General features: G+C 46.1%; 3 protein-coding genes and 1 non-coding gene across 9 annotated transcripts in view; 2 read left to right on the forward strand and 2 right to left on the reverse strand.

Annotated features, from left to right (window-relative positions):
- The window catches only part of slc25a47b (solute carrier family 25 member 47b), a 100,530-nt gene extending 87,844 nt beyond the window's left edge, over positions 1 to 12,686 (forward strand). For all 5 annotated transcript variants that reach the window (XM_072490644.1, XM_072490621.1, XM_072490652.1 and 2 more), the window contains one exon: positions 12,395 to 12,686. In XM_072490644.1, the coding sequence (XP_072346745.1) occupies positions 12,395 to 12,515 (121 nt within the window). In that variant the 3' untranslated portion in view covers positions 12,516 to 12,686. The remainder of the gene's footprint in view (positions 1 to 12,394) is intronic.
- Positions 12,687 to 74,332: 61,646 nt separating this feature from the next.
- On the reverse strand, positions 74,333 to 117,443 carry LOC140403013 (tryptophan--tRNA ligase, cytoplasmic-like). Of its 2 annotated transcripts, none has more exons than XM_072490670.1 (11): positions 117,290 to 117,443; positions 116,989 to 117,116; positions 99,199 to 99,412; positions 97,597 to 97,705; positions 95,750 to 95,869; positions 94,756 to 94,938; positions 93,409 to 93,509; positions 91,795 to 91,907; positions 84,770 to 84,943; positions 84,318 to 84,458; positions 74,333 to 79,349 (listed from the first exon to the last, which is right to left on the reverse strand). In XM_072490670.1, exons 2-11 carry the CDS (start codon positions 117,079 to 117,081, stop codon positions 79,191 to 79,193), a joined length of 1,407 nt encoding a protein of 468 aa, XP_072346771.1. In that variant the 5' UTR covers positions 117,082 to 117,116; positions 117,290 to 117,443; the 3' UTR covers positions 74,333 to 79,190. The 2 variants fall into 2 exon arrangements, with proteins under 2 accessions (XP_072346771.1, XP_072346781.1); XM_072490680.1 differs by having other exon boundaries at positions 117,228 to 117,379.
- wdr25 (WD repeat domain 25) lies at positions 117,431 to 235,988 on the forward strand. The gene is made up of 8 exons (XM_072490660.1): positions 117,431 to 117,549; positions 120,255 to 121,048; positions 198,433 to 198,580; positions 210,644 to 210,774; positions 218,385 to 218,555; positions 222,057 to 222,197; positions 233,224 to 233,451; positions 235,315 to 235,988. The coding sequence occupies exons 2-7, from the start codon at positions 120,317 to 120,319 to the stop codon at positions 233,443 to 233,445; spliced, it is 1,545 nt and encodes a 514-aa protein (XP_072346761.1). The 5' UTR covers positions 117,431 to 117,549; positions 120,255 to 120,316; the 3' UTR covers positions 233,446 to 233,451; positions 235,315 to 235,988.
- On the reverse strand, positions 193,784 to 193,983 carry LOC140408065 (U2 spliceosomal RNA). Its single transcript, XR_011940003.1, has one exon. It is a non-coding gene; the product is annotated as a U2 spliceosomal RNA (small nuclear RNA).
- Positions 235,989 to 248,414: the final 12,426 nt, after the last annotated feature.

Raw genomic sequence — 248,414 nt, forward strand, 5'->3', positions numbered from 1 at the left:
GCTGACAAATCAAACACCGATTACTGATACTTTGGGCCAACCCCTGCATTTTAGGGTGCCACCAAGTGTCCAGCAACAAATCACTAGTCCCCCGAGCCCCACAATGAGTTGCAAAGTGTACACATTCGATGACCCATAAAGCCAGTACATCAGACATACAAGTCTGATGTGCAGGCGTGGTCCATAAAGAGGAAACAGAATCATATGTACAACCTAACCGTTTCCACATTTGTTTATCACTCTCAGGAGCGTCCTCCTGTAACCTTATGACGTCTTGGATGGTTGGCATTGGCTTGTCAGAAGCAGACACATTCATAGTAGATCGTTTAGTCTGACTTAACATTTTAGGCACCATCACTTGCTGAATTTGTGCGGCTGTGCGCGCTGCACAATCTGCTCGTTCATTACCAACGTCAACTGGGGTTGTACCATTCGTGTGGGCAGCACATTTAATAACGGAAATCTGCGCTGGCAGAAGGAGGGCCTGCAGTAGGTCATTAACTAAACCCCGGTGGGATATTTGACCACACATAATCATGTCAGGTTGTTCTGACGAAATGTCACTCAAATCGCCCCTTATTGTGGTAGTTTCCTGAATCAAGGCTAAACAGTCGTGGCCAGGTGCGTCTTCATGGACAGGGGGACCACTAAGAAAACAGGCTGGATTGATAGTGGTACAGTATTTAAATGTCAGACGTGGATTGTTCAAAAGGTATATCTCATACCTATTCTGACGAGCTGCGGTAAGATGCTGACCATTCGCCCCATATCCCTGGCATGGTACTGGTCATGGACCTGACGTGTAATATGAGGGCTTACCGAAGCTGACTGTGGCCATAAATGTGGTGATATTGTAACAAAATCGGCTGTACCTTCTTTTCCCGTGACTGTGGCTGTAACCTTGACTGGCCATTCGGTCTCAAGTAATGGCCAGTATTTGTCCTCCAACTCCCTGTTTCGTCCAGTTCTGTCATAGGCCAGGGTAACGTGATGCAGTGATAGTGGCTGTTCAATGTCTAACGTCCACCACTGGGGGGTGATAGAAATATAGCACTGTTGTCTCATCCTCCTCTTCGCTGATCCACCCACCCAAAGTCACTATATTGGAGCTCCTGCTGGTAAACTACCATTTCTGCCGCTTGTTGGGATCGCAGATCATCCTTTTTCATTACATACTCAGTCTTAACCTTTGTAACTGAGCCTCCTTCTTGGCCTACACCCTCCTTCCAGTAAAATCTGACTGCCCTTGCCATCTGGGAAGGGTCGTTCTCTGTCCAATTCATGTTATTACATTTCACAGCAGTAACCACAGAAGGTGGTAGGCAATGCATTAACATAGCACAGTATTGAGGGGAATTCTGACCATTTTGATACAGCAAATCGCCTGACTGCCCCCGGTAGATTTCATTAAAACGCCCCAGACATTCCTATGGCTCATCAATCTTCCTAGGTTTTAGGTCTAAGATAACAGAAAGATTTATGGGCCTTTGAAATGTGCTATTCAACGCATTCAAGATCTGTGTCCTTCTTTTCTCTATTTGCTCTCTTTTTTTTTAAAACTTAAAAATGTTTGAAAATTCAAATTGAATTACTGCAACTTGCAAGCTTAGCTCTGATCTCAACTCAGAACTAAATTTACAATTTGCTTAACACAAACTTGTATAACATTTACAACTTAATTATTTCTTTATCTTAACAATTTTTTCTTTTAACAAGTTTTTTTTTTCTGTTACATACACATAAGTATTAGCAAAATCAACTATCATAAGTATTAGCAAAATCAATTATCATCTTCAGATTGACACTTTTTAAAATGGTGTCCATGATCTTCTTTAAGTTTCTATTAATCTCCAGATAAAATGAGATAAACCTTATTTCAAGTAAGTAAAATTTAAGATTCTGGCAATTTCAATCAATTGCTTTCGAAAATAATAACTTTTATCAAAGAGGTGGAGAAACCCACTGGTTTCCTTTAATTAATTCAAAACGTAACTTTGCTGGTGTTCACTGACTCAAAGGAAAGGTATCCGATTACACTGCAGACTGTTATCTCAAGGCCTGAGTGAGAAGCACTGTCTGTTTTCAACTCCGCCTGCTGCTGTTAACCCTTTGAGAGACTTCTGCTTCAACCTCACAATCTCAACTAGACCTCGGAACTTTACAGTCCAAGGAGACAATTTTAGCTTAATCAACTATATATTTAAAACACTCACACATAGAGTTGAACCATCTTCAGATTTAAAAACAGTTATACTGGACTGAACCCCCATCTATTGAAGTCCCATCAGCCCCTGAACCCATATAATAGACTGAACCTTTATTATTTAAAGTCCCATCAGCCTCTGAACCCTAATAATAGACTGAACCTTTATTATTTAAAGTCACATCAGCCTCTGAACCCCGATAATAGACTGAACCTTTATTATTTAAAGTCACATCAGCCTCTGAACCCCGATAATAGACTGAACCTTTATTATTTAAAGTCCCATCAGCCCAAAACCCTAACCCAAGCCGAAACAACAATATGAAATCCCATCAATTAAAGTGCTAATCCCCAGACTGACCTGTGATTTCGTCGAGGCGGTCTTTCTGTGCCAACCGCGAGTGACCAGACTAATCAGACGATAAGAAGAGGGGAACAATCAATGCTGGTCGTTTTCCATTTCTACATTGAGGGCCCTTTGTTCCCGTCCTCCTGTTCATAATCAGTCTAATTCTGATTTCGCAGTTGGAACAGGATCGCCCAGAGAAATCCCGGTTTTCGGCACCAAATGTTGATCTCCAAATTTCTTTCTCTGTCAGTCTGGCCTCAATAAAAGTTGAGACGGATTCGCACGTAAACAGAAGTTATTTATTTAGCTTGCAAGCTTGAATCACCTTACAGAAATGTAACAGGACATCCTGCCTCTTACACTCCAGAAAACGACTGAACTAACAGACAAAGGGATCTCTGCAAAATCAGTTCAAATGGTATCAAGTTTCACATACTCGACGGACATAGGTCAGCCTATGTCCCTCCTGACCTGTTCGATCTATTCTGATTGGCTCACTTCCAATCCCTTTCTCTGGCCCCTATCAATGAAGCATCACCCTCATAGACACACCTCTTCCTGCTTTTTCCATGCGGTCTCAAATTCCTTTGTCCCTAACTGCAAAAATCAAAGTGGCTTATTTCTACATTACATTAACTAGTAACTCTAAAGTAACTATTTTATATCACATTCGTCAATTACATTGGCAATGAGGATTTTTTTCTCTCTGAGAAACCTTCACTGTTGCGAACAAGTGGCTTCTCCAGTCAGAAAGGAAAATGCCTCTCTTTGGTAAACTTGAACCCTATGAGTGAGTGGAGAAGACTGGGCTCAATACACAGAGCACATGTGTTACTTCTCCCGGGCGAATAATTTTGAGGGAGACAAAAAACTGAAAGTGATATATCTGACGGCATGTGGGGCCTCGAAATTCAGCATGGTAAAAAGTATGACCTACCCAGATGTCCTTAACTTGAAGACTTTTAACGAGTTAGTAGACTTGGCGAAAAAACGACAATGATCCAAAGCCCTCTGTTGTACTCTAACACGGCATGGGGCACTCCGGGGGAACCTGTCACCGGATTTTTGGCCAGATTACAAAAATTGGCAGAACTTTGTGAATTCAGACCATCCCTGAACAAAATGTTGCAAGATAGATTGGTAAGTAGAATAAACAACTTGACAACCCAAAAAGAAATATTGGCAGAGTCCAACCTGGATTTTAAAAAAAGATATCGAAATAGCTCTATCACTGGAAAATGCAGAAAAAGGGGCTAAGATGCTACAGAGGGTGTCAGTCAGCAATTCCTTCTGGTTAGGGGCGGGGCCTTGTGTAACTGTGCCCATTCCTCAACTGAGAGCACTTGTGCAAGTAAGCTAGCAGATCGTCCATTTACAGTATTGGAGCTCAACTCGCATCACCCGGCAGTCAAGGAAATGCAATGCCAGCTCCAAGAATGCTAGGAAACATGTTCTGGAAGGTTGCAGATGCCAGATGATGGACTATTGCAAACACTGCCAAAGGACACAGCTTAGAAAGACAAAGTTATAGGAATAGGCAAAAAGCATGCTATTCAGAGAAGACTAGTACTGGCCCATGTCACGGTATACCCAATACCAGAAACAGGGACAATGAAACTAAGCCACATCATTATGACCAAGGTCGCTCCAATAACGGTGGAACTGCTGGTAAACGGTCATCCATTGAAAATGAAGGGGCCAGGGAGCTGTGGTCTCCATTATCAGGGAACAGGCATATGATAATCTCCAAACTGATATTCAACTCTTGAGCTTAAGACACACGAATGCCAGACTAGCCATCTATACGGAGGAGCCATTACGAATGAAGGATAGCACAGTGATCCCAGTGACTTACAGGCAGCAATCAGCCTGATTCCCATTCATTGTTGTATAGGGGCAAGGACCAAGCCTATTGGGGAGAGATTAGCTCCAGTGGATCAGGCTGAACTGGCTGGTGATCCTCAGGCTGGGCGTGGGAGGACTCTGCAAAAACAGAAAGAATATTGGAACAGGCGATCAGGATTACGCGAGGCACTTCGGAGATGGCCCCAGCTGGATCCCTGGGATTATAATGGAGGAAACAGAATTGGCGTCATACAAAGTGAAGGTCCAGGATAATGTTGAAAAGAAACACTTCAGGAGCAGCGAGTCCGCCCCCAAGCAAGCCTCGCTACCGGCTGTGAGCTGCCGCTGTCAGTACCGGGCAACAGCTCGAATACATAACAGGTACACGAACTCTTGAGATGGAATCAGAGGAAGCTGGTGCCCTGTCTGAAGCGGACCCCGAAGAGGAATCCGTGTCAGTAATTCTTCATCGCTCCCTCCGGAAACAAAGACCCTCATTCAGTTCAGACCACCAGATCCAGTCCCAGCCTTGACATACCTCAAATCGATCGCCAAGCTGCGTTCTCGCAGTGTGTGTACAAGGGGAGAAATGGACTAAGGGGGAGGGGATGTTTTGGTGGCCACGAAGGACCTGGATTATCAAAGATCTTCCCATGGGCTTTGTGGAATATGAACTTCCCTATTTCGAGGTGGGAGCTCACTCAATGGAAAAATCAGCAGCAGGAGTTTAAAACCCGTTGCTTTAACCCGGGGCAGTATTTTGTAGGTCCCTGGGCTATGCGTTGATACCCGTAGCAGTGGCCTTTTACATTATGTAAATAAAGGGGTATGGTGGTGGAAGATTGGCCTTGGTGAGATTATTACACTCTCCTATCTACTATCATACCTTCTCTGATCCTGACCTGTCCACAAAACCTACGTCCTGTCCTCTTGACCCCATTCCAACAATACAACTCACCACCCACCTTTCTTCCTGGTCCCCATTCCAGATAGTATTATAAAGATTTGCTTTTCTTTCTTATGTACCATCTCTCTTTTTTCAAAGTAGCTGTCACCCAACCCTTTCCTTAAAAGAAAATCACCCGACCCCTCATCTATGCAAACTATATTTGTATTCTATTTCCAACCTCAATCCCTTTCCCAAATCTTTGAATGTTTCATCACCTCCCAAATTATACCCATCTTAATCCAACTCCATATCTGAATCTTTTCATTGGGTTTTCATATCACAATAGAAATGGCACCAATAGCCATGGAATTCTCAAGGAGTTATCCTTGGCTTTCTCCTCTTCTCTGGTACAGGCTTGGTGAAATCAGCCTCCACATGGGTACTGAAGATGCTGAGATCAATCTTTTCCATCATATCTCTGAACCGCTTCATTGCATCTCTTGTAAGACCTTTCATCAGGCATGCAGTCTTGAATGAAGCACAATTTCCTCCAATAAATTGGGAACACTGAAATTACAGTCTTTAGTCTGTCATGTGAGAGTACCCTTTAAGAAATGGGTGTTTAAGGAATGTACCTTTAAGAAATGGAGCTGCTCATGTTACTGGAGTGATGTCAGAGTGTGGGTGGAGCTGAGCTCCACTTCTGCTTTTTGAGTTTCAGTTTGAGAAAGCTTGGGTGTGTCTGTGTTCTTTCAGTGAGCTGCACTGATGTTGATCTCTGCCATGCAAAGACGATCTATGGATCATTTGGCAAACTCAGAATTGTAAAAAGGTCTCAGTGTGAATGTAAACCCTAATGTGCTCCTGTTTAGAGGTTAAGCTTTTGGATGTTAAAAGAACAGCATACAGATTACTTAGTGTTGTATTCTTTGGGGGGTGTTTTAGATTTACTGGTTGCTAAGATGTTCACTGTTTGTTTTAGAAAGGTTAACTTGAGTTCATAGAATAAACATTGTTTTGTTTTAAAAACCACTGATCCATTTTCTGCTGTACCATACCTGTAGAGTAAGCCGTGTGCTCCCCATACCACAATCTATTAAAAGTTGTGGGTCAGGTGAACTCCATGATACACTTTGGGATTCTCTAAACCCTGACCCATAACAATTGGGGGCTCGAGGGGGATAAAAGTCTATCTATTGGATTGGCTTAGTGAACTTAAAGACAGTGAGGGGTGAGCATATTGTGGTTGCTTTTCCGGTGTAGTATTTTAGTTTAAGTGGGGAGTGTGTTGTAGACAATGGCTCTTTCAGAGGCTCAGACGTTTTTGGGGGTGGAGACGGTCACACGCAGTACCTTACGGACAGAGACTAAAAGCAGACTGTTAGATTTGGCAAAAACATTGCAGTTAACATTACCTGACAAAATGTGAAAAGATGAGGTAATTATGGCGATAAGCATTTAAAGCTGCCTGAGATGCAGTTTGAGTCATTGGAAATGGCAAAAATTCAGTTACAAATTAAACAAATGGAACATGAGAAATAATGAAAGCAGCTTGAATACGAAAGAGAGAGAGCGGAAAAAGAAAGAGAGAGAGAGGAAAATGAAAAGGAGAGAGAAGAAAGGAGAAAAGAAAGAATGCCCTTGCAGAACAAAAAGAAAGAGAAAGGGAGATACAGATCAGGGCAAAAGATAAAGAGAGAGAGTTTGAACTTCAGAAAATGGCCATGAAACATGACAGTCAGTTACAATTGGCAGACGTAAAGGGAAACGTACAGTTGGATGATAGTGATGAGGATAGTAAGAAAGAGCGTCATAGTCGAAGGCTTGGTGGGAATCTATTTAAATATGTCCAAGCATTGCCAAGGTTTGACGAGAAGGAGGTAGAAGCCTTTTTCATTTCATTTGAGAAGGTAGCAAAACAAATGAAATGGCCACAGGACATGTGGGTATTACTGATTCAAACAAAGCTGGTAGGTAGAGCTAGTGAAGTGTTTGCATCGCTACCAGAGGAGGTATCTGGGATGTATGAGGAGGTGAAAAAATCCATCTTGGGTGCATATGAACTGGTGCCTGATGCTTACAGACAAAGGTTTAAAAATTTAAGGAAAGAATTTGGTCAAACATACATGGAGTTTGAAAGGCTCAAACAGAGTAATTTTGATAGGTGGATAATAGCTTTGAAAATAGACCAAACATATGAAGCTCTCAGAGAAATTATACTTTTCAATTCCTGATGCAGTGAGAACTCATGGAAGAACAGAGGGTTAAAACTGCGAGGTTAGCAGCAGAAATGGCAGATGATTATGAATTAGTTCATAAATTAAAGCTTGGTTTCCGACATCAGTTTCAGCCTGTGAGGGATAGAAACTGGGGACATGAGAAATACTCAAGTGGTAAAGGTAAAGGTGATCTGATGGGAGATAATAAGGAGAGTGTACCTCAGATTAAAAAGGAAATCCAGGAGGGTGGAAAAGAAATGAAAAGTTTCAAATGTTTTCACTGTAATAAACTAGGCCATGTAAAGTCACAGTTTTGGTCGTTGAAGAAAAGCACTGGGAAGGCTGATGTGGTAAAACAGGATAAGCCAGTGGGGTTTGTTAAAGTGGTAAAGGAAAGCCCAAGTGAAGAAAGGGAGGTGCGAAAGATTGTACAGCCTGATCAAGAGGTGATGGATACGAAGGTGCCAGATCTCTTTAAAGAATTTACTTGTGTGGGTAAAGTTTACTCATGTGTATCAGGAGGAGCAGGTAAAGAAGTCACAATTTTAAGAGATACGGGAGCTAGTCAATCTTTAATGGTAAGAGATGAGGGGTTATGTAGTTTGGGAAGAATGTTGTCAGAAAAGGTGATACCACGTGGAATTCAGGGTGGGAGGAATAGTGTTCAATTATATAAGGTAAGATTGGATAGTCCAGTGAAGAGTGGTGAAGTGGTAGTAGGAGTAATAGAGAAACTATCTTGTCCAGGAATACAGTTTATCTTGGGTAATGATATAGCTGGATCGCAGGTGGGAGTGATGCCTACTGTGGTTGATAAGCCAGTGGAAAATCAGACAACTGAAGTGTTGAAAGACGAATATCCTGGGATTTTTCCGGATTGTGTAGGAACAAGGTTGCAAAGTCACAGGTTAAGACGAGGAGAAATCAAAGAGTGAAGATGACGTTGAAGTGCAATTGTCAGAAACGATTTTTGATCAGATGGTTGAAAAAGAACAAGAACAGGTGGAGGATGAGGCGGATATTTTTACTTCCGGAAAATTGGCGGAATTGCAACAAAAAGATCTAGAAATAAAACGGATGTATCAGAAAGCATACACCGAAGAGGAATCTGAGTGTATACTAGAGTGTTATTACCGTAAAAGTGATGTCTTGATGAGAAAATGGAGACCTTTACATATGCAGGCGGATGAAAAGTGGGCAGAAGTTCATCAAGTAGTATTGCCAGTAGGGTACAGAAAGGAGGTGTTGCGAGTTGCACATGAGGTACCAGTGGGAGGTCATTTGGGGATAAGGAAAACTCAAGCTAAAATCCAGAAACATTTTTATTGGCCTGGACTACATAAAGATGTAGTAAAATTTTGTCAATCATGTCACACATGTCAAGTGATAGGGAAACCTTAAGCAGTGATAAAACCAGCGCCCTTAATACCCATTCCAGCATTTGAGGAACCTTTTACAAGGGTTCTAATTGATTACGTAGGACCGCTTCCTAAAACAAAAAGTGGGAATCAATATCTTTTAACTATAATGGATGTGTCTGCTAGGTTTCCAGAGGCCATTCCAGTTCATAATTACAGCTAAAAAGATTGTGGAGGAATTACTTAAATTCTTTACGTGATGTGGACTACCCACAGAAATACAATCGGATCAAGGATCAAATTTTATCTCGAGGTTATTCAAAGAAGTAATGGATAGCTTAGGAATAAAACAATTTAAATCAACTGCATACCATCCAGAATCGCAGGGAGCGTTAGAAAAGTGGCATCAGACATTAAAGACAATGGTGAGGGCTTATTGTCAAGATTATCCAGAGGATTGGGATAAAGGAATTCCATTCGTACTGTTTGCAATGAGGGATGCTCCTAATGAGTCAACCAAATTTAGTCCTTTTGAACTAATTTTTGGTCATGAGGTAAGAGGACCACTTAAATTGATTAAGGAGAAATTGGTGGGTGAGAAATCGGAAATTACATTATTGGATTACGTGTCAAATTTTAGGGAACGATTAAGTAGAGCAGGTGAATTGGCTAGACAACATTTAAAAGTTGCACAAAATGTGATGAAACGGGTCGCGATCAAGAAATCCAAAGTTCGTAGTTTTGCCAGTGGAGATAAAGTTTTAGTGTTGTTATCAGTGGGAGGTGAACCTTTTAAAAGCAAGGTTTTGTGGACCGTATCAAATTGAAAGGAAATTAAGTGAGGTGAATTATGTGGTAAAGACACCAGATAGAAGGAAGACTCACCTTCTTTGAAAGGGAAGGAGAGAAAAAGGAGGAGGTTTTAATGATTCTAACTCAAAGTGACGAAACAAATCCAGATGACTGTGAATTTGATATACCTCAAATTAAATTGGAAAATGAGGATGTTCTTAAAAATTGGGATAAATTGTTGAGTTATCATCCAGAGGAAAAACAAACTAACCTGAAAGAGTTATTGATATCACATGGGCAAGTTTGTGGAGATAAATTGGGAAGTACTAAAATGGCTATACATGATGTAGATGTGGGAAATGCTGTTCCAATCAAACAACATCCATACAGACTCAACCCTTTAAAATTGGCACAGGTTAACAAAGAGATTGAGAATATGCTTAAAAATGACATAATTGAAGTGGGTTGCAGCCAATGGAGCTCACCCATAGTGATGGTACCTAAACCAGACAGTACCCCTGGTTCTGTGTGGACTATAGAAAGATTAATGCAGTTACAAGAACGGACTCTTATCCTAGCCCACGTTTGGAGGATTGCATTGAGAAAGTGGAACAATCAGCTTTCATTTCCAAATTGGATTTACTTAAAGGTTACTGGCAGGTACCTTTATCCGAAAGGGCGAAGGAGATTTCAGCATTTGTGATTCCAGATGGTATATACCAATTCAAAGTTTGCCATTTGGCAGGAAAAACGCCTCAGCCACATTTCAACGGTTAACTAACACAGTCGTTTCAGGATTACCCAATTGTGCGGTATACATCGACGATCTGGTAATTTTCAGTCAGACATGGAAAGAACATTTAAAACATCTGATGGAGTTATTCGAACGACTTCAGGAGGAGGGTTTGGTGATAAACCTAGCCAAATGTGAATTTATTAAAGCCCGAATCACTTTCCTTGAGGAGTTTTCGATACCCTCAAGACAAAGGGAAATAATGCGATTTCTTGGCATGAGTGGATTTGATCGAACATTTGTGCAAAAGTTTTGTTGTGTGATTGCTCCACTGATGGACCTGCTGAAGAACCGTCACAAAGTTCAATGGACAGCGGACTTTCAACAGGCATTTGACTGCCTGAAAACTGTGATAACCAATGCTCCTGTGTTGGAGAATTGCAAGGAACTCTATGATCAGATTAAACTAAATTATCTGACTTCAAAGAGAAATGTCGAGGCATAGAGAAATGGATGGATCGTGCAGAGACCTTCTTGTTCAAAGCGACGGTCAATCGAGACGAATTTCAGTTGGAGGAAGAAGGAAAAAAATGGACTATATTATTGTACCTGTTTGCGTGTTTTGTTTTTTTGAAACGAAAAGTATATTTACTGTGTGCATTTCTTAAAGGATGGTGAAAAGGTGAAAAATGAAACCATCTTGAAGTTGATGGTTTATTTATTTTTTCTTGGGGGGGGGGTGTCATGTGAGAGTACTCTTTAAGAAATGGGTGTTTAAGAAATGTACCTTTAAGAAATGGAGCTGCTCAGGTTACTGGAGTGATGTCAGAATGTGGGTGGAGCTGAGCTCCACTTCTGCTTTTTGAGTTTCAGTTTGAGAAAGCTTGGGTGTGTCTGTGTTCTTTCAGTGAGCTGCACTGTTGTTGATCTCTGCCACGCAAAGACTATCTATGGATCATTTGGCGAACTCAGAATTGTAAAAAGGTCTCAGTGTTGAATGTAAACTCTAATGTGCTCCTGTTTAGAGGTTGTTAAGTTTTGGGATGTTAAAAGAGCAGCAAACAGATTACTTAGTGTTGTATTCTTTGGGGGTGTATTTGATTTACTGGTTGCTAAGACATTCACTGTTTGTTTTAGAAAGGTTCACTTGAGTTCATAGAATAAATATTGTTTTGTTTTAAAAACCACTGGTCCATTTGGGATTCTCTAAACCCTGACCCATAACAAGTCGTTACTATAAACGCTTTATCCCTACGCCTGAATTTGTATCCTTCCCTGATCATTGACTTAGAACTGATTTAACAACAAGCTGATCTTCCAACCCCATAAACTCTCCATCCTGAGGACTGCCTACTTACACCATCATAACATTGCCCATCTCAATCCATCTGCAACTGAAACACTCGTCCCTGTATTTCTCACCTCCAAGTTGGATTACCCAATGCCCTCCGGGCTGACCTCCCAATCTCAATGTTCTGTAAGCTTCAATCAAAAAATTCTCTTCCTTATACCTTGCATCACACCAAGCCATATTCACCATCACATTTGTCCTTGCTGATCTGCATTGGTTTCTAATATCTCCACTTTAAAACTTTGTATTGAATATCTCTTTGTGACTTCTGCGGTAACCACTTCCAGCCTTCCCATTCTCCAAAAAGGTTTTCCTTTTGTTCAACTCTAGTCTCTTATGTATTCCCTTTCCTGTTTGCCCACATTGGTGACCATGCCTTAAACATTCATCTACCTTTAAAACTCTCCTTGAAATCTATCATTTTTACTAACCCTCTGCATTTCTCCATTTTCATCTCTACATTTATTATTGTCTGATTGTATTTCTGTGAACTCCCTTGTAACGTTTTTCTATGTTAAATGCACTATACAAATGTAGCTTATGGTCTTTCAGAATGTTCGCAAGCTGATTTGCGTTAAATGGGGTAACAAAAATATGGAGAAATACTTTTACACGTTGAAGATATTTGAGTTAAAAACTTTTTCTTCCTCATCAGATTGGTCAGCCATGTTGTTAGCTGGTGGATGTGCTGGCATGACTTACTGGACATTGGCAACTCCAATGGATGTCATGAAATCCCGAATGCAGATGGATGGCATGGGACAGCAGAGATATAGCGGCGTACTGAACTGTATCAGTGAAAGTTTCAGACAGGAGGGAACAAGAGTTTTCTTCAAGGGGTTGAGCTTGAACTGTGTCCGTGCATTTCCTGTCAATGGACTGACATTTGTAATTTATGAAACTGTGCTGGCATTCCTCAAAAAAATAAACTTAAAGGATTGATGAGGTTCAAGAATCCCAGGAGGCAGTTTATATTTTTATCTAGATAACTTGCTGGTTTAAAAAATGATTTTAAAATGAATAAGAAATTAATTTTATTTCACAAAGTATATTTGGAACTATGGTATTTGGAGAAATGTTACTTTGAATGTAATTTTATCAGCAATGATTCTTATTGGATACATCCACGGGCACCTTGCTGTCTTGTGAAAATCAGGGCATCAGCTACAACTATTTACGTGGCCTTGTGGACTCTGCTAGAGGATTGGTTATTGTTGCCCTCCATGTCCCCCTCTAGATTGCACATTTACTTGCCAATAAAACCCTTCCCTCCATGAGCTTATTGTGGACTATCACACTGACATCATGCCCCTTTATGGAGATAATGATCATTTTCCTCTTACTGCAAATTCCCTGCCTGGCTACACTTTTCACCACTTCCCCTGCTCAAACTATGGCAGTTGTGGCATAACCCTCGCCTTTAGACCATCAGATTCTGACTTAAAACTGGCGTGTTTCTCTCCAGAAACACAGCCAGATTTTCTGTCCATATCTTCAGACACTATCCCCCAAAAAATCCAGGAGGGTGGGGGAGGAGGCTGCAGTTTGTACTGTCACTCTCGCAGGGCGGGGCCTGATTGATTCTGCAAAACCGGCTCCACAGAGATCAGGGTACCAGTTTTAAAGGGCTCTCCGATCTGCAAGAAAAGTTAATTCTCTCTCACAGTCATGGAGAACCCCCTCCAAGCTTCAGGGTGACCTTACCCCACCACAGAAGAATTGTGGGGAACTATTTCCCCCCCCCTTTTCCGCTCCCCAGCACGCACCTCTCTTTCCGCTCCCCCCCCCTCCCCCAACTGCACATAAGGGGATATACCCTCATCCCCTTTGGAGACATTTAACAGCCCTGGCATGCCCTCGTGGAGTACAAGTGTGTTATGCTCAGCCTCGGCCCTCAACCCCAGGGCCTCAAGGCACCTCAGTAGCCCCCGGCATGGTTATCACAGCTGGTTTTCGAAAACCAGTAGTGAATTGCACCGATGTGATGTCACGCCACCGAGGGTGTGGTGTGGGTGGGGGAACGTTCCACATGGTCGGCGTAAAGTAATTCAATGATATTGAAATCCATGGAAATTCATGGAAATCAAGTTCACGCCCTTTGTGGATGCGAACTTGATCACGTTACCGTCGTGGGGAGGGGTGGTGAAAATCTTACTGAGATCTCCTCAGCGTGAATCCGTAATGGCCCTCTCGCAACATTTAGCGGCCATAATGAGATTTGCATCTGCGGCGAGAGAATCCGACAAAGCTCAGCTATTGCCTTTAACCCCCACCACAAACCTTTCTTCCTGAATCCCCTTTCCATACCTGGAAACTTAAGCTGAGTAAGATCTATTGCAAGATGGGGCTGAGTTTGAGCCAAGATGGTTTTCCAAACAGAGATCCATACCATTACCAAGATGGCTTATGTCCATCATAACATTGTTCCATTCTGATGCTGCCGTAACTCACCTGAAACCATCATCCATACTCCTGTTAACTTTAGACTTGACTATTCCAATGCTCCCTAGATCTGTTCCTCCAAATCTCTGCCATTTGTATCTTAAATTGCCCCAAGGTTTGATCACTCATCACCCCTGTGCTTGCTGATCTTCACTGGCTCTAACACCTCAATTTTAAAATCATTATCCTTGTTTTCAAATACCTCCATAAACCTTGGGCTGGATTCTCCGCCGGCGGGATACCCCGTTTTGCCAGCAGCTCGGGGGTTTCCCGACAGCGTGGGGCTGCCCAAAATGGTAACCCCATTGACCAGCCGGCGTAACGGAGTATCCTACCGGCGGGGTGAAGCAGAAATGTGGCGCAACGGAGCAGAGAATCCAGCCTCTTGTCTTTCCCTATCACTTTAGCTTCCACAAGCCCTAGAAATCTTCAAAATGTCTATATTTTTCTAATTCTGTTCACTTGCGCATCCCTGATGTTATGGAAAGATTAGTGGTAGGACAGAAGATCGGTCAGATTTTGAGAACCAGCCAAGAATGACTAAATAAATTAACCAAAAGAGAGAAAGTAGAGTACACGAGAAAACAGAGGGAGAAAGTAGAGTACGAAATAAAGCAGAGGGAGAAAGCAGGGTATGAAACAAAGCAGAAGGAGAAAGAATATGAAATAAAGCAAGCTAGGATTATATAAACAGATAGTAAGAGTTTCTACAAGTAGTTAAATAGGAAAAATGTAACTAAAGTTAATGTTGGTTCTCTAGAGTGTGTCTGGGGAATTGATCATGGAAAAGGAGGAAAATGGTGGATGTATGTTGTGGCTGTCTTGATTGTAGAAAACTTAGATAAACAAAGATATTTGAAAATCAAGAGATGCAAGGGAGGGAGGAACTTAAAACAATCAGCATCACCATGCAACAAATGTTGGGAAAACTATTGGACCTAAAGACTGATAAGTTTCCAGGACCAAATGGCCTGCATCCTAAAGTCTTAAAAGAAGTAGCTGTAGAGTTAATAGAGGGATTTGTCATGAGCTTCCAAAATTCCTTAGATTCTGGGAGGATCCCAGTGGATTAGGAAATCGCAAAAGTGACACCTTTAGTCAAGAAAGGTGGAGATAGAAAGCAAGAAACTGCTGATCTGTTAGTTTAATTTCTGTCATAGAGAAATTGCTAAAATCCATCATTAAGGAAGCTACAGCAGGATACTTAGAAAATCCTAATGGGATCTGACAAAGTCAAAATGCTTTTGTAAAAGGGATATCCTGCTTAACTTATTTATTAGAGTTCTTTGAGTAACCCAGAGTGGATAAGGGGGAACCAGTAAATGCGGTGTACTTGATTTCCAAAGACATTTGATAAATAGCCATTTCAAATGTTACTACGTAGGATAAGAGCACATAGTGCAGGGAGTAAGCATAAGTGGGTCTTTTTCGGGTTAGTAAACTGAAACTCATGGCGTGGCACTGGGATCAGTACTGGGACTATTTACAATCAATATCAGTGACTTCGATGAAGGGACTGAATGTTATGGTAGCTAAATAAGCCGATGACATTAAGAAAGGCAGGAAGAGGAAGTAAATAGTCCACAAAGAGATATAAATAGATACGGCGCACGGTGCAGTGGTTAGCACTGCTGCCTCACGCGCTGAGCACCGGGTTCGTTCCCATCCCAGGTCTCCGTCCATGTGGAGTTTACACATTCTCCTAGTGTCTGCGTGGGTCTCACCCCCACAACCCAAAGATATGCAGGGTAGGTGGATTGGCCACACTAAATTGCCCCTTCATTGGAAAATTTTTTAAAAGATAGATAGGTGACTGGGCACAATTTGTCAGATTGAGTATAATGTAGGAAAATGTGAATGTGTCCCTTTTGATAGGAAGAACAGAAAAGCAGTATATATATTGGGCGGGATTCTCCGCGAACCGGCGCGGCGGGCCACTCCGGTGCCGAAGAGTGCCGTGAACCACTCCAGCGTTGGGTCACACCGAAAGTGCGGAATCCTCCGCAGCTTCAGGGGCTAGGCCGGCGACGGAGTGTTTGGCGCCGCACCAGCCGGCGTGAAAGGTCTTGGCGCCACGCCAACCGGCGCCAAAGGGCCTCCGCTGACCGGCACGAGTTGGTGCATGCGCGGGAGCGCCAGCGTGTGCTGGCATCATCCCAGCGCATGCGCAGGGGGGCTCTTCTCCGCACCGGCCATGGTGGAGGTTGACAGCAGCCGTTGCGGAAGGAAAGAGTGCCCCCACGGCACAGGCCCACCCGCGGATCGGTGGGCCCCGATCGCGGGCCAGGCCACCGTGGGGGCACCCCCCGCGCCCACCCGAGGACTCTGCAGGCCGCCCGTGGAGCCAGGTCCCGCCGGTAAAGACCTGTTGTGATTTACGCCAGCGGGACTGGCTGAAAACGTGAGGCCACTCGGCCCATCGCGGGCCGGAGAATTGCCGGGGGGAGGGTGGTGGGGGCGCTGCCAATGGCCCCCGACCGGCGCGGTGCGCATCCCACCCCCGCCAAAACCTGGGCGCCGGAGAATTCGGCAGCAGGTGAGGGCGGAGGGTCAGAGAATCCCACCCACTATTTAAGTGAAGACAGATTGCAGAACCAGTGGTCTAAGTGCAAGGACATAGAAAACATAGAAAAATACAGCACAGAACAGGCCCTTCAGCCCACGATGTTGTGCCGAACCTTTGTCCTAGATTAATCATAGATTATCATTGAATTTACAGTGCAGGAGGCCATTCGGCCCATTGAGTCTGCACCGGCTCTTGGAAAGAGCACCCTACCCAAAGGCAACACCTCCACCCAACACCAAGGGCAATTTTGGACACTAAAGGCAATTTAGCATGGCCAATCCACCTAACCTGCACGTCTTTGGACTGTGGGAGGAAACCGGAGCACCCGGAGGAAACCCACGCAGACACGGGGAGGACGTGCAGACTCCGCACAGACAGCGACTCAAGCCGGAATCGAACCCGGGACCCTGGAGCTGTGAAGCAATTGTGCTATCCACAATGCTACCGTGCTGCCCTTAAGAACAAATTAATCTATACTATATCATTCTACCGTAATCCATGTACCTATCCAATAGCTGCTTGAAGGTCCCTAATGTTTCCGACTCAACTACTTCCACAGGCAGTGCATTCCATGCCCCACTACTCTCTGGGTAAAGAACCTACCTCTGACATCCCCTCTATATCTTCCACCATTCACCTTAAATTTATGTCCCCTTGTAATGGTTTGTTCCACCCGGGGAAAAAGTCTCAGACTGTATCTATTCCCCTGATCATCTTATAAACCTCTATCAAGTCGCTCCTCATCCTTCTCCGTTCTAATGAGAAAAGGCCTAGCACCCTCAACCTTTCCTCGTAAGACCTACTCTCCATTCCAGGCAACATCCTGGTAAATCTCCTTTGCACCTTTTCCAAAGCTTCCACATCCTTCCTAAAATGAGACGACCAGAACTGTACACAGTACTCCAAATGTGGCCTTACCAAAGTTTTGTACAGCTGCATCATCACCTCACGGCTCTTAAATTCAATCCCTCTGTTAATGAACGCTAGCACACCATAGGCCTTCTTCACAGCTCTATCCACTTGAGTGGCAACTTTCAAAGATGTATGAACATAGACCCAAAGATCTCTGCTCCTCCACATTGCCAAGAACTCTACCGTTAACCCTGTATTCCGCATTCATATTTGTCCTTTCAAAATCGACAACCTCACACTTTTCAGGGTTAAACTCCATCTGCCACTTCTCAGCCCAGCTCTGCATCCTATCTATGTCTCTTTGCAGCCGACAACAGCCCTCCTCATTATCCACAACTCCACCAATCTTCGTATCGTCTGCAAATTTACTGACCCACCCTTCAACGCCCTCATCCAAGTCATTAATGACCCAAAACTCATCCCTGCGGTACGCCACTGGTAACTGGGATCCAGGCTGAATATTTGCCATCCACCACCACTCTCTGACTTCTATCGGTTAGCCAGTTCGTTATCCAACTGGCCAAATTTCCCACTATCCCATGCCTCCTTACTTTCTGCAGAAGCTTACCATGGGGAACCTTATCAAATGCCTTACTAAAATCCATGTACACTACATCCACTGCTTTACCTTCATCCACATGCTTGGTCACCTCCTCAAAGAATTCAATAAGACTTGTAAGGCAAGACCTACCCCTCACAAATCCGTGCTGACTATCCCTAATCAAGCAGTGTCTTTCCAGATGCTCAGAAATCCTATCCTTTAGTACCCTTTCCATGACTTTGCCTACCACCGAAGTAAGACTAACTGGCCTGTAATTCCCAGGGTTATCCCTAGTCCCTTTTTTGAACAGGGGCATGACATTCACCACTCTCCAATCCCCTGGTACCACCCCTGTTGACAGTGAGGACGAAAAAATCATTGCCAACGGCTCTGCAATTTCATCTCTTGCTTCCCATAGAATCCTTGGATATATCCCGTCAGGCCCAGGGGGCTTGTCTATCCTCAAGTTTTTCAAAATGCCCAACACATCTTCCTTCCTAACAAGTATTTCCTCGAGCTTACCAGTCTGTTTCACACTGTCCTCTCCAACAATATGGCCCCTCTCATTTGTAAATACAGAAGAAAAGTACTCGTTCAAGACCTCTCCTATCTCTTCAGACTCAATACACAATCTCCCGCTACTGTCCTTGATCGGACCTACCCTCGCTCTAGTTATTCTCATATTTCTCACATATGTGTAAAAGGCCTTGGGGTTTTCCTTGATCCTTCCCGCCAAAGATTGTTCATGCCCTCTCTTAGCTCTCCTAATCCCTTTCTTCAGTTCCCTCCTGGCTATCTTGTATCCCTCCAACGCCCTGTCTGAACCTTGTTTCCTCAGCCTTACATAAGTCTCCTTTTTCCTCTTAACAAGACATTCAACCTCTCTTGTCAACCATGGTTCCCTCACTCGACCATCTCTTCCCTGCCTGACAGCGACATACATATCAAGGACACGTAGTACCTGTTCCTTGAACAAGTTCCACATTTCACTTGTGTCCTTCCCTGACAGCCTATGTTCCCAACTTATGCACTTCAATTCTTGTCTGACAACATCGTATTTACCCTTCCCCCAATTGTAAACCTTGCCCTGTTGCACGCACCTATCCCTCTCCATTACTAAAGTGAAAGTCACAGAATTGTGGTCACTATCTCCAAAATGCTCCCCCACTAACAAATCTATCACTTGCCCTGGTTCATTACCAAGTACTAAATCCAATATTGCCCCTCCTCTGGTCGGACAATCTACATACTGTGTTAGAAAAGCTTCCTGGACACACTGCACAAACACCACCCCATCCAAACTATTTGATCTAAAGAGTTTCCACTCAATGTTTGGGAAGTTAAAGTCACCCATGACTACTACCCTGTGACTTCTGCACCTTTCCAAAATCTGTTTCCCAATCTGTTCCTCCACATCTCTGCTACTATTGGGGGGCCTATAGAAAACTCCTAACTAGGTGACTGCTCCTTTCCTATTTCTGACTTCAACCCATACTACCTCAGTAGGCTGATACTCCTCGAACTGCCTTTCTGCAGCTGTTATACTATCTCTAATTAACAATGCCACCCCCACCTCTTTTACCACCCTCCCTAATCTTATTGAAACATCTATAACCAGTGTGAGAAATGAACATTCTGTGTTGTTTTTGTGTTGTTTTTACATGTATATACTCTGGTTCACAATTAAGATGTCAACAATGAAGCATGATGGGAAAATTAACATGTCAAGTTCTGAGTAAGCTATAGTGAGCGAATTATTATAACGATGTACCAGAATGAGCTTCGGGGAAGAACGGAATGTACAACAGAACTTGCTAAGCAAGGGGGAGATAGCAGGTGCAAGCAAAGGGCCTCATTCTTATCTTTAACTGCCAAATCACTGTGTAAGGGAGAGAAGAAATAAGGGAACTGCCCTGTCTATAGTGTGTGGGATGTGTTTCTCAGGGATGGTTTCCCACGGATTGTATTTTCATGGATTGTATATAACAAAGTGATGCTGTGTGAATTCTTTGTGTCTGCTATTGCTTACTGGAGGCACCCGCTCTTGCAAGATCGATAATAAATACTTCTTCAGTATTTGACTAAGTGTAAATCTTTTATTAAGTGAGCGGTGTTTCTCACAATTGGGGGCTCGTGGCCGGGATAGTTTTTCATTGATCAGGGGGGGCAGCTCAAGAGGAACCGAGAAGACGCGTCCCGTTATTTAAACGGTCTCGTACTTCATCTTGAGTAGTCACCCACGGTCAACTGAACACGTTCCTAGGGTAGTCATTCTGAAGAAGCAAGTAACGGATTATAGTGGCAGGCACGCCGTGAGTGAAGTCACGCAACTCTGTACACGGAGCAAGGTAAGAAAAACGGCTTTTAAGTACTACCTTGTTGACTTGGGTTCGTATCTAAACATCCGCAGGGGCGGGTTGATGATATAAGGACTCTGGAGTTTATATCTAAACATCCGTATAAGTGTATGGGCGGATTGATGATATAAGTGCTTTCAGGATTGTGATTGTTGTGACAGGGTCATAACTAGACACTTTACTTAGAAATAAGTGAAAGTTGAGTACATTACAATGGGAAGTAAAAATTCGAAACAAGGAGACGGCGTTGATAAGAGAATCCCTAAGAATATCCCACCAAAACGTCTAGTGGGTCGGATGTTAGTGAATTGGGATTTTGAGAGCCATGTACAAAAAAATAAGGACAGGAAAACAATGATAAAATTTTGTTGCTTCACATGGATAAAAGAAGCAATCTGTAAACCCTCAGTCTTTTGGCCGAAATATGGTTCGGATGAAGATTGGGTGTGCCAAATTTTGAATATATATGTCAATGATAAAAAACCCTGCTCCGATAAAGAAGTAAGCTACGCGAGTTGTTGGCTTCCCAGCAGGAACGCCACCCGAATATATCCATTAATCCCACAGGGCGAAGACGTTCGCACAGCCCCTCTTAAACAATGGGTCGTCCTAGATAATTTGCCACCCCCTTATAAGAATAAGTCAAACGACAAGGACTCGCCAAATGACCAACAAATGAATAAAGGCAAATCAGAGAAAGTCCCCGAAGAATAAGGAGGGAGTAAAATGATATTAAGATCCACAAAAGGACAGATAAAGGAACCAGAAATAACGAAACCGTACCCCCTTCGGGAAGTCCCGATTGGAGATGGAGACATAGGATTTGTAAATTCTCCTTTAAATTCAGGCGAAGTCAGAGCATTCAAAAAAAAAAAGAACAGAAAACGAAAATGATGGTTGCAACTGTAAATGAGGTAGTGAGCAAACACAGACAGACAGAGAGAGAGATACAGAGACAGAGAGACAGACAGAGAGATACAGAAAGAGAGAGAGAGACAGAGAGTGAGAGAGATACAAAGACAGAGAGAGAGATACAGAGAGAGACAGAAAGAGAGACAGAGAGGTACAGAGACAGAGAGATACAGAGACAGAGAGAGAGACACAGAGACAGAGACAGAGAGAGAGATACAGACAGAGAGAGAGATACAGAGAGATACAGAAAGAGAGACAGAGACAGAGAGGTACAGAGACAGAGAGATACAGAGACAGAGAGATACAGATACAGAGAGAGAGACACAGAGAGAGACAGACAGACAGAGAGAGACAGATACCGAGAGAGAGAGATACAGAGAGAGAGAGACAGGCAGAGAGAGAGAGATACAGAGAGAGAGAGACAGGCAGAGAGAGAGAGATACAGAGACAGAGAGATACAGAGAGAGAAAGAGACAGAGAGCGAGGCAGGGAGAGAACAGAAAGAGAGACAGAGAGAGTGAGAGAGATACAAAGACAGAGAGAGAGATACAGAGAGAGAGAGACAGGCAGAGAGAGAGAGCGATACAGAGAGAGAGAGAGACAGAGAAGGCTGCAACATGCCTGGAGTCACTGTTTCAATACAGAGAGAGAGAGAGACAGAGAAGGCTGCAACATGCCTGGAGTCACTGTTTCAATACAGAGAGACAGTTTGTTACAGAGAAGGCTGCAAATACTGAACTATCACCCGTGGGAAGGCTGAAATAAGCTTACCCTATAACCACCGCCACCGCAGGCGGAGTCTCTAAAATCATTCTGGAGCAAATAGTTCCACGATACTGGTTGGTAGAAAATATAGACTCGGACAGGGGAAGTCACTTTACCTCTAAGGTCTTATCAACTGCAGTGTCAGTTCCCTGTCCGGCAAAGTTCCCAATATAGCATACAACCCTGTCAACCGCAGGGGCCCAACAACCAGGCATTTCAAAATAATTATTATAATTAATAAATTAATCAAATTTGATACTACTGATTCAGTATTAATAAATTATACAATAGAATACAGTCAAACAGTTGATTGATCAGTAACATTTCAATGATACAATTTCAGCTCAAATTCATCGATTGTAAGGGTTGGATTGCTGCCAAATTCCCGTTATCAGATGTCCTTGAACGACCTGTTCTTTTTTTAATCAAAGTTGTTTTGGGTTTTTTTTAAGACCAGCTTCCACATGGTTTGAAGTTTTGATTTCCAGGCTAATTCTAAACATTTATTTTAAAATATCAAGCACAATAACTTATTAAACATATAGGTTTTCTGTAGATGAATTCGTCGATTCTATTAAAGAAGTCACTACTAGAAGTTTGGAGATAAATTGGAACTTCCACACTCCTTGGGCCCTCCTCCCCCCCTCATCGGAACGGGTGGAAAGGATGAATCAAACTCTTAAAAATCGCTTGTCAGAAATAATACTGGAAACTAGGCTCCCCTGGACAAAATGCTTACCGATAGCCCTTCTAAGAAAAGATTTGGGGCTGTCCCCATACAAAATGTTGTTCGGATTGCCATACCTTGGAACAATGGGGGAATTTACCATTGCAGAATGTAAAGATATCTATGTAAAGAAATATATACTGGCACTGTTCCTCATTATCATTCCTCAGGAGACAAGGACTGCTAGCACAGACACCTCCCCTTGAATTCGCAGTCCACAAATTTAAACCAGGAGATTGGGTACTGGTGAAATCGTGGAAAGAAAACAAGCTTCAACCCACTTGGGACGGGCCGTTCCTGGTTTTGTTAACCACAGAGACTGCCATACAAACTGCTGAAAAAGGTTGGACTCATTATAGCAGAACGAAGTGTCCCGTTAAATCACCGCCGGAACAGGAACAATGGCATGTGGAGGCCAGTGAGGAACCATTTAAGATAAGATTGAAAAGACACTAAATCCTGAACTGTTCAATAATATGACGAAACTACAGCTAAAATGGACTATGCAATGTATAATAATATTAATGATGTGGGAGTTTGGAAACGGTCGTATGATTACATTGACAATCCCAGAAAGTCGGTACCCTCAGGTAATACGAACTGATCTGTGCACCCTCATAGACTGCGTGTCAGCGGGGCAGGGAAAGGAGTTTAGGGTAGACTCTCTTCATTATTACCGAGGGGGGATGATTACGGAGAGGGAGGGTTGGCTGAAACGGTTCTGCCAATTGCCCAGAGGGGCACCACCGGTCGTCTCCATTCACCAGATTAATGGTTATTCCCCCTCAACGTGCAATGCTGGTACTTGTCACCCCGTATACATCACCGTAAAACACACGGCCTGGATAGAGACAGGCAATAGGGTTTGTTCACTTAGAAATGAGATATTCGGGGTGATCATGAGAAATGGCAAGACTGAATGCTGCTTCTGTATTTTATTAGACCAGGGAGCAACTCCCACTAATGACACTAGGGGCGACACGGCGGAGAAAGAACAGGGAGTCAAAATAATTGAAGTAAAAGATTTAGAGCAAGCCTTTGAGATAGAGACCGGCTATGAGGGACAGAATGCGTGGATTGAGTAGGTGAGGTATTCGGCCCAGACGCTGAAGAAAGACAATTGTTATGCTTGCGCATCAGGTAGACCACAGGCCCATCTGGAGCCCTTTCCACTGGGGTGGACAGACAATAGAGGGAGCATGGAATGCATGATGGCCCTGTACCAAGATGTGACAGCCTGGGGCAACAAGACCTGCACTGCCCTATCTCTGATGTTTCCTCCTGTTAATAAGAAACTATCAGCAAACCCTCCCTCCTTCTTGGTTACCATGACGCATCACAAATCGTGTATAAGTCGTTCTGATACGGGACTAAGTAAAGATATGGGAGACCTCAAGACTTGTATTGAGACTAAGAATGTGACCACCCAGGGCAATTACTCATCACTAAAAATACCACGTGCAGATATATGGTGGTATTGCGGAGGAAAGATTCTAAGACTCACTCTACTCCCCCCCCCCCCCCCCGCAATGGAAAGGGACATGCTCATTAGTTCAGCTCATCATTCCGTTCAGTATAGCCTTTGAAAGACAAGAGGAGAGCGGGAGTGTAAAAGGGGGACGATCTAAACGGGGCATACCTACCTCATTTGATGACAGGATTTACCTGGACTCCGTTGGCATTCCCAGAGGAGTACCAGATGAGTTCAAAGCCCAAAATCAGATTGCAGCTGGGTTCGAGTCCCTCTTCTGGTGGGTTACGATCAATAAGAATGTGGATTGGATAAACTATATATTATAATCAACAGAGGTTCATCAATTATACCAGGGACGCCATGAAGGGCATAGCAGAACAACTGGATGCAACCAGTAGAATGGCCTGGGAGAATAGATTGGCTCTGGATATGATTTTGGCAGAGAAAGGTGGTGTATGCGTTATGCTCAAAGGACAGTGTTGCACGTTTATCCCCAACAACATGGCACCTGACGGATCGATTACCCGTGCGCTACAAGGGTTAACCACTCTGGCTGTGGAAATGGCAGACAACTCAGGGGCAGACACATCCATGACTGGGTGGCTTGAATCATCGTTTGGGAAATGGAAAGGGTTAATTGTATCCATCCTCACCTCCATCATCGTGGTGATAGGAGCATTGGCGGCAATAGGCTGCTGCATCTTCCCGTGCGTAAGAGGCTTGGTGCAGAGGCTCATCGAAACAGCCTTGACCAAGCAGATGCCCCTGGGTCAGGATACCATTTGCCTACTAGAAAGTGGGGAGAATGAAGGGGGGGACGGCCCCATAGAAAGGGAAGTTGAGAGGATGTTGGACAATTTTGGGGTAGGTTAGAGGAGGCTACGAAGTGTAAAAAGCAACAACAGTAAAAAGAAAAAAATGGGGATTTGTGAGAAATGAACATTCTGTGTTGTTTTTGTGTTGTTTTTACATGTATATACTCTGGTTCACAATTAAGATGTCAACAATGAAGCATGATGGGAAAATTAACATGTCAAGTTCTGAGTAAGCTATAGTGAGCGAATTATTATAGCGATGTACCAGAATGACCTTCGGGGAAGAACGGAATGTACAACAGAACTTGCTAAGCAAGGGGGAGATAGCAGGTGCAAGCAAAGGGCCTCATTCTTATCTTTAACTGCCAAATCACTGTGGAAGGGAGAGAAGAAATAAGGAACTGCCCTGTCTATAGTGTGTGGGATGTGTTTCTCAGGGATGGTTTCCCACGGATTGTATTTTCATGGATTGTATATAACAAAGTGATGCTGTGTGAATTCTTTGTGTCTGCTATTGCTTACTGGAGGCACCCGCTCTTGCAAGATCGATAATAAATACTTCTTCAGAATTTGACTAAGTGTAAATCTTTTATTAAGTGAGCGGTGTTTCTCACACCAGGGACCTCCAACAACCATTTCTGCCCCTCTTCTATCCAAGTTTCCGGAATGACCACCACATCGTAGTCCCAAGTACCGATCCATGCCTTAAGTTCATTCACCTTATCCTGATGCTTCTTGCGTTGAAGTATACACACTTCAACCCATCTCCGTGCCTGCAAGTACTCTCTTTTGTCAGTGTTCCCTTCCCCACTGCCTCATTACACGCTTTGGTGTCCTGAATATCGGCTACCTTAGTTGCTGGACTACAAATCCGGTTCCCATTCCCCTGCCAAATTAGTTTAAACTCTCCCGAAGGGTACTAGAAAACCTCCCTCCCAGGATATTGGTGCCCCCCTGGTTCAGATGCAACCCGTCCTGCTTGTACAGGTCCCACCTTCCCCAGAATGCGCTCCAATTATCCAAATACCTGAAGCCCTCCCTCCTACACCATTCCGGCAGCCACGTGTTCAGCTGCACTCTCTCCCTATTCCTAGCCTCGCTATCACGTGGCACCGGCAACAAACCAGAGATGACAACTCTGTCTGTCCTGGCTTTTAACTTCCAGCCTAACTCCCTTAACTCGTTTATTACCTCCACACCCCTTTTCCTACCTATGTCGTTGGTACCAATGTGCACCACGACTTCTGGCTGCTCAGCCTCTCCCTTAAGGATCCTGAAGACACGATCCGAGACATCCCTGGCCCTGGCACCCGGGAGGCAACATACCTTCCGGGAGTCTCGCTCGCGACCACAGAATTTCCTATCTATTCCCCTAACCATTGACTTTCCTACAACTATTGCTTTTCTATTCTCCCCCTTCCCTTCTGAGCCCCAGAGCCAGACTCAGTGCCAGAGACCTGGCCGCTAGGGCCTTCCCCCGGTAGGTCATCCCCCCCAACAGCATCCAAAACGGTATACTTGTTTTGAAGGGGAACGGCCACGAGGGATCCCTGCACTGTCTGCCTGATTGTTTTTTTCCCTGACTGTAACGCCGAGACACCCAAAATGGCGATTCTCCGGCACCCCTGCTATTCTGAGGGCGAGCGGCCAGGCTACAACGACGGGTTCCCCCCGGCGCTGTCCACACCTGGTCGCTGCCGGCGGGAACAGCGCAGGAACGCTGAGGGGGGGCGGCCTGCGGGGGTGGGGGGGGAATCCCGCACCGGGGGGGGCCTTGAATGGGGTCTGGCCCGCGATTGGTGCCCACCAATTGTCGGGCCGTCCTCTCTGAAGGAGGACCTCCTTTCTTCCGCAGCCCCGCAAGATCCGTCTGACATCTTCTTGCGGGGCGGACTCGGAGAGGACGGCAACCACGCATGCTCGGGTGACGGCAGTTATGCGGCACCCGCCGCGTCATGTATGCGGCGCCCGCCGCGTCATGTATGCGGCGCCGCCTTTACGTGGCGACAAAGCCTGGCGCATGTAAATGACGCGGCCCCGCTCCTAGCCCATTATCGGGCCCTGAATCGGTCGGGATCGGGGCCGTTTCGCGCCGTCGTGAACCTCGACGGCGTTCACGACAGCGTGGGCACTTTGGCGCGTGAGTGGAGAATTCCGCCCCCTGTCTCTCAGAATACCTTCCAACCACCTACCCACCGCTCACGTTATGCTCACCGGTCTGTAGTTCCCAGGCTTTTCCCTGCGGTCCTTCTTAAATAACAGCACAACATTTGCTACCTTCCAATCTTCAGGCACCTCACCTGTGACTGTCAACGATTCAAATATCTCTACTAAGGGACCCGCAATTTCCTCTCCAGCCTCCACATCATGTACTATTCCCCTATCATCATTGTGCTCCCGGACCTGCAGTGTCAAGTAAAGTCTAGACGTTAAATTGCTCATCCACGTTTTCAAATTCTTCCATGACCTCTCCCCTCCCTATCTCTGTGATCTCCTCCAACCCAAAATCCTCTAAAATATCTGCACTCTTCTAATTCTGGCCTCTTCAGCATCCTCAATTTGAATCGCTCTAGCATTAGAGGCCATGCCTTCAGCTGCCATGCCTAAGCTCTGGAATTCCCTCCCTCCCTTCGACCTTACTCTCCTCCTCCTCCTTTAAAACACTCCTTAAAACCTACGTCTTTAACCAAGCTTTGGTCATCTCCTGAAATGATTCCGTGTCATATTTTGTTTTGTAATGTTGCTGGGATGCATCTTGGGATGCTTTTTTAAATTAAAGATTCTATATAAATTGTTGTTCTTGAGTGGTCTAAAACTACAAAAGGAATTACAGAGACCATTATAAGCTTAATCTGTTTAAGTGAATTTGTACGATCAGGATAATGGGATCGGCAAATGTTAACGTATGTTGATTAATATTGAAACTTCAGTTTAATTTTATATTTAAGCTCTTGGTCAAGCAGTGCCTCCATTTTAAAATTCTCATCCTTGTTTCCTCAGCTTTGGAATGCTTTCCTTGTATCTCTCCATCACTCTTTCCTTCTATAAGATGGGCTCCCTGAAATCTACCTCTGACCAAGCTTTTGGTCAACTGACCTAATTTCTCCTTATGTGGCATAGTGTCAAATTCTGCTCTGTGTAAAGTACTTTGGGATGTTTTATTGTGTTAGGGGCTTTATAAATGCAAGTTATATAGTCAAATGAATTTCTTTCTAAGTACTTAAATATTATTGAGCGGCAGCACCCTTACCTTTGAATGAATGAAACGGTCGTGGGTTCAAACCCCACTCCAGGATTTGAGTTCATTCATTGGGCAGCATGGTAGCACAGTGGTTAGCACAGTTGCTTCACAACTCCGGGGTCCCAGGTTCGATTCTCGGCTTGGGTCACTTTCTGTGTTGAGTCTGCACGTTCTCCCCTGTGTCTGCGTGGGTTTCCTCCGGGTGCTCCAGTTTCCTCCCGCAGTCCAAAGATGTGCAGGTTAGGTGAATTGGCCGTGATAAATTGCCCTTCGTGTCCAAAAAACAAAGGTTTGGTGGGGTTACTGGGTTACGGGGATAAGATGGAGGCGTGGGCTTAAGTGGGGTGCCCCTTGCAAGGGCCTGTGCAGACACGATGGGCCAAATGGCCTCCTTCTGCACTGTAAATTCTATGATTCTATGATGCTCATTTGGAGAGCCGGTGCAGACATAATGGGCCAAAGGGCCTTGTGACTCTTGTGTCGTAACAATTCTGTGATTCTGTAATCTCAGTTGACAATTCAGTACTGCAGCGAGGGATTGCTGCATTTCTATAGATAGGGGGCGCGATTCTCCGAAATGGAGACAGAGTGTTCGCGCTGTCGTGCTTCACGACGGCGCGAAACGGGCGCGGGCACTACTGAATCTGGCCCCCACAGGGGGCCAGCACAGCGCTGGAGCGGTACACGCCACTCCAGCCTCCCTTCCCGGCACCAAATGGGTGCCGCGCCAACCCACGCATGCGCAGTTGGGCCGCGCCAACCCGCGCATGTGCGGGGACTTCTTCAGCGCGCCGGCCCCGACGAAACATGGCGTGGGGGTTCAGGGGCCGGCCGCACAACAAAGTAGGCCCGGGGAGGGGAGAGGCCGGCCCGCCGATCGGAGGGCCCCGATCGCGGGCCAGACCCCATCGGAGGCCCTCCCCCCCCGCCCCGGTGAAGGAGCGCTTTACCCCGCCCCACAGGCCACCCCCCGACCATTCGTGCAGCGTTCGACAGCGACCAGGTGTGAACGGCGCCAGCGGGACTCTGACATTTCCATGCGGCTGCTCGGCCCATTCGGGCCGGAGAATCGGCGGCCCGGCCGCGGACAGCGGCGCACCAAACGCGCCGGCGCAAATGGCGCCGATTTTCCGCACCTTGGAAAATCTCACGCCGGCGTCGGGGCGGCGTGACGCGGTTGTGGCGATTCTCCGGCCCGGCGCGGGGCTGGGAGAATCGCGCCCGCTATCTTTAAGTTAAACAGACACTGGCTTATAACATGAATGCAAAGTTCCCCCTACCACTATTTCAGGATGAGCATGAAATCCTCCCAATTTCCTCCAATATTTATTCCTTAACCAACATAACAAATATACTAGTTATTTATCTTAATTGCTGTTGAAGAATCTCGCTGTGTGCAAATCGGCTGCTATTTATGCTTGCAAAACAGTGTATAGACTTGTAAGTAATTAATTGCTGCGAAGTGCATTGGGGCATTCTGAAAATGTGAAACGTACTGTATCAATGATTGTTATTGACCAAAGACTATGTCCAGAAGCTAAAGAAAAAGATTGTAATGTAAATTTATAATATATATGTTGTGTTGCTTATTCACTATTGGTCATTTTGTAATTTGAAATTACATTTGTGAGCATTTAAAATATTGTTTGGCATCAGGATGAATTTCTAAACATTAATGAAAAATACCTGATCATGTGCAATATTTGCTCCATAGTGTTTTTCCTGTACAATACAATGTTTCACAAAACTACAATTTATTATGTTTCAAACGTTATCAGGAATCAGACAGGTAGTGCAAGAAGTGTTTGCATGTAAATTAAGACAAAAATGTGCTTCGTTATTTAGATAATAGTGTTTATGTAACAAACTGAAATGAAACCATTTTCACAACAGTTTCACTATATACTGGGCAGAATTCTCCCCCCCCCCACGCCGGGTGGCAGAATCGCCCGGGCGCCGCGCGAGTCCCGCCACGCCGTCCTGCCACCCGCACGTGATTCTCCCCCCCCCCCCCCCCCAACCGGCGCGGCGTGAATCACGGCTAGCCACTGGGAGAATCACCGCTTGCCGTTGGTAATGGGCGAGCGGCGATTCTTCGGCCCGGATGGGCCGAGCGGCCTGCCCAACACGACAGGTTCCCGCCTGCGCCATCCACACCTGGTCGCTGCCGGCGGGAACGATGGGGGGGCGGCCTGTGGGGGGACGAGGGGGGTTCCTGCACCGGGGGGTGGCTCAAAAGGGGTCTGGCCCCGCGATCAGTGTCCACCGATCGGCGGGCCGGCCTCTCTGAAGGAGGACCTCCTTTCCTCCGCTGCCCCGCAAGATCGATCCGCCATCTTCTTGTGGGGCGGCCGCGGGGAGGACGGCAACCGCGTAAATGACGCGGTGCCGCTCCTAGCACCCCCCCCCCGGTGGCGGGAGAATAGGGTGCTGGGAACGGCCTCCGACGCTGGAGTGAAACACTCCGGTTTTTACTCCGGCATCGGGACTTAGTCTCCCGATGGGAGAATTGCACCCACTGTATCTTCCACACAATGTGCTCTAAGTCTATTAACCTCTAAGAAGCAATTTCTCCCTGACCTATCAGAATCTATGAATGTCAGAACATAAGTTAACTTTATAACTTCAATAAGCTGTATTCAATAGTGACACAGGGACCAACATATTCCATGCAGTATTTGAATGTATTTTTTTTTTTAATAAACATTTTATTAAGGTATTTTTGGTGTAGTGACAACAACAAAACAAACAATATACATCAAACCATAAATATAGTGCAAAAGCCATATACCTCTCGTACAGGTCCCATCCTTATTGACCCCCTACTCTAATCTGAACTACTCCACCCCCCCCACCCCCGCCCCGTCTGCTGACGATTAATTTCTCGCAAAGTTGGCGAACGGTTGCCATCTCCGGGTGAACCCTAACAGTGACCCTCTCAAGGCAAACTTGATTTTCTCCAAACAGAGAAAGCTAGCCATGTCTGATAGACAGGTCTCCGACTTCGGGGGCTTTGAGTCCCTCCATGCTAATAGTATCCGTCTCCGGGCAACCAAAGAAGCAAAGGCCAGAACATCTGCCTTTTTCTCCTCCTGGATTCCCGGGTCTTCTGACACCCCGAAAATCGCCACCTCAGGACTTGTTTTTAACACCGTGGATATGACGTCCGCAAACCCCTGCTAGAATCCCCTAAGCTTTGGACATGTCCAAAACATGTGGACATGGTTCGCCGGTCCTCCCGCACATTTTGCGCACCTATCCTCCACCCCAAAGAATCTGCTCATCCGGGCCACTGTCATGTGAGCCCGGTGAACAACCTTAAATTGTATCAGGCTGAGCCTGGCACATGTTGCAGACGCGTTGACTCTACTCAACGCGTCTGCCCATAGACCATTCTCTATCTCACCTCCCAGCTCCTCCTCCCACTTGAGCTTCAGCTCCTCGGTCTGCGTCTCCACTGACCCCATAAGATCCTTATAAATGTCCGAGACGCTCCCTTCTCCTTCCCACCCTCTGGAAACTACCCTGTCCTGAATCCCCCTTAGCGGCAGGAGCGGGAAGGTTGACACCTGTTTACGAAGGAAGTCCCGCACCTGCAGATACCTGAATTTGTTTCCCCTCGCCAACCCAAACTTTTCCTCCAACACCCTCATACTCGGAAAGCTCCCCTCTATGAACATATCCCCCATCCTCTCAATCCTCAATCTCCGCCATAACTGGAATCCCCCGTCCGTACTCCCCGGGGCAAACCGGTGATTATCACAGATTGGGGCCCAGACCGATGCTCCCACTGCTCCCACTTGCCTCCTCCACTGGCCCCAAACTCTCAGGGCCCGCCACCACCACTGGACTGGTGGAGTACCGCGCCGGCGGGAACGGCAGAGGCGCAGTTACCAACGCCCCCAAACTGGTGCCCTTACATGAAGCCGCCTCCATACGCACCCATGCCGACCCCTCCCCCACCACCTGATCATGGCTATATTAGCCGCCCAGTAATAGTTGCTAAAATTTGGCAGCGCCAGCCCGCCCTCTCACCGACTCCGCTCAAGCATTACCTTCCTTATTGCGGGGTCTTGCCCGCCCAGACGAAGCCCGTGATCACTCTGCTGACCCGCTTAAAAAAGGACTGTGGAATAAAGATGGGGAGACACTGAAATACAAATAGGAATCTCGGGAGGACCGTCAACTTCACCGTTTGCACCCGCCCAGCCAGAGACAACGGAAGCACGTCCCATCTCTGAAATCAGGGCCAGATTCAATTTATGCAGCCGGTCCCATTCCCGCGCCACTTGGATGCCTAGGTAGTATTTTTTTATTCTTATACCTGAGATATTACGTTTTTCTCAAAACAGTCAATATCATTGCATTAATATTGGGAGTTTCTTAGCTCTGAAGACGTATATTTTTTCCATTAATTTTAGTTTAAAAAAAAGAGATGCATATAAAGTGGTCTCACCCACTCATTTATGTGCAGTTCAATAAAATTAGAAAAAGAGATAGAACGTAGAACATACAGTGCAGAAGGAGGTCATTCGGCCCATCGAGTCTGCACCGACCCACTTAAGCCCTCACTTCCACCCTATCCCCCTAACCCAATAACCCTTCCTAACCTTTTCTTTTGGTCACTAAGGGCAATTTTAGCATGACCAATCCACCTGCATGTCTTTGGACTATGGGAGGAAACCGGAGCACCCGGAGGAAACCCACGCAGACATGGGGAGAACGTGCAGACTCCGCACAGACAGTGACCCAGCGGGGAATCGAACCTGGGACCCTGGAGCTGTGAAGACACAGTGCTCGCCACTTGTGCTGCCCCACGGTAGTCCCATTATACTCCTAAATATCTTAAATATTATATTTTTTGTATTTAGTATTCAATGTTGAGGATATTTCATCCAAAATAATTTAAAGGAAAAGCAATTTAAGGGTGGTACGGTGATGCAGTGTTAAGCACTGCTGCCTACGGCGCTGAGGACCCGGGTTCGATCCCAGCCCGGGTCACTGTCTGTGTGGAGTTTGCACATTCGCCCCGTCTCTGCGTGGGTTTCACCCCCACAACCCAAAGATGTGCAGGTCAGGTGGATTGGCCACGCTAAATTGCTCCTTAATTGGAAAAAAATAATTGGGTACTCTAAATTTAAGGAAAAAAAATTCAAGCAAGAACATTTTATCCAGTTGTCAGACATGCTTATACATTTCTTAATCTCATGTTGCAAGAAGTTTAGAGTTAAAGACGCTTAGAAGTATACAACTACCTTTATTTTGTGAAGTTAAAATAGAGTTACAAACTAGTTGTACATATAGATATAAAATATCCTTATTCCTTAATGAATCTGCAATTGCCACTATTGCAATTTTTCTCCCTCTTTTTCAATTTTCAGTCTATCTGGTAGCATTGACTCCCAAAAGCAGGGATGAGAGTGCCAAAGGCAGAAAGGTCTGAACACATGTTGGTGATGAGAAATCATGTAATTGGAATGCTTTTGTGAATGCAAATACTTCTAGGCTACTTCAAATAGATGCATTTATACGACTTCGAGTGGATAGAAACATTTGTGTTTCCTTTACCTTCAGTTGCTGTGAAGTCTGTGGACCACTGCGTTTGCAACAAATCACCAAAGTAACCTCAGCATTTCCGCATCCAATGCAGTTGGTATGGACTTCATCCTGTATTACATGCACTAACAGAACATGACCTGACTGGATTGTGTTAAGAAAGGAGAAAATTAAGATGAAAAAAAATTAAAAAGGGAATTGGTTAGAGGCAGACATCTGGAGCAATGATGAGATGTAAATTCAACTATCAGTGGAAAACAAGTATTTTTAAATATGTGACTAGAGAAAATAGGGCTATACTTCAAAGTGGAGAGATAATGAAACTGACACATACCTGCAAAAAGCCAACTTCAAAGGGTTTATAACATGGGAAAGAAATCGTATAACTGTAGAACACTAACTAAGGAAACCTGAGGAAGGAGCAGCGCTCCGAAAGCTAGTGACATCGAAACAAACCTGTTGGACTTTAACCTGGTGTTGTAAAACTTCTTACTGTGCTCACCCCAGTCCAACGCCGGCATCTCCACATTAAGGAAAGAGAGAGAGAAAGAGACAGCGACACAAGAAATGCAGGTTGCAGATTTAATCTCCTGAAAGAAAGCAGCCATTTTCTGTTGTCACTGACCCTGAAGACTATTTCCCAGATGTAGCCTTAACCTGGTTGTGTTAATTAAATGCTGGATTTAGTTCAAAGTTACTTTAAAATTGAATGTTGTTTGTTAAAAGGGGTGGATCAGCTAAATGTAGGCAGCTGGGGACCCAGTTTTTGTTACAAACCAAACAAATGTTAAATGCGGCGTATCACAAAACCCAGAAGGATAACTTAGAACGCCCGGTTCGTAGTGGTGTATGTATTTTTTGATTTAATGCGAGGGATGGTGTACAACCCATCGTTGTGTGAACAATTCAGAAAGAATATTTATTGACTTAATCGGAGAATTCCACCAGTTATCTCTCCACTTTGAAGTTACAACCCACTTGTTTTCTCTAGTCACATGTGGATTGGATTTGTTTATTGTCACGTGTACCAAGGTACAGTGAAAAGTATTTTTCTGCGAGCAGCTCAACAGATCATTAAGTACATGGGAAGAAAAGGGAAGAAAAGAAAATACATACTAGGGCAACACAAGGTATACTATGTAACTACATAAGCACCGGCATCGGATGAAGCACACAGGGTGTAGTGTTAATGACGTCCGTCCATAAGAGGGTCATTTAGGAATCTGGTAACAGCAGGGAAGAAGCTGTTTTTGAGTCTGTTCATGCGTGTTCTCAGGCTTCTGTATCTCCTGCCCGATGGAAGAAGTTGGAAGAGTGAGTAAGCTGGTTGGGAGGGGCCTTTGATTATGCTGCCCGCTTTCCCCAGACAGCGGGAGGTGTAAATGGAGTCAATGAATGGGAGGCAGGTTTGTGTGATGGACTGGGCTGTGTTCACGACTCTCTGAAGTTTCTTGCGGTCCTGGGCCGAGCAGTTGCCATACCAGGCTGTGATGCAGCCAGATAGGATGCTTTCTATGGTGCATCTGTAAAAGTTGGTGAGCGTTAATATGAACATGCCGAATTTCCTTAGTTTCCTGAGGAAGTATCGGCGCTGTTGTACTTTCTTGATGGTAGCATCGACGTGGGTGGACCAGTACCGATTTTTGGAGATGTGCACCCCTAGGAATTTGAAACTGCTAACCATCTCCACCTCGGCCCCGTTGATGCTGACAGGGGTGTGTACAGTACTTCGTTTCCTGAAGTCAATGACAAGCTCTTTAGTTTTGCTGGCATTGAGGGAGAGATTGTTGTTGCTGCACCACTCCACTAGGTTCTCTATCTCCCTCCTGTATTCTGACTTGTCGTTATTCGAGATCCGGCCCACTATGGTCTTATTGTCAGCAAACTTGTAGAAGGAGTTGGAACCAAATTTTGCCACGCAGTCATGTGTGTATAGGGAGTAGAGTAGGGGGCTAAGTACGCAGCCTTGCAGGGCCCTGGTATTGAGGACTATTGTGGAGGCGGTGTTGTTGTTCATTCTTACTGATTGTGGTCTGTTGGTCAGAAAATCGAGGATCCAGTTGCAGAGTGGGGAGCCAAGTCCTAGGTTTTGGAGCTTTGATATGAGCTTGGCTGGGATTATGGTGTTGAAGTCGGAGCTGTAGTCAATAAATAGGAGTCTGATGTAGGAGTCCTTGTTGTCGAGATGCTCTACGGATGAGTGTAGGGCCAGAGAAATGGCGTCTGCTGTGGACCGGTTGTGACGGTATGCGAATTGCAGTGGATCAAGGTGTTCTGGGAGTATGGAGGTGATGCGCTTCATGATCAACCTCTCGAAGCACTTCATTACGACTGAAGTCAGGGCCCCCGGACGGTAGTCATTGAGGCACGTTGCCTGTTTCTTCTTTGGCACCGGTATGATGGTGGCCTTCTTGAGTGGAGTAGGGATAGGTTAAAGATTGTGGTAAACACCACTGGTCATACACTACGTGTATTATGGTACTGCCATTGTACTACAGTCATTACAGTAAATCCCGGCCTGCTAGCTCCACCCAGCAATCTCTGTATAAAAGTGTACGCTCCCCTGCACTGCCTCCATTCTGGTTCCAGCTGCAGGAGGCTTAACATCTAGCACAATAAAGCCTCAATAGTTCACCATTTTGTCTCGTAGTTATTGATGGTACATCAATTTATTGCACTAGAATTTTAAAGATGAACGTCTTAATCAAGCCAGATCGCCTGGAGCTGAGCCCTCACCCAGCCGATGCCACAGCCACCTTCGAGCACTGGCTAGCCTGCTTTGAAGGATATTTCGGAGCATCCACAGAAGCCCTCTCAGACCCGCAGAAGCTCCAAATACTCTACGCACGGGTGAGCCCACAAATGTTCTTCCTCATTCAGGATGCTCCCACTTACACGGAAGCGATGGCACTACTGAAAGGACAGTGCATCAAGACTGTTAATCAGGTGTTTGTCAGACACCTCCTGGCCACGAGACGGCAACTCCCGGGGGAGTCCCAAGACGATTTCCTGCGTGCGTTGCGGGTACTTGGTAGAAACTGTAATTGCCAGGCGGTGTCGGCAGTCCAACACATGGAACTGCTGATCAGAGACGCCTATGTCACAGGCATTAAGTCCAATTGCGTCCACCAGCGATTATTAGAAGGGGACACACTCGACCTTACAGAGACTATACAGCTCGCTAACTCCCTAGAAGTGGCGTCCCGCAATCACCTCCGACCCCGCCGCACCCCCGGGGGTGTGATGGGCCCCACCATCATCCAACCCGGGTACACCGCAAGCCTGCGCCGCGTGGCAGCCAGCTAACTCCGGAGGCCCCAAATGCTATTTTTGTGGCCAGAAGAAGCGCCCCAGACAACGCTGCCCAGCACGGAACGCGACCTGTAACGGGTGTGGCAAGAAGGGCCACTTCGTCTCCGTTTGCCAGGCCTGATCGGTCGCTGCTGTTTCCAGGCCCAGCATCGCTATACCCCCAACGTGCGATCCAGGGGCGCCGCCATCTTCGCCGCCGCCCGTCACGTGCGGCCCGTGGGTGCCACCATCTTGGATGTCGTCCGCCGTGGGCGCCGCCATCTTCGGCGCCATCTTGGACCGCACCCCAGGACCTCTGCTCACCTGGCTGTTCACAGGCCGCCGATACCTCCACCACCGCCGATCACCCCTCCCACCAACTTCCGCAGCTCGCCTCCATCACCCTCAATCAGTCTCGGCCCCGCAACCTCTCGACCGCTACAACGACCATACGGATCAACGGGCTCAAGTGACCTGCCTCTTCGACTCCGGGACCATGGAGAGTTTCATCCACCCAGCTACGGCAAGGCGCTGCTCCCTCCCGGTCCTCCCCATCACCCACAAAATCTCCCTGGCCTCCAGATCCCATTCCGTACAGATCCAGGGGTACTGCATCGTGACCCTCTCCGTACAGGGCATAGAGTACAGTAACTTCAGACTCTACGTCCTCTACCCCATCTCTGCATTGCCCTGTTACTGAGTCTCGATTTTCAGTGCCACCTCCAGAGCCTTACTCTGAATTTCGGCAGACCCCTGCCCTCCCTCACCATCTGTGGCCTCACGCCCTTTAAGGTCGATCCGCCCTCACTCTTCGCGAACCTCACCCCGGACTGTAAGCCCGTCACCACGAGGAGCAGACGGTACAGTGCACAGGGCAGGACCTTTATCAGGTCGGACATCCAGCGGCTTCTGCGGGAGGCGGTCATTAAGGCCAGTAACAGCCCTTGGAGAGCTCAAGTGGTGGTAGTTAAGACTGGGGAGAAAGACTTCCGGGTGCGGCGATGACCAGCTAAGTCGCACGTTTCGGCAGCTCCCGGTGGAACGGACTTTTGGGCTCTTAATGAGAGCCTCAACGGCAATTTTAATGGCTAAAAACACTGTGCGGTAAACCAGAAGGGAATCCCCCCTGGACACGGATGGAAAAAGGAGAGGAAGGTGGCCGGATTGCGGTGGATCCTTTAGAGCAGCGGCAAGGAAGGCAAGCAAAAACCAAGATGGCGTCGGAAGGTGGCAGTTTAATATGGGGCCCTGAACAACACGAGTTTTTGAAACGCTGCGTGGAAGAGCTTAAAAAGGAGATGAAGAAGGAGCTGTTGGCCCCGATATTACAGGCGATTGAAGGGCTAAAAGATGAGCAAAAGACCCAGGAGCGGGAGCTTCGGGTCGTGAAGGCAAAGGCTGCCGAGAACGAGGACGATATACAGGGCCTGGTGGTGAAGACGGAGATGCACGAGGCACACCATAAACGATGTGTGGAAAGGCTGGAGGTGCTGGAGAATAATGCGAGGAGGAAGAATTTAAGGATTCTTGGTCTTCCTGAAGGTGCAGAAGGGGCAGACGAGGGGGCATATGTGAGCACGATGCTGCACTCGTTGATGGGATCGGAGGCCCCGACGGGTCCGCTGGAGGTGGAGGGAGCCTATCGAGTTATGGCGCGAAGACCGAGGGCTGGAGAAATTCCTCGAGCCATAGTGGTGAGATTCCTCCGTTTTAAGGACAGAGAGATGGTCCTAAGATGGGCAAAGAAAACTCGGAGCAGCAGATGGGAGCACGCGGTGATCCGCGTATATCAAGACTGGAGTGCGGAGGTGGTGAGAAGGAGGGCGAGCTTTAATCGGGCCAAGGTGGTGCTTCATAAAAAGAAGATCAAATTTGGAATGCTGCAGCCGGCAAGACTGTGGGTCACATATCAAGGGAAGCACCACTACTTTGAAACGGCGGATGAGGCGTGGACATTTATTGTTGAAGAGAAATTGGAATGAGTGGGTTATTAAAAAAGAACGTTTGAGACAAAGTGGTGGGGCGAATATGGGGGGCGAAGAGGGGGGAAAAAATGGGGGAGAGATGATTTTTATGTTGTTAATCCTGCGACCCGGTAACTTTTCTCTCTTCCACAGGTTGTGGGGGAGGGAGGAAGGGAGGTGGAGGAGTTGGGGGCGTTGGCCATTGGGGGCGGGGCCAAAAGGGAAGCGCGGGCTTTGTTCCCGCGCTATGATAATTATGGGGGGAATAGGGAAGCAGGAAGGAGGGGACGTCGCACGGTGCGAGCCGAGGTCACGGGGGGAAGCCGAGGTCGGCCAGAGTTTGCTGACTTCTGGGAGCAACATGGGGGGTGTAACTACGCTAGTGGGGGATCTAGCGGGGGGGGGGGGGGGTGGGAGGGGGGGGATTTACTGGGTTGCTGCTGCTGGGGAGAAGGGGGAGCTGGTATGGGGTGGGGTGGGCGGGGCGGGGGGCACCGCCTGGGGGGGACACAGCTGCGTGGGAACCGGGTGAGGAGCTGGGTAAAAGGGGATGGCTAATCAACAAGGGGGGGGGGGGTAAAGAGCCCCCCAACCCGGCTGATCACGTGGAATGTGAGAGGGCTGAACGGGCCGATAAAGAGGGCACGGGTACTCACACATCTAAAGAAACTTAAGGCAGATGTGGTTATGTTACAGGAGACGCATTTGAAACTGATAGACCAGGTTAGACTACGCAAAGGATGGGTGGGGCAGGTGTTTCATTCGGGGCTAGATGCGAAAAACAGGGGGGTGGCTATATTAGTGGGGAAGCGGGTAATGTTTGAGGCAAAGACCATAGTGGCGGATAGTGGGGGCAGATACGTGATGGTGAGTGGCAAATTACAGGGGGAGGCGGTGGTCTTAGTGAACGTATATGCCCCGAACTGGGATGATGCCAACTTTATGAGGCGCATGTTAGGACGTATCCCGGACCTAGAGGTGGGGAAGTTGGTAATGGGTGGAGATTTTAACACGGTGCTGGAACCAGGACTGGACAGATCGAGGTCCAGGACTGGAAGGAGGCCGGCAGCAGCCAAGGTGCTTAAAGACTTTATGGAGCAGATGGGAGGAGTAGACCCATAGAGATTTAGTAGACCTAGGAGTAAGGAGTTTTCGTTTTTCTCCTATGTCCACAAAGTTTATTCGCGAATAGACTTTTTTGTTTTGGGAAGGGCGTTGATCCCGAAGGTGAGGGGGACGGAGTATATGGCGAAAGCTATCTCGGATCACGCTCCACATTGGGTGGACTTGGAGATAGGGGAGGAAAAAGAACGGCGTCCACCCTGGAGAATGGACATGGGACTAATGTTGGATGAGGGTGTGTGTCTAAGGGTGAGGGGGTGTATTGAAAAGTACTTGGAACTCAATGATAATGGGGAGGTCCAGGTGGGAGTGGTCTGGGAGGCACTGAAGGCAGTGGTTAGAGGGGAGCTGATATCAATCAGGGCACATAAAGGAAAGCAGGAGAGTAGGGAACGGGAGCGGTTGCTGCAAGAACCTCTGAGGGTGGACAGGCAATATGCGGAGGCACCGGAGGAGGGACTGTGCAGGGAAAGGCAAAGGCTACACGTAGAATTTGATTTGCTGACTACGGGTACTGCAGAGGCACAGTGGAGGAAGGCACAGGGTATACAATACGAATATGGGGAGAAGGCGAGCAGGTTGCTGGCCCACCAATTGAGGAAAAGGGGAGCAGCGAGGGAAATAGGGGGAGTGAGGGATGAGGAGGGAGAGATGGAGCGGGGAGCGGAGCGAGTGAATGGAGTGTTCAAGGCATTCTATGAAAGATTATATGAAGCTCAGCCCCCGGATGGGAAGGAGAGAATGATGTGTTTTCTGGACCAGCTGGAATTTCCTAAGGTGGAGGAGCAGGAGAGGGTGGGACTGGGAGCACAGATCGAAATGGAGGAAGTAGTGAAAGGAATTAGGAGCATGCAGGAGGGGAAGGCTCCGGGACCGGATGGATTCCCAGTTGAATTCTACAGGAAATATGTGGACTTGCTCGCCCCGCTACTGATGAGAACCTTTAATGAGGCGAGGGAAAGGGGACAGCTGCCCCCGACTATGTCAGAGGCAACGATATCGCTTCTCCTAAAGAAAGAAAAAGACCCGCTGCAATGCGGGTCCTATAGGCCTATTTCCCTCCTGAATGTAGACGCTAAGATTCTGGCCAAGGTAATGGCAATGAGGATAGAGGATTGTGTCCCGGGGGTGGTCCATGAGGACCAAACTGGGTTTGTGAAGGGGAGACAGCTGAATACGAATATACGGAGGCTGCTAGGGGTAATGATGATGCCCCCACCAGAGGGGGAAGCGGAGATAGTGGTGGCGATGGATGCCGAGAAAGCATTTGATAGAGTGGAGTGGGATTATTTGTGGGAGGTGCTGAGGAGATTTGGCTTTGGAGATGAGTATATTAGATGGGTACAGCTGCTGTATAGGGCCCCGATGGCGAGCGTGGTCACGAATGGACGGGGGTCTGCATATTTTCGGCTCCATAGAGGGACGAGGCAGGGATGTCCTCTGTCCCCATTATTGTTTGCACTGGCGATCGAGCCCCTGGCAATAGCATTGAGGGGTTCCAGGAAGTGGAGGGGAGTACTCAGGGGAGGAGAAGAACACCAGGTATCTCTGTATGCGGACGATTTGTTGTTGTATGTGGCGGACCCGGCGGAGGGGATGCCAGAGATAATGCAGATACTTGGGGAGTTTGGAGAATTTTCAGGCTATAAACTGAACATGGGGAAAAGTGAGCTGTTTGTGGTGCATCCAGGGGGGCAGAGCAGAGAAATAGAGGACTTACCGCTGAGGAAGGTAACAAGGGACTTTCGCTACTTGGGGATCCAGATAGCCAAGAATTGGGGTACATTGCATAGGTTAAATTTAACGCGGTTGGTGGAACAGATGGAGGAGGACTTCAAGAGATGGGACATGGTATCCCTGTCACTGGCAGGGAGGGTGCAGGCGGTTAAAATGGTGGTCCTCCCGAGATTCCTTTTTGTGTTTCAGTGCCTCCCGGTGGTGATCACAAAGGCTTTTTTCAAAAGGATTGAGAAGAATATCATGAGTTTTGTGTGGGCCGGGAAGACCCCGAGAGTGAGGAGGGGATTTTTGCAGCGTAGTAGGGATAGGGGGGACTGGCACTACCGAGCCTAAGTGAGTACTACTGGGCCGCCAATATCTCAATGGTATGCAAGTGGATGGGAGAAGAGGAGGGAGCGGCGTGGAAGAGATTGGAGAGGGCGTCCTGCAGGGGGACTAGCCTACAAGCTATGGTGACGGCGCCGTTGCCGTTCTCACCGAAGAAATACACCACAAGCCCGGTGGTGGTGGCTACTCTGAAAATCTGGGGGCAGTGGAGACGGCATAGGGGTAAGACGAGAGCCTCGGGGTGGTCCCCGATAAGAAATAACCATAGGTTTGCTCCGGGGAGAATGGATGGGGGATTTGGAACATGGCAAAGAGCAGGAGTAACACAATTGAGAGATCTGTTTGTAGATGGGACGTATGCAAGCCTGGGAGCGCTGACCGAAAAATATGGGTTGCCCCAAGGGAATGCATTCCGGTATATGCAACTCAGGGCTTTTGCGAGGCAACAGGTGAGGGAATTCCCGCAGCTCCCGACGCAGGAGGTGCAGGACAGAGTGATCTCAAAGACATGGGTGGGGGACGGTAAGGTATCAGATATATATAGGGAAATGAGGGACGAGGGGGAGATTATGGTAGATGAGCTGAAAGGGAAATGGGAAGAGGAGCTGGGGGAGGAGATTGAGGAGGGGCTGTGGGCTGATGCCCTAAGTAGGGTAAACTCATCGTCCTCGTGTGCCAGGCTAAGCCTGATACAATTTAAGGTGTTACACAGGGCGCATATGACTGGAGCACGGCTCAGTAAATTTTTTGGAGTAGAGGATAGGTGTGCGAGATGCTCGAGAAGCCCAGCGAATCACACCCACATGTTCTGGTCATGTCCGGCACTACAGGGGTTTTGGGTGGGGGTGACAAAGGTGCTTTCGAAGGTGGTGGGGGTCCAGGTCGAACCGAGCTGGGGGCTGGCTATATTCGGGGTTGCAGAGGAGCCGGGAGTGCAGGAGGCGAAAGAGGCTGATGTTTTGGCCTTTGCGTCCCTAGTAGCCCGGCGCAGGATACTGTTGATGTGGAAGGAAGCCAAGCCCCCGGGTGTGGAGACCTGGATAAATGACATGGCAGGGTTTATAAAGTTGGAACGGATTAAGTTCGTCCTAAGGGGATCGGCTCAAGGGTTCACCAGGCGGTGGCAACCGTTCGTCGAATACCTCACAGAAAGATAGAGGGAATGGAAAAGAAGAATACATCAGCAGCAACCCGGGAGGGGGGGGGCTGGTAGGGGAGGGGGGGAGGAACCAGAAGGACTCTCAGGGATGTTAGTGTACATGTATAATATGTATAGGTTGTTGTTATAGGTAATTGTATATTGGACTGTTGAATTGTATTTTTGGAGAGTATTTATTTGGGACAAGGCAGTTGCCATTTAGTTTTGTTTTTTAATTTTGATGTTGTTTATATATTATTTATTTCTTGCTTAAAACTGGCCATTGTTTATATTGTTATATTACTGTGTAAAGGATACACAATGTACTGTCATGGTTGGCCAAAAATTTTGAATAAAATATATTTAAAAAAAAAAAGACTGGGGAGAAACACCGGATGGTCATCGACTACAGTCAGACGATCAACCGGTATACGCAGCTTGACGCATACCCCCTTCCATGCATATCTGACATGGTCAACCAGATTGCGCAGTAACGAGTCTTCTCCACAATTGACTTGAAGTCCGCATACCACCAGCTCCCCATCCGCCCGGAGGACCGCCAATACACTGCATTTGAAGCAGATGGCCGCCTCTACCATTTCCTTAAGGTTCCCTTCGGCGTCACCAATGGGGTCTCGGTCTTCCAGCGAGGGATGGACCGAATGGTTGACCAGTACGGATTGCGGGCCATGTTCCCGTATCTGGATAACGTCACCATCTGCGGCCATGACCAGCAGGACCATGACGCGAATCTCCAGAAATTCCTCGACACCGCTAAAACTCCTTAACCTGACCTATAATAAGGAGAAATGCATTTTCCGCACTACCCGCTTAGCCATTCTTGGCTACGTTGTGGAAAATGGAGTCCTAGGGCCCGACCCCGACCACATGCGCCCCCTCCTGGAACTCCCCCTCCCCCACTACCCAAAGGCCTTGAAACGATGCCTGGGATTATTCTCATATTACGCCCAGTGGGTCTCTAATTATGCGGACAAGGCTCGCCCACTCATCAAGTCCATCGTTTTCCCCCTGACAGCTGAGGCCCGCCGGGCCTTCAACCACATCAAGGTGGACATCGCCAAAGCCACGATGCATGCGGTCGACGAGTCCCTCCCCTTTCAGGTGGAGAGCGATGCATCGGACGTGGCTCTGGCTGCCACCCTCAACCAGGCGGGCAGACCCGTGGCTTTCTTCTCCCGCACTCTTCATGCCTCCGAAATTCGGCACTCTTCTGTCGAAAAGGAGGCCCAAGCCATTGTGGAAGCTGTGCGACATTGGCGGTATTACCTGGCCGGCAGCAGATTCACTCTCCTCACTGACCAACGGTCGGTTGCCTTCATGTTTAGCAATACACAGCGGGGCAAGATTAAGAACGACAAGATCTTGAGGTGGAGGATCGAACCCTCTACCTGTAACTACGAGATCTTGTATCGCCCGGGGAAGCTCAATGAGCCCCCAGATGCCCTATCCCGCGGTACATGTGCCAGCGCACAAGTGGACTGACTCCGGGCTCTCCACAATGACCTCTGTCACCCGGTTCTTCCACTTTATCAAGGCCTGCAACTTGCCCTACTCCATCGAGGAGGTCAGGACTGTGACCCAGGGACTGCCAAGTCTGCGCGGAGTGCAAACCGCACTTCTATCGACCAGACAGAGCACATCTGGTAAAGGCCTCTCGCCACTTTGAGCGCCTCAGCATCGACTTCAAAGGGCCCCTCCCCTCCACTGACCGCAACGTGTACTTTCTCAATATCATTGATGAGTACTCCCGTTTCCCATTCGCCATCCCATGCCCTGACATGACTTCTGCCACGGTCATCAAGGCCCTACACAGTAGCTTCACCTTGTTTGGTTTCCCCACCTACATCCATAAGTGATCGGGGATCCTCCTTCATGAGCAACGAGTTGCGTCAGTTCCTGCTCAGCAAGGGCATCGCCTCGAGCAGGACGACCAGCTACAACCCCCGGGGAAACGGACAGGTGGAGAGGGAGAACGCGACGGTCTGGAAGGCCATCTTGCTGGCCCTTCAGTCTAGAAATCTCCCGGTCTCCCGCTGGCAGGATGTCCTCCCCGATGCGCTCCACTCCATCCGGTCGCTCCTGTGTACTGCTACCAATGAGACCCCTCACGAACGTGTTTTTGCCTTCCCCAGGAAGTCCTCCTCCGGTGTCTTGCTCCCAACCTGGCTGACAGTTCCTGGGCCTGTCCTCCTCCAGAAGCATGCGACGAGCCACAAATCAGATCCCCTCGTCGAAAAAGTCCTCTTCCTCCATGCAAACCCACAGTACGCCTACGTGGCACACCATGATGGGCGACAGGATATAGTCTCCCTCCGGGATCTGGCACCCGCTGGTTCCCCATCCACAATCACCACCACCCCCGACCTGATACCGTCCCCTCCCCATCCGGTTGTCACCCCTGCTCCTGCGCCGTTCACCCCCCCCCCCCCCCACCCCCAACCACCAACGACTATCACCGCAGCCCCCACCCCAGCAGCACCCGTCCCCCCTCCGGATCCACTACTGGGTGAAGAAGGAGAGGACAAAAGGCTCCCGAGGTCGCAGGTACCCACATCGGTGCCCACACCACAACCGGGACTGATCGCGGCGGAGGGTCAAAGCCCCTGACAGACTCGACCTGTAACGTTGCTTCACCCCCGCTGGACTCTTTTTTTAAACAGGGGATGAATGTAGTAAACACCACTGTCATACACTACGCGTATTACGGTACTGTCATTGTACTACAGTCATTACTGTAAATCCCGGCCTACTGGCTCCACCCAGCAAGCTCTGTATAAAAGTGTACGCTCTCCTGCGCTGCCTCCATTCTGGTTCCAGCTGCAGGAGGCTTAACATCTAGCACAATAAAGCCTCAATAGTTTCACCATTTTGTCTCGTAGTCATTGATGGTACATCCAAGATGTCCGCGAATACCTCTGCCAGCTGGTCCGCGCAGGCTCTGAGTGCATGACCAGGGATCCCGTCTGGGCCCGTCGCCTTCCGAGGGTTCACTTTCAGGAAGGCCGATCTGACTTCGGAAGCTGAGATGGTGGGTATGGGTGAGTTATGGGCTGCTGGGGCACACGACAGCAGATTGTTGGTTATATGTAAAATACTTGTTTTCACTGCTCCAGATGTCTGCTTCTAATCAACTCCCTGTTTTACTTTGTTTTTTCATCTTAATTCCCCCCCTTCTTAACAATTGGCACATGTGAAGCAAAGGAAAAGATTATGGCAGTGATTCATAAACTATTCTCTTATGTGACCCCATTTTAACCCTTCATCACTTTCCCAAGGGCAATTAGGGATAGGCAACAAATGCTGGCCTTGCCAGCGATGCCCATGTCTCACAAACAAATATATTCAATTAATATGACCGCAGATGCCAGCAATAACATCAATAAAGCAGCATAGTAACATCCAATGTAGTTATGTGTCTATTATAAATTATTAAAATGTGTTTATTATAAATCACATATGAAAGTTAGAGTATTTTGTAAAAATATTATTTTATATATTTGTAGATTTGAGCTATGTTCTGTTGACTGAAAATTCATTGAAGCTCTTCTCCCCTCCAGCATTCTGCCACACACACATTGTAATTAGCCCCTCTTCCCAACTCCCCTCCCTCCATCTGCGCAGCCCCTGTTCCCAACCTTCTCATCCTCTCACTGTCACTCAAATCCCCTCTTCCCAAATCCCCATCTCACTCGCTCAGCATCCTGGCCTTTCCAACAGCCGTACAGTAACAGAGCCACGGTGGAGCCCCATAAACATCTTTGTGACGAAGCCAACGTGACTGAAAACTGGCACATTTTGCTCTGATCAGACAACACTCGTGCCCCACAGTTCACTCCTGGGTAGTTTGTTGCACTGTGTCAAAGCATGTCGCTTAATGTGTCCATTTTATCTGATCTTGCAAGAACTAATGGAAGGACTATTACAATTAAGTTAACAGTAGGGGCAAGTTGTCAAATTAGTTTTCAAATGCGAATTAACCTAAAATTTGAGTCTATATTCTAAAACTACTGTTTGATTCTCAATATGCTGATTTTGCATCTTGCAAGCTCTTGTTGTTTTTGCAATGGAGAAGTATTTCAACAGCTTACATTTGAAAGCTAATTACAGTAGAAAATTGAGGGGCATAGATAGAATAGACAGGAAGAAACCTTTCCGCTTGGTGGAGGGTTCAATGACCAAGGGGCATAGATTTAAGGTAAGGGGCAGGAGGTTTAGAGGGAATGTGAGGAAAAGCTTTACCACTCAAGAGGGTGGTGGGGGTCTGGAACTCTCCCTGAAAGGGTGGTGGAGGCAGAGACCTTCATAACATTTAAGTATTTAGATGTGACTATGATGCCAAGGCATTCAAGACTATGGGCCAAGTGCTGGGAAATGGGATTAGAATAGTTAGCTGGTTGCTTTTGACCAGTGCAGACGAATTAGGCCGAATGGCCTTTTCTGTGCTGTAGACCTCTATAACTCTAACATCTCACTGAAGAAAGAAAAATTGCTTGTCTTGTGAACTTTAATACAGCAAATAATTCTGTAATTTATTTTGCAGAAGTTATCAACCTTCACGTTACCTTCCAGTGGGCAAGGTAAAACATCTTGCTCTCTTTCAACTAATAAATAGTCCAGTGCAGAATCTAACGGAATAACTTTAGACATTTTCCAAATGTGTCAATTACATCTTTTGCAGCCACTGTTTCCAGGTGGTCTGCAGAGAGAGAAAAATAACTTCTGCACCAGCCTCCGGCTCCCTCACCTGCCTCCAAGACCTGCAGACCCTCTGGATCCTCAGGATTTGCTGGGTCTCTGCTGAATCCCATGGGTACTCAGGCTCAGCCATTCCCCCACTGCACCAAGCACACACACCTCCATTCCCTGGGCCTACCAAACCCTGCAGCTCCACCAAGTGGCCAGCAGCAGAGTGCACCCCTTCTGATGGGATGAGTGATGGCAGCCAGGCCTGGACTGGCATGAAGCTGAGCGGCAGCTGTTAGGCTCCAGGTGCAAGCTGCAATGTGGCTTCCTATTCTGGAGCTCGTGTATTTCAGGGATCGGCTGAAAGAATGAGATCAAGGTCAAGCTCGCCAGAGAAGCAGTGGTTGGAAAAACATTTCCAAGGGTGGAATCTCACATTGAAAAACCAGCTGACATGCAAATTTCAGTAGTAGCTCCTGTATAGTTATCAAGAACAAGAACTCATGCTGCTTTTTTCTCTTGCCTCCAATCCAGGGCCCGCTGCCTCAACTAAAATCAGGCACGTTAATATAAGCTAAGGGTTAAAATTGGGCCATTCTTACTTTTTAATTTTTCCAATTAAGGGGCAATTTAACGCGGCCAATCCACCAACCCTGCACATTTTTGGATTGTGGAGGTGAGACTCATGCAGACATGGGGAGAATGTGCAAACTTCACACCTGGGGCTAGGATCGAACCCAGGTCCTTGGCACCGTGAGACAGCAGTGCTAACCACTGCACCACCTTGCTGCCCCCAAAACTGGGACATTCTTGATCTGATCTCTGTGTGGTTTAGCTACCCGTTAGATCACCGTAATATTCTGAGACCTGAGTTGGAATTCCACCATGGCAGATCTTTTTTTTTTTTAAACTGGAATTAAAAGTCTAATGATGAAGATTTAACCCATTTTGATTGGCATAAAACCCATCTGGTTCATTTAATGTTTTTTAGGGAAATAAATCTGCCATCATTACCTGGTCTGGCCTAGATCTGACTCCAGATCCACAGCAATGCAGTTGACTTTGAAATTGCCTAGCAAGCCACTCAGTCTGAGGACAATTGGGGAAGAGCAATAAATGCTGGCCCAGCCATAAATATCCACATTGCATGTATGAATTTAATAGAGCTTAAAGATAAAATCGGGGACATATGTAACTCCGCAAACCTGACTTGGGAGAAAGTGTCTTTGATATTCGCATTTTTGTTTGGGGTGGGGTGGGGGGGGGCGGCTGTTGGGGGGAACAGTTATGAGTGAGGGTTGGGCCCATTGCTCTCGGAAGTCACAGGGGTTGCCGGGTGCTGAGGCAGCATGGTTTAAAAGGATTGCCTTGGTATTCTGAGATCCCTTGTCTCAATGACAATAAAAACAAGGAAACAAAAAACTATCCTAAGCTCTCACCACTCCCCCACCCCCACACACACACACACTCCCCATGCCCCATCCACGCAAATTAATTCCTCTCTAACCACTCTCTCATACCCTCCATGCCAACCTATGCCCCTCCACTCACCTCCATGCCAACCTATGCCCCTCCACTCACCTCCCTGACACTTTACGGTCTTTATGCCAACGTAAGAACCTCATCCTACTTCCAGTAGGATTTAGCCAGCGGCAGAAGACCTCACCAAACCCCCATCAAGTTTCTCTGTGCAGGCTATTTGATGGGCTGGTTGGATGGCAGAGGTGTGGTGGAACAAAGTTTTGGATGCACTTGTACATAAAACATGAAAAGCTACTGCAGTTACATAAAGTACTCAAAAAGGCTAATGAAATTGGGCATCACGGTAGCACAAGTGATAGCACTGTGGCTTCACAGCGCCAGGGTCCCAGGTTTGATTCCCTGCTGGGTCACTGTCTGTGCGGAGTCTGCACGTTCTCCCCGTGTCTGTGTGGGTTTCCTCCGGGTGCTCCGGTTTCCTCCCACAGTCCAAAGACGTGCAGGTTAGGTGGATTGGCCATGATAAATTGCCCTTAGTGACCAAAAAGGTTAGGAGGGGTTTTGGGTTACGGGGATAGGGTGGAAGTGAGGGCTTAAGTAGGTCGGTGCAGACTCGATGGGCCGAATGGCCTCCTTCTGCATTGTATGTTCTATGTTCTATGAAATATTAGCCTTTATTTCAAATGTTTGGAATACCAGGAAGTAGAAGTTATGATTCAGTTATACAAAATCTTGGTCAGAACCCACCTGAGGTTCAGTTTTGGGTGCAAAACGGGAAGGATTTACTTGCCTTGAAGGGGTTGCAATGCAAATTTTCCAGCTGATACTGGAGCATAAAGGGTGAAATGATTAGTTCAGATTACATACATTTAACAAAGAGTTATCCAGACCTGAAATGTTAGCTCGTTTTCTCTCCACAAATGCTGTCAGACCTGCTGAAAATTCTCAGCATTTTCTGTTTTTGTTTCGAATTCCAGCATCTGCAGTAATTTGTTTTTATTTTACATCAATTTAAATTGTTTTCTTCAAGTTGAGATATGATCTTATTGAGGCTGTCAGGGCCTTTCCTGTTGACTCCCATATTTCTCAAGCTCCAAGGTATGCAAATAGGGTTGAAGTAGAGATCAGGAACTAACTTTGCTCAAAGGGCAGAATGTTCCGATGGCAGGTGTAGTATGGAAATTTGATATCCCGACAAAGGCACACCTAATAATAACTTGTCAGTTGACCTTCACCAGTGTTCTATTTACAAGATGACGGTGAATATTTTAATAAATCAAATCAAAATGAAGCAGTAACCCAATTTAAAAACAAATACATTTATATTTGTAATGTAACTGCATTTTTGTACTTGTGTCTATCTCTGTCAGTTTCACTGTACAATATTATAAAGTGATGTGCTGGGGTAGTTGGTATATTAGGAACTTACCGAATGATACCTTATAGCCAATGTCCCAGACTCCTCCATCACAATTTCTCTACCCTTCACAAATGCATCTGTCCATGGTAGGAGTGATTGTGCAGGTAAAGTCTCATCTTCACACTGAGGATACCCTCTTGTGTTATGTGGCACTGGTGGCAACCTCCCAACTTGCCAGATAATGGTTTGCGGCGTGGCGATCAACTCTGTTAAGCATCACCTTGGACCTAGGCCATTTTGGATTGAAATTGGGAAACACATTTTGTAACACAAAAGTGAATGGAAATCTGAAACTTCCTTTTCCAAAGCTGTGGATGCTGGGTTAATTGAGGTTTTCAAGACTGGAATCAACAGGTTTTGGCTAGGTAAGCATAGCAAATAATAATCTTTATTAATGTCACAAGTAGGCTTACATTAACACTGCAATGAAATTACTGTCAAATTCCCCTGGAGTCCCACTCTGGTATGGGAGTCTCTGTTGCATACTGCAGAGGAAGTGGGCTGAGAAGGTGCAGAATTCATTGGCCTCTGTTTTCCCTGAACCTGCTTCTTGGCCTGCTGAGCTTTTTGTTTCTGCTTCCCTCTTTCAACAAATGCCTAGTCAAGCTCCAGAGGTCACGGTATTAAGCGATTGTCTCTCAGTTGTTGGTGTCAATGTTCACCATCTTCATAGGATCATAGAATCCCTACAGTGCAGAAGGAGGCCATTCAGCCCATCGAGCCTGCACCGACCCTTCGAATGAGCACTCAGCCCATTTACGAATGTCCACCTCATCCTTTCCCCGTAATCCCATAACCTAATCTGCACATCCCTGGACATTAAGGAGAAATGTAGCATGGCCAATCCACCTAACCTGCACATCTTCGGACTGTGGGAGGAAACCGGAGCACCCGGAAGAAACCCACGCATACACGGGGAGAACGTGCAGACTCCACACAGACAGTCATCCAAGGTTGGAATTGAAACTGGGTCCCTGGCGCTTGAGGAAACAGTGCTAACCTGTGCCACCCCTCGCTCATGCCTCGCTTTAAGTCCTTGTTGTTAAGCTATGGATGCCAAGGTGTCATGACATAGTGGCAAATTCACCATACACCTTTGGGTATAGGACTGTCTTCCATCTGCTGGAACATGGCCGAGCCTGTATAGGTGTCGTTGGCTTAACAATGAGCATATACTGCTGGAATTAACGGCTACAGGACAGTGACTTGACCTGTGAAGGGATATCAAGGATACATTTAAGACAGCAAGGTGGAAACTGTTCTGAAACTTTTCTCCTGCCTACTTTATGTTGCCAAGGTTTCACCACTGTAGAGGAGTGCACTGGGGGCACAAGCTTGGCACACTTGCTGTTTCTATTGTGCAGAACAAAAGGGGATCCCTACAATTTTCTATGAAACCATCAAGGCAGTATTTCAGGGTCATATTATTGCCTGCTCCCCTGCCAAGAGATATAATGTAATACAAATTCAGAGACCTAAATAAAATAGTGGAGCCTTCAATCACCAACAGAAAGCAGTCCCATCAATGATTGTTACAGTCAAATTAGGAAAACAGAGGGTGCTGAAATTAAAGAAATTGAGACCATTATATTTCACTTCATAACTCAAAGTCCCAGATCATCCCCAAAGAAACACATTACCGCATAGCGAAACACTTCCTCACCCAAATGTAGAAAGTCCTACATGAGAGGGGGTGGTACTTGACCTAATGTTAGGGAATGAAGCCAAGCAGGTGGTAGAGGTGTCAATGCGCAAGCATTTCGGTGATAGTGACCATACCTCGGTAAGATTTTAGGTAGTTATGGAAAAGGACAAAGGTGCACTGGAAGTAAGATTTCTGAACTGTTTGAAGGCTGATTTTAATAGGATAAAATAGGATCTTGCCAAAGTGAAATGGGAAGCAGCGACTTGCAAGAAGATCCACATCAGAGCAGGGGAGTCATTCAAAAAGGAAATTGAGATGTACATGTTCCCATAAAGGAAAAGGGTGAACCAACAAGTCCAGTGAACCCTGGATATCAAGGGATACACAGCATTGGATAAGGAAACAAAAGAGTGTTTTATGACAGAGTTAGGGGGCTCAATACAGCAGATGCCCTGGAGGAAAGTGCAAGGGGGTATCTAGAATTGGGGGTACCATGAAAAAACATTGGTGGGAAAATTAAAAGGTGTTTTGATAAGTATATTAAGGGCAGGAGGGTAACCAGGGAAATAGTAGGGTCCATTAGAGACTAAAGTGGCAACCTCTGTGTGGAGCTGAAAGACGAAGATGTGGTAATAAATGAGTATTTTACATCTGTGTTCAATATGGAAAAGACAATGTCGTTATAGAGAGCAGGGAAGGGACTGTGATATCAGGGCAGCACGGTTGCACAGTGGTTAGTACTGCTGTGTCAAAGCACCAGTGACCCAGGTTCGATTCTGACCTTGGGTGACTGGCTGTGTGGAGTTTGCACATTCTCCTTGTGTCTGCGTGGATTTACTCCCACAATCCAAAGATGTGCAGGTTAGTTGGGTTGACCACCCTAAATTGACCCTTGGGGTGCAGTTGCAGGAATAGGTGGGGATTGGGCCTAGGTAGGGTGGTCTTTCAAAAGGTTGGTGCAGACTTGATGGACCAAATGGCCTCCTTCTGCACTGTAGGGATTCAATGATAATTTAATAGATTAGCACCGAAATGGACATGTTAGCGGTTCGGGGAAGTGGATAAAATTGGATAAATTAAAGTGGATAAATTCCTGGCCCAGATGAGATGTATCCGAGGCTGCCGAGTGAGGCAAGGGAGAAGATTGCAGGGGCTCTCACTCTAATTTTCAAATACTATCTGGCCATAGGAGAGGTGCCAGCAAATGGAGGACAGCTAATGTGGTACTATTATTCAAGAAGGGAAGTAGGAAAAAAACAGGTAATTACACGCCAGGGAGTCTAACATCGATGGTAGGGAAATTATTGGAGGAAATTCTGATGGACAGAATTGATTTCCACTTGGAGAGGCAAGGATAGTGAGCATAGCTTCATCAGGGGGAGATTTTGTCTTCCAAATTTGATTAAGGTTTTAGAGGTGACCAGGTGTATAGATGAGGGCAGTGCGGTTGATTTAGTCCACATTGACTTCAGGAAGGCATTTGACAAGGTCCGCATGGGAGGCTGATCAAGAAAGCAAGAGCCAATGGGAACCAGGGCAATCTGGCAAATTCGGTCCAAAATTGGCTTGGTAGCAGGAGGCAGAGGGTAATGGTTAAAGGTTGTTTTTGTGACTGGAAGCCAGTGACCAGTGGTGTACTGCAGGCATCGGTGGGTGTCCCTTGCTGTTTGTAGTGCACATTAACGATCTAGATGTGAATGTGGGGGGTATGATCAGTAAATTCACAGATGACACGAAGATTGGTGGTGTGGTAAATAACGAGGCGGAAAGCATTAGATTACAGGATGATATAGATGGGCTGGTCAGTTTGGCAGAATAGTGGCAAATGGAATTTAACCCTGAAATGTGTGAGGTGATTCATTTTCAGAGGATTAACAAGGCAATGAACGGCAGGATGCTAGGAAGTACAGAGGACCAGAAGGATCTTGGAGTGCATGCCCAAAGATCCCTGAAGGCAGCAGGACAGGTAGACAAGGTGGTTAAGAAGGCATAAGGGAAAGTAAAGAACATAGATGTTGGTGATTCAGTAGGGATGAATAAGGTGTTTAGGGATTTCTACAGCAGGCTGTACAGGTGGGAGCCCCCTACGGGGCCGGAGGGGATGAGGCACTTCTTGGAGGGGCTGAATTTCCCAAAGGTGGATGGGGAGCGGGTAGAAGGGCGGGGGGCCCCAATTGGGCTGGAAGAGATAGTGGAGGGCTTGAAAGCCATGCAGGAGGGTAAGGCCCCGGGTCCGGACAGGTACCCAGTAGAGTTTTATAAAAGTTCTCGGGGATATTGGGGCCGATGTTGTTGAGGATGTTCAATAAGGCAAGGGAAAGAGGGGTGTTCCCCCCGACGATGTCACAGGCAATGATTTCGCTGATTCTTAAGCGGGACAAGAACCCAAAGCTGTGTGGGTCCTACAGGCCGATCTCCCTGTTGAATGTAGATGCCAAGTTGCTGTCCAAAATCTTGTCCTCCAGGATCGAGGATTGTGTCCCGGACGTTATTGGGGAGGACCAGACGGGGTTTGTTAAGGGCAGGCAGTTGGTGGCCAATGTAAGAAGGCTGTTAAATGTGATCATGATGCCCCCGGAAGGTAGGGAGGTGGAGGTAGTGGTCGAAATGGATGTAGAAAAGGCTTTTGATCGGGTAGAATGGGATTATCTGTGGGAGATACTGGGACGGTTCGGATTTGGGCGGGGCTTTATTGACTGGATCAGGTTACTGTATCAGGCTCCTGTGGCACGTGTACGGACGAATAGGACAACATCAGACTATTTTAGACTGCACCGGAGGGATGCCCCCTCTCCCCACTGTTGTTCAGTTGTTTGCGCTGGCTATTGAGCAGTTGGCAATTGCTCTGAGAGCCTCGAGGGGTTGGAGAGAACTGGTCCGGGGGCGGGGGGGTGGGGGGGCACAGGGTTTCGCTCTATGCGGATTACCTGCTTCTGAACGTTTCAGATCCAGTAGAGGGGATGGAAGAAATCATGAGGATTCTAGGGGATTTTGGCCAGTTTTCGGGGTATAAATGGGAAAGAGTGAGATGTTTGTGGTCCAGGCGAGGGGACAGGAGAGGCGACTGGGAGAGCTGCCGTTTAGATTAGTAGAGGGAGGCTTTAGGTACCTAGGCATCCAAGTGGCTCGGGAATGGGACCGGCTGCATAAATTGAATCTGGCCCGGCTAGTGGACCAAATGAAGGACGATTTTCGGAGATGGGACGCACTTCCGTTGTCTCTGGCTGGGAGGTGCAAACGGTGAAGATGACGGTCCTCCCGAGATTCCTATTTGTATTTCAGTGTCTCCCCATCTTTATTCCATGGTCCTTTTTTAAGCGGGTCAACAGAGTGAACACGGGCTTCGTCTGGGCGGGCAATACCCCGCGAGTAAGGAAGGTAATGCTTGAGCGGAGTCGGGGAGAGGGCGGGCTGGCGCTGCCAACTTTTAGCAACTATGACTGGGCGGCTAATATAGCCATGGTCAGGAAGTGGGTGGTGGGGGAGGTTTAGCATGGGTGCGTATGGAGGCGGCTTCATGTAAGGGCACCAGTCTGGGGGCATTGGTAACTACGCCTCTGCCGTCCCCACCATCACGGTACTCCACCAGTCCAGTGGTGGTGGCGGCCCTGAGAGTTTGGGGCCAATGGAGGAGGCATGTGGGAGCAGTGGGAGCATCAGTCTGGGCCCCAATCTGTGATAATCACCGGTTTGCCCTGGGGAGTATGGACGGGGGGTCCCGGTTATGGCGGAGAGCGGGGATTGAGAGGATGGGGGATATGTTCATAGAGGGGAGCTTTCCGAGTATGAGGGTGTTGGAGGAAAAGTTTGGGTTGGCGAGGGGAAACAAATTCAGGTATCTGCAGGTGCGGGACTTCCTTCGTAAACAGGTGTCAACCTTCCCGCTCCTACCACTAAGGGGGATTCAGGATAGGGTAGTTTCCAGAGGGTGGATAGGAGAAGGGAGCATCTCGGACATTTATAAGGAGCTTATGGGGTTGGAGGAGACGCAGACCGAGGAGCTGAAGCGCAAGTGGGAGGAGGAGCTGGGAGGTGAGATAGAGGATGGTCTATGGGCAGACGCGTTGAGTAGAATCAACACATCCGCAACATGTGCCAGGCTCAGCCTGATACAATTTAAGGTTGTTCACCGGGCTCACATGACAGTGGCCCGGATGAGCAGATTCTTTGGGGTGGAGGACAGGTGCACAAAATGTGCGGGAGGACCGGTGAACCATGTCCACATGTTTTGGACATGTCCAAAGCTTAGGTGATTTTGGCAGGAGTTTGCGGACGTCATGTCCACGGTGTTAAAAATAAGGGTGGCGCTGAGTCCAGAGGTGGCGATTTTCGGGGTGTCAGAAGACCCAGGAATCCAGGAGGAGAAAGAGGCAGATGTTCTGGCCTTTGCTTCCCTGGTAGCCCGGAGACGGATACTATTAGCATGGAGGGACCCAAAGCCCCCGAAGTCGGAGACCTGGCTATCGGACATGGCTAGCTTTCTCTGTTTGGAGAAAATCAAGTTCGCCTTGAGAGGGTCACTGTTAGGGTTCACCCGGTGGTGGCAACCGTTCGTCGACTTCTTTGCGGAATATTAATCGTCAGCAGACCGGGGGGGGGGGTTGTTGTTGTTGTTGTTACTATACCAAAAATACCTCAATAAAATGTTTATTCAAAAAAAAAAGAAGGCATAAGGGATACTTTACTGTACTTTATTAGTCAAGCCATAGAAGAGCAGGGGAGGGTATGATGGAGCTGTATAATTGCTCATTAGGCCACACCACTGCCAGCTCTTAACCAAGAAACCAGTCAACATTAAAAGTTCCCAATCCTGGAGAACTGGGACGGATAACTACTTCACCGTGTTCTGTAACATTTTGCTTCTGGAACTGATAATTTCTCTACTAAATTCCTTCCAACTAAAAGAGACAAACGCTCTTCCAGCCATCCTTCACATAGGATTGTCACTCGGATGACAACACCAACATGACTGCAACAGCACAGAACAAACCTTGAACAAATGGAAGGGAATTTCCTGAACATTTCTTGCCTTTGCTGGTTATTCTGGAAGTAGATTTAAATCTTGTGGCTCTGATCCCACATCCACAATATGCACAAAATGACCTATTTCCAAGTATTGCCCCTCCAAAGCTGCACCAGGCAAGAGAGCCACATGGCTAAGTGAGAGACAGCTTTGTGCATGACTAAAGGTGGTTGTGTGCCTGATAATGTAGATTTCGATTTGAGGTCGGTGTCTCTATTTTACGAAGTCTATGATTCTGGAGTACATTTTTCTCACTTTGAATAGAATGCAAATTTCTTCCCCCTAGAAGCTAGGCTCCGAAAAATCTGTCTCGCCAAGGCCTTGGCATCTTAAAGATGTCTCTGGCAGCACTTACCAAAGGATCTTTGTGTTTGCTGGTAGCCTAAATTGGGGTGGAGGTTGCAGTTTAAGGTAACTGTGGTTTAAATGCGTTAGTATGAATGGAATGCTGAGATGGACAATTTAGGCATAGTTGTTATGCATTGTGACCAGCTTCTTTGCCTTTGACTGTGATTCATGTTCGCTGGAGATGAGTCACCTCCGAGGTAAAGTGATAACAATTGTTGATAAATACGATAAAAGCAGCTTCGATCTTAGTACACTGTCAGGGAATTTACATTAAGGTCCATGTACGTGACCTGAATGGTGGTCTGAAAATTTCTGTGGCATCTTCATATTTCTGCTCTAAGATCCATTTGGTCCATTGTTGTTGGTCCAATGCTTGGGGACAACTAGTCTGTACGGTTTGTGTTGTTGTCTGAAGAGTGTAATGCACCTTCAGGTTTGATCTTATGGATTGTTATGACTCATGTTGCTGAGAGTACTGACCATTGTCAGCACTGGGTGGTAGTTGGTTAAGTGAAAGAGATGGTAGTGTCCTGATCATGTTGCAAAGTGAGGTAGAATTGTGCTCCATCTCTGTTAGGGGTAAAGTAGGATGGGGGAATTATTGAAGTTGTGTGGCAACAATTTTATGTAAATCTGTATATAAAGTTGAAATCCACGTAGTTTGTGCACTGTCCTGAGTATAACGAGCTCCAAGTTCAATAATTGGTGGCAATTTAAAATGTATTTGAAAATGTTCCACTTTTAGAAGCAATGGGTTTCATCTCGTGTTATTTTCCTTTAAAGCAACAAATAGAAATGTTGATTCAGTCGGTTGGATTGTTTCACTGCAAGGATTTGTCAGCTTTGCAAGTAGAAACCCAGGCAATCAGGACTCAGCTACTGTAAACCTCAATTTGTGCCCGTCAAGTGGCTCACAAGTCACTTAACTGGAGACTACAGGGAAGCCCCAGAAATATTATGAAAATTAAGTAGAACAGTGATTTTTGAACATTTCACTGATGGGACTATATTTTAAATATAAATTACAAACCCATGGCATTAGAACCAAAGTATTTACTTTTACTCTTACTTATGATAATATTGGAAGCAAAGAGCAAATTGCAATCAAAGTGTATTGTGTAGTTTGTACGACTCTGGTTTTGCAGTTGCAGATAATTGACCCTGGGTTTCTCAATTTCTTTAAGTGAGATGATGGACTGGTTTTCATGGAGTTGGGTGGCCTCAGTGTACCATTAAAATAGCAAACGGGATCCACTTCTGGGATTCCCTCCCCCATTTTCGCTAGCACAGGAGAAGGGTGTGGGTAGCAAGCAGGCACCCTGGACTCCCGACCTGACCGGCTCCACTGTGGGGGTAGGCATCTCCAAGCCCCCTGCAATTTTCATGGAGTCGGGTCAGCTCAAGGACAAGTGCTTCACGGCTCCTGAGAGGTGTTGTGAACAACAGTTTGGATGTGGGAACCTTTTGAAAGATAATCTGAAAAGAGCTTCTTACCCATTCTCCGCCCCCCCCCCCCCCATTCTACCCCACCCTTAATGGCCCCTCATACCCTCTGTGCCAAACTATGCCTCTCCACTCACTCCCAATGGCACCACCACCCTCCCTGAATGGTCCACCATTCCCAAAAGACCTACCCATGCCCGTATGTCCACCTCAAATGTCCCTTCATTCACTGTATGACAACTCACAGCAGTATCCATCGCAGAAACTGCGTGCACTTGGTACATCTTTACCTTGTTTAAATAAACATTGAGTCATTGATAAAAAAATAGATGCAATAAAAAAGTATCAATCAAGCAATATTTTCCCAAGCGTGCATCTGTTTCAACAGACTAATGGAAGTTTGGGCTCTCAGCCAAGAATGCAAAATGAAGCTTTGGGTGGGTGGGCATGGGCTGACTTGAATTGGCATGGATGGGGCATGGGGATTGGATGCGGTGAGGAGGGTGGTAAGGGTTAAAGGGACTAATATTGAATAAAACAGCAACCGGGACAAGTACCAAACAACTGAGGCAAGCCCTTTAACCAACCTGTCCTCGGCATATGTAGTTGCCTCACTGGCAGGTGGCAGGCATGACTCCAGGACACTCCTGCCTCTCCCCAAACCCCCACCCCGGAATCAAGATTGCATCTTTCGAGGTACCTTTTCCCAAGGCAGGCACGCCGAGATGGGAAATTTCCACACTCCCACTACCCATTCCCAACATGAAAATCCAGCCCGATGTAGCTGAACAGCACATTGGGTTCACTCTAGTCACATGCTGAGTGCGCCGAGGGTGCAACACAGATATTTAAGAGCTTGATAGTAGTTGTAGGGAAGAATGCTTAGGGTCCTGTGAAGTTTACACTCCCAACAGTAATCAATAGGTGCCCAAACAGTAGTTCAGCAGTGGGGCACAGTATAAACCAGGAAATACTGGGGACTTGTAAGAAAGGTACAGTAATAATCATGGGTGATTTTAATATGTACATAGACTGGAGGAATCAAATTGGCAAGGGTAGCCTGGAGAGAAAGTTCATTGAATGTGTTAGAGATTGTTTCCTGGTTTCCTGGAACACTATGTTGTGGAACCAACCAGGGAGCAGGCTACTCTGGATTTGGTATTGTGTAATGAGGAGGGATTAATTGATGACCTCATAGTTAAGGATCCTCTCGGGAATAGTGACCATAGTAAAATAGAACTCAAAATTCAGTTTGGGGGTGAGAAAGTGGGGTCCCACACTGGCATTCAGGAATTAAACAAAGGTAATAACTTAGGCATGAGGACAGATTTGGCCCAACTAGAGGTGGGCAGGAAGGCTAAAAGGTGGGACAGCTGATGAACAGTGGCAGTTGTTTAAGGAGATACTCAACTCTCCACAACCAAAATATATTCCAGAGAAGAAAGACGTTAAGAGGGATAAAAAAAACCATCCATGGCTAAGTAAGGAGGTTAAGGACAATATAAAGACAAAAAGTAAGGTATACCATGTTGCAAAGGCCAGTGGCAGGCTGGAAGACTGGGAAACTTTCAAACATAAACAAAGGGTTACTAAAAAAGTAATAAAAAGAGCCAAGGTAAATTGCAAAAGAAATCTAGCGCAAAATATCAAAAAGGATAGCAAAAGCTTGGTAATGATATGCAGACATGTAACCAATGGGTCATCAGAATAAGATGCAACCAATGGGTAATCAGAACACCCAGCAGTGGCATCACCGCAAGAGGGTACCACCCGACCACTATAAAAGGACAAGATACACAGGCAATGGGCCCCTTCCACCGGCAGAAAACTAGAGAGCAAGACGTGTGTAGTTAGCAGCACCGCCACGCCATTACATGTGGTCTAGAGAAGTTCATACAGTTAGTAGAGTGTACTGTGTTACTAGAGTCAGATCAGTAGAGTGCAGAACGCATTTAGAAGCTTTGTTAATCGCTCAATAAATACGTTCAACTTACCTTGAGGTCTGGAGTATTCTTCAACAACGCCTACACCAAGTAGCGGCTTATATACAGGAGTGGCTACTGAATCTACCTAGTTAAACTCAATAAGGTCAGAGACAAACTCAGACAGGTCTTTGGCAACAGAGCCAACACAAGCAGCGCTGCTGGAACAAAGCTACCAAATCCAGGCATGATGGACAAGACACAGGCTCCTCGTCACCTCAGTACCACCGGTAATCTTAGTGCTAACTGGCGTTCGTTTAAACAAAAATTCCAACTATACGTAGAAGCATCCGACTTGAACAGTGCGACCGATGCTCGGAAGATAGCTTTCCTACTGACCACTATGGGTGATCACGCGATAGAGATCTTCAACTCGTTTCAATACACAGAAGGGCAGGACAAAACAAAGTACGAAACTATCCTGGAAAAATTCGAGAGCCACTGCGAGGTTAACACAAACAAAATATTTGAGCGCTACATCTTTAAACAAAGGATGCAAAGTAAAGATGAATCCTTCAATAGTTATCTCACTAACCTTAGACTGCTAGCGCAATCCTACAACTTCGGTGACATAACTGACTCCATGATCAGAGACCAAATCGTTTTTGGAATCCACTCTGATCCTCTGAGAAAGCAACTGCTAAAAATTAAACATATGACTTTAAAGATCACTATCGAAACGTGCACTGTAAATGAACATTCAAAAAGTCGCTACTCACAATACAGAATCGCTGCGAGTAAAAAACAAACCTCCACGAGGTGGAGAGCGTTCAGGCCATCTCCCGAATGCAGCGCCTCCATATCTCCGATTGCAACCATCTTGCACACTCCTCCTGGGGCCCGGCGCAAGCGCAGTACGACCAGGAATACGAATCGGCCGAGAGCCACACCGCGCATGCGCAAACGGCCGAGAACCGCACCTTGCATGCGCGACGACGCATGGAATGTCATGTACAAACTGTGGAACCGCCCACTTTAGAAGAAAATGCCCTGCAAAACGCAAACAATATCTCCAATGTGGGAGACTCAACCACTATGCAGCCTAGTGCAGATCTGCACCACAATTCAGGAGTTAGCGACCACTGTTCAAACACAACCGCATCAGAAGTGTGCAACACCAAGCGCATGACTCTGATCAAGGGTAGTGCAACAGATCCAGACGATGACTACCTGGATAAAACAGTCCGAGTAGGCATCATCACAAAGTGCGAAAACGCCACACCGGACACCTCGCAAGTCCAATCAATCCTTGCCGTTGATTCCGAGGATAAATGGAACGCAGTGATGGATGTCAACCGATGCCCCATTCAGTTCAAACTGGACACAGGTGCCTCCGCCAAGTTGATCTCAAAGTTTGACTTCACGAAAATCAAGAAGGCTCCCAAAATCCTTCCAGCTGCTTGCAAACTTCAGGACTACAATGGCAACTCAATCACGGCACTGGGGTCATGCCACCTGACAGTGTCCAACCGACACATAGAGACAAGCCTGGGATTCGAGATTGTCCAACAAGACAGGGTGTCCCTGCTAGGTGCGCAAGCCTGCAAGCAACTGAACCTGATCCAAAGGGTCCACACCATGACGCTGTCTCATCAGGATCTTCAGGCCAACATCGATGACATACTGACCCAATACCCAGATGTTTTCAGTGGAATGGGCACACTTCCATTCGAGTACAAAATTCTACTGCAGCCTGATGCAAAACCAGTGGTCCAACCACCAAGGAGGGTTCCTGCTCCACTGAGGGATCGACTAAAAGCAAAACTCGCAAGCCTACAGAAGAAAGGCATCATCTCGAAGGTCACTGAACCAACTGACTGGGTCAGCTCGATGGTGTGCGTCAAGAATGCTTCGGGGGACCTACAAATCTGCATCAACCCCAAGGATCTAAACAAAAACATTATGCGGGAATCCCAAAAGGGAAGAAATCACAAGCGAAATGGCACACGTGCGCTTCTTCACAAAACTGGACGCATCCCAAGGATTCTGGCAAATTCAACTCGAAGAATCCAGTAGAAAGCTCTGCACCTTCAATACGCCCTTTGGCAGATTCTGCTACAACCAAATGCCATTTGGCATCATCTCGGCATCAGAAATATTCCACCGCATCATGGAACAGATGATGGAAGGAATAGACGGGGTTCGTGTCTACGTTGACGATGTCATAATTTGATCTTCAACTCCGGAAGAACATGTGTCGCGACTGAAGAGAGTATTCTAACGCATACAAGAGCATGGCCTCAAGCTAAACAAACCCAAGTGCTGCTTTGGGACGTCCATGCTGAAGTTCCTGGGTGATCAGATATCGAAACACGGTGTACGCCCGGACATGGACAAAATAAAAACCATTGAGGCAATGGAAGTCCCCGAGGACAAGAAAGCAGTACTGCGCTTCTTTGGAGTGGTAAACTTCGTAGGCAAATTCATCCCGAATTTGGCCACACACACTACGTCCCTAAGAAAACTGATGAAGAAATCAACCACCTTCGAGTGGACGACGGAACACCAGACAGAGTGGATGGAGCTGAAGGCCAAAGTCACCACTGCACCCGTCCTCGCATTCTTTGACCCAGATCGCGAATCTAAGATCTCGACTGCTGCAAGTCAGGATGGCATTGGAGAGGTACTGCTACCGAAAGACGACACGTCATCATGGGTCCCAATAGCATACGCATCACTAGCAATGACACCGACAGAGACCAGGTACGCGCAGATTGAAAAGGAGTGTTTAGGTCTTCTCACTGGCATCCTCAAATTCCATGACTACGTCTACGGACTGCCAACATTCACTGTTGAAACAGATCACAGACCTCTGGTCCACATCATCCAAAAGAATCTGAACGACAGGACACCCTGATTATAGAGAATTCTGCTCAAACTCCGGAGGTACAATTTCAATCTTGTGCACACGCCTGGCAATGAGCTCATCATTGCAGATGCATTGTCCCGCTCTGTCACTTCACTGAGTGAGCCACTGGAGATCACCCAGCACATTGAATCGCAGGTACAAATGTGCGCAAGCAACCTCCCGGCAACAGGCGAAAAACCCGTTCTCATCAGAGAAGAGACGGGCAAAGACCCACTGCTGCAGGTCACCTACAACCTCAACAATGGGTGGCCGAAAGGGCAATGCCCTCAAATTTACAACGTCAAAGACGACCTAACGCTGATCAATGGAATCCTGCTAAAGATGGACGGAATAGTAATCCCGCTGCGACTCCAGCACATGGTACTGCGGCAAATTCACGAGGGACACCTGGGCATAGAAAAATGCAGACGCAGTGCCCGACAAACCGTCTACTGGCCCGGCATCAACCAGGACATCACGGACATGGTCCTGGACTGCGAGACCTGTCAGAAGTTCCAACCAGCAGAAGGCAAGGAGACGCTCCAACAACACTACCTGGAAACCTCTCCATGGTCCAAGGTCGGCATTGACCTATTCCACGCGAATGGTCGCGACTACATCCTACTCATTGATTACTTCTCAAACTACCCAGAGGTGCTGAAGCTGTCCGACCTCACCTCAAAGACCATCAGCAAAGCGTGCAGAGACGTTTTTGTGGCATGGTATCCGGAATACTGTCATGAGCGACAATGGCCTGTGTTTCCACAGTCGAGAATGGATCACGTTTGCTAAATGCTATAACTTCAAGCACGTTACCTCCAGTCCGCACTACCCGCAGTCCGACGGCAAAGTCGAAAAGGGGGTGCACATCATCAAGCAGCTTATCCACAAAGCCTCGGACTCCGCCTCCGACATACACCTTGCACTACTATCGTACCGGGAGACTCCCTTATCAACTGGCATGTCACCAGCTCAACTGCTGATGAACAGGGACCAGAGGACAACACTTCCAGCCCTACACCTGCCCAACCCAGATCACCTACCGGTACTACAAAAGATGCGACAGCGTCGTGACAGCCAGAAACAGCACTATGACGCACATGCCACCGATCTGGATGCGCTATCCCCAGCAGACACCGTCAGGATCAAAATACCTGATGGCGGGTGGTCTGCCCCAGCTGTCATCATTCGGCAGGCTACGCCCAGATCCTATGTGATAAAAACGGCTGACGGCACTATCATTCGACAAAATCGAAGGGCACTTCGGAAAATCATACGCCCACGACCAATTCCCCCTCCACTTCCGTCTGTTGAAGCGCCACCTCAAGACACCACGAACCACGATTCCACCAGTCGTGACTCCCACACGACTATCAAGACACCGGCATCCCCTCCGCCACCTCTCAGGAGGTCATCAAGGATAAGACGGAGACCCCAAAGACTGGACTTATGAACATTTGCCTTCTCATGTCTACTGTATATCCAAGTCATGCATATCATATTATTTTCTTTGATACTGTCAACCATAGCTACCATCACCACATTAGACAGGTACACACAAAAAAAAAGGGGGGGGGGAGATGTAATGATATGCAGACATGTGACCAATGGGTCATCAGAACAAGACACAACCAATGGATAATCAGAACACCCAGCGGTGACATCACGACAAGAGGGCACCACACGACCACTATAAAAGGACAAGGCACACAGGCCCTGGGCTTCTTCCACCGGCAGAAACCTCGAGAGCAAGACGTGTGTAGTTAGCAGCACCGCCACACCATGACATGTGGTCTAGAGCAAGTTCATATAGTTAGTAGAGTGTACTGTGTTACTAGAGTCAGATCAGTCGAGTGTAGAACTCATTTAGGAGCTTTGTTAATCGCTCAATAAAGACATTCAACTTACCTCGAGGTATGGAGTATTCGTCAACAACGCCGACACCAAGTAGCGGCAAGTAACATAACAACACAAGCTTCTATAACTATTTAAAAGGGACGAGTGTCGCAAAAGTGAATGTTGGTCCTTTGGAAGATGAAACCAGAGAGTTAATAGTAGGGAACACAGAAATGGCGGAGATGCTAAATCAATATTTTGCCTCGGCTTTCACGATGGAGGACACTAGTACCATCCTTATGGGAACGGGTAAATCAGAAGTAATAGAAAGGGTGGAACTTAGAACAATCAGCCTCAATAGGGAAACAGACTCAACAAACTATTGGGATTGAGGGCAGATAAGTCCCCAGGGCCTGATGGCCTACATCCTAGGTTGTTGAAGAAGTGGCAGTGGAGATAGTGGATCCATTGGTTGTAATATTCCAAAATTCCCTGCACATGGGAAGGTTCCAGTGGATTGGAAAAAGGGAGGCAGAATGTAAGAAATTACAGACCAGTTAATTTAACATTAAGAAGGGAATTCCTCCATCACTTTCACCTGTTCCATCTCAGACACTTCCCTTCCCTTCCTTGATCTTTCTGTTTCCATTTCCAGCAATAGACTATCTATTAATATCCACTACAAGCCCACTGACTCCCACAGCTATCTGGAATACAGCTCTTCACACCCCACATCCTGTAAAGACTCAATCCTTTTCCATCAGCTCTTTCGCTTCGGTCGCATTTGTTCCGACGATGCCACTTTCCAAAGGGGTGCTTCGAAAATGTGTTCCTTCTTCCTCAACTGTGATTTCCCACCTACAGTTGTTGACAGGTCCCTCAACAGTGTGCGGCCCATCTCCCGTGCCACTACCCTCACCCCCTCCTCTCCTTTCCAGAACAAAGATAGAGTCTCCCTCGTTCTCACATTTCACCCCACATGCAAAGCATATGGGGCTGTTTAGCACAGGGCTAAATCGCTGGCTTTGAAAGCAGACCAAGGCAGGCCAGCAGCACGGTTCAATTCCCGTAACAGCCTCCCCGAACAGGCGCAGGAATGTGGCGACAAGGATAAGATGGTAACTTCACTTGAAGCCTACTTGTGACAATAAGCGATTTTCATTTCATTAATTTTCATATGCAAAGCATAATCCTCCGCCATTTTTGCAAAGCCAGTGTGATGCCACCACTAAACACATCTTCCCTTCACTCCCTCAGTCAGCATTCTGCAGAGACCGTTCCATCCGGTAATAATCGAGTCCACTCCTACACCATACCCAACACCTCTCCCATCACCGATGGCACCTTCCAATGCAATTGCAGAAGGTGTAACACCTGCCCCTTTACCTCTGCCATGCTTAATATCCCAGGCCCAAAACACTCATTTCAGATTAAGCAGCATTTCACTTGCACCTCTTTCAATTTGGTCTATTGCATTCACTGCTCACAATGTGGTCTCCTCTATATCGGAGAGACCAGACGTAGACTGGGTGATCGATTTGTTGAGCACCTTTGGTCTGTGCGCATTCGGAAACCCAACCTCCGCGTTGCTTGCCATTTTAACACAAGACCCTGTCCCCATATCTGTCCTTGGCCTGCTGCAATGTTCCAATGAAGCTCAACACAAACTGGAGGAACAGCACCTCATCTTCTGGTTAGGCACGCTACAGCCTTCCGGTCTCTACATTGAATTCAACAGCTTCAGGTTATTAGCTCTACCCCACCCTGACCCCTTTGTTTTCATTCCATTTCATTTTAACTGTCTTTTACATTTTCTTTCTTTCTTGTCTTTCTTTCTTTATATATATTTTCCCCCTTTTCTTACCCCCCCTTTTCTCCCCTTTGCTTCCCACTTTTTACCTCTCTCCCACCTATATCCTCCCTCCTCCCACATCTACTTCTTTCACAGCTTACCCTCTGATTTTAGTTTCTCTGCTGTTTGGCCTTTCACACCTCTTTTTCTGTCCGGGGACTGCCATTAGCACTCATTTCCCTTGGTTTCTGTGGCTATGACTCATTTTTCATTCTCTCGCCCTACAGTATAAATATCTCCCACTTTCTATGCCTATTAGCTTTGACAAAGGACAGGTAATTGGACTTGAAACATTAGCTATTTTCTCTCCTTACAGATGCTGCCAGACCTGCTGAGATTTTCCAGCATTTTCTCTTTTGGTTTCAGATTCCAGCATCCGCAGTAATTTGCTTTTATCTCGTGTTGAACTCACTGCCATTTCTCTTCCAGGAATGCCTACCCTGAAGATGTACTGTTCTTCTCTCCAACAGAATTTCCGTATGTCCCTACCCCGCTATCTACCTTCACTGCTTCCCCTTCCTCTCTTAGTGTTGGACAAGGGATTTACCAAGTCTCGCTTCCACAACCATATTTCCTTCCTCAGTGACTGTCTTCGTCTCCGACTTACCCCATGGAGATTTCAACTTAGATTCCACCCTGCATGTAACCTCCAGGTTTACAGGTACCTCCAGGATATACAACATTCTTCGAATGCTGCTCTCGCCGCATCCTGAAAGCCACACTCAGTGCCATGTGCTGCCACATGAAGACACGCAACATCTCTCTCCAGCAGCACCGTCTTACTCTCGCTCAAAGCAGTCCCTCTCCCCAGTTTAATTTCATCCTTCGCATCATTCGACGCCTTCTCCTGTTTCTTGCAGATGTTAAGGAATGCAAGCTTCAACAACTTATCAACACCACTGCCGATATTAGGCCCTCCACCAGTCTCAATCCCTCGTACCCCATTTCTTCTAGCTCCAGCCCTTGCCACATGTTCACCATACCCTCCAACCTTCCCCTCTCTGAGACTGAGCGTGCTGTTCTCAGCAAAGGACTCGGCTTTGTGCCCTTACGTCCCCAGCTCAATGAATTTTGGGTTCGACATGATGTTGAACTCTTCTTCCATCGCCTTTGTCTCCGTGCCCATTTTTTGGGGCAAGAGTCCTCCCCTGGTCCACAGATCCTTTCATGTGCCTCCAACAATCTGCTTTCAATTGGACACCCCTGCCAGGACAATTACCTGCCCTCGATCTTTTCACTGAGAACTGTCGACACAACATTGGCCGTCTTAATTTTTCTGCCCCCCATCACCCATTCCAATCTCTCTCCTTCTGAACTTTTCATTCTTCACTCCATCAGGTCCAACCTTGACTTTGTGATCAAACCTGTCAACAAAGGGGGTGCTGTTGTCGTCTGGCATACTGACCTGCACCTCGCAGAGGCTGAGCGCCAACTCTCAGATTCTTCCTCCAGCTCCCCCTGGACCATGACCAGACCAGTGAACATCAAGCCATTATCTCCAACATCATTAGTGACCTCATTTCCTCCGGATGTCGTCCCCCTAGGGCTTCCAATCTCATAGTCTCCCAACCCCGGACAGCCCGCTTTTACCTACTTCCCAAAATCCACAAAAACGACTGTCCCAGTAGATCCATTGTGTCAGCACGCTCCTGCCCCACCGAACTTATTTCCTCTTATCTTGACTCCATCCTCACTCCTCTGGTCCATTCCCTCCCCACCTACATCCGGGATTCCTCTGATGTCCTGCGTCATATTAACAGCTTCCAGTTCGCGGGCCCTAACCGCCTCCTATCCATCATGAATGTGCAGTCCCTCTACACCTCCATCCCACACCAGGATGACCTGAGAGCTCTTCACTTTCTCGAAGAGGTCTGAACAATTCCCATCCACCACCACTCTCCTCCACCTGGCTGAACCCGTTCTCTCAACAACTTCTCCGTTAACTCATCCTCCAAACCAAAGTTGTAGCAATAGGTACCCGCATGGGTCCTAGCTACGCTTGCCTTTTTATGGGGTATGTGGAACATTCCTTGTCCCAGGTCCACCCGGATCCCCAACCTTTACCAGTACTTTGTTGACTATTTTGATGCTGCTTCATGCTCTCGGCCGGACCTGGAAAGATTCATCAACTTCACTTCCAGTTTCCATCCCTTTAGCTGACCATCTCAGACACCTCTCTGCCCTTCCTTGACTTTCCTGTCTCGAGTTCCGGCAATAGACTATCTACTAATGCCCACTGACTCCCACAGCTATCTGGACTACAGCTCTACACCCTACATCCTGTAAGGACTCCATACCTTTCTCTCAGCTCCTTCACCTCCGTCGCATTTGTTCCGAAGTGGTGCTTCGAAAATGTGTCCCTTCTTCCTCAACCGTGATTTCCCATCTACAGTTGTTGACAGGGCCTCAACAGCGTGCGGTCCATCTCCCACTCCACTACCTTCGCACCCTCCAGAACAAGGATAGAGTCCCCCTCGTTGTCACAGCCTCTGTATGAAAGCATAATCCTCTGCCATTTTTTCCCAACTCCAGCGTGATGCCACCGCCAAACACATCTTCCTTTCACTCCCTCAGTCAGCATTCCCCAGAGACCATTCTCTCCTGGGTAATTCTCCACCATACCCAACACCTCTCCCATCACCCATGGCTCCTTTTGATGCAATCGCAGGTGTAACACCTGCCCCTTTAACTCTTCTATGCTTAACATCCCAGACACAAAACACTCATTCCAGGTTAAGCAGCTTTTCACTTGCACCTCTTTCAATTTGGTCTATTGCATTCACTGCTCCTAATGTGGTTGCTTCTATATTGGAGAAACCAAACATAGCCTGAGTGATCGCTTTCCTGAGCACCTTCAGTCTGTGCGCATTCAGGACCCTGACCTTCCCATTGCTTGCCATTTTAATACAAGACCCTGCTCCCATGCCCACATGTCTGTCCTTGGCCTGCTGCAATGTTCCAGTGAAGCTCAACGCAAACTAGAGGAACAGCATTTCATCTTCCGGTTAGGCACACTACAGCCTTCCGTTCTCAACATCCAATTCAACAACTTCAGATTAGCTCTACCCCACCTCGACCCCTTTGTTTCCATTCCATTTTATTTTAACTGTCTTTTACCATTTCTTTCTTTCTGGTCTTTCTTTAGATATATTTTTCCTCCTATCTTATCCCCCCCTTTCCTTACCTTTTCTCCCCTTTGCTTCCCCCCCTTTTCTCATTTTATCTCCCACTTTCTATGCCTTTCAGCTTTGACAAAGGGTCATCTGGACTTGTAACATTAGCTCTTTTTTCTCCTTACAGATGCTGCGATTTTCCATAATTTTCTCTTTTGGTTTTAATTTAACATCTGTTGTTGGGACATTTGTTAGAATCCATTATTAAGGAAGTAATACCAGGATATATGGTTTTATGAAGGGTAAATAGTGTTTGACTAATTTGCTAGAGTTCTTCAAAGGTGTAATATGCTAAGTGGATAATGGGGATCCTGTAGATGTAGGGTGCGATCTACCAACCACATCGCACCCCAATGGGACCGCGACGTGGCCGGTAGATGCCGGGTGAAGCCTCCTGCAGGGTTCCCAACAGCCACGATAATTCACAGGATCTAGCCAAGTCCTGTGAGGCGTCGGGATCAGGAACTCCCAAGCTGTGCTTGTGTACGTAGGCATTAAACCTACTTACCTGGTATCTATCAGCCTGCCGAGATCTACCTGCCTCCTCCGGGATCTGCAGCCAGACGCCGTCCACACAAACTAGGACCAGGCGAATTGACCCTTAGCGTTTCCCAGGCCATCGGACGGCCCTCCCCCTGGAACACTGGCATCTTGGCACTGCAAAGCCAGCAGCACTGCCAAGGATCAGGGCCCCAGGGGGGGGGGGGCCTATGCCTGTGAAAAGATAATGGAAGGTGGTATGAAGGGTGTGGTGAGATGGGTGGGGTCCTGGAAGGGACCCCCTGAGACCTCTTAGCAGGTTGTCCTCACTTGGTGGGTGTGGAGTAGTGCCCATGTGTGTGGGGGGTGACGTTGCCCATGGATGGGGATGTGGGGACTCATAAGCTCACTTAGAGATCGGTGCACCATTTCATTTCAAAATGGCAGCCTGATTTCTGAGTTCAGCTCCCCAGTGATGAAAAAAAATTTGAAGTGTGGGTTATGAGAAACCTCCAGGGCTCAAAACATTGACTAAGGGCAGGATTTACCAGCCACCCCGCAAGGGCGGGATTTACCGGCCACCCCGCAGCGTCTTTTTAGACGGTGGAGGCGGCCCGCCAGCAGGATCTACCGACCCCGCTGCTGTCAACAGGATTTCTCGGTGACAGTACCCTTTGTCACCAGGAAATGCGTGCATTGTCTTGTGACCGGAATTTCTAACCAGTGTGAACAGCCAGTAAATCACGCCCCAAGTGTCGTTAGATAGCAGTGGGGAATTTGTCAGCAGTGCCGGCGGGAAGCTCCCAGCAAAACCCGTCGTAAATGACACTTAGAAACCTTTCCATTAAATTGCACCCACTGCTTCCGGAAAGCATTTGATAAGGTGCCGCACAGGTTAATACATGGGGTTAGGGATAATTTATTAGCCTGGATAGAAGATTGGCTGACAGACAGAAGACATAGAATTGGGATAAATGGGCCTTTTTCTGAATGGCAAGATGTAACTAGTGGGGTGCCACAGAGTTCGGAACTTGGGACCCAACTATTACAATCCATATTAACAACATGGAAACAGGGATAGAAAATCCTGAAGCCAAATTTGCAGATCACACTAAAATCGGTGGGACAGTAAGTTGCAATGAGGAAATAAGAACCTTACAAATGGATATAGATAGGTTTGGTGAGTGGGCCAAAATGTGGCAGATGGAGTTTAACGTGGATAAGTGTGAGGTCATGCATTTTGGTTGGAAAAAGGAAAGGCAACTTATTTAAATGGGGAGAGACTGCGGGGTGATCCAGTGCAGAGGGATCTGGATGTCCTTGTGCACAAGTCGCAGTAAACAAGCGTGCAGGTACAGCAGGTAACAAAGAAAACAAAGGGAATATTGGCATTTATAGCTCAAGGAATAGAGTTTAAAGGTAAGGAAGTGTTGTTGCAACTGTCCACAGCATTGATGAGACCCCACCTGGAGTATTGTGCTCCGTTTCGGTCCTCTTATTTGAGGAAAGATGTTGTGGCATTGGAGACAGTTCCGAGGAGGTTCACTAGATTGATTCCAGGATGAGGGGTTTGTCTTATGAAGAGAGATTAAGCAGTTTAGGCCTATACTCTCTAGAGTTCAGAAGAATAAGGGAAGATCAAATTGAAGTTTACAAGGCAATAAAAGATATGGATAAAGTAGACATGGAGCAGATGATTCCTCTTGTGCGGCACTCTGGAACGATAGTCTCAGGATAAGGGATAGCAAATTTAAAAGAGAGATGAGGTGAAACTACTTCTCACAAAGGTTCGTGAATGTGTGGAATTCGGGACCTCAGAGTGCAGTGGATGCTGGGACAGTGAGCAAATTTAAGAGGGGCTAAGGAGGGGTTGGGCAGATTTTTAATGGGTTGAAGATTTACGGAGAATGGGCAGGACGGTGGAGTCAAGGCCATGATGAGACCAGCCATGATCATATTGAACGGTTGAGCTGGCTCGAGGCGCTAAATTGCCTACTCCTGCTCCCAGTTCTTATGCTGATATTAGGAACATATTAGCCATGATCGAAAGACGGAGCAGACTCGATGGGCCGAATGGCCTATTCCTGCTCCAATATTTTATGGTCTTATGGTCCTTGATCTGATAAAATTCGTAACAAGGGACCTTGTGAGAACGTTACTGTATCTTCCTTCCTGCTGATATATACTTTAGGAGAAGTAAGGATCAAATAAATGAATTGTGAATAAAGGTTTAGTAAATGTAACTAAAATCTCACAATTATAGTTCCCAATATGCGTCTGTGAAAGCAATTTACAGAGCTGAACTGATGACAGATGATCGATCAGGGTCCCTGAAGTGGGACTCCCTATAGTAGTTTGTAATCAGGCATTGTTCACCTAACTGTGTGGTGTTGAAAAAATAGGGGGGTTAATACTTAACAATGTTAGACCGTTTCTAAAGGATTTTAGACAAATAATTCAAAGGCACAAGTCTCCAAGCAGAATTTACAATATAGCAACCAAAGAAAATACAACGTAACGGACTGAGAACAAGAAAAGTTTTTTGACCGCAATAACTCACTGCATACGTACAGCAGAGATTAAACCCATTATGAAGGAAGGCAGAACTGTCCAATACCACAACCAGTCTGCTATTCAAAGTAAGTTTTGAAGCTCTTAATCAAAAGGTACAAATTAAACATTAGAAGCCAATCATGCTATCTGAATAATAAACTTTACATTGCTGTGTTCATATGGTAATCTTGAATACTACATCTCATCAAATTAAACAAAATTCAGAAAAGATGATTACATACAATTAGGATTACTGTTAAGGTTACAGATTCAATCTTGCAATTTATATCAAGAATTATGGTAAATGGCAGCACCATATTTGTGGTGGTGTTAATCGTACTGTATTGCACGTTGGCCAATATGATATTAGTTATAGATCTGTGTCCAACTCAGTCCTTGATGCAAATTCAGATTGTGTTTTGGACTTGATGGGGTGGGGAGGGTGGTGTGTGGAGAAATACTCTCTAATGGCTGGAGTCAAATGTTACTCAAAGGAAGATGGCTGTTGCTGTTGAAGATTAATCATATTAGTCCCAGGGCATCTTTGAAAAAGTTCCCCAGGGCAGCATCCTAAGCACAATCGTCTTCACCTTCCTTCCACAAGGTCAGAAGTGGGGCTCTTCACTGATGATTGCACAGTATTGAGCTCCATTTGCAATTCCTCAGATAATGAAGCAGTTCACATGAAGCGGGACTAGGACAACATCCAGGCCATGGCCGATTAGTGGCTTTAACATTCTTAATCGTGCCCAACAAGTTCCTGGCAATAACCATTTCCAAAAAGAGAATCTAACAAAACCCGAGACTGTTGGAAACTGTCTGCAGGTCTGGCAGCATCCGTAGGGAGAGAAAACAGGGATAATGTTTTGAGTCTGTATGATTCTTCAGAGCTAAAGAAAGGGAGCATATATGTTGGATTGTATATTGTACAAGAGGAGGTGGAAAGAGTAGGCCAGTAATTGGTGTGAGCTACGAGAGATTGTAACAAAGATGTAGCAAAACTTAAGAAGTGACAGATGGCTCAGTGGGTGAGAGGGATGGAAGGATTTTGCATGGAGACAAAAAAAATGTTTGGGATATATTAAATAGGGTTAAAATGAAGTAGGTGCAAGTGAAACATTACTTCATGTTAAAGGAGTGCTTGGGGCCTTGAACACTAGGAGGGAGGAGGTAAAGGGCTTCTTGTATTCTTGTACCTTATGCGGTTGCATGGGAAGGTGCCATGGGAAGGGGATGGAGAGTTGAAGTGGATCAGGTGTCATGGAAGGAGCAATCCCTGCGGAATGCTGGTGGTGGTGGTGGTGGGGGGGGGGGGGGGGGGGGGGGGGGGGGGGAAGAGGGAAGAGTTAGGAAAAATGTGTTTTGTGCTGGCATCACACTCGAGTTGGCAAGTGATGGAGAATGATTTTTTTGAATGCAGAGGCCGGTGTGGTGGGAAGTGACGACAAGGGGGACCCTATCATGGTTATGGGAGGGAGGAGATTGGGTAAGGGCAGAAGTGTGGGAAATGGGTCGAGCCTTAATGCGTGCCCCGTCAACCACATGAGGGGGAAACTTTTGACAGTGGCATCATCAGAACAGATGTGATGGAGGCGGAGGAACTGGGAAAATCTAACCGTGTCAACTTGACATATAAACATATTACTGTCACCAAATTCTCCACCAACAATATCCTGCAGGATTACCATTGACCAGAAACTGAAGTGGAACAGCCACATAAATGTTATGTTATTCAGATTCCAGCATATGCAGTATTTTGCTTTTGCATACTTTATGATTGCAGTTGATGTTACTACTGGACGGAAGGTCCCAGAATGGAACCCTGACCCAAAAGACCATAACTTTTACTTTTGTTTAGAAAACGTGGATGAACAGTCACAGGACTGCCAATTATCTTTCAACAACGGAAAAAAATACATTTAAACATCACATGTTTGACTATAATGCAATACTCCTTCACTCCACTTATCTTCGCAAGTGTACACAGATTTCAAAGATAACACAATTTACAAAATATATCTTATGCTATAATTTTCTCAGTAAATACAGTCCCTGTAATCTGACACGCTGTGGTCAGACATATCTCACTCTGAAACCTAGTTGTAGATGCCATTCAATCGAACATCTGTAGATTTCTCCTCAATCTCCCCAGTTGATTATTACACTGTGGGTGGCACAGTGGTTAGCACTGCTGCCTCACGGCGCCAAGAACCAAGGTTTGATCCCAGCCCTGGATCACTGTCCGTGTGGAGTTTGCACATTCTCCCCCGTGTCTGTTTGGGTCTCACAACCACAACCCAAAAAGATGTGCAGGATAGGTGGATTGGCCAAGCTAAATTGCCCTTTAATTGGGAAAAAAAAAAGATTGGGTACTAAATTTAAAAAAAAAAATTATTACACTGCGAGTCAACTGATCTCACCGGACCCCGGCATCCACATGAGTGTTTCCGAACTCCACTCTTGGAAAAAGCCAGCCTTAGAATCTTCTTTCAAACAATGCCTTCCCTCATCTGTTTCCAGAAAGGATACTCTTTCAGGATTTACTAATCTCCTTTCAATATTCTTTTGTTTTGAATAACCTTGAGCTTTTAAACTTTCGCACAATCTCGCAGGGATCCAGCCACAAATTGATTTAACTTTTACCCCTCAGGCTGTAGTTAAGATATCACCAACATTTAGGATTATTAAAAATCTCTCCGGCTTCTCATTAACCAACTTTGCCAGGTCAGCACATTTTAGCTCTGACTTTAACTCCAATCAATTGTACCCCGTTTCAATTCCAATTCCTCGGACTTCAAACTTCCTGGAATTTCTCTTTACATTCCCTGGTTTCTAAAACAAACTGTCCTTTCGCCTCTCTGGGACTTGCATTCTTATCCATTACTCTGTTGTTCTGCTTCTGTTTCTGGCATAAATGAGAGGACTATTCTCTCTCTAGCTTCGAAGTTCCTTCTGCTCTGGGTTCAGTTACACACAACTCAAAAGGTACTTTCTTAAAGGTGACCCCTGGTTGCTAAGTAACAGCCAATTCTTTCTCCAAGCTCTTGTTTACTTTTCATGTCAGAACCCCAAGCACAATAAAATGAAACCAAAACCCTCCAAACATGCAAACACCGTTGTTTAACATGAACCTAACTAGAGTTTTTATCCTTTCTTACACAGACATATTAAATTCAACTCACTTAAATCTATACCATTTTTCTAGTATTCAACAATACAAACATAGATTACTTAAAACTACCTTTGCTTCCTGATACCTAAATGACATGGCTACCAGAGCAAGTCCATAGGCTGGGTATATTCAGTGGGGAGTTACTCAACTCCTGATCCATCACTCAACACCATCCTCCTTCCCGACTCCAAGCCTTTCCACCACCTACAATGTACCAGTCAAGAGTGATGAAATACTATGAATCTGCCTTGACGGGTGCAGCTTAAACACTCGGGCAACTCAACAGCATCCAGGATAAAGCTGTCCACTTGATCAAACGCCCATTGACGACCGTAAACTTCTACATCTTCAACTACCAGAGGACTGTGGTGGCAGAGTTTGGTACCTATCAAAGGCTTCTTTTATCTCACCTACCAAACGCATGACCACCTAGAAGGACAAGGGCAGCAGTGCATAAGAAAACCATCATCTTCAAGTTCCCCAAGTCATGCACCATCCTGACTTGGGACATATATTGCCAAACGTCCATCGTCATTGGACCAAAATCCTGCAACTCCCTACCCAACAGCATTATGGGAGCATCTTCATCATGTGGAACACAGCAAGTAAAGAAGGCAGCTCACCACTACTTTTTCCAAGGGCAACACGTGTTCAGGATTAAACGTTGGTCTTGCTAGTGTCACCTATATCCTGAGAATTAATATATGATAACTTGCCTTCATATCGCTCAACATCATTTTTTAAAAATGGTTCAAAGTAAGAATAAGTAGTCTATGAAGTCATACACAAACAAATTAGATCTACTTTTCTTTTATAAGAAAATTGTTTAAAAAGTAGAATCATAGAATAATACAGAAGACCATTTGGTCAATGGCGACTGCACTGGCTCTTTTGAAGAGCAATCCAGTTAGTCACACTCACTTGCACTTTCCCTATTTTTATACAATTCATTATACAATTTCCTGGGGCTGTAAATTTGCTTTCCCTGCACAACATTTGAGATTTTCCAATGTGCAGTAATGCATAGACAGAATGGATTAGAGGCCTTTGAAAGATGGAATTGTCGGTATCTACAACGGTAACATTTTTGGTAAATGGGATGGAAGAAATGGTGCCGTATAAATCAGATTCCAGACATGCATGCCTGTCGTACAAATGTAACACACTTTTCCTAAGGAACCAATGTGAAAACTCTGTAGAATACAAATATTTACACACTGGGAATTTATGATATTGCTCATTTTAAAATAATCCGTTAAACAAGCGAACTTAAAATCCCGATTTCAGACATCTTTTCTGATCCATAACTTGGGTGCCAAATTGTAATCTTTTGAACCATGAAATACTCTATGAAAACTATTAATTAAGCATGTATGAATCTGCGGTAGGGCAAACCAAAACCGTTCATCTACAACACAAGTAATTAAGACACCTATCACTGTTCCTCTGGAAATAATTGCTTATAATGGAGTGACATTTATTAACATATTCTAAAACATTCATCCATAATAATGTTACACAACATCAGCATAATGTTAAGATTCTGATGAATGAAAATTCACTTGATTCTTTACATAGAGCTTCCTGAATTCTGAAACCGTCATTAAAAGTTAAACGCCAGTTTCCGGGGAGTCATGAACTGTTTCACCATTTCGTCGGTCACCTGCTTGCGTCGTGTTTGGTGTGCTGCGATGATAGGCTGCAGTGTTTCAATAAGTATCTTCTTCAGCTCTCCTGTAAGGAGCTTGCCACTTGAATAATCCTAAATAAAGGAATTCTTAGAAGTAATCAATATGTATTAAAATTACTAAGATAATTATGGATAAGGTAGGTCATTCAATGCATCTTAATTCATCCATCCAGAAAGAACTCAGCCTTTCCCCTTGCAGCATTCAATTCCTTCTTAATTAAATGTAAGATTTTCTCCTCCAATACCTCTACAAAATAACATTGCTAATACTTCTTTCCAAAATGAAAAGCCAGAGTTTTGACAGTTTTCAGAACTTAAAACCACTAGGGCGGCACTGCTGCCTTCGGCGCTGAGGACCCAGGTTCGATCTCGGCCCGAGGTCACTGTTTGTTTGGAGTTTGCGTTTTCTCCCCGTGTCTGCATGGGTTTCACCCCTCCAACCCAAAGATGTGCATGGTAGGTGGATTGGCCACGCTAAAATTGTCCCTCAATTGGAAAAAAAAATAATTGGCTACTCTAAATTAATTTTTTTAAAAATCTTAAAACTACTGAAGTTAGGAGTAAGCGACGATGCTGTTCTTTGCGTCAAAGTGAATCAACGTGGTTGTTCTTTGCGCTAGGGCTATGCAACATGGCTGTACTTTGCGCCATGGCTAAGCGATGTCGCAGTTCTGTGTCAAGGCGAATCAACATGGTTGTTCTTTGCACCAGGGCTATGCGACGTAACTGCTCGTTGCATCAGGGCTAAGTGACGTGGCTGCTCTTTGCACCAGGGCTAAGTGACATGGCTGCTCTTTGCACCAGGGCTAAGCGACGTGGCTGCTCTTTGCACCAGGGCTAAGCGACATGGCTGCTCTTTGCACCAGGACTAAGCGACATGGCTGCTCTTTGCACCAGGGCTAAGCGACACGGCTGCTCTTTGCACCAGGGCTAAGTGACATGGCTGCTCTTTGCACCAGGGCTAAGCGACATGGCTGCTCTTTGCACCAGGGCTAAGTGACATGGCTGCTCTTTGCACCAGGGCTAAGCAACATGGATGCTCTTTGCCCCAGGGCTAAGCAACATGGCTGCTCTTTGCACCAAGGCTAAGCGACATGGATGCTCTTTGCCCCAGGGCTAAGCAACATGGCTGCTCTTTGCACCAGGGCTAAGCGATGTGGCTGAATATAGCTGATAAAATATGATCATGGTCTCCTCTGACTTTTATTGTACTGTGTTGGCAATATAGCTCAACATCTAGTGTCTTTGTTGATGGCTGTACTGTATTTGTTTGACAAGTTGAACATTGATTCTTAATACTGTACGTCTTAGAAACAGGGGCAGGAATAGTCCGTTCAAGGCTGTTCCATAATATCATTGCTCATCTTCTATCTCACTCCACTTTTCCACACTGTACCCACTCCATTGGTATCCAAAAATCTGTCTTGAACATGCTCAATTATTGTGCATTCACAGCTATGCAATCCAAAGATTCACACCTCTTTGATAGAATAAACTTCTCATCTCAGTGCTGATTGACTGACTCTTTTAATCTGAGATTTTGAACTCTAGATTCTTCAATCAGGAGGAACATCCTCCCAGCAGCCACACTGTCAAGCCCCTTGAGGATTTTATATATTTCAAAGAGATCACTTATCTTCCAAACTCTGCGGTATATGGATCTAGTCTATTCCATTCCCTTCATGCACCAATCGCCCATTCGGGAGTCTATCTAGTGAACCTTTGTTGTACTCCCTCTAAATTATATCCATCCTTGGGGAAGGAGGCCAAAATCTGCACAAAATACTCCATTTTATGAATACTTCTTTACTCTTGTACTCCAATTCTTTTGTAATAAAGACGAACATGCCATTTGCTTTCCTAATTGCTTGCTGTGATTTGGATCCAAGGACACCCAACTTCCTTAGAATACCAACATTTTCCCCTTTCTCGCCATTTATGACAAGATTTTGCTTCTTTATTTTTCCTACCATAGTGGATAACTTTATGTTACATGGTCACATGAAAACCCATGGCAGAAACCTGAACCCTGAGTAGACGTCACCTTGACTCACGAGATAGCTGCTGCCACCAATTTTCCATTATAATGTCTCCTGTCTCTGCCTCTAACAGGTCCACGTTTACTGCTGTTAATCTTTTTCTTTTTACCGGTCTAGGGAAGCTTTCACAATTCGTTCATTTATCTTCTGTTCACTCTCATATTGTATTTTCTGTCACATTTTTAAGCATTCTTTGCTGAACTCAAATCCTCAAACTTACTTTTTTTTGTCAATGTTTGAAACTGCTTCCTTTAATCTAACTTCTTGTTAGCCATAGTTGGAACACTTTTCCATGAAGTTTTTATCCTTCAAGGGAAATGTATATTTGTTGCAATTTATGAATTATTTTTCAATATTTGTCATTGTCTATCTACTATTATACTTTTCAATCTAATTTCTCAATGTACCTTGACCTACTTGGCCCTCATACCTACATAATTTGCTTCATTTCCACATAGGGGGAGGGATTGTCTCATCCTGAGGCTGAGTGTTGACGCCGTCGTAAACGCCGTCATGTGTGGCCTCAGGATCAGCACTTCTGGCCCCTCCAGGGGGCAAGCATGGCACTGGAGCGACCAACGCCGCTCCAGCTGCCGATCCCGGCATCAAACTAGGGTTTTAAACTAATGAATTGATTGTGGGAGGAGGATTCGGGAATGGTAAATTCAAAAGCAATTGTATGAATATCAAGGCTGGAAAACAAGATGGTTATTTGGATCAAATTGGATCAGGAAGAGATTTGGGGCTTAGCAAAAGTTTATAGGGCATTCGTCACCAAAGTGCCATCAAGGGAAATAGAAATGAATTAATAGAACAGATAGAAATAAATAGGTTTAGAGGGCAGCACGGTGGCACAATGGTTGTCAAGAGGAAGAAGGAGGCTTATGTAAAGATGAGACGTGAAGGTTCAGTTAGGGCGCTTGAGAGTTACAAGTTAGCCAGGGAGGACCTAAAGAGAGAGCTAAGAAGAGCCAGGAGGGGACATGAGAAGTCCTTGGCAGGTAGGATCAAGGAAAACCCTAAAACTTTCTATAGGTATGTCAGGAAAAAAGAATGACTAGGGTAAGAGTAGGGCCAGTCAAGGACAGTAGTGAGAAGTTGTGCGTCGAGTCCGAGGAGATAGGAAGCATTAAATGAATATTTTTCGTCAGTATTCACACAGGACAAAGACAATGTTGTCGAGGAGAATACTGAGATACAGGCTACTAGATTAGACGGGATTGAGATTCATAAGGAGGAGGTGTTAGCAATTCTTGAAAGTGTGAAAATAGATAAGTCCCCTGGGCCGGATGGGATTTATCCTAGGATTCTCTGGGAAGCTAGGGAGGATATTGCTGAGCCTTTGGCTTTGATCTTTATGTCGTCATTGTCTACAGGAATAGTGCCAGAAGACTGGAAGATAGCAAATGTTGTCCCCTTGTTCAAGAAGGGGAGTAGAGACAACCCCGGCAATTATAGACCAGCGAGCCTTACTTCTGTTGTGGGCAAAGTCTTGGAAAGGATTATAAGAGATAGGATTTATAATCATCTAGAAAGGAATAATTTGATTAGGGATAGTCAACACGGTTTTGTGAAGGGTAGGTCATGCCTCACAAACCTTATCGAGTTCTTTGAGAAGGTGACCAAACAGGTGGACGAGGGTAAAGCAGTTGATGTGGTGTATATGGATTTCAGTAAAGCGTTTGATAAGGTTCCCCACGGTAGGCTATTGCAGGAAATACGGTGGCATGGGATTGAGGGTGATTTAGCAGTTTGGATCAGAAATTGGCTAGCTGTAAGAAGACAGAGGGTGGTGGTTGATGGGAAATGTTCAGCCTGGGGTTCAGTTACTGGTGGTGTACCACAAGGATCTGTTTTGGAGCCACTGCTGTTTGTTATTTTTATAAATGACCTGGAGGAGGGTGTAGAAGGATGGGTGAGTAAATCTGTGGATGACACTACGGAGTTGTGGACAGTGCGGAAGAATGTTGCAGGTGACAGAGGGACATGGATAAGCTGCAGAGCGGGGCTGAGAAGTGGCAAATGGCGTGTAATGCAGAAAACTGTGAGGTCATTCATTTTGGAAGGAGTAACAGGAATACAGAGTACTGAGCTAATGGTAAGATTTTTGGTAGTGTGGATGAGCAGAGATCTCGGTGTCCACGTACATAGATTGCCACCCAGGTTGATAGGGTTGTTAAGAAGGCGTACAGTGTGTTAACTTTTATTGATGGAGGGATTGAGTTTCGGAGCCATGAGGTCATGTTGCAGCTGTACAAAACTCTGGTGCGGCCGCATTTGGAGTATTACGTGCAGTTCTGGTCGCCGCATCATAGGAAGGATGTGGAAGCATTGGAAAGGGTGCAGAGGAGATTTACCGGGATGTTGTCTGGTATGGAGGGAAGATCTTATGAGGAAAGACTGAGGGACTTGAGGCTGTTTTCGTTAGAGAGAAGGTTAAGAGGTGACTTAATAGAGGCATACAAGATGATCAGAGGATAGAATAGGGTGGACAGTGAGAGCCTTTTTCCTTGGATGATGATGGCTAGCACGAGGGGACATAGCTTTAAATTGAGGGGAGATAGATATAGGACAGATGTCAGAGGTAGGTTCTTTACTCAGAGAGTAGTAAGGGCATAGAATGTCCTGCTTGCAACAGTAGTGGCATTAAGGGCCATTTAAATGGTCATTGGATAAACATATGGATGACAAGGGAATTGTGGAGATGGGCTTTAGATTGGTTTCACAGGTCGGCGCAACACGAGGGCCGAAGGGCCTGGACTGCGCTGTAATGATCTATTGTTCTCTTTAGCCAGTACTGGTGCTAGTGCTCCATGAATTGAAAGCCCTGCCTCCCACACTGTTCTTTCAGCCATTTATTTAACCTTCTCATCAGTTTGTCCATTTGCCAATGTTTATTTTGAGGTTCTGTGTTTTAATTTCGACCAGGTCAGAGTGCTGGGGGTGGAGGTAATAAAAAGTGCTTAAATAATTTTTTTAAAATGAGATCAATTACACTGACCTGTTTTATTTTTTCCAGTTTCTCATCATCTTCTAGAAAAAAGGTCAAATACATGTAAGATACGTCCACTTCACAATTCCCACCAAACTGTTGGTGTTCTTCAATAGTATCCTTACCACCTGAAAAAGCATGCTTGTTGACCTGAGGGGAAAATACAGTTAAATTAAATACATCAATGCACTGGTAATAGTTTACTTTGAAAAAAAGATATTGTTGACACATACCTTCAATAATATTACAAAACATACTTGGACTAAACCTTGCTTATATGCAACAAGTCACCTGATGAAGGAGCTGCGCTCCGAAAGCTAGTGACTCCAAATAAACCTGTTGGGCTTTAACCTGGTGTTGTAAGATTTCTTACTACATGCAAGAAATAAGAGCCACTGTTTTGACTACCAAATAAAGAAGCAAATTTCCATCTTACATACTTGATATATGGTGAACATTACCTTTGTTTTGATTTGCTTTGGGGTATCTGTGAGGAAGATGGATGAATTGGCGTCACTGGCACTCATTTTTGTTTGTGCTCCTTGCAGAGCAGGGAAGAAGACGGAATGCAACAACGCTGGTTTTGGATAGCCAATCCTTGGAGCAACATCCCTGGTCATCCGAAAATATGGGTCCTACGTAGAAGCAATCCACGTGGTTAAACAGAATTGAGGTTTTGCTATCAAAGCTAATCTTCACCTGTGGAATATTAACTACAATCAAATTTAAGCAATTACAGGCACATAATAAAAAATAAACTTCGAAAGAGGAGAGAAGCAGTGTCAAGAGTGAGACCAGAGGATAAAAGATGCAGCAACTCAAGACTGCAGTGCAACAGCAGGAGTGGGACCAGAGCGAAGAGGCAGAGGTGAAAGCAGCGGCAGAGGGCGAACAAAAATGAAAAATAAAGTGCTTAGCATCCATGAAAATGGATAAATCACCAGGTTCAGAGAAAATGCATCCCGGATTGCCAAGGGAAACAAGATAATAAATAGTGGAAACTCTGGCCATTATTTTCCAGTGTTACCTGGCTACAGGCATGATGCTGAATATTATACCATTGTTGGGTGGCACGGTGGCCTACTGGCTAGCACTGCTGCCTCATGACGCCGAGGACCCGGGGTCGGTCCTGACCTGGGTCACTGTCCGTGTGGAGTTTGCACATTCTCCCTGTGCAGGGTAGGTGGATTGACCATGCTAAATCCCCTCTTAGTTGGGAACAAAATATATTATACCACTGTTTAAAAAGGAAAGGGTAGCCCGAGTAATTATAGGCTAGCCAGTCTAATCTTGGTGGTGAGCAAATGATTGGAAAGAATTCTGAGACACAATATAAATTACCATATAGAAAAGCATGGATTACATCATGGACAATTTGCATGGATTTGCTAAGAAAGTCATAACTGACTAACTTGACTGAATGTTTGAGGTGGTCATAAGGACTGTCACCAAGGGTAGCACATTTGATGTAGTCAACATGGACTCTACCGACTTCCGGGTGCGGCGATGACCAGCTAAGTCGCACGTTTCGGCAGCTCCCGGTGGAACGGACTTTTGGGCTCTTAATAGACCGAGGGCTGGAGAAATACCTCGAGCCATAGTGGTGAGATTTCTCCGATATAATGACAGAGATGGTCCTCAGATGGGCGAAGAAAACTCGGAACAGTAGGTGGGAGAACGCGGTGATCCGCGTATATCAAGATTGGAGTGCGGAGGTGGCGAGAAGGAGGGCGAGTTTTAATCGGGCCAAGGCGGTGCTTCACAAAAGGAAGGACAAATCTGGAATGCTGCAACCGGCAAGACTGTGAGTCACACACCAAGGGAAGCACCACGACTTTGAGACGGCAGAAGAGGCGTGGACATTTATTGTGGAGGAGCAGCTGGAATAGGCAGGCCAGAAAAAGAACGTTTGGGACAAAGTGGTGGTGTGATTACGTGGGGTGAAGGGGGGGAAAAAGGGGGAAGGGAAGATCTCTCAAGTTGTTAATCTTGCGACCCTGTAACTTTTCTCTCTTCCCCATGTCGTGGGGGGGGGGGGGGGGGGGGGGGAGGATGAGGAATTGTGGGCGCCGGCCATTAGGGGTGGGGCCAAGTGGGAAACGCAGGCTTTGTTCTAGCGCTATAGTAATCATGGCGGGAACAGGGAAGCAGGAAGGAGGGGGCCTCGCACAGTGGGGACCGAGGTCACGGGGGGAAGCCGAGGTCAGCCAGAGTTTGCTGACTTCTGGGAGCAAAATGGGGGGTGCAATTACGCTAGAAGAGGATCTAGCGGGGGGGGGGTGTTAACTGGGTTGCTGCTGCTGGGGAGAAGGGGGAGCTGGTACGGGGTGGGGTGGTCGAGGCAGGAGGGCGCCGTCGGGGGGAGATACGGCTACGTGGGAACCGGGTGAGGAGCTGGATTAAAAAAGGGGATGGCTAGTCGACAAGGGGGGGGGGGTAAAGACCCCCCCAACCCGGCTGATCACGTGGAACATGAGAGGGCTGAACGGGCCGATTAAAAGGGCACGGGTACTCGCACACCTAAAGAAATTAAAGGCAGATGTGGTTATGTTGCAGGAGACGCATTTGAAACTGATAGACCAGGTCAGACTACGCAAAGGATGGGTGGGGCAGGTGTTTCATTCGGGGTTAGACGCAAAGAACAGGGAGGTGGCTATATTAGTGGGGAAACGGGTACTGTTTGAGGCAAAGACCATAGTGGCGGATAGCGGGGGTAGATACATGATGGTGAGTGGCAGATTGCAAGGGGAGGCGGTGGTTCTAGTGAACGTATATGCCCCGAACTGGGATGATGCCAATTTTATGAGGCGAATGTTGGGACGTATCCCGGACCTAGAGGCGGGAAAGTTGGTAATGGGGGAGACTTTAATACGGTGCTGGACCCAGGGCTGGACAGATCAAGGTCCAGGACCGGGAGGAGGCCGGCTGCAGCTAGGGTGCTCAAGGACTTTATGGAGCAGATGGGAGTAGACGACCCCTGGAGATTTAGCAGGCTTAGGAGTAAGGAGTTTCGTTTTTCTCCTATGTCCATAAAGTATATTCACGGATAGACGTTTTTGTTTTGGGAAGGGCGCTGATCCCGAAGGTGACAGGGACGGAGTACACGGCTATAGCTATCTCGGACCACGCTCCACATTGGGTGGACCTGGAGATAGGGGAGGAAAAAGAACAGCACCCGCCCTGGAGAATGGACATGGGACTATTGGCAGATGAGGGGGTATGTTTAAGGGTGAGGGGGTGTATTGAAAGGTACTTGGAGCTTAATGACAATGGGGAGGTTCAGGTGGGAGTGGTCTGGGAGGCGTTGAAGGCAGTGGTTAGAGGGGAGCTGATATCTATTAGGGCACATAAAAGGAAAGCAGGAGGGTAGGGAAAGGGAGCGGTTGCTGAAAGAACTTTTGAGGGTGGACAGACAATATGCAGAGGCACCGGAGGAGGGACTGGACAGGGAAAGGCAAAGGCTACATGTAGAATTTGACTTGTTGACTACGGGTAATGCAGAGGCACAATGGAGGAAGGCACAAGGTGTACAGTATGAATATGGGGAGAAGGCGAGCCGGTTGCCGGCCCACCAACTGAGGAAGAGGGGAGCAGCGAAGGAGATGGGGGGGGGTGAGAGACGAGGAGGGAGAGATGGAGCGGGGAGCGGAGAGAGTGAATGGGGTGTTCAAGGTATTCTACGAAAGATTATATAAAGCTCAGCCCCCGGAAAGAAAGGAGAGAATGATGCGCTTTCTGGATCAGCTGGAATTCCCTAAGGTGGAGGAGCAGGAGAGGGCGGGACTGGGAGCACAGATTGAGATGGAGGAGGTAGTGAAAGGGATTGGGAGCATGCAGGCGGGGAAGGCCCCGGGACCAGACGGATTCCCGGTGGAATTTTATAGGAAGTATATGGACTTGCTGGCCCCGCTTCTGACGAGAACCTTTAATGAGGCTAGGGAAAGGGGGCAGTTGCCCCCGACTATGTCAGAGGCAAAGATATCGCTCCTCCTAAAGAAGGAAAAAGACCCGCTGCAATGCGGGTCCTATAGGCCCATTTCTCTTTTAAATGTGGATGCTAAGATTCTGGCCAAGGTAATGGCGACGAGGATAGAGGACTGTGTCCCGGGGGTGGTACATGAGGACCAACTGGGTTTGTGAAGGGGAGACAGCTGAACACGAACATACGGAGGTTGCTAGGGGTAATGATGATGCCCCCGCCAGAGGGGGAAGCGGAGATAGTGGTGGCGATGGATGCCGAGAAAGCATTTGACAGAGTGGAGTGGGATTATCTGTGGGAGGTGCTGAGGAGATTTAGCTTCGGAGATGGATATATCGGATGGGTACAGCTGCTGTATATTGACTGGAAGGCCATTTCCAGTGGTGTCCTGCAGGGCTTATTACTAGAACCCTAATCAGGTGGGCAGACAAATGGAATTCATTCCAAAGATAAAAGTGCGATTTGGAATGTTTGGGCAGGACGAACATACACACTCCAGGAATTCATCTGCCACAGTATCGTTGCTAATTTGATTTGCATAATTTATATGTAGATTAAAGTCCCCCATGAATTCTACAGCACCCTTGTTACATGCATTTGAATTTCCTGTTTAATGTATTCCTACCGTACTACTACTGGAGGCCTATAAACAACTCCCACTAATGGTTTCCACCCATTGCTGCTTCTTAGCTCCACCCAGACTAATTCTACATCGAGATTTTCCAAGCCAATATCCTCTCTCACTCTTGTACTGATTTCATTCTTTGCTAACAACACCACCTCACCTCCTTTCCCTTTTTGTCTGTCCTTCCCAAATATAGAATACCCTTGGACATTCAGTTCTCAGCCGTGGTCACCCTGCAGCCATGTCTCCGTAATCGCAATCATATCATACCCATGGATATTGATTTGCGCTGTTAATTCATCTACCTTATTATGAATTCTCCATGCATTCAGATGCAGTGCCTTTAGACTTGTTTTTTAACATTTATAAACATAGTTTTTGTACCATGACCCTATTTTCTGCTAGCCCTGGTTTCCTTTGTATTCCGCTTTTGTTTTCTACTACAATGAACAGTGATGTTATTTACCAGAATGTTGCCTGGTATGGAGGGCATAAGCTATGAGGAGCGATTGAATAAACTCGGTTTGTTCTCACTGGAACGAAGGAGATTGAGGGGCGACCTGATAGAGGTATACAAAATTATGAGGGGCATAGACAGAGTGGATAGTCAGAGGCTTTTCCCCAGGGTAGAGGGGTCAATTACTAGGGGGCATAGGTTTAAGGTGAGAGGGGCAAGGTTTAGAGTAGATGTACGAGGCAAGTTTTTTACGCAGAGGGTAGTGGGTACCTGGAACTCACTACCGGAGGAGGTAGTGGAGGCAGGGACGATAGGGACATTTAAGGGGCATCTTGACAAATATATGAATAGGATGGGAATAGAAGGATACGGACCCAGGAAGTGTAGAAGATTGTAGTTTAGTCGGGCAGTATGGTCGGCACGGGCTTGGAGGGCCGAAGGGCCTGTTCCTGTGCTGTACATTTCTTTGTTCTTTGATGTAGTCTACATGAACTTCAGTAAGGTTTTTGACAAGGTCTTGCACCAGAGACTGATCAAGAAGGTAAGAGCCAATGGGATCCAGGGCAATTTGGCAAATTGAATCCAAAATTGGCTTAGTGGCAAGGAGGCAGAGGGTAATTGTCGAAGGTTCCTTTTGTGACTGGAAGCCAGTGACCAGTGGTGTACTGGAGGTATCGGTGCTGTCTCCCTTGCTGTTTGTAGTGCGCATTAACGATCTGGATGTGAATGTGGGGGGTATGATCAGTAAGTTCACAGATGACATGATAATTGGTGTGGTAAATAGTGAAGTGGAAAGCCTTCAATTACAGGGTGATATAGACAGGTTGGTCAGATGGTCAGAACAGTGGCAAATGGAATTTAACCCTGAAAAGCAGGAGGTAATACAGTTTGGAAGGACTAACAAGGCAAGGGAGTATACAATGAACAGTAGGGTACTAGGAAGTACAGAGGACCGGAGAGACCTTGGGGTGCATGTCCACAGATCCCTGAAGGCAACAGAACAGCTAGAGAAGGTGGTTAGAAGGCATATGATATACCAGACTTTATTAGCCAAGCATAGAATGTAAGAGCAGGGAGGTTATGACGGAGCTGTATAAAATGCTCGTTAGGCTACAGCTAGAGTACTGGTGCAGTTCTGGTCACCACAATATAGGAAGGATGTAATTGCATAGAAAGGGTGCAGAGGAGATTCACCTGGATGTTGGCTGAGCTGGGGCGTTTCAGCTAGGACAAGCTGTGGTTGTTTTCCTTACAGCAGAGAAGTCTGAGGGGGATTTCATTGTGGTGTACAAAGTATGAGAAATATAGATAGGCTGGATAGAAATATTTTTTCCCTTTAATAGAGGGGTCAATAACCAGGGGGCATAGATTTAAGGAAAGGATAGATTTAGAGAGGATTTGGGGAAAAACATTTTCACCCAGAGCGTGAAAAACCCTACCAGTGAGGGAGATCGAGGCGGGAACCTTCACAACATTTAAGAAGCATTTCGATGAAAATTTGAAATGCCAGAGCATACAAGGCTTTGGACCAAGTGCTGGGACACGAGATTAGAATCGATGGGTGTTTGATGGCTGGTAAAGACATGATGGGCCAAGGGCCTCTTTCTGTGCTGTAATACTATGAGGCTGAATCTGCTGTCTTTCATTTCTATTTTTGTTACCTTCACCGGTTTCCCTGGTCAAATTCCCATCCTTCTCTCACTCTAGTTTAAACCCTCAACAGCATTAACAAATGCCCCTGCAAGGCAAGAATATTGGTTCTGGTCCTGCTGGGGTGCAATCTGTCCAGCTTGTGCAGGTCCCATATTCCCCTAGAATCAATCCCAATGACTCAGGAATCCAAATGCCTCCCTCTTACACCATCCCCCAGCCACTATATGGTGATGGCTAGACTATGAACTGTTGAGTTCAGTCATATTGCTGTTTGATTTGTCAGACAATTGACAGGTTCCTCCACCTGGAACACTATGCAAAACAGAAAGCCATTTTCAGGCTGCTCTCCTAAACGCCTTAAATCATTCACATTTATATAGCACATTTCATGGCCTCAGGGCATTGAAGTACTTTTGAAATGCAGTCAATGTTAATGTAGGAAAATGTGGAGTCAATTGTGCACAGAATGATCACACAAAAGATAAATGATCAGATTTGGTTTTGGTGGTGTTGGGTGAAGGATAGATGTATACTATGATACTGGGAGACTTTGACACTCTTCTTTAAATGGTGCAACTTAGTTGTCACTTTTGTTGTGGTACTGTCTGTCCTCTGAGTTCTTAGACTACAGAAACTGTACAATGAAAATTACTCATTGGGGAAAATAACATGTACCACATCGCTTCAACTTGAATATAATTAATAATTATAATTCAAAGGTGTGATACATTTCAAGCTCATGTATTTTCTTTGGTTAGCACTTAGCTCTGACCTGGTCAATAGCACAGGGAATGAGACATTGAATATCCTTTTGGCCATTAAAGATTTGTGGAAATGAGGTGCTGAAAGACGGAGCAGCCTGGATAGCAGGGAAACTGATCTTTCCTGTCAATTAAAAATACTGAGTTAGAATTTTAAAAATACATTTTTTAACAAGAACAGTCAAACACCGTAAGGGATTAACAATGTTGTTAACGATGTTTACTATAAAATGTGATATTTGTTACACTAAAATACCTCAAAGAACACAAGTTATGTCTATTTACTTCACTATAACACATGATTCTATGTTAATAGTGTAGCTTAAATATTAAACTTTCCCCTGACACAATGTAGTAATTGTTCTCAGTTCAAATTGGATTAATCGGAGATAATTAATGGAATGCTCATTGCTTAATTATGGAAGATAAGGGGTGGGATTCTCCATTTCTGAGACTAAGTGTTGACGCCAACGGAGAATCCGTGGACTTCTACGACTGAAAAACCGGTGCCGCACCTGGACCGATTCCGCTACCGCAGAGGGGCTAGCACAGGTGCCGGTTGGAACACAATCGGTTCCACTGGAAAATGGTGCGGGATACGCCGGGTCCGTGATCAGCACTCAAGAGGGCTGACAAGCTGCAGCCACACATACACATTACACTCTCTACACACACTTATCCCAGCCAAAAAGATGGCATTGGTTGAGCTGGAGTGCGCCCATGCAGCTGATGGGTCATCTGGGGCCAGAGGCACCCAGGGGTGTGCCCTGGAGGGACCCGTGTCACCAGGTTCAAAGCGGGCCGTTACCGGTGTGCGCAACTGCATGGCGGCTATGCCGGCTGCGGCAATGTCCGTCCACCCTGACCCCACAGCCTACCTCCTGGCCACCCCCCACTATTCCCCCAGCCCTGGCAGAAGCCCATCGGCCAGTGGCACAACTGTCAGTAAACTATGGCGATGTTGGACACTTTCCATATCCTCTCTCTCTCCCTCAGCAGCCGCCACGCCAGTTTCCCAATTTTTAAAAGCACAAGTGAACCATGCTGTCGGGAACTCGGCCCATCAGAGGTGGAGAATCGCGGAGGCCCTGGAGAGTACCAGGTCAGGCCCGCTAATGATATGCAAATGGTGTCTACTGTACATGCGGAGTGAAACGCATTGACGCCGTTTTCGAGGTGACGGAGAATTGCGATTCGGCGTCAAACCAGCGCCTGCCGCAATTTTGGCATCGGAAACTATTCTCCGCCAAATCGCAATACCCGGTTTTGGCGTTGGCTAACAGAGAATCCAGTCCAAGGTTCTTGTAGAAATTAAAAACATTTTCATGGCAGATTGGTGATGAGAACTTTGTAAAGTCGAATAAAGTTTTTAAACTCGGAGGTCACAAGTCTGTTCACGGGGCGATGCAGTAGTTTCTACTTTAGTGGCTACCAAAAGGGCCACAAGTCTGCCCACAGAAATCATCTGATAAAGTTTGGTGAAATCACAATAAAACAATTGAGATGTTGATATGACCACAGGGCAGGTGCAAATGAACTTACTGAAGGTTACATGAGAATGATGGCTTCAGTACACACGGTCAAACTTTCAACTACATTTTGGAAATCAGCACTATTAATCTTACCTATGCAGTCACTATCTCCAAAGCCAAAGATCCCCTTCACTTGATTAAAAGTGACATGTTTCTGGATTTTAACCACATTCTGATAGAATCTTGGGCTCTGTCTGCAACCAGAACAGAATTGAAATATTACACTTTGCAGAACAGGGGTGAAATAAAAAAATCACTTGATTTATAGTTAAACGACAAGCTCAGTTCTAAAGTCATCACAACTGTAATGTTGATGGTATAATCTATCACACTATGTGGGTAGGGTAGTGTGTATCTTAGCAGTACATTCTTTTGCACAGTACACTGTGCCATGGAGTCAGATGGTGAAGAGGCACTGAAAACAAAGATCGGACCCAGTTATCTTAGGGTGACCGCACATATTTCCAAGAAGCCTGCTATTGTACAATGCTGGTAGAGCAGAGGTTTGGGAGCAGGCGGCCAGCCTATCCCATCAACCAGGTAAGGCTGGGGTACTGGTGCACAGAAGCAAAGGAGGCCATATATAATGTCATAAATTGCAGCATAACTGACTCATACTTTGGTGTGGATTTCAATTCATTGGAATTTTAATAGAAAATTAATTTTAATCACTTTGATGCTTTATTAGTACGCAATATTTACCTTGTAGGGTTAGGAACAAATTTAGCCCAAACTGGGTGTCTTTTCTCTTTGCATGTATTGCTGGGAGCACTGCAGTTATTAATAATTTGGCAGGAATAAGCAGAGCTTGCCTGATTCACTTCAATTATCCTTTTAAAGTAAAAGTCTTCTCAGGTTTTTCAAATCATTATTTACAGTTTAGCAAAACTGTCTTCATTGTGGGCATTTTCCTCTGTACAATTGCTCCTCCTCTGCTGTAGACATATCATGCTCATCACTCAGCAGTATCTCTAACAGGTTATCAAGTTAACCAATGGCAAATAGCAGCTTGGGAAGGTATTTGTTCCCTAGCCAAGTTTGTAACTACATAGAGTGCACTATTTGTTTTTCCCTTACGGTTTATGGTGTTCTAGGTGTTAAGTTTTGTCTTTTGGAATCAAGGCTAGACATTATGGCAGCTTTTCACTCTGTGCCAAGTTGGGGTGAGGACGGAAGGTGCACTGTTACAATGTTACTTAAAACACAGCACACTGTGGAGGACTAATCTCCAGAAATAAAGCAGCATGCTACATTATTTTATTTTCAGTAGTGTTAATAATTTCAGTACCCAAACACAAAAGACTGGCTGCATTATAACATACAAAATACTCTGAATTAGTCTACCCTACACTCCATACTAAACATTTCTCTGTAGAATACCAACCATTACTACTATACCTCATATATTTAGATCAAAACCAAATACTGCAATGAACATACCCTATGTAATCCAGATCGGAGAAGATGAATGTTTTATTCACATCAAAGCCACAAGCAATGATGTCTTTGGTATTCTCAATAGTATACTTATAAGCCTGTTCCAGTGTTATGTCTTTCCACAAGTATTTCTCATCATCAGTCAGCTGAACTACAAGAGGTACATCAAAAACATCTTGGAGCCACCTATTTAATAGAATATATAGGCATGAAAAAGTTAAATCCTTTTCATTAGGAAAATAGAAGCAACAGTAGAACTTGACTTCACTGGCCTGAAATTTTAAGCCAGCTGGGAAAGCATTTCAAATGGGCAATAACTACCAAAAAAAAACTTAAAGCATACTCTGCACATCTCTGTAAAAAGCACCATGCAAGTATTTTACTTGTAAACTGTTGGGTCATGATCAAGCCAGCAGACTGCTGGATGGAGAATGAGCTTGCAAATTATCCACGTAGTATCCTCACAAAGCTAGTAGATTCCTGAATAATATTTCCTGTGAGCGTGTTTATAAAACATCATTTTGAGCTCTCAAGCCAAGGTCGATTAAGCTTTTCAGTGGCCAGCAGGTAGATAATATCAGTTCTGGCAATGAAGAGGGCAGAGCCAATTTGAGGCCCTGGTCTCATTTTAACAGAACCGACAAAATGCAGGTGCCAAATGAACACCTCGCCTCTTAACGCAGCGCTGGTGTTTATTCTGCAGCATGGAAACCATCCAGCTGACATCAAATCTAGTCATGATCCTCCTGGTCCCACAAAAATCTTAAGATAATAACTGGGGTCATATGTTAACCAAACAGGCAGACGCTTGGTTGCCTAATGCTAAGCCCCTGGTAAAGATGTCAGCGGGCAAAGCATTGGCATTAATAAGCAAGCAAGGCTACCATTTTAATGCAAATTTTATCAAGTTAAAGTGAGTCCAATGAAGTTAAGAAACATATATAGGGGGTGCTCTCTTAGTGTTTTTAGTATTCGCACAAGTATTATCCAAACTTACTTTGTGAAGATGAATGGAATAAGGTGGCCCATATGCATAGCTTCTGATGAAGGACCACGCCCTGTATACAGGTAGAATGATTTTTTTGTTTCAAAAGCATCAAGGATCTGGTGCACATCCCTATGAAAAACGAATAGTCGGAAATACTTGTCAACACATATTACCAATGTCATGGCCAGTTTACTGGTGTTGGGAAATCACAAAACAAACCAATTTTCAAATAAATTTTCTAATAATTCCATGTATCTTCAGTTAATAATTAAAATACACTCCAGTTGAATTGATTCCAATGGCATTTTACGAACAGCAAAATTATAGTATTTTACTAAACTATTACTTGGATCAGTGGTGGGCAAGCTGCAGACCCCCGGGACCCACATACGGCCATTTGGGTTCTGAATGAGGCCCATGAGATGTTTTGTTGACCGTCACCCACGCGCTGGGTTGCCACATTCCGCTGATTCCCAACCCCATGGAGATCTTTTCCTACCATACCGGCATGACTGAAGTGATACGCACGTAAAGCATGGGCAAGTGAAGCAAGGTGCATGCTGATTGCACACAACATGTAAAAAAAAAAATTTAGAATACCCAATTCATTTTTTACAATTAAGGGGCAATTTTAGCGTGGCCAATGCACCTAGCCTGCACATCTTTGGGTTGTGGGGGGCGAAACCCACGCAAACACGGGGAGAATGTGCAAACTCCACGCGGACAGTGACCCAGAGCCGGGATTGAACCTGGGACCTCGGTGTTGTGAGGCAGCAGGGCTAACCCACTGCGCCACTGTGCTGCCCCGATTGTACACAACATTGACTATGAAAGCTCTGTGTCCAAAGTGTAAATAATTCTTTTGTTTTTACCATTTAAAGTTGGTGATAGTTCTATTAATAAATATATATATATTATATATATATATGATTAAGCATTTTTTATAGCTTATGAAATATTTGCCATGTATTAAACATATTTAATCTTATTCATAATAATAATCTTTATTGTCACAAGTAGGCAGTGAAGTTACTACGAAAAGCCCCTAGTCATCGCATTCCGCCGCCTGTTGAGGTACACAGAGGGAGAATTCAGAATATCCAAATTACCTAACAGCACGTCTTTTGGGACTTGTGGGAAGAAACCCACACAGACACAGGGAGAATGTGCAGACGCCACACAGTCAGTGACCTAAGCGGGAATCGAACCTGGGACCCTGAAGCTGTGAAGCAACAGTGCTACCCACTGTGCTACCGTGCTGCCCAAGGGGTCATGGATAGTGAACAAGCCCAATTTCAATCTTGCAGCCCACTGAGATGAAGGAGGGCAACTCATGTGGCCCTCTCACTAGCCTAGATTGCCCATCACTGACTTAGGTTCACTTATTTTCATATGAAATTTTTTGTGAGTTCAAATCGTTACACTTCGATGCAAATATTCAGTGGCAAAGCAAAAAAGTTTTGTTTTAGATATGTTCAAAGTATAAGTAGTTAACTATATACCGTCAGATGATGCTGAAAGGGCCCTAAAAATGCTATTTACTAAGTAACTTTTTTGTTTGATGGCAGTTTGCCAAATGAGGGAGGATGGCAGTTAATAGGATGGGGAACATGCAACATGTCATATTAAAGTATTACCATTTTTACCTTCTGTCTCAGTAATTCAGAACAGGACACTGAAAAGTGAAAAGATGATCCTAAAACAGACTAGTTCAAAATGTAACTACAGTACAGGCAAAGGGAAGATATACCAGTTGCTTTAGCAACAACCTAAAAGGAAAGTTCAATTGTTGGGAATAAGTCATGTGCACTGAAGAATTATACATTACAGGTATAAAGAAATAAAGCTTTACCAACCGATGAGAGAAGAAGATGCCTCTGCGGAGAAAATGATGAGCTTTTTGACCAGTGGCTTGTTCTATTCGGTTAATCAACTCCTGATCAATTTTGTTGCTTCCAAACCGAACTGTAAAGAACAAAGAGGTGTTCAGTTACTAGATTAGTGCAGCACAGAATCACAGGTATTGTAACACAAACTGAGGAAATATTAAACCATTATACTTCTTATCCAACTTACAATGAAAGGTTAAAGGATCAGTATGATATTAGTATTAATGTGTGCAATGAAGCTGCAAGTTAGTGATCACAAGGGGCAGAAGATACCTTCCAGATACCCACTGCACAAGTGTCATGTTTAACAGTGCTATGGCAACAATAGTACTTGCATTGCAAGTAAAGTGCCTGAGGATTTGTTTTTAAACTGCATATAAATAAATACGTGTTGTCCTGTATTGTTTTCTTTCTATAACAATATTTTCCTCTCCTCAAAATATACTTCGACGAAAACATCCATTTTTCACATCATTCGTCTTTACAAGTTCATCAATGATTTGGGTTTACACCAAATAGTTGGTTCCTAGTCAGTCATACCTACACAGTGTCAGCTCTAGCTGAGTTGGTCGCATCTTCGCCTCTTAGTCAAATGGTGTGGGTTCAAGTCCCACTCCAATACTTGAGCACAAAATTACTGCTGACACTCTAGCAGGCAAGTGCTGCATTGTCAGAGGTGCAGTCTTTCAGCTCAGATGTTAAACCAAGGCACTGTCTGACCTCTCCAATGGATGTAAAAGATCCAACTGCACTATCCTGAAGAACAAAGGCGCCATTCCCTCCTCCCGTGTCCTGGTCAATATTTATTCCTCAATCAACACCACAAAAACAGATAATTTGTTCGTTATCATATTGCTGTTTGTGGGAACTTGCTGTATTTCCTACATTAAAACAGTGAATACACTTCAAAAATACTCTTTTGGTTGTAAAGTGCTTTGAGATCATGAAGGCGATATATAAAGGCAGGTCTTTCTTTTTTTTTTTAAATGATATAAAAATATAATTCCAAATTATGAACATTGCAGTCAAAGCTGACATTTATTGTCCATACATAATTTCCCTGAGAAAGTGGTTGAGGTACATCTTCTTCAACCACTACCACTTTTGTGGTGAAAGTGTTCCTAGAATGCCAATAGGATTTGCAGCAGTTTGATATAACTGATTGATTTGCTAGGCCAATCTCGAGAACAGTTATGATTAAACCACATGGTACGGGATTGGAATTATATCTCAGCGTCAATGAATAAAGATGGCAAGTTTATTTCTTCATCAGTGAACCTTAGTTGCCAATAACTTCCCTGTCACTTTTATTGATACCGTTTTTTTCCGAAACGGAATTCAAATTCTCAAACTTACTCTCTGAATTATGAGTAAAGTAACCCAACGACTACATAATCATTCCTTCAGTACAAACTGTTTGATTTTTACAAAGCCTTTGTGATGCATGTTATTCTATTGCATCTTAGTTTCGAAGTAATGCATAAAGCTAACATTCATTCCACAATACGAAAATGTGCAAATTTAGATTGCTTCCTATAATCAGAACAATTAAAGGAGAGGGATATTCACCAATCAATTTGTCATAGTCCACCCCTTTGGCATTGGATGTCTGCACAGTCCATGGATCCACATAGTCACCATCATCTTCTTCAACAGCCAGGCTATTACTATTAACTGGTGTGCTGTTAGTGGGAGGAATACCAACCTTGTACTCCTGGCCTGTCAACGTTTTATAATCTAGTTTCAGTGCCAACAGTTCCTTTACTGCCGCATCAATTTCTTCCTGTAGAAAAAGTGGTAGTTTGCAAAATGAAATAATTAAAATGAAAGAAAGGGAGGGTTGTGGATTATCCACATTCCTTTAGTTATTTACACCCTCCCTTTTATCTCCCAAAACTACAGATTATTAGGCAGCCAGCAAGATTAACAGGTGACTTATTCCTGGCCACTGATCTGCAGCTGTAGAATGGTCTCAAAGTGCTTTTAAAAGAAAATAAATAAGCCATAAAATACATTTAAAAATGATGGGCAATGAATACTCAGCTTCATAGTAACACTCATATTTCAGTCAGGAATTAATATTTTTAAAATGTGGTCAGAGGATGGTGTGTCCTGTCACAATAATAAAGAGGCTCAACTCCACCCAACTTTACCCCTCCACCCCCCACCCCACACACACAGTGGAGCTGGAAAGTCACATAGTACAGGATTCTGACTCTCATTTCACCATGATGGAGGAGTTCCGAGTCCAGGAGAAAATCCTGCCCTTTATTACAGTACAGCAACTTTGACTGCTATTATATGGTGCACATTTTTAAAAAAATTCAAGTTCATAAAACATATAAGCACATTAATCATATTGTACTGATTTCTATCACAGTAGTACTGAGACATTCTCAATATAATCATCCAAAGTAACCTTCAGTAATTATTTCCCATACATTCCAGAATCTGCCCTGAACCAGTTTTACAAATTGTTACGGGAAGAATGCAGGAGAATGGGGATGAGAAACATATCAGTCATGATCGAATGGCGGAGCAGACACAATAGGCTGAATGGCCTAATTCTGCTCCTATATCTATGGTCTTATGTTTGTTGTAGGAGACCCAAAACTTGTATGGCTTGCCACTGTTCAGGAATGAGGAAAGACTGGCTGCGTTAGAAGTGAGCTTGAACTGTTCCATACACAGATAATGAAACAAAAAGTTATTAAACTACCTTAAAAGGAGTGGAAGTACAATTTTCTTACTTTAAAAAAAATTGTAGCACACACTTCCCCTCTCACACTATTAACCTTGGTTAACAAATACCACAAAAGCTTCTGCTAGGGAGGCAAATACGGGAGCCAACGACTTGGGTGGAGGATCTATCGGAATTTTCACATCTGGAGAAAATGAAGTATGTCATTAGGGGGCCGGAGGGGGGTTTCTATTTGAGGTGGAAGCTGTTTATTTCCTCCTTCAAGAATTGGTAATCGTCAGCAAATGGGGAGGGGTGGGGGGGAAGGGAGTAGAAAGGGGGAGCTTGGGTTTGGGGGTTTGCACAAAAGAGGGCACATGGGGTGGGTTTATTGTTTATTATGAAAATTGTATAAAGTTGAATGAGTGTGGTGTATATTGGAAACTGAAAATGTCCTGAATAAAAATATTTTATATTCTGATCTTCTAGTTAATGGAAATTATGTTAATATGGAACATGTCCCGAATAAAAATATTTAAAAATAAACAAATATTGCAAAAGCAAATCATTGAACAGAAATCTGATTGCAACTGTACAGTTTTATATTCTGATCTTCTAGTTAAAGGAAATTATGTTAATAAAGGGCTGGCAGCATCTGTGGAGAGAGAAACAGAATTAACATTTCAGATCTGTGGTCTTTTATCAGATAGTGGGAGAAGGTCCTGTAGGTGTTAGAGAACCGAAAATAAACCAGCAAGCGGGACCTTAAAAAGGTATTATTCTCCAAAGTATTCCAAATGCCACAGATTAGCAAATATAGGAATAGGAGAATAGAGCTGCTGAATGCATGGCTGAAGAGATGGTGCATATAGGAGGGTAGATTTTTGGGCATTGGTGTTGGTTCTGGAGGAGATGGGACGTATACAGGCCAGACAGGATTGCACCTGAAAAGAGCTGGGACCAATGTCGCTGCAGGGCATGTGCTAGTGTTATTAGGGAGTGTTTAAACTAACTTGCTTAGCTCACTTGGCTACATAGCTGGTTTGTGATGCAGAGCAAGGCCAGCAGCGCAGGTTCGATTCCCATACCGGCTCAGGTTATTCATGAAGGCCTGCCTTCTCAACCTTGCCCGCGCCGGAGGTGTGGTTATCCTCAGGTTAAATCATCAACAGTCAGTTCTCCTCCTCAAAGGGGAAAGCAGCCTATGGTCATCTAGGACTATGGTGACTTTACCGTACCTACCTAAACTAACTTAACAGGGGATGGGAACCAGATGAAAGATAAGGCAAACAAAGAATAGAAGAGACAGAGAGCATTAATGTAGGTGTGGTTGTAGTTGGGGCCAAGGTGAAAAGGAAATTGAATAAGGCCTAAATTGGGTTTACCGTGCCCGCATGTGAATGTACAGAGTTTGAGTTTGTGAGCTGCAGCTGGGAATAAGACATGGCTAAAAACGATACTAAATATTCCCATACAAGGTGGTCCTGAAAAGAAGAAAGAAAGGAGGAGGGGTGGTAGTATTGATTAAGGAGAATATTTCAGTGCTGGACGGAGACAATGTCCTGGAAGAGGAGTCAAAGGAGGAGTGTGTTCTTTTCCACCAACTGGTGGGAAAGATATAGATGAAAACAATTTGCTGGGAATTTACACAAACCATAGAATATTAATATGCAGGACTTCAATTGTCCTAACACAGGCTGGGATAGTAATATTGTAAAAGGTGGAGAAGGGGAAGAGTTTCTGAAGTGTGCTCAGGAGAATTTTCGGGATAATATTTTTCTGTTCTAAGGAAGAAGGATCGTTACTGGATCAGGTTGATCAAATGTCAGTAGGGGAGCATTTATGGAACATTGATCATAATATAAAGTTTAGATCAGCTATGAAAAAGAAACTTCTGGGTGCGGCGATGACCAGCTGAGTCGCACGTTTCGGCAGCTCCCGGTGAAACGGACTTTTGGGCTCTTGATAGGAGCCCCAACGGCAATTTTGACGGCTAAAAACACTGTGCGGTAAACCAGAAGGGAATCCCCCCTGGATACGGATGAAAAAAGGAGGAGAAAGTGGCCGGATTGCAGTGGATCCTTTAGAACAGCGGCAAGGAAGGCAAGCAAAAACCAAGATGGCGTCGGAAGGTGGCAGTTTAACATGGGGCCCTGAACAACAAGAGTTCTTGAAATGCTGTGTGGAAGAGCTCAAAAAGGAAATGAAGAAAGAGCTGTTGGCCCCGATACTACAGCCGTTCGAAGGGCTAAAGGAGGAACAAAAGACTCAGGAGCGGGAGCTTCGGGTCGTGAAGGCAAAGGCAGCCAAGAATGAGGACGACATACAGGGCCTGGTGGTGAAGACGGAGACGCATGAGGCACATCAGAAACGATGTGTGGAAAGGTTGGAGGCACTGGAGAACAACGCAAGGAGGAACAACCTGAGGATTCTTGGTCTTCCTGAAGGTGCGGAGGGAGCGGACGTCGGGGCATATGTGAGCACGATGCTGCACTCGTTAATGGGAGCGGAGGCCCCGGCGGGTCCGTTGGAGGTGGAGGGAGCATACCGAGTGATGGCGCGAGGACCGAGAGCAGGAGAAATTCCCAGAGCCATAGTGGTGAGATTCCTCCGTTTTAAGGATAGAGAAATGGTCCTCAGATGGGCAAAGAAAACTTGGAGCAGTAAATGGGAGAACGCGGTGATCCGCGTTTATCAAGACTGGAGTGCGGAGGTGGCGAGAAGGAGGGCGAGCTTTAATCGGGCCAAGGCGGTGCTTCATAAAAAGAAGATAAAATTTGGAATGCTGCAACCGGCAAGACTGTGGGTCACATATCGAGGGAGGCACCACTACTTTGAGACGGCGGATGAAGCGTGGACTTTTATTGTGGAAGAAAAACTGGAATGAGCGGGTTATTAAAAAGAACGTTTGAACAAAGTGGTGGGGCGAATGTGGGGGGCTAAAAAGGGGGGAAAGAGGAGTTTTATGTACTAATCCTGCGACGTGGTAACTTTTCTCTCTTCCACAGGTGGTGATGGGGGGAGGAGGGGAGGTAGAGGAGATGGGGCGTTGGCCATTGGGGGCGGGGCCAAGGGAGAAGCGCGGGCTTGGTTCCCGCGCTATGATAATCATGGCGGGAATAGAGAAGCAGGAAGGAGGGGGCGTCGCACGGTGCGAGCCGAGGTCACGGGGGGGAAGCCGAGGTCGGCCAGAGTTTGCTGACTTCTGGGAGCAACATGGGGGGAGTAATTACGCTAGCGGGGGATCTAGCGGGGGGGGGGGGGGGGGTGGGAGGGGGGAATTACTGGGTTGCTGCTGCTGGGGAGAGGGGGGAGCTGGTATGGGCGGGGGGGGCACCGCCTGGGGGAGATACAGCTGCGTGGGAACCGGGTGAGGAGCTGGAAAAAGGGGATGGCTAATCGACCCAGGGGGGGGGGGGGGTAGGAAGCCCCCCAACCCGGCTGATCATGTGGAACGTGAGAGGGCTGAACGGGCCGATAAAGAGGGCACGGGTACTCGCACACCTTAAGAAACTTAAGGCAGATGTGGTTATGTTACAGGAAACGCACCTGAAACTGATAGACCAGGTTAGGCTACGCAAAGGATGGGTGGGGCAGGTGTTCCATTCGGGGCTAGATGCGAAAAACAGGGGGGTGGCTATATTAGTGGGGAAGCGGGTAATGTTCGAGGCAAAGACTATAGTGGCGGATAACGGGGGCAGATACGTGATGGTGAGTGGCAAACTACAGTTGGAGACGGTGGTTTTGGTAAACGTATATGCCCCGAACTGGGATGATGCCAATTTTATGAGGCAGATGCTAGGACGCATTCCGGACCTAGAGATGGGAAAGCTGATAATGGGGGGAGATTTTAATACGGTGTTGGAACCAGGGCTGGATAGGTCGAAGTCCAGGACTGGAAGGAGGCCGGCAGCAGCCAAGGTACTTAAAGATTTTATGGAGCAGATGGGAGGTGTAGACCCGTGGAAATTTAGCAGACCTAGGAGTAAGGAGTTCTCGTTTTTCTCCTATGTCCATAAAGTCTACTCGCGAATAGACTTTTTTGTGCTGGGAAGGGCGTTGATCCCGAAGGTGAGGGGAACGGAGTATATGGCTATAGCCATTTCGGATCACGCTCCACACTGGGTAGACTTGGAGATAGGGGAGGAAACAGGAGGGCGCCCACCCTGGAGAATGGACATGGGACTAATGGCAGATGAGGGGGGGTGTCTAAGGGTGAGGGGGTGCATCGAAAAGTACTTGGAACTCAATGATAATGGGGAGGTCCAGGTGGGAGTGGTCTGGGAGGCGTTGAAGGCGGTGGTTAGAGGGGAGCTGATATCAATAAGGGCACATAAAGGGAAGCAGGAGAGTAAGGAACGGGAGCGGTTGCTGCAAGAACTTTTGAGGGTGGACAGACAATATGCGGAAGCACCGGAGGAGGGACTGTACAGGGAAAGGCAAAGGCTACATGTAGAATTTGACTTGCTGACTACGGGCACTGCAGAGGCACAATGGAGGAAGGCACAGGGTGTACAGTACGAATATGGGGAGAAGGCGAGCAGGTTGCTGGCACACCAATTGAGGAAAAGGGGAGCAGCGAGGGAAATAGGGGGAGTGAGGGATGAGGAAGGAGAGATGGAGCGGGGAGCGGAGAGAGTGAATGGAGTGTTCAAGACATTTTATAAAAAATTATATGAAGCTCAACCCCCGGATGGGAGGGAGAGAATGATGGGCTTCTTGGATCGGCTGGAATTTCCCAAGGTGGAAGAGCAGGAAAGGGTGGGACTGGGAGCACAGATCGAGGTAGAAGAAGTGGTGAAAGGAATTAGGAGCATGCAGGCGGGAAAGGCCCCGGGACCGGATGGATTCCCAGTCGAATTCTATAGAAAATATGTGGACTTGCTCGCCCCGGTATTGACGAGGACCTTTAATGAGGCAAAGGAAAGGGGACAACTGCCCCCGACTATGTCTGAAGCAACGATATCGCTTCTCTTAAAGAAGGAAAAGGACCCGCTACAATGCGGGTCCTATAGACCTATTTCCCTCCTAAATGTAGATGCCAAGATCCTGGCCAAGGTAATGGCAATGAGAATAGAGGAATGTGTCCCGGGGGTGGTCCACGAGGACCAAACTGGGTTTGTGAAGGGGAGACAGCTGAACACGAATATACGGAGGCTGTTAGGGGTAATGATGATGGCCCCACCAGAGGGGGAAACGGAGATAGTAGTGGCGATGGATGCCGAGAAAGCATTTGATAGAGTGGAGTGGGATTATTTGTGGGAGGTGTTGAGGAGATTTGGTTTTGGAGAGGGGTATGTTAGATAGGTGTAGCTGTTGTATAGGGCCCCAGTGGCGAGCGTGGTCACGAATGGACGGGGATCTGCATATTTTCGGCTCCATAGAGGGACAAGGCAGGGATGCCCTCTGTCCCCATTATTGTTTGCACTGGCGATTGAGGCCCTGGCGATAGCGTTGAGGGGTTCCAAGAAGTGGAGGGGAGTACTTAGAGGAGTAGAAGAGCACCGGGTATCTTTGTATGCGGACGATTTGCTACTATACGTGGCAGACCCGGCGGAGGGCATGCCAGAAATAATGCGGATACTTGGGGAGTTTGGGGATTTTTCAGGGTATAAATTGAACATGGGGAAAAGTGAGTTGTTTGTGGTGCATCCAGGGGAGCAGAGTAGAGAAATAGAGGACCTACCGTTGAGGAAGGTAACAAGGGACTTTCGTTACCTGGGGATCCAGATAGCCAAGAATTGGGGCACATTGCATAGGTTAAATTTAACGCGGTTGGTGGAACAAATGGAGGAGGATTTCGAGAGATGGGATATGGTATCCCTGTCACTGGCAGGGAGGGTGCAGGCGGTTAAGATGGTGGTCCTCCCGAGATTCCTCTTTGTGTTTCAGTGCCTCCCGGTGGTGATCACGAAGGCTTTTTTTAAAAAGGATTGAAAAGAGCATCATGGGTTTTGTGTGGGCCGGGAAGACCCCGAGAGTGAGGAAGGGATTCTTACAGCGTAGCAGGGATAGGGGGGGGGCTGGCACTACCGAGCCTAAGTGAGTATTATTGGGCCGCTAATATTTCAATGGTGAGTAAGTGGATGGGAGAGGAGGAGGGAGCGGCGTGGAAGAGATTAGAGAAGGCGTCCTGTAGGGGGACTAGCCTACAGGCTATGGTGACAGCCCCATTGCCGTTCTCACCGAGGTACTACACCACAAGCCCGGTGGTGGTGGCTACACTGAAGATTTGGGGACAGTGGAGACGGCATAGGGGAAAGACTGGAGCCTTGGGGGGGTCCCCGATAAGAAACAACCATAGGTTTGCCCCGGGGGGAATGGATGGGGGATATGGAATGTGGCAAAGAGCAGGAATAACGCAACTGAAAGATCTGTTTGTGGATGGGAAGTTCGCGAGTCTGGGAGCGCTGACCGAGAAATATGGGTTGCCCCAAGGGAATGCATTCAGGTATATGCAACTGAGGGCTTTTGCGAGGCAACAGGTGAGGGAATTCCCGCAGCTCCCGACACAAGAGGTGCAGGACAGAGTGATCTCAAAGACATGGGTGGGGGATGGTAAGGTGTCAGATATATATAGGGAAATGAGGGACGAAGGGGAGACTATGGTAGATGAACTAAAAGGGAAATGGGAAGAAGAGCTGGGGGAGGAGATCGAGGAGGGGCTGTGGGCAGATGCCCTAAGCAGGGTAAACTCGTCGTCCTCGTGTGCCAGGCTAAGCCTGATTCAGTTTAAGATATTACACAGGGCGCATATGACTGGAGCACGGCTCAGTAAATTTTTTGGGGTGGAGGATAGGTGTGTGAGATGCTCGAGAAGCCCAGCGAATCATACCCATGTGTTTTGGTCATGCCCAGCACTACAGGGGTTTTGGATGGGGGTGACAAAGGTGCTTTCAATAGTAGTGGGGGTACGGGTCGAACCAAGCTGGGGGTTGGCTATATTTGGGGTTGCACAAGAGCCGGGAGTGCAGGAGGCGAGAGAGGCCGATGTTTTGGCCTTTGCGTCCCTAGTAGCCCGGCGCAGGATATTGTTAATGTGGAAAGAAGCCAAGCCCCCGGGGGTGGAGTCCTGGATAAATGACATGGCGGGGTTTATAAAGCTAGAGCGGATTAAGTTCGTTCTAAGGGGGTCGGCTCAAGGGTTCACCAGGCGGTGGCAACCGTTCGTCGAATACCTCGCAGAAAGATAGATGGAATGGAAAAAAGAAGGCAGCAGCAGCAGCCCAGGATCGGGGGGGGGGGGAGAGAGACCAGAAGGACTCTCAGGGTTGTTAATATATACTGTATAATATGTATAGGTCGTTGCGACAGATAATTATATATTGGACTGTTAAATTATATTTTTGGAGAGTGTTACTTGTGATAAGGCAGTTGCCAATTAGGGTTAGTTTTCATTTTTGTTATTTATTATTTATTCATTTTTTGTTTATAAAATAGGTCATTGTTATTTGTGTTGTTATAATATTGTGTAAAGGATGCACAATGTACTGTGTTGGTTGACCAAAAATTTTCAATAAAATATTTATATAAAAAAAAAAGCTATGAAAAAGAACAAGGAACAATCCAAAGTATAAGGGCCAATTTCAATGAGCTGAGAACAGATGTAGTCCAGGTCAATCGGAATCAAAGATTGGCAGGTAAAATTGTAATTGAACAATAGGTTGTCTTTAAAGAGCAGCTTGGGTATAAGTGAGGCACTTTCCCGCGAGAGAAAGGAAAGCCAGGGTCTCTGAATGATGAAAGAGATAGAGTTAAGGTGAAGCAGTATGTCACAGATGGATGATTTTAAAAAACATTTAGAGTGCCCAATTATTTGTTTTTCCAATTAGGGGGCAATTTAGCGTGGACAATCCACCTAACTGGATTGTGGGGATGAAACCCACGCCGACACGGGGAGAATGTGCAAACTCCACACAGACAGTGACCCAGGGCCGGGATCCAAACCCGGGTTTGTCACAGATTGATAATACAAGTGAGAACCAGGCTAAATATAGAAAGTTCTGAGGGTAAGTGAAAAAGAAAATAGAGCAGCAAAGAGAAATCAGTACGAGAGGAATCTGGCAGCTAATACAGAAGGAAATCCAAGTGTCTTCTCCAGACATATAACTAATAAAGATTAAGAAGGGGTGAGGTCGAAGAGGAAACAAAATAGGGATTATACATGGAGGCATAGGGCATAGCCAAGATATTAAATAAGTACTTTGCATCTGCCTTTACCAAGGAAGATGGTACTGTCAAAATCAAGAGAAAAAGGAGGGAGAATCATAGAATCCCTACAATGCAGGAGGCCATTCGGCCCACCGGGTCTGTACTAACCCTCTGAAAGAGCACTCTACTTAGTACCAATCCCTCATCCTATCCCCGAAACCCCACCTGCACATTATTGGACTGTTGGTGATACCCGGAGGACATCCATGCAAACATGGGAAGAATGTGCAAACTCCACACAAACAGTCATCCAGGTTAATAAAAATTGCAAGGAGGTTACTAGAAAGGCTGCTGGGACTTAAAGTTATTAAAGTAACCAGGACCAGAATAGATACACCTAGGATACTGAGAAAGTGAAGGAAGAATTGCAGCACAGGCCATTGTCTTCCAATCCTCCTTGGATACAAGGACAACGGCAGAGACTGGAGATTTGCTAAAGTTACTATGTTCGTCAAAAAAGGTTGCAAGGATAAACTCCGAATATACAGCAACCAGTGGTGGGAAAGCTTTTAGAAACAATAATCCAGGGGAAAAATTAACAGTCACTTAAACAAATGTGGATTAATTGAGAAAAGCCAGCACATATCACACACAAAGATTCCATTCATAAAATCCCTACAGTGCAGAAGACCATTCAGCCCATCAAGTCTGCACATATGTATTATGGTGTTACGCGAGAAGATATTAGGAAATTGGGTCCAGACATGAGACCCCAATGTAGCAAGCAATTTAGGGGTTAAACAGACCAAGGGGGAAAAAGTCCTAATAGCACAGAGTCAGAGGGATACGTCCACACCCGGCCACGTTACATTGTCCCAGTCAAACTTAAACTCATTAGTGGGAATACACAGAATGCCCCAGATCCATTGTTCTTTGGGACACCCCTGGCAGACCAGGTATTAGCCAATTATAGAGTCTGATGGCCTCTTTGTTCCTCTTCGTGAGGTTAGTTCCATATCAATAGCATGGCTCTGTTATTTTGTATAATTGGAAGTGGGCAATCAAACAGCCAAGATAATGCTGATGAGTTCAAGCCTGGAAACCCCAGCAGAGAACCTTTGTTTGAGGGGCTGGGCGGAGCTTACAGAGAAAGAATGCTGTTCTGAACAGTTACAGAGGAGAAGGCTTTGTAAATCGACTGAGAGGGGGTTCTGAAAGTTACAGAGTAGGCTTTGGAAATGGGCCAAGAGGGGTCATGAAATTTGCCACTGAAGCAGGCTTTGGAAAAGGATTCTGAATGAATGTCACCAACAGAAGAAAGATTGTTTATAAGTGCAAGTATTGCCTTTGCCTGTATGTGTAAGTAGATCAAGAGCTGTATGTTTCTTTAAAGTGGTGTTTAATGGGAACTAGCGTGTCAAGGTTAAGAAAATACATGTAATGTTAGTGTTGAAGTTAAAAATGTTAAATATTCTTTTCTTTTCTTTTGTTTTAATAAAGTTTGTATATGAAATAACCAAGCCCTATTTATTATATTATCACTCCTGGAACGAATTGATCTTTCTGCACCGTCTTAAGATTTTAAAAAAGTTATGGCTCTGGTTCAGTCTCTTAGTCACTGTTGAGAGCTGACTAGGCGTCTGTAACAAATTGGCGGCTGGTGGCTTTGATTCGTACATATAATTCCTTGTTTAGTTTGGGGTTATGGTACTTAAAGACATGTGTGGATCTACTGCATTCTTTCCAGCTTTGAAATATTGAATTGGGAGTGACTGGAGTCGGTCCTTGCATTTGCAAAAGATGTCCTGGGGCTGGAGGAAATCACTCGTGAGTATTTACACGGGGAATTGAAAGCAAAGGCAGGAGCTAAGGAGGTTTTGGAGGAAGATGAAATATCCATTCATAAAATCCCTACAGTGCAAAAGGCCATTGGGCCTATCAAGTGTGCACATATGTATTACGGTGTTTTGTGAGGAAGATATTAGGAAATGGAGACCAGACACGAGACCCCAACGTAGCAGGCAATTTAGGGGTTAAACAGACCGAGGGGAAAAAATCCTGATAGCACAGAGTCAGAGGGATACGTCCACACCCGGCCGAGTTACATTGTCCCAGTCAAACTTAAACTCATTCATGGGAATACACAGGATGCCCCAGATCTATTGATCTTTGGGACACCCCTGCCCGACCCGTCAAATGTTTAGAAGGGACATGTTAAAATAAGCCTTGCCAAGATTTGATGAGAATGATGTCGAAGGGGGCAGTATGGTGGCGCAGTGGTTAGCACTGCTGCCTCATGGCACCAAGGACCCGGGTTCGATCCTGACCGCGGACCACTGTCCGTGTGGAGTTTGCACATAATAATAACTCCAAGTGTCTGCGTGGGTTTCATTATCATAGAATATCAGAAAATCCTTACAGTGCAGAAATAGGGCATTCGGCCCATCGAGTCTGCATTAACCCTTCAAACACTCTACGTAGGTCTACTCACCTACCCACCCGGCCTTTACTCTTTAACCTAACCTGCACACCCCTAGACAACTAAGCACCAATTTAGCATGGCCAAACCACCTAACCTCCACATCTTTGGACTGTGGGAGGAAATCGGAGCACCCGGAGGAAACCCACGCAGACACGGGAAGAACTTGCAAACTCCACGCAGTCTCCCAAGCCCGTAATTGAACCCGGGTCCCTGGTGCTGTGAGGCAGCAGTGCTAACCACTGTGCCACCATGCCATCTCACTCCCACAACCCAAAGATGTGCAGGATAAGTGGATTGGGCAGGCTAAATGGTCCCTTAATTGGGGAAAAAACTTTAAAAAGAGAATGATGTCAAAACGTATTTTATATCCTTTGAGAAAGTAGCTAAAAAAAGTTATGTTTCTGGTTCAGTCTCTTGGCCACTGTTGAGAGCTGACTAAGCATCTGTAACAAAGGGTAAATCATCTTTAACTACTCGATTGAGTTAAAATGATATGAGAGAAGGTATACGAGGGTAATGATGTGGCGCACATGGTGTCTAAAAGGCATTTATAAAGAGACACATAACAGAACTTGTCAGCAAAGTTGAAGCCATGGGACAATGGCAGTATAGATACAATGTTAGGCTAAGTGAGTGAGTGACAGGGTGAGTCGTGGGAAACCGCTGTTCATTGAACTGGGCGAATATATGCAGAGGGGCTCTCTGGGGGTCAGTATTTAAGGCCACTGCTTTTCTTCATCTATACTAATCACCTATACTAGGTGTGCAGGGTACAATTTCAAAATATGTAGATGACACAAAACGTTTAAAATTGCGAACCATGAGGGTGACAGTGGTAGACTTCACAAAGTCATAGGCAGGCTGGTGGGAGGACAGACACATTGCAGATGAAATTTAATGCAGAGATGTGTGAAATTATACACTTTGGTAGGAAGAATGAGGAACGGCAATATAAAATTTGAAAGAAGGTGCAGGAGCGGAGGATCCTGAAGGTATGTATGCAGAGGTTGATGGTGGCAGGGCAGATTAAGAGAATGGTTACAAAGGCATATGGAAAGTGAGGGTGGGGGTAGGGTAGGGAGGGCAGGTTGCGATTGTTGACTATTTATTGAGTTATGCTGTGTTCTCCTGTTTGTTATCGTTTTGTTATCTTTTTTATCTTAGTTGTGGTTTTATTTGATGTTTATTTATAAAGCCTTAATAAACATATTAAAAAAAATAAGGCATATGGAATCCTGAGCTTTAAAAACAGAGGTATCGAGTGCCAAAGCGAGGGGAAGTTGTGACATCCTTCTAGGTTGTAACCTTCTACAACTTAAATTGTATAATTCTAGTGGACTCTATAGAATCATAGAATTTACAGTGCAGAAGGAGCCAATCGGCCCATCAAGTCTGCACCGCCCCCTAGAAAGAGCACTCCACTTAAGCCCACACCTCCAACCTATCCCCGTAACCTAGTAACCCCACCCAACATTTTTGGACACTAAGGACAATTTAGCATGGCCAATCCACCTAGCCTGCACATCTTTGGACTGTGAGAAGAAACTGGAGCACCCGGAGGAAACCCACGCAGACACGGGGAGAACGTGCAGACTCCACACAGACAGTGTGACCCAAGCCGGGAATCGAACCTGGGAGCCTGGAGCGGCGAAGCAACTGTGCTAACCACCGTGCTGCCCAGTGTGTTGATGTACATAATCCATAGAATCTCTTTAGTCCAGAAGGAGGCCATTCGGCCCATAAAATGTGAGATTTCTTAAACTATTTTTAAAAGAATATTTACTTTTTTAAGCGTCTTTGTGGGTGATCACAATTAGGTTGTCAGGGCACAAATAATTAGTTTTGGTGTGACAGTATGGCACGAGAGAAACAATTGTTTTTGAGGAAAAAAAGGTAAAATGAAAAATAAACAGTTTCTTATAAATTTATGAATATTTCACATTTCTTTGATCCTCTTTATAAAAATGAAATGATGTGGAGATGCCGGCATTGGACTGGGGTGAGCACAGTAAGAAGTCTTACAACACCAGGTTAAAGTCCAACAGGTTTGTTTCGATGTCACTAGCTTTCGGAGCGCTGCTCCTTCCTCAGGTGAATGAAGAGATATGTTCCAGAAACACATATATAGACAAATTCAAAGATGCCAAACAATGCTTGGAATGCGACCATTAGCAGGTGATTAAATCTTTACAGATCCAGAGATGGGGTAACCCCAGGTTAAAGAGGTGTGAATTACATCAAGCCAGGACAGTTGGTAGGATTTCGCAGGCCAGATGGTGGGGGATGAATGTAATGTGATATGAATCCCAGGTCCCGGTTGAGGCCGCACTCATGTGTGCGGAACTTGGCTATAAGTTTCTGCTCGGCGATTCTGCGTTGTTGCGCGTCCTGAAGGCCGCCTTGGAGAACGCTTACCCGGAGATCAGAGGCTGAATGCCCTTGACTGCTGAAGTGTTCTCCGACTGGAAGGGAACATTCCTGCCTGGCGATTGTTGCGCGATGTCCGTTCATTCGTTGTCGCAGCGTCTGCATGGTCTCGCCAATGTACCATGCTTCGGGACATCCTTTCCTGCAGCGTATGAGGTAGACAACGTTGGCCGAGCTGCACGAGTACGTACCGCATACCTGGTGGGTGGTGTTCTCACGTGTAATAGTGGTATCCATGTCAATGATCAGGCACGTCTTGCAGAGATTGCCATGGCAGGGTTGTGTGGTGTCGTGGTCACTGTTCTGAAGACTGGGTAGTTTGCTGCAAACAATGGTTCGTTTGAAGTTGCGCGGTTGTTTGAAGGCAAGTAGTGGGGGTGTGGGGATGACCTTGGCAAGATGGTCATCGTCATCAATGACGTGTTGAACGCTGTGAAGAAGATGACGTAGTTTCTCCGCTCCGGGGAAGTACTGGACGACGAAGGGTATTCTGTCGGTTGTGTCCCATGTTTGTCTTCTGAGGAGGTCGGTGCGGTTTTTCGCTGTGGCGCGTTGGAACTGTCGATCGATGAGTCGAGTGCCATATCCCGTTCGTATGAGGGCATCTTTCAACGTCTGTAGATGTCTGTTACGCTCCTCCTCGTCTGAGCAGATCCTGTGTATACGGAGCGCTTGTCCATAGGGGATGGCTTCTTTAATGTGTTTAGGGTGGAAGCTGGAGAAGTGGAGCATCATGAGGTTATCCGTGGGTTTGCGGTAAAGCGAAGTGCTGAGGTGACCGTCCTTGATGGAGACGAGTGTGTCCAAGAATGCAACTGATTTTGGAGAGTAGTCCATGGTGAGTCTGATGGTTGGATGGAACTTATTAATGTCATCGTGTAGTCGTTTCAGTGATTCTTCGCCGTGGGTCCAAAGGAAAAAATGTCATCGATGTATCTGGTGTATAACGTCGGTTGAAGGTCCTGTGCGGTGAGTAGGTCCTGTTCAAACTTGTGCATGAAGATGTTGGCGTATTGGGGTGCGAATTTGGTCCCCATGGCTGTTCCGTGCGTCTGGATGAAGAACTTGTTGTCGATCCAGAATGAAGCGGATGAGTTGCAGAATTGCGTCTGGAGATTGGCAGTTGTCGGTGTTGAGTACTGAGGCTGTTGCAGCAATGCCGTCGTCATGGGGGATGCTGGTGTAGAGTGCCGAGACGTCCATTGTGACGAGGAATGTTCCTGGTTCAACTGGTCCATGGGTGCTGAGTTTCTGTAGGAAGTCCGTCGTGTCGCGACAGAAGCTGGGCGTACCTTGTACAATGGGTTTCAAGATCTCCAATGCGGGGAGTACGTGGGACGAGAGCACGTAGGGTGCTCTGAAGATCTGGATCCAAGGTCTTGATCAGTCTGTTAAGTTGGCGGATGTGTTCCTTGATCGGATCTGCGGGTAACTGTCTGTAGTGTTCTTGGTTGTTCAGTTGTTGGTATACTTCTTTGCAGTAGTCCATTCTGTTCAGTACGACAGTGTCTGCAGTTGGTCTTGAGAGCGTGGATGGCATTGCGTTGTGCTTGGGTGACGTTCGGGGCTGTCTTGTGAATGCGACCCTCCGGAAGGCCGCTGCCCTAGACTCGACATGTATGCTCAAGCCGTCAGGAGTCGCGTCAATGCCAGATTCATCAGTCGCATTCACAAGACAGCCCCGGAGATCTCTACTGCCTCCCAAAAATACATAAGGCCAACACGCCAGGCCGCCCTATCGTTTCAGGCAATGGGACCTTGTGTGAGAACCTCTCTGGCTACATCGAGGGCATCTTGAAACCCATCGTACACCCAGCTTCTGTCGCGACACGACGGACTTCCTACAGAAACTCAGCACCCATGGACCAGTTGAACCAGGAACATTCCTCGTCACAATGGACGTCTCGGCACTCTACACCAGCATCCCCCATGACGACGGCATTGCTGCAACAGCCTCAGTACTCAACACCGACAACTGCCAATCTCCAGACGCAATTCTGCAACTCATCCGCTTCATTCTGGATCGACAACAAGTTCTTCATCCAGACGCACGGAACAGCCATGGGGACCAAATTCGCACCCCAATACGCCAACATCTTCATGCACAAGTTTGAACAGGACCTACTCACCGCACAGGACCTTCAACTGACGTTATACACCAGATACATCGATGACATTTTTTTCCTTTGGACCCACGGCGAAGAATCACTGAAACGACTACACGATGACATTAATAAGTTCCATCCAACTATCAGACTCACCATGGACTACTCTCCAAAATCAGTTGCATTCTTGGACACACTCGTCTCCATCAAGGATGGTCACCTCAGCACTTCGCTTTACCGCAAACCCACGGATAACCTCATGGTGCTCCACTTCTCCAGCTTCCACCCTAAACACATTAAAGAAGCCATCCCCTATGGACAAGCGCTCCGTATACACAGGATCTGCTCAGACGAGGAGGAGCGTGACAGACATCTACAGACGTTGAAAGATGCCCTCATACGAACGGGATATGGCACTCGACTCATCGATCGACAGTTCCAACGCGCCACAGCGAAAAACCGCACTGACCTCCTCAGAAGACAAACATGGGACACAACCGACAGAATACCCTTCGTCGTCCAGTACTTCCCCGGAGCGGAGAAACTACGTCATCTTCTTCACAGCCTTCAACACGTCATTGATGATGATGAACATCTTGCCAAGGTCATCCCCACACCCCACTACTTGCCTTCAAACAACCGCGCAACCTCAAACGAACCATTGTTTGCAGCAAACTACCCAGTCTTCAGAACAGTGACCACGACACCACACAACCCTGCCATGGCAATCTCTGCAAGACGTGCCTGATCATTGACATGGATACCACTATTACACGTGAGAACACCACCCACCAGGTACGCGGTACGTACTCGTGCGACTCGGCCAACGTTGTCTACCTCATACGCTGCAGGAAAGGATGTTCCGAAGCATGGTACATTGGCGAGACCATGCAGACGCTGCGACAACGAATGAACAGACATCGCGCAACAATCACCAGGCAGGAATGTTCCCTTCCAGTCGGAGAACACTTCAGCAGTCAAGGGCATTCAGCCTCTGATCTCCGGGTAAGCGTTCTCCAAGGCGGCCTTCAGGATGCGCAACAACGCAGAATCGCCGAGCAGAAACTTATAGCCAAGTTCCACACACATGAGTGCGGCCTCAACCGGGACCTGGGATTCATGTCACATTACATTCATCCCCCACCATCTGGCCTGCGAAATCCTACCAACTGTCCTGGCTTGAGACAATTCACACCTCTTTAACCTGGGGTTACCCCATCTCTGGATCTGTAATGATTTAATCACCTGCTAATGGTCACATTCCAAGCATTGTTTGGCATCTTTGAATTTGTCTATATATGTGTTTCTGGAACATACCTCTTCATTCACCTGAGGAAGGAGCAGTGCTCTGAAAGCTAGTGTTTGAAACAAACCTGTTGGACTTTAACCTGGTGTTGTAAGACTTCTTACTATAAAAATGAAAGGCTTTGTAACATCAGGCGAATTTAAAATCCTAGCCAGATTTGCACAGGCGTTTACTAACTTTATGCGTTAATACAATGCAGATATTTCACCTTTGTTGCTTTGTTTGTCTTTAGCAATCGGACAGCATCCCCTTGGACAGCCACTTTCGCATATATCTCCATGGGGGTTGATGATGAAGACATTTCAGTCAGGAAGAGCTGACACTCAATATTTGTACCTGTGAATAAAACAGATATAGTTGTTAGCGCTGCCAGAGGTTCATGGTCCCAGGCGCCCTCACCCCCCTCCCCACGGGGGAGGAGAGGGGATTCCCGGTCTCCTCACTCACCGCGGCGGCGGAACGCCCTCCCCCTCTGATAACACCCGGCCGGCTTCCAGCTCCTCACTTACAGCCCCGATTGCATCAGAAAGGTGGAGGTGTCGCGGTCTCCACGCTCCGTCGCCCCGCTCCGAATGAACCACGATGCGGGTTGCTCTTCCCCGCCACGCCCTCGCTGCCTCCGCGATGCGAAGATTTTACGAAACGTTTCTGCGGACAAGTTGGAGCGGACGCTTGGAGAAGCCGCACTGACACCCGGAACCATATGTAAATCCGGTCGTTGCCGGGGGGAGCGGGATCTGGAGCGGACAGGAGGCGGGACCGGATGTTGGTGGGTTTTTGGTTTAAGCTTTGCTGTTTTATTATCCTAATTGGTATCTCACCATATGAGGGATGGGTGTTCTTTCATCCATAGTTTCCAAAGTTTTAAGGCGGGTGCCTTAAAAAAAAAGTGTCTGTTGGACGTAAAGGTGGATGGGGCGGTCGGTGTCAGCCCCAGTCTGAATTGGTCACAGAGTCAGTTACTCGGTGCTTGTCTCAAGGATGAACACATGCGGCCTCATCCAACAATGTGACTCACTCCTACATAGGGGCATCTGAGTAGATCTGACAGGCAGATTTGTCAAGCTTTGGTCAAAGAATAAAACAAAGTGCTGCTAAAACTCAGAAGATGTTGGACTGGAAATGTTAACCCTGTTTCTGTCTCCAAACTTAATAATAATAATCTTTATTGGTGTCACAAATAGGCTTACATTAACACTCCAATGAAGTTACGGTGAAACGCCCCTAGTTGCCACACTCTGGCGCCTGTTCGGATACACAGAGGGAGAATTCAGAATGTCCAATTCACCTAACAAGCATGTCTTTCGGGACTTGTGGGAGGAAACCGGAGCACCCGGAGGAAACCCACGCAGACACGGAGAATGTGCAGACTCCACACAGACAGTGACCCAAGTTGGGAATTGAACTCTGGTCCCTGGTGCTGTGAAGCAACAGTGCTAACCACCTGCTGCCAGACCTGTTTGGGTTGTCCAGCACTTTGTTTTTTGTTTCACGTTTTGTTTGTTATTGCCCAAAAGCATAATCTATTGCTAAGGACAGCCACTCTTTTTATTTAAAAAAAAGACGAATGCCAAATTTTATATCTCAGGAAAGTGGTGACTGTGTTAGCTCTCTCGCCTGCAAGCTGTCCTTTCCAAAACCAGAGCTTTGGTTAAATAATGAGAAGATTGAAACCATTATTTTTAGCTCCCACTCCAAACTCTGGTTCCCAGCTACCAACCTCATCCCTCGTAACAGCTTGAGGCTAAACTAGTCTATTTGCAATTTAGCTGTCACATTTGATTCCGAGATGAACTTCCACCCATATATTCATGCCATCACTAAGCGAACCTATTTCCACTCATCTGAACCAGCAAATGGCTGTTATTTATTTTGTTTAGCTGAATTCTTAGCATTATGCTGACAACCAATTAAAGATTGCCAGTCGGGCTCACAGTGTGGCACATCTGCGTGTGCTGGAAGCTACATATATTAATACACAGGGCCTTGTTCTTTGCAGACCGAAAGAACATAGACACCCATTGTGCCTATTTCAGTTAAACAAAATAATTGACAGCCATTCACTGGTTTAATTCCTCAAGGCAATGCCTTAACCAATGAGTTAAGCTGCGAGGTTTCAATTTCAAACAATGTTTGGCAGTTAACGTTCTGTCACCATCAACTGGTGTATTCTCCATGATAACGCCTCTACCAATCAGAGTCCACTTGCCAACCAATCAGCACCCTGGTCTCAGACAATATAAATTTCTTCTTTTCCCTTACATTGGTATTCCTGCAAATTGTCCTGATGATTGCAAGACAAAAAGCTTCGACAAAATGTCTCTTCAAATATACACAAGTTCTGTACTACTACTTGTTCATCTCTCAACGAGCCATACTACCCTACATTGCATTAGCCCCCCATTTTCCTATGATTCCTTTCCTTCAAATCACTCACTTGCACTGCCTGCATCCTCTCCTTCCTCCACCACCACTGACCATACTCTTAAGTCTTCATCTAGTTTACCATATCACAAGTCTACCTTATTGACTTTGGATGTGTTAAAGAATTCAAGCATTCCTATACCTTTAACTATTCCATCCACTATCCTTCCCTTTTCTAGAAATAATTAGTTGGCTTGTAAAATTAACTGTTTTTTGATCAATTTAACTAATATGCAGCAAGATCTTCCCCACTCCCCCAGATTAATACAGTTTATAAATTTTATAGAACACTTAAAATACAACAGGGGTACAATCAGTTCACTGTTTATTTTGTTTCTTTCACAAACAAGCACATGCAAGTCTCTCTTTAAATAAACATTTAATATAATCTTTACCATTATCATAGCTTTTGAAATTTGTCTCTGTCAAAATTATGTGAAAGTTGCTTATGTGGAATTTTATTAGGCACCTTTTGTAAATCAGTGTAAATACTGCATTTCTTTATAAATATAGTTATTTCCTCAAAGATTTCTAGTAAGTTTGTGATTACTCCTAATTTGATCATGTATTATGCCCTTTAGAAGCAATGATATTGGGTTTAAAGATCTATAACTAACCCCTCCTTACATATATATATAAATGGTTTTTTAATCTTCTTGGCCCTAATACTTTCTTTTCATGGCAAGTCATATGTAGACTTTGAGTTTTGGTTTTGTGTATAGTACTAATAAAGCATGGGACTAGCAAGTGTGCTATATGGCCTTGCATGTCTATATGATCCCTTAACATCTGCATAGCTGAGTACTGTTGCAGCAGAGATATCTGTCTCGCTTACTAAACTTGATACAAACACAAATATAGCTTGACCTCTAGTGAACTTAATGTTTTTTAAATTAGAAAGGAGGAAAATAATACATATTACCTTCTGGAGTATATATATATTAAATAAAGGTACACTAATAGTTTAATTTTAAAAAGTAGAAAATTGCATGAAAATGTCGAAGAAGACAACTTTCATTCTTTCAATTAATAAAAATGTTGTAATTACAGGAAGCTCCATCAAGCTCACAGCCAGACGTAGAGTGCACACGCTACCCGTTACAAATTACCACATGAATTCACTGGTTACTTACGAGTCTTCAGATTCTGAGACAGACAATGACAGAAGTGAAGAAGTCAAATTTCTTCAGAGAAAAGATGATTTTGTTCACTCTAAATTTCAATTTCAGCCTGTATTTCCAACTTCCACAGGATTGGAATCTTCTCAGTGTGGTTTAGAACTCAAAGTTGCATCTACTGGAAGTAGCAATAAGGAATACAATCGACATAGAACACCAAATTATGCACAGAGACACTTCTGTGTAACTCCCAGACCTGCAGAGATGTCTTTGAATGATGAGACATATTTGCAATTTTCTAAAAGCAACAATAAAAATGCATTGGATCTGATGCAGAAATCTGACAGAATTCCTGCAAAGGTGGAGCCCTCAGCTCAGAAGAGATCATTTACAGACTTGGTGCCTGCTGCTCGAAATGTTAAACCTTACATACCCAAAAGACTGAGGCAGAAAGAAGAAGTAACGCATGAAAGCAAAGACAACACTGAAGTTTTAAACTCTGGCATAAACCAGACTGCACCAGAAGAACAGCAGTTAAGTCTGTTGAGTAAAATTTCAGATTTCATTAAGCCCTACCTGGAAAACCAACACAAAACTTCAGCCATACCAAAACACTCGGTGTTTCACATCTCTCAGCACAAGGGACCAGTAACTACAATACAGTGGTGTCCTGTGCAGCAACACAGTCACTTGCTGCTCTCTGCCTCCATGGATAAGACTATAAAGGTAAAGTTCCATTATGTAGAAAAAATACACTGGGTATCAGTTTGTACTCAAAGGTGAATAATTAATTTTGTTAGCATCCTTATTGGCTAATTGATACCAAATATATTGGGAAAAATGGATTTTCATCAATATTCGATTCATCCTCTTTCACTTTCCTCCTTCTTCAAATACCTTTACAACTGGAATGTGAAAACATAATTTAATTGCTTTTGGACTAATATTATAAGTAGCTTCATTTTTTAAATTCCAAAGTAACTGCTAAGGGGACATGTCAAAAGAACATAAGATATGAATGTAAGACCATAAGAACTAAGAGCATGAATAGGCCATTCAACCCCTTGAGCATTCTCCATCTTTCAGTCAGATCATGACTGATCTTCTACCTCAACTACATGCACTTTACTGCATTATCCCAGTCCTCTTGACTCTTCATAGCCAAAGATTTGTTGATCTGTGACTTGAATATTCTCGATGTCTGAGCATTCACAGCTCTCCAGGAAAGAGAGTTCCAAACATTCACAACCTTTTGATTGAAGAAATGTTCCCTCCTGTCAATCCTAAATGACTCTGGCCTAATTCTGAGACAGTGAGCCCTCCTTCTAGAGTCCTCAGCTGGAAAACATCCATCAGCAAGTCCCTGTCAAGTCCCTTCAGAATTTTATGGTTCAATGAGATGCACTCACATTCTTCTAAAACCAACAGAGGTCTCGCCTACTCGATCTCTCCTCATAAGACCATCCTGTCATTCTAGGATTCAGTCTCGTTAACTATCAGTGCACTCGATCTAAGACTAATTTATCCTTCCTTGGGTAAGAAGGTCAAAGCTGAACAATGTGTTCCAAGCGTAGGCCCTATACAAGTCAGTAGGACTTCTTTACTCTTGTAATCTAATCCCTTTGTAATAAAGGCAAATACACCATTTGCTTTCTTAATTGCTTGCTGTTCCGACATGTTAACTTTGTGATTTGTGTTCAAAGTGAACATGGCAGATAAAATATAATGTGGAAAATGTGAAGTTATCCGTTTCGGTAGGAAAAACAGAGGGCGGGATTCTCCCCCCCCGCCGGGTCGGAGAATCCTCGGGGGCCGGCGTGAATCCCGCCCCGCCGCTCCGGCGGCGGCTGCAGTATTCTTCGGCGCTGGTTTTCGGGTGGGGGCGGGGATCACGCCGTGCCAGTCGGGGGCCGTTGGCGTGTGGGAGGATCCGGCCCCGTGTGGGCGGGCCTGTGCCATGGGGGCACTCCTTCCTTCCGTGCCTACCTCTAGGGCACCGCCATGGCCGGCGTGGAGAAGACACACACATGCGCTAGAATACGCCGGCCGATCTGCGCATGCGCGGAACCACGGCGGCGGTTCTGCGCATGCGCTAACTCGCGCCGGCCCTTGGGCACCGGTTGGCGCGGCGCCAACCCCTCCGCCACCGGGCTAGCCCCCGGACGTGCGGAGGATTCCGCAACTTCCGGTTGGCCTGACACCGGAGTGGTTCGCGCTTTTTACTCCAGCGTCGGGCCATCGCGGGGATTCGGGAGAATCCCTCTCAGAGTGTTTCTTAAATGGGGAGACGTTGGAAAGTGTTGATGTCCAAAGGGACCTGGGTGCTCTGGTTCATAAGTCATTGAAAGCAAACATGCAGATGCAACAAGCAATTAAGGCATTGGTCTCCTTACCTAAGGAAGGATATTCTGGCTATAGAAAGAGTGCTGCAAAAGTTCACTGTGATAGCAGGATTTCCTATCAGAAGATATTGAGGAAACTGGGCCTGGAGAAGTAACACCAGTGCTGCTGCCGCAAGATCATGCAAATCCATTGGCAGGATAGGTGCACCAACGTCGGTGTTCTTGCTCAGGTCAACAGCTTCAGCATCGAAGCATTGACGACGCTCAATCAGTTCTGCTGGGCAGGCCACATCGTCCGCATGCCTGACACAAAACTCCTGAAACAAGCGCTCTACTCGTAGCTTCAACACCTCGAGTTTCGTGGCTGAGTGCATGCTGAAGCGAAACGCGAGAACCGCGTGGCTACCTGGGCACCCCACCCACCCACTCCTCCAACCACCATCTGCTCCACCTGTGACAGAGACTGTTAAGTCACGCATTGCCACTCCATCACTTGAGAACTAATTTTTAGTCTGGGAGTAAGTCATCCTTGACTCTGAGGGACTGCCAAAGAAGATTGTCTGGAGTTTAGAAGAATGAGAGGTAACCTCATTGAAGTGTAACAAGTTAGCAAGTCAGTGCAAGAAGGATGTTTCCCCTGGTTGTGGCTCCACAATTAAGGGTCACAGTCTCAGAATAAGAGGTCGACTATTGAGGACTTGGATGAAGAGGAATTTCTTCGTCAGAGATTCTTTTGAATTCTCTACCCCAAAGGGCTATGGAGGTTCAGTCATTGGGTATGTTCAAAGCAGAGGTCAATAGATGGCGGCATGGCAACACAGTGGTTAGCACTGGTGCTTCACAGTGGCAGGGTCCCAGGATTGATTCCCGGCTTGGATCACTGTCTGTGCTCTGCACATTCTCCCTGTGTCTGCGTGGGTTTCCTTCAGGGGCTCCGTTTTCTTCCCACAAGTCCCGAAAGACGTGCTTGTTAGGTGAGTTGGACATTCTGGAATTCTCCCTCGGTGTACCTGAACAGGCGCCGTAGTGTGGTGACTAGGGGATTTTCACAATAACTTCATTGCAGTGTTAACGTAAGCCTACTTGTGACACTAATAAAGATTATTATTATAGATACCAACGATATCAAGGGATAAGAGACTAGTGCGGGAAGATGGTGTTGCGGGAGAAGATTAGCCATGATCTAGTTCATACTGCTTTCCTATGTAATTCCTGTGTTCTTAAAGACATATAGATCGCTGAATACCAACATTTAGAAAATAAATATTCTGCTTTTCTATTTTCTCAACCATAATGGGTCACCACATTTCCCCACCTTGTATTCCGTGTGCCATGTTCTTGCCCACCCATTTAACTTGTCTAAATACATCTAGCTTTCCCATTTTGCATCTCCCGTACAGCTTACTACACCTGCACACCTGGATACATTATACTTGTTCCTATCATCTAAGTCATTAATATAGATTGTAAATAGCTATGGTTCAAGCTCTATCCTTGCAACAACCTACTAGTTACAGCCTGCCAACCTGAACATAACTCCTAATCTAATTTGTGACGGTTAACAAATCCTCAATCAATGATAATATGTGATCCCATCCCATAAGCCCATATCTTGAGTGATAAAGGGCGCGATTCTCTGGAAAAATTTGTAAAGTTAATTTGTGGCATGTTTTTCAGGGAGTTTCCCGCTCGCTTGCTCTGCCGGCGAGTTCTCTACCGCTATTTAATGACACTCGGTCATCTTTTTGGGCCCTGGGGAGTTTCTCACTGGTTTAGTCTTTTTTTTCACACTGGGCAGCTGAACTCAGAGAACGGGCTGCCATTTTGAAAGAGTACCCCGATCTCTAAGTGAGCTTGTGGGTCCCCCACATCCCCATCCATGGGCAATGTCACCCCCCACACACATGGGCACTACCCCCACAACCCCGAAGCCCACCCTCTTCAGGCCCCCAAGCCCCCTTTCAGCACCCGCTCCCTTCCAGGACCCCCACCCATCACCCCCTAAAACCTCCTGGTGACCCCTGCTTACATACCCCGCACTCCTCCGCACTTCAAACCCCCTTCCACCTTCATTTCATGGGCATGGGCCCCCTCGGGCCCTAACCCATGGCAGTGCCAGCCTGGCACCCAGGCATCCTTGCAGTGCCAGCCTGGCACCCAAAAAGTGCTGCTGCTGGCTTGGCAGTTCCACCTGGGCACCTCGGTAGTGCTAGGGTGGCTAGGCCATGGTGTCCGCATTCCAGGAGGAGGGCCAAGGAGCCCCCCAGACCACCAAAGGGTCTCCAATGGCCCCGGAGACCCCCCCCGTGGACCAGTATTGAATGGTGCCTCGCTGGGGAGGCCGGAGAATTGACGGAAGCTGGTGAATCCTGGGCAGGTGGGTCATAATTAGGTTTAAGACTTGCTTCCGCAAACGGCATTTGGTCCCGCCCCTTTTGGGCGGAGTTCCAACGTCTCGTGTCCTTGGGTGAATCCCGTGAGGCACAGAGGCTGTTAGGAGGCCCGCTGGAGGCCTCTCACCCAGGATTCTCCGGCGGTGTTGTGGTCTCGCTTGAGCGCAACGTGTCAAGAGAATCGAGCCCAATAACGTTTACCTGGTTGAATGTTTTTTGAAACTCCAAATATACTACATACACCCATACTCAACTAACTAGTTACATTCTCAAAAAACCTGCCAAATATTTGCCAATCATTGTTTCCCTTTCATAAAATGGTGACACTGTCCACGCACAAATGATTTTCCAAAAGCTCTGTCACCACATTGCTAATAATAGTCATTGTGAAAAAGTTAGAATCTGTCTTTCTTTCTATTACATTACAATTTAATTATCTGATGTTTGCTCACAAATGGAATGGTTGAAACAGACTTTTTATGTGCATTGTAATGGTGCAGTGCTGTTTTATATAAATCTATTAATTACACAACAGAAAGAAAGGCCCCCTCACAATAGTTCAAAATGTTTTCCCAGAATACACAAAAGAGGTTGTGGTGATGCCATGATTTTGAATCATAATCTATTATTCAATGGAGAAAATACATATCTGACTAATTACAGAGATCTAATAATGTAAAGAAATAGAATTGTCAACCATGTGGATATGGCTAGTTACAGATTTTAAACTACTCCAGAGTATTCTCTTGAGTCCTAACTTAGACCATATCTTTATAGATGGGAAGAAACACATCAAATTATCACAGTAGGTTGTCTCATTACTTAAATTGAATCGAATTTAAATAGTTTTCAACTTAAAGTTATTTTGGGACAGAAAAGAAAGCAAATTGTGACTTTGCGTCACATTTAGCGATACCTGTACCCTTAATGTCTCTTTTTGTTCCTTAATGGAAGAATGACAAAATGAATAACCGAATATTAGCAGAGAAAATAGTTGAAATGAAGTATAATAAAATGATAATGAAGTAATGCTGCATGATTTGAAGCTTTTTAATGCTGTGCAGTTAATGTAAACTGGACACCTTCATTTTCAATTGTGCAAAGTCAGTGAGGACTTATGCCTTGCATTGTATCTAGTGCCTTAAGACCCTTAATTTCAAGCTGTGATATTGAATCGTTCACAAACACCTTACATTCTCCAATGCTAATGGGAGTCAGTTTCCGGTGTCAGTTTCCGGTGGTATATTGCAATGTCTTTAATCTTTGGGCGATTTTTCTCTATGATGGGAGGAGTCAGTATGATCATAGTACTTGATTCTAATCTTGAAACTATTGAATCAATTCTATTTTATCTGCAACTTCTTACCATTAAAATCTTATTTCAAAATTAAGGTCATTATATGAAGATGAAATTCAAGGTGGTTGCCAGTGGTGCCTTGTGATTATCAAGCTTGTATGTTAACATGGGGTGAATTCTCCGCTGGAGGGTTTCTCTGTTCTGCCAGCAGCGCATCCCCGCCCGTGGATTTCCTGGCGGTGTGGGATGGCTACAATAGGAAATCCCATTGGCCAGCAGCATGATCGGAGAATCCCGCTGCCAACAGTGGCGCATCACCAAGAAACATACGGCTGGGGAGGTGGAGAATTTATCCCCATTTATGTCACATGAGCAAAAACATTTCTATTCAATGAGTCCTTAGGATCTGGAATGCCCTACCTGTGTGTGGTGGACGCCGATACAATTGGGGCTTTCACAAGGGAATAGGATAAGCACCTGTAAAGAAAAACAGTGCAAAGCCATAGGAAAAGGACAGTGTGGTGGTGCTAGCTGAGTTGCTGTTTCAAATAGCTGGCCCCGATGCAATGGACCAAATGACCTCCTGTGCTGTCACCCCTCTATTATTCTATGAAACTCCAATTGGCTATGAATCATTCTGGAACATCCCAAGGTCATGAAAGTTGTTAAACAAATTCAAGTTCTTTCTGGCACCAAGTAGTCGCCTATCTGCATGTTCTCTGTTGCTGAAACATCCTTCTGTCAAGTGTGGAGCCCAAAACCGTTCACAGTACTCCATTTTCCCAAGGGTTGGTATACTTTCACTATTATTTCTCCACAGTCATATTCTATACCACTTGCCGAAATATTCAATTCACATTTTGATGGCTTTATCTATGTGAGGTGGTTCTTTTAATGTCTTGTGAACCTGAAACCCAGCTCCTTCGTTTTTTTGATATCTTTCCCACAGGGAGGCAGTGGGGTAATGGTATTGTCGCTAGAGTAGTAATCCAGAGACTAAATGGTGACCATGAAACTATTGTCGATTGTCATAGAAACCCATCTGGTTCACTAATGTCCTTTAGGGAAGGAAAGCTGACGTCCTTACCTGGTCTGGCCTACATGTGACTCCAGACCCACAGCAATGTGGTTGACTCTTAAATGCCCTCGGGGATGGGCAATAAATGCTGGCCCAGCCAGCACCGCCCACATCCCATGATTGAATAAAAAAAAGTTGAAATATAATATTTTTAAACAAAATGTCGAACCTTATTTACTCATTTTAAATTGAAACTGCCATTTTTTTTCTCCATCCTAATATCTCATTTATATATGCTTGCACGTATAAATATATTCTTGGTTTCTCTGCATTATGCTTCCTGATTTAATATGGTTTGCAAATTTGGACAGCACTCCCTCTAACCCTAACACAGTAAGCAGAGTTTGCCCAGAACAGGTACCTGTAGAATATCACTATCCACTTCCAACCCCTCTGGGAAATACCTTTTACTCCAGTTCTCTATTTCCTCCCTTGTAACAATTCTTTTTTTTAATCCATTGCTTTATCAGAGTTACAAAGCTAGAGCTCAGAGTGTGGACAGGGGTGAACCCCTAGTCCAGCTCCTTTCCTGCTCCAAAAACCAGTTCAAATTGAATCCAATTCATGGTCTCCACAAGAGAGACATACCAGATCCAGGCATTACACCTGACCCCACGCTCATCTTAGCCAAAAGGCCAAGAAGCGCTACGCTTGATCTGAGCCAAAAGGCCGAGAAGCGCTACGCTTGATCTGAGCCAAAAGGCCGAGAAGCGATCCTTGTAACAATTTTTAATCCAAGCTATTATTCTAATTTCATAGAATCAAAGAAACCCTACAGTGCAGAAGGAGGTCAATTGGCCCACCAGGTCTGCACTGACCTTCTGAAAGAGCACTTCCCACTTTCTCCCAATAACCTCTTAACCTAACTTACACATCTTTGCACATTAAGGGGAAACTTAGCGTGGCCAATCCACCTAACCTGCACATCTTTGGACTATGGGAGGAAACTGGCGCACCTGAAGGAAACCCACGCAGACACGGGGAGGATGTGCAAACTCCACCCAAGGCCGGAATTGAATCCGGGTTTCTGGCACTGTGAGCAGCAGTGCGCACCACTGTGTCACCCTGCCGCCCATAAATGAAAATGGAGAATGTGGGCATCGTTCTCACTACCTCTCACATGCAAAGCGATCACCCTACCATTTGAGCTAATTCCCCCAATTTCATACCCTTTAATCTTTTCCAATGGTTTCCTGTGTGGTACCTTGTGCTGTCTGCTCCACATGCATTGCATTTTCCCATCCATTCTATTTGTCACTTCCTTAAATTACCAACTGGGTCATTTCTGAAATATTGTGACCTCCGAACATCAAAAGGATTTTGGTTTCAAAGAAAAGAGTTTTCCAAACCTGCAGTTAGCTTGAGAACCATTTATTCTTCGTTCACTGTGGAAATGTAAGTGGCCTCTTCAGGATCAATTGCTAGGGACCTCTGATTGTGACAAAAGTTGGCACAACTTAGTGTTTTGAGCTCAATTTGTTTCTGCCCGTCAACCTTGTCTCATTTCCCAGTCATCCTTCTCCCTAAATGCTAGGTGTAAAATCATCCAAAAAAGTTCAGGTTGGGTTATGGGGGTAGGGTGCAGGTGTGGGCTTAAGTAGGGTGCTCTTTCCAAGGGCCGTACAGACTCGATGGGCCGAATGGCCTCCTTCTGCACTGTAAAGTCTATGATATGAAATAAAAGTTGCCATAAAACCAGATGACCAGAGGGTGCTCTCCCGTTGAGAGTTGACAGGTAGTGATTTAACCTGAGAATCACCACACCGGGCGAGGGGCAAGGTTGAATAACCTCAGCTGGTACGGGAATTTAACCCGCGCTGTTGGTGTTGCTCCGCATCACGAACCAGCTGCCCAGCCTAACTGAGCTAGCCCCCTCTGGACAATATAGTTCATTCATTCACTGCCTTGGGCTTTGAGACATTGAGGTTCCTTTGGGTTTTAAAAAAAAGATGTTTGTGAGTTAATTGTACCATAGCTGAATTCTGTTCTCAGTTAACTCACAAACATCTTTTAAAAAAATACAAAGGAACCTCAATGTCTCAACGCCCAAGGCAGTGAATGAATGATTGAACTATATTGACTAGAGGGGGTGGGCTAGTTCAGTTGATTATTTTATATATTAGTTTTTGCGAGTTATCAACCTCGGTTTTATGAAATAATTCTTGCAAAATTCGATATTGTGATTAGCTTGTGTTGAGATAAATCCCTGTTGGATGTATAAAGAGGTAAATGCATTTGACACTTTGCTGTTTGTTTCCAGGTAGCAACATCAAAAATATTGTTAGAAGTCTTGAATCAGATGTGCGCTTCCTGTCCGTATTTCTCTGTCAACATGCACCATTATAAATTGCTCTGACATGTTTCCCATTCAAAGTTAGTCATCTGTCAGAGAGTAGTTGCAAATTCCAGCCACGAGATGGCTCTCTCTGTGCACTAATTTGCAAATAATTTCCATGAATTCTGTCACCAAATTGTACATAAAAAGTGCCATGTGCATTTTGCTTGTTCCTCTTGAAAATTAGGACTTTAAAAAAATCAAGATATCTGATAAGAAAGTTTAGCTGTGATATCAGGATTCTCTGATTGTTGAACCCTATCCCATTTCTGGGTGAATGCAGTTTTTGTGTTTCTCAAGAGTCTGAGTCCTGAGGCTGATCTGATGAAATTGGCTTATCTCACCTACAGTATTCAGCACGTGGTGTTCCTCATGCAAGGCTGAGTGAGACTTTTTATATTGTGCTGCTTGATGTGAATCTTGTAATATGATTTGTTTTGCAGGATAAAGGTCAAAACATCATTTCAAAGGCAACCTAATAAAAACCTGTGCTAATACTGGGAACTAGCACAGGTTTGTTGTAGATATTTTACAGTTGTTTGGTACCACTTTTCTTTTTGAAATGTTTTTATTGAAGTTTTTATGTTTTGTACATTATACATTCAGTAAGGATAAATGCGCCGGTTACAATTTTCCTCTACGTCGATTTCCCCCCCCTCCCCACGCTCCCTTCATTCATTGTTTTGGGGTCCTTTCCTGGGTCCCTCACTGTTCAATGGGTCATTATCTGCTATTTGCACGTGGGTGGTGGGTAGAATCCACCCTCTGACTCTTGCATGGTGAACTTGATCTTTTCCAGGTGGAGAAATTCCGACAGGTCTGCCAGCCAGTCTGCAGCTGTGGGTGGTGCTGCTGATCGCCAGCCGCGCAGGATTCACCGGCAGGCGATTAGGGAAGCAAGGGCATCGCATCGGCCCTCTTCCCCATGAATAGTTCTGGCTGATAGCCCGAAGACTGCCGCTCTTGGGCACGGCTCCACCCTCACCACCTTGGACATTGCCTTGAGGAAGGCTTTCCAGAACCCGACAAGTCTGGGGCAAGCCCAGAATGTGTGGGCATGTTTGGCCGGGCCTCCCTGGCACTGTTCACATTTGTCCTCCATCTCCAGGAAGAACCTGCTCATTCGGGTTCTTGTAAGGTGTGTTCTGTGCACCACTTTCAGCTGCATGACGCTTAGCCTTGCGCATGAAGAGGTGGAGTTGATCCTGCACAGTGCTTCGCTCCAGAGTCCTCACCCTATTTCTGTCCCCAGCTCTTCCTCCCATTTTTCCCACGTCTTGTTCAGTGGGGAGCTCATCCTTTCTAAGAGTCATCCGTATAGGTCCCCACAGTTTCCCATCCCCAAACTGTATGTGTCCAGTAACTCCTCTAGCATTGTGCTTCTCAGGGTTTGTGAGTACGCTGTTGTCTCCTTGCGGACAAAGGTTTTGACCTGCAGATGTCAGAGTTCGTTCCCGTTTGGTAGTTCCAGTCTCTCCGTCAGTTCCTATAAGGTCGCTAGTCTGTCTCCTGTAGAAAAGTTCCTAAACTCCAGTGTTCCCCCCTCCCCGGTCCGGTTTCCACCTCTTAAAAGGTGCCGTCGAGCATGGCTGGTGCAAATCAATGGGGGGCCACTGTAAGGCTTGCAGAGAAAGGGACGAAAGGGTGGCTAGGCAGCAACTGATCCGACTCCATCCTGGAGGTCGACAGGCGGTACTCCATAGAGCTCCTGGCAGAGAGTAAATAGCTGCAAATGAACTTTAACCTGCTATCCACCAGGAAGGCCGTGTACCAACTCCGGCAGACATGGGGAACCTTTTACGAGCATGGAGACAAGGATAGCCGCCTGCTGGCTCACCAGTTGAGAGGCCAGGCAGCCAAGAGGGAATAGCCCAGGCAAAGGATAGCAGAGGCAGACTGGTAGCCGAACACAAAAGGTCAACAAAGCATTTGAGACCTTCTACCGGGGACTGTACACCTCCGAACCACCCGACGGGGATTCAGGGTTGAAACGGTTCCTTGATGGACTGGACATGCCAATCATGGGGGACGTCAGACGGAGGGAGGGGTTGAAACGGTTCCTTGATGGACTGGACATTTTGGTCAGATCGAAATGCTGCCTCATCTGGTTCCAGGTTCTCAGGGTCACTATCACTACTGGGCTTGTTGAGTGTTTTGCTGGCGGGAATGGGTGCACTGCCGTGGCAAAGGAAAATTCCTTCATCATCACCCATTCTGTGTCTGGGTCCTTCAGCTATCCCTTCACTCTTTCCGCCGTGACTGCCCAGTGGTAGCATTTCAAGATGGGAGGGTCACACACACAAATGTCATAATCGTCACGTCTATTGAATGGAAAAAGGTATTGGGGAAGTAGATCGGTGTGGATCTGAACAGGAAGAAGAACCTGGGCAGTACGTTCATCTTGATCGCCTGCACCCTTCCTAACAAGCAAAGCGGGAGTACATCCCATCTCAGTAGGTCCTTTTTTACTTCCTCCGCCAGACTGGTCGGTTCCACTTGTGGATCCGTGTCTAGTCATGGGCAATCTGATCCCCAGGTAGTGGAATTTGCTTTGGGCTAGTTTAAATGGTAGATTCCCCAGTTCTCGGGTTCACTGGGAATACTTTGCTTTTGCCCAGGTTAGATTTGTAACCCGAGAAGGCTCCAAACTCTCCCAGGAGCTTCATGATTTCTTTCATGGGCTTTGTGAGTCTGAGGTGTAGAAGAGCTGGTCATCTGCACAGAGCACGTCTCTGTGTTCTCTGCCTACACTTCGGATTCTCTTCCAGCCTCTCGCCGATTGCCAGCGACTCGATTGCCAGGGCGATCAAGACCGGGGACAGCAAGAATCTCTGCCTTGTGCCTCTGTGCAGCTAGACGTATTCAGAGCTGGTGGTGTTGGTCCGTACACTCAATTTGGTGGTGTTGTACAGGCGTCACACCCATGAGGTGAACCCTTTCCTAGCCCAAACCTCTCCAGTATCTCAATGAGGTACTTCCACCCGACTCTGGTGTTCTCTCCCTGGGTGGGGTCATTATCACGTTCAGCAGTCGTCTGATGTTCACAGTTAGCTGACTACCTTTAACAAAGACTGTCTGGTCTTCTGCAATCAACCCTGGTACGCAATTCTCCAGTTGCTTGACTTTTATGTGTTTTTTCACGTCCACATTGAGCAGCGAAATGGGTCTCTATGATCCGCACATCATTGGGTCGTTGTGCTTTTGGGTATCAGCAATATGGTAATCTGTGTTAGCGTTGGAGGGAGGGTGCCCCTCGCTAGTGAGTCTGCAAACATCTCCCGCAGGTGTGGGGCCAATGCCGTCGCAAATTTTTATAGAAGTCCACTGGGAACCTGTCGGGTCCCGGCACCTTCCCTGCCTGCATGGACTTAATGCTCCATGATCACCCCCGGTCCTATTGGTGCTTCCAGCTCCCTCCGTCTGACGTCCCCCATGATTGGCATGTCCAGTCCATCAAGGAACCGTTTCAACCCCGAATCCCCGTCGGGTGGTTCGGAGGTGTACAGTCCCCGGTAGAAGGCCTCAAATGCTTTGTTGACCTTTTGTGTTCGGCTACCAGTCTGCCTCTGCTAACCTTTGCCTGGGCTATTCCCTCTTGGCTGCCTGGCCTCTCAACTGGTGAGCCAGCAGGCGGCTATCCCTGTCTCCATGCTCTTAAAAGGTTACCCATGTCTGCCGGAGTTGGTACACAGCCTTCCTGGTGGATAGCAGGTTAAAGTTCATTTGCAGCTATTTACTCTCTGCCAGGAGCTCTATGGAGTACCGCCTGTCGACCTCCAGGATGGAGTCGGATCAGTTGCTGCCTAGCCACCCTCTCGTCCCTTTCTCTGCAAGCCTTACAGGCGATAATTTCCATCCTAATCACAGTCTTCAGTGCCTCCCAGAACATGGAAGGTGAGACTTCCCCATTCCGGTTGTTCGTAACGTACTCGCCTATGGCCTGTGATATTTTCTGGCAGAAGACCTTGTCAGCCAAGAGGGTTGTGTGCAACCTCACATCGATGTAATATGGAGCATGGTCGGCGATTACAATCAGGGAGTATTCCGCTCTGTCTATCTCTGGAACCACCAATTTCCCACTATAAAGAAGTTGATATGGGTATAGACCCTGTGTACTGCCGAGAAAAATGAGAATTCCTTCTTACCTGGGTCGATGAACCGCCATGGGTCCACTGCCCCCATCTGCTGCATATTCCCTAGCCGGGTCTGGGGTTTGATGTGTCCATCAGTTGGTCCTGTACACAGTTGAAGTGTCACACTCGCTCTCTCTCTCTTCCTCTCTTCCCCCCCTACCCATGATAAGTTGGTGTGTGTTAATGTCAGGGATTTCCGTCCCCCTTGGTATGTAACCGTCTTTGCCGTCGTAAATACCGTCCTCCGATTTATCAGTATGGCTACACTCCGGCTCTCATACCGTAGCAGGAATGGTAGGTCTGTCCCACTCAGCCCTTCCTTACCTACAGTCGGTCCTTCTCCCTCAGGTGCGTCTCTTGGAGGAAGACTATGTCAACTTTCATACCTTTCAGGTGAGTGAAGAGATTGGATCTTTTCACTGGGCCGTTAAGTCCCCTGATGTTCTTGGTGACTATTCTGGTGTTTTTTTTTGTCCACTCTCCTCATGTGGGGTCGATCATACTTACCTTGTGGATGCGCCCCTGCATTCTGGGGTTTCCTTTGTTAGGGGGCCATTCAAAATGGCCGTGGTCACCGTACTCCATGAGGTTGGGTCCCTGGGCGCCGGGGTTTCCCTTTGTCCAGGGGCCACCCAATGTGGCCGCCAGCTATGTGTACGCCATGTGGGTGAGCCCCTGCACTCCGAGGCTTCCCCCCCCCCCCCCGTTTAGTTGTTGGACGCCACTATTGACCAATATTACAATGTCCCTCAAGGAGAATGCACAAACCATCTGAGTTTTTGGTTGCATACTATAAGCACTACCAGTATTGAAGAAAATAATATTAAGTTCTACTTTTATTGGCCACAATCATCCCAGTCCCAAGAGGGGTTTTCAAGTTGGGACCATGAGAAATATCTGAGGAATATGTATCAGGTCAATCTTCCTGGAGCTGGATTAGAACCTGCAAGAGGCCCCCCCCCCCTTCCAACAGCGATGGCATCCACGCCTGATAGTGGGGCTACCATCCTTCCAAGTCTGTGGATCCTCCGATTGAGCCTTCAGCTTCAGAGACCTTGTCCTTAACTAGACAATGGATCCAGATGCTGTCTCCGGGATGATCTCCCAGTCGGAGGCCCATAGTGGGACCGGGACCTGGAAATGGTCCTGACTCCCACTCAGATTCAAGAGCAGACGTTCTGCCTCTTGTGTACATTTTTGACAATGGCAGCAAAGTATAATAAAATGCTGACACTACCGTGCCTGTATAAATGCAGTGATGTTGAAAGGAAAAACAACAAATGCTGGAAATCTGAAATCAAAACAAAGCAGTGTCAACACGGTTAATCAGACAGTATCTGTGGACAAAAAAATGGATTATGACATTTTGAGTGTTTATCCTTTATCAAACTAAATAAATGCACAATCTTTAAGCTGTCTGCTGAACATCATATGCTAACACTTCTTGCATTTGTAAGATACTGTATAAGTGCAAGTTCTTTCTTTCTGGCAATTTGTGGGATATATGAGTTTGAATTTGGCAGATGCAAGGGGCGGAATCTTACTATATTTTTTTCAACGTGTCAGAAAGTGGGTGAGAATACTAATTATCTTTATTGTCACAAGTAGGCTTACATTAACGCTGCAATGAAGTTACTGTGAAAAGCCCCTAGTCGCCACATTCCGGCACCTGTTTGGGTATGCAGAGGGAAAATTCAGAATGTCCAAATTACCTAACAAGCACGTTTTTATGGGAGGAGGCCGAGCACCCGGAGGAAACTCACGGAGACACAGGCAGAACGTGCAGACTCCGCACAGTGACCCAAGCCGGGAATCAAACCTGGGACCCTGGCACTGTGTAGCAACAGTGCTAACCACTGTGCTCCCGTGCCACCCCATAACCCACCGACAGTGGGAGAATTCACCGAATATTCAGCCTTTCACAATTTGTTTCCCCCACGTGATTCACACTGCTCGTGGCAGCTTGCCTCTGATTCATTTGTCCCAGGAAAACTGAATCTCTGCATTCAGTGGGGCACTCCTTTTAAATGCCTTCCCAGCACCTATTCCAAGTCCAGTTGGGAGTTGGCTGCCAGGAAGATGCCATCAAGATTTTTGGAGGGGACCTTTACCAAACTCCTGGATGGTATGGAGCAGAAGTGTAACCCATCAAGATCTTTTAAAAATAGAGACAGGACGGGGGGGAACGCTAACAGTTAGGGACTTTTACATAGGTGAGACTAGGGACACTGAGCAAACTGACGGAGTACCTGGAACCTCAGCGCCTTCAGATCAAGCGCTTTCTCCACAAAGAGAAGATAGGATACCCCAGGGCCCCGAGAGACACACTATTAGAGGACTTGATAAATACGGACAGTAAGGAAAGGGGGAACTGCGGGAACATCTACGGACAGTTACTGGACAGGGCAAGACTACCACTGGACGAAGCCACACGGAAACGGGAGGATGAACTGGGGACGGAAGTGGGTTGGGGACTCTAGAGCGAAGCACTGAGCAGGGCCAACTCCACCTCCTCATGTGCAAGGCTCAGCCTCATGCAGTTTATAGTGGTGCACAGAGCGCACCTAACCAGAACCCAAATTAGGTTCTTCCCGGAGATGGAGGACAAATGTGAACAGTGCCAGGGAGGCCTGGCCAACCATGCCCATATGTTCTGGGCTTGCCCCAGACTTGTAGGGTTCTGGACAGCCTTCTTCGACGTAATGCCCAAGGTTGTGGGGGTGAGGGTGGAGCCGTGCCCGATTGTGGCTGTCTTCGGGGTATCGGAACGCCAGAGCTACACATGGGGAAGGGGGCCGACGCCCTTGCTTTTGCTTCCCTAATCGCATGCTGGAGAATCCTGCTCAACTGGCGATCAGCAGCACCACCCACAGCTGCAGACTGGCTGGCAGACCTGGCGGAATTTCTCCATCAGGAGAAGCTCAAGTACACCATCCGAGGGTCGGAAGTGGGCTTCCACAAAGCATGGGGGCAATTCGTTGGCCTGTTCCAAGACCTGTTCGAGGCTAACAGCGACTAGTGTAAGAGGGAGAGACGGGGGAGAGCAGACAAGAACACACAAAATCAGGAGGTACAAAGGGGGAAGGGAGGAGGAAATAAGGAGGAAACCCAGTGGGACCACAAGGAGAAGCATGGAGGGAGGGGGCAGGAAGCCCACCCCTCCCCTGAACCCACAAGGCCTGCAACAAAACCACAGAAGGAGGGGGGAGAAAAAAGGAAGGGAGAATGGGAACCCAGCGATAGAACACCCAGAGCGGAAGAGGGGGAAACCAAGGAGGAGTTAGGGAGGAGAGGGAGGGGGGAGAAGATATAGCAAGAAAGATGTATGTACATAAGGAACTGTATAAATTGTAAATATCGGACACAAAAGTTTCACTCTGTAAAATTGAAAATGCCGATAAAAAGATTTTTATAAAAAAGATCTTAAAGGTTTTGATCAAGTTGCTTCTTACTCATAACCCGCCCATTCCTGATATTAGTCTAGTAAACCTTCTGTGAACTGCTTCTAATGCATTTACATCTTTTCTTAAATAAGGAGGATACTGTACACAATACTCTAGACTTTTCGCAGTAACTTCATTGCAGCGTCTCACCAATACGATGTACCAGTCTTTTGTGATTCATGCATTGGATACCTAGATCCCTCTGCACCTCAGAGCTTTCTGTCTCCCTCCCTTTTTGAATAAAGTTCAGATTGCATGAGAACAAGTTGCTGGTTGGTCGGCAAGTTAGCTCTGATTGGTTGAGGTGTTGCCATTGAGAATGCAGCAAGGATCTACTGTCCCCCATGCTTTTGTTTAATTAAAAATAAATGCTTAGACATGTTCTTTTTGCCTGCAGAAGACAGGTCCCTATGTGTGACTATATGTAGCTTCCAGCAAGTGTCAGTGAGCCACATTGCAAGCCCAACTGATTAATCTTAAATTCGTTGTTATGTAATTCTTAGCACTTTCATGTCTCTTTTTTCAGCAATAAAGTGAGTTCTAGTTAAGATGATAATATTTATTCCAATGAATCTTGGATGGTGTAAAGGCTGAAAAGGACTTCTTCATCAGTTAGGCCAGCACAGTTATACAAGTTACAAAACCAATTATTACTCTAGTCATAAAACCAAATCTTCCAAACAAAGGATGTTGCCCGTGGGTTATTTGTAATATTAGCATTCAGTTATGTAGATCTTGTATTTAGTGTCTTTGCTGTGGTAGAAAAATGTCTTGAGGCGCTATATAAATGCATAATCTATATAATTTAGCGATGATAATTATGAAGAACCGGAGGACAAAATCCTTGCATTAGAATTTTGATTTTATCACCAGAGCTATGAAATATTTTATTACTTTTACATCAAGAATGGCCTGTCTGATGGAGAAGTCAGCCTCCGTCTTTACAACAGCAGCATTTCATTGGATTTGATTCTGTTTGATATACATTCTCTATAATGGATGAAATGATGGTCTTAAAGTTGCATTCTAATCCAGACAACCTCTTGACAATACCAAGTACGACTTTAATTTTATCTTCAACCTTGTACATATCTCGCTTCCCCGCAAATTAAAATAGTAGTTCAATTTAAGTCCAGAACAATCTATTTTAGTTAATTAAGGTTTCTCTGGTATGGTTCTAACTGCATTTAACATGTTATAAAGTAATATAGCTCAGATGGAGACCAGTTGGCCCATTGTGTCTGCACCAGTTTTTGGAAAGGAATATCTAATTAGTCTCAACCCCGTGTGCTACCTCGTCCAATTTTAATTAGCCGAAATCCAAATGCCTTGAAGTATGTTGTAGACCACTTTAAAATCTTGACTTCCTTTTGTTTTATTTTTGCATCTTGCAATATGAAGGATATCATTTCTGAGAAGCAAGACTTAGCTTTACTTTTTAATGCCCCGCACTGACATCAGTATTAAGTGTGATGTAGTGCAGATTAGAAGCCGGGTGTATGGTTGCTGGATCAGGGATCAACCTTTGACATTCATTACTCCATTTGGATTAATGGAATGAGATCTCCCCTGTCTGTTTGCTAAGTGTGTCAAGCAGAATTAATTTTGGCATTAGCTGAACTTATTGATATTAAAATACCTCTAATCAAAATGCCTCCATGCAAACTGGAGAAAAAGCACCTCATCATCCAATTAGGCACGTTACAGCCTTCCGGAATTAACATTTGAGTTCAACAACTACAGACTGTGAACTCTCTCTTCCACCTTCACCCCATTTTTATTCCTATCAATTTATTTTAATGTCTTTTATTTAATCATTTTTCTATCCCCTTCTTCATCCCGCTTTCTGTCTTGTTTTCACTTAACCATCACTCTCCACCCCCACACACAATCTGCTCCCAGCTCCAGGTTGTTCTTTGACGCACTCCTTACCTTTGTTCTATCGTTAACACATTCTGATCTCTTACTGTGCCACTATCAGCGCTGTCTTAGCCAAGATCACCACCATTTTCATTCACCTTGTCTTTCTGTCCACGACATCTTTGTCAATCACCCCAAGCATCCAGCCTCCATCCAGCTCTTACTGCTCCACCACCACCCCCACCCACTACAGTACAAATCTCACCCTATTTCCAGTTCTCTCTAACTCTGACGAAGAATCATCCAGACTCGAAACATTAGCCCTGTTCTCACTCCACAGATGCTGTCGGACCTGGTGAGATTTTTCAACATTTTCTGTTTTTGTTTCCGATTCTAGCATCCCAGCAATTTGCTTTTATCTAATTTAGTACAAATTAACAATGGCAATGATGCCAGTTTAAAAACATCTAGTACAGCTGGGTGTGAACCTTGCTATAGCTGACCAGGATCGATGACACTAATGCTATGCATTTTCTGCTGAATTTCGGTTTTGTGCAGGACCCAGTCTGGGCTGGATTGAATGTCATTTCTAGAGGTTAGTGTGCAGGCACAGCAAGTAATGGGGAAAAACTAATAGAATGTTATTGTTTATTGCGAGAGGAATTGATTTCAAAAGTAGGAAGGCTATGCTTCAGTTATACAGGACATTGGTGAGACCATATCTGGAGTAATGTGTATAATATTGGTCTCCTTATCTAAGGAAGGATGGAAATGCATTGGAAGCAGTTCAGAGGTTTACTAGACTGATACCTGAAATGGGTAGGAATATGAGGGAATATTGGACAGGCTAAACTTGTATCTGCTGGAATTTAGAAGAGTAAGAAGTGACTTAGTTGAAACATCTAAGATCATGAGGGGTCTTAACAGGGTGGATGTGGAAAGGATACATAGATACATAGAAGATAGGAAAGGAGGAGGCCTTTTGGCCCTTCGAGCCTGCTCATTCATCACGATCATGGCTGATCATCCAACTCAATAGTCTAATCCTGCTTTCCACCCATTGCCTTTGATCCCATTCTCTCCAAGTGCTATATCTTGCCACCTATTGAATATATTCAAAGTATTAGCATCAACTATTTCCTGTGGTAATGAATTCCACGGGCTCACCACTCTATGCGTGTAGAAATGTCTCCTTATATCTGTCTGAAATGGTTTACCCTGAATCCTCAGACTGTGACCTCTGGTCTGGACACACCCATCATTGGTAACATCTTTCCTGCATCTAGTCTAGTCCCATTAAAATTTAAAATAAGTCTCTATGAGATCTCCCCCTCATTCTTCTGAACTCCAGCGAGAACAATCCCAACCTAGTCAATCTCTCCTCATATGACAGTCCCGCCGCTCCTGGAATCAGTCTGGTAAACATTCACTGCACTCCCTCGAGAGCAAGAACATCTTTCCTCAGAGAAGGAGACCAAAGCTGCACACAATACTCCAGGTCTGGCCTCACCAAGGCCCTGTATAATTGCATCAACACATCCCTGCTTCTATACTCGAAACCTATCGCAATGAAGGCCAACATACCATTAGCCTTCTTTACCGCCTGCTGCACCTGCATGCTTACCTTCAACGACTGGTGCACAAGGACACCCAGCTGCACACTCCGCTCTCCCAATTTACAACCGTTCAGGTAGTAATCTGCCTTCCTGTTTTTGCTTCCAAAGTGAATAACCACACACTTATCCAAATTATATTACATCTGCCAATGATTTTGCCCACTCGCCCAACCTGTCCAGATCATGCTGTAGGATCTCTGCATCCTTGTCACAATTCACCCTCCCACCTAACTTGGTATCATCTGCAAACGTTGAGATGTTGCATTTTGTTCCCTCATCCAAATCATTAATATATATTGTGAGTAGCTGGGGTCCCAGCACTGATCTGTGTGGTACCCCACTAGTTACTGCCTTCCAGTTTGAAAAGGACCCATTAATCCCTACTCTTTGTTTCCTCTCTGCCAACCAGTATTCTATCCACCTCAATACATATCCTCCAATCCCATGTGCTTTATGTTTGGACAATAATCTATTATGACTTTGTCAAACGCCTTCTGAAAGTCCAAATATACCACATCGACTGGTTCCCCCTTGCCAACTGTACTGGTTACATCTTCAAAGAATTCCAACAGATTTGTCAAGCATAATTTTCCCTTCATAAATCCCTGCTGACTCTGACTGATCCTGCCACTGCTTTCTAAATGTTCCGCTATAGTGTCCTTGATAATGGATTCAAGTATTTTCCCCACTACTGATGTTAGGCTTACTGGTCTATAATTCCCTGCTTTCTCTCTACCTCCCTTTTTGAATATCGGAGTGAAGTGAGCTACCCTCCAATCTGCAGGGACAGTTCCAGAGTCTATAGAATCCCGGAAGATGACCACCAATACATCCACTATTTCCAGAGCCACCTCCTTAAGCACTCTGGGATGCAGATTCTCAGGCCCTAGGGATTTATCTGCCTTCAATCCTATCAATTTTCCCAGCACCATTTCTCTACTAATGTTTTTTTTAAAATATATTTTATTGAAATTTTTTTCCAAACAACAATTTTTCCCTCTTACAAAGCAAACGTAACAGTAAAGAAATGTTTAATAATACACAAATAACTAAACCCCATAATCTTTTGACAAAAGCTAAACTAAACCCCCCCCCCCCCCCCTCCCCACTGGGTTGCTGCTGCTGGTCATCTGTCTTCCCTCTAACGTTCCCTTAGGTAGTCGAGAAATGGCTGCCACCGCCTGGTGAACCCTTGAGCCGATCCTCTCAGGGCAAACTTTATCTGCTCCAGTTTAATGAACCCCGCCATATCGTTTACCCAGGCCTCCAGTCCGGGGGGTTTTGCCTCCTTCCACATGAGTAGGATCCTACGCCGGGCTACTAGGGCGCAAAGGCCACAACGTCGGCCTCTTTCGCCTCCTGCACTCCCGGCTCATCCGCAACTCCAAATAGAGCTAGCCCCCAGCCTGGTTTGACCCGGGCCTTCACCACCTTCGAAATCACTCCCGTCACTCCCTTCCAATACCCCTCCAGTGCCGGGCACGCCCAAAACATATGTGCGTGGTTTGCCGGGCTCCCGCCGCACCTCCCACATTTGTCCTCCACTCCAAAGATCCTGCTCAATCTTGCTCCCGTTATGTATGCTCTATGTAGCACCTTAAATTGAATCAGGCTAAGCCTGGCGCATGAGGAAGAGGAATTTACCCTGCTTAGGGCATCAGCCCACATACCCTCCTCTATCTCCTCCCCTAGTTCTTCTTCCCACTTTCCTTTTAGTTCGCCCACCAACTCCTCCCCCTCTTCCCTCATCTCTCGGTATATCTCTGACACCTTGCCCTCTCCGACCCACACCCCTGAAAGCACCCTGTCCTGAATCCCCTGTGTCGGGAGCAGCGGAAATTCCCTCACCTGTTGTCTAGTAAACGCCCTCACCTGCATATATCTCAGGAAGTTTCCCCGGGGCAACTTATACTTTTCCTCCAATGCTCCCAAGCTCGCAAAAGGCCCATCTATAAATAAATCTTCCACCCTCCTAATTCCCAACTGGTGCCAGCTCTGGAATCCTCCATCCATTCTTCCTGGGGCGAACCTATGGTTGTTCCTAATTGGGGACCCCACCAGGGCTCCCCGCAACCCTCTCTGTCGCCTCCACTGTCCCCAGATATTCAATGTTGCATCCACCACCGGGTTCGTGGTAAACTTTTTTGGCGAGAACGGTAGCGGCGCCGTCACCAGCGCCTCTAAACTCGTCCCTTTACAGGACTTTCTCTCCAGTCTTTTCCACGCCGCTCCCTCACCCTCCATCATCCATTTACGTATCATTGCCACATTGGCGGCCCAGTAGTAATCGGCCAAGTTCGGTCGTGCCAATCCACCTCTGTCCCTACTTCGCTGAAGGAACCCCCTCCTTACTCTCGGAACTTTCCCTGCCCACACGAAGCTCGTGATGCTCCTGTCTATTTTATTGAAAAAGGTCTTAGTGATTAGTATAGGGAGACATTGAAATACAAATAAGAACCTCGGGAGGACCATCATCTTAATTGCCTGCACCCTGCCCGCCAGCGACAGAGGCTGCATGTCCCACCTCTTGAAGTCCTCCTCCATTTGTTCTACCAGCCGTGTCAGATTAAGTCTGTGCAAGGTTCCCCAGCTCCTAGCGATCTGAATCCCCAGGTATCGGAAGTTTCTTTCCACTTTCCTTAGAGGCAGGCCTTCTATCTCTCTACTCTGGTCCCCTGGATGTATCACAAATAATTCACTCTTCCCCATGTTTAGCCTATACCCCGAGAAATCCCCAAACTCCCTCAACATTCGCATAACCTCTATCATCCCCCCCGCTGGGTCCGACACGTATAACAATAGGTCATCTGCGTATAGCGAGACTCGGTGTTCTTCTCCCCCTCTAATCACCCCTCTCCATTTCCTGGAGTCTCTCAACGCCATGGCCAGAGGTTCAATTGCCAACGCGAACAACAATGGAGACAGCGGGCATCCCTGTCTTGTTCCCCTATATAGTCGGAAATACTCCGATCTTTGTCGACCCGTAACTACACTTGCCGTTGGAGCCCCATAAAGAAGTTTGACCCAGCTAATAAACCCGTTCCCGAACCCAAACCTCCTTAACACTTCCCATAAATACTCCCACTCCACCCTATCAAATGCCTTCTCTGCATCCATTGCCGCCACTATCTCTGCCTCCCCCTCCACTGGGGGCATCATTATCACCCCTAATAGTCGTCGCACGTGAACATTCAGTTGTCTCCCTTTTACGAACCCTGTCTGGTCTTCGTGCACCACCCCCGGGACACAGTCCTCTATCCTCGATGCCAGTACCTTTGCCAGGAATTTGGCGTCCACGTTCAATAATGAAATAGGTCTATAGGACCCGCACTGCAACGGATCTTTATCCCTCTTCAAAATTAGCGATATCGTCGCCTCCGACATTGTCGGGGGTAAAGTCCCTCCTTCCCTGGCCTCATTGAACGTCCTCACCATCAACGGGGCCAACAAGTCTACATATTTTCTGTAAAATTCCACCGGGAACCCGTCTGGTCCCGCAGGCCTACCACCTCCTGCTCCTCCACTTTCGGGAACCTCAATTGATCCAGGAACTGCCGCATCCCCTCCTGTCCCTCTGGGGGTTGAGACCTATACAGTCCCTCATAAAAGGTCTTGAACACCTCATTTATCTTTCCTGCTCTTCGCACTGTGTCTCCCTTTTCGTCTCTAATTCCTCCTATCTCCCTCGCTGCTTTCCTCTTTCGCAATTGATGAGCCAGCAGGCGACTAGCCTTTTCCCCATATTCATACCTCCTCCCCTGTGCCTTCCTCCACAGCACCTCCGCCTTTCTGGTGGTCAGAATGTCAAACTCCGTCTGGAGTCGTCTCCTCTCCCTGTACAATTCCTCCTCCGGGGTCTCTGCAAATTCCCTATCCACCCTTAAAATCTCCCCCAGTAATCTTTCCCTTTCCTTGGCCTCTGTTTTCCCTTTGTGGGCCCCAATGGAGATCAGCTCTCCTCTGACCACCGCTTTTAGTGCTTCCCATACCACTCCCACAGGGACCTCGCCGTCGTCATTGACCTCCAGGTATCTCTCAATACACCCCCGCACTCTTGCACACACTCCCTCATCCGCCATCAATCCCACATCTAATCGCCAGAGTGCTCTCTGCTCCCTTTCCTCTCCTAATTCCAGGTCCACCCAATGTGGGGCATGGTCCGAAACTGCTATGGCTGAATACTCAGCTTCTTCCACCCTAGAGATCAACGACCTTCCCAAAACAAAACAATCTATCCGGGAGTACACTTTATGGACATGGGAGAAGAAGGAGAACTCCTTAGCCCTAGGTCTAAGAAATCGCCATGGATCCACTCCCCCCATTTGGTCCATAAACCCCTTAAGCACCTTGGCCGCTGCCGGCCTTCTTCCGGTCCTTGAGCTGGACCTATCTAGCCCTGGATCCAGCACAGTATTAAAGTCCCCTCCTAAAATCAAGTTTCCTACCTCCAAGTCCGGTATACGCCCCAGCATCCGTCTCATAAATCCCGCATCGTCCCAGTTCGGGGCATATACATTAACCAACACGACCTCCATTCCCTCCAGCCTGCCACTCACCATTACATATCTACCTCCGCTATCTGCTACGATGTTCTTTGCTTCAAATGCTACCCATTTCCCCACCAAAATGGCCACCCCCCTGTTCTTTGCGTCTAGTCCTGAGTGGAACACCTGTCCCACCCATCCTTTCCTGAACCTAACTTGGTCCGCCACCTTTAGGTGCGTCTCTTGTAGCATAACCACGTCTGCCCTTAGTCCTTTCAAATGCGCGAGCACTCGGGCCCTTTTTATCGGTCCGTTCAGGCCTCTCACGTTCCACGTGATCAGCCTCACTAGGGGGCTACCTGCCCCCCTCCCGTGTCGACTAGCCATTACCTTCTCTAGGCCAGTCCCATATCCCGCCTCCGCGCTCCCACTCGCTCCCCCAGCGTCGCATACCATCCCCGCCCACCCACTCTTTAGCCATTTCCTTTTGGATTTCCGCAGCAGCAACCCAGTGTCCCCCCCCCCCCTGCTAGATCTCTTTCTAGCGTGATTGCACCTCCCATATTACTTCCGTAAGTCAGTTGACTTCAACTGACCCCGGCTATTCCTGCTCACTCCTCGACCCCCCCGTGTGGGGAACTCCCATCCGCCTTGCGCCTGTCTTCCCGCCATATTCTTTCTGGCGCGGGAACATCCCTTTACCTGACCCGCCTCTTGTGGCGCAGCTCCCTTTCCCTTCCCCCTCCCCTTCCTCATTCTCCATCTATGTCCCGTCTTTCCCCCCTCACCGGCGCCCAAATTTCCCAATGTCTCCCCCCTTCCCAATTTACTTCTCAATTAACTTCAACCATAACATTAACAATAACATTTCCTGCAGCATCAGTCCCTCAGTTCCGATCCAATTTCTCCTCTTTGATAAAGGTCCATGCTTCCTCCGCCGTCTCGAAATAATGGTGTCTCTCCTGATACGTGACCCATAGTCTTGCCGGCTGCAGCATCCCGAACTTCACCTTTTTCTGCAACACCTCAAACAAAGAACAAAGAAATGTACAGCACAGGAACAGGCCCTTCGGCCCTCCAAGCCCGTGCCGACCATGCTGCCCGACTAAACTACAATCTTCTACACTTCCTGGGTCCGTATCCTTCTATTCCCATCCTATTCATATATTTGTCAAGATGCCCCTTAAATGTCCCTATCGTCCCTGCTTCCACTACCTCCCTCCTTGGCTCGGTTAAAGCTCGCCCTCCTTCTCGCCACCTCCGCACTCCAATCCTGGTACACCCGTACCACTGCATTCTCCCATCTGCTACACCGCACCTTTTTAGCCCATCTCAGGACCTCTTCTCTATCCTTAAGGCGGTGAAATCGCACGATTATCGCCCTGGGTGGTTCTCCCGCTTTTGGTCTTCTCGCCGGGATCCGATGTGCCCACTCCACCTCCAAGGGGCCCGTAGGGGCCTCAGCACCCATCAGTGAGCTCAGCATCGTACTTGCATAAGCTCCACAGTCCCCTCCTTCCACACCCTCAGGGAGACCCAGTATCCGAAGGTTCTTCCTTCGCGCTCCATTTTCTAGGGCCTCGATCCTTTCAGTACACTTTTTATGAAGTGCCTCGTGCGTCTGTGTCTTAACCGCCAGGCCCAGGATCTCGTCCTCATTATCCGTCACCTTCTGCTCCACCACGCGGAGCTGTCTCCTGGGTCTTTTGTGTCTCCTTGAGCCCCTCAATTGCCTGTGGCATCGGGGTCAGCACCTCCCTCTTCAGCAGCTCCACGCACCGTCTCAAAAATTCATCCTGCTCGGGCCCCCATGTCGCCTGCGCTTTCTCCGCCGCCATCTTGTGCTTCTCCCTTTCTGTCTCTTTGGTCGACGATTCCTCGCGCTGCAGCCGCCGCCGCCAATTTTTTCCTCCTTCGTTGGGGGGGGGGGGGGGGACTCCCTTCTCACTCACCCCACACCGGGTTGCGTCGCCCAAAAATTTCCCGTCGGGACTCTTAAAAGAGCCCGAAGGTCCGTCGGAGCTGGAGCCGCCGAAACGTGCGGCTAGCAAGGCATCACCGCAACCGGAAGTCCTCTTTCTCTACTAATGTTGATCTTCCTCAGTTCTTCCCTCTCACTAAACCTTTCATTCTCTAACATTTCTGGTATCTGATTTGTGTCCTCTTTTGTGAAAACAGAACCTAAGTATGTATTCAATTGCTCAGCCATTTCTTTGTCCTTTATTATGCATTTCCCTGTTTCTGTCTGTAGGGAGCCTACATTTCTCTTTACCAGTCTCTTTCTCTTCACATATCTATAGAAACTCTTAGTGTCAGTCTTTATGTTCCCTGCAAGCTTCCTTTCTTACTGTACTTTCCCTTTCTTAATCAATCCGTTCGTCCTTCTATGATGAATTCTAAACCGCTCGCAATCCTCAGACCTATTATTTTTCTTGGCCAATCTGTATGCTTCTTCCTTGGATCGGATACTATTTCTAATTTCCTTTGTAATCCATGGATTGACCCTCTTACCCCCTTTGCTTTACTGCCAGACAGGAATGCACAGTTGCTGTAGTTCCCCCATGCGTTCCTTGAATTTTGCCATTGTCTATCCACTGTCATACCTTTAAGTAACTCTCCCCAATCTATCAAGGCCAACTCACGCCTCATATCTTCATAGTTCCCTTTATTAAGATTCAGCACCCTAGTCTCCGAATGAACTACTTCACTCTCCATCTTGATAAAACATTCTATCATGTTATGGTCGCTCATCCCCACGGGGTCTCTTTCAGCCAGATTGGCAATGATTCCCTTCTCATTACACAGTATCTAGTCTAAGATGGCCTGCTCTCTAGTTGGTTCCTCCACATATTGGTCAAGAAAACTACTCCAGGAATTTCCTCTCTACGGCACTATGGCTAATTTGATTTGCCCAATCTATGTGAAGATTGAAATCACCCATGATCACCGATATTCCCTTATTACATGCATCTCTAATTTTGTGTTTAATGCCATTCCCAACTTCACCACTGCAGTTTGGCGGCCTATATATGACACCCACTAATGTTTTTGCCCCATGGTATTTCTCAATTCTACCCATACAGATTCCACATTGTCCGAGCTAATATCCTTTCTCACTACTGTGTTAATTTCCTCTTTAACCAGCAGTGCCATGCCACCATCTTTTCTTTTATGCCTGTCCTTCCTAAATACTGAAAACCCTGGGGCATTCAGTTCCCATCCCTGGTCACCCTGCAGCCATGTCTCCGTAATCCCAATGATATCATACGTATTTATATCTATCTGCGCGATTAGTTGATCCACTTTATTGCAAATGCTCCATGCATTAAGGCACATAGCCTTTATGCTTGTCTTTTTCACAGTGTTTGTCTTGCTCCTGATATTTTTCTATGTTGCCCTGTTTGAATTTTGCCCTTGGTTTCTCCACCTATCACTTTTCTACCTTTTGCTCTTGTCTTTGCTCCCTCTTTCTCTGACTCCTTGCATAGGTTCCCATCCCACTGGCATATTAGTTTAAACCCTCCCCAACTACTCTAGCAAATAGCCCCTTGGACATCAGTTCCAGTTCTGCCCAGGTGTAACCCGTCCATTTGTACAGTCCCACCTCCCCAAGAACCGGTCCGAATGCCCCAGGAATCTGAAACTCTCCCCCTGGCACCATCTCTTCAGCCACGTATTTATCCTATATATCCTGTCATTTCTACTCTGACTAGCACGTGGCACCGGTAGTAATCCTGAGATCACTACCTTTGAGGTCCGATTTCTTAACTTCCTTCCTAGATCCCTGTATTCTGCTTTTAGGACCTCATCCCTTTTTTTTACCCATGTTGTTTGTACTGATGTCTTCACCCTCCCCCTCCAGAATGTCCTCTACCCACTCCGAGACATCCTTGACCCCAGCACCAGGGAGGCAACGTACCATCCTGGAGTCTCGTTTGCCACCACAGAAACGCCTGTCTATTGCCCTTATAATTGAATCCCCGAAACTATTACACTGTTACACTTATTACCCCTCCCCTCTGCAGCAGAACCTCTTGCATGTTTCCTCTTGTAGGACAATCTAGAACCAGGGGTCAATGTTTAAAAATAAGGGGTCAGTTAATTAAGACGGAGATGAGAAGAATTATTTTCTCTCAGAAGGTCGTGAATCTCTGGACCTCTCTTCCTCAAAACTTAGTGAAAACATCTAGTACAGTTATGTGTGAACCTTGCTATAGCTGGCCAGGATCCATGACACTAAGGCATGTCCTGCTGAATTTTGGTTTTCTGCAGGACCCAGTCTGGGCTGAACTGAATGCCATTTTCTAGAAGTGAAAATTCTCTGTATTCACGTTGCCTACTCACTGTTTTCAGTTTGAAAATAATCAAGCTTTAGAGTTGGCTCACAAGCTCATCAAATATTTGTTGAAGCCTTTTGAAAATGGAAGAGAAAACGGTTTGTGACAAAACTACTGATGAGTACAGAAGAATGATGTCATAAAATTAAACAAGTAGGAAGGACAGAGAAAACAAAGGCTAAAAAATAGACAACATTGTTCAGTCTTTGGTATATTTGGAGGCATGGTAGCACAGTGGTTAGCACTGTTGCTTCACAGCTCCAGGGACCCGGGTTCAATTCCTGGCTTGGGCCTTTGTCTGTGCGAATCTGCACGTTCTCCCCGTGTCCGCGCGGGTTTCCTCCGGGTGCTCCGGTTTCCTCCCACAAGTTCCGAAAGACTTGTTAGATGATTTGGACATTCGTAATTCTCCCTCAGTGTACCCGAACAGGCGCCGAAGTGTGGCGACTAGGGGATTTTCACAGTAACTTCATTGCCGTGTTAATGTAAGCCTACTTGTGCCAATAAAGATTATTATTATTACTTCAATGCATGGCGTGAATAAGACAAATGAGCTGAGGGTCAAGTAGATATTTGGAAGCATGATATCATAGCTATTTCTGAATACTGACTTAAAGAAGGGCAGGAATGGCAGCTCAACATTCCAGAGTAACAGACAGGGGAGGGAGATTAAAAAAAGAGAGATAAACGTAAGATTGCTTGAAGAAACTTTCACCGCTCTGAAGAAAGATGGTATGCTAGAAGGATCATCAATTGGGAACATATGGGTTGAACTGAGGAACAAAGCAGGGACCATCATAATGGTGGAACTGGTGGAAGTAATAAATGGTGAAGAAATAATGGTGGAAGTATGCACTTTGGAACACCAAATAGTCAGAGCAATAGTAGATCAAATAGAAGAGCATATATGTGTGCAATTTGGTTTGAAATGCAGTAACAGTAGGGGATTTGAACTACCCTAATATTAAATGGAATAAAATAAGTGTAAAGGTATAGAGGCTGCAGAATTCTTCCAGTACATTTAGGAAAACTATATTTGCCAGTACAAAGCAAGCTCAACAAGAGATGAAGCAGTTCTGGAATTTATTTTTAAGAAATGGAACTGAACAATTTTTGCAATTTATATAAATGATTTTGGAAAGAGGGACCAAAGGCATGGTTACTAAATTTGGCTGATGACACACTGATAGAAACCATAGAATCCCTATAGTGCAGAATGAGTCCACTCGACCCATCGAGTCGACACTGACCCCCTCCCCCAAAATTAACCATATCCAGGCCCACTCTCCCGCCCACCCCCGTGCACTAATCACAGCCAATCCATCTAACCTGCACATTTCCTGACACTAAGGGGCTGCTTAACATGGCCAATTCACCTAAACAGCACATCTTTGGACTGTGGGAGGAAACCACAGACACAGGGAGAATGTGCAAACTCCACACAGAGACCCACGGCTGGAATCAAACCTGGACCCCTAGCACTGTGAGGCAGCGGTGCTAACAACTGTGCCACCATGCTGGTAGGTAGAAAGGTAGGCTGTGAAGAGGACATGAGGCTACAAAGGGATATTCAGAGGTAAACCGAGTGGGCAAAGACCTGGCAAATGGTGTATAATGTGGGAAAATGTGAAATTGTCCATTTTGGCACGAAGAATTTAAAAAAGCATATTATCTAAATGGTGAGAAATTGCAGAGCTCTGAGATGTTCAGGGTTGTGGGTATCTTAGTGCAGGAATCACAAAGGTTAGTGTGGAGGTACAGCAAGTAAATAGAATGTTATTGTTTATTGCAAGAGGAATTGAATACAAAAGTAGATGGGTCATGCTTCAGTTAGACATGGCATTGGTGAGACCATGGGCGTGATTTACCAGCCGCGTCCCACCAGAATTGGGACAGGATGCGGCCAGTAGATCCCGGGTGAGGCCTCTCGGGATTCCCGAAGGTCATTATGCCTTGCGAGATCTTAACGAGATCTCGCAAGGTGTTGCAATCTGGACCCCGCCTAGACTCGCAGAGTTATGTGAGTTTAAAAACTCACGTAACTCTACCTTTGCCTGATTGAACCAGCTCCTGGGATCTACCGGCCTTGCCGAGGAGATGAAAATGAAAATCACTTATTGTCACAAGTAGGCTTCAAATGAAGTTACTGTGAAAAGCCCCTAGTCGCCACATTCCGGCACCTGTTCGGGGAGGCTGTTACGGGAACAGATCACAGCAGGGTGTTGATTAGTTTTGGTCCCCAGAAACGGGGATCAGGCGTATCAGCACTTTGTGCGGGGGGGGGGGGTTCATACGGGCGATTGTAGGCGACCGGGTGGTTGTTATCTGGGCAGAGTGGTATCCTTGCACTGCTGATGCCAGCTGGGCACCCTAGCAGTGCCACCTGGGCACCCTGGCAATGCCACCCTGGTGCCAGTCTGGCACTTCTAGGGTGACTAGGTGGCACTTCCAGGCTGTCAGTGCCATGGTTTCCAAGTGGCATTTTTCCTACGCCAGGGATTGGGCCTGGGGGTGCACTGTCCGTGGGGTGCGGGAGGCTTGAGGATCCCCAACAGGTGGTCTGGGGGTCATGTGGGGGGTCGAGAGGTCGGAGCTCCTCAAAGCAGGAAATGAGGCTGAGTGCGGCTTCGGCGAGCCGCTCCCCATCAAGGCGAAATAAAACCCAGAGGGCCGTTAGATAGCGGGATCATTCCCTCAGTACAAGTGCCAGGAATGACCCCTCTAACCACACCCAGAACGGGCTCTTTTTTTTTGGTTAGACTGCACCCCATATCTGGAGTAATGTGTACAATATTGGTCTCCTTATTTAAAGTAGGGTGTCAATGCACTGGAAGTAGTTCAGAGGTTTACTGGACTAATACCTGGAATGATTGGGAATATGGGAGAATATTGGACAGATTAAGCTTGTATCCGCTGGAGTTTAGAAGAGTAAGAAGTGACTTGGTTGAAACATCTATGATCATGAGAGGTCTTAACAGGATGGATGTGGAAAGAATGTTTCCTTTTGTAGGAGAATCTAAAACCGGGGCCATGGTTTAAAAATAAGGGGTCACTTAATTAAGACGGAGATGAGAAGAATTTTTTTCTCTCAGGACCTCTCTTCCCCAACACTCTGTGAAAGCAGAATCCTTGAATATTTTTAAGGCAGAGTTAGATAGATTTTTGATTAACAAGGGGGTGAAAGGTTATCGGGGTAGGCAGGAATGTGGGGTTGAGTTTACAAACAAATCAGCCATGATCTTATTGAATCGCAGAGCAGGCTCAAGGGGCCAAGTGGCCTCCTGCTCATAATTAGTATGATGGTATGCTTCCTTTTAAATTCGGCATTCTTGTATGCAAGGTGAAATTTTTGCAGCATATCTCTTTTTTTACAGCAAAAATCAAGTTCTGTACTACCAACTCACTTTATTTCAGTGTAATTGACAGCAATTCCCACAGCAGTGAGACAGAAACAAGGAGAGTTATTTTTCTCACAAAGGGTCGTCAGCCTTTGGAACTCTCTTCCTCTAAAAGCAGTGGAAGCATCGTCTTTGAATATTTTTAAGACAGATGTAGACAGGGGATAAAGGTTTATGGGGATAAGAGAGAATGTAGAGAAACCAAATCAGCCATGATCTTACTGAATAATAGAGCAGGCTCAAGGGGCCAGGTGGCCTACTCCTTAGATGCACATATAATGTGGCAAAGATGACTGAGGATTGGGAAAGGTTTAAAAAACAAAAAATGACCAACAAAATAATCAAGCGGGAGAAGATAAACTATGGTGGTAAATTAGCAATTAACATAAAAACAGACAGCAAAAGCTTCTTTAAAGATATAAAAAGGAAGAGAGAGGCCAAAGTGAATGAACGTAGGCCCCTTAAAGAATGAGACAGGGGAAATAATAATGGGAACCAGGATTTGGCAGAGGAGTTAAACAAATACTTTGAGTCAGTCTTCAAGGTGGAAGACACCAATAACATTACAAAAATTTCAAATAATCAAGGGGCAGAAGGGAGGGGGTGGGGGAGGAGGAAATAAATACAACAACAATCACTAGAGAGAAAGTACTAGGGAAATTAATGGGACTAAAGGCTGATAGCTACAGAGGTAGTGAATGCACTAGTAGTATCCTTAAATTCTGGAGAAGTCCCAGAGGATTGGAAAACTGCCAATGTAATACCTTTATTCAATAAAAGGAGGGGGGGGTGTTAAGGTAAAATTAAGAGCTAAAGAGCAAGATGAAAAAGAGTAAGGGCCAATTCGAGGACAAATTGGGAACTTTTGTGTGGAGATACAAGGCTTGGGCCTGGTTCTTGGTTAATGCTTTTACCTGTCTTCACAAAGAGAGGAAGATGAAGATATTACAGTTAAGGAAGGAGAGTGTAAAATATTAGCTGGTATAAATGTCATCAGTGAGGAAACATTTAGGTGTTTAACATCTTTGCAAGTGGGTAAATCACCAGGCCAAGATGATATGTACCTCAGGCTGCTAAGAAAGGCAAGGGAGGAAATAGCAGAAACTCTGACCATCATTTTCTGATCATTTCTGGCCCAGGTGTGATGATATTGCTAACATTGTATAATTGTTTAAGAAGGGAGGAAGAATTAAAGGCTAATCAATCTATTCCGGGAAAATCTGACCTGGCCAGCTATTTTCAGATGAGTCTCCTGAAGCATTATTATGTCCGCCTTCAGCGCCCTCAGGTGCATGAATACACGTGCCCACTTTACCGGCCCGTTTAACCCCCTAACGTTCTAAGTGATCAGCCTGGTTGGGGTGCTCCGTGCCCCCCCCCCCTCGCCGATCAGCCATCTCCTTTCTTGGGGCCGTCCCTAGCCCCTGTGTCGCGCCTATAGAGAGGAAGCGATTGTGGGTGGAATTTTCTCAGGCAATAGAAGGTGGATTTGGGGGATGGGATGGCGAAGCGGGGTGGGGGGGAGAATTAATTTAATTGATCATTTAACTCTACTGTTTACATGGCCTGTTGTCATATTTGCTTGCACTGCAACAATGACTACAATTCAAAAGTAATTCCTTGGGCAAAACATCCCAATTGTTTTTCTAAGTGCTGGATCAGGCAAGAAAACCAGTATGCAGCTCGCCAGCTGCACAGCTAGCTTTAGTCTCCATATTTTCCAGGATTTCGTTTGGAAAAAATAGCTGGAGGTATGACTCACGCCATCACGCTGGTGGGGCAGGGCCGGCAACATCCACTCTCTAGAAAAAGGATGCCATCATCTTAAAAAAATAAAGAAAAAACCACTCCACAGAGGTGGAGACCCCTACCCACATGGGATACTCCTGGGATACTGCCCCTCCCCCCACCCCCAACATGGGAAACCCACACACTGACCTCCTCAACTGAAGCCCCCCTTACTCTGGCACTGCCAGGGTGCTGCCCATATCCCTCTTCTCTCCTCCGCCCCCCCCCCCCTTCCCCGGACTATACTTCTCTTTCAGGATTTTACGCCCGCATTGCCATTTGCACTCGAGGCTAACATGGGTGCAAAATCGCCCTCCTTGACTATGAAACACCTGCGATATCCGAAGGATGTGAAAGGTGCCATGTGAAGGCAAGTTGCTCCTTAGATAATGAAATACTAGAAAGGGCTGTTCATCTGTGCTACAGATAAAGATTATTTCTGTCTTCTGTTATATATTTCTTCAGAGTGTGATTGCCACTAATGGAAATAAAACATGAGAATTTTGTCATTAGACAAAAGACAACTGTCGTTTTCCTATGCTAATAAATTGTACATCCTGTGATGCAAAATGAGCTATTTAAAGAATTCTTGCACCTCGTAATAATCAGAACTCATTCTTCACTTCAGTATGCAATGTCTCAATCCCATTATTTTAATACCAAAGCTAGCAGAATTTGGTTTGTTAGTCTAATGTATTGATTTTAAACATGCCTGCTCTGTTTAGTTCTCTTAAGATTTAGATTTAGATTTATTGTCACGCGTACCAAGGTACAGTGAAAAGTATTGTTCTTCATGCAGTCCAGGCAGATCGCTCCATACGTGGTGTTGATAATCATGGTGAAATACGATATATGTTTACACATTTATTGACTCCGGTCTAATTTTATAAAATCTGTGTTCCAAGCTTTCAATATTAAAGGATTCCAGAGAAACAGCCTGGGTTGTATGTAAATATGAATACTCACCATTTTGTTATATGACGGGAAATACATTCTATCGAATTTGCTTGAGAATTGGAGAGTGTGTTCACAGAGGGCCAGCGTTCAGGCCCCTTTGTTTAAATGCTGTTGTTTTACTTTTGACAGTAGCACAGTGAGGGTGCATTAAAAATTTGTCACCTCCGTTGTGTTAGACCATAAGACCATAAGACATAGGAGCGGAAGTAAGGCCATTCGGCCCATCGAGTCCACTCCACCATTCAATCATGGCTGATTTCAACTCCATTTACCCGCTCTCTCTCCATAGCCCTTAATTCCTCGAGAAATCAAGAATTTATCAACTTCTGTCTTAAAGACACTCAACGTCCCGGCCTCCACCACCCTCTGTGGCAATGAATTCCACAGACCCACCACTCTCTGGCTGAAGAAATTTCTCCTCATCTCTGTTCTAAAGTGACTCCCTTTTATTCTAAGGCTGTGCCCCCGGGTCCTAGTCTCCTCTGCTAATGGAAACAACTTCCCTACGTCCACCCTATCTAAGCCATTCATTATCTTGTAAGTTTCTATTAGATCTCCCCTCAACCTCCTAAATTCCAATGAATATAATCCCAGGATCCTCAGACGTTCATCGTATATTGATCAAGGACTCGTTGGATATCCTATTGTCGATCAGGATGACACAAAATTGCAGTATAAATGCGCTCTATTAGACATAGCTTCTTGCAGGCTTGTGCACCTAAGAGTGACAATTTATCTGACTTGACAATCTCAGATCTTAGTTTTGTTTCAATATCCTTGTTGGAAACAACTAAATAGCACAATCCCATTGACGAGATGGCATTGCCGTTATATATAGTCTGTTAGTTTACAGGCAGTTGAAAGAATTTTTGGAGGTCGCTTGAGCCTTGAGAGGTCGAACTTGGATAACAAGTTAGCTGACGTGCCTGTGTCCAGTTTAAAATTGATTGGGCATTCATTTACTTTGAGCACTGTGTTCCATTCAGTATCTGAAGTAATGGAATGAATTGGTTTGGTAGGCAAAGTTACTTCAGTGGAGTTTTCATATTTTTCAATGATCCCTACAAAGAATGTATTTTCCAGGGAATAACTTTCTGAATCTGTCGGAAAATCTTGCTCTAACTCTTCTCCTTTTGATTGTACACTTCTAACATTAATTTGCCTTAAAATCGGTTTGGAAGATTTAAATGCGAGTGTCAATCTGCACTGTGCAGCATAATGATTGAATCAGCCACTCTGGCAATGCTCACTTTTTTGTGAGCATTGTTTTCCTCTGGCAGGGCATTTTTTCTGACAGTGGGAGGTTCCACACCTTGAATACGTCATTGCGTTGACGTCATGACGCACGCCACTTCGCGCATGCGCAGATCGGTTTTCGGCCGTCTCGCATTTATGTGCATGTGCGGGGCTAGAGTGCATGCACGCAAGATGGCTGCCATCCAAAACATGCATCTTCTTCATTTTCATCACTGCCTTTACACACTCTGCCTCGTGGAGAACATTCGTGCCCTTTTCACGTAGAAGATACTCTTAGTACTGATTTTTTTGATTACTGATGAACCAAAGACATTTCTTTTGCGAATTCCAGAGTCAATTCTTTTTGCCTTAGTAATCTTTCCCAGTTCATCAGTGATGCCAAAAACTATTTGGTCACGAATCATTGAATCATGAAGTGCAGAAGAGTTACAGGATTGTGCTAGTAGCCCGAGATCTGTTACAAAGCTGTTAAAGGATTCACCTTTTCCTTGCAATCTCTTCTTAAATATGTAGCACTCAAAAGATTCATTGGTTTGAATCTTACAATGGCTATCAATTATTTCAAGGATTATTTCAAACTTTGTTGTCTATGTTCTACTACTCCCCGCAGGCAAAAGTGACATCAAACAGCTGGAATTCCTGAAAAACTGAGGGAGCATATCCAAGATGTAGCGGAATTGCCTTCCCAGTGTTGAACTGCATGGCCCAATCAGAAATCCTGGGTTTGGGAAATTTAAGTGTTAAGGGCAAGTGCACTCACCGTTCTAACTCAGCTGGTTATCCACCAAAATGGAGGGAGTAAGAATTTCTCTTGACTAGTATTTTTGGTACTACAGGGCTCAGGGCAAAAGGGAAACTGTGAAAGCAATTGCTCTGTAATTGCATAGTTGTAATCAGGAAAATTGTACACCCATTCTCCTGTGGTTTTACGGTGGTAGATGCCAGGGGCTCGTTGTAAATTCTGAATGTATATTTTGTCTTACTATCCTCAGTTGCATAATATAATGCTGCCCTCTGCCCACCATTTGTTGCCTTATGTTAAAAGGACTGTTATTGAGATGGGGCTGAAAAGGGACCAACAGGGCACTCTGGGTTCCACCCCAAATATGATTTTCCACCTCCCATCCCGACTGTCAATCCGCCCCAACACCACCGTTCCCAGCCCAGCTATTGGGGCCTCAAAACCCCCTCGCGTTCCTGTTCAGTGGCACTATTAATTTTATTTTATTTGTCCATTTAATGCAACAGACACTTATTAACCAGCATGAGCTACTAACCAGAACTGGCAGAACATTTATTAATTTGTCTGGTCTATTGATCCTGACTCAAAATGAAGAACAGCATGCCATACTATAGGACAAAGTAAGATTGTAAAACAAATATACTCTGATTTGGCCTTAAATGTAACATAAACACACTAATTCAATTCAAATTAATTAAATTCCAATCATTCTTTGCCCCTTTGGTTATTTGTTGATCTTCACAAAAACAGCACACTGTACTGTAGCAATGGAGGTAACTGTAGTTTACCCATCATGGCTGCTGTTTCCAGAACTCTATAATGAGCCACTGCAATGTAAGATGTCTATTTTTAGAGTAGTTTAGATTCCATGTGCCCCATCCACTTAGAAGCCTTTTTAATGACCTAATAAAAAATGATTAAATTAAATTTGTCTTGAATGTAACTGGCAAATAAAGAAATGTCATTTGATCAAATTTTAAGGAGGATAACTGAATGAGCAGTACAAATTATTTTAAGATCATCAAGTTTATTTAGTTTCACTTTATTAATAAAATTGCATTTCGGAGGAGACTTTTATACCATAATTTTAAACAATATTGAAACCCAGATCAGCGAGGAGATAGTGTGAGAACCTAATGCATTCCTGAAAAACAAATTAGTTATGTATTGAATTGTCATGACAGTGTAATTCCACTTTACCTAGATCTTAAATCTTGACAATTTGTAGCTGAGAAAGTTTTAAAGTAAAGCAATTAAATACAGTGAAAAATAATCACATTTCTAGCTCTGACTGCCAGACCCATTGCTATTAGAGTCCTGGCCTCCTGGTTAACAGATCCAACATAGTTGGCCCTCACCAGCGAGCGGTTTAAGAAAACAGCTAATAGGCAAGCAAATATCTATTTGTTCAAAACAAACTGCGTGGAACAGGGCATAGAAAATAACTTTACATTGTCCTCTCCTTTCACTCCTCCGCCAGAGGACTAAAAAGATATTTCGAAGGGAATCAATCTGTTTGCCTTATTTCCAGCATTATTGAAAGAAGATTTAGCAACTTGCAATTTAAAGAAGAAAATTGTTCAAGGTGATTAACAGAGGTGCATTCAGACAAAAAAATGGAAAATAAGGACTTTATTTCTGCAGGCTTGTGAAATAGAGCAATATTTTATCAGCTTGCTAACTGATTCTGCTTCTTCGATTTTAATTGTGTGCAATCCTGTTGATGTTTAACATCTTGCCAAGATATAATTATACTAAGTAGAGCTTAAGCAATCTGCATGGGGAATTTTATCTTATTAAGTGAGCTGAAGCATGTTGATATTCAGGTCGTAAGTGCATAAATTACAATTTGTAAACAGATGAAGCCACTTGCAACGAGAAGCCATTCATCACAGACTTGCGTCAGCATGCTAATGCAATACTTTAGGAATCTGACTACAAATTTCAGAATGCACTATTAGGATGGTACAATAAGCAGCAATGTTTTTTTTACAACAATGAAAGCGATTCCTTTCGGGAGGGGTGGCGAATGCTACAATAACTTTTCAGTTCAGAGATTTTGTTCATATATGCATGCATTTATTTTTTGTTTAAAATACATTGTTCTGCAACCGGTGAAGATGGTTTGATTTCGAACAACAGCATGCAAATAACAAGCCTTTTAATTGCTTTATTTTATTCAGTCGTTTGGTGAACATTACCAGTGAATAGTGCTTTGCATTTTATATTCATAAGATAAAGGTCAGACATGATAACATTAAAGTCTGAAACGCTCATTTTCTTAAAATGTCACATCATTAATCATCTTTTCTGCCATTATTTAGTGGCTAAGTTAGTGTGACTGTGTTGGCTAAAGCAGGTCTAAAATGACATTGTCAGGAATAAGTGCTTCATGTGTCATTGTGATGCTGTAGGCAGCTCCCTCTTTATGACATTCTGGTGCCTGTCTTGTCTCACAGGAAATTATTCATTTGTTTCAGTATTATAACTGATTTTTTTTTTAATGCTCCAGGCAGCATTTCCAATTTATTTTATCGGCTTTCTGCAAATTATGTTGGGGAAGTGAAGCCCCATTTCCCCAATGTACAGGAACTTAGCTTTCAGTTTCAAAAAATTCTTTCCGAGGACATGAGAATTGCAAATGAGACCAGTGTTGATTGCCCATCCCTAATTTCCCTTAGGAGGCGATGATGAGATGCCTTCTTGAATTGCTGCAGTCTGTATGGCATAAAAGCTACAATAATGGCCCCTAACTTCTGCGGAGTGGTAATCTCTGGTGGATTGCCACTCTCGCCTGACCTACCCACGCTGGGATGAAGCCACTGCGCCGCCCAACTTTCCTCACTCAGACTGGGTGAGACAGGAGCAGCGAAGCGCGCCGCTGACAGCATAGCCGTGGAATACCTGGGACACAGACTAGTAAGCCACACTCCCTTTTTACGGCAGTAGCTGCCGTGAAGGGGAATTTTAAAGTGCCAATTTAATGGGAGCAGGAAAGTTTTAAAATTTAGGGAATGGGGGAGAGGGGGTCGGATTCTGAGTCGGACGCGGTGTTTTGGGGGAGGGGGTCAGACCCAGTGGTTGGGGTTGGGGGTTGGACCAGGAGGAAGGGAGATTCAAGAGGGGGGGGGTGGCGGTCCAGGAGGGAGAGGGGTCAGGGGTGGTTCAGGAGTTTGGGAGACGTGGCAGTTAGGGAGAGGAGGGGAGTTCAGTCCAGGACGGAAGGGCAGCAGTCCGGGAGAGAGGGGGGGGGGAGCGGGGATGATCGGGAAAGGAAGGGAGGAGGGCGGTCCGGAAGTGGGAGGGAGGGAGGGACACTGGGGTGGTCAGGAGAGGGTGGGAGGAGGGCGATTGGGGAGAGGGAGGAAGGGAGGGACGCGGTCCAGGAGAGGGAAGGGGGTGGAGGAAGTTGGTGATTCTGGACAATTGCCGGATAAACCATTATATTTAAGTGAACGCTTGAGGGATTTCCAGCGCATCATAGAGGTACACCCTAAATGTGACGCTGGGAACCCAGAGGTTACGGGCCAATGTTATTGAAGTTGGCAATCAGGGGAGGCACTGACGCAGTGGTACTGTCACTCAACTAGTAATCCAGAGACTGAGGGCAATATTCGGTGACGTGGGTTCAAATCCCACCATGGCAGATGGTAAAATTTGAATTTAATAAAAATCTGTAATTAAAAGTCTAGGGATGACCATGAGATGATTGTTGTAAAACCTCATCTGGTTTATTAGTGTTCTTTAAGGAAGGAAATCTGAAATTCCTACCTGATTCGGCCTACATGGGAGTCCAGATCCACAGCAATGTGGTTGACTCTTAAATGCCTAGCAAGACACTCAGTTGAAGGGCATTTAGGGATGGGTAATTAATGCTATCCCAGCCAGCGATGCATACATCCCATGAACAAATTAAAAAGTTAACAAATCAAACAGGTTTACCTCCTTAAAGGACATTAGATACCAATTGGAGTTGGATTTTTATGACAATGTTTTTACTGATATCAGTTTTTTATTTTGAGATTTTAAAAACTAAATACAAATTCTGTAACTTTCATGGACAATTTTTCTGAAATATTAGTCTCGGTCTCTCCATTATTTATGCTTATTGTATTGCTTCTGTTGTGCTCTGGCCCAATATAATTAACATTTTTCTATGCAGCATTTTTTAAGGATGTTGGAATTACAGTGAATGAGTCTATGATGAGCAATAGAAATGTAGATTGATTGAGAAAATAAAATTTGATTTGGGAATAAAGTGCCACATTAGTTCTGATTCAAATCTTTTTGCCCCTTGAAGGGAAAATGGCAGAGAAGGTCTAAATCCAGAAGTGCACCCCCATCCTGAACACAGCATCTCACATTTTCACGGGGGTGCAAATGTGCCGGGTAGAGATTTTCACATTTTACAGAAGCAGAGGCCCATATAAAATAGCAGCTGCTCCATTCATGTCTGATTTTCATGAACCAGGAGTGGGAAACACAACATGTGCAGATCAGACTTGGTAGGAGCAGGTCTAAACTTTTCAGAGTCCTTTAGAGAGGTCAGAAAACCGTTAGGAGATGTAGTCTGAGGACACCTTTGGGAACTGCCAGGTGCTCTTTGGGGAGGCAACCTACTCTTTGGGAGGGGTAAGATGCCCATGGGGATTGTTAAAAATGAACATGAATATACTTAAAAAGGGTAGAGATTTATTGAACCTGACAAGAGAGCTGTCAAAAGGAACTGTCAAACTCTCAAGGCATTTAAAATTCCTGCCCTTTAAAGCTTCACAAACAAATATGTGGAAAGTTGAAAAAAATCATTACTTGCTCTGCCTTTGACATGAACCTGAGGACTATCATTACTAGATTAGAGCTGCATTATTGATTTCATAACCTTCATAACAGTGGGGTGCCTGCCATTTCAGTGTTTGTTTGATTGATAGCTACAGGTGGCTACAGGCACTTTGAAATGGGACTCTGAATTCCAATGTTTTATTTTATAATGAATGAAATGTTTGTTTTTATAAATGATAATGTAGTTGCAAGAATCTAAATGTAGTGAATTGGCTTTTTACACATGTTTTTTCAAATAGAGTCTGCAAAAGATATTTAATCTTTAATGGGTCTTTATGTCTGCATGATGGACACTGAGTGAGTTAGCATGGAGGGTATAAGGGTTAAAATTGTTGGATGGGGGACATGGTTGGCATGAGTTGGCACTGAGTTAGCAGAGGGCCTTAAAGGACCACATGGGTGGGTAAAGGGGCCCAGGCTTCCATACAAAGTATGCGGGGACATGGGGAGTGGGTAGAGGGGATGAGGCGGGATGGGTTGGCATGGATAGAGCATGGGGAGTTTGTGTGGGCTATAGTGAGAGGTGAGGATTGGAGGGCTGTTTTTTGTTTTATATTTTTAAAAACCTAGCACAAAGTGCTGATGTACAATGGCAGGTCTTCTGCCCAGTCTGCCTTCGTGCCCAGCAACCTCTGTACTATTTCAAGAGTTACTACACTTGCCAGAAAGATAATTGCCTGTTGATCTGATGTTTTGCACAGCTGTGTTGATATATTTCCATACAAGTGCTGTGACTGCAAATTTGCTATTTGCCTCTAATTGTCAAAGCCCTTCAAAGAAACTTATTATATGTGAACTACTTTGAGATCCTCATGTCCTACTTATTCCTTAGTGCCTAACTTTATCTGTGTCATTATTGATTTGGAAGGCACGCACTTTGATGTAGCAAAAGGAGGAAAATTAAGAACAAAATTCACATTTCCCCTCCCCCAACATCATCAGAGCTGTGTGTAACCTTTAGAGAAAGGCAAATAAATAACTCCCTCTAACCTGTTTTTTGAAAAAAATCTATCATCTGAGAAGATTCAACGACTGTACAGTTCAGCCCTTTTTATCATCACCCATCTGAAGGAAAAATGGCTTTTACATGGCACATCATATCCTTTGGATATCCTAAAGTTTTTTTGCAATCAATGAATTGTTTTGAAGTGTAAGTACCTGTTGTAGGTGAATGTGGTAACCTTACTGCACACAGTAATGTTCCACAGAGACCTTAAAATCTATGTAATTGAAAGTTGTACAAAAGTCATACTTAAGGTGCATTATATTAAGTCGTTAGGATGTTTTATAAAATATATAGTAAGGGCATTTAATTGTCATAAAATGTATTGCTCTGGTTCAAATGAGGAAGTTAGCTGTGTTACATTGCAGAATTTGGTCTATTCCAAATAATGGGCGTGATCGAGAGACCACGTTGCGCAAAAACGCAGCGCGATAGAGGCTGAGAGATCACGCTCCTGGAATCTCGCAAAACGTTGCAATGTAAATCCTTCCCAATGTGGGTGGGATCACTTTTTGGCAAATCTGCAAGACAGCTAGTGTCACTGTTAAATGCAGTTTCTCAAGGCACCCGAGGTATTGAGATCTAGCCTCTTCACCTCGGAGACCTTGGCGATCACCGTTCATTTTGATCAGTGGAAATGGAGCTGCAGCAGTCTCGGTACTCCAGGGTTAAAATGAGCTGCAGCCAGATTAATACCAACCAACACTGTTGGTAATTCATGCACATGAATCTTTGTTGAGAACAGGATCTGGCTTCATGTTTTTATTCTTGCATTGTGTAACAGTGCAGAAGAACTTCCTTGGTGCATGCAACACCGAAGAGCTACAAAAGCATTGTGGGAAGAAAAGTCTCATAGCCAAGCAAAAATTGAGAAAAGATTTTTGGGGTTTGAAGAAGATAGACTAAATAAACAGGGAATCAGTGATGCTGTAGTTCATTACTTCACCGATTCATTATGATTTTTTCCCAGCTGAAGCTTTAATCATTGTTTAATTTATTTTCTCCAAAGATGTTTTAACTGCTAATATCCCTCATAAAGTCACAACCATATTTTGAAATTGTTGATGAAGTCCAGATCTTTGTACATTAAGCATGTAAACCATAATAAAGTATCCTTATTGATTTCTTATTAAAGCCTTATTGTTAGCCTACATTAATTGCTCAGCTATATTTAGTGTGCTTCTCATATTGTGAATTAAATTGTAACCATTAATCCCAGGACTCCCTCCCTTGCTGCACTGTGGGTGCACCTACACCACATGGACCACCATTTTCTGAAGCACAAAGTATTTATGAAACCCAAACCTAAGCATGTTTTTGGAAAGATGTGCCTTTGCTCTTGAAGGTGACGTATAACCTGTTCCTTCTTTAAAAGCCATGTTCAGTTGTCCTCAGTTAGGTTAAGCAGCAAGTGACCAAAACGATTGAAACCAGCAAGGTCCTGGGTTTTATCAGGGTCAGTGCTGGGTTAACTGATTTATAATAATCTTTATTATTGTCACAAGTCGGCTTACATTAACACTGTAATGAAGTTACTGTGAAAAGCCCCTAGTCACCAGTTACTGGGAAAAGCCACCAGCTGCCACTTTCCGCGCCTGTTTGGGTACACTGAGGGAGAATTCAGAATATCCAAATTACCTAACAGCACGTCCTTCGGGACGTGTGGGAGGAAACTGGAGCACCCGGGGGAAACCCCACGCAGACACGGGGAGAACGTGCAGACTCCACACAGACAGTGACCCAAGTGGGGAATCGAACCTGGGACCCTGGCGCTGTGAAGCAACAATGCTAACCACTGTGCTACCGTGCAGTCCTCATTTTGATCAGTGGAAATGGAGCTGCAGCAGTCTCGGTATTCCAGGGTTAAAATGAACTGCAGCCAGATTAATACTGACCAACACTGTTGGTAATTCATGTACATGAATCTTTGTTGAGCGAGCACAGGATCTGGCTTCATGTGAAGCCCCATGTTTTTATTCTTGCATTGTGGACGATGCGACCAAGACAGAATTTATCTACTTGTGTCCACTGTTTCTAAGGTAATTAAGATTCAGCCATGTATCATCGATTTAGTCACATGTAGGGCAGACAAGTTACCACCCCTGAAGTACACTAGTGGACCAGTCTGCTTCCTTTCAGGCAATGGTTCTTAAACTGTATAACCTGAATCCCTTGGGAGTAGAGCTCTCAGAGAAATGTATTCTCCATTTCCCTTACCCTTCCGACTTCTTGTCCAAAATCCCGAGGGTAAGGTGAGAAGATTGAACTGGCGTCGCTTAGGGCCAGGGAGAGGCAGGTTCAGATAATGACAAACATTGTGGGTTGGTGGCAAGCGTGAGCTCGAGGTGTATTGTGCCCAGAGTGAGGAACCAGACCAGAAAGACTGGTTACACAAGAGTGCAACCATCAGCTTGAGAGTTTTTAAAAAGCAATTTCTCAGCCTAGTGGAGCTGCTAGCCACTGCTTCTGACCTTTGGCAGCCCCATGGTTCTAATTTTGAAAAGCCACCAAAAACACAAAGGGCCAGAAGGACGGAAGCAGCATCTGAGAGTGTTCTTGTTTTTAAAGATCTGTCCGAAGGCTGGTCCGTCTCTAAAACATTTTAGAGCCAAGAATCTTCTGGTGTGTTAGAACATAGACCATACAGTGCAGAAGGAGGCCATTCAGCCCATCGAGTCTGCACCGACCCACTTAGGCCCCCACTTCCACCCTATTCCCCGAACCCAATAACCCCTCCTAACCTTTTTGGACACTAAGGGCAATTTATCATGGCCAATCCACCTAACCTGCACGTCTTTGGACTGTGTGAGGAAACCGGAGCACCCGGAGGCAACCCACGCAGACACGGGGAGAACGTGCAGACTCCGCACAGACAGTGACCCAACGGGGAATCGAACCTGGGACCCTGGCACTGTGAAGTCACAGTGCTAACCACTATGCTACCATGCTGCCCCGTGTTGGGGGCAGGGGTGCGAGCAATGGTGGGGGGGGGAGCAGTTTGTTGCTGGCGGCAGTTGAGGAGCTGGAGATGTGTGGAGGGTGGGTTGCGGGGTTGAGGTGTGGGGCTGGGGTTGAGGGGAGAGGTTGTTGGATGAGGTATGGTAGGTTTAGCGGGAGTGAGTAGGGTTGGGTGGGGTCGGGTTTGGGGTTTCACTGTTAAGGTTTAGTACCATTGCCGCCCATCCCTAATTGCCCTTGAACTGAGTGGCTTGCTTGGCCATTTCAGAGGCCAGATAAGAGTCAGCCACATTGCTTTTGGTGAAGAATCACATGTAGGCCACAGTCGAGATAAGGATGACAGATTTCCTTCCCTAAAGAGCATTGGTGAACCAGATGAATCCTTATGACAATCAATGATAGTTTCACAGTCACCGTCACTGGTGAGACTAGCTTTTAATTCCAGATTTATTAATTGAATTTAAATTCCACCAGCTGCCATGTTGGGATTTGAACCATTGTCTCCAGAGCAGTAGCCTGGGCCACTAGGTAACCTATCCAGTGAAAACACCAGTATGCCACCATTTCCCGCAGAATGACCTACGTGGGATGATATTTGTAACCAGATGCTTTTAATGGGCATTATCATTTTACATTTTAAAGACCAGTCCTTGTGATGTATTTTGGCTTTCTGTGAATAGTTGCTACTTTCTAGACTTCTGTCTGAGGCAGCAGAGGTAAGGGACTGGTAAGTGCAAAAGTAGTGATTCTTCACTGTTTCTGCCTGGACTGCTCTTTAGCTTCCAGGTAGGGGTGATTGATGGGGATGGCTCTGCAGTGGGGGGGGAACTGATATGGAGGGGGGGGGTACCTGATATGAGGGGTACCTGATATGGGGGGGGGGGGGAGGTAACTGATATGGGGGTCTCTGATGGGGTCAGAATCCCTGGAGCTCCTCGCCATCTAAGATGGAGATGAGGAGAACATTTTCTCTGAGGCTTGTGAGTCTCTAGAACACTCTTCCTCAATAGGCAGTGGAAGTAGAGGCTTTGAATATTTTTAAGGCAGAGCTAGAGAGATTCTTGACTAACAAGGAGGTGAAAAGGTATCGGGGTAGGCAGGAATGTGGGGTTGAAGTAACGAGCAGATCATCCATGATCTTATTGAATGACGGAGCAGGCTTGAGGGGCCAACTGGCCTACTGCTACTAATTAGTTTGTTCAGTACTGTATTATTGAAGTGTAAAACAAAACAGCAGCATATAATAGCCTTCATTACTGTATTATTCATGTGTAAAGAAAGCAGTGAAAGCAGGTAGTCCTAAAATACATGAACTCTGGTTGTGCAAAGATGTTATTATCAATGGGGAGCAATTTAGAGTGGTACCTGCCAACACTGGTTCTCCACCTCTAAATTCTGTCAACATATCTTACCTCGTCCTATTTGTTTCATAAGGGCGAGGGAGAAGAAGTGGACTGATAAGGGTGACATTATCCACCAAAATTCTCATCAGTTCTGCCTCTGTCGACCCAGGTGCTAAATATGTCTTCATGCAGAGCGTCCAGATTGAACTGGGACTGAAACCTTGGCTAAACAATAGCAGTCAATCACAGAGAGACCAGTCAACACTGTGAACGTAACGGGGCGGCACGGTGGCACAGTGGTTAGCACTGCTGTCTCACAGCGCTGAGGACCCTGGTTCGATCCCCGCCCGGGTCACTATCCGTGTGGTGTTTGCACATTCTCCCCATGTCTGCGTGGGTCTCACCCCTACAACCCAAAAGGATGGGCAGGGTAGGTGAATTGGTCACTCTAAAGTGCCCCTTAATTGGAGAAAAAAAGATTTGGATATTCTAAATTCATAAAGCAAAACATTGTGAATGTGACAACTTTGAAAACCTTCCTCTCCGAAGGAGTGTTGCACTGTCGGAGGCACTGCCTTTTGGATGAGAAGCTTTGCACCATTCTGGTTACCCTGTTAGATGGACGTAAAAGGTCCCATCGTTGTATTTGAAGAAAACTGCTTTTATCTCCTGCTTTACCCACTATTGACCAGACTTTTTACTTCTATCCAAATAGGAAAGAGAAGGGAGCCGAAGAGGGGAGCAGTGATGAAGGCAGATGTAAAGGAGAGGGGGACAACACCTAAAGAGAGAGAAGTTAACAACACAGCTAACATGGGAATCAGGAGAAGAAATTAGGTGGTTAGCAGTTGGGTGCGAATAGGGTCAAGGGAGCAGGAGGTGCATCGATGGACAAGATGAACTTGGACAGGGTATGAGGGGAAAAGGAGAGAAACTTGAAGATATATGAGAATTTGGGGCAATGATGTGGAGAACCACAGAGGAACTTTGACCTGGTGGGCTAGTGGAAGGAAGGGACACAGCAGAGGGAGGGTTTAAACTAGTATAGCAGGGGGGTGGGCACGGGAGCAATAGATCAGAAAGTGAGAGCATTGAGGGAGAACTAGGGAATAAGGCCAGTATGGCTCTGAGGCAGAGCAGACAGGGAGAAGTTGCTGAACACAGCGGGTCTGGTGGCCTGAAGTGCATATGTTTTAATGCAAAGAAGTATTACGGGTAAGGCAGATGAACTTAGAGCTTGGATTAGTACTTGGAAGTATGATGTTGTTGCCATTACATAGACCTGTGTTGCTCTTATTAGCCTTAGTTTTATTAGCTCTGATTATGTCACCTTTGTTCGCGGGTCGCCAGGTATCTTTCGGATACCGCCACGTGGTTCAAGCTCGAGTTATGATTAATAAAACAGCACACCGCTTAATAAGATTGAAATCAACGGTCATTTATTATGTACAGCAATAAATACATACACAATAATCCTACTTTCTATATCACTACCTACCACTACTGGCCAATACTTAACTTTTGGGGATGGCCCACCAGGTCAGGGAAACGAATGGCTTATCGAATTTGGTCTGGCCTGCGGGATTCAAAGGCTGATACGGGTCGATGGCTAGGAGTCTCTATCGGGTAGCGATCGCTGGAGTCAAACTTACGGTTTCTGGTCGATGTTCTTGCGAAGGTTGCGAGCAGGAGAAGAAGGGAGAGAGAGCGATCTGAACTTGGCCCCTCAATTTCTCGGGCCCAGGGGCTTCCTGCCTTTCAGGGCGGCCCTTGACCCTGAGTCCCAAGTGATTGGACTTGTTCCCAATCACTGGGTTCGATATGCTCCAATACTGGGGCGATTCCTGGATCGGGGGGTGGCCGTTCACCTATCTTTGTCTCGGCCACTGCTGGCGCCGAGAGGTCTGGCCCGGCATTCAATTGCTAATATGTTGCAATTGTTCCCGGGGATAGCCGATTAAACCGCAGATGTCTGTGTTGATGTGCTGCTAATGGTCGCAGGTATCGATCTGGGCCGACTTCCCCAGAGCCGAATACGCTATTCTGTCTGCAGCTGTCCGTTTGTGCCCTGTTGGCTGCTTTTCCCATTAGCCTTTTCGGTTAGCCATTTTATATCGGGTTTTGGCCAAATAAATCGGGAATCAGCCATTTTAGGTGGCTACATTCCCTACTTGTGATCCTAACGCGAAGCGTGAAGGATCACCTAAATTTTGTTGTCCGTTCCCTGACGGGGGGGGGGGTGGGGGGGGGACACCTTCTACATGGCCACTACTCTGACCCTAGCTATGCACAAAAATTTACCTAAACAATTCTTGAGGGCGTTATGTCAGGCAGGGACGTGCATCTACGAAATAAAAACTTGGAACCTCTAATTTTACCTAAATACACTCATCAAGCATTGCATCATCCTATCTTTCTGAAACATACAACAACAATCATAACATTCAATATACTCTTTCCTGGCTTGGCAGTCAAGCGCAGGATCATACATTTTCTGTTAATGGGGTTTTGTACATTTTTTTATTTACAGAAAAACGCAAATGCATGTTTTATTATTATTGTTTTATAGGTCGCGGGGGTCTGGGGGTCTGGTCATACACGAATATAGGGGATCGGATCCGATATACCGGGGTTCGAGCGCGGTACGCTCTCCTTCTCCATTTGCGGAGGCGCATAGTCTGCACTGCACAGCAGAGTATTGCCAACGCTAACAGTGCTTCAATTACGTAAGACAGGGAGTACCAGGTTATGAACTTGGCACACCAGGATAATGCAGCGTGGCTGGTGACTGGGCCCTCGGTACTGCGGGGCAGTGAAACATTAACGGCTGGGGGGTTTGAAGTAATGGGGTCCGCGTTCCCGCGCAACCAAGTGTCCATAAGAAATATGTTGAGCACGATGAATGAAGTCCTCATGGCTGTCTTCTTTCTTTGTCTTTCTTTGTGTTCTCTGTTTTTCTCCGGTCCTGGAGCTTCTGGAGTTCTGTAAAACAAGCATAGTCTCTGTAACTACCTTTGTATAATATCCGGTATGTTAGTGTGTCTGTCCTTCTTGGGGCCAATTAAACCCTTATAATTGGTCACTATATGTGACTCCCTCATTTTTTTTTTTCAAAACAAATGTTAGGACACGGCACACTTCCCAATGGTGGACCAGTGCTACGTTTATCATCCAAATGTTCTAGGATGTAAATAGCATTTGGCAGCAACCCAAAGGTTGCCTTAATAAATAAAACTGTTTTGAAAGGAAAAGGTCGAATGAGGTGCGTAAGATTTGGATGGAGTCCCCGGGTAGGACGGCTACCAATACCGTATGTCCCCTACCCGAGCGTTTTTGACCAGCGGGGGGGTCCCCAGGCAGGGCGGGTCTCACGCCGTTGCTCGACTGCCTGAGCAACTGACAAGAACGGGCAAAAATGTAGTCATCATGGTGGGGTTGCTGCTGTGATTCTCCCGTCAAATCAGATCGGGCGTCTGGTACTCGAACCAGTACCAGCTGAAAAGCTAGTTCCTCTGAACGAGCGTGTGGTCTGCTGACCAGGTATCTGTGGACAAGTTGGTACCGCTGAACAAGCGTCTGGCCGCGGTGGGTGTCCGTTGGAAAGAGCTAAAAGGTTTCAGGTGAATGGGTGTGTGACGGTGAGAAACATCCTCCTGTCGGACGAACAACACTTAAACAAAACATACAAACAACATAAAACATCCTGCAGGTTCCATCAGGAAGGACAACACGTTTCCCCAAGTGTCTCCTTTAAATCATCATGTGGACACCTCGGTTCTCTGTTGCGAACAGGGTCGCAAAGGGGTTGGTGGATTGGGGGTCCGACTCGAGGTCGTCCCCTTCTCCCGGGTGCCAAACTCTGGAGTGAATTAATGCTGAGAGGGCTGCGTGGTGTGAGTTGGGGTTACTTTCGTCGTTGCGGAGGAGTCTGTAGGAGTTGTCACGGTGCCAATGGGTTTCGTCGAGTTGTGTGGGGACAAAGTCGGGGTCGTCCGTATGGTTCGGTGGTCGGTGGTGTGGTTTGTTTAGGAAAGTGATCAGGAAGGGATCACTGGAGTCGAACTCGGAGACGCTGGGTGTGGGTCCGGTTGTATGGGGATAGTCGGGAGGCGTGCTGTGGCTATCGTCAGAATCACAGTCGCTGTCTCTGCTGCTGCAGTCTGTTGGCGTTCCGGGGCGGAGTGTAGATTTTGGGGGTGGAGTCGGGGGCGAGTCCGTGTCTGGGCTGGACGTGGTGGGGGTTGGTCTGGTTACGTTGGCTGTGGGCGGGGTGTGGTCTGCTGCGTCAAGCATGACGTGGTGGGCGTGGTTTGACTGTGCTCCATAAGCCTTTAACTGGTTTATGTGAAACCACGCAGTCTTACCATTTGGGTATTTGATTTTGTATACCGATGGGCTTACTTTATCCGTAATGGACTAAGGACCCGAGTATTTCGGAGACAGAAATGTACTGGGGTTATACACAGACAACATCACTTGTTGTCCTATATTATACTCCGTTGCATGTACTGCCTTATCAAAACAGGCCTTGCTCTGTTTCTTTTTAGTGCCCAGTTTAACAGCGGCTGCTAACTGAGCCGTTTTTACATTCGCAACTAATTGCTCAACGGCTTTCTCGTGGGTGAGGGCCGTAACTTCAGGGCTGGTCAGGTCTAAACCTACCAAGTACTCTGTCCCTTTCATGGGGCGTCCGGTCATGAGGGTGTGTGGGGTGTAACCTGTGGAGGTGGAAACAGTGTTACGCAAAAACATCAGCGCAAAGGGGAGGACAGAATCCCAAGTGGTGTTGTTCTCCTGGACTATTTTCCGGAGGGTGGTTTTTAGGGTCCGATTCATGCGCGCTCCACTATACCACTCGACTGTGGGTGGTACGCAATGTGAAATTTTTGGGTTATGCCAAATATCGTGAGGACGTTCTGCATGACCCGTCCCATAAAGTGAGAACCATGGTCCGATTCAATACTGCGGGGGAGTCCCCATCTTGTAAAGATGTGAATGGGTTAGGATTTTGGCTGTGGTTTTCGCGGTGTTGGTGCGGGCTGGAAATGCTTCCACCCACTTTGTAAAAGTGTCTATGACCACCAGAACATATTTATAGCCATTCCTGCAAGGGGGCAATGGACCTATAAAATCGATCTGGAGGTTAGTCCAGGGGCCATTAACGGGTTGGGTGTGGCTGAGTTATGCCTTTTTGGCATATCTATCTGGGTTCTGTGCGCAGATGAGGCAATTCTCAATGTAATGGGATACATCCTCTTTGAGATTTGGCCACCAACAAAGCTGTTTGAGGTGGGCTGCGGTGGGATCAATTCCCTGGTGTCCATGACCATCATGGAATAAACAGATTAATTGGTTCCTATCCTGCTTCGGAACTGCATAAAGGGTGTCTTTCAACACCACACCGTCATGTGTGGTTATCGTATTTCTGTACCTCTCGTATGAGGCTGGAAACTTCGCTTTCTCGATCTCAGTGAGAGCGCTATCCTCCTTCTGGGCCTCTACTAGATCTTCGATCCTAGTCTGCGTGACCTGAACTGCACTCACTGGCACGCTTTCGGGGGGCTTCCAAAAATACCCATGCCTGGATCCTGCCTTAGCCAATGCGTCGGCTTTTACATTTCCGGGGGGGGGGAGGAATGATGGTGGCTGCGGACTTTTATAATGCCAAAAGTCCTGTCCTTGGCTTTTTGCAAAATATGGCGGAGTAATGGGGCTGAGGGGAGGGGTTTCCCATCTGCGGAAACAAATCCTCTTGTTTCCCAGAGGGGCAGAAATTCGGTGAGGCTGTTGCAAACGTATAGACTGTTTGAATATATGCCTGCTGGGCTGGGGAAGGAATCTGGGTGCTCTATAATGTAAGCGATGGCCGCAAGCTCTGCTGCCTGCGCGCCTAAGTGTCCGGGTAATTTTAATGAGATTTCCTTGCGTCCTTGCGCGTCCTCCACATAAATCCCACAACCTGTTATGCGTTGCCCATCCAGGACTGTGGAAGATCCATCCACATAGATCCTAATGGGATCACACGTGTCCGGGTGAGGGGGGCTTTGAGATGGAGTGGCTAGTTTTCTGGGGGGTGTTTTTGCGATAAAGGGGCCTGTATTATGGTGGGGTGAGATGATTTCACACTCATGGGGGGGTTCCAGGGTACTGCAAATTGTCCGCTAAGTATGTGTGGGTCTTTGTCCGTTTGACTGTGATGTCCCGTCCTTGTAAGAGAAGGGTCCACCTAGCAGCACGGATTTGGCTGACGGTACCGTCCTTAAGTCGTCCGTCTAGTAAAAGTTGGGTGGGGGTGTGCTCGGTCAAAATGGTGATGGGGTTCAGTCCGGTAATGTATGAAAAGTACTGGACTGCCCAGAAAATTGCGAGCAGATGCCTCTCGCAGGCTGAGAATCCCTGCTCCACAGCATCTAAAATTCGGGAGGCATAAGCCACGGGTCTTAGCTGGTCGTGCCGTTCCTGCAGGAGCACGGCTGAAAGGGCGCGGTCTGTGGTCGCTACCTCTATGGCGTAAGGGGAAAGCGGGTCTGGAACTTGTAATGCGGGGGCTGCTATGAGCGCCTGTTTTAATGATTCCACAGCATCTGTATGGTGCGGAAGCCAATCCCAGGGGGCTCCTTTCTTTGGGAGCTCTGAGAGGGGCGCTGCCTTGCTGGCGAAACCGTCAATGTGGTTTCGGCAGTAGCCAACCAGTTCTAAAAACGACCGGAGGGCTGAAACGTATTGGGGAAGGGGCAATTTAGCGATCGAGTCAATTCTTTTGTGCTCGATCTCGCGTTTGCCGTGTGTGATAATAGTACCCAAATATACCACTTTCTCTTCCAATATCTGGGCCTTTTTGGGGTTGACTTTACAGCCAATGGAATGTAACAATTCCATGAGTTCGGACAGAAGCTCAATGTGCTCTTCCTTTGTGTCTGTCTGCAGTAGTAGACCGTCTACATACTGTGCAGACATTCGGGGCGAGAAAATTTCGCCAGTCCATTTGCCAGCTGTCGGTGGAAAATGGAGGGGGAGTTGTGGAAGCCTTGTGGCAGGCACGTCCACGTGAATTGCTGCGCTCGGAAAGTGAAGGCAAATTTGTACTGGCACACCTTTGCCAATGGAATGGACCAGAATCCATTACTGACGTCCAAAACCGTGAAATATCGAGCATGGTCTCGGGACTTGTTGCAACGGTGGGGGCTGCTACGGGGGTGACTTTATTGAGTTCCCGATAATCAATGGTCAAGCGCCATGATCCATCGGGCTTCCTTACTGGCCAAATCGGGGCATTATTAGTTGAGGCTACCGATCTTAGGACACCCTGCTCTAATAAACTTTCTATAACCTTTAGGATTTCTCCCTCTGCTTCTAGGGGGAATCCGTACTGCTTTTGGGGTCTAGGGTCCGGTCCTGTTATTTGTACGGAGCCAGTCATCCGTCCACAGTCGTGCTTGTGGGTCGCGAATGCTGCCCTGTTTTTTTGCAGGACTGCCCTAACCTGTCGGTCCGTGCTGAGTGTGGTGGGGTTGAACCAAAACTCACCTACTGTGCTAATTTTGTTCATGTAGTCCCCGATATTGAGCGTTGCGGGGGCTCCAGCGGATTTTGCCATCTTCCAGACACACTGGTTGACTGGATCGAAAGAGAGGTGGTGGGAATTCATAAAGTCGATCCCCAAAATGTGCTCTGCTGTTGGGGGCAAGTCGACTAAAACTACGGGGTGTTTTGTGTTAATGGTTCCGATTTGGATGGGTACAGGGGTTGTGATGTGTCCCTGCTGTGAGTGGCCTGTGAAGTCGCTGAGGGTGATAGTGGCTGTAGTGGGCCACGTGTCCTTACCAAGGGTGGAGGAATTTAAGGTGGTGCGGGACCCTCCTGTGTCCCAGAGAAGCTCGATCGGCTGTCCCCTAATTTTTGCTGCGACTACGGGTCATCCTGACCTATCCCAAAGGGTATCGCAGACCCAACTAGGGGAGCCTGTACACCGTCAGTCCGTTCCGGTCAAGTCTGTCTGATCCGACTGGGCGCTAACGCTATGTATGGGCTTTGCCTTTTTCTTAGTGAGAGTGCCTGTCTGTTGGGCTCTCTGTGGTTTTTTAGGGGCATTGCACTCTTTGGCAAAATGTCCCAACTGTCCGCAATTGTAGCATTCTTGCGGTTTTGCTGGGGGGCTGCTCCTTCCCTCGTTTACCCAGGCTGGGTTGTGAGTAAGTGGTTCTTACTGCCTGCACCTCTGCGGCGGCTTGCTTTTCCTTGGGAGTTCTAGCGGCGGGTGTATTGTGAGCAGACAATCTTTTGACCACCCACTTCTCATTATGAGCCTCCTCCGAGGGGTCATAGTTACTACAGGCATTCGGTCCTGCTTCCGTGGCATGGGAGATAAGGGTGCGGGTCCATTTGGCCATATTGTCTGCGGACAAATGGGCACGGTCTACGTTTCTGAAAACGGCTTCAAAGTGAATCCACAAGCGTCCTGCGAACGTTGTGGGGTGTTCAGACTTTTTCTGTCTGCACTTATTTAGGCCATCTACGGGGTCGCCCCGGTTATACCCGATCGCATCCAGGATCGCGGTATGCATTTCTGCAAGGGTGCCTCCTCCTACGTTCTGTGGGTCGGGAAGGACTGCTGCGACCGATGGGTCTAAGCTGAGGACCGTGAGCTTTACCTGCTCTTTCGCATCCAGGCCGTACAAGGTCGCCTGGTGGTTGACGGTGGCAAAGAAATGGTGTGGGTCTGAAGCGGGTAGGAACGGTGTGATTTTAGCACACGCGTCCCGTAATTGGGTCACTGTGAGGGGGGTGGAATATAGGAATTCCGCCTCGTCCGCTGTGGCGGTGCGGTGGGTTGTTACAGGGTTCATGGGAACCTGAACTACCTGCTGTGTGGGGGGTGGGGGTGCTTTCCTCCTTTGGGGCTTTCCCTGCGCACATGTTCCCTGAACGTATCTCTGCGCTGTCTCCTGCAATTCTTCCCAATGAGGGCCGTCTTCCTGTTCTAAACTTTCCCCAAAGGTTTCTTGGAATCCTTTTTGGACAGAAAGCAGTGATTGCAGGTCTGCAATTTGCTTTCGGCACGTCGCATGGTCTATGGTGCTCTGCCTTTGTTCCATGGTTGCAGCGTGGAGCGCTCTCAAGGCTGCCTTGAGATCACTACATTGCTTCTGTAGCGTCTCCACCTGCTTCTCTGTCTCTTTCTTAACCAGGACTGCACGCTGCGTGTCCTGATAAGCCTTCTCATACTGGGATTGAAAACTGCTTAAGTGCGCCAGACAAGACTGGTGACCCCGTTTGGCGTAAGCCACCTCTTCGTCCTTGGCTTCTAACTGCCTTTTCAATTCCAGGTTCTCTTTCTCCATCTTGCATACATCGATTTTACTCATACGATGTATGCCTTCTATTTCTTTCCGGAGCGTCCTGACGACCTCCTCTGTGCTTCGCAATTGTGCCATACAGGACACGATTGCCATCGGCTTGCGCGCTTTTGCTAAGCTCTTCTTATGGATTTCACTCATGTTCTCCCACCAAGTATGCCCTATACTTCCGGGACCTGAGTCGTCATTATTGCAGAAACCGCTCCACACGGGCCATCCTTTGCCCTGTAGAAATTTCCGAATTTCCACTTCCCAAATGCGACACTGTCCCACTTTAATGCTGCTGATCGGTGCGACCGCAAATTCTTCGGGGTTCATGAGCCGTTGCATTGCCTGTATGGCCATATCTCTTATCTGCTTGCTTTGTTCGAATTTGGAACAGGGGGCTAAGGTGGTGTCGTAGATGCGGGTACGGCTTGCGCTAATTTCCGAAAATACCGACTTCCGACAGTTTTGACGTAACAAAATCTATCAGTTTTACCTTATAACCCTGTTAGTTACGCATGCATACACACGCTTCCGAATTGTGAATTATTAACCAGAACCGCTTGAACACTTGTGGGGTTTTTTTTTTTTGTTTCCAATTGGATTCTATTCAAATTGTTGGGGTTCTCCCGGAGTGGTTTTCCACTTCTATCTTGGGTCCCGGCGGAGTCGCCAATTATGTTGCTCTTATTAGCTTTAGTTTTATTAGATCTGATTATGTCACCTTTGCTCACGAGTCGCCAGGTATCTTCCTGATACCGCCACGTGGTTCAAGCTCGAGTTATGATTAATAAGACACCACACCGCTTAGTAAGATTGAAATCAACGGTCATTTATTATGTACAGCAATAAATACTTACACAATAATCCTACTTTCTATATCACTACCTACCACTACTGGCCAATACTTAACTTTTGGGGATGGCCCACCAGGTCAGGGAAACAAATGGCTTACGAATTTGGTCTGGCCTGCGGGATTCAAAAGGCTGATATGGGTCGATGGCTAGGAGTCTCTATCGGATTGCGATTGCTGGAGTCAACTTACGGTTTCTGGTCGATGTTCTTGCGAAGGTTGCGAGCAGGAGAAGAAGGGAGAGAGAGCGATCTGAACTTGGCCCCTCAATTTATAGGGCCTAGGGGCTTCCCGCCTTTCAGGGCGGCCCTTGACCCTGAGTCCCAAGTGATTGGACTTGTTCCCAATCACTGGGTTCGATATGCTCCAATACTGGGGCGATTCCTGGATCGGGGGGTGGCCGTTCACCTGTCTTTGTCTCGGCCACTGCTGGCGCCGAGAGGTCTGGCCCGGCATTCAATTGCTAATATGTTGCAATTGTTCCCGGGGATAGCCGATTAAACTGCAGATGTCTGTGTTGATGTGCTGCTAATGGTCGCAGGTGTCGATCTGGGCCGACTTCCCCAGAGCCGAATACGCTATCCTGTCTGCAGCTGTCCGTTTGTGCCCTGTTGGCTGCTTTACCCATCAGCCTTTTCGGTTAGCCATTTTATATCGGGTTTTGGCCAAATAAATCGGGAATCAGCCATTTTAGGTGGCTACACCTGGTTGAGGGAAGGGCAGGATTAGCAGCTAAACGTTCCAGGATTTAGATGTTTCATGTGGGATAGAAGGGAATGTAAAAGGGGTGGCGGAGTTGCGCTACTGGTCACAGCTGTACTACAGGAGGACACCTCAGAGGGCAGTGAGGCTATATGGGTAGAGATCAGGAATAAGAAGGGTGCAGTCACAATGTTGGGGGTTTACTACAGGCCTCCCAACAGCCAGCGGAAGATAAAGGAGCAGATAGGTAGACAGATTTTGGAAAAGAGTAAAGACAACAGGGTTGTTGTGATGGGAGACTTCAACTTCCCCAATATTGACTGGGACTAACTTAGTGCCAGGGGCTTAGACGGGGCAGAGTTTGTAAGGAGCATCCAGGAGGGCTTCTTAAAACAATATGTAGACAGTCCAACTAGGGAAGGGGCTGTACTGGACCTGGTATTGGGGAATGAGCCCGGCCAGGTGGTAGAAGTTTCAGTAGGGGAGCATTTCGGAAACAGTGACCACTATTCAGTACGTTTTAAAGTGCTGGTGGACAAGGATAAGAGTGGTCCTAGGGTAAATGTGCTAAATTGTGGGAAGGCTAATTATAACAATATTAGGCGGGAACTGAGGAACCTAGATTGGGGCGGATGTTTGAGGGTTAATCAACATCTGACATGTGGGAGGCTTTCAAGTGTCAATTGAAAGGAATTCAGGACCGGCATGTTCCTGTGAGGAAGAAGGATAAATACGGCAATTTTCGGGAACCTTGGATAACGAGAGATATTGTAGGCCTCGTCAAAAAGAAAAAGGAGGCATTTGTCAGGGCTAAAAGGCTGGGAACAGACGAAGCCTGTGTGGAATATAAGGAAAGTAGGAAGGAACTTAAGCAAGGAGTCAGGAGGGCTAGAAGGGGGTCCCGAAATGTCATTGGCAAATAGGGTTAAGGAAAATCCCAAGGCTTTTTACACGTACATAAAAAGCAAGAGGGTAGCCAGGGAAAGAGTTGGCCCACTGAAGGGTAGGCAAGGGAATCTATGTGGGGAGCCAGAGGAAATGGGCGAGGTACTAAATGAATACTTTGCATTAGTATTCACCAAAGAGAAGGAATTGGTGGATGTTGAGTCTGGAGAAGGGTGTGTAGATAGCCTGGGTCACATTGAGATCCAAAAAGACGAGGTATTGGGCGTCTTGAAAAATATTATGGTAGATAAGTCCCCAGGGCCTGATGGGATCTACCCCAGAATACTGAAGGAGGCTAGAGAGGAAATTGCGGAGGCCTAGACAGAAATCTTTGGATCCTCACTGTCTTCAGGTGATGCCCCGGAGGACTGGAGAATAGCCATTGTTGTTCCTCTGTTTAAGAAGGGTAGCAAGAATAATCCAGGGAACTACAGGCCGGTGAGCCTTACGTCAGTGGTAGGGAAATTACTGGAGAGAATTCTTCGAAACAGGATCTACTCCCATTTGGAAGCAAATGGACGTATTAGTGAGAGGCAGCATGGTTTTGTGAAGGGGAGGTCGTGTCTCACTAACTTGATAGAGTTTTTCGAAGAGGTCACAAAGATGATTGATGCAGGTAGGGCAGTGGATGTTGTCTATATGGACTTCAGTAAGGCCTTTGACAAGGTCCCTCATGGTAGACTAGTACAAAAGGTGAAGTCACACGGGATCAGGGGTGAGCTGGCAAGGTGGATACAGAACTGACCCGGTCATAGAAGGCAGAGAGTAGCAATGGAAGGATGCTTTTCTAATTGGAGGGCTGTGACTAGTGGTGTTCCGCAGGGATCAGTGCTGGGACCTTTGCTATTCATAGTATATATAAATGATTTGGAGGAAAATGTAACTGGTCTGATTAGTAAGTTTGCAGACGACACAAAGGTTGGTGGAAATGCGGATAGCGATGAGGACTGTCAGAGGATACAGCAGGATTAAATTGTTTGGAGACTTGGGTGGAGAGATGGCAGCTGGAGCTTAATCCGGACAAATGTGAGGTAATGCATTTTGGAAGGTCTAATGCAGGTAAGGAATATGCAGTGAATGGTAAAACTCTCAAGAGTATTGAAAGTCAGGGAGATCTAGGTGTACAGGTCCACAGGTCACTGAAAGGGGCAACACACATGGAGCAGGTAGTCAAGAAGGCATACGGCATGCTTGCCTTCATTGGCCGGGGCATTGAGTATAAGAATTGGCAAGTCATGTTGCAGCTGTATAGAACCTTAGTTAGGCCACACTTGGAGTATAGTGTTCAATTCTGGTCGCCACACTACCAGAAGGATGTGGAGGCTTTAGAGAGGGTGTAGAAGAGATTTACCAGAATGTTGCCTTTTATGGGGGGCATTAGCTAAGACGAGCTGTTGAATAAACTCGGTTTGTTCTCACTGGAACGACGGAGGTTGAGGGGAGACCTGATAGAGGTCTACAAAATTATGCAGGGCATAGACAGAGTGGATAGTCAGAGGCTTTTCCCCAGGTAGAGCGATCAATTACTCGGGGGCATAGGTTTAAGGTGCAAGGGGCAAGGTTTAAAGTAGATGTACGAGGCATGTTTTTTACACAGAGGGTAGTGGGTGCCTGGAACTCGCTGCCGGAGGAGGTGGTGGAAGCAGTGACGATAGTGACATTTAAGGGGCATCTTGACAAATACATGAATCGGATGGGAATAGAGGGATACGGACCCTGGAAGTGTAGAAGATTGTAGGTTAGTCGGGCAGCATGGTCGGCACGGGCTTGGAGGGCTGAAGGGCCTGTTCCTGTGCTGTACTTTTCTTTGTTCTTTGTTCAGATGCAGCTGTTCAGATGGTTGAGATCTTAATGGCAAAGTTAATGAATTCCTTGTGCTTCATGTTGGAGGTGAGGATGAAGGAGACAGGAGAGAGAGACGTTTAAGAAGACAGATGATACTGAAAAAAAAGCTGTTTTTACCTTTGCATTCCAGGTTGATTCTGGACTTGTGAGCAGTTTTAGCAGATGGAATCTGGTGTTATTGTCTCTTGACACAATGGGCGGGACTTACCGGCTGTTCACGCCGTGGGAAATTCCAGTCCCACGTCAACGCACGGGTTTCCCGGCGACGAGGGGTGCTGTCTGTAGATCCCGCTGGCAGGCAGCCTCCGCCACCGAAAAACACGTGGTGGGGTGGTTGGTAAATCCCGCCTGATGTATCAAACACTTTGACAATGATTGATAAACTAGAACATAGAACATTACAGCGCAGTACAGGCCCTTCAGCCCTCGATGTTGCGCCGACCTGTGAAACCACTCTAAAGCCCATTTACACTATTCCCTTATCGGCCATATGTCTATCCAATGACCATTTGAATACCCTTAGTGTTGGCGAGTCCACTACTGTTGCAGGCAGGGCATTCCACACCCTTACTACTCTCTTGAGTAAAGAACCTACCTCTGACGTCTGTCTTATATCTATCTCCCCTCAATTTAAAGCTATGTCCCCTCGTGCTAGACATCACCATCCGAGGAAAAAGGCTCTCACTGTCCACCCTGTCCAATCCTCTGATCATCTTGTAAAGCTAAGAGTTCTTTATTGAAGAATAACAAGATCCAGAAGAGCTCTTCATACAAATGTTATCTGCTGATCAACACTGCTCCAACTACTTTATCAGATGTTCACTTACATCAGATGATGTGTACAAAACTATTAGCAAAATATTAGGTATGTTAATCTACATGAGCTACAAAGCAACATCACAACAGGAGCAATGTCCAGTAATGCTTTATGTGGTCCAACCAAATCTTGCAACGGATGGCTAAATAACTTGTTCGCTATGTCCAATCAAGTCTGCATTCTTGGTCTGAAGGGAGTAGAGATGAGGGGTGTACTCAAGGTAAAGGCCAGGGTGGGAGACAGTAATGGTTTTATTGGGGACAAAGATAATCAGAAATGGAGGTGAGGATGCAGTTGAGCAAATTAGTAACTCCAGAAATATTGTGGAATGTGGAAGGCCAAAGATTAGACAGTTGGGGTTTTGTAATTGATTTGGAGATTTTATAAGTGAATTATGGATAGTATTTTCTACAGATGGATACAGTAGGAGGTAGGGTTGGGGCCTCGAAGGAGGATATGGGTGGAGAGTGATACAAAGAAATGATCAGAGATAGCCTTGTCTGTAATTGATGTGACAGGACTAACAAGACTACGTGAGATGACCAGATCAAAGGGGCGACTGTGATTATGGATTGAGGTCTTTTCATGAAGGAAGAAGCTTAGGGAGGATAGAGAACTCAGAAGAGAGCATGATGATTTGAGATAGAAGTTGAAATCACAGAGTATGAGAAGTTGTTTGGTGTGGAGTCTGAGGGAGGAAAACAGTAAAGATAGCTTGGTGTGAAAATTTTGATTGTACTTGGGAGGCTGGTAAAGAATGAGGATTTTGAGTGAGATGTGCAATACGTAGAACAAGTTGAAATGCTCAAAGGAGGAAACGGTGCTGGAGGAGTAGAGGGAAAGGCCAAGTTGAGATCTTGTGATATTTTTTCACTACAACAGTTAAGATAGGGCACATGGCGGGAGATATCGTTGAATCATGGAGCCTCATTAAAGGGAAAAGTGTTGTCATCATATTCAGGTAAACATCATGGTACAAACATACATACATACTGATGGACAGATCAACGGACCAATCAACACACACACACCACAGCCAATCACAGGCAAGAGCAGACGCACTACAAAACAGGGAACACAACACTTTCCGGGGATTCCAGCAGGAGATAGCTCAGGGCACAGAGCTTATAGCAAGCCACTCAGACATCCACCATGTGCTGAGTGCCACTCCAAGATAGTATTAGGAATGGGTCCACAGATTCTAGGGTTATGATCGAACCTCAGTAACCAGTTTACCACTGTAAATAAATGTGAATAATAAAACTGAGTTGTACCTTTCGCAACCGTGTTGGTTCGTCTGTGCAGCAGAGCACCCAACACATCAGGTGTCATCATACCTCAGCCAGGTTCTGATCCTGAAATTTGAAAGCATTTTCTAGTCTGCAGATTTTTCATGAACAGCATTGACCTGAGTTTTTGTTTACTTACTAGTGAGACTGTGTGACCTTAAAGAGTATTGCAAATGTTGTACCTTCTAAACCGCAGTGTGTATTTAACCCGTTTACGATGGACAAATGGCCACACAAGTTGCTTAATCAAATAATCGTTTATTACAAACACAAAATTAATATTCGTCAATCACACACACATACAAGTTGAACTCTAATACACTAGAAAGACCTTAACTTAACCCAGGTGACTGGCAAGTACAGAGCAGATATGGCCTTATCTGTAATCCTGTAGTCTGGCAGTACTGGATGTCTGTTGCTGGTCGGCTGTGTCCTTGACTCTGGTCCCTCTGTAGATGGTGTGGGTGGTCTTCCTCTTGGCTGGTGAAAGTTCACCGTTGTTGTTGGCTGTCGAAGCTGCAGTCGAGAGAGCGATTCTAAGGTGATGCAGCACCTTTTTAACCTGCTTGGATTTTTGTGCTCTTTTGTGGGCGGTCTCTGGGTTATTGTCAATCAATTGATCAGGGCTCGATCACCCTACTCAATCACGTCCAATCAGGGGCTGCAACATCAATTTTGGGGTGGTCACTCAGTGGCCATGTCTGGAAGTGTTGGGGGCAGGGGCTTGGGTGCCGCTGTGTCTGGTAAACAAGTGTGACTGACAGGATAGTTCTATTGTTCCTGGGATGGCCTGGAGATGATCTTTTTCCTGGGCTGTTAAAAACGTCGGAGCTGCAGCTTTTGTGTATCTGCAAGTTGCAGCCAGTCAGTCCCTGACTTTGACCATTTTTCCCAGCGTTCTTTGCGGGAGGCTATTTTAGATGGCCACACAAATTTCTGTTTCCACAAGACATTAGAGGTTTAGAGGTATAACTTTTAATTTTAGGATTATATCTTTTAAGTTGGTGATTAAAGTGTTTATGTAAGGTAACCAGTAAAGCTGATTAAAAGCTGGTAAACAACCCAAAAGTGAAAGCAGGTCAGAGGCTTGGAATTAGAGTGGCCCGTGTCCTGACTCCCCAAGGTATGTCCACCGTCTAAAAGGAAATAGTCAGGAGTGTGTGATTGGGAAAAAAAGGAAAAAGGAATTTCCTTCAGTGTCATCAGGAGTTTGGGAATTACAGATCCCAGCTGACTTTGGCCTTCCTGTGCATGCACCGGCTGAAAGAATGGAAGCGGAATACAGTTTGTTTCTTTTATGTTCTTCAGGCTGGGAACCGATTCTGCGTACATGCACAGAAGGAAAAAGAAGTGAAACGACACCAATCCGGAGGTCAGGTGACCTGGAACTGAAGCACTATTAGAGAGAAAGTGTCCCAGGGAGTAGGACACAGGGAAGAGGGCAGAGAGAGGTCCCAAACCAAGAAGAAGGTCCCAAACAAGGAAGTGGAACAGAAAGAGTTCCCAGAAGATAGTCCCAGGTAAAGGAAAAGGGCAAAGATCAGAAACAGATTCTGTTAAGTAAAGCTGAGAGAAAGGAACCAAGGAAAAAGCTCCAAGTTCAAGTAAGAGCTGTGGGGAGAAGAATTGAAGAAAGGTGGGCTCCAGAGAATCTTTGTAGATCCGAGAGTACATCCAAAGGTTGGTGACTCCGTGCTGTGGTCCATAAAGGCAAAGGTACCCTTTTGGAGTATTGGTTTTCTGCTTGGCATGGCCAAAGATCTGAAATTGTGCCTAGGAGGTGAAGTTTGAATGTGCACAGAGACCCAAGGGAAAAGAATCTCAAAAGACGAGATTGAAATCCTAGAAGTGGATCCTGGTTGAATCTGTCCTAGTGGGAACGACTTTTAGAGAGAATTCCAAGGCAAATTCTTAAAATGTGGAGATTAGGAATCCTTGTAAAGAGGTAGGGTTTCAGTGAGATCAGTTGGCTGATGGTGTAACAAGCATCTGAATGGATTTTTGGGAAATCCACAGAATCTGTATTGGCGGCATCTGCCATTTCCATTGGAGTATGTTCTATCTGACCATAGTTCACCAGTTGATTCACATGTACTGTGTACCTATCCCTTATACAATTAAGAGTGTAAGATACATTGTTTTATATTTCCGAATTTGTATGTGACTGTAAAGATATAGCTGGGGTGAAGGAATAGTGAATATTTGAATTGTGGGTGTGAGTTTTCAGGTCCGTACACCAAGGGCGTAAATCCCATTATGGCTGCTAAATTCACGAGGGCCATAACGGGATTTGCGCCAGGGATGTCTCGATTTGAGATCTTCCCCACCCCCTGCCGGTGTCATTTGGGCATAAACTTGATTTCATTGAATTTGCATGGATTTTAATATCATTAGACAACTTTACACCGTACCTCCCAGCCCCATGCAATGCCCCCACCCCCCACCGCCCCCTTTGGCATGATGACAAGGCGGCGTGAGCCACAACTGATTTTCGAAAATGAAAACCAGTCGTGTTGACCACGTGAGGGATGCGGAGATGCCTGGAGGCCCCAGAGTTCAGAGCCAAGGCTTGGCATCACGCACTGGCACCTTGGCATTGCCTGGCATACCTCATATCCTCAAACTATGACCTCCAGTTCTGGACTACCCCACCATCGGGAACATTCTTTCTGAATCTACCCTGTCTAATCCTGATAGAATTTTATACGTTAAATGAGATCCCCTCTCACTCTTCTAACTCCAATGAATATAATCCTAACCGACTTAGTCTCTCCTCATATGACAGTATCACCATCCCAGCAATCAGCCTGGTACACCTTCGCTGCACTCCCTCCACAAGAACATCCATCCTCAGATAAGGACACCAAGACTGCACACAAGACTCCCGGTGAGGCTTCACCAATGCTCTGTACAATTGCAATAAAACATCCCCATTCCTATATTATAATCCTCTCGCTATGAAGGTAAACATACCATTTGCCTTCTTTACTGGGTACTGTACCTGTGCGTTTACTTTCAACGACTGATGTACGAGGACACTAAGATCTCGCTGAGTATCCATCTCTCTCAATTTACACTCATTCAAATAATAATCTGCCTTCCTATATTTGCTACCAATGTGGATAACCTCACATGTATCCACGTGATACTGCATCTGACATGCATGTGCCCATTCACTCAGCCTGTCCAAATCCCACTGAAGTATCACTGCATCCTCCTCACAGCTCACCCAACTTTGTATTATCTGCAAATTTGGAGATAATACAGTTAGTTCCCTCATCCAAATAATTATGTCAACAGTTGGGGACTAACACAGATCCCGGCATGCCAATCGGAAAAAGACCCATTTATTCCAACTTTTTGCTTCCTATCTGCCACCTATCTTTCTATCCATCTCAAGACACTACCCGCAATCCAATGTGCTTTAACTTTACATAGTAATCTACTATGTGAGACCTTGTTGAAAGCCTTCTGAAAATCTAAATAAACCACATCCACCGGTTCTCCCTGGTCAACTCTACTAGTTACATCTTCAAAGAATTCTAGTAACTTTTTAAAGCAATATTTCCCTTTTGTAAACCGTGCTGACTTTGTCTGATTATATTACTTTCCAAATGCAGTGCTATGAAATCCTTGATAATGGACTCTAGCAACTTCCCTACTACCAACATTAGGCTCACTGGTCTATAGTTCCCTGTTTTCTTTCTACCTCCCTTTTTGAATAGCAGGGTTATATTTGCTACCCTCCAATCTGTAGGAACCATTCCAGAATCCAACGGATTTTGGAAAATGACCACCAATGGATCTACTATTTCTAGGGCCACTTCCTGACGTACACTGGGATGAAGATTATCAGGCTCGGGAGATTCATACACTTTCAATCCCATTAATTTCCCCAAACCATTTTCTTTACAATGGGAATGTTTGTGACTTTTGCTTGTGCTCCTTATCCCAAGGACACTAAGGCTAATTAAGAAACCTCCGTATTTCTTTCAACTGATGTTTGCTAGCTCAGCACGGAGCTTGGATCCAATCTGGGACTAGACCATAAGACCATAAGACATAGGAGTGGAAGTAAGGCCATTCGGCCCATCGAGTCCACTCCACCATTCAATCATGGATGATTTCAACTCCATTTACCCGCTCTCTCTCCATAGCCCTTAATTCCTTGAGAAATCAAGAATTTATCAACTTCTGTCTTAAAGACACTCAACGTCCCGGCCTCCACCGCCCTCTGTGGCAATGAATTCCACAGACCCACCACTCTCTGGCTGAAGAAATTTCTCCTCATCTCTGTTCTAAAGTGACTCCCTTTTATTCTAAGGCTGTGCCCCCAGGTCCTAGTCTCCCCTGCTAATGGAAACAACTTCCCTACATCCACCCTATCTAAGCCATTCATTATCTTGTAAGTTTCTATTAGACTCCATTGAACTGGCTCAGTACTATGCCATATGGTACATTGAGCCTGTAAAATATTTGTGATGACTATTTGCCACAATTTCTAAAACATATTTTGTATTGCCTGATTATGGATGCTGAGATATAACATATTTTCAAAGTGTAGGAACTAATTTTTCAAACATTATACAGCTTTCAAATCAGTAGATGGCAGGACAGAATGATTTATAGCTGAGAGGATGAAAAGAACTTCCAACCAAGAGAAAATCTCGTTAGTGACCGAAAGATCAGGCCTGTTGTGTTTGGCAGCCAATTTAACAGACTTGGTTATGATGTATTGAGGTCACATTAAAAACAGCAGATTCTTAACTTTTACTTGAATAATGTTACCAAGACAAAAAAAGCATGTCTACGTAATTAAAGGCTAGCATTTTACTTCAGCATTTAAGGTTTATAATAAAGGTGCAGATAGTTTTTCTTGTCTCCCAGTTGTAAAATAATTAAATGCTTACAAAATAGATTATAGCACTTGCATGGATTTAAGAACAAAGAACAAAGAAAAGTACAGCACAGCAACAGGCCCTTCGGCCCTCCAAGTCTGTGCCGACCATGCTGCCCGTCTAAACTAAAATCTTCCTGGGTCTGTATCCCTCTATTCCCATCCTATTCATGTATTTGTCAAGATGTCCCTTAAATGTCACTATCGTCCCTGCTTCCACCACCTCCTCCGGCAGCAAGTTCCAGGCACCCACTACCCTCTGTGTAAAAACCTTGACTCGTACATCTCCTCTAAACCTTGCCCCTCGCATCTTAAACCTGTGCCCCCCTAGTAATTGACCCCTCTGCCCTGGGGAAAAGCCTCTGACTATCCACTCTGTCTATGCCCCTCATAATTTTGTAGACCTCTATCAGGTCGCCCCTCAACCTCCGTCGTTCCAGTGAGAACAAACCGAGTTTATTCAACCGCTCCTCATAGCTAATGCCCTCCATACCAGGCAACATCCCGGTAAATCGCTTCTGCACCCTCTCTAAAGCCTCCACATCCTTCTGGTAGTGTGGTGACCAGAATTGAACACTATACTCCAAGTGTGGCCTAACTAAGGTTCTATACAGCTGCAACATGACTTGCCAATTCTTATACCCAATGCCCCGGCCAATGAAGGCAAGCATGCCGTATGCCTTCTTGACTACCTTCTCCACCTGTGTTGCCCCTTTCAGTGACCTGTGGACCTGTACACCTAGATCACTCTGACTTTCAATACTCTTGAGGGTTCTACCATTCACTGTATATTCCCTACCTGCATTAGAACTTCCAAAATGCATTACCTCACATTTGTCCGGATTAAACTCCATCTGCCATCTCTCCGCCCAAGTCTCCAAACTATCTAAATCCTGCTGTATTCTCTGACAGTCCTTATCGCTATCCGCAATTCCACCAACCTTTGTGTTGTCTGCAAACTTACTAATCAGACCAGTTACATTTTCCTCCAAATCATTTATATATACTATGAATAGCAAAGGTCCCAGCACTGATCCCTGCGGAACACCACTAGTCACAGCCCTCCAATTAGAAAATCACCCTTCCGTTGCTACTCTCTGCCTTCTATGACCTAGCTAGTTCTGTATCTACCTTGCCAGCTCACCCCTGATCCCGTGTGACTTCACCTTTTGTACTAGTCTACCATGAGGGACCTTGTCAAAGGCCTTACTGAAGTCCATATAGACAACATCCACTGCCCTACCTGCATCAATCATCTTTGTGACCTCTTCGAAAAACTCTATCAAGTTAGTGAGACACGACCTCCCCTTCACAAAACCATGCTGCGTCTCATTAATACGTCCATTTGCTTCCAAATTGGAGTAGATCCTGTCTCGAAGAATTCTCTCCAGTAATTTCCCTACCACTGACGTAAGGCTCACCAGCCTGTAGTTCCCTGGATTATCCTTGCTACCCTTCTTAAACAAAGGAAAAACATTGGCTATTCTCCAGTCCTCCGGGACATCACCTGAAGACAGTGAGGATCCAAAGATTTCTGTGAAGGCCTCAGCAATTTCCTCTCTAGCCTCCTTCAGTATTCTGGGGTAGATCCCATCCGGCCCTGGGGACTTACCTACCTTAATATTTTTCAAGACGCCCAACACCTTGTCTTTTTGGATTTCAATGTGACCCAGGCTATCTACAAACCCTTCTCCAGACTCAACATCCACCAATTCCTTCTCTTTGGTGAATACTGATGCGAAGTATTCATTTAATACCTCGCCCATTTCCTCTGGCTCCACACATAGATTTCCTTGCCTATCCTTTAGTGGGCCAACCCTTTCCCTGGCTACCCTCTTGCTTTTTATGTATGTGTAAAAAACCTTGGGATTTTCCTTAACCCTATTTGCCAATTACTTTACGTGACCTCTTCTAGCCCTCCTGACTCCTTGTTTCAGTTCCTTCCTACTTTCCTTATATTCCACACAGGCTTCATCTGTTCCCAGCCTTCTAGCCCTGACAAATGCCTGCTTTTTCTTTTTGACGAGGCCTACAATATCTCTCATTATCCAAGGTTCCTGAAATTTGCCGTATTTATCCTTCTTCCGCACATGCTGGTCCTGAATTCCTTTCAACTGACATTTGAAAGCCTCCTACATTTCAGATGTTGATTTACCCTCAAACATCCTCCCCCAATCTAGGTTCTTCAGTTCCTGCCTAATATTGTTATAATTAGCCTTCCCCCAATTTAGCACATTCACGCTAGGACCACTCTTGTCCACCAGCACTTTAAAACTTACTGAATTGTGGTCACTGTTCCTGAAATGCCCCCAATGAAACTTCTACCACCTGGTCAGGCTCATTCCCCAATACCAGGTCCAGTACAGCCCCTTCCCTCGTTGGACTGTCTACATATTGTTTTAAGAAGCCCTCCTGGATGCTCATTACAAACTCTGCCCCATCCAGGCCCCTAGCACTAAGTGAGTCCCAATCAATATTGGGGAAGTTGAAGTCTCCCATCACAACAACCCTGTTGTTTTTACTCGTTTCCAAAATCTGTCTACCTATCTGCTCCTCGATCTCCAGCTGGCTGTTGGGAGGCCTGTAGTAAACCCCCAACATTGTGACTGCGCCCTTCTTATTCCTGATCTCTACCCATATAGCCTCACTGCCCTTTAAGGTGTCCTCCCGTAGTATAGCTGTGATATTCTCCCTAACCAGTAGCGCGACTCCGCCATCCCTTTTACATCACCCTCTCTCCCGCCTGAAACATCTAAATCCTGGAACGTTTAGCTGCCAATCCTGTCCTTCCCTTAACCAGATCTCTGTAATGGCGACAACATCATAGTTCCAAGTACTAATCCAAGCTCTAAATGCATCTGCCTTACCCGTAATACTTCTTGCATTAAAACATATGCAATTCAGGCCACCAGACCTGCTGTTTTCAGCGACATCTCCCTGTCTCCTCTTCCTCAGAGCCATACTGGCCCTATTCCTTAGTTCTCCCTCAATGATTTCACCTTCTGACCTATTGCTCCAGTACCCACCCCCCTGCCATACTAGTTTAAACCCTCCCATGTGACACTAACTAACCTCGCAGCCAGGATATTTATGCCTCTCCAGTTTAGATGCAACCCGCCCTTCTTATACAGGTCACACCTGCCCCGGAAGAGCTCCCAGTGGTCCAGATAACAGAAACCCTCCCTCCTACACCAGCTGTTTAGCCACGTGTTTAGCTGCTCTATCTTCCTACCCTCACTGGCACGTGGCACAGGGAGTAATCCCGAGATTACAACCCTAGAGGTCCTGTCTTTTAACTTTCTGCCTAGCTCCCTGAACTAATGCTGCAGGACCTCATGCCCCTTCCTGCCTATGTCATCAGTAACAATATGTACAACGACCTCTGCCTGTTTGCCCTCCCCCTTCAGGATGCCCGCTACCCGTTCGGAGACATCCTGGACCCTGGCACCAGGGAGGCAACATACCATCCTGGAGTCTCTTTCACGTCCACAGAAGTGCCTATCTGTGTATCTGTGCCCCTGACTATAGAGTCCCCTATGACTATTGCTCTTCTGCGCTTTGACCCTCCCTGCTGTACATCAGAGCCAGCAGTGCTGCCACTGCTCTGGCTGCTGCTGTTTTCCCCTGAGAGGCTATCCCCTCCCGACAGTATCCAAAGGGGTATACCTGTTTGAGAGGGGGACAACCACAGGGGGTTTCTGCACTGACTGCCTGCCCCTTCTGGTGATCACCCATTTCTCTGCCTGCACCTTGGGTGTGACCAGATTTATATAACTGCTATCTATGACGCTTTCCGCCAACAGCATGTTCCTAAGTGCATACAACTGCTGCTCCAACCGAACCATGCGGTCTATGAGGAGCTCCAGTTGGGTTCACTTTCTGCAGATGAAGCCATTCGGGTTGCTGGAAGCCTCCTGGACCTGCCACATCTCACAGTCAGAGCACTGCACCCCTCTAATTGACATTGCGTGAATTGATTAGTAAATTAAATTAAAACATTTTTTTAAAAAAATTACTGTTAACTATATGTCTTCTTGCACTAGATTTCTACTATAACTGTGAAAGCTAAACACAGTACTCTCCGATCTCTGGCTTAGATACCCCTCTAAATTATAATTAAGTAATTATGTTTAATTAGTTTAACAATGCTTAATTTTTAAATTTAGTGTAGATTCCCAACCAGCCAATCAGGTCACAGCTTTACTGTGATGTCACTTCAGTTCCCCCCCCCCCCCTCCCCATTCCACGCACACACAATTTGAAAAGGGAATAAAAATAAAAATGAATAAAAATCACTTACCTTCCCAGGTTCTCAGATGCTAACTGGTTCTCTCCCTGCAGATAAAAAATTACAGGCCAGAAGAAAGAGCGAGAACAAAACAGTAGGGAAAAAGCACCTTCTCCCACTCTGCACTGAATTTCCTCACTGCACCAAATTACCAAGTTCCAAATTCCCACTCTGGATGTGTCTCACTCTGGCTATCATTTAGTCAATGATAGTGGAGGTCAGAAGCTACCATCTGCATTTCATTCAGCTGTATAAACATCAACATTGAATGTTTTTTTTTACTGAATATCTTACTCAATTTGGGATGGTTTTCTTATATATAAAGAACCTATCAACTGAAGTCATACCGTATGTCTGAGACCAAAGCAGGATTTGCGCTGCGAGAGTTGATGTGACCAAAGTTTTTTTAATTTTTCCAATTAAGGGGCAATTTAGCGTGTCCAATTCACCTACCCTGCACATCTTTGGGTTCTGGGGGTGAGACCCATGCAGGCACGGGGAGAATGTGCAAACTCCACACGGACAGTGACCCGGGGCCGGGATCGAACCCGGGTCCTCGGCGCCATGAGGCACCAGGGCTAATCACTGCGCCACCATGCCACCCAAAAGTGACCAAAATTATACCATCCCCATTACTCAAGTTTAGTGTGTGTGAAAGTCACTGTGGCTTTGTTATTATTTGCAGTGCAAGGGTATTCAAGTGATGATGCTCGTACACTTCTTCATTCATGCATATTGGACACATCTGCAGCATGCTGCAGCACTTCCTGTCTGTAACAAAAAGGAGAAATTTGTAGGAACAGTGGAGTTGAACTGTTCACTGAACTAACACCTGGTTCAAACACTTTTCAGAATTTACTGTGTTTACTTTATAGATTTTTAAAAATTACTTTATCTGAGTTACAAAGCCAGGGCTCAGAGTGTGGACAGGGGCGAACCCCTAATCCAGCTCCTTGCCTGCTCCAAAAACCAATTCAAATTGAATCCAATTCATGGTCCCCACAAGAGAGACATACCAGATCTGAGCCAAAAGGCAGAACAGATACTACACTTGATCTTAGCCAAAAGACCGAGAAGCGATTGTGTTTACTTTGCATGTTGAAGAACTAATTTAATTATTAACTTTGTGATGTAAAATTAGCGTACTTCATTGTCAGTAATTAATTTTGTGTGAACAGTGCTAAAATCTGTCAGCTCCAGCTGTGGCTTTGCTGATGGCACACTCGCTTCTGAATTACACGATTCTGGGTTCAAGTTCCATTCCAGGGCTTGAGCAAAAAAAATCAAGGCTGACCCTCCAATTGCAGTCCTGAGAGAGTGCTGCACTGTTGGAGGTGCAGATTTTTGGATAAAATGTTAAACCAAAGCTCCGCCTGCTTTGATGGATGTAGAAGATCCCAATGCATTATTTTGTAGAAAAACAGAATTATCCTTGGTGCCCTGGCCAACATCCCTCAATCAACGTCACAAAAACCAAATGATCTGGTCAGTATCACATGCTGTTTGATGTTTTCTCAGCACATAGTGGCTGCCATGTTTCCTACATTGCAACAATGATTACACTTGAAAAAGTACCTCAATGGCTGTAAAGTGCCTGAGAAGTGCTATATAAATGTATCTTTTTTCTTGTACAGTTAATGGGCATAACTGATATCCCAATATGATATTCATAAGTCAAATGCGGGCAAGTGGGACTAGCTTAGTGATAGAAACTGGGCGGCATGGACAAGCTGGGCCGAAGGGCCTGTTCCAATGCTGTAAATATCTATGACTCTAATACGATATTAGAGACCCGAGCATACGTTTTTTTTTCTCTTTGCCGATTTAGTCCATTCCACTCTTGAGTATATTTCCATGGTCACCATCTAGCAACTTGCACACATAGCCATCAGTCATTGTGTGTGTTGACAGTGATTATTATCAGACTACCTGAATACAGTGGTGCCACAAGATTCTGCTCTTGTTCTCATCTGACAACAGCATCCAAACTTTAGCAGGAGCTGCTATAGACAGTGGCCAGTTTCTCTCTCCGCACCCCCCCCCACCTCCAATAACTCTGGGGTGCTGAAACCAATATGTAGATCACGTAGCGTTGCTCAGCTTGAGCTAACTCAACACAGACCGGGCATTGAAGCTGGAACTTTTCTGGCAACGCGTAGGCTCGTTGTGCCACTGGGTGAACCCTGAAAGACTAACATCAAAGCACTCAAGTGAGGAAAAGGGGGTTAAAAAAAAAACTGTCTACAAGAATGCAAACTTCATATCGTGACCAAGCTTTTGAGGTGGACAGCAATGGACTTTTGTAAAGCATAAATGTGTTGTCTGTGGAATTGCAGCAAACGTCTGCCAGGAAGGATTGGTTTATTCATTTTGTGTAAAAATAATCACCAGTTATCTCATCGCAGCCCACAAGGAAGTTGAACGATAAGCTTTCTGAATCTGCTCTGTATAAATTGTCATTGTGCACACAGCAAACAATTCAATCATGATATTGTCATACACTACAAATTGCTCACTTGACCCATTTGTACTTGGCACCTTTAAAAACAAATGCAATTATATGCAGCAACAGGTGGCCAGGAATGTTTTTGGATTCTGATAACATTGTTAATTCACACAATCTTCATGGTTTGACATTTTTTCAATCTATTTAAGTCACTGTCTGCCTTGATGTTGTATCCATACTACTGCATTTTCCAGTTAATTCAGTTCTGCTTCTCTATTTGCACCTCAGAAGATAATAATAATGGATCACTGCAAGTGCAATGTCTGCAGAATCCTATGATCTGAGCCAAAATAGAAATGAACACTCGTGAACTGCTGGTATTTTCAGTTGGAAAAAAAAAGTTTTGAACCGATTGACGTTCAGAATTGATTTAAGTCTCGATTACCTCGTCAGATAATCATTGATTTTGCAATGATTTGGCGACTGCCAAGTGTTCAGCATAAAGTGAATTCCAGTTGCGTTCATTAAAGACCAAAAACACAGAATATAAATGTTAGAAGATTTTGGATAGTATCCAGGGGCGTCATTCTCCGACCCCCCCCGCCGGGTCAGAGAATGGCCGTTGGCCGCCGTGAACCACCGCCCCGCCGAAGTCTCCGGTACCGGAGATTGGGCGGGGGCGGGAATCGGGCCGCGCCGGTTGGCGGGACCCCCCGCTCAATTCTCCGGCCCGGATGGGCCGAAGTCCCGCCCAGAAATTGCCTGTCCTGCCGGCGTAAATCAAAGCTGGTATTTACCGGCGGGACCAGGCGGCGTGGGCGGGCTCCGGGGTCCTGGGGGGGGGGGCGAGGGGCGATCTGACCCCGGGGGGTGCCCCCACGGTGGCCTGGCCCGCGATTGGGGCCCACCAATCCGCGGCGGGCCTGTGCCGTGGGGGCACTCTTTCCCTTCCGCCTCCGCCACGGCCTCCACCATGGCGGAGGTGGAAGAGACTCTCCCCACTGCGCATGCGTGGGAAACTGTCGGCGGCCGCTGACGCTCCCGCGCATTCGCCGCATTTCCCCTCCGGCGCCGGCCTAGCCCCTCAATGTTGGGGCTCGGCCCCCAAAGATGCGGAGCATTCCGCACCTTTGGGCCGGCGCGATGCCCGTCTGATTGGCGCCGTTTTTGGCGCCAGTCGGCGGACATCGCGCCGTTGGGGGAGAATTTCGCCCCAGGCATGAAAATTCTCACTTCACATGTTAAAACTTTGCCTAGATTTACATTGCGTTAAAAGAGAGGCCATTATGAAATTTTTATTTGAATGATAGTGGAATTCTGGTGCCAATTTGCAATTCCGAACTTTATATTTTGGTCAAACAAAACAATTAAAATTTCAAGTTATTTTAGAATATTCATCAGTTTCCGTGACATTATAAGAGACCTATTTCATATATTCTCATTTTGCAGATAAGAAACTTTTGCTCATACGTCAATATGTAATGTTATTTACTTTGATTATCAAGATGTCCAATTTACAGGAAAAGAAGATAGATATTAATTGTGTTCGGGAATACAACGTAAGCCATGTATCACACTGTTTATTATAAATTGGAGGATTCCACCGTAATCTGAAGCAGCAATTTGGCAGTATCATTAATTATAAGGCAAATTCAAATTTCACATAGTATCAACAAGATATTTATAATTACATTTAAAAGTAAAACTAATCTTTGCAGTTTTGGTTGTTGCTTTTGCAATTTATTCATGAGAAAAATGCATTAAAAGACCTATGTGAATCGTTATTCTTAGCATGTTCACGAATGTTCAAATGATGTTCATCAAAATGCTCAGTCATGCCAGTTTATTGAGCAATCTCTTTGGCGCTCAAGTGAATGGTATTGATGGAGAATGTAAAGACTTGCAGAACCGGCTAGCTGGTGGAGAGTTAAAGACCTGTGAAGAACCAAGGTTCCAACCTGCAACTTTCAATTAATTGGCATTTTCTGTATTCTCTGTCTTAAGTGTTGCAATTCCAGTCCACGTGGGTAGAGACATAAACTGCAGCTGATGTTATCATATGACTTAAAAAAAGGTTTTATTCCATTCTTAAAAGTTACAAAGCCAATGCGCAGAGTGGACAGTTAATCCACCTTCCTGCTTGCTCCAAAAAACAATTTGAATTCAAATTGAATCCACCAGAGAGATATAGAAGATTCAAGCTGACAAGAAAAGGTACTGCACCTTTATCATTTGACTTTTAACCTTTTGCAATTAATAATGCTCCTTTATGGTTGCCAATTGTCTGCCTTTTGCCTGGACAGTTCAGTTTCTCAAACTCCTTTACAGTGAGGGAAAGGACATCAACAAAAGCTTGGTCAACGTTTTTTAAAATAAATTTAGAGTACCCAATTCATTTTTTCCATTTAAGAGGCAATTTAGCGTGGCCAATCCACCTACCATGCACATTTTTGGGTTGTGGGAGCGAAACCCACGCAAACACGGGGAGAATGTGCAAACTCCACACGAACAGTGACCGAGAGCCGGGATTGAACCTGGGACCTTGGCGCCGTGAGGCACCAATGATAACCACTACGCCACCGTGCTGCCCTTTTGTTAACGTTTTCAAAGCTCCTTGTCAGCATTCCCAAGTCCTCTATGCTGCCTTGTGGGCCTCTTGCAGTATGACTCTTATCCAGCTCACAGTCACAGGATAGGGTTGAGGTTGAGATCTGCAGAACATTGCTCAATATGTCATGGAGAACATAATTTACTTCTTTCTCATGGTAGGCTTCTAAATTTCTGTGCTTTTAACTGCATTAAAAAGTAAGGGCTATGCATGTACTTTCTTCCCATGTTTCTACAAATATCTTCACAGTTGCCTATGCCCTTACTGTAAGCTACTCATTGAGGTGCTTGCTTCTTCAGAGAGATGGACCTATTTTAGCAGTTTTATCATCAAGTTTAATTCAAAATTAACGTATCGGATTGTACCGGACAGGTTGTCTTCACGGCTCTGTTTTAAGTAAGTTTGAAGAAGGCTGTTAGTAGTTGTAATTTTAATTAAAAGTTATATTTCTGATCTCTTGTTTATCCTCCCTATAGATATGGGATGCTATAGAAACAGGCAGATGCTTGAAGACTTACTTGTGCCATTCTGGGGCAGTTCGTGATGTTCAATGGTCTTTGTGTGGAAGACAGATCCTCAGTGGCGGATTTGATTCAATGCTTCATCTGACAGATATTGAAACAGGTACAGTGCTGTTACGATTATTCTAATTTTCAGATGTTTTCATGTTAATGTTATAAGCAGTTCCCTAAATTAATCAAATTAAGACGGATAAGGATGAAATGAAAGGTCACAGACATATTTCACTGTAAGACTTTATTTTTCTTTCAAGCTTGGGACATTTATGATTTCTATCCCTGACCTTTGAGATTTTTGTGCCCAGAGCTGTGAAGCTCTAAAAATGTAATTATATTTGAAAACTACATCTACCTGGCAGGTTTTATACATTGGATATTTTCTCATTGTTAGTCGGAAAGGATTAAGAGGGTAATTTCTTGTCAAAATCTCTATCCTCAAATTGCCTTCTCTAATTCACCAAGCTATATCTGCCATCGTGTATCATAGAGATGCAGGCCAGATATTCATCTATGAGATGGGTGGAGGGAGTTGGGAAAATTCCAGATTATGCACGCCCGCAAAGACGGGATCTTGATTCGTGGGGCGGATGCGGGCTACAGTCAGGTCAGCTGGCCTGGGAAAAAGGTCTGAGGCACTGACAGGGGTTGCCAGGTGCCAGGCTTTGCTGCTGTAGGACCGCAACCCAGTTGTAATGAAAAAACATGGGTCCCTCTAACCCTTACCTCTCACACCCCCTCATTCTCCATGCTTCATCCATGACCAGAATATGCCCTATTTGGCTACTCACGATCCCATGCCATGCTGTGGCACTTCCATGCCCAGTGACCCACAATACTGTGATGAATGTAGGCATTTCAGATATGTTGCATTATATGTATTTGGTGCAGTAAGGGTTAAAAGCCTTGGTTAGGGGGAAGGCACGATGGCGCAGTGGTTAGCACATTGGCCTTTAGAGCAAGTATTCCTGAGTCTGCTAACTGTATTTAAATGTGGATTTTAGTTTGAGATGGCTGTTGTTTTGAGTGGGAATAAAGATAGCAGTCGAATGTTATTGTGTCATTGTATTGATAAGCATTGTTTAACTGGTAATTGAAAACTACTTATATTCATATGGTTAAAGTCATTAATACTGTTAATGATGAAGTTTGTTTTGATATACCATATCCTATGCGTTCATCAAACCACTCCTGGAGCAAAGTATCCTTTCCTCACAGTTTTACAAATTAAATAAAATATTTGGGTTTCAGTCGGGTATCCTAGCAACTGTTGGGGTCTGGTCCGGGATCTTAATAAAATACTATCAAAACCAATTAACTCTATTGTGACAACAGGATGGGTAAAAACCATTCCTAACTTTCCACAATTTTTTTAAAAGTCCTTTGACACTTTTTTTGCCCTGTAGTGAAGCATCTCTTTTAAAGCAGGGCCTTTTTTCCACATTTGAATTACCAATGAGCAAATATTGGAAAGATGAGATTTGGAACAACATTAAAATTAATTTTGAAAAGAGTTGAGGTATAATGAAAAGAAGCAATTTGCTGAACAAAACGTTCAAAGCAATAAATTGATGAATTTTTAAAAATGAGTAATTAATAAAGTTGACCATTTTAGTGTGTGCGTGTGATTGATTGTGTCCTGCTCACTCACAGTCTCAGAGTGCTCACTCATCTTCACCCATATTATACTGTGAGTGGATGAGGTGTGTAGGGGTGAGAGTGAATGAGAACCCTGAAACTGGGAGTGAGCCAGCCTCACTCTCACTTACTCACTGTCTCATACTCTTTCATGTTCTCTCTCACACTCTCTCTCTCTGTCTCGCACTCTCATACTCATTCACTCTCACACATACTCACTCACTTTTGCCTACTCTCACACGTCCGTTCACTCTCACATGTTACTCACTCTTACGCTTACTCACACATACTCACTTTCATGCACAGATTCACTCACTTTCACACATTCTCTCACACTCCCTCACACATCCAGACACACACACTGCGGGCGATTTTGAGGACGCAATCTCTGCCTGTGAGAAACTCGGCGCGGGCTAACAATCTGGCGAGAATCGAAAAATGCAATTCATCCTGGCGTGATTAGGTTTTGCAATTTTCACCCTCCCCCTCCAGTGGAGTAGTGTGAATCACATTGCGGGAGCCTGGGAACCTCATTTTATTGAAGTGAATGGGGTGGGGGGGGGGGGGGGGGGGGTGCACGGTAGCACAGTGGTTAGCAGTGTTGCTTCCCAGCTCCAGGGTCCCAGGTTCGATTCCCGGCTTGGGTCACTTGGGGCTGGTTTAGCACAGGACTAAATAACTGGCTTTGAAAGCAGACCAAGGCAGGCCAGCAGCACAGTTCAATTCCCGTACCAGCCTCCCCGAACAGGCGCCGGAATGTGGCAACTAGGGGCTTTTCACAGTAACTTCATTTGAAGCCTACTTGTGACAATAAGCGATTTTCATTTCATTTCATTTTCATTGTCTGTGCGGAGTCTGCACGTTCTACCCGTGTCTGCGTGGGTTTCCTCCGGGTGCTCCGGTTTCCTCCCACAGTCCAAAGATGTGCAGGTTAGGTGGATTGGCCATGATAAATTGTCTTTAGTGTCTTAAAGGTTAGGTGGGGTTACTGGGTTATGGGGAATAGGGTGGAGGTGGGAGCTTATGTAGGGTGCTCTTTAAAAGGGCCAGTGCAGACTCGATGGGGTGAATGGCCTCCTTCTGCACTGTGAATTCTATGATTCCATTACATTAGCATGTCATTATTGAGCACTCTCTCCAGACCTTCTCTCCTCCCAGAATATTTGCCGGGCACCAGCATGATGCCATGTGGCATAATTTACAACAGGTCTACAAAAACGAGAATCTGGCAGCCTCACATCTGAGGGGGTTATAAGAGGTGAGTGCTCAGGCAGCCATGGTCCTTCACGCTCTTCACTGCTCAAGGTGCACCAGAGAGGGCATGGGAAACGCAGATAAGTTCAACTTGGGTCCGGAGCTGGAGTTCTGCCACTCAATCTTCTGGGGAATGGTTACTAGCAGGCCTTACCTTCCATTCACTTCAGAGAGCCCTTTGCTTTAAGAAAGTCTGGCGACAGGCATGCAGGCATCGCTTCCTGTGTCCTCCTTGCTGGACTTGTGGCTAAATCACCACTGAAAGAGTGGGAACAGGAAAGTTGGCGGCAGGAGATGAATACTGCATATCGGCACTGGGGATAGCTGTGAGGTTCCTGGGTGTGTCCTATGAGAGGCCAGACTGCAAAGGCGGAGTGGGGTTCTCAGGAATGGGTTACATCCCTGCCTCATGAGGAATGAAGATCCTCTCACTTGGGGAGAACTGAGCTGAGTGTGGAACTCTGAGGACCAAGGGTTAAGCTCTATTGAATTTCAATTCCATTTGTCCAGGAAGTTTGTCTCAGGAATAGATGTGTAGGACTATGAAGTGGGAGAACGGGGGTGCCCAAGACGTGTGCTTGTCATGCTAATTACAGGCTTCATCTTTCACAAAGGCATTCATCTTGTTGAAGTGCAATTTCACCCTTCAATGACAAGTCAGTTGTGCCAATGAAATTCAATGAGAGCTAAAATTCATTGCCATAGATTGGAGTCCCAAGCACACCCTGTGTGGACAGGGGTAGGGAGGGAGGAGCACCTCCTTGTGAACCTGCTCCTGGGCAGGCAAAACTTGCCCAACTGTCTGCCCCTCTTCCAAGGCTTAATTCACGGCTGGGTGTTCCTGGAAAGGGAGCATGCGGGGTCCATGGGCACCACCAAGGCCTTTCTTGTTCAGTGGTCTGGGGTGCTTTATCGACCCTTTTAATCACATTTTGATTTGACGGTTCAAGTTTAATTTGCTCGTTGTTTTTGTTTAAGGCAGAACCTCTTTGAGGGGCTGCCCCTTTTAGTTTCACCACAGTGTATTTAATTTAGTTTAATTGTTTTATACAAGTAGTTGGAGTCCCAAGCATTGCATCTCAATGCTTCTTCAAGAGTTTACATCACACAAGATACACTGATGTGAACCCCAATGCGAGGCTTCACTGTGAAGTCTATCACAGAGGCAGCAAGGTGACACAGTGGTTAGCACTGCTGCTTCACAGCTCCAGGGTTCAATTCCAGCCAAGGTAACTGTCTGCGTGGAGTTTGCACATTCTCTCCATGTCTGCGTGGGTTTCCTCCGAGTGCTCCCGTTTCTTCCCGAAGATGTGCAGGTTAGGTGGATTAGCCATGCCTAATTGCCCCTAAAAGTCCAAATGTCTAGGTGGGGTTACTAGGTTGCAGGGATAGGGTGGAGGCGTGGGCTTAAGTAGAGTCCTTATTTCCAAATGCTGCTGCAGACTCGATGGGCAGAATGGCCTTCTTCTATACTGTAAATTCTATGATCACTCCCCCATTTATAGGTCATGACTGGGGGCTTCTTTGAGGTGCCCCGTGAGGATGCAGACGCAGGTCCCATGCATCCACTGAATCGCACTGTCACTTAACGCAAGATTGCTGGGAGTGTTGGGGAATGGTCAGGAAAAAATGTGCCAGTGAGACTCTTGAGGGTCCAGGCGCTTAATCCTGGTGGAAATGAGAGGGACAGCTGTGGCGTATGCCAGTGTGAGAGGGGAGGGTGTGAGGTTTAGTGGGGAGGCACTCACTAAGGGGTAAGCGCAAGGGTTAAGGTCCCAATGGAGTAGAGGACTGAGGGTCAGGGCTTTCTCATGTATCCTGACTGCGCACTTTGGTTTTCTTCTCTTTTCAGTCTAGAGAATCATGGAGCCTGTCGAGTTGTCGTTTCTACTATTTGGGAACCGCAGCAGCAGAGAGAGAGAGACGTGCCATTGCTCGTGGCCAGGACCAACACCCTGCTGAATAGGGGGATATTGGGCCCATAGCTGTACAGGGAGCAGCACCATAAAGGAAACAGCCCCATTTGAGACTACCGGCAAGGGATCATTGAACGTCAGACTTTCTGTCTACAGATGTCGAAACCACAGTGCCAAAGAAGACAGCACCTGCCAGGGGATGCCATGTCCTGCAAGAGCTGGCACCACATGGAACGCGAGGACGGCCACTGTCCATGGCCCTTAAAGGCACCACCGCTCTGAACTTCAATGCAAGTGACCCGTTTCAGGGCAGTTCCAATGATCTATGTGGGAACTCCCAGTCAGCCGCATACAAATGCATTAGGGAGGTAACGTTTACCATTTTTGCGAGGACCCACATGTATATAAACTTGGACCTGGACCAGGCGAGCCAAGAAGCCAGGACCGTGGGTTTGCCCGCTAAGCTGGCATGCCCCACGTGCAGGATATGATAAACTGCACTCCCATTGCCCTTGGATCTCCATGGCATCATGCAGCGCCATTTATGAACCGCAAACGATTCCACTTCCTCAATGTCCAGATCGTCTGTGAGCACATGATGAGAATCATGCAGGTGTGTGCCTGTTTCCCGAGGAGCGTCCAGGATAGTTACATCTAGGGGCACTCTCAGATCCCAGAAGTGCTTGAGGGAGAGCAGCGTCTGGAGGGGTGACTCCTTGGGCATAAGGGATGCCTAATAAGGAAGAGACTCACCGCAGATCCTCCTCTCTATCATTTCATGGCGCCATGATACTCGAACCCCCACATCCCCTTGGGGATAAGGAAGCAATTTGTTTGGAAGCAAAATGGCCACATGAAGGAGGCCATTCAGCCCATCGAGTCTGCATCAACCCTCCAAAAGAGCTCCCTACTTAGGCCTATGCCCCTCTATCCCCATAACCCAGGAACCCCACCTAACCTTCTTGGACACTAAAGGGCAATTTAGCATGGCCAATCCACCTAACCTGCACATCTTTGGGCTGTGGGAGGAAATCGGAGCACCCTGAAGAAACCCATGCAGACACAGGGAGAACTTGTAAACTCCACGCAGACAGTGTCCCGTGCCAGAATTGAACCCCGACCCCATGTGCTGTGAGACAGCTTTACTAACCACTGTGCCGCCATGCTAGATATGGCTAGCGTTTCCAGAAATTGTTGAACAAGTTAACAAAATTTGGATTTTACAGTGTAAAGCTAATGGATAAGTGTCATCTACTGACATCTGGTGATAGTCATGGGACATTGCTGTCTATTTCCACATCAACAATGATGTTGCATCTTGGAGGTTATAAATACATGAAACTATAACTACATGTGAGATCAGTAATTGGCTAACCACTGTCACCTTGCCACCCCTATTATGTTCTTATGTTCTTTACCTTGTGTAAATAAACATTGTGAAATTAACAACAGACATCAGAGAGCAAATCAAATGTTTATTTTCTCTGGGACTATGGTCTTTTTGAACTCTACTGGATTTCTGGGCACTCAGCCAAGAATACATAATGAAGCTTGGCAGAGAACCCATAAATCAATTAGGCTGTTGAAACACCTGAGCCCCAGAGAAAACATTAGTTTATCGACAGCCTGGTTCTCTGATTTCTGCTGTCATTTGCAAACTTTATTTATGCAAGGGTAAGATATTTAGGTTGCTAGCGGTTTTCACAATATACTTTTCACAATATACATTAATGATCTGGAAGAAGGAACTGAATGCACTGTTGCTAAGTTTGCAGATTATACAAAGATCTGTACAGGGACAGGTAGTATTGATGAAGCAGGTGGGCTGCAGAAGGACCTGGACAGGCTGGGAGAGTGGGCAAAGTAGTGGCAGATGGAATACAATGCAGAAAAGTGTGAGGTTATGCACTTTGGGAGGAGAAATGGAGGCATAGACGATTTTCGAAATAGGGAGATGCTTAGGAAAACAGAACCACAAAGGAACTTGGAAGTCCTTGTTCACGATTCTCTTAAGGTTAACGTGCAGGTTCAGTCAGCAGTTAGGAAGGCAAATAAAGTGTAAGCATTCATGTTGAGTGGACTAGAATACAAGACCAGGGATGTACTTCTGAGGCTCTGGTCAGACCCCGTTTGGAGTATTGTGAGCAGTTTTGTGCCCCATATCTAAGGAAGGATGTGCTGGCCTTGATAAGGTTCCAGAGGAGGTTCACAAGAATGATCCCTGGAATGAAGAGCTTGTCGTATGAGGAACAGTTGAGGACTCTGGGTCTGTACTTGTTGGAGCTTAGAAGGATGAGGGGGGATCTTATTGAAACTTACAGGATACTGCGAGGCCTGGATAGAGTGGACGTGGAGAGGATGTTTCCACTTGTAGGAAAAACTAGAAGCAGAGGACACAATCTCAGACGAAAAGGATGATCCCTTAAAACAGAGATGAGGAGGAATTTCTTCAGCCAAAGGGTGGTGAATCTGTGGAACTCTTTGCCGCAGAAGGCTATGGAGGCCAAATCACTGAGTGTCTTTAAAACAGAGATCGATTGGTTCTTGATTAATAAGGGGATCAGGAAACAACCATAGGTTTGTCCCGGGGAGAAAGGATGGGTGATTTGGAGCATGGCAAAGAGCTGGAGTTGTGCAACTGAGAGATCTGTTCGTAGACGGGACGTTTGCGAGTCTGGGAGCGCTGACGGAAAAATATGGGTTGCCCCAAGGGAATGCATTTCGGTACATGCAACTGAGGGCTTTTGCGAGGCAACAGGTGAGGGAATTCCCGCAGCTCCCGATGCAGGAGGTTCAGGATAGAGTGATCTCAGGGACATGGGTGGGGGATGGTAGGGTGTCGGATATATACAGGGAAATGAGAGACGAGGGGGAGATCATGGTAGATGAGCTGAAGGGAAAATGGGAAGAAGAGCTGGGGGAAGAGATTGAAGAGGGGCTGTGGGCAGATGCCCTTCGTCCTCGTGCGCCAGGCTAAGCCTGATATAATTCAAGGTTTTGCACAGGGCGCATATGACCGGAGCAAGGCTCAGTAAATTCTTCGGGGTAGAGGATAGGTGTGGGAGATGCTCGAGAAGCCCAGCAAACCACACCCACATGTTTTGGTCGTGTCCGGCACTGCAGGGGATCTGGGTGGGGGTGGCAAAGGTGCTTTCGAAGGTGGTGGGGGTCCGGGTCGAGCCAGGCTGGGGGTTGGCTATATTTGGGGTTGCAGAAGAGCCGGGAGTGCAGGAGGCGAAAGAGGCTGATGTCTTGGCCTTTGCGTCCCTAGTAGCCCGGCGAAGGATATTGCTTATGTGGAAGGAAGCCAAACCCCCGGGCGTGGACACCTGGATAAATGACATGGCAGGGTTTATAAAACTAGAACGGATAAAGTTCGCACTATGGGGTTCGGCTCAAGGGTTCACCGGGTGGTGGCAACCGTTCATTGACTACCTCGCAGAACGATAAAGGAAATGGGAAGGTAACAGCAGCAACCCAGGGGGGAGGGGGGGGGGGGGCCCGGGCAGGTCCTCAGGGGTGTTTTTGTATAGATATCTGTATTAGGCTATGTATATTGGATTGTTTGATTTTAATTTTGGAGAGTTATTATTTTTGATATGGCAGTTGCCATTTAGTTTATATATGATTTATTTATTTGTTAAAAACGGCCACTGTTATTTATACTGTCTTACTGTTGTAAAAAGGAAAACCTTTGTATTGTTTTGTTTGGCCAAAAAATTTGAATAAAATATATATTTTTTTTAAAAAGGGGGATCAGGGATTATGGGGTGAAGGCAGGAGAATGGGGATGAGAAAAATATCAGCCATGATTGAATGGCGGAGCAGATTAGATGGGCCGAGTGGCCTAATTCTGCTTCTATGTCTTCTGGTCTTATGATTTCAACTATTCAAACTTTAAAAGATCTGGCTGATTGACACTTTTATTGCACTGTAGTAAAAGGATGATGTTTATCCTAGTGGAAAGCGATGAATGAATGACTTTTTTGAAAGATGTTTTTACACACACCATGTTGTTATGACAGGGTTCATTGGTTATATTGTTAGGAAAATAAAGGTAGTTTTAAGAGATCTGTATTTGTGTTGGTAAACTTTAGAAATAAGATATAACTTTAAGTGGGTTTAATTTAATGTTTCTGTGCCTCGGGTAATACCTATAATTAGATTCATGCTTCACAAAGGTGTTTGTATGTGTGGGGATTGGTTAAGTTTCAACTGTGTTTCCATTATGCTTAGAGACAGCTACAGCGTGACAAATAAATAAAAGGCATAAACATATGTATTGCTTAGCAACTGGGGACTTGTAAGGTATAGAAAGTTTTTAGTTTTAGCTGAATTTGTGGGAAGTTGGAGACAGGACACGGGGAGTGAACAGCTGTCAACTCTGCCAGGAGAAGCTGGACAGGACAACAGAGTTGCATAGATGCAAGTTCCCTATTGAACAAGATACAATCCAGATAACCAGGGAATTGGAACAGAAAGATGTTTAAGATACCTGAAGTTAAGAGAACAGAGACCAATGTATTGTTAAGAAGAATTCAAGGAAGAATAAACAAAGTGTTCTGAATTAAAGAGGCAATTACAGATTTAAATTGAGACACCAAATTTCAGACGTAGATGAAACGTTTGATGTAATTTTAATACAGCCAGGGAATTGAGAGTTAAAGCAATTGTGATCAGCTTGTACAGCCGTCAAGGCAAAGACATCCTAAAGGGGTTGGTGTAAAATCCTGGACTAGATTCACTGTTAAAAGTGGAGCGAAAACTTTGTTTAAAAATGTCATTTGGAAAACCTAGACTGGATTTCTGAATGTAAACCACGAAGGGAAGGCTTGATTATTATGAGAAGATTTTAAAGTGTGTTTTTGGAAGTGGAGTTGGGAAACTCTCATGTGACAGTCATCAGGGGGATTCTGAGGAGAAATCCATAGACATTAACTTGGGTTCAGTGGATTGCGTGTATTTGACCACATTCATCCTGTGTGCTTGAAAGGGACTTTTTGTGTTATTGAGGCTATTGTAGCTGAAGATGTACTTTGTAATTGATGTTAATCTTTAAATCTGTATGTCTTTGTTAAGCTAAGGAAGGAGTATTGTATAATAGTCCAACATTTAATGTTTTTTATAAATTTAGAGTACCCAATTAATTTTTTCCAATTGAGGGGCAATTTAGCGTGGCCAATCCACCTACCCTGCACATCTTTGGGTGGTGGGGGTGAGACCCACGCAGACACGGGGAGAATGTACAAACTCCACATGGAAAGTGGCCTGGAATCGAACCCGGGTCCTCAGTGCCAGGAGGCAGCAGTGCACACCACTGTGCCACCCTGTCCAACTGACCGTTGAGTTCCGGGAGCCGGTTTAATTTGGCGAACGTATATTTAAATATGCTGATCTGGATCACGTCCAGTGACGGTGGGATTCAGATCGTGACGTCTCCGTTGATTCCGTTTAAAGTATCGCGAATCTTGCGAGAGGCCTTTTAAAAGATTCAATGGCCTCATCCCGACAGCAAGTCCGGCACGACGAGGCCGCTGAATCGTGCCCACAATCTTTTGAGCCAAGGTTCCATTCTGGGATCTTCCCGTCCAATTATAACATCAAGTGGCATCATGACACTATACAGTGTATAGTGGGTCAGTGTGCATGGATCTGCCACAGTTTGGTATGGGGCGCATGAGGGGTCATGGGGAGGAGGGTGGAGGTATATAGAAGGTCCCTCATACAGACTATGGTTCATGACACTTCTGAGCTGCCATGAATCAGGACTCTTTAAAAGCTGGGCCTACTGTATGAAGATTGAGAGGGGCTTGGACATGCTTATGCCCACAACGGAGCCATCAGGGTTGGGGGTACAGGGTGCAGAAATGTAACCTGAAGCAGACTGCACCCTTAAAAGGCTTTGGTGAAAATTGGAAAGCCCAAAATGGGGTCAGCAATCCCGGAATCAGGGTCCAACCTCCAAGATGTCCCCAGTCATCTCGACTCGGTGAAAATCCAGGCCCCTGTCTTTTTGTAGCCTGCATTTAATACCAGTATTAACCGTCATGGACCTGAAGAATCAAAGGCATAGTTATTAGTAATTAAAGGCTCTTTCTTATCATGTCTCTTTATCGTGGGCAGTTTTACGCCTCTTCTTGGGATACTTCCAACCATGAAGATAGACCCTTCTAATTTATATTCTTGTCCCCTAAGCTTCATTTGATTGGTTCTCTACTTGTAAAACTGAAATTCATAATTATACATGAAGATTCAATCAAAACATGTATCATGATTGATACGTTTAATGTGTACAAACTGTCGTGCACTGCATTATTTTAAAACAAATGTTTGTTTGTTAGCTGGCTCTCCAATAAGTTCACAACATTTTTGTTAATAAGGAAGTACAAGGCATGGATATCAGCACTGCTGATTTGCATGAATCCGTTTTCATTACCTTTGGTGATACTCATCCATCTCACTACAGCTCGGCTAGAGATCAGTAGTCAACTCATTCTTCTCACCGTGAGGGTATTTTATTGTTTATTTCTCTGGGGGAAATGACTAGTTTCAGGATAAGGAACAGCTACTGGCAGAAAGCTTATGCTCATGAGAATGGTACTCGAAAGGGAATTTACAAGAAGGGCCTAAATGTAGCAGAGACTTGATTCTGTACCTTACGTGATCTGATTAGGATGCAGCAATCATCACCAAACTGTATTTTGGTGTTTTGGAAAGTTACTCACTCAAAGAGTATCACAGCCTGACATTCAATCTGCACTTTGCAGCACAGATCAACAGATAAAGACCAGGGGCGTGATTCTCCCTTTTGCCGGCACCCGAGGGTTTCCCGACGGCGTGGGGCTGCCTCACAGTGGGAAACCCCATTGACCGGCCGGCATAACGGAGAATCCCGCCGGCGGTCGGAGCAGAAATGTGGCTCGGCGGGGCGGTGAATCCAGCCCCAGGAGTGGAAACCTGGGCTGATATTTTTCATTTACACTCACTGCCACCCAGTTAAGATTAGTTAAACAGGACCAAACTTGAGACCGTACAAAATTGTTTTATTCAGCACCATGCAACATGGTGGAGTTACTTGTAAAACCATCAGGGAAGCGACAAATATAGTAACGTGTTCTCATTAACTTCAATATCCAGCTTTCTTGTTCTTCCATTTTCATGATGATTAAAGTGGAGTAATAAACCACAGAGGATTTATAAAAGTTCTTAATTTGCAATTAACTGCAGCAGTTGAAGAAGGTGGCTTACCACCATCTTCTCAAGGGCAACTAAGGATGGGCAATAGATGCTGGCCCAGCCAATGAAGCCCCACATCCTGTAAATGAATTTTAAAAAATAATAAAGTTTCATTTTTGTTAACACAGCTAAACAAATCATCAGTGTTCATAATGGATGTCAGATCACTTGCTTGGCATTCAATCCTGAGAACCAAAGTGTCTTCCTGAGTGGAGGGTTCAGCTCAACAGTGAAAGCATGGGATACAAGAAATAGTCAGGTACAGTCATACTTTACTACTTACACAAACTTTTGATCTGATGTAAGCTAAGATCATAGAATTTGCAGTGCAGAAAGAGGCCATTCGACCCATCGAGTCTGCACCGGCCTTTGGAAAGAGCACCCCACTTAAGCCCACACCTCCACCCTATCCCAGTAACCCCACCTAAACTTTTAAGACACTAAGGACACTTTAGCATGGCCAATCCACCTAACCTGCACATCTTCGGACTGTGGGAGGAAACCGGAGCACCCGGAGGAAACCCACGCACACACGGGGAGAACGTGCAGACTCCGCACAGTCAGTGACCCAAGCCCAGAATTGAACCTGGGACCCTGGAGCTGTGAAGCAACAGTGCTAACCATTGTGCTACCATTGTAGATGGAGTGAGATTTAATAATCCAGTACAGAAACTTTGCAAAGACATCAGGACTTTGATGGAAGCACCAAAATAACATTTTAAAATATTGCTTGATGCAGTGGTTCAGCACAGTGCATTTGACATTTTGGTTGCTGGCTTCAGATCCAACAAGACTGATGTGTTGAACAACTTCTGTCTTTGGATATTTATGTTGGTCACAAAACCAAAGCACATAAATACTCTTAATCCAGCACTGAACTGGCAAATTCACTCAGGCCATGAGGATAATTATTTGGGAATGGTAAATGGAGGCTGGGGTGGAGGAATGAACCTGTTACTGAGGTTAGGGCAGATTGCTGGTGCAAAGTGACTTTAACTCATACACTGTACTTGGGATTGTTTTATGCTGCCAATGTGCATCCAGTTGAAGAGGATTTTGTGCAAGCACAGCTTGTACTTTGAAGAGCACGAAAAGCCAGCAAAACAACCCGTGTTATCTTTTATTGCTAAATGTTAAATCATTACTATTTTAATGCATTGATCTTTGTATACTTCAGCAACACAGCTGTACATATATTAGAAGTCTTACATCTAGTATGTCCATCATACTCCAAAGGGTCATCTGGACTCGAAACATGAGCTTTTTTCTCTCCACATAGATGCTGCCAGACCTACTGAGAATTTCCAGCATTTTCTCTTTTGGTTTCAGATTCCAGCATCGGTAGTAATTTGCTTTTATACTTCAAACTTTAATGCTTTATGATTGGCTCAAATATCAAATTCATAAAACAACAACAAACCACAACTGAACAACTCTCAGTTTTGCTGATTTTTATTTACCCAGGCCTATCGAACAGGGATAAGAAGCAAACAATTTAATGGCAAACTTCACTGAGTAACACCAATTAGCTTCTAAGTGACCTTAGGTTTGCCTCTGTATGATGCAAATTAACTTTGAAACCATAAAGATATAGGCTAAGGATAAACAAAAGTTCTACCTGCACAGCTATCCTCAAGATACGCAGTAGGTAAAGGGCTGTGATGATACAGTCTCCATGTTACATAATAATAATACACTGTGCAGCATAGTCTTTCATTCTTTCATTATAAAACAGCATGTTGGCGACCGATATTCAGGACGCCAAAGCTTGTAATGAGGCAGTGGCGAAGGGAACACTGACAAAGGAGAGTATTTGCAGGCACGGAGATGGGTTGAAGTGTGTATACTTCAACGCAAGAAGCATCAGGAATAAGGTGGGTGAACTTAAGGCATGGATCGGTACTTGGGACTACGATGTGGTGGCCATCACGGAAACTTGGATAGAAGAGGGGCAGAAATGGTTGTTGGAGGTCCCTGGGTATAGATGTTTTAATAAGATTAGGGAGGGTGGTAAAAGAGGTGGGGGGGTGGCATTATTAATTAGAGATAGTATAACAGCTGCAGAAAGGCAGTTCGAGGAGTATCACCATATTGAGGTAGTATGGGTTGAAGTCAGAAATAGGAAAGGAGCAGTCACCTTGTTAGGAGTTTTCTATAGGCCCCCCAATAGTAGCAGAGATGTGGAGGAACAGATTGGGAAACAGATTTTGGAAAGGTGCAGAAGTCATAGGGTAGTAGTCATGGGCGACTTTAACTTCCCAAATATTGAGTGGAAACTCTTTAGATCAAATAGTTTGGATGGGGTGGTGTTTGTGCAGTGTGCCCAGGAAGCTTTTCTAACACAGTATGTAGATTGTCCAACCAGAGGAGGGGCAATATTAGATTTAGTACTGGGTAATGAACCAGGGCAAGTGATAGATTTGTTAGTGGGGGAGCATTTTGGAGATAGTGACCACAATTCTGTGACTTTCACTTTAGTAATGGAGAGGGATAGGTACGTGCAACAGGGCAAGGTTTACAATTGGGGGAAGGGTAAATACGATGTTGTCAGACAAGAATTGAAGTGCATAAGTTGGGAACATAGGCTGGCAGGGAAGGACACAAGTGAAATGTGGAACTTGTTCAAGGAACAGGTGCTACGTGTCCTTGATATGTATGTCCCTGTCAGGCAGGGAAGAGATGGTCGAGTGAGGGAACCATGGTTGACAAGAGAGGTTGAATGTCTTGTTAAGAGGAAAAAGGTGACTTATGTAAGGCTGAGGAAACAAGGTTCAGACAGGGCATTGGAGGGATACAAGATAGCCAGGAGGGAACTGAAGAAAGGGATTAGGAGAGCTAAGAGAGGGCATGAACAATCTTTGGCGGGTAGGATCAAGGAAAACCCCAAGGCCTTTTACACATATGTGAGAAATATGAGAATGACTAGAGCGAGGGTAGGTCCGATCAAGGACAGTAGCGGGAGATTGTGTATTGAGTCTGAAGAGATAGGAGAGGTCTTGAATGAGTACTTTTCTTCTGTATTTACAAATGAGAGGGGCGATATTGTTGGAGAGGACAGTGTGAAACAGATTGGTAAGCTCGAGGAAATACTTGTTAGGAAGGAAGATGTGTTGGGCATTTTGAAAAACTTGAGGATAGACAAGTCCCCCGGGCCTGACGGGATATATCCAAGGATTCTATGGGAAGCAAGAGATGAAATTGCAGAGCCGTTGGCAATTATCTTTTCGTCCTCACTGTCAACAGGGGTGGTACCAGGGGATTGGAGAGTGGCGAATGTCGTGCCCCTGTTCAAAAAAGGAACTAGGGATAACCCTGGGAATTACAGGCCAGTTAGTCTTACTTCGGTGGTAGGCAAAGTCATGGAAAGGGTACTGAAGGATAGGATTTCTGAGCATCTGGAAAGACACTGCTTGATTAGGGATAGTCAGCACGGATTTGTGAGGGGTAGGTCTTGCCTTACAAATCTTATTGAATTCTTTGAGGAGGTGACCAAGCATGTGGATGAAGGTAAAGCAGTGGATGTAGTGTACATGGATTTTAGTAAGGCATTTGATAAAGTTCCCCATGGTAGGCTTCTGCACAAAGTAAGGAGGCATGGGATAGTGGGAAATTTGGCCAGTTGGATAACGAACTGGCTAACCGATAGAAGTCAGAGAGTGGTGGTGGATGGCAAATATTCAGCCTGGATCCCAGTTACCAGTGGTGTACCGCAGGGATCAGTTCTGGGTCCTCTGCTGTTTGTGATTTTCATTAATGACTTGGATGAGGGAGTTGAAGGGTGGGTCAGTAAATTTGCAGACGATACGAAGATTGGTGGAGTTGTGGATAGTAAGGAGGGCTGTTGTCGGCTGCAAAGAGACATAGATAGGATGCAGAGCTGGGCTGAGAAGTGGCAGATGGAGTTTAACCCTGAAAAGTGTGAGGTTGTCCATTTTGGAAGGACAAATATGAATGCGGAATACAGGGTTAACGGTAGAGTTCTTGGCATTGTGGAGGAGCAGAGAGACCTTGGGGTCTATGTTCATACATCTTTGAAAGTTGCCACTCAAGTGGATAGAGCTGTGAAGAAGGCCTATGGTGTGCTCGCGTTCATTAACAGAGGGATTGAATTTAAGAGCCGTGAGGTGATGATGCAGCTGTACAAAACTTTGGTAAGGCCACATTTGGAGTACTGTGTACAGTTCTGGTCGCCTCATTTTAGGAAGGATGTGGAAGCTCTGGAAAAGGTGCAAAGAAGATTTACCAGGATGTTGCCTGGAATGGAGAGTAGGTCTTACGAGGAAAGGTTGAGGGTGCTAGGCCTTTTCTCATTAGAGCGGAGAAGGATGAGGGGCGACTTGATAGAGGTTTATAAGATGATCAGGGGAATAGATAGAGTAGACAGTCAGAGAATTTTTCCCCAGGTGGAACACACCATTACAAGGGGACATAAATTTAAGGTGAAAGGTGGAAGATATAGGAGGGATATCAGAGGTAGGTTCTTTACCCAGAGAGTAGTGGGGGCATGGAATGCACTGCCTGTGGAAGTAGTTGAGTCGGAAACATTAGGGACCTTCAAGCAGCTGTTGGATAGGTACATGGATTACGGGAAAATGATATAGTGTAGATTTATTTGTTCTTAAGGGCAGCACGGTAGCATTGTGGATAGCACAATTGCTTCACAGATCCATGGTCCCAGGTTCGATTCCGGCTTGGGTCATTGTCTGTGCGGAGTCTGCACGTCCTCCCCGTGTCTGCGTGGGTTTCCTCCGGGTGCTCCGGTTTCCTCCCACAGTCCAAAGATGTGCGGGTTAGGTGAATTGGCCAATGATAAATTGCCCTTAATGTCCAAATTGCCCTTGGTGTTGGGTGGAGGTGTTGAGTTTGGGTAGGGTGCTCTTTCCAAGAGCTGGTGCAGACTCGGGGGGCCGATTGGCCTCCTTCTGCACTGTAAATTCAATGATAATCTATGATTAATCTAGGACAAATGTTCGGCACAACATCGTGGGCCGAAGGGCCTGTTCTGTGCTGTATTTTCTATGTTCTATGTTCTATGTCCCACAACTTACCATGAATAATCAAAGATCTGCCAGTAAAGAAGAAGAACATGCAGGAAGATTTGCATGCCATGACTTCTATTTCTTTGGCTGTTGGTGCTGCCACTAGAGTCTAAATGGAAGTCTTGGTAACATCCTCCTTTTTCTGGAATAAATACTCAAAATTCATACTGAACCTAGGGTCCAGATTGAAGCAAACACACAGGAACTCAGAATCTTGATTTCCTTGAACATGTTGCATTTTTTTCGAAGAAACATATAAGACAAAATAAACCTTGCATTACTCTTAACCAATAAAGTGCTAATTGAACTAGATGCAGAACTATGCATTGCTGAAGGTTTATTTTTCTTATTTTCCAGTTCAATCACCTTACTTGCAAATGTTACTGAGTTGATTTTTCATACATTTACAGGCTTTAATTATTGCTTTAAACACTGTTTATTCATAGTCTGGTTTCCGATTCCAGCATCCGCAGTAATTTGCTTTTATTTATTCATACTCTGTTATCTGCCTTCCACTTTCATGTTTGGGTGCAGGGTTGTTTTACAACCACATTTTCAATCTTTTTTGAGAGCAGAATTGAGTTCCGGGGATTTGTAGCCACCTGAGTTGGCCACTTCCCGACTTAAAATGGAGAACCGCAAAGTTTGAAGGGAAATTCCGCTAACACAGGCAAAGACTAGCAAATACAGAAATCATGTATATTGGAACCTGCAAAACAACCAGACAGCACCGAAACCAGCAGCCATCTGCATAGTAATACAGCAGCCATCTACATAGTAATGTGCGATTCCCAGGCACAATGACAACAGTTAAGGTAAACAAAGCCAAGCCAGACCCCTCGGCGCCAGCAGGAGCCAAGATAAAGGAAGGCCAACGGACACTTAGGGACCGCCCAGCGATCAGGGAACCGCTCCAGCATTAGAGAGATCGATCCAAGTGATCGGAAAGCAGTCCAATCACTTGGAACCAGGTACGGGGTCCGCCCCAAAGGGCGGGAAGCCCCTGGGGACTATAAAGTAAAGCCCCCAAGTTCAAATCGTCCTTCTTGGCAGGGTCACTCATCAGCGAATCAACCCTTGAGAGTGAACTGCCCAAGCTGCCTCATCAACCAAGTAAGTCTCAAGTCAACGCTCGCTATGAGATAGGCGCTCCTAGCTACCAGTCCATACCAGCTTTTGAATCCTGCAGACTCAGGACCTGAACGAAAGGCCATTTGTTCCCCTGACCTGGTGGGCCAGTCCGAAGCTAAGTACAGGCCTGTTAGTTATAGAAATAGCCTAGAAAGTAGAGTTTATGCATGAATAGTGATTTACTGTGTATAATAAATGTGCTTTGATTTGAATCTTACTAATTGGTGTGTTGAGTTATTGATCATTACTTGAACTTGAACCTCGTGGCGGTATCATAAAGATACCTGGCGACTCTAGAGCAAAGGTTAAACAAACGGAGCAAATTACGATTTAAGAGCCAACCAAAAGTTAGCAACAAATTGTATTTATATTAACTTCTGAACCTACAGTACTGTGGCCTAGCATCACAACAAGTGTAGCGATTCAAGAGGTGGCCCACCATCATCTTCTCAGTGGCAATTAGAGATTGCCTGCATGTTCACAATCCATGAACAGCTAAAATAAATGCTGTTCTTTAAAAGTTAAAGGCCAGCAGCGGGATACTTCGCCGGTGGGATCCTCCGCTTCGCCAGCAGCGCACACACGCCCGTGGGTTTTCCGACGGCGTGGGAGTGGCCACATTGGAAACCCCATTGGCTATCTGCAGGAACGGTGAATCCTGCTGCCGACGGGGGCCGCCGCACTGGAAAACGGGGCTGGCGGGAGGGAGAATCTCGCCCCATGTGTTTTGAATTTGTGGTACTTTAAGGTAGTAGGTAAATGTTTTGCTCAATTATTTGTTTGAAAATGTTACTTTAGCTCAATTTAAGGCACTTTCATGTTAAGAAATGGGAGAATAAATAAAACTTGGGTTTATAAAGTACTTTTTGCAACCACTGGATGTCCCAAATCGGGTTACAGCCAATGAAGCATTTTTTTGACTTAACGTCACAGTTGTAGATCTTGTTGCACAGTGGGTAGCGTATTTACCCCTGGACGGGAAGCTTTGGGTTCAAGTCCTACTTCAGTACTTGATGGCCACAGGGGCTGTGTTCATAATGTGGTCAGGCAGGTTGATATCAGCCTGTAAATCCTCCCAATATGCCTGATAATAGGAGAGTTTCCTGGTCAGCCAAAATACAGAAGTCTATGAAAAATCATTGTTGTACTTTCAAGCATAAACATGGACCAATCCAATGGAAATCCATGGTCGTCCAGGCCTCTTAGGGCATGACACCTGAGGGAGGAGAATGGTCATTGTTGTCATGTAGGAAACACAGCAACTAATTTGCACTCTGCAAACTCCCACATTTAGCAATGTGAAAGTGATCAGATCATCTATTTTTCTTTTGTGATGTTGGTTGATAGATCAATATTGGGCAGAATATCAGGAGTAACTTCCCTGCTAGTCTTCAAAATAGTGCCTTGGAATTGTTTACACCCAGCTAAGCAGGAAGGTGGAGCCAATTATCTGTGACCATTGTACAATCCTTGTGGAAACGAAGTTCTGTTTTTCACTGGATCAAAGTCCTGGAACTCCCTGACAGTACAGTGGGAATTCCATCAGCTGGATTCCCCAATATAGAAGGCATACATTTCAATAGGTCTGATCGTTTTGCAAAGGAAAAATGTTTTTTCAAAAAAGATTCTGGTGTCTGGGGTGAAGGGAAATAGATGTTTTTAACCTGGCCTGTAAATTGTATTTACGATTTTATTCCAGATAGTGAATGAATACAGTGCTGGAATACAGCAAACACTCGACATTCTTTTTCTTCCGGGTGGAAAAGAATTTCTTACCAGCACAGATGCAGTGAGCAGAGATTCAGCAGACCGTACAATCATTGCCTGGGATTTCCAGACTTCTGCAAAAATATCCAATCAAATATTCCATGTAAGCTTAACCGATGTATTTTTTCATTTATGTATTGAGATCAGTTGTACCAAGCATTTTCTGTTAAGTCACACTCCAGATGGATGTGAAGTTTTGGAAGGACCTAACACTCCAGCTGAGCTAGTGCCCTATAGTTGTCTAATTAATTGTTACTACTTGTACAGCAGTAAAATGTTGCCAACTGAATTTTAGTTAGTGTGATCTCAAATATTATTGCATTTAGCTTTTCGAGTATTGCATGGGAAACCACAAGACACCTTAGCTGAGAGGCCAATAACTTGGAAGCAAATATTTAACGTAATTTCTGGAAGGATTTTTGTTTCACCCAAAGTGTAGGGGGCATCTGAAACTCAAAGGGTGGTAAAGCCAGAAACCTTCATCACATTTTTTAAAAAAGTTGGATAAACTACAAAGCCATAGACCAAGAGTTGGAAAGTGGAATTAAACTGCACAGCACTTTCAGAAGGCGTAGACACAATGGGCCAAGTAGCCTCTTTCTGTGCTATAAATGATCCATTTCTGTGTCAATGCAAACAAACATGTTGGCCCAGATTTGATGCAAAGGTAACGGGCAGTTTAATGTGCACACTGTTATTAATGTTGTTATGGGCCAGGGTTGAGAGAACCCCAAAATGTATCATGGAGTTCACCTGACCCACAACTTTTAATAGATTGTGGTATGGGGAGCACACGGCCCACTCTACAGGTGTGGTACAGCAGAAATGGAAAAGTATTTTTTAAAGCAAAACAATGTTTATTCTATAAACTCAAGTTAACCTTTTTAAAACATACAGTGAACATCTTAGCAACCATTAATTCAAGTACCATTAATTACACTAAGTAATCCTTTAAGCTTTCCTTTTAACATCCATACGACTTAAAAACAAAACATTTAACAGAAGCACATCAGGTTAAAGTCACTACTCGAAACATTTATAATTATGAATTCACCAAATGATCAAGAGATAGTCTTTTGATGGCAGAGAGAACAGCAGTACACCTGCTTGGTCTGGCTTCAGCTCCAACACTGAAAACTAAACTAAAACACACCCTGCAGCAAACAGCCTAAAACAAAAGTAAAAAGCTGACAGACAGCCCAGCTCCACCCACACTCTGACATCACTAATAAACACCCATTTCTTAAAGGTACATATCTTAAACACCCATTTCTTAAAGGTACTCTCACGTGACAATGTATAAACCAACCAGCAACTTGTGACAGTAAAGAGCTGCCCTATGAATTGTGAATCGTGACCAGTTACTGGATGCTTTGTGTCACTGCATCTTTTGTCCTGCAAAAATAAGACTTGCCCGCAGCATCCTTAAATGTGAAACATTTGGTGCACTTGCACAACAATCGCCAATTAAACATCCACAGCAGAAAGTTAAGGCTGGTACTTAAAGAGTATAGGCACCTTTTTAATATTGAGGTTTGTGTTCCTGCAATGCCACTCAAACTTTGCTGTCCAGCTAATTAATAATTTAAACTGTGGAGCCTCATTGATGAAGGTTGCATCACTAGACTTTTGAAATTTAAAGCTTGAAATTTTTTCTTACTTTTCCTTTGTCTTTCCGATTTAAATTCTATTTTTCTTCCCTCTCTTTGGGGTAAATTTTCAAGTCCCGCCCATTGCAGGAACGGTCGTGGGCTGGACAGAATATTTGATGGACTATTGAAAAGTAAATTGACCTCGGGCGGGAATTTCTGGACTTGGGTTAGTGGGACCAGAAACCTCCACCCATCGTATTTTTGCAACTGATTTGATTTTAATTCACACCATTCCGTTCTCTGTTGTCCCTCTAATTCGCTCACAATTCTTAACTCTGATTGATTAAAGAGATAAACTGTTGGTCCTGTCGCTTGCCAAAGTCCCAGATGCTTTGTTGCTCCTGTGCCATCATCAGCTCACATTTCAGCATTATGAGATATCCAGCTCCAGCAAAATCTGAGCCAATATTTAACCATGCCAATATTTTGCCAAAGCAAGGCAACTGCCTGAAAGTAATTCTACCATTGTAGCTTTACGCATTGTGAAATGCGAATTAAAACTTTGCAGTATTGACAATAGAAACTGACAGAAAATAATTTTTCCAAAATCAGTACAGCATAACAAGTGAAATTTTGCAAAGCTGAAAAGTACGTTTTTGAAGTCAAGAGTAGTTAATTACTGAGGCTAAGATAAATGGCATGCTATTGTCCAGAAATCAAAATACATTTTCATTGCAATTTTTCAACCTAGACTATGCTCCTTTGCCAGAATGGAAAGAGGGCAGTGAGAATGTTTAACAGTGATATTTATTATATACCAAATAAATTATGTCACCCTATCTCTCTGGAAGTAGCTAAATTTACAAAGTCCCTGAAGAAAATGGTTTTGTAGCCTTTACCTATTTAATTGCTAAACCTGATACAAAAGGTGAAGTCACACGGGATCAGAGGTGAGGTGGTAAGATGGATACAGAACTGGCTCGGTCACAGAAGGCAAAGGGTAGCAGTAGAAGGGTGTTTTTCTGAATGGAAGGTTGTGACTAGTGGTGTTCCACAGGGATCTGTGCTTAGGCCTCTGTTGTTAGTGTTGAGGATTGTCAGAAGATACAGCGGGACATAGAAGAGTTGGAGACTTGGGCAGAGAAATGGCAAATGGGGTTTAATCCGGACAAATGTGAGGTAATGCATAGAGGGGAAATATACCGTAAATGGTAAAACTTTTAGGAATATAGAATGTCAGAGAGATCTGGGCGTGCAGGTCCACAGATCTTTGAAGGTGGCAACACAAGTGGACAAGGTAATCAAGAAAGCATACGGAATGCTTGCCTTCATTGGATGGGGCGAAGCATATAAAAATTGGCAAGTCAAGCTACAGTTGTATAGAACCTTGGTAAGGTCGCACTTGGAATATTGCGCATAATCCTGGTCACCACACTACCAGAAGGATGTGGAGACTTTGGAGAGGATGCAGAGGAGGTTTACCAGGATGTTGCCTGGTCTGGAGGTTGTGAGCTGTGTAGAGAGGCTGAATAGACCCGGACTGTTTTCATGAGAAAGACGGAGGTTGAGGGATGATCTAATAGAGGTCTAAAAGATCATGAGTGGCATGGATAGTTGATTGGCAGGCACTCTTTCCCAGGGTGGAGGGGTCAGTCACCAGGGGGCATAGGTTTAAGGTCCGCGGGGCAAAGTTTAGAAGAGATGTGCGAGGCATATGTTTTGCGCAGAGGGTGGTGAATGCCTTGAACCCGCTCCCAGGGGAGGCTGTGGAAGCAGATGCATTAACAGCACTCAAAAGGCATCTTGACAAATACAAGGATAGGGTGGGTATAGAGGGATACGACATAAGGAAGTGCTGAGGGTTTTGGCAACGGTTGATATGACTGGTACAGGCTTGGAGGGCCAAAGGGCCTGTTCCTGTGTTGTATTGTTATTTCTCCTTTGATAGAGGCAGTTCTATTGTAGGGCCACACAGAATTGAATAGATGTTTTAAACTCCTTTCCCCCCGTAGGAAAGATACACCATTCCATGCCTGGCTGTTCATCCCAAAGAGTCTTTCTTTCTGGCTCAAACAAATGGCAACTATATGGTGCTATTTTCTACGCAGCGACCATACAGGATGAACAAAAGGAAGCGATATGAAGGACATAAGGTATTTTTAATAGATTATTTTGTTATTGAGAAAAAGTATTAAAAAATAATCTGTTCAGAAAATGCACATCTTTCTCACTTGTCAAAAAATCCAACAAGAGTACCATCAATGAGTTATTACAATGAGATGACAAGCTAGGATTTAACAGATCACTCACCAGCTACATAGCATGAAAATCCTTTATTAAACGGCTTTTCCATCTGACAGATCTTCAAATATTTCAAAGGGGAATAGATAGACATTAAATAAATATTTTGTATCTGTTTACCACAGTAGAAGGCACAAACAAATCTTGGAAATATTGGGAAACCAAGGGCCTAGTAAGAATGAGAAACTTAAAGATATTAGGAAAGCAATAGTACTGGAGAAATTAATAGGACTAAAAACCAACAGCTCCCAAATATTCCTTGGACTTGATAGCCCACATCCAAAAGTTTAAAAAGAGGTGGCCACAGAAATAGTAGATGCATTGGTTTTGATCTTCCACAATCCTCTAGATTTTATAACAGTCCCCATGGAGTGGAAGGTAGTAAATGTAACCCAGTATGAAATGAGGGTGACAAAAACCAGGAACTATAGACCAATTAGTCTTGCATTAGTAGTAGAAGGCAAAAGGACATGATAACTAGCCTGTTTGCCCAATATAATATAATTTTCAGAACATGGATTTATGACAGGGAAATCATGTTTGACAAATCTGACGATGGAACTAGCAGGGTAGATAAGCAGGAACCAGTGGATATAGTGTATTTAGTGTTCAAAATTTAATAATTAAGGTGCATGTTACGCAGCATTATGGCTCATGCGATTGGGGTAACATATTAGCATGGATTGAAGATTGGCTGACAGACAGAAAACAGAAAGTGGGAACAAGTGAGTCATTTTTGGATTGGCAGACTGTAACTAGATCAGTATCTAGCAACAGCTATTTACAATCTGTGGGAATGTCAAGTGCAGCGTATTCCACCTTTTAAAGTCCCCTTTCATCTCCTCCACCAACCCTGTCAGGTTCCACCTATGAATTGTGGTCCACTCATGTGTTACCTTGATCCCCAGGTACTGAAACCGCTCCCTTAAATGGCAGAGCCCCCAGGTTTGTCCCCCCGCCTCGCAGCATTCACTGGAAACATCTAATTTTTCCCTACATACAATCTATAACCCAAAAAAGTCCCAAACCTCTCCAGTGAACCCATGATTCTGCCCATGCTTTCCAATGGATCCGACACGAATAACAACAGGTCATTGGCGTACAATGACACCCAGTGCTCCCTGCCTCTCCTCATAATCCCCCACCACACAACTGAGGCCCGAAGTGCCATCGCCAACGCAAACAACAGCAGCAACAGTGGGCACTCCTGCCTCATCCCCCTCAACAACCCAAAATACCCCGAGTTCGTCTCATTCGTTTGCACATGTGGGACGCATACAACCAAACCCACGCCACAAACCTTGGCCAAACCCAAACCTCTCCAGAATCTCAAACACATACCTCCACTCTACCCGGTCAGAGGCCTTCTCCGCGTCAATGGGCACTATCACTTCGGCCCCCCTGACGGGGTCATAATTACATTCAACAAACTCCTAATAATACTAGAGAGCTGCCTCCCCTTCACAAGGCCTGTTTGGTCCTCTGAAACCACCTCCGGCACAAACCCCTTTAACCTTCTTGCCAGTATGTTTGCCAAGACTTTCACGTCTGTATTTAGCAGCAAGATGGGCCTATATGGCCCCCACTCCAAAGGATCCTTCCCCTTTTTCAGGATCAGTGAAATTGACGCCTGTACCAACGTAGCCAACAACTCCCCATTTTCCACCACTTCAGTAAACACGCCCAAGAGGTGGGGGGCCAACTCCGTTGCAAACTGCTTATAAAATTCCACCAGAAAGCCATCCGGCCCCAGCGCTTTCCCCAACTGCATCATGCTAATACATTCTATCGCCTCCTTTAACCCTAACGGCTCCTCCAGCGCCTGTCTCTTCCTCTCCTCCAGCCAAAAAATGACCCATATCAGTCTCCTTCCCCCAAGGCTCGGCCCTATACAGCCCTCATAAAAGGCCTTAAATACCTCCGCATACACCGCACCTTCTACCCCATTAGCATTGCCCGGCTCACTACAAAAAAGTTAATTTGGAATAAACCCGATACACGTGCAAGAAGAAGGAATACTCCCTCTCTCCTGGGTGCCCGAACCTCCACCATCCTCATCCTCTCCACAAATCCTCCCAGCTCTTGCTCCATTCTCGACCTCCCCATCGATTTAGGGCTCGACCTATTCACCCTCGCCTCCAATGCGCAATTGAAATCCCCCCATAGTCATCTGGTGAGAGTCCAAGTCCAGGAGCCCTCCCAGTAGCCTCTTCACAAATCCGGCATTATCCCAATTTGGTGCATATACATTCACCAAAACCACGGGAGTCCCCACTAGCACCGCAGTCACTATCACAAACCGCCCCCCTGCCCCAGGTACCTCACTTCCCTGGCATCTGTAAACCCCGTTTCCTTGCTCAAGGATATGGCAACCCCTCTTGACTTTGAGTAAAACCCGAGTGGAACACTTGCCCCACCCACCCCTTCCTCAACCTCATCTGATCTTTCACCCGGAGATGCGGCTCCTGCAAGAAAATCACCTCTACTCTTCAAATGTTAATAGGTCGGTTAACCGGCCCATTTAGCCTGCAGACATTCCGTGTCATGATTCTCGCTGGAGGCTTTCGCCAGAGGCTCGGTGACCCCTTTACTGGTGAGTTGCGGTGTGTGTAGGGGGGGTGCGGGGGTGATCCAGAAGCTCCAGTGGGGGGGGTTTAGGGATGGTGCCCCAATCTCTTTCTGCATTAGCCAAGGGGCTTGTTAGCACAGGAGACAGAACTAAGTGTGGCCCCAGTGGGACATTCCTCACCAAGTCCTGTTTAATAGTGGGATTGTTCTCAGCGCTGCCGTGAATTACCCGGCTAAACGCACTCGGCACTGGACTCTATTTCATTTCCATTAAATTGCTCCCTCTGTCTTTTGTTCTGACAAAGCACTGGCCTGGGAAGGAGGGAAGAGAATGTCCAGGGTATTCAATTCCTAAATTTATTGTGTTGGACTACTACTTATTTTGAAAGCATGTGCTTTGGATCATTTGATAGAACACTGAAAATACCTATTATTTTTCCAGAGATAGCCTTTTTCACAGTTTGACCAGTGAAAAGAGATTAATTGTTGTTTGTTGGAATGTTGCAGTGGATAATAATGAAGTTATTGAAGACTTCCGGGTGCGGCGATGACCAGCTAACTCGCACGTTTCGGCAGCTCCCGTTGGAACGGACTTTTGGGCTCTTAATAGGAGCCCCAATGGCAATTTAAACGGCCAAAAACACTGTGCGGTAAACCAGAAGGGAATCCCCCCGGACACGCATGGATAAGGGAGAGGATAGCGGCCGGATTGCAGAGGATCCTCTGGAGCAGCGGCAAGGAAGGGAAGCTCAAAGCAAGATGGCGTCGGAAGGTGGCCGTTTGTTATGGGGCCCGGACCAACAAGAGTTCCTGCGGCGCTGTGTGGAAGAGCTGAAGAAGTAGTTGAAGAAGGAGCTGTTGGCCCCGATATTACAGGCGATTGAAGGGCTAAAGGAGGAGCAGAGGACCCAAGAGCTGGAGCTTCGGGTCGTGAAGGCAAAGGCTGCTGAAAATGAAGATGAAATACAGGGCCTGGTGGTGAAGACAGAGACGCACGAGGCACAGCACAAAAGGTGTGTGGAAAGGTTGGAAGTACTGGAGAATAATTCGAGGAGGAAGAATTTAAGAGTCCTTGGTCTTCCCGAAGGCGCAGAAGTGGCGGACGTCGGGACATATGTGAGCACGATGCTTCACTCGCTAATGGGATCGGAGGCCCCGACGGGCCCTTTGGAGGTGGAGGGAGCTTATCGAGTTCTGGTGCGAAGACCGAGTTATAGTGGTGAGGTTTCTCCGCTACAATGACAGAGAGACGGTCCTCAGATGGGCGAAGAAAACTCGGAGCTGTAGGTGGGAGAACGCGGTGATCCGCGTATACCAGGATTGGAGTGCAGAGGTGGCGAGAAGGAGGGCAAGCTTTAATCGGGCTAAGGCGGTGCTTCACAAAAAGAAGATCCAGTTTGGAATGTTGCAACCGGCGAGATTGTGGGTCACACACCAAGGGAAGCACCACTACTTTGAGACGGCAGAAGAGGCGTGGACATTCATTGTGGACGAGAAGCTGGGATAGTCTGGCGAGAGAAAGAGCTTTTGGGACAAAGTGGTGGGGTGATTATGTGGGGCGAGAAAAGGGGGGGGGGATGATTTTTCAATTTGTTAATTTTGTGATCCTGTAACTTTTCTCTCTTACCCATGTTGGGGGGGGGGGGGAGGAGTATGAGGAACTGTGGGCGCCGGCCATTAGGGGCGGGGCCGAGTGGGAAACGCGGGCTTTGTTCCCGCGCTATGGTAATTATGGCGGGAACAGGGACGCAGGAAGGAAGGGGCCTCGCACAGTGGGGGCTGAGGACAAGGGGGGAAGCCGAGGTCAGCCAGAGTTCGCTGACTTCTGGGAGCAACATGGGGGGTGCAACTACGCTAGAGGGGGATCTAGCGGAGGGGGGGGGGGTTAACTGGGTTGCTGCTGCTAAGGAGAAGGGGGAGCTGTTATGGGATGGGGTGGTCGAGGCAGGAGGGCGCCGTCGGGTGGAATATACGGGTACGTGGGAACCGGGTGAGGAGCTCGGTTATAAAAGGGGATGGCGAGTCGACAAGGGGGGGTAAAGAGCCCCCCCAACCCGGCTGATCACGTGGAACGTGAGAGGGCTGAACGGGCCGATTAAAAGGGCACGGGTACTCGCACACCTAAAGAAATTAAAGGCAGATGTATGTTGCAGGACACGCATCTGAAACTGATAGACCAGGTCAGACTACGTAAAGGATGGGTGGGGCAGGTGTTTCATTCGGGTTTGGATGCGAAGAACAGGGGGGTGGCTATCTTAGTGGGGAAATGGGTACTGTTTGAGGCAAAGACCATAGTGGCGGATAGTGGGGGTAGATATGTGATGGTGAGTGGCAGATTGCAAGGGGAGGCGGTGGTTCTGGTGAACGTATACGCCCCGAACTGGGATGATGCAAATTTTATGAGGCGTATGTTGGGACGTATCCCGGACCTGGAGGCAGGAAAGTTGGTAATGGGGGGAGACTTCAATACGGTGCTTGATCCAGGGCTGGACCGATCGAGGTCCAGGACCGGGAGGAGGCCGGCAGCGTTTTCACAAAGTATACTCACGGCTCCCATGTTCACAAAGTATACTCACGGGTAGACTTTTTTGTCTTGGGAAGGGCACTGATTCCGAAGGTGACAGGGACGGAATATACGGCCATAGCCATTTCGGACCACGCTCCACATTGGGTAGACCTGGAGGTAGGAGAGGAAAAAGAACAGCACCCACTCTGGAGAATGGATATGGGCTTATTGGCGGATGAGGGGGTATGTTTAAGGGTGAGGGGGTGCATCGAAAGGTACTTGGAGCTTAATGACAATGGAGAGGTTCAGGTGGGAGTGGTCTGGGAGGCGTTGAAGGCGGTGGTTAGAGGGGAACTGATATCCATAAGGGCACATAAAGGGAAGCAAGAGGGTAAAGAAAGGGAGCGATTGTTGAAAGAACTTTTGAGGGTGGACAGGCAATATGCGGAGGCACCGGAGGAGGGACTGTACAGGGAAAGACAAAGGCTACATGTGGAATTTGACATGCTGACCACGGGTAAGGCAGAGGCACAGTGGAGGAGGGCACAGGGTGTACAGTATGAGTATGGAGAGAAGGCGAGTCGGCTACTGGCCCACCAATTGAGGAAGAAGGGAGCAGCGAGGGAGATAGGTGGGGTGAGAGATGAGGAGGGCGAGATGGAACGGGGAGCGGAGAGAGTGAACGGGGTGTTCAAGGCATTTTATGAGAGGTTATATAAGGCTCAGCCCCCGGAAGGGAAGGAGGGAATGATATGTTTCTTGGATCAGCTTGAATTCCCTAAGGTGGAGGAGCAGGAGAGGGCGGGACTGGGAGCGCAGATTGAGATGGAGGAGGTGGTAAAAGGGATTGGGAGCATGCAGGCGGGGAAGGCCCCGGGACCGGACGGATTCCCGGTGGAATTTTATAGGAAATATATGGACCTACTGGCCCCGCTTTTGACGAGAACCTTTAATGAGGCCAGGAAAAGGGGGCAGCTGCCCCCGACTATGGCAGAGGCAACGATATCGCTCCTTTTGAAGAAGGAAAAAGACCCGCTGCAGTGTGGGTCCTACAGGCCCATTTCCCTTTTAAGTGTAGATGCTAAGCTCCTGGCCAAGGTGATGGCGACGAGGATAGAGGACTGTGTCCCGGGGGTGGTCCACGAGGATCAAACTGGGTTCGTTAAGGGGAGACAGCTGAACACGAACATACGGAGGTTGCTAGGGGTAATGATGATGCCCCCACCAGAGGGGGAGGCGGAGATAGTGGTGGCGATGGATGCCGAGAAAGCATTCGACAGAGTGGAGTGGGATTATCTGTGGGAGGTGCTGAGGAGATTTGGTTTTGGAGAAGGGTTTATTGGATGGGTACAGCTGCTGTATAGGGCCCCGGTGGCGAGCCTGGTCACGAACCGACAGAGGTCTGACTACTTCCGTCTTCATAGAGGGACGAGGCAGGGGTGTCCCCTGTCTCCGTTACTGTTTGCATTGGCGATTGAGCCCCTGGCCATAGCACTGAGGGGCTCTAGGAAGTGGAGGGGAGTACTCAGGGGAGGAGAACAACACCGGGTATCTTTGTATGCAGATGATTTATTGCTGTATGTTGCGGACCCAGTGGAGGGGATGCCTGAGATAATGCAGACACTCCGGGAGTTTGGGGAATTTTCGGGGGTACAAATTGAATATGGGGAAGAGTGAGTTGTTTGTGGTGCATCCGGGGGAGCAGAGCAGGGGAATAGTTGACTTACCGCTGAGGAAGGTAACAAGAGATTTCCGGTACTTAGGGATTCAGATAGCCAGGAGTTGGGGAACCTTACATAGGCTTAATTTAACAAGATTGGTGGAACAGATGGTGGATGATTTTAAGAGATGGGACATGGTGCCCCTGTCACTGGTGGGTAGGGTGCAGGCGGTCAAAATGGTAGTTCTCCTGAGATTCCTTTTTGTGTTTCAGTGCCTTCCGATGATGGTCACAAAGGCTTTTTTCAAGAAAATTGAGAAAAGTGTCATGAGTTTTGTGTGGGGCGGGAAGACCCCGAGAGTGAGAAGGGGGTTCTTGCAGCGTAGCAGGGATAGGGGGGGGCTGGCACTACCGAGCCTAAGTGAATACTACTGGGCCGCCAATATCTCAATGGTGTGTAAGTGGATGGGAGAAGGGGAGGGAGCGGCGTGGAAGAGATTGGAGATGGCGTCCTGCAAAGGAACCAGCCTACAAGCAATGGTGACGGCGCCGTTGCCGTTCTCCCCGAAGAAATACACCACAAGTCCAGTGGTGGTGGCAACACTAAAAATTTGGGGGCAGTGGAGACGACATAGGGGAAGGTCGGTAGCCTCAGTGCGGTCCCCGATAAGAAATAACCATAGGTTTGTCCCGGGGAGAATGGATGGGGGATTTGGAGCATGGCAGAGAGCTGGGGTTGTGCTACTGAGAGATCTGTTCGTAGACGGGACGTTTGCGAGTCTGGGAGCGCTGACGGAAAAATATGGGTTGCCCCAAGGGAATGAATTTCGATACATGCAACTGAGGGCTTTTGCGAGGCAGCAGGTGAGGGAATTCCCGCAGCTCCCGACGCAGGAGATTCAAGATAGAGTGATCTCAGGGACATGGGTGGGGGATGGTAGGGTGTCGGATATATAGAGGGAAATGAGGGACGAGGGGGAGATCATGGTGGATGAGCTGAAGGGGAAATGGGAAGAAGAGCTGGGGGAAGAGATTGAGGAGGGGCTGTGGGCTGATGCCCTACGTAGGGTAAACTCGTCGTCCTCGTGCGCCAGGCTAAGCCTGATACAATTCAAAGTTTTACACAGGGCGCATATGACCGGAGCAAGGCTCAGTAAATTTTTCGGGGTAGAGGATAGGTGTGGGAGATGCTCGAGAAGCCCAGCAAACCACACCCACATGTTTTGGTCATGTCCGGCACTGCGGGGGTTCTGGGTGGGGGTGGCAAAGGTGCTTTCGAAGGTGGTGGGGGTCCGGGTCGAGCCAGGCTGGGGGTTGGCTATATTCGGGGTTGCGGAAGAGCCGGGAGTGCAGGAGGCGAAAGAGGCTGATGTCTTGGCCTTTGCGTCCCTAGTAGCCCGGCGAAGGATATTGCTTATGTGGAAGGAAGCCAAACCCCCGGGCGTGGAGACCTGGATAAATGACATGGCAGGGTTTATAAAACTAGAACGGATAAAGTTCGCACTAAGGAGTTCGGCTCAAGGGTTCACAAGGAGGTGGTAACAGTTCATTGACTACCTCGCAGAACGATAAAGGAAATGGGAAAGTAGCAGCAGCAACCCAGGGGGGGGGGGGGTGTCCTCAGGTGTGTTTTTGTATAGATATTTATACCAGGTTATGTATAATGGATTGTTTGATTTTATTTTTGGAGAGTTATTATTTTTGTTATGGCAGTTGCCATTTAGTTTATATATTATTTATTTATTTGTCGAAACGGCCACTGTTATTTATATTGTTTTATTGTTGTAAAAAGGAAAACCTTTGTATTGTTTTGTTTGGCCGAAAAATTTGAATAAAATATATTTAAAAAATAAATAAATAATGAAGTTATTGATAGAATTTGTGCTTAAGCGGTTTTGTTTGTCTTTTGAATTGTTGGGCTAATGGAAAAATAATGGGCAGGATTCTCCAGTCCGCTAGCCGCATTTTCGGGTGCGGCGCTCCCGCCTGCAGCGGGATTCTCCGTTCCCACAGCTGGCCAATGGGGTTTCCAATTGTGGTCACCTCACGCCGTTGGGAAACCCACGCATGTGGGTGCACTGCTGGCAAACCGGAGGATCCCGCCAACGGAGAATTCCTTTGAATATTTCTATTTGATCTCTATTGGGAATATAGACCTTTTTGAAGTAGTTTTCTTTAGTCTGGCAGAACTCATATCAAAACACCATCCTATTTAAAAATAAATCCTTCTATGGCACACCATACCTCCTCTCAGCGACACACTTGAGACAAAATTATTCTAGGAGATTGTTGCATAATAAATTTAAGGTCCATGATACTAGTGATCCATTCAGTTATGAGGATAGATTGGATAGAAGAAGACCAAAAAGACACTTGACAGAGATGTTTAAAAGCATTTGCACTGGACAGGGTAGATGGGGAGAAACTGTTCCTGCTCATAAAAGGATCGAGAACGAGAGGGCACAGTTTTAAAGTGATTTGCAAAATTAGCAAACGTGATGTGAGGAAAAACCTTTTCCACCCGACAGGTGGCTTGGGTCTGGAATGCCCTGCCTGGAAGTGTGGAGAAGGCAGGTTCAATCGATAATTCAAGATGATTGTTTCTATTCGAACAATGTGCAAGGGTACAGGGGAATGGCACTAAATCATAATGCTCATTTGGAGAGCCATGCAGAAACTATGGGCTGAATGGCTGCCTTCTGCACCGTAACACTCCTGTGATTCTGTGATCATTTTTAGTTGAGAACAATTAGGGCTATCATCACAGCTTATTATTTGTGTTCACTCTTCGGGCAGTGCTAATGAGATCATTTGTTCAGGTGAAGCCGGTATTTTTAGACTACGAGGAAGAACGGTTTATTTATGTGTCCCATGTCAGTTTAACTTAATTAATATTACTTTGAATTATGTACTTGGAAGATCAATTGATTGAAAATTTGGACTCTCAGAGCTTCAACAGAATCCACCAGTCCTGCCCTTTTCTAGTTTTTATATTTTACCTTTGATAGCCACATATGCTTGTTTTTTTTGTGCATGTTTTTCTTTCTCTACCTTTTTGCCTTGCTCACTTTCTAATTTCCTGACTTTTCCCCTTTCTTCCCTTCACTTCTTGCTGCAGTTTCTCTCAACTTTCCTCTTTGAGAATGCTTATTTTTATCCACCTTTCTATGACCCTTGCTCCTGCCCTTTTTGAACTCTTTCAATCTATTTGTGCACACTTCGTATCAACCTTTCTATGGCGATTTGTGCATCCACATTTATAATGGGAACTGCCTTTGTATTTGACAATCGCTCCTAATGAACCCCTTGGTACATTTTATTACGTTAAAGGCACTATAAAAATGCAAGTTGCTGTTCTGCTCTCTCTTGTTGGAATTGACCTGACACCTGTGTGGTACAAGTGCTTATCAGCAGAAGCCTAGATGCTGCCTCATTCTTGTTGCAAGCAAGCACTGCGTCATTATTTACAGAATTTCGAATGTTGCTGAATACTTTAATGATCAATGAGCAGCCAAATTTCTGACTTCATTTAGGGGCAGCACGGTAGCATTGTGGATAGCACAATTGCTTCACAGCTCCAGGTTCCCAGGTTCGATTCCGGCTTGGGTCACTGTCTGTGCGGAGTCTGCACATCCTCCCCGTGTGTGCGTGGATTTCCCCCGGGTGCTCCGGTTTCCTCCCACAGTCCAAAAATGTGCAGGTTAGGTGGATTGGCCATGATAAATTGCCTTTAGTGTTGGACGGGGTTACTGGGTTATGGGGATAGGGTGGAGGTGTTGACCTTGGATAGGGTGTTCTTTCCAAGAGCCGGTGCAGACTCGATGGGCCGAATGGCCTCCTTCTGCACTGTAAATTCTATGATAATCTATGATGATGGGAAGAAGAACATTTATGAAGCAGCTGAAGATGGTTCTGAGGATTGAACCATTTCACCTTAAACAACCTTTTGTTTTTCTAACTAGATCCCTTGTGGCAGATAAAGATTTAATAACTTAAATATTCTGATGATTTTGCATATTGCGAAACTCAAGTAAAACATTTTAAAATTGCTTCATTTTGCTGTACTAATATAAAAACATGTGCCATGACCAGGCTTCATTAACCATCGTCATCATATTTAGTAAATCTTCTCCATATTTTACAGGTGGAAGGATATGCAGTGGGCTGTGAATTTTCACCCGACGGGACTCTAATTGCCACAGGAAGTGCTGATGGGACAGTCTGTTTTTACAACTATCTGAATTCGAAACTAGTTCATACTTTGCCTGCCCATGAGCAGGCCTGCACCGATGTCTCATTTCATCCTGTACACCCATCTATTATTGCAACATGTGACTGGAGTGGCGAAATCAAAGTGTGGCAGTGATCGTTTGTAAGTGGGAGCTGCATTTCAGGTTTAGCACACTGGGCTTTGAAAGCAGACCGAGGCAGGCCAGCAGCACAGTTCAATTCCCGTACCAGCCTCCCCGAACAGGCGCCGGAATGTGGCGACTAGGGGCTTTTCACAGTAACTTCGTTTGAAGCCTACTTGTGACAATAAACAATTTTCATTCATTTCATTTCAGGTGTAAATGTACATCACTATTCATTATTCTGCCCTTTAATTACAAAAAAACCCACACTTGCCCAGAAAATTAACAAACTGCAGAACTAATTTCCCTTTATGCTCTGATTAATTCACGGATGCATATTAGGTTTGTTATCAGATATAATATGAGGGTTAAGCAAGCCTAAAGAACCAGCACACTAAAATTAGTGGTCAAGTTTGATTGAGGCCAATATATCCCGACTCTTGCAGTGTAGGTAAGGCATATAGAATACCTACATTGTTCTGTCGTCTTAAATTTGGTCATGACAAAGAGAATCAATACCACTTACCAATCAGTTTATGTATTAAAAGGCACTGAAACATTGAAGTAAGCCAACATTTCAACAGTTTGCGACATTAAGCAAGTTGAGTTGTCTGACTTCTGCACATTTGATTTAGTAGTGAATCCTTCACTACAGAATCTGGAATCCTGCTGTTGAAACTATAAATTCAAATGACTGATCTCGCATGTATTTATAGTCTCATGTATTTATAACCTCCAAAATGCAACATCATTGTTGATATGGAAATAGGCAGCAATGTCCCATGACTATCACCATATGTCAGCAGATGCCACTCATCCATTAGCTGTTATATTGTTGAATCCATTTCAACCTTAATTTTGTTAACAAGTTCAACAATTTCTGGAAACGCTAACCATATCCAGCACAGTGGCATATTGGTTAGCACTGCTGCCTCACAGTTCCAACACCCAGGTTCAATTCTAGCCTCGGGTGGCTGTCTTATTGTGGAGTTTGTACATTCTCCCTGTGTCTACATGGGTTTCCTCCGGGTGCTCCGGTCCAAAGATGTGGTGGATTGGCCATACTAAATTGCCCCTTAGTGTTTAAAAGGTGAGGTGGGATTACTGGAATAGGATGGGAGTGTGGACCTAGGTAAGGTGCTCTTTCAGCGGATCGGTGCAGACTCAATGGGCCAAATGGCCTCCTTCTGCACTGTAGTGATTCTATGATTCTATCTCTATGACCTGCAGTGAACTGAATGGAACAGTCGATAAAGTGCTCGCTGGGATGATCAGCAATCAAGATAACCAGATTCAATGACCAGCCTTGTGCAATATAAAACATTGATTGTTGAACCTGGCAGTATAAAATGAAGTTTTCATAATTTGAATAAATTATGAATTATTTGGTTTAAAGAAAAAAATTTAAAAGTTTATTTACTTGGTATTTTCAATATTTCTTTAATATTTGGCTGTATCGACCAATGAGGGCCAACTGATTTTTTTATTCCTATTTAGTTGCTTGACCCTTGAATTTCCTTCTACAGTTTGTAGACATTGCTTTGCATTATGGAGTATATTCAGAAATAATATCCTATTGTATATTATGGGATCATGTCAGTTTAGTCCAATGATTTTAAAATAATACTGCCTATAAATGGAAAAACTTTCTGATTTGGTCTATTCGGTGCATGCAAACAATTCTGATTTCATGATTTTTTTAAATAATCAATCCGCTTGTGGTGTATTTAGGGGGCGGAGGTGGTAAAACTTAAAACAAAGCAAATCCATCCATGGACAATTATCATAAATATCATGGCCAAGAGACAGGAAGAAAGCAAAATATATGTATATCACCGTCAGCCTAGCTACCTTATGAATTTTATTTCTGTTTTTCAAAACAGACAATTGCTGAACTAATAAATGACTGCAACAGGTCACATGCTGGCTTCTCGAAGTTTCTGAGCAACTTGAAAACAAGGCTAACACCTCACATTCCCTGGAATGTAACACATCTTGCATCATACCGGCCTCACCAACACAATGAATTGGAAGACGAGATGTCCACCCTAACCAGCTATGGACAAATGTTTGTAACACCTCATCTCCAATGTGGTGCTAATGGCCCCAAGATTACCTGCTCAAAAACACAATGGGTTGTAGCCAGAGGCCTTGTTAATCGAATAGCTAAACACAAAGTCATCCTGTCTCATGACTAAGACTTGATCTATCTGAACTTCTTTAATTATACGGATTTTGAATTTTATCTTCAGTCACTGCCTGAGCTCAGAAGAGAAACAGGAGTCTAGGCAGCAGCCCGTCTCTGTCTATCATTTACCATCTTACAGGTAGCAGCAAAATTTAAAATTGCCTGGCCCTCATCTGCACTGTGAACTACTGGAACATTGGAACTTCTGTGCCTGCCTTCAAGACTAATTCATCTCTAAATGCCTTCTCCCACCATGGAAGTCCTCACTACTGGAATGATGATCACCCTGCAACAGTTAACCTACTATCTTCTGAAGGAATATGCCATTGGACTTTTGACTCTGGATTCAAATAAAACTTATTTTTATCATGGCCTTGTCCTGTACCCCTTACTTTCCCATATCCCTCTTATATCCCTGCTGATGTTACTACTGGGCTGTCAGGTCCTGGAGTGGAACCCCGGCTCGATAGATTGTGTCTTGTTTTTTGTTTAGAGACATCAATGAACACAGTTGCAGGACTGCCGATTAACTTTTAGCAAAAGAATAAAAACTTTATTAAACAAGAAAATATTAACTATAATACACTGCTCCTTCACTCCACCTATATCTTTACAGATGTACATAGATTTGTAAGGATATCGCATGTTCCAAAATAGATCTTAGATTCTAATGTTCGCAGTAAGAATACAGTCCATGTAAACCAATAGACCAACTGTGGTCAGACACACCACACTCTGAAACCAAGTGACAGATACCACCCAGTACAACGTCTGTGGATTTCTCATCAAAATCCCCCAGATGCTTGTCAGACTATGAGCCACTGGAACTCTGACTTCCACACAGGTGTCTCCAAACTCCACTCTTGAAGAAGACATTTGGAATCTTTCTCCATGCAAAACTTTCTCACGGATGCCTTCACCAAGGACCCACTTCCACAATCTCAATCTCTCCTTTCGGTATTCCTCTGTCTTGGATTGCCACGTGCATTCAAACTTCACACAATCCCTCAGGTACCCAGCTATGCCAACAGAACATGACTGCTTCACAAGCTGAATTCTGTATTAAGATGTCACCAATGTCAGGCTTCTCACCCAGCCAACTTTAAAGCTTTCTTGCAGTTGTCTCTTTAACTCAGAGCACTTCTCTATTTTTTATTTTAACTTCACCGAACAGGACCTTGTTCAGCTTCTTATTCTTTGTTCCTTTGATTTAACTGCTCCTGAGACATTCCTTTTTTCCAACTCCCTGGTTTTCTGGGACTTATTTTGTTCTTTTAGGAAGTCTGCTCCCTGCAGCTCCCTTGCCCTGTTCAGTTTCTCCTGGCTCTAGCTGAAAATGAATTCAAAAGTTCTTTCTGCCGGTGGCCCTTGGTTGCTACTCAACAGTCCAATTTTCCTCTAAATCCTGTTTGCTTTCACATCATAAACCCTCATTGCCACACATGCCTCGAAACCAGATCGAAGTCAACCCTTTGCCGTATAGAAACACAAATTTAAACTTACTGAAAGCTGTACCTTGGCCAGAATTCCCAGTCCGTTCATGCCAACAGGATTTTCTGGTCCCCCTGCAGTAAATAGAATTTTGGCTGAGCGCCAAATGCTCCATTCTCGCTGGTGGCGGGGTGAACTTGGATCGGAGAATCCCGCCATTTACCCCAAAATATGGATATAAATTACTTAAAACTACCTCTTTTATGATGAGTAAAAGGGGCGGACACGACAATACCTATTTCCTGTGCAACCTCATCTCAAGTTTGCTGTGGAGGATTCAAAGAGGATTGATTTATTAAAGTTTTTGAACACAATTACAACAATTGTGTAATCCCCCCCCCCTCGTAACAAAAAAAAAACGAGAAATCGCGCAGAGCAAGATATATACATGGCAAAATGATATATTTACACAGCTTTGTACACTGGCCCTCACCCGTACGTGCCAGTTTCTCCAACCCTTCATGTTATCTCTTGCTCATCCACCCTCCCAGGCAGTCCCCCCTTTCCCCCCCATCCCACCCAGGACGTCCCCTCCACCCCTCCCCCCTCCCCCTCCCCGCCCCCCAAGGTTGCTGCTGCTCTAACGCTCCGCAAGATAGTCCAGGAACGGTTGCCACCGCCTGTAGAACCCCTGCGCAGACCCTATCAAGGCGAACTTAATCCTCTCCAACTTTATGAACCCAGCCACATCATTTATCCAGGCTGGGGGGCTTCACCTCCTTCCACATTAGCAAGATCCTTCGCCGGGCTACTAGGGATGCAAAGGCCAGAATGCCGGCCTCTTTCGCCTCCTGCACTCCCGGTTCGTCCACTACTCCAAATATTGCTAGCCCCCAGCTTGGCTTGACCCGGACTTTCACCACCTGAGATATTGCTCCCGCCACTCCTCTCCCGAACCCCTCCAGTGCCGGGCATGACCAAAACATATGGACATGGTTCGTCGGGCTCCCTGAGCACCTTCCACATCTGTCCTCTACCCGCAAGAACCTACTCAACCTCGCCCCCGTCAAGTGCGCTCTGTGGACCACCTTAAATTGTATCAGGCTGAGCTTGGCACACGAGGAGGAGGAATTAACCCTACCTAGGGCATCAGCCCACAGACCTTCCACGATCTCCCCCAGCTCCTCCTCCCATTTACCCTTCAACTCTTCTACCAGCGCTTCCCCCTCTTCTTTCAACTCCTGGTGTATTTCCGACACCTTGCCCTCCCCGACCCATACACCCGAGATCAGCCTGTCTTGAACTTCCTGTGCCGGGAGCAACGGGAATTCCCTCACCTGTCGCCTCACAAAAGCCCTCACCTGCATATATCTAAAGGCATTTCCCGGGGGTAACTCGAACTTCTCCTCCAGTGCCCCTAGGCTCGCAAACGTCCCGTCGATGAACAGGTCCCCCATTCTTCCAATCCCCGCCCGATGCCAGCTCTGGAACCCTCCGTCCATCTTCCCCGGGTCAAACTGGTGGTTACCCCTGATCGGGGACCCATTGCACCCCGGTGCCGTCTCCACTGGCCCCAGATCCTTAGCGTTGCCGCCACCACCGGGCTTGTGGTATACCTTGTCGGCGAGAGCGGCAGCGGTGCCGTCACCAACGCCCCCAGGCTCGTTCCTTTACAGGACGCCATCGCTATCCTCTTCCATGCCGCCCCCTCATCCTCCATAACCCACTTGCGGATCATCGCCACATTTGCTGCCCAGTAGTAGCTCCCCAGGTTTGGCAGCGCCAACCCTCCTCGGTCCCTACTGCGTTCCAGGAACCCTCTCCTTACCCTCGGGGTCTTATCCCCCATAATACTCCTGCCTACTCTCTTAAAAAAGGCCTTAGTGATCACGATGGGAAGGCACTGAAACACAAACAGAAACCTCGGAAGGACCACCATTTTGACCGACTGCACTCTACCCGCCAGCGAGAGCGGTAACATGTCCCATCTTTTGAAATCCTCCTCCATTTGCTCCACCAACCTCGTCAGATTCAGTTTTTGTAGGGTCCCCCAACTCCTGGCTATCTGGATCCCCAGATACCGAAAGCTCCCCTCCGCCCTCCTCAGCGGTAGATCCCCTATCCCTCTTTCTTGGTCCCCCGCCTGTAATACAAAGAGCCCACTCTTCCCTACATTGAGCTTATAGCCTGAAAACTCCCCAAACTCCCTTAGAGTCTGCATGACCTCCACCATCCCCTCCATTGGATCCGCCACGTACAGCAACAGGTCATCCGCATATAGCGACACCCGATGCTCTTCTCCCCCTCAGACCACCCCCCTCCATTTATTAGACTCCCTCAATGACATGACCACTGGTTCGATCGCCAATGTGAACAACAGGGGGGACAGGGGGCACCCCTGCCTCGTCCCTCGGTACAGTCGAAAGTACTCCGACCTCCGCCGGTTCGTCACTGCACTCGCCATCGGGGCTCTGTAAAGGAACTTAACCCAATTGATAAACCCTGCCCCAAACCCAAACCTACGCAGCACCTCCCAGAGGTACTCCCACTCTACTCGGTCAAAGGCCTTCTCCGCGTCCATAGCTGCCACTATCTCCGCCTCTCCCTCCTCCGATGGCATCATTAGCACGTTTAAGAGCCGCCGCACATTGGTGTTTAGTTGCCTGCCCTTTACAAATCCCGTCTGGTCCTCGTGGATTACCCCCGGGACACAGTCCTCGATCCTCGTGGCCAGCACTTTTGCCAGCAACTTTGCATCCACATTGAGGAGCGAGATCGGCCTGAACGATCCACATTGCAGTGGGTCCTTGTCCCGCTTTAGGATCAAAGAAATTATCGCTTCCGACATTGTCGGGGGCAGGGCCCCCTCCTCTCTTGCCTCATTAAAGGTCCTCACCAGTAGCGGGGCCAACAGGTCTGCGTACTTCCTGTAGAACTCCACCGGGAATCCGTCCGGTCCCGGGGCCTTCCCCGCCTGCATGCTCCCCAAACCCTTGCTCAGCTCCTCCAACCCAATTGGTGCCCCCAAACCAGCCACCTCTTGCTCCTCCACCCTCGGGAATCTCAGCTGATCTAGGAATTGTCTCATCCCCTCTTCCCCCGCTGGGGGCTGGGATCTGTACAGCTCTTCATAAAAGGCCTTGAATACCTCGTTTATTTTCGTCGCACTCCGAACCGTGGCTCCCCTTCCATCTTTGACTCCCCCTATTTCCCTTGCTGCCATCCTCTTACGGAGCTGGTGTGCCAGCATCCGACTAGCCTTTTCCCTATACTCGTAGGTCGCCCCCTGCGCTTTCCTCCACTGTGTCTCCGCCTTCCCTGTGGTCAACAGGTCAAACTCCGTCTGGAGCCGTCGTCTTTCCCCGGGGCCTCTGCGTATCTCCTGTCCACTCTCAAAATCTCCCCCACTAACCTCTCCCTTTCCATACCCTCTGTCTTCTCTCTATGAGCCCTAATGGAAATGAGCTCTCCCCTGATCACCGCCTTCAACGCCTCCCATACCACCCCCACCCACACCTCCCCGTTGTCGTTGGCCTCCAAGTACCTTTCGATACACCCCCTCACCTTCCCACACACCACCTCGTCCGCCAGCAGTCCCACATCCAGCCGCCACAACGGGCGTTGGTCCCGCTCCTCTCCCAGCTCCAGTTCCACCCAGTGCGGGGCATGGTCCGAAACGGCTATAGCCGAATACTCCGTCCCCTCCACCCTCGGGTGAGCGCCCTACCCAGAACAAAGAAATCTATCCGGGAGTAGGCTTTGTGTACATGGGAGAAGAAAGAAAATTCCCTGGCCTGCGGACTTGCAAACCGCCATGGGTCCACTCCCCCCATCTGATCCATAAACCCCCTAAGTACCTTGGCCGCCGCTGGCCTCTTTCCTTGATTTGGAGCGGTCCAGTGCTGGATCCAACACTATTGAAGTCCCCTCCCATTATCAGGCCTCCTATCTCCAAGTCCGGAATGCGCCCCAACATTCGCTTCATGAATCCTGCATCATCCCAGTTCGGGGCGTATACGTTTACCAACACCACCCACGTCCCTTGCAGCCTACCGCTCACCATTACATATCGCCCTCCATTGTCCGCTACAATAGTCTTGGCCTCAAATGACACCTGCTTTCCCACCAATATTGCCACCCCTCTATTCTTCGCGTCCAGTCCCGAGTGGAATACCTGTCCTACCCATCCCTTTCTTAGCCTGACCTGGTCCGCCACCTTCAGATGTGTCTCTTGGAGCATGGCCACGTCCGCCTTCAGTCCCTTTAAGTGCGCGAACACTCGAGCCCTCTTCACCGGCCCATTCAGGCCCCTCACATTCCACGTTAGCAGCCGGATTGGAGGGGCTCTCACCCCCCCCCTCCCCCACGCCCACCGACTAGCCATCTCCTTTTCTGGGCCAGTCCCGTGTCCACGCCTCCCTCACCCTCCAGTCCCCCAGAGAGGGGACCCCCGTCCTGACCACCTCTTCTGTGTCCCATTCCCTTTCGGCAACTCTTTCCCCCTTCCCCCCCTCCCCCCGCTAGACCCCTGTCTAGCTTTTTTGCTCCCCCCATGTGATTCCCGTAAGTCAGCTCATGCCTGCTGACCCCGGCTTCCCCCGCCGTCCCATTGACCTCCCCGCGTGGGAGTCTCCCAATCCATATGTATTCCTTCGTTCCCCTTCCCGCCTTTCTTCCCGCGTGCGGGAAAACACCCCGCGCTTTACAAAGCCCGCGCCGTCCCCTCTGGCGCAGCTCCTGTCGCGGCCTTGTCTCTCTCCCCCAGCCCATGTAACATTTCCTGCGCGTGATTGACCCCCTATATACAACAACCATCACACATCAAACCCCAAAACATCCCCCCCACCCTCACAAACCCTCAGTTAGAGTCCAACTTATCGGCTTGTACAAAGGTCCACACCTCTTCAGACGTTTCGAAGTAATAGTGTTGGCCCTTGTATGTGACCCACAGTCGCGCTGGCTGCAGCATTCCAAATTTCACTTCTTTCCGGTACAACGCCGCTTTGGCCCGGTTGAAACCCGCTCTCCGCTTTGCAACCTCCGTGCTCCAGTCCGGGTATAGTCGGATCTCTGCATTGTCCCACTTACTGCTCCGCTCCTTCTTGGCCCATCTCAGGACCCACTCTCTGTCCGTGAACCGGTGAAACCTCACCACCATCGCCCTTGGCCGCTCATTTGCCTGGGGCTTCTTCGCCAGCACCCGATGTGCCCCGTCCAACTCCAGCGGCCTCAAAGGGGCCTTCGTGCCCATCATCGCCTCGGGCATCGTGCTCGCGTATGCCCCGGCATCAGCCCCCTCCACTCCCTCAGGGAGACCCAGGATTCGCAGATTCTTTCTCCTCGACCTATTCTCCAGGTCTTCGAGACTTCCCGCCCACCTCTTGTGTAGCGCCTCATTCTGCTCCACTCTCACCGCCAGGCCCATGAGCTCGTCCTCGTTCTGACTGACTCTTTTCTGTACCTCCTGGATCTTAGCTTCGTGGGCCTTCTGGGTGATCCCGAGCCCTTCAATTGCCGAAAGCATAGGCGCCAACATCTCCTTCCACATCTCCTCACGCTGCTCCTCGAAGCAGCGCTTGATGAACTCCTGCAGCTCCCCTTTGTCCCTGGCCGCCGCCATAGCCGCAACCGGAAGTCGAGAGGGAATCCTTTTGGCAGTGTTCGCTTCACCAGTCTGCCCCAAAAAGTCTATGGAAACTCCTGGAAAAGGTCTGAGAGTCGGTTCCAGACGGGAGCTGCCGAATGCGCGACCTACTCCTCCATGGCCGCCACCGGAAGCCTCGTCCCTGCTTCTTCAATGGCCTTGGTAGATCTTTCCACAGTTGTTCCCTCTGCTGCTAGAATTCACCTTTGATAGAGTCAAGTTAGATTGCAGCTTTAAGCTTGCCCTTCCCCCACCTGCATGCTGGAAGAGGCCTTTGTCCAGTCCTGCAGCTCAAGCCAAATCTTTCACTGTTTCTGCCGGGTCTGGTAGCCAAAAGGCACAACATTCCTGGGGGACACTGTCAGGGGATTGCTGCAGCCTTCTTCCCACACCGGGAAATGTCAAACAAATGCCGTGGGGGCCCTGTAAAAGAGCCCAAAAGTCCGTTCCAAGCGGGAGCTACTGAATATGCGACCTAGCTCTGCATAGCCGCACCCGGAAGTCCCTCAGGTTGGGAAAATACTTATTAAGAGGGAAATCAGGGCCGGGATTCTCCCCTTCCTGGCGGAATGGAGTGGCGGGAACCACTCAGGCGTCGGGCCGCCCCAAAGGTGCGGATTTCTCTGCACCTTTAGGGGCCAAGCCCTCACCTTGAGGGGCTAGGTCTGCGCCGGAGTGGTTTCCGCTCCGCCGGCTGGCGTGGAAGCCAGCCAGGGCCAAAAGGACTTCGCCGGGCGGCGGAGGTCCGTGCATGCGTGGCGGGGTGGGTGTCTCTTATGCGTCGGCCATCGCAGAGGCTGTGGCCGAGGCGGAGGGAAAAGAGTGCCCCCACGCGGATCCGTGGGCCCCGATCGCGGGCCAGGCCACCATGGGGGCACCCCCCGGGGCCAGATCGCCCCACGCCCCACCCAGGACCCCGGAGCCTGCCCGCGCCGCCGGTAAGGTAGGTGGTTTGATTCACGTCGGCAGGACTGGCATGACAGCAGCGGGACTTTGGTCCATCACGGGCCGGAGAATCGCTGCGGGGGGGGGGCGCCGGCCGGCTTGTCCCGTGCCGGAGAATTCGGCGGCGGCAGGGGTGGGATTCACGCCGCCCCCCCCCCCCCCCCCCCCCCCCCCCCCCGGCGATTCTCCGACCCGGCGGGGGGGTCAGAGAATCCCGCCCCAGACTTCAGATCACTTTTCTGGGGCGAAATTCTCCAGTATCGGCGCAATGTGGCGCCGGAATGTGGCGACTAGGGGCTTTTCACAGTAACTTCACTGAAGCCTACTTGTGACAATAAGCGATTTTCATTTCATTCATTCATGTCCGCCGACTGGCGCCCAAAACGGCGCCAATCAGTCGGGCATCGCACCGCCCCAAAGGTGCGGAATGCTCCGCATCTTGGGGGGCCGAGCCCCAACCTTAAGGGGCGCCGGACGAATTTCCGCCCCGCCAGCTGGCGGAAATCACCTTTGGTGCCCCGCCAGCTGGCGCGGAAATGACATCTCCGGGTGGCGCATGCGCGGGAGCGTTAGCGGCCGCTGACGGCATTCCCACGCATGCGCAGTGGAGGGACTCTCTTCCGCCTCCGCCATGGTGGAGACCGTGGCGAAGGCGGAAGGAAAAGAGTGCCCCCACGGCACAGGCCCACTCGCGGATCGGTGGGGCCCGATCGCGGGCCAGGCCACCGTGGGGGCACCCCCCGGGGCCAGATCGCCCCGCGCCCCCCCCCCCCCAGGACCCCGGAGCCCGCCCATGCCGCCTTGTCCCGCCGGTAAGGTAGGTGGTTTAATCTACGCCGGCGGGACAGGCATTTTAGCAGCAGGACTTCGGCCCATCCGGGCGGGAGAATCGCGGGAGTCGGGGGGGCCCGCCAACCGGCGCGGCGCGATTCCCGCCCCCGCCGAATATCCGGTGCTGGAGAATTCGGCAACCGGCGGGGGCGGGATTCACGCCAGCCCCCGGCGATTCTCCGACCCGGCGGGGGGTCGGAGAATCTCCCCCCTGTTTCTGGACAGATATGTGAGGAGAAATCAGGGCGTTTTCAATTAATCCCCTCTCTGTCCCTAGCACCTGCTTCAAATAAATTCTTCATAATCTGGGAGATGGACTCTGGGAATAGTAGGAGAGGCAAGTTCTGCTGAAAAGGATGTTTTATATGGGGTGTATTGTTCGCCAACAGGATTCTCCGTTCTTCATGCAGCGCACCCCTGCCTGCGGGTTTCTCGGTGGCGGGAAAGGAGAACCCCGCTGCCGGCACAGGCACAGCCGAGGAACATGTGGTTGGGCGAGATGGAGAATTATGTCTAAAGGGAACTATTGCTGACCTGAGCATATGCTGCAAATTCTGTGAATGCAATTGAAACCACTGCCCAGGCAGCGATTTTGATTTGAATCCCTGTTAACTGTTCACCAATAGTTGATATTTGGTAATGAATATCTGGCGATTTTTATATAATTCTGATGTGCAAGCATTTTTAAAATATTAACAGAATAGGCTGAATACACTCAGTGGGCAAAAGTTACATGAATAGACCTGAAATTGTGTTTGAGCGAATTAACCCCAATACAAATTGAAAAGTAGCAGCCTAAATACTTACATTAACAAGGTAGCACCACATGTCATGAGGTAATGCCGTCACACTTTCAATTTGCCTCCCTCACTGCGATTGTCTAAAACTCTTTGCTTATATCACTTGCTGCATTTCTTTTAACAATAAGTAATCTGCCTGGGTATAGTCTTCTCATATAAACAGAGAATGGGACAACGGTATCAGGCATCCAATCAGGTTCTTAAATCAGAATTTGTGAAATGCCAAATTTCTCCATTCCACAACAATTCTATAGCTTCTTAAAAATAATAAAAATTAATTTATTTTTTAAATTTGATTTTCATCTCCCTTTATCTCAGGTGCACAGGTCCCACTCTGTATTTGGCATTCTTTAAAATAAAAAGTAAATGATAAAACCTTCCATGTTGTGCCCTGGTATGCTGATTTTAAGAGCTCTTCAATGCTCCTTAGCCTGTTTAATGAGATCACTGGCAGGATGCCCGATAGCTCTTATAGATGGTGCCAGAATGCAATTAATGTTGGACAAGGTGAAATCCATGTAACAGACTCACTAGACCCATCTGGGCAGCTTCCTTTGAGATTGGCGGTGAGCAAGTGAGCACCTTGAAACTGACTGCAGGATTCCAGGCCATAATTTCTCTGCATTCCAGCATTGTAACACTTTCAGGTGCATGGCAAATTAACAGGGTCTTTAGCGCATCTCCCCCCATCTCCCTTCTGACTCCCACCCTCTCTCTCTACCCACCCTCTCTCTTTATCTCCCCACCCTTTCTCTACTGTCTCCATCCTCTCTTCAACTCCCCTAACTCCTTACTTCTGCCTCCGCACCCTCTCGTTTCAGCTCCCCCATCCCCTCTCTTCTGCCCTCTTCCACCCCTGTCCCCATTTTCTCACTTCCGACTTCCCACCTCGCTCTTCTGTCCTGCCAATCTCCAGTATTGATTTTGTTTTACTCCTGGCAGTTATATCAAGCAACAAGAAGACATTCAAATGTGAGTAAAGCAAATTGGGGAATGGAAGCTACATATGGCTGAGTTATAATAATAATAATCATCATTTATTGTTACAAGTAGGCTTCAATGACGTTACTGCGAAAAGCCCCTAGCCGCCACATTCCGGCGCCTGTTCGGGGAGGCCGGTACGAGAATTGAACCCACGCTGCTGCCTTGGTCTGCATTACTAACCAGCTGTTTAGCCCACTGTGCTAAATCAGACCCTGGGTTGTGTTCTGGGTTGGTCCCCACATTCTACCCTGCCCAAACTGCTCATGTCTTAGCTTGCAGCAAGTCCTGATCCCCTATCACTGCTGTGCTCTCTGAACTACACTGGCCCCAGTCATGCAGTGTTTGAATTTTAAAAGTTCCATCCTTGTTTTTAATTCTCTCCTTGATCTTGCCACTCCTATCCCTACTCCAACTCCACAACCTCCCAAGATATCAGCATTCTTCTAATCCTGGCCATTTGTGCATTGCCAGTTATAATAGAATCATAGAATTTACAGTGCAGAAGGAGGCCATTCGGCCCATCGAATCTGCACCGGCTCTTTGAAAGAGCACCCTACCCAAGCCCACACATCCACCCAATCCCCATAACCCAGTAACCCCACCCAACACTAAGGGCAATTTTGGACACTAAGGGCAATTTAACATGGCCAATCCACCTAATCTGCACATCTTTGGACTGTGGGAGGAAACCGGAGCACCCGGAGGAAACCCACGCACACATAGGGAGAACATGCAGACTCCGCACAGACAGTGACCCAAGCCGGGAATCGAACCTATGACCCTGGAGCTGTGAAGCAATTGTACTAACCACTGTGCTACCGTGCTGCCCTCAATAGCTCCACCATTGGTGGCCGTGCCTTCAGTCACCCAGGCCCAAGCTCTGGAATTCCCTCCCTACATCTCTTTACTCTCTACCTCACCCCCTTACCAAGAATCTACCTAGCTCTGCCTAAAAAAATATTCAAAGACTCTGCTTCCGTTGCCATTTGTGGAGTAGAGTTCCAAATACTCAACCCTTTGTGAGAAAGAGCTTCTCCTCATTTTTGTCATAAATTGGCAAGTCCTTATTTCTAAACAGTGACCCCGGTTCTGGGTTCTCTCACAAGAGGAAACATCCTTTCCACATCCACCATGTCAAGATCCATCAGGATATATCTCCATCAAGTCATCTCTTCTCTTCTAAACTCTATCATAGTGTTTAGCAAAGCCCGGGTCACGACTCGTGGGTCGGTATTGAGGTGGTCACAGTCGCGGGAGAAGCGCCCAACAGCCGCTACCAGCTTTTACATTGAGAATGGCGGCCGCTGCCGCCTTTTAAATGGAAATAAATAAGGCTGTGTGGAGTCATCCAGTAAGAAGCAGCAACAGAGAGCAGATCACGTGCCCTGCATGAACACTTGACGTCAAGCACCCTCCAGTACGTGCTTTTGGTGCCAAATCATGGAGCAGAATTGCTGCCATTTTCCAGCTTCTGGCAAGCAAAGCAAGTGTACTGTGAAGATGAATGATTTTCTTAAAAGTAAGAGATGGCCAGAGACTCAAATAGGCAGTTTACTTATTGGACAGAATCTCACAACAGAATCTTGCTGGAGAGAGCTACTCAGGAGAGTCCAGGGCAGGACAGAGCAGTGCTTGTGTTAGATCTGTATATAGCTCTTGGGCTTCTGGTTAACAGCCTACCTTCTATTTTGCAGCCTAGAAGTGGACATGGGACAATTTAGAACAATGGACAATACATGGATGGAGGAGGAGCTAAGCATACAAAGGAAGTATACTCAGAAACCCATTAGATGAGCTAGGGAAATAAAAGCCAGCCAGTAAACAGGGATGCAGGAGAGCTCACATCGGGAGGAGCTGATATTACACACCATGAGTTACATGGGAGTAATCAGTAGTTACATTATCAGCCATATTAACTTTGTATTTGACCTTAGTAGGTCTTTTAATTAAGAACTTTCAAAACAAACTGTAACCTATTTATTCTGTAACATAGAGAATATTTTATGCACAAAATGCAGTCAGTTTTATCATTCACTACATGTTAGTGAAAAAACACAAATTTTGTTTGTGACCTAATAATTTAAGAACTCAACTTGTTCGATCTGGTGGAATAAAAGTCTCTCAGAAATCCTTGTTAACCTCTACTTAGGAATCAAATAT

This window comes from Scyliorhinus torazame, chromosome 2 (assembly GCF_047496885.1).
Source record: "Scyliorhinus torazame isolate Kashiwa2021f chromosome 2, sScyTor2.1, whole genome shotgun sequence".
In the NCBI taxonomy this organism is placed as follows: domain Eukaryota; kingdom Metazoa; phylum Chordata; class Chondrichthyes; order Carcharhiniformes; family Scyliorhinidae; genus Scyliorhinus; species Scyliorhinus torazame.

What these genes read in the sequence shown, in the direction of transcription:
- LOC140403013 (XM_072490670.1), bottom strand. Translation starts at nt 117,081, where the DNA reads ATGTCTTCATCATCAACCCCCATGGAGATATATGCGAAAGTGGCTGTC. An exon ending in TGGAGATAGTGACTGCATAG is followed by an intron (nt 91,908 to 93,408) that starts GTAAGATTAATA and finishes TTTAATTGACAG; the next exon opens with GAAAGATCAGTTTCCCTGCT. An exon ending in TTCCCTGTGCTATTGACCAG is followed by an intron (nt 84,944 to 91,794) that starts GTCAGAGCTAAG and finishes GCTTCTACGTAG; the next exon opens with GACCCATATTTTCGGATGAC.
- wdr25 (XM_072490660.1), top strand. Translation starts at nt 120,317, where the DNA reads ATGAATTCACTGGTTACTTACGAGTCTTCAGATTCTGAGACAGACAAT. An exon ending in CCATGGATAAGACTATAAAG is followed by an intron (nt 121,049 to 198,432) that starts GTAAAGTTCCAT and finishes TCCTCCCTATAG; the next exon opens with ATATGGGATGCTATAGAAAC. An exon ending in GGGATACAAGAAATAGTCAG is followed by an intron (nt 210,775 to 218,384) that starts GTACAGTCATAC and finishes ATTTTATTCCAG; the next exon opens with ATAGTGAATGAATACAGTGC.